General features: G+C 42.2%; 2 protein-coding genes, 1 long non-coding RNA gene and 2 pseudogenes across 6 annotated transcripts; 3 read left to right on the forward strand and 2 right to left on the reverse strand.

The window, feature by feature from the left end:
• The first annotated feature begins 18,126 nt into the window (after nucleotides 1–18,126).
• LRRC8B (leucine rich repeat containing 8 VRAC subunit B) lies at nucleotides 18,127–98,663 on the forward strand. Of its 2 annotated transcripts, XM_070405564.1 has the most exons (5): nucleotides 18,127–18,223; nucleotides 60,802–60,856; nucleotides 72,392–72,492; nucleotides 83,983–86,150; nucleotides 95,143–98,663. In XM_070405564.1, exons 4-5 carry the CDS (start codon nucleotides 84,012–84,014, stop codon nucleotides 95,413–95,415), a joined length of 2,412 nt encoding a protein of 803 aa, XP_070261665.1. In that variant the 5' UTR covers nucleotides 18,127–18,223; nucleotides 60,802–60,856; nucleotides 72,392–72,492; nucleotides 83,983–84,011; the 3' UTR covers nucleotides 95,416–98,663. The 2 variants fall into 2 exon arrangements, with proteins under 2 accessions (XP_070261665.1, XP_070261666.1); XM_070405565.1 differs by lacking the exon at nucleotides 60,802–60,856.
• LRRC8C (leucine rich repeat containing 8 VRAC subunit C) lies at nucleotides 86,069–225,726 on the forward strand. Of its 3 annotated transcripts, XM_070405566.1 has the most exons (4): nucleotides 141,104–141,286; nucleotides 171,012–171,108; nucleotides 191,655–191,796; nucleotides 218,777–225,726. In XM_070405566.1, the coding sequence occupies exons 3-4, from the start codon at nucleotides 191,659–191,661 to the stop codon at nucleotides 221,048–221,050; spliced, it is 2,412 nt and encodes an 803-aa protein (XP_070261667.1). In that variant the 5' UTR covers nucleotides 141,104–141,286; nucleotides 171,012–171,108; nucleotides 191,655–191,658; the 3' UTR covers nucleotides 221,051–225,726. The 3 variants fall into 3 exon arrangements, with proteins under 3 accessions (XP_070261668.1, XP_070261667.1, XP_070261669.1); XM_070405567.1 differs by lacking the exons at nucleotides 141,104–141,286; nucleotides 171,012–171,108 and adding an exon at nucleotides 86,069–86,150; XM_070405568.1 differs by lacking the exon at nucleotides 171,012–171,108.
• On the reverse strand, nucleotides 118,838–140,844 carry LOC139003552 (uncharacterized). The gene is made up of 3 exons (XR_011470258.1): nucleotides 140,608–140,844; nucleotides 122,666–122,787; nucleotides 118,838–119,384 (listed from the first exon to the last, which is right to left on the reverse strand). It is a non-coding gene; the product is annotated as an uncharacterized lncRNA (long non-coding RNA).
• Nucleotides 225,727–234,180: 8,454 nt separating the features above from the next.
• Nucleotides 234,181–235,701, reverse strand: LOC139002435 (F-box only protein 33 pseudogene; annotated as a pseudogene).
• A 17,342-nt stretch (nucleotides 235,702–253,043) lies between these two features.
• LOC139001888 (zinc finger CCCH-type with G patch domain-containing protein pseudogene) lies at nucleotides 253,044–254,604 on the forward strand (annotated as a pseudogene).
• Nucleotides 254,605–288,358: the final 33,754 nt, after the last annotated feature.

Genomic DNA, 288,358 nt, shown 5'->3' on the forward strand with positions numbered 1-288,358 from the left:
TTTAATTCAGCACAGGCAGGGGGAAGGGCCATTAAATCTTTGCCTTGAGGAACTGTGAGCCCCACTCTTAAATGTAAATACCTTTTAAGTTTACCCCAGAATTCCAAAATTCCAACCCAGCACAGAATATTACATAGCAAATCAAAGTTCCCAGTAAACAACAGAGATGCTTATAAACATCAAATAAACATTTATACTTACACCTTTTCAGTGAACAAGTATTTTTTACAGCCTTGGGCTCTTGAACAGATAACAGGGACACCGTCCAAGTCCCCTGATGGGGGCCTGACAGGAACAGATGTGGGGGTCTTCCCTTTCCCACATCCCAGGACAGGATTCTTGACCTATGTCTTATTCAGATAGAAACGGTTTTTATCACATACAAACAAACAAATCCAAAACCAAGAAAATCAAGGCCAGAAGTACCCTCTGATGTTTTAGGGGTACCAAGGAAGGAGAAGTTAGGCAGTGTCCAGCCCTTCTCACAATCCACCACCAGTGACCAGTTCCAGCTTACTGGCCTATTATTCATTTAACATTTCTTTCCTCCCATCACACCAAAGCCATGCTTTCCAGTTAAAACTTTTAGCCTTAATTTTTAGGTGACATGTAAATAATTAACATTCCTCAGATTAATAATACGTTTAAATTTAACAACAAAGATACATATTTAAGCAATAAGGACAGATCAATTTACAGAGATTACTGCTATCAGTCCCTCTTAAAGACTTTGACATAACCTTTGATTGTCCTTAGTTTAAGGAAGGCAGGGTTTTCTAGATTTAAGAGATTAGTTTAAAAATAAATCCTCGAAGCAAGCACGCTTGCAGCCCCATAACACTCCGCCTTAAAGCTCCACCCCTGAGTAAATCAGAGGGCGGGGCCTTTGCTGTTTCAAGATGGCGGCCCCCAGGGGAGCGGCAAACCATGCGGCCAACGTGGCGGATGCCAAGGCTTGGAGCCCAAAATGGTGGCTGTACCAATAAGCAAAGGCATTTAGTTACCACAATAACACAATTTTTCCCAATTCAATCCGAACATTTCTTTGTCAGGTTCATCTCTGCCATTTTTAAGGCCAAAACAGTCTCGGGTTTTTATTCTGTACTTTCCCTTTACACGTGCACAGAAATCCCAGATGCATCTTAAAACTTTTACATTTCTAGCTGGGGCGATCTCCATGGGAAGAGGCCGGCTCGCATCCAGAGCCGCCCTCAGGCTCCACGGGGGACCTTCCCCCGACCCGATGCCGACTGGGGCCTCGCTGCTCCCGCCTCCCATGAGCGACGCGCCGGCCCCGCCCCCCGCGCTCCACCTGGCTCCACTCACTCGCCACAAGCCCGGGGCCAACGCAGGCCGCTGCCGCCGCCAGGCTCCGCGAACGAGCTTGTCCGCGCCCGGCCCGAGCCCCTAGGGCCGCCCCCCGAAGGCGCACCGCCGCCCATGGCGCCGAGCGCAGGTCCAAGCTGCGGGGCTCGGGCTGCCCGGGCTGCCGCCGCCTCTCCCGGCCTCCGGCCTCTTCCAGGCCGCGCCGCTCGAGCTCCGGCTCCGGCCCAGCGCCCGCCGCCGACCGGGCAGGAGGCCGAGCCCCCAGGGCTGCGGCCGCAGCCGAGCCGCCCGGGCCCGCGGCGCGGCCGGGCTCCGGGGCGAGGGCTGCGGTCACCTCGCTCCGCACTCCTGCACACCTGCCCCCGGGCGCCCGCCCCTACTGCGCAGCAAGCAGCCTTAGTTCGCTGGCCTCAGCCTCTGCACGCCGGCTTCAGCCTCCGCATCCAGGCGCATCTTTCCTCTCCTGCGGCCCGAGGCACAGTGATTCCCAGCTCACCTTCCCTGCCTTTACATTCACACACTTAACATCCGTCCAGTAAGTCCACAGAAAACAGAGAAACAGACACAAACAGGGCCCAAAACAGCCTTCCACTTCCATGGAAGAGACAGACGATGGCTTACGCCAAACCGGCGGGAACTACCCACCTCGTCTCAGATTGGGGTTTCTACAGACCTTCCGCCTTTTCAGAAGCAAAATTACACCCCTACAGATACAGATGGAGGATCGAGGCGTCCCCCGACTCCTCCCGCCCTTTGACCCCCTTGTGCGTCCACGGTCAATGTGGGCGATACAGATTTCAGAAGTGAGCTCACACAGAACAGATAAAGCACACAGAACAGACAAACACAACACACAGACACTTACCGCGGCCACGCAGATTCTACGAATTGGGGGAGTCTCTACATGGTCTTGGGAACCCCGGACGAGCCCCCAAATGTTATGCCCAGATTTCAAGATTCCCAAGAAACCACATCAGGGAGCCATCCAATCCGATGCAAAAGCATAAGAATCTGTATTTCAAGTTAACTTGAGCTCTCCATCCACCAGACTCACCGACACATCGGCTAGCCAAGTGGCCAAGAGAGAGACCGAACGCCTCCCAGAGACCGGTTATATAGGGGGGGGTTGGAGTAAGGGAGGAGAAAGGACTGTGCTTTGCCGATTGGCCAGGCACAAGTCGATGTCCCGTTCCTGGGTGTGGCTAGCAGAGTCTTAGACTTCCGTGAAGAAGCTCCTTGCCCAACACGTGGCCAAGGTAAGATGGAGGACGTAACCCTTACCCTGGGGGAAGGTGGAGGGCGTAGCCTTCGCCCTTTCAATGAACAGATATAAGTGCTCTGAAGAAAGGGCAGAAATAGAAGACAGACTGAAGAAACTCAAGGGGTAGGGGGGAAACAGGAAGAGATTAACCAAAGAAATTTTATGCATATATGCATAACCCATGGGCACAGACAATAGTATAATGAAGGCCTGGGAAAGGGGCAGAAGTGGGGGGGAAAGGGGTCAATGGGGGCAAATAAGGGGGACATTTGTAATTCTTTCAACAATGAAGATTTAAAAAAACAAAGAGATGAGACTTAGCACTTGAGTGTGAATCACATCGTCCTCAATGCCATGACACTAAATCTGTACTTTCAACACAGAAAAGTGTACCTGCCATATCTTATTTCTAAAATCCAGGACTTCCAAACTCAAATCAGAGTCTGCCATCAAAAACCCAATCAACTATGAATTCTTGCACTATGAATATCTCCAGCAGAGAGCACTAATGTCTTTTGAATATTTAGTGTAAGTAGCTTCAAAGCTAGAAAAGGCTTAAGGAGCAGGTACCACCCTATCCCATTCCCACACATCTGGGAACATAAGACACAAGGGCATTTATTCCAAATCAATTAATAGTTTATTGATCACACACTACTACCAGCAACCATGTTAGTCCTTGGTAAGCCGAAAAAGAAAAGATATACTTCTTACCCTCAAGAAATTTAGAGTTTAACGAAGATGTTTACTTCCGTCTCCCAATAGCCTAATCTTCCATTAATCAAGGAAAGCATTTAATTACTAATCATCCACTTCCCTATCTCTATCCCTCACACACACACACACACACACACACACACACACACGCATGGACTAACTGTCCTTGGTTGGAAATTCAGGAGGGGTTTAGAGATAATCTAGTCAAAGCCTCTCATTTTATACGTGGAAACTCTAAACCCAGACTGGGTAAGTAATTTAGCCAAGATTGTAATAAGAATTAAGATTAATATGGGACTTACTATATGCCAGGAACTGCTCTAAGCATATACTTTTAAAATATATACATACATATTTTTAATTGATATTTAGAGAGAGAGGAAGGGAGAGAGAGAGAAACATCAATAAGACAGAAACATCAATCAGTTACCTCCTGCACACCCCCTACTGGGGATCAAGCCCACAACCTGGGCATGTGCCCTGATGGGGAATCAAACCGGTGACCTCTTGGTGCACAGGATGGTGCTCAACCAGCTGAGACACACTGGCTGGGTTTTAACCATATTATTCATTTAATTCTCACTATACCCATTTTCCAAATAGAAAACTAAGGCACAGAGAAATTAACAAAAAATAAAATAAAAGGATTCCACATAAGGGCAAAGCCAAGATTTAAACCCAAGTAGTCTTGTTCCAGAATCCATGCTTGTAGAGCTATGCTATATTTAGGTAACTATTATTAAAGGTAGTCATCATTTTTGAACTCGTGTCTTTATGCTTTCTTGTTATTTTATGCTAATCATTATGGTTTCCAGCATCTCCAAAGACAATTCTCTGGTCAAGAATCATCAAAGACCCCTAGCTGGTTTGGCTCAGTGGATAGAGCACCTGCCTGCAGACTGAAGCGTCCCAGGTTTGATTCCAATGGAGACATGAAAAGGGTGGAGACATGAAAAGGGCTCACCCAGAACCCACATGCTCTAGTTAAGAAACCAGAGAACTATCTCAGCTGCAGACCCTGAGGTGCGAGGGGTCTTAACCCCACACCGGCTCACCAGCTGGACACATCAGTGTCAGGGAAAGGAGCCAGCATACCAACAGGCCTTAAAAGTCAGCATGAATTCCATCTCCTGGTGAAACAGGAGACTGCTGGAAACTCAGATGCCCTCTTAAAAAGCCAGTGCACAAAATCTTGTTTGTAGCCAATCACCCTGAGCTCCAGCAGAGGGAAGGAGCTCAGAGTGGACTGAAGTCATACAGGGAGAGACTGGGTTGTGTGACTTCTGGGAGAGGGCTGGACGGACAGCCACCAATGTCCCTGTGCTGAGTCCCTCTCCCACACCACCCACAGACATCATCTTTCCTGGGTCCAGCCCTCCCACTCATGTGGGAATGCACTAGCCCCACCCTCCCGACTCTCTGTGGCCCTGTCCTCCTAAATCACACTACCGAGGAGTCTGCTGGTTATAGCCAGCCTGGGCACCCAGAGCAGACTTTATTGGAAGACTCTTGAGGAGGGCCAGTCAGACTCAGGAAGTATCAGAGTTGCACAGATAAAATTGCATTCATTGTATGGGTCTAGAGGGAGGGCCATTTTTCCCCAGTGCACACCTCCCAACTCCCTGTCACCCCACCCTGCTGAGCTCATGCCCTGCAAAGGAGTCTGCTGCCTGACCCTGTGGTGTAGATTTTCTTGAAGAGATTTTAAAGGCTAACTCAGAGGGAGTCAGGGGCTGAGTTATGTGGTTCCGGGGCAGTGGCAATTTCCCTCCCACCCAAGCCATGCACCAGAGCAGCAGCACCCAGTCCCCCAGTGCCAGAGCAGCAGCACCTCTCAAGCCAGTGCAGCAGCATCCCACCCACCAGTATCAGAGTAGGAGCACCCCATCCCCCAGGGCAGATCCACTAGTCCACCACTAGAGAACCACTAGCTGCACCCTCTCAACTCCCAGTGGCCCGCCCTCCAAAGCTTGAGCAACATTGTCAGCGGGCTGTGGCAAGCCTGGTGATCCTGCAGAAGAGTCTCCAAGAGATTTGGGTAGACTCTTGGAAAAACTGAGTTGTACGGCTCATGGGCAGAAACAATTTTCCCTCACAGGCCCATTGGCACCACACATTCCTGTGCAGAGTTCTCCCTAAATATGGCCAAATATTGATGAACTCTGATGGCCTCACCCTGATGACTCCTGGAAACCCTACTTCATCACAAAGGTCTGAAGGTATCCAGAGAATGGCGGATGACCTTGGTGTGCCCTGAGAATGTACTGAGTAGCCTCAGATGTAGCACTGGTGCCAGATTTGAATCTGTATTAATCTGGTGAACACCACTTGCCCCTGCTTCATAACTCACTAAAAACCAATCCCACACAACTTGCATACGGCCAGAGTCTTGTTCAGTGAATGAGACTAACAGGTGGCTAGCAGGCGAAGAATGATCTTAAGGAGACTGAGGCTTTTTGATGACCTGCCCCCACGCTTGGTGCTGGTGGAAACCAGCGTTGGTGAACAGGTAGGCCCCTCCCATATACATCCAGGCCCATGAATGCTTTGTAGCTCCAAACAGGTGGCCCAGGGCTGGTCACAAGCAGCACTTGATATTGACCTGCATTGGGTCCCTCCAAAGTGGCGCCAGAACATACATACCCAGTGGCAGGCAGGATTCAGACCACATCAGAGCACAACCCAATTTAGCTCTACATGCAGCACACCCAAAGGGAGATTTTGGCAGGCACCAGACCCTGTTAGAGTGAATTCTTTATTTCTTTCTTTAATTTGGGAGAGAGGGGGTTATTTTTTTCTTTTCATTTTGACAGTACATTTATTAAAACTGGAGACAGTGAAACAAGAAAGGGTTTAGGATAGAAGAAGCAACAAAAGAGAGCCTAGGAAGGGCTGTTTTGGCTCACTGGAAAGGCAAAGGAAAGGGGCCTTAGAGATAGTTTCAGAGGGTTAGCCCAGGATGAGCTGCTGCTGCCCATTGCTCCTCTGGTTGCAAGTCTTGTGGGGACCCTTTGAGTTTAGGAGATGCATGCCTGAGAGGGAAGAAAGGCGTAAGTATGCTCCCAAGAGGGAGAGAGCCTGATGTCTGTGTTCACCACTTTTATTCAACACTAGTGTCCTGGTGCACTGATTCATGCACATGGAAAGGAAATTAATTAGAAGAAATATTTTAATATCGCTATTCATCCTTTCTCTATAATAGAAGTGTCAAACAAATTCATGACCGACAATGACAGGTCAAAACACATGTGTGCGATTGGCCCCAGTGAGAGCTTCATATGCATCTCACATGCACAAGTCAACTTAGCCTTTTATATATTGATAGAATAAACTTGCTTAATTAGATCTGCTTTCCAATTTAGCTAAAATTTTTCCAGCCCAGTGAAGCACCCCAACTTCTCTTTCAGGTAATTGTCAGCAACACAGCAGTAAATATCAACATGAAGCAGATTATTATTGTAGATCATGCAGGGAGAACAACAGGTAAAATATTCAAGTCCAACAGAAAGAAAGAAAGAAAGAAAGAAAGAAAGAAAGAAAGAAAGAAAGAGAGCTACACCACCTTCTTATAACACATAGAAATACAAATTCAAAATAGATTTAAAGGCTTGCCCTGGCCAGTGTGGCTCAGTTGATTGGGCATCCTCCCATGCAATGAAAGTTTGTGGGCTCAATCCCCAGAAGGGGGCATGCAGGAGGCAGCAGATGGATATTTTGCTCTCACATTACTATTTTTCTCTCTCCTTCTCCCTTCTTTTCTCTCTAAATACAATTAAAAATATTTAAAATATGGATTAAAGATTTAAATGTAAGACTCAAAAATCATAAAGCTCCTAGAAAAAAGCACAGGCAATAACATCTCTGACATTTCTTTAAGCAGTTTTTTTTTTCTGATATATCTCCTCAGGCAAGAGAAGCAAAAGAAAAAAATAAACAAATGGGACTACATCAAACTAATAAGTTTTTGCACAGCAAAGAAATAAAAAGCCATCAAGAAAATGAAAATGCAACCCACTGAATGAGAGAACATATTCACCAATGATACATCCAATAGGGGTTAATATTCAAAATTTATGAATAACACATACAGCTCAACTCTAAAAACAAACAAACAATCCAATTAATAAATAGTCAGAGGACCTGAATAGACAATTCTTTAATGAGGACATATAGATAACCAATAGACATATGAAAAGATGCTCAACATCACTAATCCTCAGAGAAATGCAAATTAGAACCACAATGAGATATCACCTCACACCTGTCAGAATGGCTAGCATCAATAAATCAACAAATAACAAGTTTGGTGAGGATGTGAAGTAAAGGAAACCCATGTGCACTTTGGTGAGAATGCAGATTGGTGCAGCTACTGTGGAAAACAGTATGGATATTTTTCAAAAAAATTAAAATGGAACTGCCTTACAACCCAAATATTTCACTTCTGGGTATATATTCAAAGAAATCCAAAACATTAACTCAACAAAATATATGCACCCCTATGTTCACTTCTGTGAAGAGTGGCTACAGCGTTTAGACAGGTTCAAGCTCAGACTAATGAGAGGACATGGTCCTTTCGTGGCAAAGCCATGTGCAGGTCCCAGCTTGGAGGGCAAAGCCCTCCCAGTGCAATTATAGCCAAAGGCTATGGTCCCAGGTCGCTGAGTAATGTAGGCTTGATAGAGTTCTCAAGTGCATGTAATTAAGTAGATTCAAAACTCACGAGAACATTGTAAACATCTTGACCACGCCCTTGCTTTGCCTCAGGGGATCTGACTATAAAATAAAGACTCGGTTTACAGGCTGTGGCACTGTCTCTCCATCTGAGAACAGTGTCCTACCTGACCCTAACTGTATTCTCTTGTCTGTCTTCTTTAATCCTTCACGGCCCCTCCTCAGGTTCACCCCTGGCCATGCTGGACATGGTTCACACTACAGCCTTATTTACAACTAGTGGCCTGGTGCACAAAATTTGTGCGGGGGTTCCCTCAGCCCAGATTGCACCCTCAGCAGTCAGTGCTGGGTCGCCTTGGCGCCCACAGGAGCCGGGGAGGGGGGGGGGGGGGGGGGAGGCGGCACAGAGGTGTGACCAAGAGGTCAGCAATTCAGCCCGCTCGCCAGTCCCCACCCACCCGAGCCTGCTGAGCACGCAGCCTGGCATTCAGTTGTCCGTTTGGTCATTTTGTACATTATGGACCCTGGCTCTTTATATATATATATAGATAGCCAAGATATAGAAGCAAGCAAGTGCCCATTAATAGATGAGTGGATAAAGAAGAGGTATTACATATATACAATGGATAAATACTCGGCCTTAAAAGGAAATGAAATTTTACCATTTGTGACAGCCTGGATAGAACCAGAGGGTATTATGCTAAGTGAAATAAGTAAGTCAGAGAAACACAAATACCATATTATTTCATTTATATATGGAATTTAAAGAACAAAATAAATAAACAAATAAAATTGAAACAGATTCATAGATACAGAGAATAGGCTGATGCTAGCCAGAAGGGAGGGAGCTTAGGGGATTGGTAGAAAAATGTGAAGGGATTAAAAAGTACAGATTGGTAATTACAAAATAGTCATGGGAATGTAAAGTATGGTATAGGGAATAAAGTCAATAATATTGTAATAACTATGTACGGTGCCAGGTGGGTACTTGAAATAGCAGGGTGGAGGGACATTTTGTAAAGTAATGTGACCACTATGCTATATACCTCAAACTAATGCAAATTACCATTAAACATAATCTGTGATTAAAATAAATAATTATCAAAGAAATCTCAAGATATTAGAACACTTCAAAGTCACAAGACACTCCTTTTGGGAAAAAAGGCCCATTTCCAATGTGGATGTATATGTTACCAGAAGGAAGAGATTAAGACATCCACAGCCGTGAGAAATACGGTAAGTAATCTTGTAAGAAATTTTTTAGCTAACGTTAACAAATGTTGCCACTTGAATATAATTCCCTTGTCTTCTCTAATCACCACCATGTACTCTTTCCCACTTGCAAATCAGCAGTCTTTTAAATTTGTTAATTCTTCAATCAAGTAGAACGTGTTAAACTGTGAGACCTAAAGTGAACAGAGCTACAGTTTCAATCCTGAGATGACACCAGAATATATAACATGGAGAAGATGTGTGTTTCATAAGTCTCAGAGATTTAGTTTTATTTCATTTCTTCATTCATCATTTGACAAACATTTATTCCATGCTACTATGTGCAAAATACTGCCTGCTTTGTGGAGATGCATCAGTCCATGTGATGGACGTGGCCTTTGCCCTCCTAAGTCCACACTCTCACAGCATTCCTCCGAAGATGTTAGGGTTCTGCAGTTAACCAATCACCTTCTTGCAACCTATTAGGCCTCTGAATGATGGCTAAGCTGCAGAAAAATTAACAGAGTAACTCCATAAGGCTAGGAACTGCCAACAGATGACATCACTCTTCGATATACACACTATAAAGGTAAGTACATTGTTTAGAAATGACTATACTATGTTATTTGAATGAGTTTTGTGAACTATAGTTTACAAAGATAAATCATTTGTATTATCAATGTATTTTGTCAGAATGCATACATCCTTTTTGTCCTTGGGGAACCTGGAGAGCAAAACATTCTATCTGCTTATTGAATTGCTAAGTAAATTAAATATATCCAGGAATTTTATTTGACAATTGAGTTCATTCAAAATAAAGATAAAATTGTTAAATTTCCACCCACCTATATATCTGTTTTCATCCTTCAGTATACTTCCCCTTATCTTTATTTATAACCAAGCTCTCTGTAACTCCCCCACCTACACGGAGGCCTTTGTCAGCCACCAAACATTATTCTACTCACTGTAACAACAGGCTTTCTTTCAAGCCCTAAATTTTTTAATTCACTCATCAGGTCTCAATTTCTCTGAGGAATCTTAGCCACTTGAAGCCACTCTCTCCTCTACCGATAAAAGACCCGACTACCTTTGCCCTCAATTTTGTAATGAGATAAAGAACATCTGGTTTATTATTTTACTGCCCCTTTTCATAAAGTAATCAGGTTATATTCAGCTATCATAAAGCTAATTCGAGTCATGGGTTCTGAGCCATGTAAATATCATGTGTTAGAAGATTCTACTGGGCTCAATATTCACTCACATATCTGGCTACAAATTTGCCTCTATATTTTTGAGTTTTAAAAACTTTAAGCTTCTTGAGGGCAAGTGTTATGTTGCTTTTATATGCTCCCTAAACCACAATTTGGTTGATAATGAATTGGAATGTAAGGAAGTTCGCAGAGATAAGTTAGTAGAAGATTAAGAAGGTAATTGGAAGGTATGTCTGCATTTGAGTTTGTAGGGGGTTCAGGAGACAAAGCCAAAGAGGATGGTGTTGTGGAACAGACTAAAATTTGGTTAGTTAGTCCTCAGTGATTTATCACAACCAGACTGACATCTTCTGGAGGCATGCTGACCGACTGTGGGCCTCAGAAGGGCAAATGCCACATCCATCACAGGGACCAGTGTATTCCCCAAAACTAGTGCTTTGCACATGGTACACACAGAATAAATATTTTCAGATGATAAATGCGTGAGACTTCTGAAACATGAACTACACCCATCTTCTTTCCTTATATAGTCCAGGATAGATATAATACAAAAAACATTGAAAAATAGAAACTACTGCTTATATTGTTAGTGGCTTGCCCTGGGTCTCATGGCCAAAAGAGCCACCAATAGAACTCAAGACTCCAAGTCCAATGCTCTTTCTAGCACATATCTCTTTCTTCTCCAACCCTAACGTATTCTAGGTCTTATTCTTTTAAAGCATTTTGATTTTTATAAATTCTTAATAAACCACAGATGTATTAGCTCTTGCTCTTAGCAAATCAGGTTAGATAATAACTGAAGCCCAGTATTCAATGTGTAATTATAATGAATAGATGGCCTTATAATAGGCCAAAACATACACACACACACACACACACAGTTTTTGAGAGGGAAATCAAGATCTGGCTGCTGCTGGACCTGGGTTATTTAAAACCAAAGAAATGGAAGGGTTAACTATGAGGAGCCTCAGAAACCAGCTGCTTTTACAGCTCTGCAGAACCTCTTACCTAGATTTCAACATGGTTTGGGGAACACAGATTGAATCCTCATAGGGACCCCAGCAAGCATTTCTCAGTCACTAGCAGAACCCATCAGACCACTTTGCAGAAGCTGAGGAACACCAGCTCTGCTTTATTCTAGCCTTTCAGCCTGGCTTCACTCGCAGGTATTTTCTTAGAAGTCACTGTCTTTTTATGGACAGGAATCAATAATGGCTGGCTGCTGTGTGGTGGATTCCAATAGTGACCCTGATGACAGTATATATTCTTTTAATGAGATTCATGGGAAACTTTCAAAGAAATATTTGGACAACTTCCCAGAAGACAGATCAACTGGGGATGTCAAGCACCTTGCCCCAGGAATTGGTGTTTTTCCTTCAGAGAAGAAGCTGAAGGTCATCTCCTTAGCACCTGTCTCATGAGCAAGGGGCAGGGTATAGTTAAAGCACAGTGGGTGATGAGAGCACAGAGTAACCAGTCATGAATATTTCAGACTCGACCCATGATAAGGGATCAGCTCACACAGAAATGCAGTCGGCCTTGCATGATTACAGTTTGGATTTCTAGGTCAAGCTACATTATTCCAAACACATGTGAAATGTCCCAATCATCCTGTTCTCAGAATTCTCACCACTGAGCTCACGCTCAGGGATCATTCTCAGAATTTCCCCCAGGCCCAAGGAAAGCTCATGTTAAACATCTGCAATTAAGAGATTGAAAAGGTCAGAAAAACATGGTAAAGTGGTCAAAAATAAATAAAATTCTTTACCAATGACAATATGCTCAATCCTACACAGCTGAGCCAGGGGGATTCTGACAAACTTTCTGAGAATGCAAAATTGTGAATGGCTTCTAACATTTGTTATTTTCTTCTGAAATGATATCTAGGGTGAACCATGATGTTGAGACAATATTTTAATTTAGAACCTTAAAGCTAGCCAAACTTCCTCAGACCCATGTTCAGTATGATTCTTCTTCAACACTACATGATCCACCAACCTCATCTCCCTCTCCCCTTTAAGATGATGTATGCTTGCTGGATATACCTTCCCCATTAGAGCATACTATATTTTTAAGTAAAGGAATTATTTATTTTGACATACTCTTTTCCTACTATCATATCCCCAGTGCTTTTTTTTTATACACTGTAGACATGAAATGTTTAATTAATTAAAAGAGAGGATTTTTCATTATCAAATAATTTTAGGATAATGCATTGGGAAAGAACTGTTACTATTAAATCAAATTGTCCTCCATTAATCATAAAAATTTTCTTAAGACTCAGAGAAACTAAACTCTTAGTAAGGCAACCACATGAAGCATAGATTAATGGTCATGTCACTCAGAGGTTTTGTTTTGTTTTGTTTTGTTTTTGTTTTTTCCCCAGGGAATCAGCTCAGAAGGGATCTGCCAAACCCCAGTGTTAGTTGATTACTTCATGAGGGTCATGGAATACAGCCACCAGATGACCAAATTGTAGTGATCCTTTCATTTCTATTATTTGTGACTTTGCTTGTTTCATTGGGTAGAGACACTGGCCACATTTGCTGTTCAGTTATCCCTTTGCCACATGAATGTGAAGACCCTACAAGTAGCTCTTTTTCTACTTAATGGGATGTGTAGAAAGTAGAATATTTTTACTTCTGATGCTTTTAGAGATTCTCAGCTCACCAGAAAGAGATTGAACCCTGAGGATGGGTTGATCATTTTAAGACAATATTGGGGGCAGATAAAGCAAAGGTATAGAATTTAATTTCCTAAGCCTTCTTTTTCATTATTTGTTTAACTTCCCCTTTTTTATGAGGCCTTTTCTGACTACTACCACCTGCATTGTTCAATCTCCTCATCTGAGCATTAAGTTATACTTGATTATTTTCTGTGCACTTGTCTAAGTTGTGAGTGGCTGAGCTCAGGGACTGGGACCAACTTCGATGCTTCTTTGGTATCATGCCTATTGTCTAGTATATTGATGGACACATAATATGTACTTAATATCTATGATGGAATTTTGAATCACTATTTCCAATGTAAGTGAATTTGGTTATGGAAATAGTGACTGAGCTTTTTAGTATTTTTACCAAAATAAATTGATCAGAGAATTCTTTATTAGACTTCAGATATTCCTGTAGGGACTGCATATCATCCAAGACTCCATAGGTCCTATTTTCAAAGAGATTGACTGGACATAAAAAGCCAAACAATATTTGTATTTCTTATTCTAAGGCCTACTATGAGATGCAAATATTTGTCATTACTAAAATACTCTCTCTTGTTTATGGACCCAAATCTTGTAAATAGTTTTAAAGTTCTCTGAGAATGGCATTTTTTTTAAACAACATACATTTATTATCTCTCAAGGTTTCTGTGGGTCAGAAGCAGCTTAGCTAAAAAGTGTTGACGTGGGATCTCTCATGAAAATTCATTCAAGATGTCAGATGTAGCTGCAGTCCTCTGAAAGCTCAACTGAAGCTGGAGGATCCCCTCTCTAGGTGGCTCACTCACATGGCTGGAACCTCAGTTCCTCTCTTCAGCATCATTTCCACAAGGCAGCTTGAGTATCCTCACAACATGGCAGCTGGCTTCTCCCAGAGTGAATGATTCAGGAAGGAGAGTAACAAATGAAAGTTATGTTCTTGGAACTAATATAGCATCATTTCCACCATATTCTATTAGTTAGATGTGAGTCACAATAGAGGAAGAGGAATTCTTTTTTCCAATAGTTTTTATAGCCTTTGCCAACTTAGGGAAATTCTCTGTCATTATTTCTTCAAATAGGTTCTAAATCCCTTGCTCTCTCTCTTCTCCTTCTGGTTACCCCATGATGGAAATGCTATGCTCGATTTTGTCCCAGAGGTCCTTAAACTATCCTCATTTCTTTAATCCTTTTATCTTTTTGCTGGTTTGTTTTCTGCTACCTTGCTTTCCAAATTACAGACTCAGTCCTCTGCTTCATCTAATCTGTTGTTGATAGCTTCTAGTGCATTTTTAATTTCAGTTATTGTAGCCTTCATTTCTGTCTGGTTCTTTTTTATGGCTTTTATGTCCTTTTTATGCTTACTAGTTTTGTTGAAATTCTAAGTTCTTTGAGCATCTTTATAACCATGTTCTGAAATCTGGTAGATTGCTTGCCTCTATTTCATTTAGCTCTTTTTCTGGAGATTTTTCCTGTTCTTTCATCTGAAACATGTTTCTTTGTCTCCTCATTTTGGCTGCCTCTCTGTTTCTATGTATTAGGTCAATATGCTATATCTTCGAGTCTTGGCAGGGTGGCCTTATGTAGTAGGTGTCCTGTGGGGCCCAGTGGCAGTTTTCCTGATTACTTGAGCAGGTTGCATGTGTCCTGCTGTAGTTGAGCCTTGATTGCTGTGGCATGTCAGTGGGTGGGACTGACCCTCAGGCCGACTGGCTGAGAATTCGCCACAGCCACAGCCACAGCATGCAAGCTGCTGTGTGGGGGATGACCCCCAAGAAGCAGGATTTGCCCCAGAGGGGTCTGCTGCCTGCTCTTTGAGTGTACAGACAAAGACAAATGCCATATTATTTCATTTAGATGTGGAATCTGAGGCATGAAAGGGTCAATGTCTAAGGCAGTTTCGGCTGAAAGGACTGATGCGTTCAGCTGACTTGGAACATGTGGGTAAAAGTGCTGGAATAACTCCTCCCAGGCCTTCTTCCCTCCAGAGCCTGGGTGTATGCTGACATCATGACCGCACATGCAGTCTGGCCCCTGCAGGGATCTGCGCTAGGACAGAACCAAGGTTTCTCTCAAACTCGGAATGAAAGGCCTTGGCCCACCGTCTGCAGCTTCCTGCCCGGCTCTTCCCCCAGTATCCATCCGCTGCTGTTGGGGTCCAGCCCCAGCAGGTCCAGGGGTTCCCAAAGGTGTGGACGGAGTCGGCGAAGAAGGAATGACACTGAGGCAGCGTTCAGGTGATCATCATAGCCAGTTTCTCTTGCCAGTATCTCCAGCCAACTTCTATGTTTGTTTCTTTGTTTGTTTATTGTTTTATTGCTTAAAGTATTACAAAGAGTATTACATATGTCTCCTTCCGCCCCTCCCCCCCCCCCACCCCGCCCTTGACTATCCCCTGGCCTCCCCTACCCCCCAGTGTCTTATGTCCATTGGTTATGCTTATTAAGTTCTGTGTTTTATTGTCTTGTTACATCTGTATTTATATCAGTTGATTTTAATCCCATCAATTTCTATTCCAAAGGTTAGGGTGTTTCTTATCTCCATTCCAGGGAGTAAAGATTATGTAGCTTAATCGTGATTGTTCGTAGTTAAAGTGATTAACTACCTGCCTGGCACTTAGTTAAGGGGTTTTATTCCCTCCCTAACTTCAGGGAAAAATCCCTACCTGGGGAAACAACCTTTCTCGGAGAGGTGACCTTGGTTAAAACACATAGCAAGAAGGGGAGCAAACATATTAAGAACAGTATGCCATATACGCCAGGTCCCTTGAAACATATGCTGTGCAGATGTTTCTTCCCTGCAGCGACTGTGTCAAGCAGCAAGGATGGACCAGCTTCCAGCACGCTGCTGCTCCATAGCACACACCAGAGGAGACAGACGAGCATGCCCTTCTGCTGTGCTGCCACTGCCCCTCCAGCATTTGAGGTTATCTTCCTCCTCACTGTAATGCAAGCATGAGCTGATAAGAAGTCTTGCAGAAGGAAAACAACAGAAACATCTATTTGATGTTATGGTTGCCGAGGACACTTCCCAGAAGCAGTATCACACATTTAGAAACCCATTTTCTCCAGTATCAGTAATAAATGTTGTCACCTGGGAGGGCGATTTTGTTCATGAGAATCAGAATAAAAGAAACACATTTATAACCTACATATCTGAGATCAACCCAAACCTAATACAGTTTTAATGAACTTTATCACTTTAACTTCCTGCTAATGGCAACCTTGGTCACTTTTTCATTCATACCATCCTTGGAATTGGGATCTTAACAGATCATCTAGTTTATAGGATCACCCAAGGAGGTTAAGTAACCACCCCCAGTCACACAGATAGTGATATTGCTGTAACAGAAGAATCAGTGATGTATCCATGGATTTGGGAGGAGAACCTTGCTTTCCAAACATTCCAAAATACCTATAGAAAACTAGACATTCTCAAATTTTAATGTCATGATTTTATAATCAGTATCTCTTCTAGCATTCACTTTTTTCCTTGTTTCGTATTTGATTCTGTGTGTTTTTTTAAATCTTCCTCTCCAAGTGATAAGCAGTTTGAGGACCAAAACCACTTCTAAATTAGCTTAGTAGATCTGTACATACACAGTGCTTCTCACACATAAACGCGATAAAAACTCTCTGAATGACCAAATGAAAGGTTCTTTCAACCCTTCCTCTAAGTCTCAGTAAGAAGACAGCTGCCAACCCAGAATGGCAGGGGCGAGAAAAGAACAGAGCAGCGTCACACAGACAGCCTTCTTCTTCCCTTTCAGGGTAATTCAAATTGGGGTCCTAATCTGAACATTCTTCCTGGGACACAGCTCAGTCTCACACAGCTCAGTTGTGCCACTCTCCGCACTCCCATTTACACAAACTGATCAGGTAGGTCCCAAATGCTGGGCGTTTTATATAATTCTTCATTTACTTTCGGGAGGTCCCTGTACAAACATTTTTTACATAAATGGGGATGTGGTCGCCATAGCAACTCAGAGATACAAATGTAGTCTAACTCACTGTTGAAGCAAGTCCCTGCAAAAATACTGACTTAAATCCGCGGTGGCGATGAGAGTGGGGATGAATGTGGATAAAATATTAAGTCTCCCAAATTCCTGTTTTTGCGTTATGTAAACGCAGGGCCACAACTGCAGGGGGAAGGAGGCGGGACAGTAGATGGGGCGGCCCTGCAGTGTGTTAGCCATTAAACGCCGGTTAGGAGTACAGGGTGACCCCTCTACCACGGTGTGCCCTCTCCAGGCCAAAGATAAGAACCTTTGAGAGGTGGATGGTACTGGAGGCCCGGAATCCCAACTTTAGCCGTTCAGTTTGCTGCAACTGTGAACTCTCCCGCACACGCTCAGCCCTGCAGCCTCGCTGAGCGCGCAGTGTAAAGAAGGGAGAAGGAACTGGCCTTGTGTGTGTAATAGGCAGGTTCCCGCGCGCTCCACCCGCGCCTGCCCTTGGGGCCCAGCGCTCGTTATGTAAATCGCAAATGACTCGGGGGTGCACCCGCGAGGAGGCGGGGCCCACACATAAATACCGTGTTTCCAGGGTCCCCCACGCGGTGTGCCTCTCCCCCGCGTCTTTAGAAAACACCCCCTGCGCCCGCCCCCCCCAGCCCCCCACCACCAGACGATGTGTGGCCAGCGCCGCTGCCGGCGAACCAGAGGGCGGGCGGCCACATGGCGATGGCAGCTGCGCTTTGTTTGCACCGGCGCGGGGTGCGTCACCGGCCCCCACAGTCCGGGGCCGAGGCGACCGTAAATTTAACAGCAGGAGCAGCTACCCGAGCCGCCGCAAGCTCTCTCCCATCTTCTTCCTCCTCCTCCTCCGACACCGCCACACGCCACCCGCGCCGCCGCCCCCCGCCCCCGCCCCCTGCCTCCGCCCAGTCCCCTCCTCCTCCGCCCGCGAACTTAGTCAGCGGTTCGCGCCGCGGCGCCGCGATTGGCCGGCGGAAGGCGCCGCGTCACAATGGAGCCGGTCGGAGGCGGCGCGCCGGCCAGCGCTGGGGCTTCCCGCTGAGCCCGCGGCCGCCGGCAGCCGACGGAGTGCGGGCGCCGGGCCGCCGCCTGCGCGCCCCGAGTGGCGCAGGGCGGCCGCCGCGGTGGCGCGGGCGTCGGGGGCTGGACTCGCGCAGGTAGGTCGGGGTGGGACGCCCCTGCTCGCGGAAGAGGTGCCGACCGGACCCCGGTGCTGGAGGTTGAGGACCGGGTGAGGGGGCGCAGCAGGTGGGGGTGGCCGAACAGGTGCGGTTACCTGTCCACCCTCCCCTGCGAGCTGGGCGTGCGGGCAGCTGGCCGCGCCGGAGCGACGAGTCCCGGCCTCGCCGCTCCCTCGTCCCTGTCCGCAGCGAGGCGGTCCGCGCTCTGCCCCGGCGTTCCGGGCGCTGCACCTGAATATGGGTCCTGGGGCGGTGTGGGGGCGCGGTTCTGGTTGTGCCGGCTGGGGTCTCGCCCCGGGGTGATGAGCCCTCTCCCGGGGGAGTACGCGTGGGGTCGCTCTCCTGTGCCCCCTGCCCTGGCGCTGTTGACAAACATTTTGTGCTCATTGGACACTCATTGTTCCCCTACAGTGTGATGGTGGTGTTAGCATTCGTTTGTTAGCTGGAGAAGGGGGCGACCTAAGAGAGAAGCTAAGAGTTTCCTCCTCGCGGGGGGCAGAGGGGCAGGTGCTGAGAGGTCAGAAGGGAGGAGGCATTGTTTCTTCATTACTCTGTGTCCTCAACCGACTGCCCAAAGTCCATAGGTTGCCTTTAGATGACTTCTGTGGAAGACCTTTCTGTGTGGTCAGAAAGACACCGTGTTAGCGCCCCTTCCCACCTCCCCCCCCCCCCCCCAAGACAAGAGCAAAACTAAATTTAAAAGCAACTTACACGTGAACTTCCTTCAATATAATTGCCTTGCCTAAAGACTTAAAAAAAAAACTTTGTAAAAAGATATCTCTGAAACTCCTCAGTGTGCAAACATGCAGCCAACTTAAAATGGGAAATGTGTTCACCTCTTTCGAAGAAGTTAAATGGCATGTGTCGTTATCAGACAGTCCTGTGTCGTAAACACAAGTGTAGGGTTGAAGCGCACAGAAGAATCCAAACGGCAGTATCGTTATTTAACGGTTCCTGTGCCCTGCATGTGTTCAGGTTACACCTCCCTGCGAACCCCCAATGCTCTCTGAGTCGAGGGGGCCACGGTGACTTTCTTTGGCCCCTGGCGTTCCTAATCCGCAGCTTCACTCTTGAAGGCAAATGACAGCTAATCTCTGATGTAATTGGGCCAGTGTGATTGGAGATGATAAGCCCTGACAGTCTGCTCTGCTCTTGGTTCAGGTAGTGAAGTGGGCAGAGTTGTCACTGAGTCCACAGTTGAATCGTGGCACTTTTCTTATACCTACTATCCCCACAAAATGTTTTTTTTTACAGAAAAAAAAAGCACGTTAGAATGAAATTTACTGTTCTTTGAAACTTACTGTGTTTCTTCAGTTGGAAAGGTATTCTTACGTGTCCAGCCCAACATGAATGTTTTCACATCTGGAGTGATTTCATTTGACGAGTTAAAATCTGCTTTTTGAAGACCATCCCCATTGCTGTTTTCTTCTTTATTTTTTAAATTAAATTTAATTTTATTGTTGACAGTATTATTCAGAATCCTCATAATGAAAGCAACATTCATTATGTTGATGAGAAGGTACCAGGTCGTCCAAGTTTTTTATTTAATAGACTTTATTCTTTAGGGTAGTTTTAGATTCACAGCAAAATTGAGAGTAAAGTGCAGAGATTTCACATATACCCCCTCCCCCTACTCATTTATAACCTCCCCCTATATCAGCATGGCCCACCGGAGTGGCCCATTTGTTACAGTGGATGAACCTATATTGACAACAGTATCATTACCCGGAGTCCATACTACACATTTGGGTTCACTTTTGGTGTTGTACATTCTATGAGTTTGGATAAATGTGTAATAATGTGTATCCATCATTGTAGTATCATCAGAGTATGATACTATAGTATCACTTCCCTAAAAAAAAAAAAAAAAAAATCCTGTTTTCCACTATTCATCCCTTCCTCTCCCCAACCCCTAGCAACCACTGATATTTTTACCATAGCCATAGTTTTGCCTTTTCCAGAATGTCATATAGCTGAAATCATTAGTCTGTTGCCTTCTTATACTTAGTAATATGCATTTAAGTTTCCTCCATGCCTTTTCGTGGCTTGATAACTTATTTCTTTTGAGTACTGAATAATATTCCATTATCCCTCCAAGATTTTGTTTAGACTGTGTGGGTATTTTCCTGCAGTGGTCTGAAATTTGTAATTTTGGGGTTTTGTTTTCTGAGATTGAGAGGGGCAAATATTATATTTAGAAGACTCTTGCTTTAACCAAAGTTTTTATTTGTAAACAAGTTTTTATTTTTTAATTTTCAAATCCTTTTTGATGGCATATGAGTATTTTTATGTTCCTTTTTGATTTTGCTGCCCATATAAAAAATAGTCTATTTAATCTAATCCCCGATTTCCATTTACTGTCTCTCAAGATTGAATTTCTGAATTTTTATTATTATGCCATTTAAAAGTGAGTTTCCTCTGAAAGTCCTCTGAGAGAAGATGGGAGGATCCCTAACCATTGCCTGCATGACTTTATTTTTTTTAATCCTCAGCTGACGATATGTTCATTATTGATATTTTTTTCTTAAGGAGAGAGGGATGGGATGAGAGAGAGAGAGAGAGAGAGAGGAGACAAGAGAAACATTGATGTGAGAGAAACATGGATTAGCTACCTCCCAAATGTGCCCTGACCAAGGATCAAACCCTCAACCTCTGAATGTTCCTGGCTAGAAATTGAACTGGCAATTATGGGATGATTCTCCAACCAACTGAGCCACCCAGCCAGGGCCTGACTTTTATTTTTTTTTCTTTAATATATTTTTATTGATTTTAGAGAGGAAGGGAGAGGGAGAAAGAGAAAGAAACATCAATGATAAGAGAGAATCATTAAGCTGCTGCCTCCTGCACGTCCTTCTGGGGATCCAGCCCTCAACCGGGGCATGTGCCCTTGACCGAAACCGAACTTGAGACCTTCAATCCACAGGCTGACGCTCTACCCACTGAGCCAAACTAGCGAGGGCCTGAATTTTATTTTTGTTCTCCTTTTCAACATCCTTCTAGCCTACACTGATATTTCAGTAACGAATGTATGCTGAATCTGACGTGTTACTCCTGACTTGGTGGAATGATTTGCATTGCTTTCCATGTAGGAAGCATGTCTCTCCCTGTTGTCCTGCCTCCAGAGCACAGGATCCTGCAGCAGTTTAGACCTGTGACCAACCAGAACGAATTTGAGAGGCCCAATTATAGCACAATTTATTTAACCAATTATAAAATGCCTTCTAATTTGTGCCATGTCGGTTTTCATATTGCTGCTTTTTCTTTCATTGCCATTGACTATTTCCACTTTTTTCCATCTGTAGCTTCTAAATTTCCTACATACCTTTATGACAGTTTTTTTCTAGTATTTAAAATACTCTCTTTGGTGGGCATAGCTTTTTTTTTTTTTTCTTCTCTGGGTCATTACGATCTTAAATAAAAGTAGGCCTAACTGCAGTCACTGAATCTCTCTTCAAAGATCTTAACACTGCTGTTGATTTAGAAATTCAACAAAGGGTAATAATAAAACCCCTGTCCTACAACTGCCCTTCACTTAGGATTCTACTCCACTCCAACATCATTTAAATGCACGTCGGCGGTGTGTGAATTGTGTAAAGGAAATGAATAAGTTGTCAGAGTTTCAACCTTGATCTTTCCTTTTGCCTTTTGACCTTTATGCTGTCGTTGATATGGGTCAATCTGCTTGTGCTTTTCCAGACTGTATCTTTGAACTTCATCTCCTACTTCTTCACTTCAGAGTTTCTTGTAACTCTTCTTGCCTCTCTGATCCTGTGGCCATTTCCAGAGCTCCATTCTACAATGCCTGCTCCTCAGCCAGCAGCATCTTTCACAGAAGCTACCAGCTGCACAGCTTCTATTCCCCTTCTGGTTCCAGCTCCGTGCAGGTACCCGAGATCATCCTCTGCCCGTCTCTGAGGGAGGCTAAATTCCTCACTGTCAACTAGCATATTCCTTCTGATCGTTTCTCAAGTGTGCCAATTTGAGAGCATATTCAAACCTCCCTTCCTCGGTCAAACTCCTCTGCAGCATTTTCATCCCACCCCCACCCCCAATCTATTGCAAATTGTAAGTAGGAGTTCTTCAGGCTTCTGCCTAAGAGCATGGACTTTGCAGGTCTGGGTTTGGATGAGTTGCTGGGTTAGTTAAGATTAGCTGCCAATTACAGAGACCGCAGAGAACAATGGCTTAAACGAAGTGACGTTTGTTTCTCTTTCACACTAAAAAAGAAAAAAAAAGTTTACAGAAGAACACTCCAGGGCTGGCGTGATGGTTTTACAGTCTTCTGAGACCTAGGCTAGTTCCGCCTTTTAGATCTATCATACCTCAGGCGAGGCCCTCAGGTTCATGGTCGTCCTTGGTAGAGCTTCAGCCATCACATCCAGGTTCAAGTCCTGTAGTAGAAAGACGGGAAGGAGACAGAGGAAAGGCAGAAGCCTTTCTTAAGGAAGCTCTCTTAAGGAACATTTCTGAGGCTGTCATATACTTCTTGTTACATCTCATTGGCCAGAACTTAGTGATGTGGCCTCACCTAGCTGGAGTAGAGATGTTATAATATTGTCCTTATTTCAGATAGCCTTATGCCCAGCTAAAATGTGGGAGGTTCACCTCCTTAGGAAAAAGGAGAGAATGAACACTGGGTAGCCAAACACCACAGTTCCTCTACAACTCTTTCTTGACCAGTATTACCCATTCACACAGGATTCTTAACAATTAAAAGAAATATTATACATGAAAGTATCTAATACAGTGTCTGGCATAACAAGTTTTCAGTCAATGTTAGTTCATATTCCTCCTTATTCCTCTTTCAGGAATTGCCTAGTTTCCCTGTTGCAACATCATTGGCATCCAAACCCTATTTTAAGTAGTTAGGCATTTGCCCAGTTGGTGGTATCAGATTGTATGCTTGTACCTTTTCATAGGAGAGGGCAACACATTATTACTCAATGTCAGCATTTATTTCTTAGCTTAAAACATGGCTTCGATGAAAAACATAGCTCTTGGAATCAAATAGACCCAGATGTGAATCCTGGCTTTGCCACTCTGTGTAACCTCAGCCTCTCCGCACCCTCAATTTCCTCATCTGTGCACTGGGAGTAATAATCAGATATGAGAATTAAATGAAAAACATGTGTATAGAATGCTTAATACTGTACCTGATAAAGTAAGCAGTAGCTTTTCTTTTTTAATTTGGCTTAACCTGGGTGAAGCTTTTTGAAAATGAACTCATTCCATTAAAAAATATATTAATAATGGTCATTTCCATATATATCCAAATGAATGTTATTAAATTATTAGTCAAACTGTTTTGAGAATTGTCTCCATAATCAGTTTAAGCCCAAATGACAGCAAAATCTTTCCTATATTTTTAAAATAAATAACAGAATAGCTAAGCCTTAAGCTTTATCAGCCTTGATTTGATAATTTGGGGCTGTTTCACTCTGAGAAGCTGAAACATTTCCATGATTGTATATATTTCATAGTATTCTTTTCAGCAGCTATTTATTAACTGTCTACTGTGTGCCAGACACTATGCTAGGTTCTGGGACTACAGTGGCAAGCACAAATGTATTCCCTGCCATCATGAAAGTTTCAGTTTACTAGAGGAGTCAGCAAATAAATTTTAAAAATGCCACTATGCCCCGACTGGCGTGATTCAGTGGTTGAGCATCGACCTATGAACCAGGAGGTCACTGTTAGATTCCCGCGAAGGGCACTTGCCCAGGTTTCGGCTCATCCCCAGTGGGGGTGGGAGGTGAGGGGGGTGGTGCAGGAGGCAGCTGATTAATTATTTTTATCATTGATGTTTCTATCTCTCTCTCCCTCTCCCTTCTAAAATCAAATATATATTTTAAATGCCACTGTGAAAGTTGTCAGGAAGGAGACATACAGCTGCTGTGAAAGCACATGCAAATGCCTCATGGTTGGAGGTTGAATGGAGTCTGTGGGAACAAAACATTGGCCCGTGAGCTGCAAAGCTCAGGAGTGTGGTTGGAAATGAGCTCAGACATGACCTGAGCCTGCCCTTAGGCAAGAACCAGGATGTGCCACGGGTTCCAACACCATTACAGAGAAGGCATTTCATAATGTTGGGAGCCATCTTTGAAATAAGTGTATATAATATGTATCTTCTCAGTGTGATACTCTGAAAGGAGCTACATGGGCAAACTTTAAATATAGATGCTTTTAGATACGACAGGCAGATACATCGGAGAGAGTTGGCAGTAAAGTAGGATCTTTTCAGAGAAGGTCAGAGGCTTGATCTGTATCACCGGTCGCAAATGGAGTTTGAAGCCATTTGCCTGGATGGGGGCCATATGAAAGACCGTTGGCGGAATTGGCAGCTCTTTACATAAAGCAGTAGTGAAAAAATGACCACAGGATGGGAGGTATGGGCAGTGTGTTCCAGAGAACTGGCTGGACTGCTGTGCTGGGATGGCCTCTCAGGGCCAGCGGGCAGCACCAGTATCCAGTCCCTTCTAAGCTCTCAGGTTTGTATAGGCAGGAGCCCAGCTCCACATATTGACAGTAGGCCACCATTTCTCCTTGCCCTGTCCAGCTGAGCCAATTGGGAGAAATGTCTCTAATCCCTTTGAGAGCCTTGGAGGTGGTGCGGCATGACGAGCCTCAGGGGCAGAGCTGCTTGCCATTGGACTGCAAGTTGTTTCTTGCTCTGAGTAGATAATTTAAGATGAATAAGTTCTGTTCATCTAAAGATTTTAAAGTTCATCTCTCAAGGCAAAACTAAATGAGTTTGTTCCTGGCCCTGTTTCAGAGCCGAAATAGGCAGTCCTCAACTGAGCAGTGATCTGTCTTCCAAAAGCCTTTGTGAGTCATGATGCAGGTTCTCAGACGCAGTGTTGTGCCTGGGCTCAGGTTCCCAGGCTTGCCCAAGAGAGTTTGTGCTGTGCCTGCACCACCCAAAGGTGCCACCAGCCTTTCTCCTTCACCCTCCCAGAAACGCCCTTGCACCTGGGACTCGCTCTTGCTCCCCACTTGCCACGCATTTGGAATTCCTCCCTCAGTGGCACACCAGGCTTGTTCCTACCTCGGGGACTTCTCATTGCTGTTCTCTACATGGAATGCTCTTTCCTTATGAATTTGCATGACTGCTTCCTTCTCCGCTATGAGGAGTCAACTCAGATGTCACCTCTGAGATACCTTCCCTGACCACCCATCCCTGCCCCCATTGTCATTTTTCAGACCTCGGCTTTTTGTTTGCTTGCTGGTTTGTCTTCTATTCCTTTTAACCCCCATTAATTAAAATATAAGTTCTGTGAAAGCGTGAACCCGTCTCCCTGTATACCTACTCTTAAGCCTGGTTTTCAGTAAGCTTCTCAGACTGCTACATGTGATATTGGCAAATAACTTTACCCCTTTGAGAATAAAATGGGGCCAATAATACCTAAGGAACCTGCCTCGTAGAACAAATGAAGGCCTGAAGTTAGTAGACTGAAGGTTCTTTCTTTTCCCCTAAACAGGCTATTCATCTTTAGATTCCATATTTTTCAATAACAATGTTTTTTACCCAGTTACATGACCCAGAGAATCATAGAACTCATCCTAGGCTTGTCTCTGTCCCATTCCCCCCTAAACTGTTCCTTCTACAGTTGATAAGCAACTTGTCCAGAGACCGTATTCTTAAGGTTCCTCCCATCAGCACCTTCCCTACACAGCCCCTTTGCCGTCCTGAGTCTTTTCCAGGATCACTGCTAATTGTCTTCCAACCAATAGTTCAGTTTGTAGTCTTTCCTGTCTTCTATCCCTCCTCCCATTTGTTGTCCACACCAATGTAATGTTTCTGAGAGGGAAATCTTGTAACTGCCCAGTTTAATAACCTTTAATGACTTGCTTTGCCACAGGATCAAGTCCAAACTCCTTGGTGAGCCATGTAGTAAAGTCTCCCTTTGTTGGCCTCTACAGCTCTCCAGCTTCACCTCTTGCCACCCTGTCATGTCTTAATCAGCAGATCATGTGCCACGGACACAGCATGCACAATTGCAACCTCATACACCAGCCTCAACTATTTACAGTGCAGGGAGGAAGACGGTTGCACTCCACAGCTTTCTTCCTTCCCTCCATCTGGGAGGCTCGTGTCCCCTCTTCAAACACCTGCCCGTCTTTCAAGAATCAGTTCCAGCATACCTACCTATTCTCAAAGATCATTCACGACACTTTCCTTCCAACCCCTAGAGCTCCTCATTCCCTCCTCTGTGCCGCCTCTGAGCCTGGGTTCCTACTATAATACCTGAGCCCGAGAACAGCTATGCTTCCTCCTAGGTCTTCCTTCACGATAAAGATTATTTTGTTCATCTCCAGGGCTTCCTGGGCCAGCATAATACTTGGCATGTAAATGGAGATCTGGGAAAGAATTAGGGAATAAAATTCAGCTTGCTTATTACCTAATCCAGGGCTTTGTTTCAATAACATACTTTTGACTGGTATTTGAATAAAATTTGAAAGCTCTCCCTGAAGTTTAGAAGTAGAAAGGCATATTGTATTTATGCCGTTAATAGATATCAGTTGTATGGCCAATATATTTTGTTAATGAGCTTGAGTTTATTGAACATATACCGTGTTCAGAGTTCTGCATTTGCCAATTTACAGGGAATGCTTTAGACTGCTTTTACTCTTTTCTGAAATAATCCTTGCTTTGTCTTTCTATATGAAGTAAAAATGTTAGATGGTCAGCGTACGTTCTTGGCTTTCAGACAGTTTAGAACAGTGTCTCCTAATGTGTGTTTTCCAGGACCGCCTAAGAGTATTTAGAAAAACTATGTGCTCTATTCATACATGTTAAAATGTAATGTCTAAATTTTTATCATGATTTTTAAATAGTTGTAAAAGATGACTTTCCAATATTATAAATATTGATTTTAAAAATTCTTGTTAATGTGTCCAATAGAAGCTAAATTAATACCAAGATGACTTCTTATTTGCCATATCATCTATTTTAAAAGTACATGAATAAGCTCTTCTGGAAAAGTTGGGAATTTTACACATTTGTTTCCCTCATGGGATTCACATCATTCCTCTGCTCTTATTAAACTTAATCCCAAAGTAACATTGTTATGTTTGAAAAGCTTTCATTGATTACCTTATCCTACTCTTGTGACACACACACTACACATACTACATTTTTATTTTTTTAAATTTTTGTGACAAGAAGTTCCTGTGAAATAAAATTTCTTTTAGATTAAATTATGATTTTTTTTTTAGTGTACAATTGAGCAGAACAATCACATTAGAATTTTGATGAATCATTATTAGGCATAGGTAAAATTTTATTGGAAAATTATCTCTCAATGAGGTGCCTGGGACTTAAAAATAGTTTATTTATACATAACTAAATATTACTTGTTGATAGAGTAAGCTTGGCTTCATATTAAATCATGTGTTGCTTTTAAAATATAAGTTGTTTATGAAATACTCACACAAAAGCAGTATAATCCCAACCCTATGTTTTAAACTCCTGAGTTCTATGCCAAAAGTTATGTAGTGGTTGATCATAAAAGTGATTTTGTTTTTTGCTAACAACTTAATTAGCTCTTTCTCCAGTGTTGCCCCAAGCAAAGAAATGGAAACTTTCCCCTGACTCCCCAAAGGGTTTGTTTCTCAGTCATGGAAGTCGCTCACTTCCTTAACCTCTATAACCCTACAGGTACTTCAAAATGGCCCTCTGTGTGGGCCCTGGGGAGTAAAACTCCCCAGGACAGTGTGCTACAAGCAGACTCCTAAGCAGTGATATGCATGCCTTTCTTTTTGAATGTGGGAAAAGGATAAATGTGAAAAGGGAGGAAAGGGGATGGCTCGAAAGAACCAACAGGACATCAGTTTTTTTGAAGCAGATAGACACAGGTTAATTGATGATCTGGAAATAAATGATTTCAGAGTACGTCTTCCTCCAAAAAAACAAAACAAAACACAAAACCACCAAAATAAAACACAAAAAGGGTCCCCAACCCCCCAAATGCCCTGTTTAAAGGTGAATTGGCTTGAGTGCTAAAGAAAACTTTTCAGTCAAATTAGCTATCAACCTGAAAGCAAAAGCCTCCTATTAGACCAATTTAAAGATTTCCTCTTGGTGGGTAGTAACATTCAGAAGGGAAAGAGCCTGGCTAATGCATGCCACTCTTTTATATATGTATCCAACAGAAGCTAATTTGATACCAATGTGATTTGATCATCATCCATTTTAAGAATACATGAACAAACTCTCCTAAAACAGTTACATAATTTTTATACCCACTGTTAGACTAGATACAAAAAAAGAAAAACATTGGTAAAAAATCACCAGATGCTTGACTGATAGTCAGCTAAGTCAGTGGGTGAGTGGTTTCTAAGAATAAGTCTCAATCACATTGGAAAAGAATTATTTCATGTTTTATTTAAAAATGCTAATTTCTTCCCAGGAGGAGGTTATGAATTTCAGCATGCAGAAAGGTTGGTCCCAGGCTAGATTTTGGACTTTTTTCTGTATGGGTAACGCCATCTGAGGGAGAGGAGTTAGCCTAGCCATCATCCTACAGAGTAGGGAGCTTTCCCGAGTCCTCCTGGCTCCTAGATGCTGTGGCCATGTGTCAAAGGACACTTTACAGATGTCCCCTGTTTTCATGCCTTCTCCCAACAGCGTATAGCAAATCTCTCCTGAAATACTTTACAGGGACCCCCACATTACTTGGTATATTATACATTTGTACATCACTTCTAACTTGGAAAGCATTTATTTTTTTATTTTTTTAAATATATTTTATTGATTTTTACAGAGAGGAAGGGAGAAGGATAGAGAGTTAGAAACATTGATGAGAGAGAAACATCAATCAGCTGCCTCCTGCACACTCCCCACTGGGGATGTGCCCGCAACCAAGGTACATGCCCTTGACCGGAATCGAACCTGAGACCCTTGAGTCCGCAGGCCGACGATCCATCCACTGAGCCAAACCAGCTAGAGTGGAAAGCATTTATAAATTATTCACCTTTATTGATGACCTGCAGTAGATGAGCCAAGTATTATTCCCATGATAAAATGTGGAAACTAAGTTTGCAGTGGGATATGTGGCTTATCTAGGCAAACTCCACAAGTTAATGGCACATCTGGCACTTGATAAAGCAACTTTCTTCTACAGTATATGTACTGCCTGGCTCCTTTCCCCAGATGTGTCCTTTTATAAAAGGCTCTAAGGATCGGAAAACTTGACTTAAAGTGACCATGTGAAGATTATGTAAGATAGATATGCTTATAAAATGCTTAGTAGAGTGCATGGTTCTTAGCAAGACTTCTTAAAAAGAAAAGTAACATACTTGAGTTTTTGTACTGACTTTTACAGATTTTTAAAAAACTAATACATTCAAGAGATTTTTTTTTTTTTGAGCACTTAATACTTGTCAGCCATCATGCCAGTCTCTGGGAATAAATCCAACATTTGGGGGAGAAAAAAAACAGAAAAGAGAAAATTCGTTTTGCATGGCACATACATCCTAGAAGAGGAAAGTTCGACAGTAAGCAAATGCAAGATATAATGTCATAGTGCAGATAAAGGGTTAGAGAATGATTGGTGATGGGGATCAGAGGAGCTGATTGGGGACAACATTCCTTGGGTAGGGGCTTTTGAGAAGACCTGAATAATAAGGTCACCAGAGTCAGAGTTCAAAACCTTGAGTTTATTTGGCTGATTCAAGTCATGATATTCTAGAGTTATTTAGAAAGGACCTTCAAGGTTATCTATTGATTTTAACTTTTTTATGTTATGCATAACATTTAAACATGCTTTCCTTTCACTTACAGGACATTAAGGTGGAGAAAGGCCAAGTAAAAATGAGCCACAGTTTCACAACTAGTTGGTGGCTGAGCCAAGGACCTAAAGATCCCCACAAAGTTGTCTGTTGCTTTTTCCACTAAAATCTACGTAACTAGAGTGATACATTTTCTGAAGCAATCATCCATAAAGCATCTCCTGCTTTTTTTGTATATGTGCCATTTTTATTTGCATAGACTAAAACTTCCCCAAGTAGCTAAATGTGGCCAGTGTGGTTCCTTTTCCTATTTCCTGACCAGTCACAGCATAAATAATACCCCAAGAATTCCACATGTCCTAGAAAATTCTGAGCAAGGAGGACTCAGGCTGATGGCAGGAAAGGACAAAATATAACAACAAAGAATGTAGACCTTGGAGTGTGGGCAGATTTATCTGTTCTTACAGTGAAACTTTGGCACATCATGGCTTTGAAGAGCGGATAGGGACTGACAGTGCCTTTAGAGGTCTCTAAATGTACAGGCAGTAGAGGGGCTGGAGATGTGAAAGGCTTTGTTCTAGATTTCAGAGGAGCAGTGACTCCCTAGGGTGAAAAAGCAGTCACTCCCATCATCCCACCCAGTAATTTCCTCTTGGGGCATTTTATACAAAAACTTGGAAGATAAACTTGTCACTTTCAGGAAAATATTCATTATATCAACTTATCTTTCTAGCCACACTTCCTTGACAAATATTTCAACTTTTAGCACTAAAAAATAACCAAAAACATTTTTTAAAAAAATTTTCACCATGGCCAAAAAAATATATATATATATCACTGTGGCCAAAAATCATTTGGTAAAATTTTATACTCCTTTGTAACCAAAACTCTTTTTTCTTTTTGAACATTTTTAAATTGTTTTTCAATTACATTATTTTGTGTAGTTTCCAGTTAGACAATCATGAACTTTACAGAGTGTTTCTCCAATATTTCCAGTATCCACATGGCACCATACATATTTATTATAATACTATTGACTATATTTCCTATGCTGTACTCTACTAACCAAAAAGTTTAAGTAGCAGTAATCCATACCATGGAACGAGTACCTGATTTCTGAAATTGGATGCTATATAAACATTTCTATTTGCATACAAGATTTTCTAATAAAGTACATCTGGCTTTAAAACCTCCAAAGCACAGCAAATCTGCCTCCAATAAACATTAATATTTATTGAATTTTAATCTGCTTTCTATTGTTGCTCTTAAAGACAAAGAAAACCTACCTTTTCCATTGGAATTGCCCCTCAATATTGTGATACCTTCAAGAGGAGAAATTCTAGCCTTTTCTCTCTTAGTCAGTGAAAGGCCCTTTCCTCCATACTCCCCATATCCACCCCCCATTTTGGGATATTTCTAGCCTACTTTTCCATCTGTGTGCCTTGTTACTATGGTGATGGGCACCAGAGAAATAGAGAACAAAGTGGATGTAATAAGCGTCTCCTTACATGGTTTCCAATGCTAACAAGGGATCTAGGTTTTTCAGGCATGGCTTGTTCCTTATTGGTGGCAGAAGGGGACCAGCCCAGCTGGGAGCGGGCCCTGGGGTTGCAGGCTGATCCGCACTGTTCTGCACTCATCAGACCTTTCTCACTCAGAGTCATGATGCTGAGGAAGAGCAATGGGAGCCTGTGGAGGGGATGGAGTACAAAAATTAGTGCCAGAGTCAACCCACTGCAAAAGACAAATCTTCTGAAGCATATTCACAGGAGGGCATTTTGGGCTAGTTTTTAGGTTTACCCATCATGAATTTCACGTTGTTTAACTTAAGCTCTCAATAGAGAAGATTTGCCAACTTCGGTTTTCCTCCCTTCGAGGTACTTAGCCTGTGTTATATGAAAATTAAAATGAAATCTATCTTGATGAATAATAGCTTGCAGTATTTGCTCCTGTGAATTGTTTTAAATAAGTAATTAAATCATTAATGCATGCTTATTTTGTGGTTGTTTTAGAATTACAATTAAATATGTTCTAGATATTGTAGAAATTAATGTTTTTCCATTAGATCTGGGAGAAGATTCCACAAGTAGTTTTTAACCTTCTTCGCATGCTTATTCATAGATTACATCTTCATGTATCATTTTCTTTGACAGCCCTAATGATTAAATGAAATATTCCAGTTAATTGATTCCATCTTCTGGACAATTACTTTTAAATTTATTATATTTTAAATTTGCATTGCTTGTATTTTTATGTTTAAGGGGCAGATACAGGATAAAATAATTTAGCACAGTGTTTTAGAATATAAAATCATGGGACATGAATCCAATTTTTGGAGCTAAAGAAACTGAATGTTCTGGATGCCTGTTGCATGTGACATGACGTGAGGGCCAGAAGTTCCTTCTAGCTCTACATTCTTGATTCTTTTGGTCATGTAGCTCCTTTCTTTTTGCCCGATGACCCATATTTTGCCAATTTTGTTATCTGCTATTACACTGATATAAAAAATGCTTGAAATCAACCTCATACTAGGACTGAGTTTTTTAGATACAGTGTAACCTTCCCAAGCAGTCAGCTTTTCCTGTTGTGGCATGAATGAAAGAATGAGAGCACTGGAGTGGGAGCTGGACCGCCCAGTGCTGACTCTGGCTCAGCTGCTGCCTGGGGTGAGCTTGGAGATGCATTTTTAACCTTGCAAATAGCACATAGCTTCATCAGGAGGAGCCGAGATGCCACAAGAAGGTTTTGAAGCAGAAGATGTCATCGGCTTTGTTTTGGAAAGTAATGCTAGCATCTGTATGGAGGACATGCTGGAGATGACAGAGATTATATTGGGAGACCAAATAGGGCAGTGGTGATAGAACAGAAGAGACTAATATAAAAGGAATTTGAGGAAAAGGTCATAGAATTAAATAGTTTCATTAACTTATTTAAAAAAATTTTTTATTGATTTCAGAGAGGAACGGAGAGAGATAAATAGAAACATCAGTGATGAGAGAGAATCATTGATTGGCTGCCTCCTGCACACCCCCCACTGGGGATCGAGCCTGCAGTCTGGGCATGTGCCCTTGGCTGGAATCAAACCTAGGACCCTTCAGTCCGCAGGTCGACGCTCTATCCACTGAGCAAAACTGGCTAGGGCCCCATTAACTTTTTATTTATTTATTTATTTATTTATTTATTCATTCATTCATTCATTCATTCATTTCACAAGGATCCCCTGGTAATTGCTTAAGTCAAACTTTGCTTACTTTAGAACTTCAGTTGTTTTTCATGGAAGGAATGGATTAAATTCCTCCTGATTATTTATTGCACCCCCCCAAAAAACCCCTCAAATTTCAGATTGTCAGTGAATATAAATTATATTAGCACAACTTTAAAAGTGATAACTTCTGCTATAAACTGAATGTTTGTGTCTCCCCTACTTCCCAGGTTCTTATGTTGAAGCCTAATCCCCAAGGTTATGGTCTTGGGAAGTGGGGCCTTTGGGAAGTGATTAGGACTTGAGGATAGAGCCCTCTTCAGTGGGGTTTATAAAATAGAATCCAGAGAGCTTCCTTGCCCCTGCAACCATGGGAGGACACAGCGGGAACAGCTCTGTCTATGAATCGGGAAGCGAGCTCTCACCAGCCACTCAGTCTTCTGGCATTTTGATTTTGAACTTCTGAGCCTCTAGAACTGCGAGAAATAAATGTTTGTTGGTTAAGTCACCCTGACTATGGTTGTTTGTTATAGAAGCTAGAATAGACGAAGGCAGCTTCTAAACATGAATGTCTTCTGACTGGAAATGAGAAAAGACTTGGGAAAAGGTCGTGTTTGTTCTGTGGGAAGAAGAATGACTCGTTTTGCACAGGAGAGGTCTGCTGAAACCACGCAGGACAGTTTCTTATCTTCCAGAAGGCTTGAAACTGTGGGCATGTTGGGTAGGTTTTGTGGGGAGAACAGAGCTTGTATTTGTGAGGAGATCCCTTCTTCATGGGCAGTTGTTCTCTGATACCTCCTGGGAGGAGGGAGTTTCCATTGCACTTGATGTTATCATCTATGTGAAGGTAGAAAGTAGGCCAGGAAGAATTAGCTCTTATTTTTAGTGCAATTAAGAAGCTGGCATTCTGAGAGACTGCATAGCTTGGCTAAAGTTTGGGCAGATAGTAGGCAGGATGGGAGTTCACTCTCCTCCATGGTTTTGCTGGCTTCTCCACTCGTTACTGAGTGAATGGGTGAATGAATGACTGCATGTTCACTCTCTTCATTCCAATGAGCTAAGCTACTTTTTATTCTCCTCAAAGATTACTTTGATGATGATTCATATTCATGCTAGCTAGTTTTACTATTACGGGTTGTGCAGGCTTAGGTAAATGACATAACTGTTTCACTTGCCTCGTCTATAAAGTGGCAATAACTTCATGGAGTTGTGGGAGCATTAATTAACTGACATTAAAGGGTTAGAAGAATATTTAACACAGTTATCTTGTGACGAGCATCCACTCCCATGACTGTTGCAATACAATGAGCATATTCAACTACGTCAGCCTCACATCAGCTACTTATTAGGGTCTGTCTTTGTGTCCTCACACTAGGCTCTTTGTGTTATCCACCGAGGAGAAATGATTAGGAAAAGCTCCACTTGATTTGTCTTTTGATGATTTATAATTTGTTGTTTCAGTTAACTAGGCCTAAATGGACTTCTTCTTGGTTAATTTTTAAAGCATAGCCCGATTACTTAATCCTGACAAATTAGGCTTGTATAATTATTGATGGAAAAGGAACACTACAGACAAATTAAAAGAATTTATAGCTGTCCCAGGACCAGAACAGAAAGATCTCTAAGTTTCTATTATAGCCTAAAATTTGTTCGTTCTTTACATCCACTGAAATTCAACCTTGAATTATTTAGCAAGTGAACAAGTAAAAAAAAATTAATTGTCCTTCACATTTTTAAAGTTTATTGCTATATGTAGACTTTATCCTTGAAAAGTCTCTCATGATCATTGATCATCATAAGTAATAATACTCAAAGTAATATGTCTAGGTCAGTGATGGCGAACCTATGACACGCGTGTCAGAGGTGACACGAGAACTCATTTTTTTGGTTGATTTTCTTCATTAAATGGCATTTAAATATAAAAAATAAATATCAAAAATATAAATCTTTGTTTTACTATGGTTGCAAATATAAAAAAATTTCTATATGTGACACGGCACCAGAGTTAAGTTAGGGTTTTTCAAAATGCTGACACACCGAGTTCAAAAGGTTTGCCATCACTGATCTAGATGGTACAAAATCCTCATTTTTATTTGTTAGAAGTCTTACAACTCCTCTATTTCTTTTCCTGTTGTTATGAAAGTAACTGAACCAGTGACTGGTACTCTCTTTATCTTAAAGTGATCTATACGAGCCCAAGTATATTCTAATATCTCATTTTTGAAAAACTAAAATCTCTGTATATATGTGTGTACAGAGAACAGGATGTAAGGATATGTAGAATTGCCTGGTGTGTGTAGTGGGGGTTTATGAGAGGGGAAGGAAACAATTGTTTTGAAGTTTACCCTTTGATTCTTGTGTTTTTCCTCTCTAGTGAAGTCCTCAGAGATACCACACATGGTGAAATCTTATAAAAAATTCTTTCTAAACAAAGTATTTCCTTTCCTAATGAAATTCCGCTGTGGTGCTTTGTTGTCAGTGTGCTGGGAATTTTGAAGTGTTCTCTGTATTTCTGTGATTTTGACCCAGTAATCTTATTTGGATTTACCAGGCGTAGCAGCTGTTGTTTTTACCATCTATTGCTAAATTGTATTAATGTCCAAAGTTGAAAAACCCTCTTTTCTATGTTGCTCTAAATTATTCAGTTTTATTTAAAATGTTTTAACAGATTTTTAGAAAGAGAGGGAGAGAGAGAGAGAGAGAAACATCAATGTGAGAGTGAAACATTGATTGTGTGCCTCCTGCACGTCCCGCGCCAAGTGTTTGCCCATTCGATTCCCAGCCTGGTGCATGGAATGATGCCCAACAAACTAGGCCACTCCAGCTCAGAGTTTTATAAAATTTAAGCCTTTCCCCAACCCTTGTAATTTTCATTGACTTGTAAGAAAAATATAATCATAATATTAATATTGCAGTGGATGGTTTTAAAAGGCTAAACCTGCCTCTCAGAGATTGCAGTGTGGTTTGTAGAACAGTATTTTCTTCAAGAAAGCCATCTATCCCATATATTTTTTAAAAATATATTTCATTGGTTTCAGAGAGGAAGAGAGAGATAGAAACATCAATGATGAGAGAGAATCATTGATGCATGCCCCACGCTGGGGGTTGAGCCCACGACCCAGGCATGTGTCCTGACTGGGAATTGAACCATGACCTCCTGGTTCATAGGTTGACACTCAACCACTGAGCCACATTGGCTGGGCTCTATCCCCTTTTCTACTGGAGAAAAAAGAGATCTCAATTCCATTGTAATTTAAGTAGTGTTTGTTATAGTATAGTAAATGTTTGCAGTTTGATATTAATGACTAGAGGCCCGGTGCATGAAATTTGTGCACAGGGGTGGGGGTGGGGGGTCCTCAGTCTGGCCTGCACTCTCTCCAATCCGGGACCCCTCAAGGGAATGTCCCACTGCTGGTTTGTGCCCGCACTTTTAACAGATGACAGCTCCATTGTTGTTTCTTTCTTATGCTTAAACCCATTGGAATTAGTAGGTATTCAAAGTGTGTATACATTTTAGGGGGACACCCTATATATCTCTAGTCAGCAGTGAAAGGACCTACAGTGGATTTGGAAACCCCCAGACAGGGAACCTCGCTCACTCCCTACATGTCTCCCCACTGCACTTTCCACCTTCGCAGGCAGTGGGAGAATCAGTGTTTTCTCTCATTAACTTGGAAAAGCACATCCTGTCACCGCTGCCCGGCAGGAGTGCGCTAGGCCCCAAGCGAGCAAGGCTCAGTCAGGGCAGCCTTCGCTCATGGGTGCCGGCACCCAAAATGCACATTCCTCCTCTGAAGTCGCCCCAACTATCCCACTGTTTCACTGAGAGGATGGAACTCCTCACCTCCTCTGGGTTCCCGATCTTGAACACTGACCAAAGGCACCTCAGCGAGGGCCATCCGCGCCCACCAGGTGTGTCTGTCTGCACCTGCTCCTGCCTCAGCACCTGCATTAGCTCCACGGAGGTGATCTCATCGCAGCACTGGCCTCCGAGGGAACAGGGTGTCACCACTCCACCCTCTCACTGTCATCTTACAGGCATCCACCCCCAGCACCCAGAACACCGAGACACTCTTCAAAGGACGTGAGCGTGCCGGAGGGGATGTGCGCACGTCCTGTGGGGGACGTAGGCATGCTGGGGTTGTTGGAAGTGCAGAGGAGGGGTGGGGGGGAGGGACTTGCATGCGCCATGGTCCGGGAATGTTGCAGGCGCGCGTGGGTGACAGCACGCTGGGGATGTTCACACGCCAGGGAGGGAGGAGAGGATGCACACACTGGAGGCCTGCAGCTGCGCAGATCCACAAACCCCAATGGCGTGGCCAGGAGGACGTCAATCTGGCCCACCACTAAGGAAGCCAAGCCCCCGCCCACTCCGCTCTGGCCAGCACCATCTTTGTCACGTCAGTTTGTATATTCCCTCCTTATTGGCTGTGGGTGCCTCCAGCTGTATCACAAAGTGATGGTCAATTTGCATATTGCTCTTTTATTAAATAGGATTGTTCTTCAGCAAAACAGAATGCAAAGTTGAGAAGCCAAAGGCTTTGAAAATGTCCTAGGAAGCATAAACTCAGAATTATAGTCCCTTACCTCTTACTCAAGGAGACTTATGACTAAGGGACAAGTTCAGTGGAAATAATGTGGGAGGTGAGACCCGAGCTTAGCCTTGCAGGATGCGATAGAATTTGGAAAGACAAAGGAGGTATCAGAGAAATGTCTGAGCTGAGATGTGCAGGAAAGTAGTAGTACTGAAATAATTGTGGGTGCAATGGTACGTTCAGGCTTTGCTTCAAAACAATTCAGGGCCATAGGTGTGATACGAGTTGATAATTGCTGAAGCTGGGTGAAGGGTCCCTGAGGCTTCCATAGACTATTATTTATACTTTTGTGTGTATTTGGAATTTTTCATAATATAAAGTTTGGAATATAAAAACGGTATGTATTTTTTGGGTGGTGGGTAGGCTGGCCTGTCTGAAATAAAGGGTTTGCTCAAAGGCATAGTGGGAAATGATGTCCGAAAGGCAGTCTGGGAACAGATTTGGTGGTGGGAGTGGGTTCTTGAGTGCACACTGTAGAGTCTGGGTAAGTGGTAAACACTGGTTCGTTAACTGGACTCCAGTTTTACTTGACTGTGAGCTCAAGGAGGAGTTGCGGTGTAGCCAGGCACCCTCATTGAGGATGGCAGCTACACCATTTAACGTCTACTTGGGCTCTACCACATCTGAACTGTTATATTCAGTTCTGGAAGGCTCATTTAAAGAGGGCTTTTTAACCGCGTGTCAATGGTGGGACATATCAGGCACAGAAGGGTATCTCACATCTTCTTAGGAATCTTCCTTGTGGAACCCTCCATCAACTCGAGGTTGTCTACCTGGGAAGGACTTATTTTTCCTTCTGAAAAGTCCCTGCCCTATCCCTTTTCAAACTCTTTTTTTAGGAGCTTGAGAATGGGCAGTAAAAGTGAAATAAAAACATGACTGATTCCCAGTAATTTAAAAAGGAATGTGCGCGTGCCGCATCTAATTTAACTGCCTGGAAACTGACTTACACAGCGGACTAGCCATTTGGAAAGCCTAACACTTTGGTGTATCTTCCTAAAGCTGAGTTCCCTCATCACCCCTGCTTGAGATGCTTCTCTACTGTGAGAAAAAGGAAAGAGGCATGTCAGAGAATTTTGGATAGTTGGGAATTTTAAAGAATTGTTAAATATTTGGATGTGATTCAGTTGTATGCTAGAGCTGACGAGAGCTGGTTGTTATATTTCAGGAATTTTGCAAGCCAGTTGTTAAACGCAGCCATTAAAAATTAAATTAGACACACTCAAAATTAAAGTGTTAAAATAAAATTAATGCTCAAAATGTATCACTTCCTAATTATTTTACTCTAATTTGCTGTTATTGATGTTCTCAGGGTTAGTTATGTCTAATGTATCTGCATATGCGGAAGTCCTATAAAATGGTGTGCTGCGCCTTCCTTCTCAATGCCACATTCAGGGGCATCATGTTGGTACCTTGAAATCGGCCATGGTGGGAATATTTACACCATGAAATGGAAATTGGCATAAACTGCATATTAGAGCTCCCTCTCCTACCCCCCCCCCCCCCTCCATGAGAACTGGTTGTTAAAAACTACCAGCACACCACTTGGTATGGGTATGATATTGTGGCTATATTTTTTAAGGACTCTCTCTACCTTTTAGAGATACATATTGAAATAGGACAGGTAAAATGACATATAGAATGTGTGTCAAATAATCTAGGGGAGGTGGGTCTCATGATTGTTATATCCGAGTCATGGGCACATGGGCTTTATTACATCACTCTCTTCTACTGTTGTATATATCTAAAATTTTCCATAACCAAAAGTTTACCATACCCATAAGGGCAAAGGAATTCAAGAGAGCCCTTGCTAGGGCACTAAGCAGCTCTCTTCATATGGAGGGGAAATAGATTCTTGGATTGCAGTCCTGTTTGCAGAACCAGGGAAAAATGAATCAAGTTATTGCTCAGAGGGCTACTTCAGGCTATATGACAGCTGTGTGCCCTTTAGATTTATTTTTCAATCCAGCTGATTTGAGTCACTGCCCAAGAAAAGAGTGCTGTCAAGTGAATTATCTTCTGTGCAGGTGATGAGAGCCTTTTTAAATAGTGCCTCGCTGATACAGTTGATGTGTTTGGAATTGTCGGTCCATGAATTAAATTAGACCAATCCAATGACTTAGAAAGCCATAACCTATATTATACAATGGCTACATTTCACAAAGAGTGCACAAACTCAGTTTTTTCCCTAACATATCTAGATATCTAATGGAAAAGTTTTAGCATAAATTACTTAGAAAACATATCTTTTCTCATTGTGAAGTCCTTTTAATTTCATTCTTAACATGAATTTGTAGCATGATAATAGTTTCTTCTTGTCTTTGATTGCATAATAATTCATACTAACTAAATCCAGTTAACCAGGAAAAAAATTTCATGTTGAGTAAGGAATGCAAGTGGTCACAGTGATTAGCCCATCAAGCAGGGCGATGAGGAAATTATTAGGTTTTATAATGGAGAGAGCAAAGGACATTAAGAAATTTGAGGAGAAAAGTAGTCCATAATATCTGTCTTGTAATTCTAAAGTTTTGTGAAATCTGTCTAGAAATTCAGGCTGGGACAATTCTCTAGGTTTAACCACACACACACACAGATCAACGTGTCAACAATGAAAACAACAGATGTCACACTCCAGTAACCTGGGGTCAGAACACTGAAAGGAAGCCTCGGCTGAAACATATGCTGAAACAGGAAGTGAGATCAGGAAGCCAGAAGTCAGAGTAGTATGGGTGGGTGAGAAATCATAACTCCTCATAGGACAGAGCGAGGCAAAGGAATCACTTGGAGAACCTGGGAGGTTTTGGCACTTGGCTGCAGTTTTCCCCATGTTAATTTCTTTGTATTGATAACGTTCAAGGCCCTGCAGGGTCCCACCCCAACATAGGTCCTGAAAGAATTTCTTTCGGGTATATAAATAAAAATCACGGTTCAAGACTAAGTTGGAGGATGGAGATTGAGTCATGATTGCTAAGGGAAAACACATGATAATTTCTTGAGGTATAATAATCACAGGACTCTGATTTATTCACTCTCAATTATTTATTGCGCCCTCACTCTCTAGGCTGAATGCTGGGGGATACATCAGTGAACCCTACAGATAAAAGCCTGTATTCTTCAAGCTTACTGCCTAATGGGTAGACACAGAATGTAGGCATAATAATTACATAGTACATTAAATGGAGATAAATTCCATAGAGAAAATCAAAACAGGAAGTATTCTTCCTGTTAGATTCCCCGAGGGTACATTTTCCAACTTCATCAAAGCTAGCAGAGGAAAGATTGATATTTATAAAAATGCAAAACATACCATATCTGAAATTCCTTTGGGTATCTATTAACTCTGTTAAACTAAATATATTCACTATTTCTACAGTTGCTAAGTTTAGAGCACAAATGAAAGTTGAAGCAGTGTGGGAGAGGGAGCAGCTTTTTTACACTGAAGTAAAATTTTAAAAATATGCCCTACATATTTGTTAGAGAGTTGGCTGTTCATGATCAGGAAGGCCATGAGCACCTACCACGAGGCTGCTGGAAGGTATTTAAAAACATCTTTGCTTCCAATGCTGTTTACCTCCAGTTGGGCAAGACAGGTAGAAGCCATTCAAAAAAGTGGTGCGTGTATGTGTCATATAACATAAGACTTTTTATCTTAGACAATTGCCGTTGTAAAAAAATGAAGTTGTCTCATCTGTAAAAGGAAATTTTGGAAAATGAATTTCTTGTAATTCTAAAGTTTTGTAAAATCTGTCCAGAAATTCAGGCTGGGACAGTTCTCTAGGTTTAACCACACACACACAGATCAACGTGTCAAAAATGAAAACAACAGATGTCACACTCAAGTAACCTGGGGTCACTGGAGGCTTCCTTTCAGGTTAAGTGAATTCCTTTACATAGGAGATAGACCAGCTGTGGGCAAACTACGGCCCGATGGCCGGATCCGGCCTGTTTGAAATGAATAAAACTAAAAAAAAAAAAAAAAAAGACCGTACCCTTTTATGTAATGATGTTTACTTTGAATTTATATTAGTTCACACAAACACTCCATCCATGCTTTTGTTTCTGCCCTCCGGTCCAGTTTAAGAACCCATTGTGGCCCTCGAGTCAAAAAAGTTTGCCCACCCCTGAGATAGACTCATACTACATTCAGTTCTTCATTTTAAATAACTTGTTTTCCCTCGAATTACCAAGCCTTTAAATGCAGCATTGGCGAAGGTGGGCAGCAAAATACTTATTCACATGTTCTCCTCTCCCCAGGGCTCCAGTTTGTATTTCCAGCTGCCTACTAGACCTCACCACCCAAATGGCCTAAGGCACTGCAAACTCAGCATTTAAAAACCCACACTCATCACCCTCCTCCACCGACCCTCCTCCACCATTACCCTGTGGCCAAAAATAGGGTGGTCACTTGTCCTTGAGTCCTGGCTCTCCTTCTTGTTAACATCTATATCTTCTAGGCCATTCTTCAACCTTCCGATTAATACCCGAGTACCTCTAGAATCCATGCCCATAAGCTATTTAGCAGAGTACTTAAAATTTCTTAAAAGTGTAGTAAATCAAAGTGCTTAAAAGTATTTGTTTTTATTCCCTCTTCTCCTCACACCCAGTCACTTCTTAGTTCAAGCCTTCTTTCTGTTTTATCCCTTGGACTATTGATCTGGTTTTCTACCTACATCAAACATTTCCAACCTTCTAATGAATCCTCCATGCTGCTACCAAAGGGGCAAACTCTAAATTTCTAAATTTAAAATTTTACACTGACCAACTCATGTCACTCCCTTGCATGAAAACCTTAATTGATTCTATAGTATAGTACCCATGTGTCTTTATGTTCTGAACCTATTAAATGACCTTTTCATCCCATCTTCATCTTTCCCACTGGGTTTACTCTCGAGAGCAATATGTAGTCATAACTTAGTTATGCCAAACCCCTAATAAAGGTATGGAATCTTAATTATGTTAGTAAGTCATCCTTGATTCAGAGTGAAAGAGCAGAATTCACCAGATTGATCATTGGTCTGCCAGTGAATATTGGAACATTAACTAGTACTTAATGATAAAGCCTTTTACCAGCCCAATTTTGTTCTTCTCCCCTTTCTCCATCTCTCCCATTGGCCAACGCATGTCATATTTTCCTTGTGTGGGGGCTAAATATTAATTCTTCTCCTGCTACCTTAGAAGGTTTTCTAGTTGGGTTAATAATCAAATGAGCAGAAAAATTTAACTGGACAAAATTAACTTTTAATACATGTGCATGGGGAATCCACATAAGCATGAAAATTCCAAAGACAGTGAGGCAACATTGGATATATATGACATTTTTGGACAAAGAAGAGGGTGGGAATGGGGTTTTAGATTTCAGAATTGAGAATGAGTGATTTACAGGTAGTTAACATACATGGCAGGCAAATTCATGCTAGGAGACTCAGAAACAATGGAACACATGGGGTATTTAACTAACAAGCACCCAGAAACCCTCTTATTTACCATACTTAATTTAAATGAGGCTAAAGCTAACATCCTAAGATCTTCCTGAAGCAGGTTTTTGTCTAACTGAATCTCTTGAGTAGGAAAGGGGAGGAGGATGTCAAAGGTTCTTTCTGAGTCTTGTTTCTTAAACAGCTTAACATCAATATCCTAAAAAGGCAGCTTCAGGGGCAAAATTTTGGTCCCCTTCACCTGTTAATACTCCTGAACTTCCTTCATTCCTGGCCATTTTCACTGACACTCCCCTCACTGCTGGTCCTCACTACTTTCTTATTAAATTACTACAGTTGGGTCTTACCTGCTTCCCTTGCCTTCATTCTGTCCCACTCCCTTCTGCTGCCCCAGTGAATCTCCCATGCCCTACCAGGTTAATTTTCCCAAAACATTGATTTCATTCTGTTTTACAGTCAATCATTGTTTCCTTTTGTGAGTCAAGTCAAGTCATAAGACTTCATTCTGAAATTTTAAGTCTGAATGTCCTCACTATCTCACTGATTTGTGAGGTCATCTTTCTCTGGTTATAAAGATTCTCTCCTCAGGGGGACCTGCTGCCTCATGGCTCTTCCTCACTCAAGACCTCTCTGTTCTTGCCCATCCCCAACTGGAGTTCTTTCTGATCCAGCTCTTGCATATCCCTAAAGGCTCAAGGTGCGCATCACCCATGTTGCTGTCCTCATTCCCTGAACGATAGCTGTGGACCTTTGTGGGAGCAGCTTCGGGTGGTGGGAAGAATGCAACGTTTGGTGTCAGTTATGAGAGCAAGCTCTTGATTGCTAGACATATGACTTAGGCAGCTTATTTTTTTTCCCCCTCTAAGCTGGTATCCTTGTCATAAAGTCAAGTGCATGGTTTAAATGAGTTATGGGGGGAAAATGCTCCATAAACTTTAAGCATTATGCAGCTGTATCTTGTTATCTCAACTATGCCATTTAATCTTCAATTATATATTGTCCTGTTCCCTATTAATTTTGTGTATATTTCCCATCTTTTATGAGTGTTTTAAGGGTAGATATAAGGTGAAATACAAAAAATTATCATTTATTATTATTCTTTTTGTCCTATTCAGCCCATACCATAACAAATGTTCAATAAAAGCTCTTCTGTCAGGAGAATCAAATGCACATACAAGTATCAGGCGCTATAGTGAGAGTATAGCATTTGGTACAGGGAGTGAGAGAGTGACAGGAAGAAAATGAAGTGGCCAGAAGTAGACGGATTAGGGGACTAGCCTGCCTCAATGCTGACTTCTTTAATGTGTCCAAAGACAAACTCAGGATTTAGACCTCCTAGGCACATTCTTCAACCTTTTTAGACAATGGCAATAGAATTGCCTCAGTTTCTTAGGAATAACACAGTTCTTACACAGAGAAGACTCTCAAATGTTTGTTGAATTCACTGTCCCCGTAATTTTTATACTGTTATGTGTGCACATACACAAAGTGTGTATACACGCATGTGTGTGCCAATGGATTTGTCTGTCACTGCCGATATTTATTCATAGTTTCTTTTTTCCTTTTAAATTTCATTCTCATGTGGAGCAGCAGTGTGTCTGCTTTGTCTGCAGAATAGCACTGATATTCACCTTTGCATTGTGTTTGCGCAGTGTTTGATGGGGGTACCTAATCATTTGCTGAAGTCTCAGGTAGTTCAGGGACTATGATATTTATTAGATTGCTAAGAAATTATTAAAATATTGTATACAGTATTAAACTTACTCAAATCCTGCTTATAATTAAGAATAAAAAAATAATAATCATTAAGAGAATTTATTTTAATTTTGCACGGGTATTTTCTAGCCCCCCCCCCCCCCCCCCCCCCACAGGCAACCGACTCGGAATAAAGGATATGGTAGTGGAATGCAGGAATTTATGATTTTGCTGCTGGTGGAAATGGGGTCTTTGCTGTGTCAGGAGGAAAGCATTTTTAAGGACCCACATGGGAAGATGAGGTGGTAAAATTTATTTGGGTGGAAACAGAAGGCTGCCCCCAGGCTCCCAATGTCTATCTTCATCCATCCCACTGTGAAAAAAGTCCAACCTTGTTTTCATTAAGCCCAGTACAAAGGCCACGGTCCAGAAAGTCTGTGCCATTGGTTCAGTCCATGTCTGTCACCATCTGGCTAGCATAGTCTATCCCCAGCTACACTCTGGCTAGCACTGTGCACAAGCCCAGGCTTGGAGTCCGTGAGGCTGCTGGACCCCAGGTGGCTGTTAGGGTGGCATGGCTGCTATGAAGAGAGAAAGTGTGAATGAATGGGGCGAGGGAGTGTTATGGGCACCAGAGATAGAGCTTTGTTAAACTTGGGTTTTATTACCTCAGGCTTGGGAAGGATCAGGCACCCTTTCAAAATAACTAGTCTACTTCCCAAACTTTCATGGGCTTCTGTTGGGCCCAACCCCTAACCAATGTATTTCCAAGATCTTCTGGGGTTCTGTGTGCCTTATCCAATCCAATCCTTTCCCCAGGCTAGGTACCTCCCGTTTATGGTCACCATCTTAGCTCCTGTTGCACATGCCTCATCATAGAAGCACCTCTACCTGAACCATCTTGACTTCTACCTGGCAAGCTCCCAGCACAGGAGTTTCTTTTGCTGTTTTCATTCCTTCCCTGGTAATGACCAGTAACAATCCTTCCTGTTCCCTTTGAGGGTGGGGGAGATTAGGTTCTGAGGGTGAGGGATGCCCTAGAGTGTGTGAAGCTGTAACTTCCTGGTGAAGCAAGCTTATTGTCTTATTTAGCTCCCAGCCCATTAGATTCAACAATGTCCAATTTCCTTTGCTCTCTTCCTTTATTAATATCTAGCTGCCTATGCTAACAGTTCTGCCTAGTATCCATCTTAGAAGGGAAATATTAATTGTGACAAGTCTTGGTTGATAAACTGTCCTTGGACAATAAAAATAATCATTCGATGCTTTGTGTAACCCTTCCTATCCCTGGTCACTGAGTCTTCCTACTCCATTAAAAAAACAAATTAATCAAACAGAAAAATTGGTTTCTGTTTTCAGGGAGTTTCCAATTTACTGTAGAATAAAGGGAATGATGGTAACCCCAGCAAAACAACTAAGGGAAATTCGCTTGTTACCTTCAAAGCAAAAGGTACATTTCTCCAAAGCAAATCACTAAAGATCCCAAGTGCTTTGTTGAAGAGTAAATTTGCTCCCATGAACGTGACAGCTTACCCATGTTCTCCCTTCACCCAGGCAGGCTGGGTGCGTGCTTGCATTTCATAGGAACCAGCCTGGATATGAAGAGCTATTGCACAGATGACTGGGGAAATTCCCAAACAACAAAATGAAGACGTATGCTTTTGAAATCCTCATATCACTGCTTTCATTAGATTGATGTTTTTAAGGGGAGTGTGTTTTTAAGGGGAATTTTAACAGTGCCTCAGCTGGTTCCAAATGTGTTCTTCCATTTTACTTGGCTTTCACGGTGGGATCATATTTGGTTTCACCTCCTGGTTTGTTCTCACAGGCCTGTTGCTGGGAAATATGTAAGTAAAATATTTATGAGAGAAGAGTATTATTTTATAATGGGTGAGAGAATTTGGTTTGGTTTAGATACAGTAATTTTTGTAGAAATAAGATTTCTGATGCCTAAATTTGTAATCAGTTGCTTAAAGAAAACTCTTTAAAACAAAAAACACCAAAACTCTTTGGCACTGAACCTAATTAAGTTACCTTGTGGTGAAGTCATCTACAGAACTGTTTGAGTAGGCACCAGTGATGAAACAGATGAACTGTTGGCCCATATTTAGAGTAATTGTAACTTGATTCTAAACAAAGGTTTGATTGCCTGGTGCGTGACAGTGCCTAATGATTTCTCCAGAGGAAGGGTCCCGTATATTCTTAAGATGATGACTTGCTAATGGTGTCACATGGCCACTAGAGTATCTGCCACCCTTTTGTGTATGTGTTTTAAATACTGTTCTTGTGTGATATGGCAGTGCATGGAATATTTGGCTATTCTAAAAGTCATATTTTTACCTCAAAGCATCTAATTTTACCAAAGTCTTCAGGTACCATCCTGTGTAAACCAAACCAAAACAACCAAACAAAAACATCTAATGAAATCCATTTCTCTTTCAAAAACATCACTTAAGACTTTCTGGGAAAATCTGCTCCCTCAAAATCTGTTTCGTCCAGCTGCATCATTTTACTGGCTAGTCTAATAGTTTAACACTTTAAGGATAACTGTTTTTCTACTTGAGAATTTCTACTTTAATTGTGAATTTTATTTATGTTTTATTTTACAAGGTGATCTGATATATACCCTAATGTAGAATTAGGTTTCCTGCTATTATTCTCTAACCCCCTCTCCTACGCTTTCAAATTAACTTCCCTAATATACAATAATATACCCTTAAATATATTTTTTTCCATGGTACCCCTGCTCAGGTACCATCAGTGATTCCCTATTGCTTGTAAGATCAAATCTAAATTCTTTTCTGCTCTCATTAGAATATTCGTCTATTAATTCCAAAAGTGATATTTTTACTCCAAAACAATCATTTCTCAGATGCCTATTATATGCTAAGGTGTGGGGTTATATATTGAAAAGTTCATAGCCTAACATTCCAAACTTTCTTTAATATTTTACCCTAATTGATTTCCTAATCTTATCTTCATTATTTCTGTATCAGAAATACCACTCCAAATATATGTCTCATCACTAACTTCTTAAATTCATCTTGGCTTCCTCCTACTTCTTTGTTTCTCCATTCCTCTACATTAAAATATTATGTGCCTTATTAACCCCTTATCCCTTCACCTCCCACCTTTATAAATTCTATACAGCTTTCTTGGCCCAACTCGTAAATCCTATGCTGTAACTGTTATACCTTTGGCATATATTGCCTTAAGACACAACTGTGTAATCCGTTTGTTTGATCTTTCTTATATTTGTGCTTTAAACCACCAAAGCATATGCTCCTTTTGAGGGTCCTGTCTGAGTTTGATACCTTTCCATCCCCTATAGCTGTGGTCGGCAAACTGCAGCTCGCGAGCCACATGTGGCTCTTTGGCCCCTTGAGTGTGGCTCTTCCACAAAATACCACGTGCGGGCGCGCATGTACAGTGCGATTGAAACTTCGTGGTCCATGCACAGAAGTCGGTATTTTGTGGAAGAGCCACACTCAAGGGGCCAGAGAACCGCATGTGGCTCGCGAGCCTCGGTTTGCCGAGCCGCAGTTTGCTGACCACTGCCCTATAGCATCTTGGGCGATGTTTTGCATTGAGCAGAAGCTAGGCCGTGATTGTTGAATACACCTAGTGTCAGAGTGGATGCAAGATAAGACATTCCTCTTACACTTTCTCTTGGGAATTACATCTCAGGCCATGACACACATTGGTGGTACCTGGAGTCCTCCTCATTTCTAACTCTGTTTAACTAACATGACTAAGTTGTTGCCTTCCTTGAATAGATAAAACTTTCCACAGTAAAAACAGATGGTGTTGTCAGATATAAATAGAAAAGTACTATTTCTTGTGATGGGTAAGGAGAAAATAGATACAGGAAAAAAAAACAAACCACCATTAGCTGTCTTGGCGCAATCTTTCTGCCTTTCAAGTTGAATTGCTGAGAAATAACTGTAGATTTATTTGCTGTGCACAAAGGAGAAACTTAAGTTTGGCTAGAGATCATGCATGTCATGTCGCTGAATTTGTCGCTCAGCCAGACCAAGCCCCACCCTGATTTAGAAGTCATGTGTTAAGCCTCCAGAGGGGAATGTGGCTTCTGTCTCTTGGGAAGCCATCAAAACTCAAAAATTCCCAGGAAGAACATGGTTTCTCTCTTTTGCTAACACCAAGTGAAGCTGCAGGATCCTGCTGAGTTCTGAAGCCCAATGTGCAGAAATCCTACCTGTCACCTTCTCTCGAATGTGGGCATTCTACCTGATTCTTATCAGTTATCTGTGGGTTCTTTTAGAAGCCTGACTGTACTCTATCACTTCAGTATGCCCTGAGCTGCCTCTAGGTATTCTTAATGCTGAGCTACATCCCCCTTCTCTGCTGACAGGGCTCAGATAGAGTCTTTACTTGCTAAAGGATTCAGGGACCTTTGCCTGTCATGTAGAATTTGGTGCATTGAAGACAAGATGATGTAGCTATACTGGGAGGTGTTGTGGTGCTTGCTCCAAACAAGGGGGTCTAATTTTTATTCTTTTGTCTGTTCATTTAATATATATTTTTAAATTTATTGTTGGCAATATTACAGGTGTCCCTCTTTGCTACCTAATATGTTTTTAAATTAAGTTTATTGGGGTGACATTGGTTTAATAAGATTATATAGGTTTCAAGTGTACATTTCTATGATACATGATCTGTTTATTGCATTGTGGGCTTACCACCAAAAGTCAGATCATCCTCCATCACCATATATTTGACCCCCTTTACCCTTTAGTACTGCCCACCCCCTTCCCTCTAGTAACCACCATACAGTTGTCTGTGTCTGAGTTTTTATTTGTTTCTCTTGTTTATTCATTTGTTGTTATCAGTTGTATGTCGCCCATATAAGTGAAATCATATGGTTTTAACTTTTTCTGTCTGACTTATTTCACTTCATATGATGTTCTCAAGGTCCATTCATGTTGTTGCAAATGGCAGTATTTCCTCTCTTCTTGTGGCTGAGTAGTATTCCATTGCATATATGGACCACATATTCTTTATTCAGTCATCTGTCAAAGGATAGATGTTTCCATGTCTTGACCACCGTGAGTAATGCTGCAGTGAACATGGGGATACATATATCTTTACAATTAAGTGTTTTCAAATTTTTCAGGTAGATACCCAGAAGAGGGGTTGCTGGGTCATATGGTAACTCTATTTTTAATTTTTTGAGGACCCTCCATACTGTTTTCCATAGTGGCTGTTCCAGTTTACCTTCCCACCAGTAGTGAATGAGGATTCCTTTTTCTTGACAAACTCTCCAACACTTGTTTTTTTAATATTTAATAGCAGCTCTGCCTGCTAAGCCCTGGATATACAATGGTGAGTATGATACATGTAGAATAGACCTCATAGGGCTTATAGTTTAGTGGGAGAGAAATAAACCTTTAACCAAACAGTCATATGAAGGTGTGTGATAAGAGCTATGAAAATAAGGGATGAGGAACTAAAAGACAATATTGTGAAGGGCCTGGTTGGAGTGGTCAGGGAAGACATCTCTTAGAAAGTAACTTCTATAAGTCATTGACTTAGGATGGAAATGGCTTAAATGGCTGCCCTGTTTTGGCCTTGAAGGTGAGCTTGATCTTTTAAGTCAGGGATGGGGAAACGTTTTTTCTGCTAAGGGCCATTTGGATACTTATGACATCATTCACGGGCCATACAAAATTATCAACTTAAAAATTAGCCTGCTATTGACACACCATTATAAAAAAAATTAGCCTGCTATATCTGGTCCAACATTTGATTAACTCACCCTTAATGCCTTGGCAGGACCAGACCAAATGATTTCTCGGGCCTTAGATGGCCCAAGGGCCGGACGTTCCCCACCCCTCTTCTAAATGGACTGCTTGACACTGTTTCAGATTGTAACTCCTTCATATAAGAATTAGCCCTTGTGTGAGACTGTTCTTATGCAGTGACATGCTATGAGTGGTATAATAAGAAATATATACTTGGCCTTTACTCCTGGTTCCTGGCATAGAGCTCCTAAAACCCTTGGAATGTGCTGATAGGAGCATCTTTTGTTACTCATAAGGAGCCTCCTTCAACCATACCTGAGTTTATGCTAATCAGGTGACTCTTGGTGGGCCTCTAGATAGCTGCAGAATGGCGGCTGGTCTCCAGAGGAACCAATCAAATGATTAGAGGATTAGAACTTTCAGTCTACCCCTGACCTCTGAAAAGGAGAGAGGGGCTGGAGATTTTCAATAACCAATGGCCAGCAATTTAATCTATCATGCCTATGTAATTAAACTTCCATAAACACCTCTAAATAACAGGGTTGGGGAGCTTCTAGGTTGGTGAACAGATTGAGGTGTGGGAAGAGTGTAGTACTTGGAGAGAGCCTGGAAGCTCCGCCCCTGCCCCTTCCCAAAATATGTTGCCCTATGCATGCATCTCTTCCATTTGGCCTTTCCTGAGTTGTATGTATGCTTTACAATGAAACAGTAATGCTAGGTAGGGTGTTGTCTTGAGTTCTGTGAGCTGTGCTGTGAATTATTGAACTTAAGGAGGGTGTTGTGGGAATCTCTGAATTTGTCATCAAGTCATACAGAAGGGTAGGTAGTCTGAGTACGGGGACTTGTGACTGGTGTCTGAAGTGGGGACAGTCTTGTGGGACTGAACCCTTAAACCTGTGGAGTCGGACACTAACTCATGTCAGAATAGGGTCACACTATACGACACCCCGTTCATGGGAGAGAAAATCATGTCAGAAAAAAAGACATTTCACTGTGTTATCCTAATTGTAAACCAGACTTTGTTCTGCTCCAGCAGAGGAGCAAATGGAAACCAATGAGTTCGGCCAGCAGCCATTAACCAAGTTGGAAATACGCAGCACTGACTTAACACCAAGGTGAAAGTGGACTTTTTACTTGAAATAATAGATGACATACGAACCTGTTCTTTCAAAACTGACTTTCTCTTATAGCATTCTTACCCAATGCTTCACTCACCACCCATGAAAAATAGGATCCTGAAGAGATAGCAGTGTTGGCTGACTGGAATGTTTTAAAAGATCTTCTGTGGGTTCGGCAGGTAAACAAAACAGGCTTCACTTCATTGGCACTGTGACCAAAGGTTTCAGGTGTTTTTGTTTGCTTCTTTCTTTCTTTTTAAATACCCAGTTGATGGAATGTAAATGGTCCATTACAGTCCATTATTGCCAGGTTGATTTGGAGAATAATTTTTTTTCTTACCCTGTAGTTCTGTGTCTGGGCCAGGGAGCTCTTTGCAAAGTTTCTTTTGACTCTGCATTAAGATTTAAATGTTAGGCGGTGTCGCTGACCTTGTAACACTTGTGTTTTCTTTCCTTGGAACCAAAGTGGGGGTAAGTAGAGCTCACTTCATGGGTTATTTTGTTTCAATTTAAGATAATGTTCCAAGGCCCTCCTCTTTTAAAATTATTTTACCAGCAAAAGACTTGGCTTTCTTTGTGAGTTCCCCTTTACATTTATGTGGCACTTTAATGATTCCAAATACTTCTGCAGTATTTATTTTACCACTAATTATCAACTCTTGGGGCCAGGATGACTGTCCGTACTGTAAAGCGGAGGATAGGAAGGCCTGGATTGGGTGAGTGATTTGCCCAAGCCCATGCAGACGGTGGTGGAGGCAGGCCTGGGACTCCTGCAGGGCACATTTCCCACACTGCCACCATGGAAAATCAGTCTCTACCTCTCACTCGTACACGTGGGTAGGGAGTGATGGTGGAGAAACTGAGGCTTCACTCAGTCAACAAGGAGGCCCTAGGTTCAGGGGGAACAAACGACATATAAATAAAGTAAAACCAGGCAGTTTGTGCTTGCCTACAGCAGCACAGAACATTGCCAGGGTAACGCGTTAACAGGAAGAGCAGTCTCTCTATTCCCAGAATAGACTGCTGCTGACCAGGAAGTAGAAGAAAACTTCTGTAAAAAGGCCAGTATCTGGGAACACAGACACCGGTAACATGTAGATAGAAACAGAGCAAGAGGCTTAAAAAAACTCTTCCCTAGTGGTTGAAACTGTCAGAATCCATGGCATAGGCAGTGAGAGCTGAGGTTAGAGGTAGCCCTACAAACGTGGGAGGGTCAGTGTGTGCCCCCCAGGGGTCACGTGGGGAAGCATCCTTTCTTTCTGTTGCAGCTATCCTCAAGTGAGTGATGGTCGCAGTGATCATAGAATATGTTATCCAGTCTGCCCAGCCCTTTGGGGTCAAACTAGCATTCCTGGGCAAGAAATAGCAAGATCCAATAAAACAAGAGAAGCTGGATAGCATTCAAGTTCCATTGCCAGGCCTCTCCCACCCCTCCATTATTTTGTCTTTATAATAACAAAGAGCAAATGGGAAGGTGATACGTTTTACAAAGAGCTCTCTGGCTGCCATATGGAAACAGACTAAGAAGGGCAAGAGAGGAGGGTATTTCAGTTGACCTCCTCAAAGCTGGGCTAGGCTCCACCCAAGGCAGTGGTATCAGGGATGCAGCAGAAGCAGCTAATTTAAGAAAAGAGCAGACCTGGCCAATTTGAGGGATTAGAGAGGATAAGAAGGCTTTTTGTTTGGGTGCCTGAGCTCTTGATGCTGCTGTCACTCTTCAGCATCATTGAGCTCTCAGTCCTGATGGTGCAGGTTTGGTGTGGATGTGAGCAGAAATGGCGGATTCAATTGGGGACATGCTACATTTGAGCTGCCTCCACACACCTCAGTAGATAGCCGGGAAGATGTTGGGGAGATGATTTGGAAGCTTAGGCTGAGGGAGCTGGGCTCACCATATAGTTTGGGAATCATCTACACAGAGGTGGTGGGTGATCTTTAACCATGGAGGATGTCACCCCAGAAGAGCATATGCATCTACTGGCCAAGAACTGAATGTGGTGAACCCCGTTTCTCAGTGGGTGGGTTTGTATTTGGATCCTTCCATGGTTCCCAGTTACCTTTTTTTTTTAAGTATGCTTTTACCTTTTTTTTTTTTAGTATGCTTTTATTGATTTCAGAAAGAGAAAGGGAGAGGGGGAGAGAGATAGAAACATCAATGATGAGAGGGAATTATTGATGGGCTGCCTCCTGCACACCCCCTACTGGGGATCGAGCCCACAACCTGGGCATGTGCCTTGACCGGGAATTGAACTGTGACCTCCTGGTTCAGGGGTCAACACTCAACCACTGAGCACACCGGCCAGGCCCAGTTACCTTTTTACCTTCAGTTAAACTCAGTGCTTTCATGAATTATATGCTTGACCTGACGACCTTCTTTTCTTGCTATGACCCACTTTTACTTTCTTTTTAGCAAAACCAACTTCTTAGTTGCCAACTGAAGACTATTCAGTGCTCTTTCTAAGAAAACCAACACCATTCTTCTTGGAGTTAATGCTTTTCTCGGGGCTGTCACTTCTTTCCTCTAAAGCCCTGTGCAATTCTCACCAACCCAGAGCGGTCTTTTCAGATTAGGTGTTCCCTCGCTCCAGCTGCAATCAATCAACTCATAGACTAGTGGAATGCAGGAAGCGGAGGATCTATCCATCATCTGGCTCTCTAATATTACAAGTGAGGAAAGTCAGGTCAAGTGAGGTGAAATGACTTGTCCAACTTTATACTGTCCATTAGATGTAATGTAGAGAGTAGAAAACCTTGTGGGGGTGACCGACTTAATAGATTGACCTCTTAATAAGAAAGATTAATAAGAGGATCAAATATTTGCCAAATCCATTTAAATTTATTTGTGATTTTTGTAAACAGGTGGGTGCTTCCATGGTTATTTTTTCGGGGGGGCGGGGGGGGGGGGAGATCTCATGTGTTTACCTAGATAGTCACTAGAAGATTTTAAAATGTGTTAACTTCATATATGGCTGCTACTTCTAGTGTAAAAAAAAAAGATCTATGCCCTTTTGGGAAAAATTAGTAGGATCGTATCTCTCCCATCCAAATCCTTCTAATTCAAGGTAACAAAATTGGTAATTAAATATTTAGTTTTTATTATAATAACCTATAAATTATAAACAAAGCAAATTTGACACAGGACAATTATATTTTGGTGTGTTGGCATGTTTTTAGTACACTGGGGCTTGCTATTTAATTTATGTAATTTATTATGTTCGTTTTAAAGCAGCTAGAACAGTTTTCCTGTTTTACATGATTATAGATATTTTTGGTGGTAAAATATATGTAACATAAAATTTATCGTTTTAATCGTAAAAGTGTGCAATTCTGTGGCATCACATACATTCTCATTATGCAGCTATGATAATAGTTTCATATATAGATTTACATATTTAAACATACAGGTTTATAGACTTAAAACATGGCCTTTGCTTGGGTGGCATTGGCTCTATCTGTCTTGTCTGCAGCATGGATCTCAATTGGGGAGATAGGCATTGCATCAAAAACTGGAGGTTACTTGCACAGGTTAATTTTTTAAAAGGGGGGCATCCGTGTATATTATTTTGGCTTCATAATACTTTGTCTTCCCTATGGGCCATATATTAAATAATTGAGGTAATTTACATTTATAGTTAATGACACTGGAGTAGTAACTGGAGTCATGTGACATATTGCAAAATTTGGCATGGAAATTACTAATTTAGATAGAGAACCAAACCCCATAACATCCAATCTAGTTTCTCATTAGAGGATAATACGTTAAAGCCTGCCCTTAAGAATTAATTTTAGGTATAGCTACTACTCTGTTAATAACTTACCATTTTGAGCACTTATTTCGTACCTGCTGCTGTGCTATGCGTTTGATTTATAGTTACCTCATTTAATTCTTGAAACAACTTCATTAATATCTATTTTACAGATGAGAAAAATTGATACTTATTGATACTTATTGATACTAATCTAGGGTCAAGTAGATGGCAAATGACAAAGTCAGAATTTGATCTCAACTGTTCTGCTACAGTTCCTTCCAGGTCTCTCAAATATTCATAATAATTTGAGGATAAGAACTAGGCCTAACAAAGTAACATATTGAAAGTAACAGCAAATTGAGGTCATGTGGTACTCCTTTATTAAGTCATTCAGGAAGAAGGTCATATTTCAGTGATGTGGTATTAATTTTTTTGAACCACATTTTAATAGGAAAGCAGGAAGAAAAGCCAGGTAAAACATTATTTAAGTACAGATTAAACGTAAGTACAGATATTCCTTCTGTCTTTAAACTGGTGGGTAATTGTTTCTCTGTAAGAGGTTGTGCGGGCAGGATGCACCCTCACTCTGGCTATCTATCATGTTGATCTTAATTATGTAATAGAGGCAGGCAGGATGGAGGGAGCACTTGTTGATTCTGTTCCACTAAATGGAATACTGAGTAATGAGCTAGAAAAACTATATAGATCTGAGTTTTTTTTAGATTGGGTCTTGTAGTTTCTCTAAAAGATAGATTGCAGATTTTTTAAAAAGAGGGATGTCATATTCTATATAAAACTCCATTTTACATAGCTCCTTGGAGAGGCGGTTGTAGCAGATGGCTCTTAGAGCTGGTGTGAATTCTGGGTTTGTTTTGTGAGCTTGAGCAAATTCCAGTCCTCAGCTTTCTCACCTTCAGAGTTGAGATCATAATACCGGCCTCACTAAGTACACAGTAAATCGTAGCCTTCCCCTTTCCACCTCCTGCCACCTTTTTCCATTCAACAATTGAGAATCTCTTGTGTGTTAGGTCCTGTCCTGTACACAGAGCTCTTCTAAGAGCTCAAAATGAGAGGCAGGAAGGCATCTAACCAGCTCTTCGTGTTGCAGTTTAATGGAAGTGTCGTAAGAACTATCTACACTCCCTAAATGCTGAAGAAGCATGAGGTATGGAGCAATTACATGTTTTGGGGATCAGTGGACAGCAGTGTCCATTTAAAACATCTTTTGTGTTTAATGGTCATTTACTACTTGGTGAACATTAAACCTTTGTATTTTGTGGTCAGAAATGAGCTCAGTATAAACATTAGGCTGATTTGCAGTGCATGGCAATTTGAATTTTGTCATTGGGTTAAGAATATGTTATACTAGATGTAGCATCTTTACAGTGATCACTGTGAGAAGTTACTGGTTTTATAAGACTGAAACCATCCAAGGACCTGCAATGCTGTCAGTTTGATCATAGCTCCCAGGGTTTGGGAATTACGTACATATAGAGCATCTGCCATGTGGCAGGCTCTGGGGAAACAAGAAATATCCTTGCCGTCCTAGAACCCCCGGTCTCGGGGGAAGGTGAACAGGGCAGGATGCATACCATACTTGCTTGGGTGATAACTTGATAATTCCATTGGTTCCGGAATTATTCCTGTTGCATTATACTGTTAACTTGTATAAAAGAAGAACCATGAAGTTATTGGGTAAGATTTTAAGGTCACTCAGGAATGCTGTGGCATTTAACCAGTGACCCATCTTTGATTCAGAACGTCTGGCCATCATTCTAAAGCAGCCAGTCATTCTAAGTTTGACAGCACTTCTCCATTCCGATTTGTTAGATATCACGTGTGGTGGGGAAGTTGTCAGCTACGAATTTTCTTCCCTCCTTCCTATAGGGTGAAGGCTTAGCATCTGCTTCTGCCCCAGGGTGATGGCAATGCGTGAGGCTCTGTCCCCTCCGCTGTGTTTGTCCCCTTCCAGACTCATTGTGCGAGTGCACCATTGTGTTCACAGATCTTTCAGAGAGCCAGGCCTGCTGAACCCTTGGTTCCTAATGGGGTTTGATCCTGATCTGGTGTTATTTGTTCACTCAGTAATTATTTACTAATTTTTTAATGGTGGGAACAGGACAGGACAGGACTAGACATGGGGTCGCTCTAGGTGAGCAAGTAACGTGTTACCCTGGTCAGGCTAATGATTTGATGTCACTTCAGACTGGTATTCTTTAAATCCTGGCTCATGACATTGTTAAGAGGAGAAGGCAAGCACTCTGTGACAGGGAAGAGCGTAGCCAAAGAGGCCCTCTGGTTCCCCCTCTGCCCGTTCCCAGGATCTCAATGGACCAGAAGTAAAATAGCAGATTCCTTATCTTTCCTTCCAACCGCATTCTGAACAATTCCTGAGAGAGGTTCTGGTAGATACTATTTTTGTTCAATCTAATTCAGTTTCCAGAGTTGTTTTCAACACCCCTTCGATGAATCAGTGCATGGAAGCCACTGTGATACCCAGGCCCTCAATCTAGCACTGGGAAGAGACACTGGGGTAGGTCCCAGGGGTCCTGCCCCAGTCCCCAAGGAACTTGAGGCAATAGCTTACGGTAGACTATGAGTGTGAGAGAACTATTAGTAAAGTGTTCTAAGGACAGAGATGGAAGAGCAGTGGCGTCAGCCTGTGGAGGTCAGGGTGGCTCAGGGACGTGATTCATGGACGTGATCCCAGGGTGGGACAGATGGTAAAGTGAAATGTTCCTTTCAAATTGATGAAATGGGATACTTTAATTTCACATCCCTGAAAGCCTTAACCTTTCGGGATTGCACAAAGCAAAGTGACTAGGATATTGCAGTGATTCTTGCCGTATTTGATGACCTGCAAAACGACATCAAGTGACTATGAGAAGATTCTTGACTTCTTGCTAAATCTTTCATTGTAGAATTTCACTTAACTTTTCACTAAAAGACAGACTCACCCAAATGGAAAGCCCTTCTCAGATTCCAAAGTTTTACAGTAGTTCTTCGATTTACTATAAGAGAGTTTGTTTTGTCAATCTCCATTCTTTCTACTGACAGGCAAGAAATAAGAGCATTCAGGCTTCTCACTTTTCACAGTAAAAACCTTGGGGCCTTTGTTTTCTATCAGAAGGCTGGTTGCTCCCTAACCGGTTTGGCTCAGTGGGTAGAGTGTCAGCCTACGGACTGAAAGGTCCCGGGTTTGATTCTGGTCAAGGGCATATACCTTGGTTGCGGGCACATCCCCAGTGAGAGGTGTGCAGGAGGCAGCTGATCGATGTTTCTCTCCCACCGATGTTTCTAACTCTCTATCCCTCTCCCTTCCTCTCTGTAAAAAATCAATAAAATATATTAAAAAAAAAAAAGAAGAAGGCTGGTTGCCCCTATTGTTCCTTAAGCCATAGTCACTGGGGAGTAGTCCCTTATCAATCTCTTTTGGGGAACCTTCTGAACAGAAGCTCTTACTTGAGAAAGGGAAGTCTCAGTGTTTTGCTTGTCTTCCAGATTCGGAGATGACTTTCTGGAATTGACTTTTTAAGTGAAAATATATGTCCTGTGTCCTGCTGCTGGGGAAAGAAAATGTTTTTGAGGGAGGAGGGAGTGCTAGTTTTGTAACATTCATTAGCATAGCAAACTGGAGAAGCCACAGATGCTGTCTCTGGGCAGCTGGGCCTGCAGAATTACTGTGAGTCCCAGGCTTGTTTTTATCCTGCCTCACATGGACTATTTATTCTGTTCTGAGAAGCATTGCCATTTAGTATTTTTGCATGCTCATCCTTCCAACTTGTACTTTTGTTTGCTGCTGGGGAGGAAGAAAGCCGATAACTTCTGCTATGGTTTCTAAAATTAGAGTGATTTGGCTTTAGCCTGGATAAAGAAACTGAAGTATATTTTGTTGTTGTTGTTGTGTGGTGTGGGGTGTGTGTGTGTGTGTGTTTACCTAACAGCAATGGTTGCACTCTGAGATGACAGATTGTCATTCTGAGAAAGCTTTTTTTAAGTTCTACATTTATATCTTCTCAGCAATATATTCCTCTGGTTTAGGTAAATAAGTAGAAAAAAGAATGAAACTCATTAATAAAACATTGACGCTTTCAACCCCACTTAATCAAAGAAATGCAAAATAAAGCAATAATAAGATCATTTTTTCATGGAATTAGCGAAGTGTCTTTTATTTGTTGTTGTTGGGATTGGTTTGTTTTTTGCCTTTTTTAAATGGTGATTCTAACATCTGGTGAAAGTTCTACTGATATATTGTTTATAGGAAAGAAAATTAGCATAACCTTCTTGGGAAATAATTTGATGTTACGTATCAGAGGCCTTAAAGTATTCATGCTCTTTATCTCACTTTCAAAGTCTATGCAAAAGAAAGCATAGGGCCAGAGTACAGAAGTGTTTACAACAGTGTTAGTAATAAAAAGAAAAGATCTGATATTCTGTAGCGAAATGGTTTTGTAAACTGTGACATACCCATGTATGAATTATGTTTGGAGAAACTATAACAACATCAAGAAAGCCTGTGATAAATGATGAGGCCAAGGAGATCTGTGTTTTGCCATTGAATTTTACAATGGCACAATTGTGTAAAATTAGCAGTCCAGCAAAAATAAAACAAAAAAACCTGGAATGAGAAAACAATCTCAAATAGTAAATCTTTCTTCCTTCCCCCATGTTTTCCTTTTTTCTGTAAGAAGCATAAATATTTTCAATTGGTGTTTCTAACTTTTATTTTTGAAATGAGTAGTGCCTTAGATATAATGCTTCACATTTTTCACTAAAAATTTAATGTTCATATTTTACACTTTATAAGTTGCCATGGTGATGAGATTAAATCTGTAATTTCTGATAGTAATTTGTTTCTTTCCCTGGGTATTAGTTAGCACCTTTTATGAGAGGTCAGAAGGTGATCTCTTTAGCAACACTCACTTTTTTATTTATTTTTATTTTTTTGTTAATCCTCACCCCAAAGATATCTTTTCCATTGATTTTTAGAGAGAGAAAGAGAGAGAAAAACATTGAAGTGAGGGAGACACATCGATTGGTTGCCTCCGCACATGCCCCAACCAGGACCAAAGATTGAGCCTACAATTGAGGTACAGAATCAGACCCTCAACCCTTCAATCTGTGGGCCGAACCAGCTAGGGCAACACTCAATTTTTTAAAAAGTTACTTTTTTGTATGTTGAACGTTTTAGTACCATATAAATTGACAAATTGTGTTGGAGTCCTGTGATGCATAAAATATAACAATATGTTTGTGATTTCTCTTTAGGAATTTTTCAGATAGAAACTAATTGCAAAGTTTCCGGTTGACCAGCATTCATAGGGTAAGATTAACATTCTGAATTGTAAACACATGGTAAAGATAATTACTATTACATTGGTAGCTTGGGGCGAACAAATAATGAATACTTAGTATGTAAAAAATATATAACTATTTTTATAGATGGCATGAGTGAAATCTGATGTTTTTAAACCAGTTAAACAGAAAATTAAATCTATATACAGTTTGGTAAATTGTTATCTTACCGTGCTTTGTCAGTTTTGTATATAGGAAAGTGTGTGTGTGTGTGTGTGTGTGTGTGTGTGTGTGTAAGAGAGAAGAGAGAGGTTTTTCATTTTTAACATTAAAAATCTAAAGAATATAATAAAATGTCTCCAGCAGACTTAGACTGCATGACTCCATGTCTGTATTTTTCAGACTTTTGTTTAAGGTGGTATTGTTAATGCATAGAATTGGTTTGCCAGGTTTTCATAAGTAATAGATGGCGATGCTTTCCCAGAGTAGGTAAGTCAGAAATAAATAAGTCCTGTGTTCTATTGCTTCCTGCAAACATCATTCTTCTTTTATAGTTGTAGAAGATTAATCTTAGATTAGCTCTGTGGCAGAGCTTTTGACTTTGATTTATGCACTGTATGAAATAGCATGACTTTCTAGTGTGAGTACAGCATGTGTCTTAAAAGTGTGTCACCCTGAACATAGAGTCGAGGGGGAGCAGTGGTGAGCACATTGGGTCTGTTCCCTGGTTTTCTGAACACCCTTCTTTTTATAGAAGAAGATGCAGATCCGTTGACTTTTTGAGTATAGCCACATTTCCCTGCTGATTCATTGATTTGACTCTAAATTTTTAAAAGCTCATATCAACTCTCCCTGCACGTATGGCTCTTCAGTGCCTTTTCCGTCACTCCTGAACTGTGCATTATCCAAACTCTTTACCTTGGCTGCAGGCCCTCTGTCACTCATCTTCTTTCCACAGGCTCCTGACATGCCAGCCGCGGGGCCTCCTTTCTGCTCCTCACACACCCTGAGCTTCTTACTCCTTCGTGGAACGACCCTCCTCAGCATCATCACGTCTGGCTCCATTTAGATCTATGCTCTGTGCTTTAATGGCAGTCCCTCTATAGAGGCCTTCCCTGACCCTCCAATCTAAAGTAGCTTTAGCGTCTTCATAGTGATCCTGACTTTATTGTGTTATCTACTCTCTTTGGTTATCGTCTCTCTTCTCTTACTACCCAGTAAGGTCCGTCAGAGCAGGGTCTTGTCTATCTGACATGCCTGTATTTCCCCAACCACTTAGAACTCCTCCTGGCACATAGTAGGCATTGTAAATATTTGTTACATGAACAGATTAATGTTCTGACCCCTCTCTGACAAGTGTTGTTCAGTTATGTTTCACCCATTCTCTTGGGTTGTTTGGTTTGTATGGAACCAAATGTAGGACTGTTTGGGTTTAGCCTTCATCGAACCCATTTTGGCACAGAAGTGACGCTATAAGATGGGGTGCTTTCAGCTATGCAGGTTTTCCCTCCACAATCCTATATAATAAAAGGGTAATATGTAAATCAACTGAATGGCGGAACAACTGGTCACTATGACGTGCACTGACCACCGGGGGCAGGCGCTCAATGCAGGATTTGCCCCCAGCCCACATGCACCGATCGCCCAATCGGGGCCTACAGGCCAATCTCTCGGTCCCTGCCCCCGGGAGGCAGGCTCTGATCACCTGATGGTGCTCAGGGAACTGAGGGTGGGTGGCGGCGGTACCAGGCCAAGGCCCCCACCCTGCCAGTTGCCCCCCACACAGAGGGCAACCAGAGGCAGGGCCCGCGAGCCGGCCAGAACAGCCAACCTCTTGGTATCTCCCCCTGGCCGCCAGGCTCTGATCGCCCAATGGCGAAGGAGGGCCCGGGGGTGGGTGGAGGTGGGGGGTGGGGCCGGCAGCCGGGAAAGAAGGCCCTGATTGCAGGCCAGGCCTAGGGACCATACCCATGCATGAATTTTGTGCGCTGGGCCTCTAGTAGGAATATAAATCCTGTGAAAGCAGAACAAGGCCTCATATCTCCTTGGTATCCCTTTGGAGTTCTAGCCTCCATAATTGAGTGCATGTAAATGTTAACTTTAGAGAAAGGTTTAGGATGAGTCACTCATATTTTTAAGAATTTCAAGAATACACTGGTTTGTCTGCTCCAAAGTTTAAAAAAAAATCTCATTTTGAATTATAGTTGAAAAATTATAACATAGAATTGTTCTGGACTATATTTGCAGCTTCATGATCCAAAACCCTGTTTTATTTTTATTAGAAAGGTCTATTATTAATTAGGCTACATGTCCAGAATCAGTACTGCTAACCATCTAATTCTTTTCAAATTAAGAAACCTGGCTCTAAGCTCATGTTTTACCCTTTGACCCTAGAGAAGCCACTTGAACATCTCTGAACTTTCATTTCCTTATTTGTAAAGACTTGGACTTTACAAATCTCTCTGGTTTCTTCCTAGAGAATATAGTCCATATGATTCTGCTCTTGTGAAGGTAGGTCACCTATGGAAGAATTAGGAGAAGTGAATGGAATGATGGTCTCTGCTTTCGGCCAGTCATTTGAAAGGAGAGCATGTATGATCCACAAGAAACTGCACAGGCACTGAGTTTGGCTCTATTCTATGGCTTTCTTACTGTGAGGTGGAGATGGGTGTCAGGGAGATATTTTTGTAAACAATTAAGGTGGTGGAGAAGGGCTTGAAGATACACATTCTAAGAATTATGCAGCCACTGGTGGCTTATGCTCAACAAATAATATTATAATCATGTGGCTGCAACTTCTTTAAATATGTTCTAGTTAATTTGGTAGTTCACTAAAAACATCCAAGAACTAAGATGTCTTTTCCTCTAAGACAGCGGTTCTCAACCTGTGGATTGCGACCTCTTTGGCGGTCGAACGACCCTTTCACAGGGGTCGCCTAAGACCATCCTCCATATCAGATATTTACATTACGATTCATAACAGTAGCAACATTACAGTTATGAAGTAGCAATGAAAACAATTTGATGGTTGGGTCACAACATGAGGAACTGTATTTAAAGGGCCAGAAGGTTGAGAACCACTGCTCTAAGATAATCACCATCTAAATTAAATGCATGATGGGATGGGAGGGCAATCTGGCTTTGACATCTGTCACCCCGTTGATCGGCAGGGTTGATTCAGCTGATCTGGCTGGCTAGGCAGGTGTTCCCTTCCTCCCTCACTGGTCCACATTCATCCCTCCCCAAGTAGATGACCTTCCTCCCAGAGGAGACGACTGGTCTTCAGTCAGGGGTATATGAGTAGCTGCTAGAACCTCAAAACAAGCTCTCAAGGTCCATTTTTAGGAGAACATAGTGTAGTCAAGCTTTCAAGACTCCAGACATATAAATGAGGCACTGCATGCAGAAGTCAGTCTGCCTTTAAATTTTTTAAATTAATTAATACATGATTTATTTCATGACTGTGAGAAACAAGGATAAGTAAAGAATGTTCTGGAAACAGCCTAAGTGCCCATTAGCAGACGAATGGATTAAAAAACTGTGATACATCTACACAATGGAATACTACGCTGCTGTAAAAAAGAAGGAACTCTTACCATTTGCAACAGCATGGATGGGCCTGGAGAGCATTATACTAAGCGAAATAAGCCAGTCAGAGAAAGATAACTATCACATGATCTCACTCATTTGTGGAATATAATGAACAACATAAACTGATGAACAAAAATAGATCCAGAGACAAAGAAACACTGAACAGACCGTCCAACCTCAAAGAGAGGGTAGGGGGGTAAGAGATCAACGAAAGGACTTGTATGCATGCATATTAGCATAAACAATGGACACAGACATTGGGGCGGTGGGGGCTTGTCCTGGGGGGTGGTAGGGGCTGGGGTGGTCAATCGGGGGAAAAGGAGACAGATGTAGTACTTTAAACAATGCAAAAAAATAATTTTAAAAAAGAATGTTCCTTAAAACTCAGAGCAACTGAGCTTTTATTAGGATATCTAAGGTTGTTCCCTTGGTTTTAATTGCCATATTCAGTAACTTTCTCCTGGGGCTTTAAATGATTAGGGTTAATCATATAAATCTTAATATTTAGAATAGTTTTATGATTGTTTCTTAGACCACTCTACTGCTTTGGGTAAGAGGTTGCAGAATGGTATCACACCTCTCTGTTGTCCTTTGGTTTCTCTGTGTTATTGGACTATGATGCCAGCTTCTCTCCTTGAAACCCTTTGGTTTTTGTGTTCCAGAAATACCGCGCTTCTCCTTTATTTCATTGACCCTGCTTCTCTATCCCCCTTTATCATTCTGTGTCTGGTAGTCCTTCATCTGATATATTATCTAGGGGAGAAAAGTTCTGCTATTCACTCACTAAATTTACTCTCTTGAAGAGTTATTAATTCATTTCTATGACACTATCTACAACTTAAATACTCACGACTTCCTATGGGGGATCAAAGATGGCTGCGAATATTTTGTGATTCTCGCATCAAGAGATAGACTCTTTGTTTCCCCTCCCTTTGGATCTGAGCTGGCTCTGTTTCCTTTTTGAAGCAATCCAATGGGTCAGAAATGGTGTGGGGCTATTTCTAAGGCTGGACTAAAGAGAATTGTAGCTTCTGCGTTCGTTTGCTTGAAAGGTTCCTTCTTAGAACTGAGCCACCCTGCTGTGAGGGAGCCTACCCGGCTGGGTGGAGGAGCGGCCAGGCCCCTGGTCACCAGCACAAGCTGATCTCCAGGCCAGCAGCCAGCACAAGTGCCAGCTCTGTGATTGAGGCATTTTGGACCTTCCAGCCATCCCAGCATTGAAGCCAACACCATGTGAAACAGATTGCCTCATCATCCCACAGAATCAGGAGAATGATTTTGCTATTTTAGCTGCTGAGTTTTGGGATGGTTTGTTACATGGCAATTAAGAGCCAAAACAACAATTGTACCTAGAAGTGTGGTGCTGTCATAACAAAACATCGGGCATGAGCTTTGAGACCAGATGGCGGTGAAGACCTGAAGGGCAGTAAGAAGGCTATTAAATGTTGGCTGGGCCCTCAGTGGGTGGCTCAGTTGGTTGGAACATTGCCCTGTACACCAAAAGGTTGCGGGTTTGGATCCCGATCAGGGCACATACCTAGGTTGTGGGTTCCATCCCGTGTTGAGGTGCGTGCAGGAGGCAGCTGATCAGTGTTTCTCTCTCACATCAATATTTATCTTTCTCCCTTCCCTCCTCTTTCTCTAAAAATCAATAAAAACATATCCTTTGATACGGATTTAAAAAAAAAATGTTGCCCGGAAGAACAGTGAGGAAACTGCTATTGGAGAACATAAAATGGTACCATTGTTTTTTATAGTGCCGGAAAAATCAGCAAGACTGTCCCCTACATGGAAGATTGAAAATGAACCTTATGAATTGTGGATCTAACTTGGGAAATTTTCCAGCAGAATATTGAAGTGCCAATTAGCTTTTTTTTTTTTAACCACCTATAATCAAAGTATTGCAGAGATGAATTTAAAAAGAGACTATTCAGATTTTAAATAGACTTTAGAGGAAATATTTCCAGATGATAATTTTCTAGGACAGTGATGGTGAACCTTTTGAGCTCGGCGTGTCAGCATTTTGAAAAACCCTAACTTAACTCTGGTGCCGTGTCACATGTAGAAATTTTTTGATATTTGCAACCATAGTAAAACAAAGATTTATATTTTTGATATTTACTTTATATATTTACATGCCATTTAACAAAGAAAAATCAACCAAAAAAAATGAGTTCGCGTGTCACTTCTGACTCGTGTGTCATAGGTTCGCCATCATTGTTCTATGATCATAAATAAAACTGTCTCCCATGGGCCCGCTTCCTTACCCAGCAAAAGGTACTTCGAGTAAGAAATGGCCTCAGGTCTAAAGATTAGGTCCAGAACACTACTGCCATAAAACTTGGTCTCCGTGTAAAAATAAAAGCCAGGGCACAGCTGTAAGACCTTTTATTAAGCTTTCAAAAGATTTAAGGCAGTACTCCTAGATCTTCTCAGCTAGATGTAAGGGTCTCTAAGAAACTGAAGGACATTGTCCCATAGCATTGAGGACCTGATTTAGGTGACACGATCCTGGATTTGAAGCCTGAACTTGATGCTGTAGTGGGCTAAAACTTTGGGGGGTGGGGACTTGGGGAGAGGGTGAGCAGGCCTTGTATGCATGGGAATGTAAGTTTGTGGACAGAGAATGGGTTGTGGTGGTTAAACATGGCTGCAATTCCTTGGCACTCTTCCCATTGAAAGGTGTTCGCTTCCTCTCTCCTCGAATCAGGGCTGGCTGTGTAACTTCTTCGGCCATTAGAATGTGTTGGATGTGACACTGTAGCTTCCAGGGCTCTGCCATAACAGATCTGCAGCTTTCACCTGTGTGTTTGGAGTGCACCATCTTAGACCCCCACTACCTCACTGTGCCACGTGAAGTCTCACATGAGGGAACTGCCAGCCAGCAGTCAGCACCAGCTCCCCGCCTGATGAATGAGGACATTTGCATCTTCCAGCTACCTTTGTGCCAGCCAACACCATGAAGCAGAGAACCACCCACAGAATCACGAGAAATAAAACCTTTTTTTTTTTTAAGGCTTTAAAGTTTGGAATACGCAAAATAGCCAGCCAACACCCTTCCCATCTGTATGCGATGAGTTGCAGCCTCTCTCCGCAAAGGCTGTAGAGAGAGACACCCTTCCTAAACATCTGAACGTACTGTTTTCTGCCTTTTGCATTTTTGTAGGGTCAGTTCTTTAATTTACAAATATTTATGGCGCACTGTGTGCTAGAAACTGTGGAAGGCACTGCAATAGCATAGGACCAAAATCTGAATCTACTTGACTCCTGCTTCTCTATCTGGTGTTGGCCAGTGGTATGAATTTTCATTTACAGTGACTAGTTCATTCTTTGCTTTCTTTTCAAATACATTAAACATTTCCCTTATTATTTCTGGCCCACATGGTTGAAATAGCCTCCTTGTTTCTAATTCCTCCTCCTCCAACCGTCCTGCAAATCTCGTGTCAGTGACTCGCTATTTCCCTGCCTCACATAGCTGAGCCTCTGAGGCTCATGGGGGAGATGGTAGCTGTGCCTTAACAGTCTGTGGCGGTGAGGAGGAGGTACCCTAGACATCTAGGGAAACGTCCAGAAGACTTAAAAGGTAGGCACTTTTCCCAGATATTTTATTGCCAATCTTTCTGGTGGGCTTTCTCCTCCTCCAAAGATTTAGAAATAGTAATAATAATTTTGGCCTTACCTGGACCACTTGAATTGCGCCATGGGAGTGGGGCCTGGATTTAGGTTTCATTTTATTGTGCCCCAGGTGATTCTAATGTGAAGCCAAAAATTGAGAACTGCTGTCATCGATTTGTGATACTTATAAATGGTCTCTGCACCAGCCGCAGCCACATTAGCTAGGAATTTGTTAGACATGCACATTCGTGGGGCCTGCTTCAGACCTAATGAACCAGAAACTCTGAGGGTAGGACCACTCACTTTGTGTTTTAATAAGCTCTCCAGTGCTCTTTGTGGATATTAATAGAAGAGAAACACTTTACTAGATAAATCTTAGTTCCATTCTAGGTCTCAAAAGCACAACTAAATTTGGGAAGGGTGTTTGTTATTTGAAAGTTGCTATACAGTATTGACATGATCTGAATCAATTGGTAAGGGATATAAACTGGCATACTAAGTGTCTTGCTAGTGATCATTTGGGTACTTCTCAGATCTCTAAAGAGTAGTTCAAGGTATTCTTTCTTTATTATTTTATTTTTCGATTACAGTTTGGATTCAACAGTATTTTGTATTACTTTCAAGTGTACAACAGAGCAGATAGACATTCATTTGGTTATAAAGTGTCTCCTTCAATAATTCAAGTGCCCACCTGGCACCATAGATAGCTTTTACAGTGTTGTTGACTATATTCCCTATGCTTTCCCTTAAATCCCCAGGACTATTTTGTAACTGTTAGGGTCGCCAAAGGAGGTGTGCATGAGGCCAAAACACATAAAGAATTATGAATTTCTTAGGTCATCTGGAAAACAGATGGGCTGAGCCCCAAATGTGCCAGCACCCAGGAATGGGGAGTCAGAGATTTTAAAGGATTCTAGGCGGACTTTCTCGGTAGGGAATTCTCTGAGCAGGTCCAGATCCTGGGCAAGTCCAAAAGGGAAAGTTACTGGTCTTAGTAAATGGAATGTGGTCTAAGCAAAAGGGCAAGTTCATTGCAAAATGATCTAAAGGTCATTTTCCTAGGGGAGGAGGTATGAATTCCATCAGTTGATAGACCTAACAGTAACTATCAATTAGTGCTCCTTAAATCGCATCACCTTTTTTCACCTTATCCCCCAAAACTCCTCTCAAGGGGTTATTTAAAATAAAGGAGCAAATTTATCAGGGATACTGATGCTTTGTTTCCCAGAGAGAGAACTCAAAGAGGTGAATTTAAATTTCAGTTAGCTACATGATCGACCCAAGAAACATCTTGAAGTAGTACTAAACATTTTGAAGGGATATAAGACTTTTAAATCAATTTTCAGTGAGAGTAAGAAGACAAAAACCCCATTTTGAATTGTTTAGCTATAGCCCTGCCTGGGGTCAGAGAACAGGGATCTTTGAAGTATCCGCCAGTTCTTAGCATACAATGACTCTAAATGCCATCTGATCATCATTTGTTTATTTTGTCACTGGTTATTTTGGAAATGCTTTCAAAGTAAAGTAAGGACTAGTGGAAAGTAAAGATGCCTAACTTGAGTGTTGTTGTTCCAGTCTGAGAGACTTTGGGGTGAGATTGTCAAATGAAATTCATGTGCTTTGAAAAGTTTTTATGATTTTTTAATGAGGTTTAAAAGCTAAAGGAATGGGATTAGGACCATAAAATCCTTTACTCTTAACATTGTTTCTTTGAACTGATTTAGTGCATTTGTGCATTAGAAATAGAGATCTGATTTGGATTGAATCCTCATTGTTTGCAATAATACAGTCTGGAAAAAATTTCCTAGACACAGAAACGGTATTGCATTTTGTAATGAAGGACAGCTATGCTCTAGCTCTCCAGTTAAGCACTTCAATGAGAAAAATTAACATCAGTTAATATATCGGAAGACTTGAGACTTTTCATACATCATTACATTCAGATGTTATTTATTTATATATTTACTCTTAGATCAATGGAAAATGTTTAGTAGGGGAAAATGTTAGCTGAGAAAGTAGATTATATAATCTGTGATTGGAGACATGGCAGAAAACTGTACATTTGCATCCTTGTTTTTCAAAAGATTGTAGTAGAACCCAGTTGCAGTGCAGATGTGGGGATAAACTGGTATCTTCATCAGTTGGGGCTGCTGTGACAAACTACTATATAAACTGGGTGACTTAACAAACATGTATTTCTCACAGTTCTGGAGGCTAGAAAGTCCAAGTTCAAAATGCATTGTGTCTGATGAGAGCTCACGTCCTAGTTCATAGACAGCCACCTTCTTGCTCTGTCCTCATATGGTAGCAGGGCAAGAGAGCTCACTAGGGTTCCTTTTATAGGCACACTACTCCCATTCAGGTGGGCATCACCTCTACCACTATCACATTGGGGGCTACGTTTCCCACGTGGTGGGGACACAAATATTCAGTCCATTGCAGTTGAAAAAGACAGTTAAATATTCAGTTTTTCCTTTAGCATTTGAGAGAACCAAGACTGGCATAGTAAGTGGGTTGAATGAGACAGTGTGGTCTGGTGGACAAGGCTTGAGATTTGAGTCTGAGGACCTAGGTTCTTGTTTACATCTATTTCTTCCTGGTTTTGTCAACTGGGACATGGTAATGTCTTTGGGCCTGCCTTATTGTCTATGTTTATAAAATATGAAAAATAATATTTATCGCAATATGAAAAATTATATTTATCTCTGGCTTATTGTAAGCGTGACACAAATTAATATAAATGAAAGTTATTTGAAACTAGGAAACTAGATAGTAGATTATTATTAATAATAGATTTTTATTTGCTCTTTTATTGACAAGGGACTCATCAAAGGAAATCTGCATTTGAGGAAAAGTTTATAATTCTTAAAAAGACAGAAGTTCTTTACAGATAATTTTCAGTTAGAATAAGTATGGTGAGCCTGAAGTGAGTTACCGTTCTCTGACAGACTGGTTACAGTAGTTTCTCACTATGATTATTTAAAAATATTACTATAGGTGGAGATTTGTATTTCTCTGCTTTCATGGAAATATTGTGTTTAAAGTAGAAAATGTAGTTGCAATATTTTTTTAAAAGCTGTATTTTATGCCAGAAATCTCATCATGGCTCAATAGCATTTTGGAATGATGCACTAATTACTTTTCTGGCACATTACAGATGCAGTACAATGGGAGAATATGTAAAATGTTTCACACACCAGATGTCTTTATCATGCTTGCTGCACATAAATGCAGGTGTATATCGTATGTTGTAAGCCTTTGAAAAATGTGAATGAGAAAGTCATGGCCCGGTGGTGCTAACCATGAATGAGTATACAGCTCGTTTGTCATACACACTAACTGTGCTCTCTGGCCTGCAAAATAACTTGATACTGGTTAGTAATTACTAAGCAGGCTTTACACATACACTGGTAAATCCAAAGTAACTTTCAGATATGTCCAATTTTTTTTATCTTTGAAAAATGACAAGGAAGCAAGATTATTGCTAAAAAATATCTGAAATACTGTTTGGGGTCAGTGAGTGGATTTCAGGTATTTAATAAACCATATTAAATGAGGATCATATCTTCAGGGCAAATATCAAATGTATACTAACCTTCCCAGCAACATTCAGAGGTTATATAGGCACTAAAATTGTTCACACCAAATTTAAAAATTTTTTGTTTTAGAATGTTGTCACACTTCAAATTCATTAATGCATATGTAATTTAAACTATTGCAAATGATTATTTGAAGAAGATACTAAGAATGGCTTTTATTAATCCTCAAAGGTAAAAAAAAATGAATATAAAAGGGTAACTACATTTAATAAATATCATAATTTCAGAGAAATTTAGCCCTATGTCTGAGCTATGTCTTAAAAAGTTATTTACTTGTGACTGTTTCTAATGAAATCAGTAGGCTAAGTTTTAAGAGTGTTGAGTCTTCTCATTTGGACAGATGTGTGGTTTTAAATCAGAGTGCAGAAATTACAAGGTCTGACAGGACATCTGATAAATGCAAGCAAGACCAAACTGTATGAGGACTAAGTGAGGGAAACTAACATATGTAGATTGGTTGGGAAAAGCTAAGTGTTCATCAATGTACTGAAGACACGGGATTTTAAATCTATTATGCCTAAATTTCTGTAGAAAATTTTCTGTCATTTTAGGGAGTTCCGGGAGTGAGTATGATCTGATCTGTGAGTGAGATTCTGTATATATAGCTTTGCCAAGATGTGCCACAGTGTGGAAAGTGAACTGATTTATGAAAATTTACTTCTAATATTATATTTTTTGATGGAGAAGTTCTGTGAATACAGTATCTCAATTTTTTAAAGTAATTGCAGCTATTTCAAGATATCTGTGCTTTCTCATAGAATGAAGACAAACACAGAGATGGTGTTTCTAAGAAATTTTAAAAGGTGTAGGCCTCCTGATTGAAGCATTGTCAAATTATTGGAATCATTTTTTTATTGTTGTAAGTATAAATATTTGAAATACGTTATTTTAGTCAATGTTGGCTTGTGTTCTTTGTTGAATAAATATTCATTCTCTGTCAAATACCATTGTCATTGTCCAAGCTGTTTAAGTTTATCTTCTCCTGCAACTTCAGTTGCATACTTGAATTAATTTAACCCAGGACCCTTTAGAAAACAAATAAAGTCATGACCTTTGAGCTAGAAAAGCCCTTAGAGATGTTCTGGTTCATACTATTCATCCATTACAAGGAATTCCTTTGTGATATCTCTAATAGATAATCATCTTATTCATCTGGTCCAGACATGGGGAATGGCCAACCCACAGGCCATGTAAAGCCCATGAAATCATTTGGTCTGGCCCTGCCAGGGCATTAGGGGTGAGTTAATTAACTATTTGACCAAATACAACAGGCTAATTTTTTTTAAACATATTTTATTGATTTTTTTACAGAGAGGAAGAGAGAGGGATAGAGAGTTAGAAACATCGATAAGAGAGAAACATCGATCAGCTGCCTCCTGCACACCTCCTACTGGGTATGTGCCACAACTAAGGTACATGCCCTTGACCGGAATCGAACCTGGGACCTTTCAGTCCGCAGGCCGACGCTCTATCCACTGAGCCAAACCAGTTAGGGCAACAGCCTAATTTTTAAGATGATCATTTTATATGGCCCACGAATAATGTTATAAATATCCAAATAGCCCTTAGCAAGAAATAGGTTCTCCACCCCTGATCTAGACCCTGGTGGGGAGAAGGGCTGAACTGTTTCACACAATTCCCAGTTCTATGGATGTTCCACCACAAATTGAATCAAAATATGACTTTCTGAAATAGCACCCACCTAGTTCTGCTTCTAGAGGAAATCCACTTTATCAGGTTTCCCTACTCAATTTTGTTGTTTTATTTTTCAATTACAGTTTACATACAATATTATTTTGGTTTCAGGTGTACAGCATAGTGGTTAGTCATGTACTTTATAAAGTGATCCCCCTGATATTTCCAGTACCCACCTGGAAACATATTTAATTATTACAATATTATTGACTATATTTCCTGTGCTGTACTTTACATCCCCATGACTATTTTGTAACTACCAATTTGTACTTCTTAATCCCTTTACCTTTTTTACCCAGTTCCCCAGTCCCTCTCCTGTCTGGCAGCCATCAGTCTGTTCTCTGTATCTATAAGCCTGTTTCTGTTTTGTTTGTTTATTTATTTTTGTTCTTTACATTCCAGTGTAAATTAAATCATACGGTATTTGTCTTTCTCTGACTCATTCATTTTACCTGGCATAAGACTGTCTACATCCATCCATACTCTCCCAAATGATAAGATGTCATTATTTATTTATGATTGAGTAATATTCCATTGCATATATGTACTACTGCTTTTGTATCCACTCATCTATAGATGGGCACTTGGGATGATTACATATGTTGGCTTTGGTAAATAATGCTGCAGTGAACATAGTGTTGCGTATATTCTTTTGAGTTAGTGTTTGGGGTTTCTTTAAATATATATCTAGAAGTGGAATCACTAGGTCATAAGGCAATTCCATTTAAGTTTTAGGGAAACCTCATACTATTTCTCATAGTGGCTGCACCAATGTGCATTTCTACCAACAGTGGATGAGGGTTTCTTTTGCTCCACATCTTCACCAACACTTGTTATTTGTTGATTTATTAATGCTAGCCATTCTGACAGGTGTGAGATGGAATCTCAATGTGGTTTTAATTTTCAATACTCTGATGGTTAGAAATATTGAATATCTTTTCATATGTTATTAGCCATCTGTATGTCCTCTTTGGATAAGTGTCTATTCAGGTCCACTGCCCATTTTTTAATTGGATTGTTTGTTTTTTTGGTGTTGAGTTATATGAGTTCTATACAAATTTTGGATATTAACCCCTTATCGGGTGTAACATTGGTGAATATCTTTTTTTAATTTTTAAAAATTATTTATTTTGTTATTCCTCAACTGAGGATATTTTTTCCATTGATTTTTAGAGAGAGTTTAAAAGAGGAAGGGAGAAAAGAAAAAGAAGGGGGAAAGAGACAGAGAGAGAGAAAGAGAGAGAGAAATATGAGAGAAACAAATTAGTTGCCTCCCACACATGCTCAGGGCTGGGGATCAAACCTGCAACCCAAACCCATGACCCTTCAGTGCACAGGCCACCGCTTTAACCACTGGGAACATCAGCCATCAATATTTATTTTATATGTCCATCAATATTTACTTTATATATTTAGGTCCTCCTATGTTGGGGGCATAAATGTTCGTAAAGGTTATATCTCTTGTTGAATTGATCCCTTTATCATTATGTGATGTCCTACCCCACCTTTTTGTGTTTCTATTTGCATGATATTTTTTTTCCATCTCTTTACCTTCAGCCTGGGTGTGTCTTTTGTTCTGAGGTGAGTCTCTTATAGACAACACTAGAGGCCCGGTGCATGACATTCGTGCACTCGGGGGTAAGGGGGTCCCTCAGCCCAGCATGTGCCCTCTCGCCGTCCGGGAGCCCTCGGGGGATGTCCGACTGCTGGCTAGGCCCACTCCCCATAGGACTAAGCTGGTAGTCAGACAGCCTTAGCATTGTTGCGGAGGCGGGAGAGGCTCCTGCCACCGCCACTGTGCTCGCCAGCCATGAGCCTGAGTTCTGGCTGAGCAGTGCTCCCCCTGTGGAGTGCACTGACCACCAGGGACAGCTCCTGCATTGAGCGTCTGCCTCCTTGTGGTCAGTGCATGTCATAGCGACTGGTCATTCCGCATTCAACTACTCTAGGTCCTTAGAATGGACTATTCAATCCATGTACATTTGAAGTGATTCTTTATTGCCATTTCATTCTTTTCAATTATGTTTCTTTTTTCTTCATCTTCTTCTTAAGCCCCTTAAATATTTCTTGGGATTACTGGTTTGATTATAATGAACTTCTTTAGCTATTTCTATTCTGAGAAGCTCTCCTTCAATTCTAAATAAAGCCTTGCCAGGTAGAAGAGTCTTGGTTGTAGGTCCTTGCTTTTCATTACTTTGAATATTTTGTTCCAGTCTCTTCTGGCCTGAAATGTTTCTATTAATAAATCAGCTGACAGTCTTATGGAAGCTCTTTTGTATGTAACTAACTGTCTTTTTCTTGTTGCTTTTAAGATTCTCTCTTTGTCTTTTACCTTTGCCATTTTTATTATGTTGTGCCTTGGTGTGGGCCTCTTTGGGTTCATCTTGTTTGGGACGCTCTGTGCTTCCTGTATGTCTCTTTTCTTCACCAGGTCAGGGAAGTTTTCAGTTATTATTTCTTCAAATAGATTATTGATCTCTAGCTTACACTGTTCTCATTCTGGTACCCCTATGATGCAGATGTTGTTGCTCTTCATGTTTTCCCAGATCTTTAAACTATCTCACTTTAAAAAATGGGGTTTTTTTTGTTTTTTTTGTTTGTTTGTTTTTGCTGCTCTGATTGGGTATTTCCTGATACCTTGTCTTTCATATCACAAATTCTATCCTCTGCTTCATCTAATCTGCTATTGATTTCTTCTAGTGTATTCTTCATTTCTCGTTCTTTTTTTTTTTTCTTTTTTCTACTGAAATAGAAACAAAACATCTTTACAGGACCTCGAATCAGATTGCTATAGAGATAGGGAAGGGCTTCCTCCACGGAAAGAATTCCTCTCCATTTAAAAAAACAGAGTGAAAGGTGACAGAGTGTCAGGAATCTAAAAATGCTATATTTTAGAAACCGAAAAAAATACTCAAGAAAGTTGTCTCTGCAAAATAAAACCCAGACCTCCTGCTTATAAGGCTAACCTGGAAGCTGGATCACCTTACTAAGCTAATAAATGTTCTCTTCTCAAATGTATTTTGCAGAAAATTGTCATTATACTTTTGGCAATTATTTTTGGTGTTAATCTTCACCCAAGGATATTTTTTCATTGTTTTTTAGAGTGAGTAGAAGGGAAGGGGATTGACACAGAGAGAGAAACATAGAATGTGAGAGCACAACATTGATTGGCTGCCTCCTGCATAGCCTCTACCAGAGGTTGATCCCAGAACCCCAGCATGTGCCCTGGACTGGGAATCAAACTGGCAACCTCCTGGTAACCAACTGAGCACACCATCCAGGGCAGCAAAATTTTTTATTACATAGTAATGTCTCTGGGAGGGATGAGCATTAAGTTGAGAATTTACCAAACAGCTTCTTAAGAAATGACAAAGATGGAGCTCTATGACCCAGAAACTGGAAGATGATGGGTCAAGGTATGCCTACCTTGCCGTCTGCTTAGGATTACCCTCACCTCAGATAGGACTAATCTTAAATAACCATTGGCAGCATTTCAGAGCTTTCTCACATTCTTTTTGGTTTTGTTTTTTTCTTTTTCCCTTTTCTCCCTTACCTACTCTTCTTCCTCTATTCTAGCTGCACTTAGATGTTTTTGCATAATGCAATTGAAGGCATGGAGTTTGGGTTGGTGGGGGACTTCAGGCCACAGAAAAAAAACCATTAACTGGGTGGTTTTGGCAAGTAACCACTATTTGCCTTGGTGTCCTCACCAATAAAATGGAGATCTCTATTTTCTTTTTAAATTTTTATTTATTGATTGGATTTTAGAGAGAGAGAGAGAAGGAAGAGAGAGAGAGACAGACAGACAGACATTGATTTGTTCTTCCACTTGTTGATACATTCATTCACTGGGTATTTCTTGTATCTGCCCTGACTGGGGATTGGACCCTCAACCTTGGCATTTCGAGACGATGCTCTATCGGGGCAGGGTGAGATCTCTATTTCTTAATGCAGCTATAAGACTAAACAAGCTGATTTAACACAATGAATGGAATACATTAGGTGCTCAATAAGGTCTTGTTCTCTTCTTTACCCTTTCTTTTTCTCTGCTGACTTCCCTGCTTCCCTTCCTCTTTCCAGTGTCCAAAGATCTAGCAAACAAATGATCATTCCTCTGGGATGATATCATAGCACATCACTGAAATTCAGTTTCACTGGGGCAAAGCCATAGACAAACAACCAGCATTAACGTTGCTTCTCCACTTTGAGAGGACTTTGAGGGACTAGAGTTCCTGACCACCTCGCTGAGAGCCCATGACTGTGGGATCTGTGGATCGGGGAGCAGTTTTCCAGGTGAACAGTGTCGGAAGACAATCACAACCCCAAATTGAGGTGTTCCCATCAGATGGAATCGTTCCCTTATCTGGTCTTCCAGTCCTGGGGGACAGGAAAAGAGGAAAGGTTTTCAAGCTGACCCAACGAAGTGTTAGAGAAAGACTGATTTCATTAATATTAGTAATGATTTTTTTTTATGAAGTAGATTATAAGTTCACTGTTTGTGAGCATGCACTTTCTCAACACTGATCAAGAATAGGGACGTTTTTGAATAAGCAAACTAAAGTGATAACAACCACAGATAACCAGAGAGCAGCCTTCTGTAAATCTTTGAACTTTTGTAGCCAAAAACTAATAGTTTGTGCTGAACAAGCGTTCTTGAGCACCTAGAGTAATCCAGAAGACAGTCTGCACCTAAAGCACCATAACCTAGCCTTCACTCTCCTCCCTGGGGCAGTAAATAGAAAGGTATAAATCAAAGGCAAGCTATAAAGGAAAATCTGCCAGTTTTAGTTACTGATTTCTTTTCTTTTTTTTTATTTTTTGGTTTTTTTATTTGTTTTTTAAGAGTGTTTCGATGTCTATATGTTTGCTTTTATTATTTTTATCAATCTGTTGCAAGTTTTTGATGTAAACAAAGCTCTTACTTTAAAAGAATAACCAAACTGATTAAGCTGCCTAAAAAGGCAACTTTTCAGGACAGTGGTCTAATTTGCAGTCTTTGAGGCCAACTTAATAGTGATAGCAAAGACACTTTTATAGCTGAATCCCAAAATTTAGGAAATAGCCTTTATATTTTCAAGATGAAATTATCTTACTGTTAGTTTTGGAACACAACATAACTTAAACAACTGCTGAAATCATTTACTGCTGTGATATGGAGTATGAACCTGGGAATCATACCCTCTTTAAATTATCCATCACACCTATTAAAATCAGCTTCCTGTTGATCCTATGTGTGTTTCATATTCAAATAAAATGCTTTCATATTTAAATATCACTGCAGCTGTATATACAACAGTTTTATTGAAGCCATGAATGCTTTAATTATGACTTTTGTTTCATTTCACTGAGGAAAAAGCCAAAGCATTTTTACAACAATGTATCAATGAAATGCAAAATCAAATACCAGTCCAAAAGCTTTGTGGATCTGAGCCCTAGTTGGTTTGGCTCAGTGGATAGAGTGTCAGCCTGCAGACTGAAGGGTCCCGGTCAAGGGTATGTACCTTGGTTGCAGGCTTGATCCTTGGCCCTGGTTGGGGCGTGTGCAGGAGACAACCAATGTGTCTCTCTATCTCTCCCCCTCCCTTCCACTCTCTAAATATCAATGGAAGACTATCCTTGGGTGAGAATTAACAACAACAACAAAAAGCATTGCTGTTAGGATTTGTTTGGAAAAAAAAAAAAGCTTTGTGGATTTGAAATGTTTTGGAGAAATGTGTGGAAATTTTAGGTATTTCCTAGTATTTTTGTTTTATTTATTACTAGAGGCCTGGTGCACAGATTCATGCACATTGAAAGGAGATTAATTAGAAGAAATATTGTAGAGGCCGGGAGGGACTGTGGGAGGTTGGCTCCAGGGCATGTCTGGCCTGTCTCGCCTAGTCCTGATCAGCCGGATCCCAGCAGCAGGCTAACCTGCCAGTCGGAGCATCTGCCCCCTGGTGGTCAGTGTGCATCATAGTGATCAGTCAAATGGTTGGACACTTAGCATATTAGGCTTTTATATATATGGATAGCATATGTCACTCCTGTTTGTTTTTCCTTTTTATTGAATTTATTGGTTAACAAAATTATACAGGCTTCCGTTGCACAATTCCACAACACATTATCTGTACATTGTATCGTGTGTTCACCACCCCAGTCAAGTCTCCTTCTAACACCATTTATCCCCCTAGCATCACCACACTCTTGTCCCTATCCATGAGTTTTTTCTCTTTTTGTTTTTTCCCTCAATCTCTCTACCCTCCCCCACCTCCCCACCTAGCCCCTCAAGCCACCCACTCCCCTGCTGTCTATGAATCTATCTCTGTTTTGCTTGTTAGTTCATTTTGTTCATTGGATTCCACATATGAGTGAAAGCATATGGTATCTCTCTTTCTCTGACTGGTTCTTTTTTATGGTTTCTAGGTCCTTTTGTGTGTTTTCTATCTCTTTATTATGGTTCTCACTGAGTTCATTCATTTTCCCCTAAGTTTCTTGAGCATCCTTACAGCCATTGTTTTGAATTCTATATGTGGTAGATTGCTTGCCTCCATTTCATTTAGCTTTTTCTGGAGCTTTCTCATGTTCTTTCATTTGGGGCATGTTTCTTTGGCTCCCCATTTTGGCTGTCTCTCTGTATTACGTAGATCTGCTATGCCTCCCAGTCTTGGTGTGATGGCCTTATTTAATAGGTATTCTCTGGGGCTTGGTGACACAATCTCCCTTGTCACCTGAGCTCGGTGCTTCAGGAATGTCTCTCGTTTGGTTTATGTGAGCCTTCCTGTTGTAGTTGAGTCTTGAGTGCTATTGGCCTATCTTGATGGTGTTGATTCTCAGTCTAGCTGACTGTGAGGATCGATCTTGACCATATTGTACAAGTTGCTGTCTGGGGGCTAATGCCACAAAGCAGAATTCACCCCAGCTGGATCTGGTGCCTGCTGACCTTCTCCCTTTGGTTGTGCCACTTATGGACTAATTTGGTCATGCTCTGATGTGGCCTGAAGCCTGTCACCTGGTTTGTTGGTTCTGGGGCCTCTTGTGAGGGACTCTAGTGCAGATCAATGTCAGGCGCTGCCTGTGACCAGCCCTGGGTTACGAGTTTGGAGCTCCCAAGCAATCCAGTTTGTGGCTGCCTCTGCGGGGCCTGGGTATGTGGTAGGGGCCAAGCTGTGTTTTAAGCCTGGCTTCGACCAGCACCAAGCCTGGGGGCAGGTGAGCAAAAGGCCCAAGGCACCCAACACACACCTCTGTCTCCTGGTTGCCTACCAGGCTCAGTCACTGAAAATGCCTCTGGTGGTACGCGAGCTGTGTCAGGTAGGTTCTTAGTGAATCACCCGGTAGGGACAAGTAAGATTCATCGGGTTTCTAGGTCTGAGGCCATTCAACAAAAGCCTCAGTGTACACCCAGGCCAACCACCACCTGCCTGGGAGCAGCAGATCTGTGTGGTGGGGCGGGGTCTCAGGGACTCGTCAGGGTGAGGCCAGCAGAATTCATCAGATGAACACAGACCAAGATACAGGTGTGTGGAGGGAGGGCTCTACACAGGGACGGTGGTGGCTCTGGTCAGCATGTGAAGGAAACATGGCCCTTGCCCTAGAGTCACACAACTCCATCCTTCCCTGTTGTCTTTTCCACCCCTCAATGTGCTCAGATCTTCTTGAGAGCTCCTCAAAGAAGTCTGCGCTGCTGCCAGGCTGGCCACAGCCAGCCAGCTCCTATGCAGGGCATGAGCTCAGCAGTGTAGAGCCACAGGAAGTCAGGTGGGTGAGGCTAGTGCACTCCCCAGGCTGACACAGCATGGAGAACAGTGGACCCAGGAAAGATGGTGTCGGTGGATGGTGTCAGGAGGGATTTAGTACAGCTGCCTCTTCAGCTGTCTTCCCAAAGGCACACAACCCAGTTTCCCCTTGAATGACTCCAGTCCTCTCTGATCCTCCTTCCTTCCATTGGAACCCACAGTGAGTGGCCACGAATGAGATTTTTTTTCTCTGGCTCTTTAAGAGGGTGCCTGGGTTTCTAGCAGACTCCTATCTCTCCCTGGTGGTCAAAATCTCCACTGATTTTCACAGCCAAATGTTATTTGGGCTCCTCTTCCTGGCTCTGGTGCTCTGGGCTGGGGATCCCAATATGGGGTTGAGAACCCTTGCTCCTACAGAGGGACCTTTGCAACTAAGAGATCCCTCCAGACTTTTATCTGCTACATGTGGGCGTGGGGACAGGCCTTTCACATCTCCGCCCTTCCTACCAGTCTCTACTGCAAATCCTGGCTGCTTCTGTTCATCCTTGGTTATAAGACTTCTCTTCCACTAGTCTTCAGTTGGTTTTTCAGGATGATTGTTCTGTGCTTTATTGTGATTCCAGTTCAGTCCTGGGAGGAGGTGAGTGTAGTTTCCATCTACTTCACTGCCATCATCTCAGCTGAATATCGTCAGTTACCTGTGTTTCTCTGTAGATAATGGTTTGCAGACAAGTAGCTCCTGATTTTTTTGTTGCCCAATTAATTTGTAACCTATGACTCAGTGTTGAATTCCAGGTGTAATCTCACCAGGCAGGTACAGAGTGACTGTTGCCCCTTTATCTGGGTTCGTCTATCAATGTGGCCCCAGATTATAATAATATTGTAACCGTAGTTAGCATTAATATAGCACAGTGATGGCAAACCTATGACACGTGTGTCAGAGGTGACACGTGAACTCATTTTTTTGGTTGATTTTTCTTTGTTAAATGGCATTTAAATATATAAAATAAATATCAAAAATATAAGTCTTTGTTTTACTGTGGTTGCAAATATCAAAAAATTTCTATATGTGACACGGCACCAGAGTTAAGTTAGGGTTTTTCAAAATGCTGACACGCCGAGCTCAAAAGGTTCGCCATCACTATATAGCACATAGCTATATTTATCATAATAGCTACCACACTATTAGCTAAAAGCATATATTCATGCCAGCTAAAAACCCTAGTTATTTTTCACATGATCATCAGTATGTTCTACCATCCTGCCTACTACCATGTTTATGGCATTTGGGGGTTTACGTGCAGGACTTTCTGTTTGTCTCACATACTCCTCTTGGTTTTGGTTTTTGTCTTGTATTGACAAACAATTATGATTAACTGCAGTTGGATGAGGCAGAATGAGAGGAGCTGAGAGAATTAGACCCACTAAACTAAAGGAGGGAAGGGTGACGAGTTGTATAATCAAGATCCAAGTCCTAAGAGGAAGTGGAAACCATATAATATGATTTTCAGAGAGGATACAGGGAGAAAGTGGTGCTCCAGTCCAGCAGTTAAAATCAGGTGTCATGGGTGCCCTAACAAGTGGGAAAGCAAGAAGGTATAGGGCTCAGGATCAGATGATAAGGAGTATTTTGGAGCTGACCGGCAAAAGAGAACACACTGATTAACAGGTAGCAGAGCATCTGCAATGGAATTCTGGGGTTCGAGGCAGGATGCCGGTCTCTAGAAGGGGGATTAATGAGCCAAAAAAAGGCTTCCTTGGGGTGCCTTTAGTACTAGGATATCTAGAAAAAGAAACTCAGACCTAGGAAAGATACTAAGACTTCAGATTCAAGAAAGTACAAGAGAAGCCCATGGACATAGGTTAGAACTGGACCCCCAGCAAAAGATAACCATGCCGCTGTGGGGTTTTTTTCCTTCTTTTTTCTTGCCAAATACATTATTAGGTTCAAAATGTCCTTTTATCTATCTTGCTCTGTGCCCTCTTATAGGAGGTCTGGATTTTACTAATTAACAATTTTTAAAATAAGTGATTTAAAAATATTTTTAAATGACTTAATGTTTTATGTAATGTCTCTTTCTGAACTTTACATAAACCATTTATATAAGGAACATAGAGTACTTTTAAAGAACCTGAAAAATCCACCTTGTTTTTCTGATAGCAAAAATAATTTAAGAATAGATTATGCCCTTAGTCATTTATTCTATTAGTATTTTGCCATGGAAACGTTAAACATGAGAGTCTCTATAATAGAATATTGCTCTAACTGGATTTTTATTCCCAGTCCTTTTTCAAGTCATTACTATTGTTTGTCAGCTTTTAAGTCCTCTAAGTTGGACATGAATTTTAGTTACATCTCAAGAGCTGGGGGGTTGGGGGAGCAAATGCATTAAATTACATTTTGTTTTGAACATAGAATTGGCAGATCCCTCTAGAATTTTCGGAAGGGGTAAATTTATAAGGCAGTGCTTGCTCAAAAGAGGTTCTTCTTAGCGACTGAAACACAACTCTTAGGCTAAAGTGAATGCTCCAGGCGTGGGGGGCAGGGTGTGGAACAGAGCTTACTCAAACCGTTTTTGGGAGGGTGTAAAGTGTAGCTAGGAACAAGTAGCATAAGAACAAGTTGTCCCAGTGTTGATTGAAGAAAATCCGGTTTTTAATAGCTCAGCATGAAGTCAAAATGCAGGAGGAAATGAAATTGTTGCTTCACATCCTGCCCCAGTTGTTATCACCAAACGGTGTCTCACCGAAGGCACTTTAAAGTGCACATTCTCTAATGAAACCAGGTGCCTTCTGTATTCCCTGATCAGTCCTGTCTTCAAGGGTTTGCCCCTGAACAAAATCCTACTTAGGATATGTGTATATGAGCGTTAGAGTTAAATGCTTATTTTGGATACGTTTACCTCAGCCCCTTTTCTTTTATTTTTCTCTTCCAGTTTCTGTACTCCTCCTCCAAGGGAAAGTCATGATCACACTAACGGAGCTAAAATGTTTAGCAGACGCCCAATCATCTTATCACATCCTAAAACCGTGGTGGGACGTCTTCTGGTATTACATCACCCTGGTCATGCTGCTGGTGGCCGTGCTGGCGGGCGCGCTGCAGCTGACGCAGAGCCGGGTTCTGTGCTGTCTTCCGTGTAAGGTGGAATTCGACAATCACTGCTCCGTGCCTTGGCACCTCCTGAGAGCCAGCGTGAATGCATCCTCCGACCTGGGGCCGCCGCTCCCGCTCCCCCTCCGAATCCAGAATGACCTCCACCGCCAGCAGTACTCCTACATCGACGCCGTCTGCTACGAGAAGCAGCTCCACTGGTTCGCAAAGTTCTTCCCTTACCTGGTGCTCTTGCACACGCTCATCTTCGCAGCCTGCAGCAACTTTTGGCTTCACTACCCCAGCACGAGTTCCCGGCTCGAGCACTTTGTGGCCATCCTGCACAAGTGCTTCGATTCTCCGTGGACCACGCGCGCCCTGTCGGAAACGGTGGCCGAGCAGTCAGTGAGGCCCCTGACGCTCTCCAAGTCCAAGGTTCTGCTTTCATCCTCAGGGTGTTCGGCTGATGTGGATGCCAATAAGCAGTCCTTGCCCTACCCGCAGCCCGGCATGGAGTCAGCTGGCATAGAAAGCCCGACTTCCAGTGTCCTGGACAAGAAGGAGGGCGAGCAGGCCAAAGCCATCTTTGAAAAAGTGAAAAGGTTCCGCATGCACGTGGAGCAGAAGGATATCATTTACAGAGTGTATCTGAAGCAGATAATAGTCAAAGTCATTTTGTTTGTCTTCATCATTAGTTACGTTCCGTATTTTTTAACCTACATCACTCTTGAAATTGACTGTTCAGTTGACGTGCAGGCTTTCACGGGATATAAGCGTTACCAGTGCGTCTACTCCTTGGCAGAAATATTTAAGGTCCTGGCTTCGTTCTATGTCATCCTGGTTATACTTTATGGCTTCACCTCCTCCTACAGCTTGTGGTGGATGCTGAGGAGCTCCCTCAAGCAATATTCCTTTGAGGCGTTGAGAGAAAAAAGCAACTACAGCGACATACCGGACGTCAAGAATGACTTTGCCTTCATCCTCCATCTGGCTGACCAGTACGATCCTCTTTATTCCAAACGCTTCTCCATATTCCTGTCGGAGGTCAGTGAGAACAAACTGAAGCAGATCAACCTCAATAATGAATGGACGGTGGAGAAACTGAAAAGCAAGCTGGTGAAAAATGCCCAGGACAAGGTAGAACTGCATCTCTTTATGCTAAACGGTCTTCCAGACAACGTTTTTGAGCTGACTGAAATCGAAGTGCTCAGCCTAGAGCTGATTCCTGAGGTCAAGCTGCCCTCCACCGTCTCCCAACTGGTCAACCTCAAGGAGCTTCATGTGTACCATTCGTCTCTGGTGGTAGACCATCCTGCCCTGGCCTTTTTAGAGGAGAATTTAAAAGTTCTCCGTCTGAAATTTACTGAAATGGGGAAAATTCCACGCTGGGTATTTCACCTGAAGAATCTCAAGGAACTTTATCTGTCGGGCTGCGTTCTCCCTGAGCAGCTGAGTACCATGCAGTTGGAGGGCTTTCAGGACTTAAAAAACCTGAGGACCCTCTACCTGAAGAGCAGCCTGCCCCGGATCCCACAAGTCATTACAGACCTCCTGCCTTTCCTGCAGAAACTGTCCCTCAATAATGAGGGAAGCAAACTGGTTGTGTTGAACAACCTGAAAAAAATGGTCAATCTGAAAAGCCTAGAGCTGCTCAGCTGTGACCTTGAACGCATTCCACACTCCATTTTCAGCCTGAACAATCTGCATGAGTTAGACCTAAAAGAAAACAACCTTAAAACCGTGGAGGAGATCATCAGCTTTCAGCATCTCCAGAATCTTTCTTGCTTAAAATTGTGGCACAATAACATTGCTTATATTCCTGCCCAAATTGGGGCATTATCTAATCTAGAGCAGCTGTCTTTGGACCATAATAATATTGAGAATCTACCCCTGCAGCTTTTTCTATGCACTAAACTACATTATTTGGATCTAAGCTATAACCACCTGACCTTCATTCCAGAGGAAATCCAATATTTGAGTAATTTGCAGTACTTTGCTGTGACCAACAACAATGTAAGTAAATTCATTCTTCTCTTTATTTAGTCATTTGAGTGTCTACTGTTGCAGTGTGTAATGTAGATAGAGAAAATGGACATTAAATCATACTAAGCCTCCTCTGAGAACAGCCTGACCACCACTTACTAGACATGTGACCATGGACAAATTACCAAAACACTGAGCAGCAGTTTTTAAGCTAACTTGCAAGTTGTCAGGGAGATTTTATGAAAAACTATATGAGCACTCGGCACAGTTCCTGATATGTAGTAGTTGCTCAACATATGTTTTCTTTATTCTCTTTTCCTATATTTTACATAAACAGCATAGTTGAAGTATGTTAAACTAATTAGGTGTGACAGAACTTACTTTTCATTTTGGAAAGGTCTTAACTACTTAGAAAGTTTCATAAAACTTTTCAGCTTTCCGTATCTGCCATAGGAGCAGAAATTTTTGGTAAACATACTGTGATCATGAGTTATTCATAAATCTTTTTTTGTGGTGCAGTAAGACAGATTTGAAATCTACATGCATGTCTAGAAAGGCAATGCGAAATGAAAGGCCTGGTTCCATAATGCAACACTAGGGCTTCTTGGAAGCTTTTTCCAGCATCCATGCTTTACAAATGAACCATAATTTGCAACAGTAAAGCCAAGTTAAGGAAAACTTAACATCTCTGAAACAAGAAAAAACAAAATAAATGACTAGTTTCCTAGGTTAAAATGTGAAGGAGGAGGAAAAAGAAAAAAAAAATTCATGCTAGCCAAAAGCAGCAAGAGAGTGATGGTAATGTCCAAAAGGAAAGAAGGCGGGGAGGGGAAGGGGGGGAGCCGGGGAAGCCTGTCTAACTCAGGTCTGCCAAGAGAGGAAAGTGGTCTTCCTTGGAAATGGGAGCTATTTTCTTCTATCCCACTCACAAATGTGTTATCTCTTAGACCTTTTATCACTCATATTTTATGCTAAATATAGCTGTGAGGATGGTGTTGGCTAATAAACATATTAATCACCTGGTATTATATTTGGAAACCATGGATTGTTAGAGGAATACCAGAAAGTCAGGGAATGAGGGCAAAATTCATGGCACAAAATTCATTCAAATTTTAATGAGGGCTCTGATTTTTACAACTCTTAAGACTTTACACATATGTAAAAGGCTAGAGCCCATTCTTAGATAAGAAATCTTCAGGTCCTAAAGGATAATGAGGTTTTCAAACTCTTTTAGGCTTCACTCAGATTAATAGTGCACTTCAGGATTACCTGAAAGGCTTGTTAAAACATAGATTCCAGCCCTAGCCAGTTTGGCTCAGTGGATAGAGTGTCGGCCTGCAGACTGAAGGGTCCCCGGTTCGATTCCGGCCAAGGGCACATGCCTGGGTTGTGGGTTCAATCTCCAGTAGGGGGTGTGCAGGAGTCAGCTGATCAATGATTCTCTGTCATCAATGATGTTTCTATCTCTCCCTCTTCCTTCCTCTCTGAAATCAATAAATAAATATATTTTTTTAAAAATAGATTCCTGGGCCCCACTCCAGGGTTCCCATTTCAGTAGGTCTGGTGTAGGATCCAAGAGTTAGCAGTTTTAAAATGTCCCAGGTGAAGCTGATACTGTTGATTTTGTGACCATACTTTGAAGTCTACGGGTCTAGAGATTTATCATTAGTGTTGTTAAATTCTGCAGTTGATTAATATTAATATTAATATTAATAGAACAAGCAGACTTCTCATCTTTCCCAAAAAGTTTTCCAAAGATTGAATAAACAATTAAGAAGGGAGAGGTGATTTTCTTATTAATAAAACTATCTAGATATAGATTATCAGTCTCTTGGTAGGAAGGTTGTTAAAGGGAATTAGAGATTGAGGTTTCATGTGGAATTTAATTTTAAGGTTCCTTCTAATCTTGATAGCCTTATGATTCTATGAGGTAGACCAAAATAGTTATAAAAATTAGAAAATAGCCCTCGCCAGTTTGGCTCAGTGGATAGAGCATGGGCCTGCTGACCAAAGGGTCCTGGGTTAGATTCCGATTAAGGGCACATGCCAGGGTTGTGGGCTTGATCCCCAGTGGGCGCATGCAAGAGGCAGCCAATCAGTGATTCTCATCATTGATGTTTCTATCTCTCTCTCCCTCTCCCTTCCTCTCTGAAATCAATAAAAAAAATATTTTTAAAAAAGGAAATAAAACATCAATTTCGATGCATAAGTATTTATATATGCATATACTTAGAAATGTGAGTTGATTCAATTGGAACTGGAATCCAATTGGAATAGAGGTTGGTAAAGATTCCTGAGAGAAGTTTTAAAGATTCTTCTAAGGACTTAAGAAATGTATGAGATTCATAAATGAGGCAATAAATACTAACTCTGGAGTTAAAGACTTTTTTTTTGAAAGGATGTTGGGTAGCTAATATCACTGAAAAGGTTGCAGAATTAAACTCGGAAAACAAGCACCAAGTTAGTTAGACAGCAAAAAGGACCACAGCCCAAAATCATCCAATCTAATAAAAGAGAAACATGGTAATTAGCCGTACATCCGCTACCCTTCCCATTGGCTAATCAGTGAGATATGCAAATTAACTGCCAACCAAGATGGCGGCCAGCAGCCATGCACTGAAGTGAACAGGAGGCTTGCTTGCTTCAGTGATGGAGGAAGCCAGGTTCCCCGCCTGCCTTGCTGGCCTCTCAGCTGCAACTCTAAGCAACTATGTTGCAAATATAGAAGCTAAACAAAACCCCAGAAACCTGCTTTAATCAGCCGGGCTTAAGCCAGCCGGACAGCAAAATTGTTTCAAATACAGAAGGTAAACAAAGGCCAGAAACCTGCTTTCAGCAGCTGAAGCTTCAGAGCTGGAGCCAAGCCTCAGAGCTAAAGCTGGCCCAGAATAAAAAAAAAAAAGAAAAAAAGGACAGGTTGGGAGCTTCAGTCACCCGCCAGCCTGAAAACGGCCCTCAGCCCCTCACCCAGACTGGCCAGGCACCCCAGTGGGGACCCCCACCCTGAAGGGGGTGTGACCAGCTACAAACAGCCATCATTCTCTCATCCAGGCTGGCCAGGCACCCCAGTGGGGACCCCCACCCTGATCCAGGACACCCTTCAGGGCAAACCAGCCGGCCCCCACCCATGCACCAGGCCTCTATCCTATATAGTAAAAGGGTAATATGCCTCCCAGCACTGGGATCAGCGGAGCAGTGAGGCCTCCCGGCACCGGGATCAGCGTGACAGGGGGCAGCGCCCAAACCCCCTGATCGCCCTGCAGCTCTGTGTGTGATGGGGTGGGGCCACAACCTCCCTATCCACCCTGCTCTGTTCGTGACAGGGGAAGGGGCCCCAACCCCCTGATCAGCCCTGCTCTGTGCCTGATACGGGGGAGCTCCCCAACCCCCTGATCGCTCTGCAGCTCTGTGTGTGACAGGGTGCGGTGCCCCAACCCCTCCATGGGCCTGCTCTGTGTGTGACAGGGTGCGGTGCCCCAACCCCTCTCCCCGATGGGCCCTGCTCTGTGTGGGACGGGGTAGAGCCATAACCTCCCCATCGGCCCTGCCCTGAGTGTGACAGGGTGCGGCGCCCCAACACCCTGATTGGCCCTGCTCTGGTTGTGACAGGGGGCGGTGCCCCAACTCCCCTATTGGCCCTACTCTGTGAGTGACAGGGGGGAGCTCCCTAACCCCCTGATGGGCCCTGCTCTGTGCGTGACAGGGGGGAGCTCCTCAACCCCCTGATCGGCCCTGCTCTGTGTGTGACAGGGTACGGAGCCCCACCCCCCTGATGGGCCCTGCTCTGTGCATGACAGGAGGCAGCGCCCCAACCCCCCGATTGGCCCTGCTATGTGCGTGACAGGGAGTGGCACCGCAACCTCCCATCGACCCTGCCTTGAGTGTGACAGGGGGCGGTGCCCCAACCCCCCAATCGGCCCTACCCTAAGCGTGACTAGGGGTGGCATCGCAACCTCCCAATCCGCCCTGCTCTGTGCATGACAGGGGGCAGCGCCCCAACTCCCCAAACAGCCCTGCTCTGAGCCCGACCAGGAGCTGCACCTAGGGATTGGGCCTGCCCTCTGCCACCCGGGAGCAGGCCTAAGCCAGCAGGTCATTATCTCCCGAGGGGTCCCAGACTGCGAGAGGGCACAGGCCAGGCTGAGGGACCCCCTCTCCCCCCCGAGTGCACAAATTTTTGTGCACCGGGCCTCTAGTAATACATAAGCAAAATGGTAGAGATACCATGCCACCAACCAATCCTGGACACCAGGGCTGCCCCTGAAAACTTGATTCTGCTGCCACTGCAGCCCTTGCCCTTCCACCAAATAGATTCTTAATGATTTCTGCTGCTTGGTGACACTACCCCAATTCAAAGTCCAAGTCTGAGCATTGACTGGTAGAGTTATGAATGCTCACACTCGAGCACCAAGATAAGATAGGGAATTCTCTAGATAGCAGAGCTATTGGGCAGTTCCCCAAATGATAGACATTCAGCGGGAGGGCCCTCCAGAGTTTCTTCCACAGGATAGTACTAGGTGTTATCACAAAAGCATTCAACATTTCTTTTTTATCATACTTTTGCAGCAAGGTACTTCAGAGCTTTTTATAAATGAGTATGCGTTTTGCTTCTCTAAGAGGGAGATATGGTGTGCAATATTTGTCAAACTTACTTGAGCAAGACACTGTTTCATAGTAACTATGAGTTTCGTGGAACACATCCTGAGAATGCTGGAGGCGGAAAATCTAAAAAAGATAGAGATCATGCACAAAGGATTGCAACAGACATGCCCAGATGTAATAAGAAGTGAGAGCACTTAGCAAGGTGGACAGAATGGAGTGTGCCTTGAGGTCTGCAAGTCAAGTTCATGTTTGATTCATTGGAAAATAGCTGTGGTGAGATTGAGCTTGAAAGTTCTAGTTAGCTTGAACTGGTAGTTTCAAAGGTGGCTCTGATTATGGTGCATAGAAGATTGGGCCCTGGCCAGAAGGCTCAGTTGGTTAGAGTGTCGTCACAATACACCAAGGTTGTATTATGTTCCCAGGTCAGGGAACATAAAAGAATTAACTAATGAATTCATAAATAAGTGAAACAACAAATCAGTGTTTATCTCCCTTTCTCCTCTCTCTCTCTCTCTCTCTCTCTCTCTCTCTCTCTCTCTTTCTCTCTCTCATCAATAAATAAAACCTTTTTTTAAAAAAAAAGAGAGTTGGGAGAGGACAGTCAAAAAACAAAACCCCATGAAAAGGTTTAATCAGTTATGATTTACAATTAGGAATACAGATCTAAATGGAGAGACAAAGACTCCTACCTTAAAGATATGAGAGCCAAATCTACCCACAGCCTAAGCTAAGAATGGTTTTTAATTTTTTAAACGGTTGGGGGTAAAACTCAAAAGAATAATGATATTTTGTCTCACATAAAAATTATATGAAATTCAAATTTCAGTGTTCATGAGTAAATTCCATTGCTCTCATTTGTGGGCCTATATTACAAAAAAATTAGGTTCAATTATTATTATATTTTGACTTTCATCACTTAAATATGCATGAAATCTTTTCTCTCTTGTTATATAAGCACCTACATAATTTTCAGTTTTGCCTCTTGGCCCACAAAACCTAAAATATTACTATCCAGCCTCTGCTCTAGTCCACTGCCCTCCTTTTACTGATACTGAACTGAGGCTCATAGTAATTTGAACTGAGGTCTGAAGCTACCTAGTGATGGAACCCAAGTGTTTCAACCCCTATTCTAGAGCTCTTTCTAGTGCATCTTAGATGCATCAGTCCAACTGATGTTAATATGAAGAGTGGTGTGTGGAAGACAGGACAGGGAGAGGCAGCATCCACCTCTATCCCAGTGCTAAAGTGTCATTGGATGCTTATCCATAAGGAACGTGATGGAGAAGCACAAGGAAGGGGGTGAGAGGGGATTCATAGCGTCACTCAAATCTTGTAAACCAGCCCAATTGACACCTAGGTCTTCTGACTTCTACATTTCTGTATTTAAAGCATTTCTTGTATTAACTCAAAGATGTCTAGCCATGTGAATTCCTCCTTATTTCACACATTAATGTGATATGATGGGGAAGGTCACTTATATATTTGGTTGGTACTTCCAAGTGAGATAGTATGTGTCAATGGCCAGAAAAAAAGGAAATCTGACATTGAGAAGGATTCTGAAGTAAGGTCCCAGCCTCTGGGAAACGGAGGATTTCATTATCAATGTCAGCCATAGATATAGGAAGAGAATCACCTCCCTTCGGATGTCCTGGGGATATTAGAACATTTTGTTGAAAATATTTGGTTGCCAGAGAATTCTAGGATATAGAGTGATATTGGAGCTATTCATTTTGTTCATTTTATAGTTTATTGTATTTATATATTATAGTTTAGTCTATAAAACCTTTCTGTTTATGAACTTTATTACCTCTCTGATCAAATCTATAAGTATTTCTTTTGATTTTTGAAAAGCAATCAGTGGTCCACCAAGGTAATTCTTTTGTTTCTGGTTCATATATTATATAGTCTAAGAAAGAACATGCTAAATGAATTCAGTATAAATAAATGCTATACAAATTTTTTTTAATAAAATTCATTGGCCCAGTCGAAAAATGTTTGGTGTTCTTGTAAGCTTTGTGCAAACTCTTTTTTAAAGGTGTAGGTAGATTTTTCAGGATGAGATTGCTGAGTTGAAAGAAGGTCTTGAGTCTCTAACATAGCTCCCCAGCCTCCTTTAGCAAAATTGAATCCCAGTAGATGAGTTAGGGCTTGTGCTTTCACAGGGTGCTGATGTTGAGAAAAAGCCTGAGATGGACACTTAGTTCTAGGGAGGTGGTTCCACTAACCACAGCCCTGACTCACTGTCATGGCAGCAACACAGGCATGTTGACAGCCGGGCCTCAGAGGCTCACTTCCTTTGCCTTGTGAAATCCCTCTCCTGGAAGTCGCTAAAATCACAAAGTCTGAAATTTGGAAGAAGGTTGGTGAAAACCTGATAGTGCTGTCAGCCCAACAGAAGGAGAGTGAGGGCCATGGCTTCAGGGTGTCCACCCACTAGGCAGTCAGTTCCATTGAGCAAGGTTCTTCCTGGCATCTGAAAGCGGACCGAAGAAGTGAGATGTGGGTACCCTGGTGCACCTCTGGTTAGGGCTCTCTTCTTCATAACATTGCAGACTAATTATTTGTGTAATTGTTTCATATCTTTCTCTCCCATTAGACCACTGTTTCTCAAATGGGGACAACTTTGTCCCCCAAGAGACATTTGCCTGGAGACATTTTTGGTTGTCACACCTGGGGAGGGGAGTGGCACCAGCACCTAGTAGGTGGAAGCCAGGGATGCTGCCGAACATCCTACAATGCTTAGGGCACCCACCACACAAAGAATTATCCTCTCCAGATGTCAACAGTGCACAGTTAAGAAACCCTGCATTAGACTAAGATGCTTAAAGACCCATCTGTCATGCTCAGCACTTTAACACCTAAGCACAAAAGGAGGCTCTCCGCACACATTTACAACTGGTTTGCCTAAGTCATTGCTTAGGCACCAGCAGGCACTATCCTGAGCATATTGCATAGGACTTAATGTTTCCTCTACCCGTATCTCACTGACTCTACTTCCGAGCTGCCAATGTCTCTGAAGGGGTGACATTTCTTCTGTCTCATCTCTCTGTCATATCTCTATATTGAAATCTACATATGCATAGTGTTGCATTTGCATTCTTGAGAAGAGATTGTAATAAAAGAGTAGATGTTTTTTCATTCCTTATACCTAGCATTTTGAGGTACAGTAATGAGCTATATTGAATGCTGGTTTTAGCGACAGTGATCATTAGGTTTATTATCAAGACTCTTCACTACTGAGTGTATGTGCAGGGGATGGAAGGGGGGGGTGGCAAAATAATGAGCATTTATGAATATAGTATGGCAGTTCTTTAGTTTGTATAGAACATGTTTATCCTTTTGAGGAGATCATTCTGGATGGCCCCAGAAGTTCCAGCAGAGAGCTGGGTCGGCGTCAGCCCCCTCCCCTCCGGAGTGCTCCTATCCTCCCTGTTTCTAACACAGTCACTCCCCGAACCAAGAGCCCATGTTTCATGGTAGCAAAGATGCCCTGTCCCCACCTGTATAAATATGTGGAGTGTTGTAGAGTGAGGTGTGTGCAGCCCAGCTCTGCTTGGCCCAACCTCACCTCTCAGTGGCAGTGTGAGAGTTGAGGGCACTGTGCGTGCCCAACTGTCCTGTGGACCTCTTTCCCCAACAAGCCCGATCTCATATACACACAGTGGCTCTCTTAGAAATTCACATGCAACCTACCCACCAGATAGGGGAGCGGTTCAGTTGAGTGGCTCCAGGAGTTCACTTAATTGCAGGCTATTTATCATATTTTAAATTATTTCTCTGTGTTACATCATTTAATCGAACCAGCCAGAAAACAGGAAGAAGGGTAAATAAATACTCGTGTATATGTAGAGGGCAATGAAATATATTATCATGTCTTCTTGTCTCTGCTTCTGTCGACTTTATTTTTTTTTTTACAGAATAATGTTTTCAGTCTATACTGTGAAACCCTAAGGAAATAGCCTCATGTCTGTTCTCAGGATGTTTTTGAGGGTGTTGCTTATTACATAAGACAGTAAATTCTTCACAAGGACTCTGGAGAGCAATTTATTTCTGATCTAGGACTCAAGAATAATTATGATTCTCCTGAGTTACTAGCTTGTTTTTTTTCCCCCTTAGGGACAATCAGTATGTAACTGATTAGGTTTTCTTTGAGAATTGCTTATTAGAATGTTTAGAGCCAAATGGGTTGCCCACCCACATATAACAAGGGTTTGAAAGTTTATGGTAGCCTCAATTCTGACTCCGTGTTGGGATGTCCTTGTTTTTCCTTTATATTTTCCATCTACTTCAAATTTATCATCAGTGTAACATGTAAACATCCAGAAATGTTTTTGGAAAAGGGTAGAGGTATACATAAGTAACTGTACTATAACAGGCCATCCAAAACTGGTCTTACTGGCTTTTTTCTTTCCGTTTCCAGATTGAGATGCTACCAGATGGGCTGTTTCAGTGCAAAAAGCTGCAGTGTTTACTTTTGGGGAAAAATAGCCTGATGAGTTTGTCCCCTCACGTGGGTGAGCTGTCGAACCTTACTCATCTGGAGCTCATTGGTAATTACCTGGAAACACTTCCTCTTGAACTGGAAGGGTGTCAGTCCCTAAAACGGAGCTGCCTGATTGTCGAGGAGAACTTGCTCAATACTCTTCCTCCCCCGGTCACAGAACGCTTGCAGACGGGCTTAGATAAATGCTGACCTAAAGAGAAAACTTCTAAAAGTGTGCCCCAGGGCTTTAAATGAGAACTAAAATTTCCTAACTTATAAAGATTTTTAAAATGGGTAATAATTATGACTAACTATAATCAAATGTTTTATTAAAAAGCGTCTCAGTGTCTAAGTAAACAGGTAAAAAGTGTTAACACTGAAATGAGTTTTGTGAATAATTGATCTTTTACTTATTGACTTGTAAGAAGTACGCTTTGAGGGTGGAATGGGGGACATGAAATTATTGAATGTCCACCTTGCAGTTATTACCTTGAAGATTAGATATTCTTTCCTCTCCCTCCCCAGCCCCATTACTTATTTGCACACTTGTTTTAACTGACGTCCTGTTTGGATATTTATCAGCTAGACCATAAACTCACCAATATAAATGCCCTTGATGTACACTCAACGCTGTCTTTGATTTATGTTCTTAATTATTTTTAGGCAGGGTGTCTGGTGCTTGGCAGAATTCCTTCTTGGTTTTTTACTTCCTGTCCCAGCTTGATTGAGTCTTCCTTCCTGTGGTTTTCTCTTAACAAAGATGAACCTGAGAAAGTGCCTGCTTTGGGCCTCTGCATAGGACAGGAGCAGGGTACTTAGGACATGTCACCCTTGGGACATCCTGAAAATCCATGTCTTTTCCAAGATTTCTTCTTGTATATCAGCAAAGCTTTTTTTTATTTGCTCGTAAGTGTTTATATTAAATGTAAAACATAAATATTTTTATTGCATAATCATGGATTCAAAATCTGTGGGAATAGTTTTTGTAAGGTACAGAGAACACATGCATTTCTGTAAGAATTTACTATTAACATGCTTGGGGGTTTTTTTGCCTGCTTATGATTCTCATGTTTGTGTGCATTCACCAAAATGTTTTTGTACTCTGCAACTAATTACTTTTGGATAACAAAAGCCTTGTGTTTCATGCCCTAAAATATGTAAGGGTTTCCTTATAAAAGGATAGCCACATCATCTACCTCTCTCTTCCCTTGTTGCTGTGCTATTATTGTACGGGTACAATTCTTAATAACTTCAGAAACTGTGATGGAGGGGAGAGGTAGAGATTTCAATCTTTAAAACTGACTTCAAAATATCTTGTAGAATTAAGAGTTAAACCAAAACACTTTACTTTCTTCTCCATCTGCATGATCTGTAGATATGATTATCATGTAAAACACTCAGCCTCTATTCATTGTTTAAGATGAGTTCTCAAAGCGCACAAAGAAATAAACCCATTTAACTGGAATTCATCTCATGCTTCTGGTTAACTTTTCTGGAATACAATTTGCTCTTTTTTATAAAGAGCTTTTGTGTTTGGCCTTCTACCATGCATATTGTAAAACGAAAATCAACGGACTCATTTTGGGTAAATGTACATTTTTAATGTGTTTCTCTAGGCATTATGATGCCATCTAATTTTTGGTGTGACTATGAAATAATGGATTAACCGCACCTAGACAAAACTGGAAAAACACTATGGGTAAAGAGTACCGTAAACATGGAGTTGTGATGTTTGCTGTTTTTCTTGCTTTGCCCATTCCAAAAAGATGAAAGTGAGTCTTTATAACAAAATGTAGCTTCCCTCTCCTGCCACACACACCTGGACTGAATCTCAGAGAAAGAACTGTTTGCGTCAGATGAATTTGAATAATATTAGCTATAAAAATTATAAAACACCAAAGGCTGCCCAAACCTTATGGTTTATTCTGAATGAGAAGGAATGGTGTAAAAATGTAATTCTTACCAAAACTTGCCTTTAGTCAGAACATTCAAGTTCTCAGGGACCCAGGCATAACTGATGAAACTTTCTTCTAGGACTTCAGAAAACAGATTCTGACTATATCTAGAGTTCTTTTTGTCATTTTTCCTATTTTTAATGTGAGTTGATGCTCATTTTCATATTTCACAATAGAATTGTCATGTGTGTTGATCCCGTGTTAGATAGGATTATCTTAAGTTTTGGATGTGAACAAGAAACATGGAGAGGTATGTTCTCAGAACTTAAATGTTTGGGGACAAATAAATAGCCATAATTTGTATGAAAATTTTCATCCTCTTTTCTAAAGAAGAGTTTTCAAAACAAATTTTAGATTGCTACCGTTTTCCTGACAAACTAGTTCTCCCTGGCTAGTCACTGGTTGTATTCACATGCAAAAGTCATTGGATAATCTTTCTTATCACCTCTCTCAATTTCTGAAAGTGAGTTACTATCAGGATTAATAGTGAATATTGTAAGCTTCTTTCCAAACATAAGGGTGTAGTAACTGGTGCAAACTCTGTTCTCAATGCCCTTAAAAAGTTCTCAGATTTCTTTCTTATTTCATCCTTACACACCAGTGTTTAGGTAGCTTTTGAAATGACATCACACCAATGCAATGAACTCTGAGACCACCACCTGACACACAAAAGGGGTTTAATGCCACCTTTCCTGCGTGGTTGGAACAGATCATCTTATATGTGTTCATATTCGTGTAAGGGGAATTTAAATGGAGGAAATGAAGTTGGTTCACTTATAATTGTGAGACTTTAGTTGGCATTTGATTTCCAAGAATGTGCAGTACATTTTCCAAAAAATAAACATGGATGTTATTCAGAACAAAGTTAATGGCATTGGTTCATTTTATTTGCATGCACACACATAGAGACATGCATACACCTATATATGCAAAATGTAACATTAGTCTTGGATATGTTTAGTATTTTTTCCCAAAGTTGCAAGAGGGTATTTTTTATTCATATCTCATAATTATGGAGTGTTTTTTTTTTCTCTTAGTTACATTTTTTAGAAACTGATTGCTCAACCTTAGCCTGAGAAGCTAAGCAGTTTTAAGCATTTCTGGTAAGATATAGTGTTCCTTTCCTAACCTACATCAGGGTGACTCTGTGACACATAGATACTGTGTTTTCATTCTTCATCCTCAGTCTTAATTTCCCCCTGGATGTCACCATATGTCACTGTTGCTTAAAGAATGTTTGTGTGAAACAGGGTAGAGATCCTCAGAATCTCAGCACTGTGGCATACACAGCATGTGTGTGCTGTGGTGAGCTGCAGTGAGGTATTTGCAGACCTTTGTTGGATGGTGAAAATATTTGTTTTTGTTCAAGTGCTTCATGATTCAAATTTTGTATGTTTAATTAAAACTGCATAATATTGATGGGTTCAGAAACTATTATAATAAACAATTCTGTGGATTTATAGCTTTGTTTCCTTGTATTTTCAATAAAATGCTCTTTCCATCTTTGTTCTCTTATCATTGTCGTATATACATAAGGTATTTTGTTTTCTCCCTCCACTCACTCACCTCCTTAAATTTGATCAGCACTTGTACAGTAACAATATATTTGTGCTAGGGAACTCACAGTGATACCTGAGGAGAAGCCAGAGCCTATAATCATGCCTAGTTGAATAGTTCTACCTTTCCCACCCCTGCAGCATTTAGAGCTAATCCAATGGTCCTCCATCTCTCCTAAAAGCATGAGAATATAACTATAAGTCGGTTTTCAGGAACTGTATATTGCATTAGAATCTGTGTTTATTTTTTCTGGAAACAAGAGGAAGGCTGATGGGAGAGGGGAAGAGTTATTTTGTACCCTTGTTTGAATTATGACGACACATACATGAAACTTGCAAAATACCCTAAATATAATTCTCATCTTCAGCCGGATATGAAAGCTGAAGCAGTGGAAAATCTGCAGTCCTATTTAATTGCTTTCTTCCTGTTTCTGGTCCATCACCTCTCTATCCACTGGGAACTATCTATTAAGTTCCTTTGGTAATGAACTACATTCTCTTAAACTTTTTTTTTACATGAACAATCTCATCACCACGAAAGCATTAACATAGAAAATATAAGCCAAAGCACTGAATTGAGATGGTTTCCAATTGAACTTAATTTATACTGAAGTTTTGCATTTGACTTGTATAATACACTACTGCTGAGAAAAACAATTATGAGTGCCTCCTGCATGTCATGTATTATCAACAGAGATGGTGCAATTTAAAAAATACAAAGGGGCATAGAATTAGAATGAATGTCTCTGTGCATATATGTGTTGTATATAATCCTAAATATGTTTAAATATTTTTAAAATTCTTCAAATGTTTCACTTTCGCCCTAGCCAGCTTGGCTCAGTGGATAGAGCATCAGCCTGTGGACTGAAGGGACCCAGGTTCGATTCTGGCCAAGGGCACATGCTTGGGTTTCGGGCTCCATCCCCAATAGGGGGCGTGCAGGAGGCAGCCCATCATTGATTCCCTCTCATCATTGATGTTTCTCTCCCCTCTCCCTTCCTCTCTGAAATCAATAAAGAAATATATTAAAAAACAAACAAACAAAAAACAAATGTTTCACTTTCAGTAAAATACTGGGCCAATCTGAAGTAGAGCCATTTTCTTGTTAGCATCCCCAGTGAAGGCTAGCATTGCTTATTTTGTCTTTGTCCCATATTTTGAAACATGCATAATCAGCTTTTGCCTCTGGCAATAAATTATTAGAAAATGTAAGACTTTAGCTTGAGTTGAATGTTTTCGGCCCTCAGGTTTACCATGAAAATCTGCATTTTAGTGGTAAATCCCTTTGCCTGAGATCCATTAGGTTTGGTAAACTTTACTGTTTTTAAAGTACATTTTGTGTAAAAGGAAGATTCAATTTTTTATAACAAATGGCAAATAAAAACATTAAAAGTTGAAAGAAGTTGACGACTATTTCTTACCTGTGTCTACCCGTCAGTGCCCAGGTTCCAAAAGTGGTTCCCTTCCTCCTTCCACACTTCCCTGTGCAGCCAGCTGTACAGTTACATAATTCACCAAATGATAGATGTTAGGTTTACACATGAATCTCATAACAGTCCTATGAGTTTTCAAAATAAGCTACAATTGTCACAAAATAGCCAGCCCCTAAAAAGAGCTGGATTGATCCTTGAATGCACGGAGGGGCAGGGGAAGGTGAAACTTGTCACTCTCCTAAGAGGTTCATCTTTCCAACAGTGTTCATCCTTGGGGACCTGAGACCACTAATCATCCCATCTCTCTGCCTCTCTTCTTGGCTCCAGAAAAAAAACACAAAGAAATGATTTGCAAGATGACATTTTCAGAAGGTTTAGTAAAGGGAGAAAAAATAGAATCATTGGGAAAAAATAGACACAAAGTCATTTGATCTTTCTGTTTGTTTTTATTATTTTTAAATCATTTTTTATTTTGTTATCTCTCTCTCCCCCCACCTTTCTCTTCCTCTTTCTATTTCAGCATGTACACACCCCCCCCCCAACACACACACACACACACACACACACACGGTGTCAGGAACACATCAGAAAGCTGATCCTTAGATCCTTTCTCTGCTGGAGGACAGAACTTGATACACACCAAACCAGATTATGAAGGAAATTAACTGCTGAAACCAGATGGACATATTTTTTCCTGGAAAGGCAGTTCTTCAAGAAGGCTTTCCTCTACCTCCCAAGTGCCTTGGGAATGGGAAATACAGGGTGTCCCCAGAAAATGTATACACATTTTAACAGCTGGTAGCTCAATTTGGAAAATGACAGGTAAACACTGCCTTTATAATTATTCAAAATGTGTGTATACATTTTGGGGGGCGGGGGGACACCCTACATGTTGAAAAAAATAAAGCCTGCACCAGGCTCAAGGCATTCGCAGCCACCCAGGGCCTGCTGGGTGTTTGGGGACGCTGGTCCTCTGCTAACAGCCTGCAGGGCGGTGACATGCCCCCATGAGCACCGTACTAAGTGTGGCTCCGTGCTCTTCAGCATTCACTTCCACATTGCAAAATGGCTTATCAAAAACGTGGTGAAGGACCTGCCTGTGCGGGGGCGGCGGGGGGGGGGGGGGGGGGGGGGGCGGGGCGCGTTGTGGTCAAGGGCACAGTTTGAGTCTGGAGCTTCAGCTTCTGTTGGGCTTCTGCCCCTTTCTCCTCTGGATTCTCTGAAATCCTAGCTTGTCAACTCTGTCCCTCTCATCTCTGAGGTCTGGAGGCCAGCTGTTCATCCAAAGGTGCAAAGTTAAACCTTGAACTCAAGCCCCATGTTTACAGAGGAAAATGTAACTATAGGCCAAAGAAGGATCAGAAAGAAATACGCAGTCCTTTTTAAAATTCAAATATCTTCTCACCTTGTGTTATCTCATCATCCTCTAGACTAGAATTATAAGTCCTGCCTCCTAAATACCAATGATTCTATAGGACTACCTGTGTGTTACTGAGAGCTTTTCAAATGATCTATGTTAATGTAAGAAATATTCACACTTGTAAAAAAAAAATTTGTGTGTTTATTTGAGCCAAACTGTCGACAATTGCTGAGAAGCAGAATCTCAATGAATTAAGATAATGTTCCAGAGAATGGCGGTTTTTCACCTTGTTTTATACATTACAGTCAAAAGAGGAGATGTAAGTGGGTTACATGAGCTCCATTAGTGATAGATTAGGGAGGTGGGAGAAAGCAAAGCAGGGAAACCTCTGGGGTTGGATAAAAAAAATAAAATGATATACACATACTTCTTTTACTTAGGTGGGTACAGGATAGTTAACAGTCAACAATTAACTCAGTGACAATGAGGATTTGTGATCTCCGCAGAGCAGTGCCTGTGCTTTGAGGGGCTCCAGAAAAAAAGAAAAATTACTTTGACATTCCAACGATATGTTATTGTAGATACACAAAGACAGTAGGCTCAGTTAAGTAAAGATTCACCTTTGTCAGGGAAGATATCGGCCTAGGACATGACTACTACCATAAACTGCTTTTTCATTTAAAAAGTTTTCATTTCAGACCATCCTTTGTGGTTACTTTAGGTCTTTGAGTTTGCAAGGCCACCACGCAGGCCTTCCCTGAGTTAGGTTAGCATGTGGCCCCTTTTCGTAAACACTCACAATAAACACCTTAAAGTTTGTTCGCCTTTTTACACGGGCATTTGTTGGTGTAGAGCTCAACACATTATTTTTTACTCTCTGCCTCCCTCTGCTGCTGAAATAAGAACAAACCAAATAGAAGCTTCCTTTCCCTCCCTTTTTTTTTTATTCAGTTTCTCTCTGCCTTACCTTTATCAAATGCAGCCCCCAAGGGAAGCTCTTGAGAATTCAATGGCCCTCATTTAATCCTAATGACTCCATCTCAAGTGAGATGCCTTAAAAAGCCCCCTGCAGTGCCTGGCACCAGGACCAGACCAGAGGTGGACAGGCAAGAATTTAGCACCCCCTTAAAAAGACATTCTTTGAATAATTTATTCAATGTGTATTTGGTAGAGGTGGGGAAACTGGTTTTCTATTACTGAAAACCATGAACCTTTATATGAGCTGTCTAGTTAGTCCCTTCTCCAATAACAAAACTCTCACAAGAGTAAGATAGAGTTTAGAGATGACTGCGCAGAGAGCTAAGTGGGAGCTGTAGGGCAAATGAAAGTTACTACCGCTCAGAGCATTTCTTCAAACATCGCACCAGGGGTGGGCAAACTTTTTGACTCGAGGGCCACAATGGGTTCTTAAACTGGACCGGAGGGCCGGAACAAAAGCATGGATGGAGTGTTTGTGTGAACTAATACAAATTCAAAGTAAACATCATTACATAAAAGGATACGGTCTTTTTGTTTTTTTTTTTAGTTTTATTCATTTCAAACGGGCTGGATCCGGCCCGCGGGCCGTAGTTTGCCCATGGCTGCACTAGACCATCTCTTCTCTAGGCGTCAAGAGCAGACCTGTCAGCTGCTGGGTCTCCCCTCTTTCCCCTCAATGCACCCTATTTTCGTGGTCCCTTCCCACTCCCTTCCTAGATCGATCTCTCTCTCTCTCTCTCTCTCTCTCCCTCATTTATTGCTGTCCTAACCACATACTCCAAACTTACATGTCCTCTCCCATTACTAAATCCCATCTTTGAGAGTATTAAGTACCCATCATACCGAGGGTGAGATTTTAGCTTTCCTCACAAACATAAATGTCTTTCAGTTACCAAGATTCTTCCTTCCTACAAGGTGGTTTCTTGTCACAACTTCAAATAAGAGACTTATTCAACGCGCTGACTGGGAGCAGAACCAGTTTGCATTCCTTAGGCTGGAAACGTAGGAAATTGCATGTGGAAACATGAGTTAACCGGTCCCCTATTTCCAATTATTCTAATGACATTGGGTGTTGCTTGTAAATTAGTACCCACCCTGGCAAATGTTTAAACAAGGGGTTTTCCGACTAGTCTTTCCCTGTACTGGGTTTGTATTCCCATCTTTGCCTATTGCCTCTATGGGAACTTAATAGAGAGACTACTCAGATCATTATGGGGAGAAAAGAGCAGTTCCATCATCTTTTTCACAATAGACAGCCAGTCGCAGGCAATTGCTCAGTGGAAGGGGAAGGCTGAAGAATTAACTAAGGAAAGGAAAATAGATCGTCTCCATTAAGAGGCCCGAGGAAAATTTGCTGGGCTTGTGATATCTCGGCAGAACCTCATTAACGGCTTCAAAAGGAAAAATGATAAAACATCTAGTCATTGCTTGTCCATGCTCCTTCAGCGTGGAGTCTGTCTCCACAGGGAAAATAGCACAGTGGAACTGGAGTACAATACTCTTATTTAGCACCTGCCGCATGCCAGGTACTCTGCTGGGTTCTTTGTTTGTATCTCAGCCCACCCGACAACTTCATTTGATGTGTTATTCCCGTTTTACAGACATTTTAAAAGGTTAGCTTTCCCAAGGCCTCGTAACTGTTCAGAAGTGGCATCGTATTCAACCTACAGGTCTGCAAAGTTTGTTTCTGCAGAGGTTTAGGGAAACACCACAACATCAGATGTGCAGCTGGGGATTCAGTAGAACTAGAAACAAAGCCAGTGTCCAGTTTCTGTTCCATATTGTAGCTGGGTCTGGTTTAGCATTAAACTAGTTGCAACCCATTAGTCCATTGTGTGTGGGAAAATGCAGGCACGTGAGCGTCCCACAGACCAGGAGTCAAGCGCCAGCAAGAAAGTAAGAGGCAAGAGAGCGAATTCCTTTAGGGGATTATATACCTCAGATCTTCTCACACTTGCAGTGGCCACACCTACTCTGGCCAATGACCTGTTCCCAGGTGTGACCAACAGACAAGTACCTCCCCTATGTCACCCAGACTTTCTGGGGAGTGTTAAACTGAGGCTTACTGGCAAACCTGCAAAATGGCATGCCTACACTATTTGGCGTTCCCTTTGCTTCTTCCAGTTATTCATAACTAGGTTAAGTTACCACAGTATCAGTTGGAGCCTCGTCCCATGCACAAAGAGGTGGTGGGTTCAATTCTCAGTCAGAGGGCACATACCCAGGTTGAAGGTTTAATCTCTGGCTGGGGCACATGTAGGAGGCAGCTGATCGAAGTTTCTCTCTTGCATTGATGTTTTGCTCTCTCTCTCTCTCTCTCTCTCAGTCTCTCTCTGAAATCAATTTAAAAATTTTTTTAAATAAAAGGAAAGAAGGGTCTGAGTCACCTTCAATAATTAACATTATTGAAAACTACTAAAGTTTCTGTCATATACTTTATAAACATCACTAATGCTTAAAACATATTAATGTAGGCATTATCTCCATGTCATAGAAAAAGAAATAGGTCTGGGCAGGTTAAGTGGCATATTGGGTTATATATTAGATGACATCGCCAGTAAATGGCAGAGTCAGGTTTGGAACTGGAGACTGTAGCGCCAACTCTCTGTTTTTGTATCGTGCACGCTGCCAAGATCGTATGGCAAGAAAGTGACAGGTTGTGATCACAGCCTAGGATCTCAACATCTAATTCAGTATTCTGTCCTTTATGATGGGAAACTCTATATAAGCTAAAAAAGGATTGATATACTTTTAGACACATATATACACAAACAGTTTTAAACACCCTTTAGTATAAATAAATCATCATTTCATTCAAAGGGCCGATGTACTTTTAAACTTTATGGTTATTTATTGAAAATACCGTTTTTATTTTAATACAGCCTAAACTGTGAGCACATGCGCTCTCATTAGAAGAATGGAGTACTGTTCAGAATTTCAGACTCTATGGGAGAAGTTGAATAAAGACCGCATCCTGGTAAAGAGAGTCATTAACATTTTGGTTTTAGTTTTAAAATACAGAGGGGGCTTGCAGTCAGCTTGGGTGTTACTGTCCAGCTCAGCTCCCCGAGAGTGGATTTATTACAGGGAAATGCTGGCAGTCGTTTTAGACGTGCAAAATGACTACCAATCCCAGTTCAGGCTAAATTCATTCTAAATTCGTTCTGCTGATGTAGACGTTTGCAGAGCAAGGAGGGACGGGTTAAGCTGCCCTTACTGAATTCATGCCATGCTCCACACCCCAAGCGGACGGAGTGTTCCTCCCTGGCTTTGCCTTTGGGCTGAACACACTGCTAAGGTTGGAGAAAGCCTTCCCTAGGGTCTAAGGGCCCCCTTCCTGAAGCACTGGTTTACTTGGCATCTTCCCTCGGATGCTTCAACACGCTGGCCCTTCAAGCCAACGGCATGTCAGGCCCCCTGTGAGTGACCCTGACCAGTGGTCTCCAAGGCCCATTCGCACCGTGGGACTGCAGCTCTCAGATGTCCTCCACTCCCGCCCCCACTAAACTCTGCAAACGAAGGGAAGATGATTATCAAGAGACTTTGCACAATCACATTAGCTGCTTTTTATATTCTTGTAGAAGATGGAAAAAATTGTCCTTCCCTTTTTCTTTCTGGTGGTGAGTCTAACTCCTCCAGCCTAGAAAAGAGTGCCGCCGAGCGTGTTTTTATGCAAGGCTGGGAAGGAGCCAGATGGCTTTGGTGCTGCCTCCGATCCTCCGCAGAGGCCCCGCTGAGCCCAGTCCTAGAGGGGCCTGCAGGATACGAACATGCTTCTCAGTGGGATCTGTGGCTCCGGGAACTGGCGGTGTTGCGGATGCTGGAGAGCCCAGCTCACAGGGGCAGAGAATGTGGGGTCCTTGTGACTTCTGAGATGAACATTTGTCATTAACTTCAGTCATTAACATTTTGGTTTTGGTTTTAAAGTGCAGAGGAGGCTCAGTCAGCTTGGGTGTTATTGTCCAGCTCAGCTCCCGGAGAATCCAGATTTATTACAGGGACATGCTGGCAGATGTTTAGACTTGCAAAATGACCACCAATCCCAGTTCAGGCTAAATTCACGTGACTTCTGGGATTCTGCACTGGCCCTCACATGCTGCCATTTCCAAGGTGACCTGTGTATGTCAGCGTGCTCAGGGCCCCGCCTACCTGAGCCTGGTGAGAGCCTAGATGTGCCATAAGGCACCTTCCAACACCATTATTCTGATCTACATGAAATGCTCAGCGAGTGGGAAGTGTCGATCGGGGTTAATATTGAGTAATGTTCTATAGAGCTTGAGCATGTCATATATTTATTTTTCAGTTTTTGAAATGACTCACTGTCATGACATGTGAGCAAGACTTTTTTATTCACTACAGCACCGAAGGCATACAAACACGAGGAGGAGGATGGAATGATCTTAAGGTCTGTTCTGCAGCACCTCGGCATCAGGAGGCGGGGTGTACGGTGAAGAGGAGCTAACTAGGGCAGGGCAGAGAGGAGCATTCCCAGGAGAGCCTTCACCGTGCTCAGATTACAGCTCCCAGTACGGAGAAATGTCCTGAGGTTACACAGGTAAAGAGGTGACCGGTGAAGTGCTCGGCCCTCTTGAGCTTTAACACCAAAGCTTGAAATCTGAGGCTGATCCATCACCACTGACGTGCAGCCCAGAGTCTGACCTGGGCCAACCGATGCCTCCAAGTTTTCAGTTCTCAGGTTTCTGGTCCATGGGCCTCTGGGCCTAACTGTCCAGTCAGCTAACAGGCTCCCAGTTGGAGAGACACACCTCCAGGCTCGGAGACACTGAGAGATGTCAGTTCCTGCCTGCATTGAGGGTGCAGCTCCAACTGGGTGCCAGCTCCAAGGGCCGACTGTGCACCCATGAGGCTCAGCTGACCCACTGGGGGCTGTCTTGGAGCTGTGTGCTGTGCACCAACTCTGTGTTCTGGTGCCCAGCCCGGGACTGCCCTAGGCCTAGACCTGGGCTCTGCTGTGTCTACAAGAGAAAGCAAGACATTGTCCTAGACCAGTGGTTCTCAACCTGTGGGTCGCGACCCCTTTGGCGGTCGAACGACCCTTTCACAGGGGTCGCCTAAGACCATCCTGCATAGCAGATATTTACATTATGAGTCATAACAGTAGCAACATTACAGTTATGAAGTAGCAACGAAAATAATTTTATGGTTGGGTCACAACATGAGGAACTGTATTTAAAGGGCCAGAAGGTTAAGAGCTGGACTGTCAGCATGGTTGCGGGGAAGGCACTCATCTTCACTCTGGGTTGGAGTCCTATCTCCAGAAGTAACACCTGAGTAACCTTATCTCTCTGAGCCTCAGTTTCCTCTTCAGTGAAACGTAAACTATTCTATGAAAATCGAGTGCCTGCTCCTACACAGGTGCCGGCTCCTACACAGGTGCTTGTCCCCATTGATTCCACTGTATCTTCAAAACAGATACAGTGGAATCAATGGGGACAAGACAAACAGGACCCTGCCCACACGGAAACAAACCCCTCAGGATCTTAGGAGGATTCCATGAGATTATGTAAAATGCTTGGCATCTTGTCTGACCCTGGTGGGTGCATGTTAGCTCTAATGAGTTTTCCTCCAAAGTTGGTAGAAAATCTTTTAAAACATGCCCTTCCCCACCCCAGTCTTTGCTCATGAATTTCTCTCTGTCTGGAAGACTCTTCCTTTGCTTAGCTAACTCCTGTTCATCGAGTTCCTAGGTTAAAGGTCGCTTCCTCAGCATAGCACCTCCCTGAAAGGTCCATATTTAGGTTCCTCCGTTGTGCGTTCTCGTGGCAACCAGCACTCTACTTCGCATTCTCCATCACTTTGGTAATTACTGCTTGGTTAATGTCTGTGTTCCTGAGTAGACTGTGAACCTGGTGCAGACAGCATCCACGTCTACCTGATGTCTCGGCACCTGGCTTTGAGGTTCTCCCAAAATATTTGACCATCCAACTGGCTGACATGTGAAGGGGATATTACCGTCTGAATGAGAAAAGAGCACTGGACCAGAAAAAAGAGAATCAGAATCAGGCCCAGCAGGAGCACAGGGCCGTTTATTTTCTTCCTCTTTTCCCTCTCATGGAAAGGAGGAACAGCCAAGAGATGACTGAAGAAACAGGCCATGCACCGGGCAGCCCCACATCTCCCTGGAGGCAGTCAGGTCGCCGAATCAGGGCAGCAGGGATGGCAGGCTGTTCCCCACTGACAACTAGCATTTACCCGTCACCACTCAGGGCACTGCTGAGAGCAGGGCAGGAGGGGTCTTTTGGAGAACACATGCCACAGTCACACCCTTGTCTCTTCTCCCGTAGCCAGGGAGCAGGACTTAAAGTAAAAGGTGTTGTTCTGGTAACTGTACAGAGAAGAAGCTTGAAAAGATTAAATCCAATGCCACATAACTGGAATGATGTCAGCAGCAGAAATGTCACCATGTTGACTCCTCACTCTGTCGCCTGGTATAAAAGATGTCCCTGCCTCTAGGTGCCTCGTGCCTTGAGAAAGAAACCTTGGCGCAAACAGTCATTTACATGTGACTCACTGGGAATGTTAAACGTTCTTGCTCTTTTGTCCCTGTGGGACTTAACAAAGCAACAATAGGGCCTGACCCCAGTGGTTTTCTATTGGCCAGAATCCAATCCTCTGGGCAGGGCTGGACTTCCACGTGCATTCCTGCAGGCCCACCATACGGAACTGGCCGGCAGCCTCTGCCCGCCTTTCCAAACTGCCACACCTCTACCCAGAAGTCCTGATCTCAGAAGTCCTTCCTTCCACATAAATATAGATCTATGTATCTATCTATCATCTACCTATCAAACCTCTCTTTATTCTTTAAGACTAAGATGAGATATTTGTCTCTAACACCTTCTCTGACCATCTACCTTCTCCCAAGTAGGAGTTGGGTGCTTTCATTCCAGCTCTTAAAATAATGTGATGAGGTTATTTATAAATTTCCTCCTCACTAAGTTGATGACAGAAACCATATCTTCATCTCTTCAATCCCCTTCAACTAACATAGTGCCCAGCACATTGTAGGGGCAGAACCAATGAAAAGCAGGAAGCCAGGCATTGACAAACGGTGCCCTGGGACAGGGGGTCAGTCAGAATGCCTAAAGTCCAGTGCATGTGCCAGGAACTACTAGTGGGTACCTTTGTGGGCAAACTGTTAAAACAGTGAGAAGTCGTTAGTGGCTTGTGCGCAAGGAAACAGCATGAGGAAGTAGGATTTTGGGTACCTTATCTGAGGGTTTAATGGATGTGATGAGATTAAAGGATGAAAATCTTGTGCCCATTCTACAAATGAGAAAACTGAAGCATTTGGTAATGTCTTACCAAAACGCACACAGCTAATAAGCAAAGAAAGCTGGTTTAGAATCCAGATCAGATCTCAGAGAGTGGTTCTTAGATACTGTGAAAAACTCAGCCAAATTTGCAAACACTGCTTAGAACTAAGGTTCTTTATGTCTTCAGGAATGCTCTCCCCTCTGGACTGAGTTCCTCCAGAATGTCACTACCCTCCCTGGGCCCACCTCAGTTTCCTCCTCAATAAAATGAACAGTGAGCCAGGTAACTGCAAGGCCAGTGTTAGGCTCTGCAGTGCTATGATTCTCTGTAGAATACAAACGGACTCCCTGACCCGGAAATCAGCTCAGTCAAAACATACATTGCAGCCCTAACTGCAGTGGATAGAGCGTCAGCCTGTGGACTGAAGGGTCCCAGGTTCGATTCCAGTCAAGGGCATGTACCTTGGTTGCAAGCACATCCCCAGTAGGGGGTGTGCAGGAGGCAGCTGGTTGATGTTTCTCTCTCATCGATGTTTCTAACTCTCTATCTCTCTCCCTTCCTCTCTGTAAAAAATCAATAAAATATATTTTAAAAAAAAACAACAACATACATTGCACTTGTGCATTGACCCTAAGAACTTTTTCGCAGATTGTAATCATGACTCCAAAACACAAGGAAGGCTGAGAAACACTCTCAGAGTTCTAAGCCTTCTTCCCATATGGGCATCCTAACTAATAAAGAGGGAATATGCTAATTGACCCTCACACCATCACAAAGATGGCAGCACCCACAGCCAATAAGGAGGGAATATGCTAATTGACTGCCCCACCCTCAAAGATGGTGGTGCCCACAGCCAATAAGGAGGGAATATGCTAATTGACTCCCATGCCCTCAAAGATGGCGGCACCCACAACCACAAGATGGCGGCACCCAGTCCCCTCAGCCCGCGGGGTGGCAGGTGCACAGCAAGGCCGGGCTCATCCCCAGGCGGACACGGCTGCTCTGTGTGCCTGCCTCCGGAGTCCCCCAGTCCCCTCAGCCCCCTAGCCGCCCAGGGCCAGCCTGAGGCATAGGCAAGCATCAGATGTCAGCTGCCCAGCTGCCCAGGGCCTCCCGAGGCTCTGGTAACCAGGGCCAGCTGAGGCTTGCACTTCCGGCAGTGGCAGCAGCAGAGGTGTGATAGGGCATTGCCTTCCCCTGATTGCCAGGTCGCCTCCTGCTCCTAAGGGCTCCCGGACTGTGAGAAGGGGCAGGTTGGGCTGAGGGCCACCCCCGCTCCAGTACATGAATTTTCATGCACCAGGCCTCTAGTTTAAAGTATGCTCTGTCACTGAAGTTCAACTGCAGTGCCCACAGAAAGTGTCTTTTATCTGAAGAGTCATGCTCAAGCCACAGCAAAGTCCCCACCCACTCTCCATGGCCCCCAGGGCCTTTATTCTGCCCGTAATTCTGTATCACACCAAAATAAAGGTCAGCATTGCTCTCCCCACACCTGTAGCCCCCCTGTGCCCCCATCATGTCAGTCTCAATCACGCAATTCTCTGACTTCAGGCTGAATTTCAGGGTAGAGCGCTCGCCTCTCTGAAAACATCTGTGTGGCTCAGAATGAAGTCTGACATGAAAAGTTCCCACCCAAACCACCGAGCAACATCCTGTTGTTGTTTTCATCAAATCCATGCAGTAACTGCTCTGATTTGGCTTTGAACTGGAATGATCTGTCGGTTGCCATTTTTCTGGAACATTCGGAACAAGATACAATCTCATTATGGTCAGCTACATAGAGTGGACCTTTCAGAGCATAAAGAAACATCTGTCCTCCATCTGCGTGCCCCGAAAATAGGACTTTCAATGGAGTACATTGTAGGACACTAATGCTTTTAAAGGGCAAGAACTGCATTTCTGGCTAAAATCTCAATAAATATGTGTAACAAAATATTTTCATCTTCCATGCCGCTTTTCTTTTTTTGTTGTTTTAATTTTTCCATCCTCACGTAGCCCCTCTACGTCTTACACGCTGCTTGTAAAAAGGATTTCAAAGGCCATTCGAGCACAGTGTTTAATAAGAACATAATCTCTAGAATTAGCTAGACCCGGTACCAGGACTTGTTCTATCATGTACTTGCTGTGTGATCTTGGAAAGTGACTGAGCCCTGTTAATTTTAGGTTCTCTCAGAGACGTACTAGGGAGAGGAATAATACCCACCCCAGGAGATAATGAGCTCAAGGAGACTGGCACATGGTAAAGCACTAAATAAACTTTATTGCTCTTCCTGTTTTGGGAACGCTGCTGTTAATACTAGAGGCAGCATGGCCTGATTCCTGATGCGGCTGAAAGAACAGGGATTTTAATAAGAAACCCAGAATTTGCACTCCACCCCCTGCCACTTCCTAGCTGTGTGACCTTGGGGAAATCACTGGATCCTTCTCAACGGAGCTTCCTCATCTGGAAAACAGGGAAAATAAAAATAGCTAACTTACCAACAACAAGCCTGAGGGGCGAATGAGGTGACTAGTGTGAGCCATGCCGCACTCTGTATGCATACATTATGTTGTTATTGTCAGTGTTATGGACAGAATGTTTATCCCCACAAAACACATATGTGGAAGTCCTAAACCCCAATGTGATGCTCTCAGGAGCTGGGGCCGGGGGTGGTGATTAAGTTTAGATGAGGTCATAAGGGTGGAGTCCCCATGAAATCAGAGGGAACCAAGATCCTGGACTTCCAGCCTCCAGAACTGTGAGAAATAAATGTTTGTTGTTTAAGCCGCCCAGTCTTTGGTATTTTGTTACAGCAGCCCGGACCGATAAAGACAATGACACCATCAAAACAGAATCTATTCCTTTTATTCAGGAATTTTTGTTTACAAAAATCGTACGTGTTCAGTGATCCTAACTGCTTTTCTGTTAGCCATAGAAGTGAGGATTCTGGGGCCCCACTAAGGCAGCACAGGGGTAGAGCATCTGCCTTCCCCAACAAAAAATGAACATCTCTTTGTGCCTGTCTTAGATGGACCTCCATGAGCAATGACAATGTGTCCCAGCCAGTGGCCCATATGTCTGAAGAGAAACTGAAACAGAAGGATTGTTGACTCTGGTCTCTGCCTATTGGTTATTACTTTTGATGTTTTGTTAGTTTTTCAGATTTTGATGCTGTTGTAATAACCCAGTTATTATTTGACAGGAAAGGAGTGAAAAGGGAGACCAGATAATATAGGCATGCCATGTACACAGCTTTGCCAAAAAGCTGCATTTAACATTCTCCAAGTCTGTTCCTTTCTGATTGATGGGGGAATGGACTAGACCAGTGGTCAGCAAACTGTGGCTCGTGAGCCACAGGCGGCTCTTTGGCCCCTTGAGTGTGGCTCTTCCACAAAATATTGACTTCTGCAAAGTTTCAATTGCACTGTACATGTGCGCCTAAGCGAGCCGCAGTTTGCCGACCACTTGCAACTTGAGTTGTAAGCCCAGTAAGGTCTGAGTGAATCCTGCCTCCTCAACTTTCTAGCTGTGTTAGCTTGGGCAAGTCACTTAACTTTTCTATAACCTGTTTTCTTGTTTGCAACATGGGGAAGGATAATAATGATCTCCAGGGTGGTTGGGAAAATTAAGACAGTACATTTAAAATTTTAGAGTCGTATCTGACACCCAGTAGGTGCTCATCAGCTTCACCTTCCTTTCCTATGCTCTCTTCTTACCATTTCTTGCTCATTATACCTGATTATCATCACCCCTCTGGGGCCTTGGGAGAGATGATCCCTAACAGCCAATAGCTGTGTGAGTCTGTAAGAAAGTGTCCCTGGGGAAACTTTAACCAATACTCCTAAACTGAAACTCTTGCTCGAAGTGTTTACAACCACTTGGGGCTTTGGAATATCTCAGTAAAAACAACACATGCCTGTTGAATATACTTGCTAGTTGAGCATTTGAAAGTGTATATGTATGTGAGAGAGAGGGTGAGGTGGCGAGGAGGAGGGAGAGAGGGCGAGCCCTTGGGTATCGCAGAATATCTCTGGTGTATGAACAAAAAACTGGTAACTGTACACTCTTTTCTCATTTCTTTTTGTATATTTTCTTTTAAGATTGCACGTATTACCTATTCAAATATTAATTCAAAATTTCAGTGAGGTTGGAATAAGTTCTTGATTTTTATCAGTAAATACTCTAGAAAGTTCTCCAATGCCTTGAAGGTTAATATAGCCTCCAAAACTTTCTAATATATGGGCAAGGGAAATTGTGGCTCTTGAAGAAAACCACTGTCTATTACTGGCCAGAAGAAAAGAGTCTAATCCTGTGGCCTCCTTGCCATAGAATATGCTGGAACCTCTCTCCTCAAGATTTGCAAAGTAGCCAAGCACTGTTCAAGGTTCATTTCACCCATCAACTCAGGTTAGTTTTCACAACAATCTTATGAGGTGAGTCATTATTATTCATAATTTACATATTATAAAATTGGGCTTCACAGAGTGTCCTAACTAGGAAGTGAGAGCTGAGATTGAAACCTGTTATACACTTTTGTTTCTTTTTTATTTATTGAACTAGAGGCCCAGTGCATGAAATTTGTGCACTCGAGGGGGAGGGGGGTGGCGTCCCTCAGCTCATCCTGCACCCTCTGGCAGTCCGGGAGCCATCAGGGGGTGTTTGACTGATGGCTTAAGCTGTCAGTCCGACATCCTTAGCACTGCTGCGGAAGCAGGAGAGGCTCCCCACCACTGCCACTGCACTTGCCAGCCATGAGCTGAGCTCAGGGCTTCTGGCTGAGTGGTGCTCCCCCTGTGGGAGCTCACTGACCACCAGGGGGCAGCTCCTGCATTGAGCGTCTGCCCCCTGGTTGTCAGTGTGCATCATAGTGACTAGTTGTTCCACTGTTTGGTGGATTTGCATATTAGCCTTTTATTATATAGGATAATTAAAAATATTTTGAAAAGTTTGGCATGGAACATTGTGTAAATTTAAGGCATATAGCATATCACTTTGATACATTTATATACTGTTATATGACTGCCATTGTAATGATATTTATCATGTCACACAGTCATAGTATAAGATTGTCTATATTCATTATACTGTACATTAGATTTCCATGGCTTATTTATTACTTGTTATGAATCTGTCCTCTTAAATACCATTAATCTTATCCCTCCACCCCACGGGTATTACATAAGTGTCCTTTTTTCCCCCCCGCCCTTGACAAACCCCCACCCTCCCTTACCCCCCAGTGTCTTATGTCCATTAGTTATGCTTATATGCATGCATACAAGTCCTTCGGTTGATCTCTTACTCCCCTCCCTCCTGCCCCCCAACTCTCTCTGGCCTTCCCACTGCAGTTTGACAATCAGTTTGAGGCAGCTCTGCCTCTGTATCTATTATTGTTCAAAAGTTTGTAATGGTCTTTATTATCCATGAATGAGTGAGATCATGTGGTATTTTTCCTTCATTGACTGGCTTGTTTCACTTAGCATAATGCTCTCCAGTTCCATCCATGATGTTGCAAATGGTAGGAGTTCCTTCTTTTTAACAGCAGCATAGTATTCCATCGTGTAGATGTACCACAGTTTTCTAATCCATTCATCTACTGATGGGCACTTAGGCTGTTTCCAGATCTTAGCTATGGTGAATTGTGCTGCTATGAACATCTGGGTGCATATATCCTTTCTGATTGGTGTTTCTGGTTTCTTGGGATATATTCCTAGAAGTGGGATCACAGGGTCAAATGGGAGTTCCATTTCCAATTTTTTGAGGAACCTCCATACTGCCTTCCATAGTGGCTGCACCAGTCTGCATTCCCACCAGCAGTGCACAAGTGTTCCTTTTTCTCCACATCCTCTCCAGCACTTGTCGTTTGTTGATTTGTTGATGATGGCCATTCTGACAGGTGTGAGATGGTACCTCATTGTTGTTTTGATTTGCATCTCTCGGATGATTAGTGACTTTGAGCATGTTTTCATATGTCTCTTGGCTTTCTGAATGTCCTCTTTTGAAAGGTGTCTATTTAGATCCTTTGCCCATTTTTTGATTGGATTGTTTATCTTCTTTTTGTTAAGTTGTATGAGTTCCCTATAAATTTTGGAGATTAAGCCCTTATCAGATATGATGTTGGCAAATATGTTTTCCCATGAAGTGGGTTTTCTTGTTGTTTTGTTGATGGTTTCTTTTGCTGTGCAGAAGCTTTTTATTTTGATGTAGTCCCATTTGTTCACCACTTTACTCTCTGGTAGGTTGGGATATTTTGTTTTGTTTTATTTTATTTATTTTATTTTATTTTCAGCCCAAACCTGTTATATGTTTGTTATAAGGGTCATAGAACTGTCATACAGCTAAAATACATTAATACATTTAAAGGGCTTAGACCCAGTATTGTGTACAATAACCCTCCCCACAAAGGGCCAACATTAATATTCTGGAGTCAGGGAGGAATTTTGTAAGTTAGAAACATGATCAAGTCAGCAAAAGCATGGAATTCGTTTTAATAATCTGAAATGTAAGGTAAAGCCCCACTTATTCTGTGCCTAGGAGCTCTGCTTTTGCAGATAGTTTCCCTTTGTTTGTCGTTCCTGTGTGTGCCATTCCCTCGAAGACCTCCTGCCACCAATTCTAAGCTGTGCCCCCTACCCCACCCACCATTTTTATGCTTTTTCATCGCAGAGATTTTTAACATAAAATCAGAGAAAAGTAACATTTTAAAATGTAGCCATTGGGATTGACCACCCACCCAAGCCAAAGTTTTGCTATTGGATCTTTCCTTTGTGGTTTTTACTGGGTTGTGTTTCTACCTGTGGGAGGTGAGAGCAGGGGAAGCAGGAGACTTGCAGGGCAATTTATCATTCCAAGTGCTCAGTGCACAAAGACAGTTTGAGGTCCTCTGTTCCCAACATGTACGGGAATAGCAACCACATACCTGCTTGCTATATAAAGCACAGGAATAAGTAATACCTGAGCCTGACTGACTGAAAATACACCATGTTTCTACAGGTGAATGTCAGGCTCACAAAACCATAAAAAAAGAGAATACCTCCTGATTGAAACCAGAATGCACTGCCCAGTATGATAGCCACTAGCCACGTGTGGCTATTAAGTTCTTGAAATGGGGCTATTTTATTCTATAGGTGTGAAATACAAAGAATTAGTTAAAAACACTACAATGTATCAATATTTTTATATTGATTACATGTTAAAAGGATAAAACTTTGGCTACATTGGGTTAAGTCATATAATTACAATCAATTTCATTGCCTTCTTTTTATTTTTTAAAATGTGGATACTAGGAAAATTAAAATTACCCATGTGGCTTGCATTATATTTCCACTTGGTAGCACTGCTCTAAAGTCTTAACTCTACCTTGATCTGACATGTAAGTTTCCAGTACCTTAGAAACAATAATATATAAAGTGACTAAATTCAAATCTAGAACTAAGTACATTTATTATGTACCCACTAAGAGTCTTATCCTTAAGAAAAAGAAAGGGATCTAAAATTTTTTGAGTTCTATGTTGTGCCAGGCCCTGGGGCATCCTTACCAGCTAGATATTATAATTTCTACTACACAACTAGGCTCCAGCTTCAAGCCTTCCATACAATGCGGAAGGGTGGGAGAGTCTCTTGAAACTGATATAAGCATAGGCATCTCTCCTCCATGGTCTTCTCTACACCCTTATTCATAAACTAGAGGCCAAGTGCACCAATTCATGCACGAGTGGGGTCCCTCGGCCTGGCCTGTGATGAGGGCCATCTTGCCCAGTCCCTACTGGGGCTAGCTGGCCGGGGGGGTAGGGGGGGAATGGGATGGGAGGGAAGGACCGCAGGAGGTTGGCTGTTGGGAGTGCACTGACCACCAGGGGCAGCTCCTGCGTCTGCCCCCTGGTGGTCAGTGTGTGTCACAGCTACTAGCCAGTCATCCAGTTGTCGGTCATAACAGTCACTTTTATATATATAGACTAGAGGCCTGGTGCACAACAATTTGTGCACTCGGGGGGGGGGGGGGGGGGGGGCGGTCCCTCAGCCCAGCCTGTGGCCTCTCGCAGTCTGGGACCCCTTGGGGGATAACCACCTGCTGGCTTATCCACGGGAGGCCCCGATGGTGGCGGGGCAGGCAGTGGGGCGGGCAGCGGCTCGCACTGTCCCGCCCCGCCTGCAGTATGCAACTTTAATGGCCATCTTTGTTGGGTTGATTTGCATACTCTTCTGATTGGCTGATGGGCGTAGCGAAGGTACAGTCAATTAACATCTTTGTCTTTTATTAGTGTAGATAACCTCTTTCCAACTCTAATCTGTGTGTTTTAGTTCCTTCTAGCTGCTATAACAAAATACCATGGACTGGGTGGCTTATAAACAAATATTTATTTCTCACAGTCTGAAAGCTGGGAGTCCAGGATCATGGTGCCAGCATGGGAGGGTTCTGGTGAAGGGCTTCTCCTGGGCTGCAGACTGCTGACTTCTTACTGGGTCCTCTCGTGGTGGTGGAGTAGCAGGGAGCTCTCTGGAGTCTCTTTTGTACGAGCACTAATCCCATTCATGAAGGCTCCACCCTCATAACCTAACCACTTCCCAAAGGTCCACCTCCTAATACCATCACCTTGGGCATTAGGATTTCAACATATAATTTCGGGGGAACAGAAACATTCAGATGAAATCACTGAATGTAAATGGGCAGGGGGATGTGTGTTTCTTTATTGTATGTTCCAGTGACAAGACCTTTCTTCACCTTTAAATTTGTGAACTTTGAAATCCTAGGAGGTAATTAACTACAAGGAGATAATAATAATAATAATAATAATAATAATAGTAATGCTAGAAAAGCATAGAAACCAAGTTATTTACTTCTCAGTCATCTCAGCTTCTCATCACATAGCATCAGCAGTGATTACTCTTATTTTTCTAGAAGAAAAAAAGCAATTGTTCTTTTAGATTCATTTCATTTGGTGAGTATTGTTTGATAAGTAGTATGTTTTCATCTTACCCATTTGCATTGTAAATGGCATCTCAAAGTTAGCATGTTGAAAACTGATTTCCAGATTTGCCATTCCTCCCCCCACCACCCCCCACCCCACCCCCCTTATTCCCCTTCTACTATTCCCCATCTCAGAGAACAGGCACTCCATTCTTCCTGGTAATCAGACTAAAAGCCTTGGAGTAATCTTTCACTTCACTTATCCTTCCATCCAACCTGGCAGCCTGGCAGCTCTACCTTCAAAATAGTGTTATTAGCTAGCATTTAACCACTTCTCACCATCAAATGCCAATTCCCCTAGTCCAAACCATCATAAGGCCTCCCTTCAATGACCACAGAGATCTGTGTCTTGCGCCCGCCCCGGCCCCTTCAGTCTACTCTCAGCACAGCAGCCAGCGTAACCCTAACACAACTTTAATCATGTCTCCTCTGCTCAAAACCCTCCAATAAGAGGATGACCACAATCAAATTCTCTCTGGTGGCTCCCAAAGCCCCACAGTCATGGACTTCAGTCATGTTGGACTTCTTGCTATTCCTCAAAACAGCAAGTCCTCTCCAACTTCAGGGCCTCTGTCCAAAATGCTCTTCTTCCACCATCTGCTCGGCTCAGCTCTCTTACCCCTTTCAGGCCTTGTCTCACCTGCCTCCTCTTCAGCAAGAATTCCTTGGCCAGTGTACTTTATTTTATTTTTAAAAAACATTTTTATTGATTTCAGAGAGGAAGGGGGAGAGAGAGAGAGAGAGAGAGAGAGAGAGAGAGAGAGAGAGAGAAACATCAATGATGAGAGAGAGAGAATCATTGATCAGCTGCCTCCTGTACACCCCCTACTGGGGATCAAGCCCACAACCTGGGCATGTGCCCTGACCAGGAATTTGTGACCTTCTGGTTCATAGGTCGACGCTCAACCACTGAGCCATGCCGTCTGGGTGGCCAGTGTATTTTAAATTTGTCATTGCCCTGCCCACATACTCCCTTCCCCTGCTTTATTTTTCTCCATAATCTTGACCGCCACTGAACGCCACTGAACATATTATGCCTCCTACTCATCTGTTTTATTTATTTCCCTAAAATAGGATCTAAACTCCACAAAGGTGAAGATCCTATTTTATTCACTGCTATTATCTCAGTTTTTAGAATGGGGCCTGCCACAAAATAGATGTCCAATGAATGGTGTTAAAGATTCAATAAAGTTTTCAGATGAGGACAATGAGGCACAGAGAAGCTCAGTTTTAGGCCAAGGTCACCGGACTAGGAAATATAAGTGTCAGGATTAGAACTCAGCCTGTGTTCATTTCCCTCCCTCTGTTGCTTCAGGAGATAAGAGGGGCTCCTTATCCAACCGCGGGAGCTGGCCGGCTGGGCTGTGCTGTAGGGGAAGCACACCCAGGTTCAGGTGTAAGTCCTGCTAGAAGTCAGGCTGTCTAGACACAGAAACCGCTCTTTCGGCGGCATCGAGGACAGTCTCTGAGATTACGGAAAGTAATTTGAAGGCATATGATGACGCTTGCCAGTTTTAAGACTGGCTTTAACTATTTTTCTTGCAGCTGTAGCTTTCTGTGATAATGAATGTACCACATGTTTGTATCTCCAGGTTCCCATACAAATTAGGAAACTAAAACTGCCGGATGGTGAAAACAGATTTCTGCTTGTTTCCATGGGAAGTCAACTGCCATGAAACCTCAGGCGATGGCGGGGGAGAGCGTTCAGCTCGAGGTGTTCTCTGGCAAGCGGAGGCACTCTGCTGCCGAGGCTCCTGCCCACAGCTGTTCAAAATGTCAGGGTGCCCACCCTGCTGGTGGCCAAGAAACACTGCAAAGGTCAGCATGTCTTATCCAGCTCTTTTCAGTGTCCACCCCCAGGGGTCTGGGCCCTGGAGGTTAGGTGTGAGGAAAAGCCCCTTACTAATGACAAATAGACACTTAGTAATGTGGGGCTCAGCCTCCCCAGCGTGCTTTCAGCACATTCTGAAACTTCTAGGAGATCTCCTGGTGGACAGAGAGATGCACAATAAAGGACTCCTGCTGGAAGAGTCTCTGTGGGCTACTAAAAACTAGACAGAGTTCATTCAGGGGAGTGAGGGATGTTCTGTAAACACAGCCAAATGTGCCCTGGGCAGCTGCCCTGAGGATGTCTCCAGGAGGCTGTGATGATTACTTATTCCCACTTGCCCCATAATTAGCACCAATTTGCCTAACAGAGGGAATGCCAAGGGAAAAGGCTACAAAAAGATGTCAGGGTTGCCTTGCCAGTGGCAATCTCTGACTTGTCTTGGGAAATGGGTTCAGTAGCTTACTCTACCCTAAATTGAGGGTTGATTAACACAGGCCACCCAAAAAAATTAAGGGGGAAAGAGAACTCTTCTCTGCTTTCTGAACCCAGACCGTGATAGGGGCCTGCCAGGGCGAGGCCCAAACCTAGACATGCAGCAGTAAAGTTGAGCGTAGAGTTTCAATTTGGAATGAGATGACCCTCAATGCTAATGCTTGTTCTCTAACTTACTAGCTTTGAGGCCTCAGGGAACTCAGAGCCATGGTTTGAGTGTCTGCTGGGTACGAAGACAACCTCCTCCTCAGGAAGATAATGAGGATGAAATAAGCTAACAAGTTAAAGCTCTCATACCAAGCCTGGTGGACAATAAGTACTCAGATCCTTGTGGACTCCTTTTCTTTCTCTCTGTTGCCATGTTTTACTGACAAAATTGGAAAATAGACAGGTTGGGGAGCATAACCAATATTACTAGCACTAGTAGCTCAATTCAGAGCTACTAGTCTCAGAATTGCTACCAAGGATGCAGACAGTGCAGAAGGTTCTAAATCTTTGCACACAACACACCCATTTACTTGTAACTCTTTAGTTAGAATTAGTTGCCTTGCTTAGGTGGAATGTTTTTCAAAGAAACTAAGTGGAGAAGGACACATATTATCTTTTGCCAAAATAAACTATTGGTAGAGCCTTCTGGAATTAAGACCATGGGTCACAATGCATTCCAAATGCCTTGTCTGGGCTAGTCAAAATATTTTGACTTCTCTTGTCTTCAAATGACACACAGGCATGATTCTTTAGCATGAGGCCATCCTGATAGGTTGCATGTAAGCCAAATTAGAGGAAGTGGTATTATCATTTTACTAAAGGCCCAGTGCATGAACTTTGTGCACAGGTAAGGTCCCTAGTGGCTGCTGGCAGGAGCCTCCCTTCCCCCAGCTGCCCACCCCCTGGTGGTCAGAGCACATGTAACTCCCAGTTGGTCAAACTCCCACCCATGGGGACAATTTGGATATTAGCCTTTTATTATATAGGATGGTGCTGGGGAGACTTATAGTAAATCAGTCTATTACAGTTATAATATATGAAATCATGCTTTTGTGACTTGATCTATATCTGTAGATTCCAGTAATAACTACTCAATATATGTCTGTTCTGTTTTTACCCCAACCCAATTCTGACACCATCTAGGGTTGGTGCAGACTCCACAGGTTAAGGGCAAAGAGCTCCACAGGACTGTCCCGCTTCAGATGCTAGCCACACATCTTGGGAGGCCACTCACATTTCTGGCCAACTGGCTACAAATTTGAGGGTTCCATGTGCCCTCAGATTTAATAATTTACTAGAATGACTCACAGAGCTCAAGAAAATGCTATACTTGTGATCATGGCTTTATTATAAATGATGCCACTCACGAGCAGCCAAATAGGATACCTAGGGCCAGGTCTAAAAGGGAGCACAAAGCTTCTGCACCCTCTCCCAGTGGAGTCAGGGCATATTACACGATGCCCACGTTTATGAGTTCACCAACCAAGAAGTTCCACTGAGCCTCAGTATCCAGAGTTTTTATTGGTGTTTCATTACACAGGCATGGTTGATTAAATCATTGGCCACATGATTGAACTCAATCTCTAGCCCCACAACCCTTCTTCCCTGCAGAGTCAGGTTGACCCAAAGTTCCAACACTCTACTCACATGGTTGGTCTTTCTGATGTCCAGATCCCCTCCTGAAGTTATCAAGAGGTCCACTTGGGTCACCTCATTAACTTAACAAAGACACCGCCATCAGTCGGAAAATTCCAAACATTGTAAGAGCTCTGTACCAGAAATCAGGACAAAGATATATTTTACTACACTATGGTCTCCTATTATTTAAAAATCATCAGGGATTTTAACTTTAAGCTTTATCCTTTGGGCGGGGGTTGGAGGTGTCACTTAAAGCAAGCTGAAATGATCATTTATTGAGCACTGCTGTGGGCCAGCCATTTATAATGTATGTGCTGACAGCAGTACTTTAGGGGGATAAATTAGAGGGTTGTCTGGAGGAAGGGTGGTCTGAATGAAGCTAAGCCAGGGGAAGATTGGGATGAAGCAGTAACACTATGTAACCACAAAGTGAGAGCTAAACTAGGGGAGCAGAAGTGGAAATGGAAAAGGAGGATTTGAGAGAGATTTTAAAGGAAGAATTCAACTTATTTAAAGTGTTGTGTCAAATACAAAATACTACACAATGGGTCAAGAAGTTAAAACTACTTGAAGAGTTCAACTACTTTCTAAAAATATCCCAGTGATATTGATAAAGTGGCTCCTCTGTGATTGATAGAACTTGTATTTTAAAAATTAAAAACTCAACTAACATTAAAGTTCTTAATATTTTACCTCTTGAACAAACTTTGGGACCCTTGTCCTGATTGCAATGCCATATTCCCATTGGTTCTTCTGAACAAAAATGTTGGCTCCCCTGTGTTCAAATGGAAGACCTGCTTCTGTTTGAAAATTAATATTGTTTTTTGTTTTGTTTTTGTACCTTTAAATAGCCTTTTGAAATTTGTTCACTTTTGAGTACAAGTTCCTTTCTCCCCTTGTAGATCACAGACTGGTGAAGGGGCTGGCGTGTGTGGAAAGTACCCAATGTAAAAGAGAACTTGTAATGCTGCAGTGTTAAAATTGGCTATTTCTTCCTGCAAGCAGATTTCAGTTAATAATAAAAGTAATTTCAGAATTCTCAGTGTGTACCCTTTTCTTCATGACAGTAACTTAAAAAGAGAACCACTCATATCCATAGAGGTTTTGCAATATGACAGATACTTTAGATAAGGTTTTAAGAAATAATTTAATGGGTTTAATTTGTTTGGTGGGGGAGATAAGGGTTATTTTAATGTATTATGTATATATTAAATTGAAATAGAAATGAAATAGTAAAAAATTATATACAGTTTATTCAGGCAATAAGAACTCATTATGTTTACTTAAAATTATTATATATCAAGTTATAAGATATTGATTTTTAAGAAAATTGGCAACTGGCAACCCTTCATGTTTGTCAATATCCTAAAAAAAAATCTTGAAGAATGGACTCCTCCTTTGACATTATATTAAAATAATTAAATCAACAAATAATTTTTTAACCTTAAGTATGTGAGAAATAAGAAAAAAATGTAAAGTGTTAACAAGTAGATAGAGCTCAAGATGGCAGTGTAGGTAAACACCAATACTTGCCGCCTCCCACATCAAAATAACAACTAAAATAGAGAACAACCATCGTTCAAAAGTGCCTGCAATCTGGCTGACTGGAAGTCCTACAACTAGAGAAGTAAAGAACAAAGTACTTGGAGATTGTTAGGAGGGCAGACACACAAACCGGCTAGTCCAACACCCACATGTGGCGTGTTTTTAACCAGGAGGGATATCTCAGCTGTGGAGGCCTCCCATGAGGAGCAAGAGGTCCAAGCCCCACACTAGACCCCCAGCCCAGGGTTCCAGTATTGGGAAGAGAATTCCCCATAATTTCACGCTGTAAAAACCAGTAGGGATTGTGGCTTAGTGTCACAGAGGCTGCTGAAGACCAGGGAGTTCCTCTTAAAGGGCCAGTACATGGACTTACTCAGACTCAATCCTTCTGGGCTCCAACGCTGGGGCGGCAGCTTGAAAGGAACTTGGGACATTTGGGGAAGAACTGGATTGTCTGGCATTGGGGCAGGAACTCAGGGGCAGCTTTCTCCCAGACAGGGTGCTTGAGGGGGTCATTGTTCCTTTGCTAGGACTTCCCCTATTCAAGAGCTGACTGGAAGCCATATCTGAGTTTCCATCAGCCTGGCCCACACTGTTTGCTCCACCCTGATGACTCTCTGAGAGTCACCCAATTTGCAGTCCCACCCAAGCTGTTTGTAGTGGCTTTTCCGTATGAATGGTTCAGGCTTCAGACTTTCCTAAAATCTCTTAAACAAGTAGCATCTGACATCAGCATGTACCATAGCTACCAAAAAGAGGCCCAAGATCCAGCACTAGCACCAGCCTGCCTTGCTTCACAGCTGGGTCTGCCTGGGCACTTCCAAGCCCAGTACAAGTAGCAGCCATCTTCAGGTCTCTCTGTCACTCCTGCCAGGTAGCCCTAGGCAGTGGCTAACTTTGCACCTCCTGGGAGGCCCCAGAGCCATTGACCCAGTGGATAGCTTCAGACAATACCAGATTACAACTCTTCACATCCACAAGTGACACACTCAAGGGACAGACTCGGTAAGCACCAAAGTCCCACTAAAGCAAGTCCTGCTTCATAGGGGTGTCTCCTGCACAGCAGTTCTCCCATGGCAGTCAAAGCTGGTCATCACAGCCACCTGGCCTAGAGGTCAATTCCTTCCAGTGATGCCAACAGCAATCAAGGCTCAACTACAACAAGACTGTGCACACAGTCCACACAGGGGTGTACCTAGAGTGCCCAGCTCAGGTGACTGGGGAGACTAAGCCATTGGGCCCTACAGGACACCTACTACACAATGGCACTCTACCAATTCTGGGAGACATAGCAGCTCTACTTAATACATAGAAACAAACACAGGGAAGCAGACAAAAATACGGAGACAAAGAAATATGTCACAAATGAAAGAAATAGAAGCAAACTACTGGATACAGAGTTCAAAACAATGGATATGAGGTTGTTCAAGGGTCTTAATGAGAGCTTTAAGGGACTTAGACTTTCAAGCATTTTAGTGAGAATTTTAAAAACATGAAAAGGGACCAGTCAGAAATTAAGCATTCACTAACTGAAATAAAGAATCATTTACAGGGATTAAACAGTAGAATAGAGGATTCTGAGAATCAAATCAATGATTTGGAATATGAGGAAGCAAAAAACACACAATCAGAAAAATAAAAAGAAAAAATAATCCAAAAATATGAAGATAGTGTAAGGAGGCTCTGGGACAACTTCATGCATACCAACATTCACATCATGTGGGTGCTAAAAGAAGAGAGAAAGCAAGATGTTGAAAACCTATTTGAAGAAATAATGACAGAAAACTTTCCCTATCTGGTGAAAGAAATAGACTTACAAGTCCAGGAAGCACAGAGAGTCCCAAACAAGAGGAACCTAAAGAGGCCCACACCAAGACAAATCATAATTAAAATGCCAAGGATTAAAGACAAAGAGAGAATCTTAAAAGCAACAAGAGAAAAGCAGTTAGTTACCTACAAGGGAGCACCCATACAACTGTCACCTGATTTCTCAACAGAAACTTTGCAGGCCAGAAGGGAGTGGCAAGAAATAGTCAAAGTGATGAATACCAAGAACCTACAACCAAGACTACTCTACCCAGCAAAGCTATCATTTAGAATTGAAGGTCAGATAAAGAGCTTCACATACAAGAAAAAGCTAAAGGAGATAATCACCACCAAACCAGTATACATGAAATGTTGAAGAGTATTCTTTAAGAAGAGGAAGAAGACAAAGAAGAAGAAAAAAAGATTAAAAATATGAACAATAAAATGGCAATAAATCCATATCTATTAACAATTAAACCTAAAAAACAAAATCCAATGAACAAAAGAAACTGGTGAATAAAATAGAATCAGAGGCATAGAAACATGGAACAAATTGATGAATCTCAGAGGGAAGGGGCGAGGGGAAGAGATTAACCAAAGATCTTATATGCATATATGCATTACCTATGGACACAGACAATAGGGTAGGTAGTGAAGGCCTGGGGTGGGGCAGGAACAGGGTGAAGGAGAGCTATGGGGGGGAAATGGGTGGCATCTGTAATACTCTCAACAATAAAGATTTTTTTAAAAAATAAATGAGATAACAAATGAAAAGAAGGAGATACAAGTAGCTATTTAATATTAATTAAAATTTATTGCATGTTTATAATGCATCAGTCACTGTACTAAGGTACATGTATTAAAAGATCTAATTCTCAAGACCACACTATAAAGTAGGTACTATAATTATTCTCATTTACCTGTGGAGAAACTGAGGCTCATAAAGGTTAAGTAACTTATGTAAGTTCTCACAATTATGGAAGATAAAAAGATGATTAATTACTGTAAGAGTTTATTAGCATTTGATGGTGAGGATGACCACAATCAAATTCTCTCTGGTGGCTCCCAAAGTATCAGAAAAATTTCATGGAGATAGGCTTTGAATGGGACATTTAAAGACTGAAGCAAGTTAGAGGAGAGTGGAGAGATGAGAAAAGGGAAGTAAGGGAAATTGGACAGTGGCTTGAAAGTATGCACAAAATTAAGGAGGTAGGAAAGAGCAACAAGCCACCAAAGGCAGGTGCAAATTTGATTAGAGTGTCCCCTCAGTAAACAAGTCCAACATTTAGAAAAGTGAGGAAAACACCCAAAAACGTTGGGTACATAGGCATTCAGTTATCATACCCTATCTAATAAAAGAGAAACGTGGTAATTAGCCGTACGGCCGCTACCCTTCCCATTGGCTAATCAGTGAGATATGCAAATTAACTGCCAGCCAAGATGGCGGCTGGCAGCCAGGCAGCTTGAAGCGAACAGGGAGGCTTCCTTGCTTCAGTGACGGAGGAAGCCAAGCTTCCCCGCCTGTGCTGCCAGCCTCTGAGCTTGCAGTTTGAAACATTGTAATAAATATAGAAGCTAAACAAAACCCCAGAAACTGGCTTTAGTCAGCCAGGCTTCTGCCAGCAAGACCGCAACATTGTTTCGAATACAGAAGGTAAACAAAGGCCAGAAACCTGCTTTCAGCAGCCGAGCCTCAGAGAGAAAGCCAGCTCTCAGCTCCAGTGACAGGCATAGAAGGTAAATAAATGCCAGAATAAAAAAAAGAAAAGAAAAAAAGGAGAGGTTTGGAGCTTCAGTCACCCGCTAGCCTGAAAACAGTCCTCAGCCCCTCACCCAGACTGGCCAGGCACCCCAGTGGGGACCCCCACCCTGAAGCAACAAGATGGCGGCTAATTTGCATACTGAAGGCAGGCGGCAGCAGTCAAGGCTGTTTGCAGTCTGGGACCCGGATCTGTGACCCTGCCAGGCGGGGGGCAGTGCTTGAGGCTGTCCGCGGTCTGGGACCTGGATCCATGTCCTTGTGAGTGGGGCGGCAGTGCTTGAGGCTGTCCGAGGTCCCAGGACCCAGATCTGTGACCCTGCCAGACGGGGGGCACCTCGGGAGGCTGTCCGCAGTCCAGAACTCGGATCTGTGACCCTGCCGGACAGGGGGCAGTGTTTGAGGCTGTCCGAGGTCCCAGGACACAGATCTGTGACCGTGCCAGAAGGGGGCACCGCGGGAGGCTGTCCGCAGTCCAGGACTCGGATCTGTGAGCCTGCCGGGAGGGGTGGCAGTGCTTGAGGCTGTCCGAGGTCCCAGGACACAGATCTGTGACCGTGCCAGAAGGGGGCACCGCGGGAGGCTGTCCGCAGTCCAGGACTCGGATCTGTGAGCCTGCCGGGAGGGGTGGCAGTGCTTGAGGCTGTCCGAGGTCCCAGGACACAGATCTGTGACCGTGCCAGAAGAGGGCACCGCGGGAGGCTGTCCGCAGTCCAGGACTCGGATCTGTGAGCCTGCCGGGAGGGGTGGCAGTGCTTGAGGCTGTCCGCTGTCTCGGGACCCGGATCTGTGACCCTGCCAGATGGGGGGCACCGCGGGAGGCTGTCCACAGTCCAGGACTCGGATCTGTGACCCTGCCGGGCAGGGGGCAGTGCTTGAGGCTGTCCGAGGTCCCAGGACCCAGATCTGTGACCGTGCCAGAAGGGGGGCACCGCGGGAGGCTGTTCGCAGTCCAGGACTCAGGATCCACGACCCTGCCAGGCAGGGGGCAGCGCTTGAGGCTGTCCGCTGTCCTGGGATCCAGATCCATGACCCTGCCAGGCGAGGGGCACTGCGGGAGGCTGTCCGCTGTCTCGGGACCCAGATCCATGACCCTGCCAGGCGAGGGGCACTGCGGGAGGCTGTCCGCTGTCTCGGGACCCAGATCTGTGACCCTGCCAGGCGGGGGGCAGTGCTTGAGGCTGTCCACGGTCTAGGACCTGGATCCATGTCCTTGCAAGTGGGGCGGCAGTGCTTGAGGCTGTCCGCGGTCCCAGGACCTGGATCTGTGACCCTGCCGGGCGGGGGCAGTGCTTGAGGCTGTCCACGGGACCAAGACACGGATCTGTGACCCTGCCAGGTGGGGGGCAGTGCTTGAGGCTATGCACGGTCCTGGGACTCAGATCCGTGACCCTTCACGGCGGGGAGGCAGCCATCAGCGCCCAGGAGTGACTGCGCAAGATCCGCCTCCTGGCCCAGAAGGTGCAGGATCGCAGGGACAGCCAGCGTGGCGGGCCAGACTGACATCCTCCTGGCTGCACCACGGAGGTTTGCAGATCTGCAAAGCCAGAGGCCTCCGGTGTGCACATCCCCCTGGCATGTGAACATCCCCCAGCACACTGTCACCCTCCCACGCCTGCAACAGTTGCAAACCAAGGCATGCACAAGTTCCCCCCACCTCTCCACCGCACTTTCATCAACCCAGCATGCCTAACACCCCCACAGGATGTGCACACCTCCCCTCTGATGCACTCACACCTTTGAAGAGTGTCTGGGTATTCTGGGTGCTGACAGTGGGCGTCTGTCAGATGACAGTGAGAGGGCGGAGTGGTGATGCCCTGTTCCCAGGGAGGCCAGTGCAGCTACGAGATCACCTCTGGGGAGTTAATGCAGGTGCTGAGGCAGGAGCAGGTGCAGACAGACACACCTGGTGGGCGGGGGCTGCCCTCACTGAGGTGCCTTCGGTCAGCGTTCAAGATCAAGAGCCCAGAGGCAGAGAGGAATTCTGTCCTCTCAGTGAAATAGTGGGATAGTCGGGGTGACTGTAGAGGAGGGATGTGTACTTTGGGTGCCAGCACCCATGAGTGAAGGCTGCCCTGACTGAGCCTTGCTTTCTTGGGGCCTAGAGCACTCCTGCCGGGCAACGGGTGACAGGACGTGCTTTTCCGAATTAATGAGAGAAAACGTTGATTCTCCTGCTGCCCACGAAGGTGGAAAGTGAAGTGGGGAGACATGTGGGGAATGAGCAAGGTTCCCTGTCTGGGGGTTCCAAATCTGCTGTTGGTTTCTTTCACCGCTGACTAGAGATATACAGGGTGTCCCCCCAAAATGTATACACACTTTGAATACCTACTAATTCCAATGGTTTTAAGCATAAGAAAGAAACAACAATGGAGCTGTTATCTGTTAAAAGTGTGGGCACAAGCAGATAGTTGGACATTCCCTGAGGGGTCTCAGATTGGAGAGGGTGAAGGCCAGACTGAGGGGCCCCTTCTCCCCCGCTACCTCAGTGCACGAATTTCGTGCACCGGGCTACTAGTAAGTTATAAAAACATGCAATAAGGTTAAAATCCAGATAAATGCAAATCCTTTAAGCTAAGGAATTACGATATTCTGTGCAGCTACTTGAGGTCTCATGAAGAGTAGGAGATGGATTCATACTTGCTTCTCTTAAACCTCTAGATCAGGGGTGGGCAAACTTTTTGACTCAAGGGCCACAATGGGTTCTTAAACTGGACCAGAGGGCTGGAACAAAAGCATGGATGGAGTGTTTGTGTGAACTAATATAAATTCAAAGTAAACATCATTACATAAAAGGGTACGGTCTTTTTTTTTTTTTTTTTTTTTTAGTTTTATTCATTTCAAACGGGCCGGATCCGGCCCATGGGCCGTAGTTTGCCCACAGCTGCTCTAGATTCACTCTAGATTTGAGATGCGGAGAGGCTAAACATCCCACTCAATATGTTCCTGGGTTCTTCAAGGCCTTGACAGGAAGAGGAAAAAAATACCCACCAATCTCCACAAAAGTTGCTCAGCAAAGACCATGCCAATCCCTTCGTTTTCTTGTGAATGGTGGCAGCAGATGTAGAAGTGCATCCTGCCCTTGCATCCGAAACTTGTCCCATCCATTTGTCTTCAGTGGCCAGAACACTGAACCGATCTAGCATTACATAGCTTTACATGAAACCTTCCTATCACTAGTTTTCAGAAATCATTTTGGAGTTTCAGAGGCTGGGCAGCAATCTACAAATTCTGTATATTAAATGATTTCCTCATCATTCTAAGTAATAGTCAAGCCAAGATTTTAAAGTTCCTTTCCCCTGAAAGCCCTCAGAAGTCCCACCCACTATTTCCCACCTGCATGCTCCTTGGGAGATTGGCTTGGATAAGCTGCCAGTCTGATCAGAGGAAAAGCATTGTGATGTGATTGTTCATCTAGACAGGTCACAATGTGGCCATTTGGAGACTGGCAATTGTGGGTATTTGGGAAACTGGTAATAACACCACTCCTGAGCATGAAAACTTAAAGCTTGCCTAAGGAAAGAACTGATAACATTAAGAATATTGTTGTTTTTTTCTCCTTCTCTGGATATAGACTTAAAAATAAACACCAAACATCATTATTTATTTTAGACTAGAGGCCCGGTGCATGAAATTCATGCACTGGAGGGGAGGGTCCCTCAGCCCAGCCTGCACCCTCTCACAGTCCGGGATCCCTTGGGGGATGTCTGCCTACTGGCTTAGGCCTGTAAGCTGGCAGTCAGACATCCCTCTCACAGTCTGGGGCTCTTGCAGTCTGGGACCCCTCGCTCCTTACCTCCTGCCTGCAGTGGAGGTGGGAGAGGCTCCCACCACTGCTGCTGCACTTGCAAGCTGTGAACCCAGCTTCTGGCTGAGCAGCACTCTCCCTGTGGGAGCGCACTGACCACCAGGGAGCAGCTCCTGCGTTGAGTGTCTGCCCCCTGGTGCTCAGTGTGCATCATAGTGACCGGTCATTCTGCCGGTCATTCCACGGTTCAGTCAATTTGCATATTAGGGTTTTATTATATAGGATTAGTTAATAATTTTTTCAAGTCCATTTTATGTTAGAAATTTGAGATACATCAAAACCTTATGTGGATAATGAACAACATAAACTGATGAACAAAAATAGATCCAGAGACATAGAAGCATCAAACAGACCATCAAACCTCAGAGGGAAGGTGGGGGATGGAAGATGGGGGGGAAGGACTTGTATACATGTATATAAGCATAACCCATGGACACAGGCAGTAGGGGGGTGAAGGCATGTGCTGGCGGGTGGGAGTGGCTGGGGAGAGGCCAATGGGAGGGGGCGGGCGGGGGGAAGAGGGAAGGAGACATATGTAATACTTTAAACTATAAATTATTTTTAAAACTGTCCCAAAAATAAAGTCTATTTATAAAACAAAAACAAAAACCCTTATGTGGAATATTTCAAGGTGGAAATTTGATTACAGTGTCCTTAATTGGAGTGTCTCACTACTCAAAACGAGCTGCGCAATATTCACCTTCTCAGTCAACATGAGTTGATGATCAACATAATTCATACTTAATGGTCCCGAAATAGATTCCTTATAAGGAAATGAAGAACAGAACATTATATCTTAGAAGATAATAGTCTAGAGATAAAATTCCAAAGAAGCAAGAAAATTGAAGTTTATTTCTCTTAAACATTCCAGGGGGGAAAAATCACTCACATTTTCTAGCAGTTTAAAAAATTCTGATGTTATAAGGCAGACAGATAGTGGTAAGAGTGTGGCTTTGGAACCAGATCGCTTGCATTCCATTCCTGGCTCTGCTGCTTACTAGCAGCATGACCTTGGGAAAGTCACATTACCATCCTGTGCCTCAAGCTCCCCACCTGTGAAATGGAGACAGTGATATGCTTACTTCATAGTGCTGTTACAACGGTTTAACGAAATAATACAAGTAAAATGCTTTCAACCACGCCTTGCATAGAGTACTCAACAAATGTTAATTTACTACCCTATTGTGACTGTCGCAAGTTAGCAGCCTACCTCTTCAAATCTCCAGACCAGGATGCTCCCAACCTGCTTGCTGCTATATTCTAAAGTCCCTGAAAACCTTTCAAGCAGAAAATGTCTGTTTCAAAGCAATTGATCCATAGCATAACTACAGAAAGCATAATTCTGAGTTTGGGGTGAGCCCATGAAATCCGTTAATATGAAATGACATCATATCAGATGTAAATAGACTGCTGTCAGGAGCATTTTACAAGTCAGAGAATATTGTTGACATTTGAGAAATCTGGATGTTTTCATTCTTCTAAATGTAACCACAGTTGTTTTCATTTTGTGGTAAAATGATTCTCCCTTTGGTCACATGAAGCAATTTATCTTATCTGAACTCTAGTCTTTTCCTCTTTCTACATTGTTTTTGGAAGCAATCAGTATAATTAACTCAGAAGTACTTCCCCCACTCCCACATACCCATTCTTTACTGTAAGATGTTACTTCATTTCCATTGAGGATTAATGTTTAAATTCCTTTGGGGAAAAAAGGATAATTGTATAATATAGTGTGTCCCAAAATTCACACAAGAAGTAAGTTTGATAGAAAACACAGGTTTATAATTAAAAATTGTAAATTTTTTATTGATTCATAAAGTATACAGTATAGGGTTATGTATGGAATAGCACATTGGGTAAATGGCCTCCACAACTTTGCTGGCACATACGCAAAACCGTGGTCTTCATTGGTCTTCATTGTTCCTGTTCCTGGGCCATAATTGGTACTTGGTAATGCTTATCAAATTGAAGGGGTTGAAATCAAAGGGCAATAGATGTTAGAATCTGATTCAACAAACCAAGTAAAATTAGGCTTTTATTTTTTGTTGTTGTTGTTAATGCTCACGCAAAATTCAAATCTTGCGTGAATTTTGGGACACCCTATATTTTGTAATCATTTTTTAAAATATGTTTTTATTGATTTTAGAGAGGGGAAAGGAGAGGAAGATAGAAACATCAATCATAAGAGAGAATCATTTATTGGCTGCCTCCTGCGCACACCCCACCCCCACTGGGGACTGAGCCGAAACCTGAGCATGTGCCCTGACTGGGAATCGAACCGTGACCTCTTGGTTCATGGGTCAATGCTCAACCACTGAGCCACACTCGCCGGGCTATTTTGTAATCATTTTAATGAAATGCTATCATGCTGGATAGAAATTCATAGTGCCTTTCTTTGATATTCCAGAATCAAAGTGCATCACTAAGACTACGCCTCCATTGAATGTTCCTCAGAAACAGGGGTGGGTGGCTATAAGCGCTTCAACAAGCCCAGAGCAGCATTTGTAGGAGGGAATACTCACAAGACCAGGAATGATCAGGGAGGGAGAACACCAGAAGATATAAAGTTATCCCACCAACGTTCAATTCACAGGGAGGAAAAGGCAAGTTATTATCAAAAACTGTGAAAGGTCTAAGACTTTATTCATTGTAAGCTAAAAGACTACTAGCCTGTTACAGTTCCTTGGATGCTGGTAGAAGTCATAAAACCCCTGAATCAGAGATGAAAGAAAGTGTATTACTCACAGCAATAGCAGTAGCCAGAATATCAGCATTTTTTGTGTCAGTTCCCGGAGCCCCAACACAGTAGCAGTAGGCTGTTATAGAAGAGGGACCATGAGCTTAGGGAATGTGAACTTTTTATGAGTGTAAGTATGCTGTGCTTTGTCATGGAGAGAAACATTATTATACTGGACAGCAAATATGCTTGCCCTTTGTTCACAAGACCTGCAGTGCCTTGCTCACTGTGTGTGAGAAATAAGATGTTAAGAAATACTAGACCTGTGGAGCAGTGTCTCCTGACAGTCACTACTAAATAAACTATGCCATGCTAGCCCTTTGAGTGCTAAGGTATGTTTGTCTTACATTAGTTTTAACTATTTCTAAAAGGATGACAAAGAACCTAGAGGCTAATAAAAGTATGTAAATGCAATGGAATATTCTTTAGTGTTGACAAAAATAGTGCCACACTAATACAGTGAGAATGGATGCTACTGTCCTATTAAAAATGACAGGCACTCCATTATGGCCAATGTGTGTAAGGAAAATAGCTAGCTGCAGAAAACATCTTCCAAGAGGGCTTATCTTGGTAGGCATTCATTAGATGAGTTAATAGGGCATATCATTTCCTTCTCTTTACAAAAAATGTCTTATGAAGGTTTTGTGGTTTTTAACTCTAGAATAACAATTCAGGCATTCTATTCTGAGTTCTATCACCAAATGAAGTTAGAAAAATGCTACGTTCAGCAAAGTGAACAAGTATTTTTTAAAATATATATATTTCTTTATTGATTTCGGAGAGGAAGGGGGAGAGATAGAACCACTAATGATGAGAGAGAATCATTGATCAGCTGCCTCCTGCACGCCCCCTACTGGGTATCCAGCCCCCAACTCAGGCATGTGCCCTTGGCCAGAATCAAACCTGGGACCCTTCAGTCCGAAGGCCGACTCTCTATTCACTGGCCAGGCGTGAACAAGTATTTTTAACACAGGACTTCTCAGAGCACTAAGCATGTTAATATGCTCTGTGGATCTCTAAGAGGGTATAGCATTCCCCAAATGAATTTGACCACAGGACCCCTACTTTTCAGGGTTTCAAAAGGTAGAGTTCTACGGAAAGCTGCTTGGAAATGTCTCAGTGGAGGAATGGCTCCATCTCCCTGGCAATGGAAGGCGGAAGACCAAGGTGCTTTGGGAAGATGTTGCCTGACTAGTCTGCCCTGCGTTAGACAGAGTTCCCATAGATAGCAGGAATGGGTGCCTTCCTGCTTCTTTGATTACATGTAGGTGATTATATCCATTACTGATTGAAATCTAGGAAAGATCAATATGGATCATTTTCAGAGTGATGTGGAAAATCTTAGCACTGAACGAGTCCTAAGAAATCGCCCATTTAAACCCCTTCATTTCAGATAAGGAGACTGAGGATCCAAAGATCTTAAGAGACTTGTCCTAAGTCCCAACGTTAGTCAATGGCAGAGCCACACCTGGAATGCAGGTCTCATTAATCCCAGTTTATGATCTTTTCACAAATAGCAATAAAAGTGACCATTACTGATCATTGTCATTGATACTGAGAAGGCAAACCAGGCCTTCTTCTTGGTTGCCCCACACCCCCAAGAGATAAACAATGTGAGTAAATTTAGGAAATTAATAAATGAACTCCAAAAGGGCTCCAGAAAATGCATCTTGTGTCACTATGGGGTGATATCTTTAAGAAGAGAACCTCTGGGCATGGTGATAGCATTTTCTAAGTATACAAAGCACCGTCCATGATACTTTTCCAAAGTGAGTCATGTGAGTAACAATAGCATCTTCAATTTCACTACTATGATAAGGTTTCTTGAGCCATCGTCGACCTATATGCCTCAGAAAAAGAGAAGTTTCTTAGTCAAAGGAAAAAGGCAATTCCTTAGAGTTGAAATTATGTGCTTTGTCAGGGCTGATGTCACTGAAATTTGAAGCGAGTCAATGTTAAAGTAGATCTGAAATGTTCTATGATACATTATGCACAATATGATATGATGTTAAGAAACGGCTGGAAATTTTGAGTCCTGTGAAAAATGAGTTACCTTCCTTGGGAGATGTATTTTAATTTATTTTTTTAATAAAGAAGTAAGTTCTAAGTCCCTTAAGAGTATTTCATTATCATTAGAATAATTCAGTTCATGGCTAGAGCCAGTCATTTGTAGATTTAATTAATGAGTTTAATAATACATGAAAGTTCTTAATTCAGTAACTGTGCATGCTTAATGGCAGCAAGCAAATATTATTTAGTAATACAGTGATAGCAGTGGTATTTGCTGAGAATGTCAAGCTCATTTTTTATTTCAAACTTATACTGCATATATCTATAATGTGACTTATTTATCATTAGACCATATAAACAATAATTCTAAGAACAAAGCTTTCTGCCTGGTATACTTCATGTTGCCTAAAGTCAGAGCCACAGACAGTTCATGCTCTTTCATTAAGAAGTTTGTTTTTAGTCATAAAGTGCTTTTCAGTTAAAGCTGAGCTGTAAAATCACCTTATGAAGGCACACTGAGGGTGTGACCACTCTATTGGGAAAAGTATGAATGAATGCAATTTGAAAAACTACTGAAAAAAATCATGCACCTTACTGAATATACTTGATGGATTCTATTTAAAAATAAATATACGTTTGCCATGTGATTGAGTAGTAGTTAAGCATGAGAACTCTAAAATTAGAGTTACCTGGGTCCAAATTCTAACTCTTTCACTCATCGGTCACATGACCTTTGGCTAGATACTTGATTATTATGTGCCTTGGTTTTCTCCTCTGTCGATAGGAGAGAATAGCATTGCCTATGGTGATTAAACAAGATATATACAGCTAGAACATACTTAGCACACATGTGTACCTAATAAGTGCTTACTCATCATTATTATCATTTCCAAAGAATATCTCACAAGTTAGTGGGACCAACGACTTCGTGTGTGTGTGTGTGTTGTGTGTGTGTGTGTGTGTGTGTGTGTGTGTTTTGCAGGGGGAGGGAGAGTATATAATATCAATGTCTGATTTTAGAAGAATTTGACCTAAAGTTTTGTAGTATCCTATTTTTAGGTTCTCAGCACCACACCACCTCTTGGGCAACTGGCTCACAGAACATTTTCTAAGGGAGATTGAATTCTCCTTGCCCTAGCATTTTTGATGGCATAGAGTTAAGGATTTCAAAATTATTGCCAACGGTGGCTTTATCTTCCAGCTCTTAATTCAGAAAGTACTAATGGCTGCAACAGTGTTAACAGCAACAATACTTTGTTAGCTCGGAATCCTTCCCACAAAGCTCAGAAATGGTCTGGGGAGCAGATGTGCATAGGGTGGACCGAGAATGCTGGTGGTTTTGGTTTAGAATTTACACTTTACTTTCACTATTACTAGGCAGGATCAACTGAAATCAAATGCAAAACAAAGCAAGAAGGCAGCGGTCTTAAAGAAGAAGCCCAGCACTGAGAAATCAAGGCTTAAGCAGATACATGTACATACTCATTCATTTTAATATAAACTCTTTATGAGCAAAAGGGTTCATGTGGGTTCTAGAGCCTTGAGTCAATACAAGTTATACTGAAATCAGAATCAATACAACACTTTAAAACTCATTCTTTCAACATTTAACCAGGCTCTATGCCAGGCGTGGACACCGAGGTGAATAAAAACACAGCAGTAAAGCAAAAGTGTAGCAATAAAGGGTAGCGCACCATGGTAAGTGTCAAAATAGAGGTTCAAGCAAGCGCTGTGGGAGCACAGGGAAGGGAAATTACACTGGTCTGGAGCCTGCAGAGGCTTCACAGAAAAGGCTACTTTTGAAATATGCCTTCAAGGAATGATAAAACCCAACCTGCAATGTAGCTAACAAACAATGTAATACAATTACCATTTCCACAGGACCCTCTAGAGGGGTTGCAGATATTTTTTCTAGAATCTTAAAAAGTAGGTACCAATGTTCCAATAGATAGACAGGGAACTGGGATTCTAAGATTAGGAAGCTCAGCGTCACATGCCTAGTGAATTGTAGACACAGGATTTGAGCCCAGATCTGTCTGTATTGTTCTAAGTCCCTTACCATTGCCCTGCACTGCCCAGAAAAATCTACTTATTCCCTATTGCCAGCCAGGACACGGCTGACTTGTAACTATGTGGAGTCTAAGTGTGAGAAGTCATTCTGGAAGCCCATCTAGAATGTCAAACTTGGGCCTGAAGAGTTTAGTAGTCAGTGAAAGGTCAAGGTGTTGGTGGCTCTATATAGACACCTAGCCCAAGTGCTCTCTCATTTCTCTAAATTTCAATTATATTTCGTTTGAAATGGTTTATGTGATTCGTGTCCATGCCAGGTCCCCTCTGCTATGCTTTGTGAACACCTTGAAGTCAGGGAATAAACTTTATGCTTTGAGACTTTCAGGGTCCAGCATTCACAGAAGTTGGCTGATTGATTGATGATTCGCCTGGTGCCTTACTGGGGGCTTGATAAGTGTGAATGTTGACTTGAGTTGGGCTGACTGAGGTGAGATGACTAGACTTAAGGTTTACATGCTACAGTTGTTTTTTTAAAGTGACCTAAGCAGTATCACATAGTGATTTTCAGACTAGGGCCCCTCAGACTTTAGTGTGTATGTGAATCACTTGACTTCACGTAGAACTATCCAGTTCACCCTATTAGAAAGCAGGCACAGAGTAGACAAAAGTGTTACAATTAAGCAAGTGAAGAGGGAAAGTAGGGAGACTCCAGTTGTGGGGTTCATATCCCATTTCCAAACCTTGTTGCTGTTCCCAGCCCCTTTGCTTTCGGGCCAATGAAGCGTAGTAATGGTACATAACAGCTACCTTGGTTGAGTACTTATAGTGTGTGTGGCACTGTTCTTGCTGCTTTAAGTATGTTATCTAATTCTCATAATACCCTATAGTAGTATCTAACTGATGATTAAAAAAAAAAAAAGTAGCAGTTACTTCTTTACGTTGACACAGGAAGAGTAGTATTCCTAGTTCATCTGAGTCCAAAGTCTCAGGTTGAAAGGTTCCTTGATACTGGGTAGAGATGGAACGATTTAGGGATGCTTAAGCTTGGGGTCTGGGTGCCCGTGGTACAAGAAGGATAGAGGTGCGCTTTGGAAGCACTTGCAGGTTAAGGCCCACCACAGGAGGTCTGTGTCCTTAGTACTTGCTTCACGGAGCATTTAAATACATTTAAGAGCTGATCCTACCTCAAGGATAGTACCCAATGGCTTGCAAGGTATTCAAAATTTTTAGCAAATTTCTAAACTCAGCCTCTGCCTTTTCCCTAGGAACTCTCCAGGAACTTTCCCACCCGCTATTTAGGAAGAAGGTCCCACCCTAGATTTTTGTCTTGATCTAGGTTCACTAAGGCTGGTGTTGGAGCCATCTCCTAAGGGCTAAAAAAGGATTTAAGGTAGTCTTCTGAGAGGGGAAATCCCAAAACAGTACTGGAATTGCAAATGTGTAGAAGTTTGCCAGGTTAGCTGGGGGGAAGCAGATAAGCCCATGAGAACAATTTTGGACAAATGTCCATTCTGCCTTGGAAATGGAAATGGGGTAAAAGGAGGTGCCTACTTTCTTAAGGTTTGCTATGTAAGAAGAAACCAACCAGTCTATTAATTGTTCTATTCACGTACTTGGGTCTTTTCCTGGCTGCTGGGACAGAGCAATTGTTTAATTTGGGTGCTTGTAGAATAGCTGGTATTGATAAAGCATCCCAGAAGACTATATTACTTAGCAATCTTGCCTGTACATTTTTTCATTGGGCAGATTTTCCGTATAGAAGATAGAGTTTGCGTTTTCATCCTGAAATTGGGTAAGGGAGTGTGGGGGAAAAATCATGGTGCAGATCAATAAGAAAAAAAAAAAAAAAACCCTCCCCCCATACTCTTAAACAACAGGTGGTTTTGACCAGCGCGGTCAACCCCTTTATGCACCGCATGAAATTGTAGGCGGCGCATTCAATGTCAGCGTCCCGGGAATCTGCGGCTGGGAAATGGGGGCGGTTGGGGGTGGCGGGGGGTGGGGGAAGGGGGGCTGTCAGCGTCCTGCAACATGGGGGTTCCTGCGAGAGAGGAGACTCTAGTGTCAAAGGGCTGGTGGGCTTCCTGGTCCAGGGAAACGAGCTGTCGCCCTCCTCTTTCGGCGTCTACCTCCATGCGTTCCACGACCACTTCCATCCGTGGGTTCAGGTGGGTGGAGGGAAATAAGGGGATGGGGTTACCTCTACCGTGACCCGGGTCCTTCCCCGGAGTTCCCATTAGGGCGATTTTCAGTGGTGGCTGCCGCCTCTAACTTACCGGGGAGGCGCTGCGGTGTGGAGCGGAGGCTGCGCACAGAGAAGGCCGGGGGTTTCCGCGCATTGTTGGGGATTGGGGGGAAGGGGGAGTCGCTAGCCCCAGCCGATTCCTGGGGCAGAGCCGCCAGGTGGGCGGATCAGGGGCCCGCGAGGCCGGGCTGGGGAGCGGCCAGAAGGAGGTGCCCGCAGCGGTGGGCAGGCCCCCTGGCCCGCCGCGGGCGCGGGGTGGTCTCCGCCGGGGAGGAAGTTCCCGGGCTGGCACGGCGGCCTGCGTCACAGGGGGGCTGGGACCGCGAGGGCGGGTTGGAGGGGGGCAGGCGGCGGCGGCGGCGACCCCGGGGCCGGGCGCTGGGCGGCGCTGGCTGCCGCTGGCCCGGCTGCGCGCGGGGCGGCGCTGGAGGCGGCTCGGTCCGCGCCGAGGAGGCGGGGAGGCGGGGAGGTGGGGAGGCGGGAGGAGGAGGACTGCGGGGCAGGGGCGTTAGCTGCGTCCCGGCTCGGAGCCCGCGAAGAGGACGAGGAGGAAGGCGCCGCCGTGGCCGCGGCCGCAGTGCTCCGGGCGCGACAAGCCATGAGCAGCGGCCTCGCGGGCGACCCCGCCGTCGCTAGCCGCCGCTGAGCCCGGCCCGGGGACACCTCGCGGCTCCCCAGCACCCTCCGCACCGGCACCCCCACGCGCGGAGGTAAGGGCGGGGCGCGGAGGATGGAGAGGGGCGGCCGCAGGGGACCGCGGCTCGGTCCGCTAGGTGCGCGGGCGCCAGCACTCCCCCCGCCTGCTCCCTGCCTGCTCCCGGCTCCCCGCTCCAGGCTCCCGGGCGGGCAGAGCGCGGTCGCTTGCCCCGGTGTGGTCCCTGGAGCCCTACGCTGCTGGGGCGCAGGGACCCGCCAACCCAGCCTACCCCACCCATCCCGGCTTCCGGGCGCGGGTCCCCAGCCTGGCGCCAAGAGCGGCGCGGCCGCGGCAGGTTCTGCGGAGTTGGGTGGGGGTGGGGGGGGGCGGGGGGGACAGGAGGAAACAGGGCCACGGCCGGGGGCGGTCGTGGTCCTTTGCTACCTTCAAAATTCCGGAGACCCCAGGACCTGTCCCCTTGCCACCCCCGCGCCCCTGAAGTTCACACTTTGGGCGCAGAGGAATGTGAAGGTCCCCGAAGGGGCCGACAGCGTGACGCCGCCTCCTGGCAGGACCCGAGGGGAGAGAGGGCTGAGCCGAGTCGCGTGGGCCCCACAAGCCAGGTGTCTGTCTAGGCCCGCGGTTGAGGCCAGGACGGCTGCCTTGAACCCAAACTCCTGCTCAATGGTCTTCCCCTTTCCAGCTGGTTCCCAGAAACGAGGTAGCTGGGGATGGAGTGAGCAACTCAGGAACCGTAGTGTAGGATGTGCTCTGTAGACGCTCTTTTCTTTCTTTTCTCCCCCCCCCCCCCGCCCCCCGCCAGTTCTTCCCTCCCCCACCCCGCGCCGGCCGGTGTACATCAGATCCCAGTTCCTTCAGATCATAGACACCCAGTCCACATCCGAGGACGGATAGCTCAGTGTTAGGGCCACACTTCACTTGGTTTCAAGTTCTTTTAACGCATTTAAAACTCCCAGCAAACCAGTTAGGAGACACTTTCAAGTTCCTATCTCCCGTAAAGTAAAAAAAATAAATAAAAATCAATCTTTATGAGAGTGCTGGCATTGGGCAGAGGGAGGCTTGAATGACCCTATTTAACGAAGCCTGGTGGGGGAGGAATAGGTAAAGAAAATGGCAGCCCTATTTTAGACACACACACACTTCTCACAAGCCCCGGTAACGTAGGAAATGTTGCCTTCAGCGCATTCAAGACTGGTATGCAGTAGTTTCCTAAGGCATGCATGAGACTTCATAGACAAGTCACTCAAAATGCCATCGAGAGCCCTACCCGTTTAGCTCAGTGGATAGAGCATTGGCCTGTGGACTAAAAGGTCCCAGGTTCGATTCTGGTCAAGGGCATGTACCTTGGTTGTGGACACATGCCCAGCAGGAGGCAGCTGATCGATGTTTCTCTCTCATTGATGTTTCTAACTCTCTATCCCTCTCTGTAAAAAATCAATAAAATATATATTTTTTAAAAATGCCATCGAGATGCTAGAGGAGGAAGTGTGGCGGTGACCCTTTCGGTGGGCACAACACAGAAATCGCGAGGACCGATGAGCTTTTTAGGTGTATACATTCTTGTGTAAAACCAAAATGAAAGCTGACCTTCACAAAATTTGCTCAGATTCATAAGCCTTGTGTTGGATGTGTAGACATAGACAACAGATGTATACAATGAATCTGTGATGTTTGCATTTCTGTGACTTGGTTAAATGGGGAAGGGCAAGGGTGTAACCCTGATTTGCTTTACTTTGGAGTCATTAACTTAAACACTCTCTAGGATAGGTTGTTTGCTTTTGAGAAGGTGGGAAGTAGCTGCAAGGATGGATATTTTTTAAGGTTCACAGAAGAGATGTTGACCACAGATAGGGCCCACTAACACAACAATCATATCAGCATGTTTAACAGTTTCCTTATTAATAGAATTATCCAAGCCTTTGTTAATGGTACTAATTTCTTATTTCTCAGATCAACTAAGCACTTCAATTTGCTTAATGAAATGTGTTTTTAGAAGAGAATGCTTTTAGTGAAAAAAATGTAAGAGACTGTAAGAGAAAAGAATGAATCATTTTCCACTTAATGAAGCTTATCAGCTTATCGTTTAAAAAGAATACAAAGTTAGCAATATTTTAAGTTCTACGGTACCCAGTTTTTACCAAATTGTTGTTATGATTTTTAATAATCTGTAGTATTTTTCAGTTATAGTTACCCATCTACACTAATAAAAGAGAAACATGCAAATTGGTGTCATTTCGCTACACCCACCAGCCAATCAGATGAGTATGCAAATTAACCCAACAAAGATGGTGGTTAATTTGCATACACAGGCGCAGAGCGAAGACTAAAGACAACATAGAAGGAAGCCAAGCGCTGCAGAAGGGAGTGAAGCTACGGAGAAGCAAGCAGGGAGGTGGAGGCGGGAGCGGAGCCCACCTCAGTGGGTTTCGCTCCCTTCTCTGCTTCGCTCCAGCCACAGGAAGCCCTATTCTTGCAGGAATCTTCCTGCAACGGACCTCTAGTCTATATATAAAAATGGCTAATATCATAAGTGTTCAACAGTCCGGGTAATGACGTCACATAGCAACACCCAGCTTCCTCTCCCTAGCAACTAGCCTCCTTGGAGTTTCTTCAGCCCAGGAATACCACTTGCTTCATAGCCAGGTGGAAACATTTTTAACCAAACGTCTGTGAAGCATTTTCCCATGTCTCATCTCATTTGATCTTCACAGAAGTCCTGGAGTAGGTAGATAGGAGACTCAGTGGAATCCTATTTTCTTTTCATTAGCAGAAAAATGGAGATTTAGAAAGTTTAGAAACTTGACCTGACTAAAAAGAAGAAAGAAATGGTGGACCTTGAAAATGACTTCAGGTTTTTTCACTGTGCAGAATACAGTCAAACACTGCTGTGGTTAAATATTTTACCCTTTGTTCTTCCTGGACAACCTACAATAATAATCTGCTTCGTGTTGATATTTACTGCTGTGTTGCTGACAATTACCTGAAAGAGAAGTTGGGGTGCTTCACTGGGCTGGAAAAAGTTTAGCTAAATCAGAAAGCAGGTCTAATTAAGCAAGTTTATTCTATATATATAAAAGGCTAAGTTGACTCACGCATGTGTGATACATATAAAGCTCTTGGTGGCGCCAATTGCACACATATGTTTCCATCTGTCATTGTCTATTGTGAATTTGGTTGACACTTCTATTACAGAGAAGGGGTGAATAGCGATATTAAAATATTTCTTCTAATTTATTTCCTTTCAATGTGCACGAATTCATGCACCGGGCCACTAGTAGCATTATAATGAAGCCTAAGTTAAAATAAAGGGGGTGGAAACTTATAAGTATTTTGCCAAACATTGTGTTAATGATGTCATATAGTACTGTAATATAGTCTAGCTGCTCTAAGTACCTACATACATTATCTCAGACTCTTACAGCAAACCCTTGAGGTAAATGCCATCCACATTTCACCAAAGAAAGAGGCTTAGAGTTTGTGACTTGCCCAAGACTATTAATGCCTGAATAAGGCCAAGCCCTTTTAGCCTAATGAGGGACTTTTCCATTATCCAAAGCTCCCTCTTTTTTTCCTTTCATAAATGTATTGTGACTGTATGAAAAAACAGGTCAAGGAAGTAAAGTCACCTGTCCAGGGTTTTTCATGTAACTACTATATAGACGAATTCAAATTTGGAATCAGGGCCATGTGTTTCCCAAACTCCTGTTCTTGCCACTGATCTCTATTAAATGACTAATTAATGATGGTGGCCATGGGCTACGTATATCACACTTCCAAAGACTGGCTGTATCTCCAGCCCTGGATGGCTTATGAAAGCATATTGCAACCAACAAGGGTAAAATCACTGTAGAGGCATCCTTGAATTCATTTAATTTATCTTAAAATATAAATCATCCTAGATTGGCATGGGGTAAAGAGCCTAGCCTCAATATAGGAAAAGCTGAGCCTGGCTGGTGTGCTTGAGTGTTGATCTATGAACCAGGAGGTCACGGTTCGATTCCCGGTCAGGGCACATGCTGGAGTTGCAGGGTAGATCCCCATTTGTGGGCATGCAGGAGGCAGTTGATGGATGATTCTCTCTCATCGTTGATATTTCTCTCTCTCTCCTCCCTTTCTGTCTGAAATCAACAAAGATATATTTTTTTAAAAGATAGGAAAAGCTGTATCAAATTCTGGCTCTGCACAGTAGGAGTGCCAACTGATTGACGTTATTCAGTTTCTCTGAGCTGGTTTCCTCATATGTAAGGGAGTTCATAAAGCCTACCTGGAGGGATCATTGTTCTGATTAGATGTAGCAATGCATACAAAGGACAGCTGCTGTCACCTAGTAGGTGCTTAGTAAGTGGGATGGGTGAATGCTCTGTATCCTGGCTAGCACTAATTGAAATTTTGGCTGTATTTCACTGTTTGTATATGTTTGCATGTATATAGTGATTAGTCACTGTTATCCGTGAATCATTTTTCATATGACTACACAAAATTCTAATCCAGTTTTTAGCATCTCCAACTTTTGAGTCACATCCTTTATTGTAGTCCTGACTTACACATATTTACTCACCTCACATAGTTTTTCCTTTGTTCCACTCTGCACATATTTTACAACTTTACTAGCCACGTTTTGGTTGGAATGTATTTTTTGGCAAAAACACTTTCCTGTTTTCTGCCTCTCCTGATTTCTCAGCCTTGCTTATCGCTCACGGAAGGCACCATGACAAATCCCGGATCTCCCCACCACACACCTTACCTTAACTGAGCGTCTACCCACTGAAATTCTGCATCTCCTTCAAGGCTCAGCCTGAATGCTACATCTAGCTGAGCTCATGTACCTTGTATTTTAAATCTTTTTCCCATTCACTTATAATTCAGACATGTACTCCTAATGCTGTAAATAATATTATGTTTTACTTTCTTAGTTATTTGTCCAAGTAATATCCTATAAAAGACTATAGTCTCTTTGAGGACAGGGACATTTTTCTATTTCTTATTAATTTTTTATATTTTATTGATTTCAGAGAGAGGAAGGGAGAAGGAGAGAGAGAGAAACATCAATGATGAGAGAGAACCCTAGCTGATTTGGCTCAGTGGATAGAGCATCAGCCCACAGACTGAAGGGTCCCGGGTTTGATTCCAGTCAAGGGCAAGTACCTCCATTGCAGGCTCAATCCCCAGCCTTGGTCAGGGCATGTGTGAGAGGCAACCAATTGATGTCTCTCTCTCACATCAATGTTTCTCTCTCTGTGTCTCTCCTCCTCCCTTCCTCTCTCTCTAAAAAGCAATGGAAAAAGTATCCTTGGGTGAAGATTAACAACCACCACCACAACAACAAAATTATGAGAGAGAATCACCCGTCAGCTGCTTTCTACTCACCCCTTACTGGGGACTGAGCCTGCAACCCGGTATAAACCTTGACCAGTTCATGGATCAACCACTGAGCCACACCGAACAGGCCATTTTTCTGTTTCTTAACAACGTTTGCTTTATATAAAACTTATATGCTTTTTATTTCCTGAATGAAAGATGAGTCAGAAATTCTGAGAGAGATTCCTACAGTAATTAGGAAAGACACCCAAATTATTTATCTCTGTTATATGATTGTTAGTAGCGCCTTCCTCTTTATTTTGAGACTTGTTCATCCCAGCCTTCTCCACCAATTTAACTGGCATTCCATTTACTGGAAAGGCATCGTTCTTAAACAAAGCCTTGGCCGCTAGGTACCATGTAAGATAGTGCATTTTCATTAATAAATTGCTCCTGTGGGGGGGATGATAAACTCCTTAGTTGCAGGGCTATTGAGCATGCCCACAGTGTTTGAGTAGTTTGGCATTTTAGATGGGGTAACAGTCCAGATGGATTTCTTTCATTAGGAATCGGATTTACCTGAGGGAAAGGAACACTTGCCTTAGAGAGAAGGTTGAGATAATAAGCAAGGAGGATTTCAACCCCCTTAGCTTGGAAATAAGACTCATCGTGGCAGGGTACTGGCTACCACTAGAAGTGTCCTTCATGAGATAATTACCACAGAGAAAAGACCCAGACAATCTCACCACAAATATGAGAGGTGGGAAAAATAAAAAGGAAGAGGTAAAAGCAGCAAAGCACGACTATACTAACATATGACTGAGGCCTGTTAGATATTGCTCAATGCTGGACTATACTAGTAGAATTAGGAAAGAGACTACGGGGTCAGGGTAAGCAAGAGAAACTAGTGTGGCCTTGAACTTCTAGTACATTAATATACTCCCATTGATTCCAGGGCTGGCACAGAAGGGCAAGAGGGTAATTTCAGAACTTTCCTTAAAATAGATAGTTTGGTAAAAACATATTGAAATATTTCTAAGCATTAAGAAGGAAAATAACTGAATTCTTTCCTAATATCAGGCATGAAACAAATAACTCAGGCCATCTACATAGAAGTATAACACACTGTCATAAATTCTAGGAGTGAACTTAAGATCATTTTTTGGTGTTGGATGGGTGTCCTTTTAAAATACAGTTCTGGCCCTAGCCGGTTTTGCTCAATGGATAGAGCGTCACCCTGCAGACTGAAGGGTCCTGGGTTCGATTCCAGTCAAGGGCACATGCCTGGGTTGTGGGTTCGGTCCCCAGTGCAGGAGGCAGCCAATCAATGATTCTCATCATTGATTTTCTATCTCTCTCTCCCTCTCACTTCCTCTCTGAAATCAATAAAAATATATAAAATACAGTTCTGTAGTCTACAGTGTATCTAACTATGAATAGTGGTTGGTAGAGAAATGACAGTATGGGTTAAGAAACTGAATAGAGTTCAGAAAACAAAAGGGAGAATTGAAAAAAATTCAAAAATTAATTTTAAGCAAAATGTTTGAAAGCTTAGGGAAGTAACTGAAGGGGTTCAGATGACTGAAGTATTTTGAATCAAAGGAATCCAGGAGATTCCTCTGAGGAATCGGAAGAAGCAAAGCTATTCCCATACTGAAGAAGGGTGGGAAGGTAGAGCCAAGAGGAAAGTTCGTGGGACTAAACCAAAACAACTGTCCCAAGGGCTTGCAACCTTAGAGAAAATAGAATGACGCTCAGAGGAAAGTGTTCCTCAACCTTTCTTTCATTATTACTCTCCCTCCCCAGGCCTATTTCAGATAAATTATACTATCATAAGTACACTGTATATCTGCTTAGGTAATGTGGCCTTTTCGCAGGCTACAAAACATTGCTTAAGACTTTTTTACCCTGCTCCCCAGAACCAGTTTTCAACACAGACAAGATCGCACCCCTATTGAGAATACATGATGTGGCATGATTCTGTATTATGTTAGAAACTCACAAAAGAGCCATATGCAACTAAAATATCATGAAGAATAGAATATATATATATATATGTATATATATACACACACCCACATATATAAATATATATTTGTATGAATGCATTTGATACATTAATGAACAAATTCTCTGGAATTAAATTGCTTTTTCTTTGCCTTATAAAAAAGCATGTACTATTATATTGGCTTTTAAACTTAAATACATATGTAAAAAATATAAGGCTTTTTGTTGTCCAGATTGCACCTTGGCAAAATTATTAAATTTCACAAAGTTATCTTCTCAAGCCTCCTCTACCCACATTCTTATTTTTCCAGGATGAAAAAGCTTTTCCCAAATTTAAATGCTCAACATCCTTTATTTACTTTTGTTATGCTGGTAAGATTCTGATATTAGCCATTCATGTGGCTGGTCAATTATCCTATATAATAGAGAGGTAATATACAAATTGACCATCACACCCTCACAAGATGGCTGCCTACGACCAGGCCAGCAGGGGGATTAGTGAGGGATGACCGAATGACTGAACAGCAGGCTGCGTGGGGCGACCAGGCCGGTGGGAGGGCCGTGAGGGGTGACCAGGCTGGCAAGGGGGGCAGTTGGGGATAATCAGGCTGGCATGCAGAGGCAGTGAGGGGTGATCAGGCCGGCAGGAGGGAGGGGCATTTAGGGGCGACCAGGCAGGCAGGCAGGTGAGCAATTAGGAGCCAGCAGTCCAGGATTAGAGAGGGTGCAGGCTGGGCTGAGGGGACACCCCCCTCCCATGTACGAATTTCGTGCACTGGGCCTCTAGTATAAATATAAATGAGTTTGTCCTTATTAGAGCATTTGTATTTTAAGCTACTTATTTATAAACATGAAACACTATGTTTCCTATCAAAGGGATTTCAGCTCGGAACAAGTAGATATTTGGAGAAGTCATTCTTAGCTTTCTCATTTTTGGTTCATGCTTCAGTTCTCTGGGGAGCATAAGCCTGGGCTTCTGATGTCTAATCTGGGTGCTATAGGGATAGAGGAGCTTGGTTTTTTATACTCTACTGGCTTCTTTCAGCATTTGGAACCTACTTCCGCCCTTAACCCAAAACAAGTCATCTTCTTATCCTCCAGGTTTTATCTTAACCAAATTGATCTTTTCCCTTTCCTTTACCCCCAAACTTCAGAAGTATCTTTGTTTTTCAACACTTTTATCTGATTTTTAGAGCTGCAGTGAACATCCATGAGGGCAGAGACCATACAGGCCATATCTGTTTTATTTATGTCTGTATCCACAGCACCTGCGTGGTGCCTGGGACATTGCTACTCAAGAAATAGTCCTGGATTAAGTATTAATGATATATTTTAAAGTAACGTTTCTAATTTACCATCTTGCATTGTATCCTTTTCCATTCTTATTATTTTTAATTCTGGTCCTGAAATTTGATAGTGTAATTTAGAAGTTATCCTTCTCAATAGAGTTATGAAATATGTACACAAAAATATTTCTAGCCCTGGCCAGTGTTCTCAGTGGATAGAGCACCGGCCCTCGCACAGAAGTGTCGTGAGTTTGATTCCTGGTCAAGGGCAGATACCTGGTTGCAGGCTTGATTCCCAGCCCTGGTCAGGGCTTGCATGCAGGAGGCAACCAATCAGTGTGTCTCTCTCACATTGATGTTTCTCTCTCTCTGTTTTCCCCCTCACCCTCCTCTCCCTCCCTCCATTCTCTAAAAATCTGTGAAAAAAATATTTCTATATATGATTGGAAATGAGGAACAAGTATTGAAAGATGAAGTCAGGACATCAAAATAAACCCTAGGGAAAAGTCACTAAGTAAGCTAAATATATGAAAACGCATGGGTCCTGTGAGCTCTCCCTGTCTATATGAAGAACTTGTCATATCAATGAAAATTGCTAACTAGTCTTTTTCAAATATTTTAGAAATTTATGAAAATTAGAAATAGGTTCAAATATCTTTTTGAAAAAATGGGAAAGATATAACCTATAAATCCCACTTGTGGAAAATACTATAGAAAATTATTTAGCTAATAACATCTTGTATTTTAAAAATAAATATGAGGTTAGTTTCATTAAGAAAACTCTGTCAGGCTAATTTGTATTATCTCCCTTGACATTAGCAAGATCATTAACCTTAATGTTCTTATCAGCAAAGTTAGGGAATACTGTCCTGCACACACAACTTCTAGTTAATGCACAATTATGTGGATCCCTATAACCAAAAAGTAGTGAAAGTTGAGGAGCTAGCATCTGGAGGTGTGTCTAGGGTTTGGGTCTGAGTTGAGTTTTCAGCATTTCATTTAAGGATCTGGTGGCAGAATAGAAAACATGTATCTGGCATTTCTGTGCTTGGCTCCATGGTGGAGAGAGCAGCATGGTGTTGAAGCAAGGATTAGAAATGAGCTTGGCAAAATGAAATAAAGGAAATACTAAAAACTAAGCAGTGAAATTCACTTAAGGAAAGTAGAGGGTTATATCTTAAAGAAAAATGAGTAAACCAACCATACAAACATATTAGATTTTTGTTTGTTTTGTTATATTCATTTCTGTATCACTAATATTTATACTAATACCTAGTATGTAACAAAGAATCAGTGAATATTTATTCAATGAATAAATGAATGAAACACAAGATAGAGAAAGGCTAACTATATGCTATGAAGGCAGAAGTAAAATTATTCCTAAGGAGATGGTGGTAAAAACTAGTAGACTGAATTGACTGTTAGAAAAAACTTTGGGAGAACATACATTAAAGTTTTATTTCAGACTTACATAAAAGAGAAAGGTTTCTCATAGGTCAGTTCAAAAATTCATTCTTACTAGGAGCACTTTATTAGAATAGTGGATAGTTAGATATCATTAGACTAGATAAAAAATGTGGGTTCAAGGTCAACAGTTAGACTCGACTAACTGTTGACAGCTAACTGGGTGGTTCTTTAGCTGGTTTCCATGGACAAGTCTTATCCCCAATAAACATTATACAGGAGGCTAGCCAGTGCAGTAAGGAAGAAAAAAGTCTATCTATATTAAAACCCTAATATGCAAATCGACCAAATGCTGGAACAACCGGCAGAACGACTGGTTGCTATGACATGCACTGACCACCAGGAAGCAGATGTTCAATGCAGGAGCTGCCCCCAGCCTGCAGGCCCCAACCAGCAGTGGCGGCAGTCGGGGCTGGTGAGCGGGCAGTGCCAGGCCAGCCAAGGCGGGTGCCAGCAGGAGCCCCCCTGATTGCCCCACTGGTCATCCTGCAGAGGGAGGTGACCTGTGCCGGGGGGCGGGGGGGGATGCGTGGAGGGACAGGGCTGGCTAGTGGGCGGCACCAGGTCAGCCAAGGCGGGTGCAAGCGGGGGGGCCCTGATCAACCCACCGGTTGCCCCACAGATTGGCCCTGATTGCCGGCCAGGCCTAGGGACTTACCCATGCAGGAATTTCGTGCACCAGGCTTCTAGTAATAATAATAAAGTCATAAATGTTGGGAAGGAAGAAGTAAAAATATCTCTTTTTACAAACTTATGATTAGAAATTAGGATTCCTCATCCTAAGGACAGTGAAGAAGACTGACAGGAAAAATAAACTGATTTATTTGAAATATGTTGTTGAAAGAGACCTCTGCCATTGACCACCAGGAAAACAAACAAGTGCGTCCCAGAGTAGATTAAGCCTGAAACTTCACTGGAGGCAAAGATGACAAAACTGAAGCTGTCCTACTTAGGGCACATTGTGAGAAGGCAGCGTTCCTTAGAAAAAGCAATAATGCTGGGAAAAATAGAAGGCAACAGGAAAAGGGAAAACCAAATAGGAGATGGATTGACTCCATAAAAGAAGCTATAAGCATTTGTCTACAGGAGCTGAGCAGGGTTGTTCAGGACAGGACTTTGAGGACATCATTCATTGATTGAATCACTGGAAGTCGGAGCCAACACAATTACACATACCACACATCCTAAGGAATCTACAAAGCAACCACTAAAAATAAGTGTCACCCTCATCTTTGACTGGCATGCAGCTACTTAAAATTTATGAGCAAAATCTTAGAAGTAAGTCTATTTCAGTCTGCCCTGGTACACAAATGCGAAGATGACTTTACTTCTCTTGAAAAGGTATCTAATAATATAATCACATAAATAACATTTTACCTGTTAACTTTTTTAACTTGACATCTTTCCCTATAAGTGGATTGCAATGAACAGAACAGCCTACTGTTGATCTAATTAAGGAATTAGGAGCAAATCGATTAAAACTAGTTATTTCCAGCATCCCTTTTACTTGATAGTGCCACATCCTGGCTTATAGTAGGGAGAGCAGACATATGATGCTACCTAGAGGCTGTCGAGTGTGTATTAAACATGTTTTGAATATTAAAAAACTCCTCCTTTTGTTATTGCTCCATATCTGGACCATAAAGCAACATTTTAAAATATTGTTGGATAGCCATGTAGATGCCCAGTAATAAGAAAAGGTCATATTGGTGACTGACATAGTAACTAGTAACAGCTAAATCAGATGAAATCTCAGAATTTTAATTTCTCTAGAGGCCAAGAATCTCATTCTGTTTTTGGTGTGTTTTTTTTTGCTTTCAGTTATGTATAAATTTGAAATATCAAAAAGTAGCACAAAAACAAGGAAGCTAATTGTCCCTTCTGAAAGAACACATTTGGATTGGGTGAGGAAAAAAATAACTTTTGTCATCTGGGTAGAATATATAGTAAGTAAATAATTTTATAGCCTCATATTGAGAAAAGGTCATCTCAAAAATAACTTTTCTTTTTGAGTTATCAGTTATCTATTCTAATAAGCTGCTTTAAGTTTTAATTTTATCTCAGTATATGTTACTTATATAAATCACAACCTAAAAATGGTGGGTGATAATAGTGTTAAAGTTTAGTTTTTAAGATAACATTAATTTTATAAAGTATGTTATAAAATAATGATTATAGTCTTAATATTTAAGTGTTATGAAGAATCTATACTAATAAAAGGGTAATATGCTAATTAGACTGGGAAACCTTCTGGGAGACCTTCCAGACGTCCTTCCGGACAAAACCGTGGTGGCGGGGCTGAAGCAGAGGCAGTTAGGGATGATCAGGCCAGGAGGGGATGGCAATTGGGAGTGAGCAGGCAGGGAGGGGGGCGCCAGTTGGGGGTGAGCAGGCTGGTGGGGGGGGGGGGCAGTTGGGGGTGAGCAGGCTGGCGGCGGGGAGGGGGTGGGGGGGGCGAGCAGGCCTAAACCGGCAGTCAAACATCCCCCGAAGGGTCCCAGATTGCAGGCCGGGCTGAGGAACACCCCCCCAGGCACGAATTTTGTGCACTGGGCCACTAGTAAATTATATTTATGTATAAAGAAATGATATATAGCCTTAACTCATATGATATTATTTTGCCAGATTATTCATAATTACTTAATTTTAATATTGTCCCAGATGTGAGAATAATTAGTCTTATTATTTGACTACCAGTATTAAAAAGAGTAAATTATGTATAGAGATATGATACATAGCTTTAAACTATCACTTGGTTGTATTTGGCCAAAGATTACTCATAATTTCTTAGTTTTAATGTTAGTCCCAGGTCTTAAAATTAATTATTTTGAATTACAATTCACATTACCACTTAAAAATAATGTATCACAGTTCATATTAAAAACTTATCAGATAGCTATGACATTTATGGTTTTACATTACTGCAGCAATGCCTAAAATTTACAACCATTAAAGAAACAGACTAGTTATAACTAGTTACAATTCAATGTTGTTAAACATATCTACAAAGACTTAAATTTTTAGTGTAATGATCTGACTTAGACAAATATAAGGAATTTAGTAACTTCCCATTAAATAGGCATCTTATTAGAGAACAGATTAGTCTTGCACGAACGAATATACATTTAACAGCTTTATTGAGATATAATACACATACTATAACACTGATTTGTTTAAAGTATACAATTAAATGCTTTTTAGTATAATTACAGAATTGTGTACTCATTACCATAATCCAATTTTGAAACATTTTTATCACCCATTAGCTGTCACTCTTCACCATACCTTCCACTTCGCTCAAACTTTGGACAGCCACTAATCTATATTCTGAATCTATAGATTTGTCTATTCTGGACATTTCACATAAATTGTATCATACAATATGTGATTTTTGTAACTCACTTCTTTCAAAGTTCATCCATGTATCAAGTTATATACCATGTGTCAATGTGCTAGTCCTTTTCACTGCTAGATTAATATTCCATTACATGGATATACCATGTTTTCTGTATCCACTAATCAATTGGTGGACACTTAGGTTGCTTCCACTTTGGGGCTATGAGGAATAGTGCCCCTAATAATATTCAGATACAAATTTTTGTGTGGATATATTTTTTCATTTCTTTTGGGTAAATATGTATAGACGTGAAATTGCTAGATCATATGGTATCTATGTGTTTATCATTTTGATGTAAATGAGGTATAATTTTTGTATCATCTCCACAACTAGAATAAAGTCAAGGCTAAAACATTGAGCAAAATAGTTTAATTTGTCCAAGTATTCCTCATTACCAGAAATATCAATTGAACATTGAATTTTATATAATTCAGCCGTAGTTTGCAAAGTACTATTAAAGCACTATTAAATTACTTTGGATTAAAAGTTCTGGTTAAGAACTCTAGAAAGGGTGGATGAAGGCTGACCAGATAGCAATTTGCATATTTTTCGGTTCCTTATCCTTAATGGAATACCATCCATTAAGTCCAAATTTCCCTTTTGTGTAATTTCCCCCCTCTTTTTGTTATGAGCACTGGGGCAATAACTATTTTTCATATTCCCTTATTCTAGGTGTTTGTGTTGATTAGCTTCTGCCTGGAATATATGACCTCCATTCATTTGAGGATTTAGAGTCTCTCTGGAAAGAGGCAAAAGCAACTTTAAAAGTAAAACACTTTTAATTGGTTAACATTCTTTCACTGCTCTGTTGCCTGGGGTGGTGTTGGAGGGATTATCTCGATAAGTCGTGGATTTCTATCTGTTTTGGTCCATTTAGAACTATTCTTTTCATTCACTGTCAGACCAAGATCTGGCGGAAATTTCCCTTAACTCTTTTTTTTTCACACCCAGGCAGATTTCCCCTTATTTTCTCATTTCAATGTGAATCTATTTGTGTAAGGAGGTGTTCTCCTCGCACACAAAGGACAAATTCCTGTGACCACTTAGCCTTCATTCTTAAAGGTGTTCTAAGCCAATAGGAAGCTGTGGGTCTAGGAGGTGCCTGAAGAACTCACTGACCACAAAAGCACACTATAAATAACCGCTGTCAGACACAGGCAAATAGAAAACCTCTGAACCAATTCCTACACACTATTTTAACTGTTGGGGTAATGCAAATACAAATATATACACAAACTCAATGCAAGCAAGACACAAAATAACTTGAGACTTTTGTGAATGTTATCAAAGGATAATTTTCTGAAAGTTAAGCATGACTCTTAACTATAAAATGAACATGTCAAAGACTTATTCAACTCCTTGATGAAGGAGCTGGCAGAATGGCAGAGTGGATTCAAAGAGCATTCAGGAATTATTTGGGTGGGGGTGGGGAAGAGACTTAGAATAACATTGCGAGCTTAGATACAAAACTAGGCAATGTCCTTCAGGGCAATAAAAAACATAATGTTTTGGGTTTTCTTACTCACTGGACAAAAATCTACAAGTCTGAGCTTTGATCAGTAGTAATTAGCAAGTCAAAGAAAGTTATATTTCCCTAAACAGTTATTCAATATTACAATGAAAGAATAGTCTGCCCTCCCTTTGCTTCATTTCCAAGATTTAAATACTTTTTTTCTTAACAATGCATACTTTCTCATTCTAAACTTTCCTTTTAAGGGCTTTGGTTGTTTCTTAGTAATATAGCAGACATTTAGCACAGAATGTGTCAAATACAAAGCACTGGCCATGGAAGTTCTCAAACGTAAGATGTGGGACAGAAACTTTGGGGTCTGCGCTTGACTTTTCTTTCTGGGCGTCCCTTATGTCACTCAATTATCAAAATACCTCTTTAATCTCCTCCTGGAAAGGAGCTTTGTTTTAACTCTAACCCCAAGTTTATTCCATTTTAGGGCCCAAACTGCTCTCCAAGCTCTCAACTTAGATGGTAAGTCATCTTAAGCCTCGCAGGACGAGTCCTGTCAGATGGCCATTAGACTTTGACACTCAAGTACTCAAATAGCCGTAGATCAACAAAAAATCCATGATTAGAAGAGATACACAAAGGATCTCAATAGCTTAAATGCCTTCAACTTCCTTGACCCAGAGGCTGCCAACCGCTTGGTTGCTTTTGAGATGAGTAACTCCCACTGGACTTCCAAGAACCGCTACAACAGGAATTGACCAACTGTGGTCCAGGTAGTTTGGGTCTGCAACCTGTTTTTGAATGGCCCACTTGCTGAAATTGGCTTTAAAATTTTTTAAGGGTTTAAAATATTTTTAAAAGACTATGCCACATAGACCAGATGTGACCTGTAAGGCCTAAATGTTTACTATCTCTCCCCGTATAGAACAAGCTCGCTGACCCTGCATTATAAAACAACATTGACAGCAGTGCTGTTAGCATGTATCCAAGTTTTATAACAAATTTCCTGTAAGGCTAAAGCTCTCTAGTAGACTAATTCAAAGATTTGCTCTTGGTAAGAACATTGCATAGGAAAAGAGACTGGTTAGAAAAATGTTAGATTTGACATCAAAAGTAAATAATATTTGGTTGGTTGACAGCTGGTCAACTAGTTTGTTCATGTCATTAAGGTTCATGAGAATCAATTACTTAAGGATTGTATCAGGAACACTGATTTCTTTCTCGGAGGAAGTTGAGTTATACAAACGGATTTGGGACAGTTTTCCTTTTGTAAGGCAGTCTGTCAGTATATTTTGAAAGCGTACACTGGAATGTGAGAAAAGAAAAGCAGACTCTAGGGATCTGTTGATGCCACACTAGCTCTTACGGTTTAAGGCTACATAGCTAACAGGAAGATGAAAACTTTGGGGGAGAGAGAGAAGACCATCACCAAGAGGATCCGAGCATTGAAAAGTTGAATCTGTGTGGGACAAATGAAAAGCATTGGCATGTTCCAGCTCAGATGATGACAAGGAGGGTAATTTAGTAATTACTTTCAGGGGTATGAAGGGATCTCCAACTGAATATGGAGAATGGTTGTACATCTCTTCTGAAAAGAGATAGAAGTTTCACCTGTAGCATAAGGATTTAAAAAGAAGAATTTTCTGACATCAAGCCATCAGCCTTTCCACAAATTTTTTAGAGGCTGGGTCTCGGGCAGATTTTAAAGCTACAGTTGAGTTCCTGCTCTCTGCCATGGGTTAAGTATGATCTTACCTACAGGTTTAGCCAGATAACCCTTTGAGACCAGCCATGTGTTTTTAATTCAAGACCATACAGGATCAGTGCACCACCAGAGGGGCTGTCTTTTGAGATTAGAAACCAACCGCTGTCCCTGGGACTTACTCTGTGACAGAGGGGTTAGGGTAAACAGACAGGTGGCAGAGATAAGGAGGAGAACAGGGAAAATATGTGCACGTATTTAACTATCCGGAGAGGGAAACAATTAAACTATGGCTCATAAGGCAAAGACCGGGAGGAGGAGAGGGAGCCATTTGTATCTGAGGAAAGAGCGAGCCATGCAGAGGGAACAGCAAATAAAAAGGCATGTCCCTGGCGTGGTGGAGGAACAGCAAGAAGGCCAGTGTGGGTGGAGGGCCCTGAGTGAGGAGTAGTAGTTATTTAAAGAGGGTGTTGTAGGCTCATTAAGTGTTTTGTCCACCTCTCTTCTGAGAGAGGAGGAGCCATTAGAGGATTCTGAACAAGTGAGATTCATAATCTAACTTGAGTTTTCAAAGGATCACTCTGGCTGCAGTGTAGAGAAGCCATTGGGCAAATTTTAGGCTTCAGGGCTTTTGCACTCTTTTTTTTTAATTTCTATTTATTGATTTGACAAAGAGAGAGAGAGAAAAGATCAATTTATTGTTCTACTTATGTATGCATTCATTGGTTACTTCTGATCTTTGTGCTCATTGGGGATTGAACTCACAAACTTGGTGTATTGGGGTAATGTTAAATCAGGGCAGGGCAGAGTCTTTGCAGTCTTAAGAAATTATTGAAGACCCCAAAAACCTTTATGTGGGGTACTTTTAGGCACTTTCCATGAGTAATAGATATAGAGAACATACAATAAATGGGGTTTTTCAGAATCCAGAAGCTTGCTAGGAGAGAAGCCTCGCTCATATTTTCTTAATTACATAATGAACTTGACAATCGTCATATACTGCCAGGTACTTTTCTGAGTGTGTATCATTTAAAGAGGTTGGCACAGAGCTAGATTCCAAACCTAGGTCTTTCTGGCTGTAAAATTTGCACTGTAACCACCACTTTATGATGAACAAAATGGTGAGTAGAAGTGACTTTTAGTTGTATTTTTTTACAGCATTTTTTAATCCTCACCCGAGTATATTTTTCCATTGATTTTTTAGAGAGAGTGGAAGAGAGAGGGAAAGACAGAGAAATATCAATGTGAGAGAAACACATCAATTGGTTGCCTCCTGCACGCATCCCAACCAGGGCCCGGGCCAGGGAGGAGCTTGCGACTGAGATACGGGCCCTTGACTGGAATCAAACCTAGGACCCTTTAGTCCGCAGGCCAATGCTCTATCCACTGAGCCAAACCAGCTAGGGCTAGTTTTATTTTTTAGATTAATGTTGCTGCTTATGACTACACTTAGAGTTCAGATGTTCAATGAGGTAATATATACATGTAGAGTAATAACAGGAGTATTTTTATTTTACTTGCCATATAGTGTTTTAGACTAAGGACTTCATCTAGATGTACAAAACAATTGTAATTACTTCAAAAGAAGGTTATTTGCACAAATTGCCTTTGAATTTTGTAGTAAAATGCAATGAGCCCTGACTAGTGTGGCTCAGTTGGTTGGAGTGTTAGCCTGTATACTGAAACATTGCCAGTTCAATTCCCTGTCAGGGTTTGATCTCTGGTTGGGGCATGTATGGAAAGCAACCAATTGATGTCTCTCTTATATTGATGTTTCCCTCTCTCTCTCTCTCTCTCTCTCTCTTTTTCTCTCTCTCTCTCTCTCCTTCCCTCCTCCATCCGTCCATCCTTTCCCCTCTCTAAAAGAATCAATACACATATCCTTGGGTGAGGATTTAAAAAAATTTTTTTAAATATATTTTTTAATTAATTTCAGAGAGGAGGGGAAAGGGAGAGAGAGATAGAAACATCATTGATTAGAGAGAATCATTGATTGGCTGCCTCCTGCACGCCCCCCCACTGGGGATTGAGCCCGCAACCCAGGCATGTGCCCCTGGCCGGAATCGAACCTGGGACCCTTCAGTCTGTAGGCCGACACTCCATCCGCTGAGCCAAACTGGCCAGGGCTTTAAAAATTTTTTAAGCAATTAGTATTATGTCCATGCCCTAAGTGGGAGCATTACCCATCATTATGAATAGTCCACCTACGTGTAATAGTGGCCTCAGTAAGCAGTGGACATTGTGGTTTAGCAGAAAGATGCTTAGTATGATGACAGTCTGTTTCTGCAGAATGTTCAGGGGACTTGTTCTTCAACAGAAGTGAAAAATATTTTAGACCCAAACTGGAACTATGCACATAGGACCATATTGCATTTTGAGAATTTTATACAATAATAAAAATGTTTTAGGTGAAGCAATAAAGTGTGTTATTAATTTTAAGCAGCAGATGCATTTATAGAGGATTCAGGGATGTAAGTGTATGACCAAGAACATCTCTATGTTTACTCAGCTGTAATGAGATGCTTCTTTTAATTGAAATATACCATGCTGTCAAAAAGCCCCCTTGTGCCAGATCCAAGTAAGAGCAGAATAGGTCCCTTATAAGAGGAAACCACAGATCTTGAAAACAGTGGTGTTCCTTGTTGTTCTTTGGCCACACTACTGTTTGGTTTAACTAACGTTTCTGGTAATGGAATTGCTTGAGTCTCAGAATTAGTTTGCTTAGAATTTTTATGTTTCTGCCAGACCTCTTCCTGTTGACATATTCAAAGTGAATAAAAATTACTTGTGTGACATCATGCAGTGTAAGTATAGCATTTGAAACCAGTCTAAGGCTCTGATATATTAATTAATCTATTTGGGTGTGTTTGCTTGGGAACCTGGAATGAACCTGTTTTAGAATACATTTGTTTTTAGAATACATTTGTTTTTAGAATATAATCTGAAAAATGAGAAAATATTTAACCTCCATAACATTTTAAAATAGTCATTCCGCATCTCTTAACATCTCTTACTCCAACTAAGGCATTTATTTAATGGAAGTGGAAAAGGCAGCTGGAACACAGTACTTTAAAAATAGACAGCTATGTCCTCATTTTTAGAAAGATTATACCAAAGCACCATCACTGTTTTTATATTGGAATCACCTATGAACCAGAAATCCTTATTACCTTTCTAAAACTAAACTGTTGATATAAAAACTGAACCTGTGTATCACCAGGTGCCAAACTATAAAATATTAATTAAAAATGTGAATGTATAGTATGCTGAAAATGGGCACTCCAATAAGGAAATGGAGTATCTGTACTCTCCTTAGCTCTTGGATGAAGTAGATTTTATCCTTTAAATTCTTTAAAGTTATTGACCAAGAGAATGAAGAGCTAAGATATTTAAACCCAAAGAGTTAGGAGGCACTAACAGAAATTTAAAAGAAAACAACTCTAATATAATTACACTGTGAATATAATATAAATTTAAAAGAAAGCATCTCTGATATTATAAATTAATAGGAAATTTTAAGTAGTATCACTCTCAGTTCCTAAGAAATCCTTCTGTAAAGGAAAATACTCTTTCCCACTAATTCCTAGATTAAATCAATAAGGAGTTCAGTTTTCAATTCTGTTCTTACTGTTGTCCATGAAATTATTAGAAGTTTAGTGACTTCTAATAATTGGCTCTAAAACAGGTTACCTGGGTTGTACTTGGGCTTCTCTACTTGCCACTGTGTAACCCCAGGCAGGAGATTTAACCTTCTGAAGCCTCCATTTCTTTTGTAAGAGTGAGTTAATAGGCCTAAAACCTAGGAATCGATGGTTAAATAATAGGATACATGTGAAGTGACTGACACCGTCTAAGTACAGAGTAAACCTTAGCTCACGTTGTGATGGAGGTGGGGTTTTCCTTCATCTGTAAGGAGATCTTTGCTGGGTAAGATTAATACTGCTATTCTACCAAAAAAAGCACCTATAAAATAAAGATGGACCCCTCCAGAACTACACTTGTAATGTTCAGAGCATTTTCTACATTCAGGAAACTCTGGAGGGGTAAGTCATTGCTATACCTGTGGAGCTCCTTGTCACATAAAACCATTACCGCTCAGACAACTAGGCCGGAGGCTGGGAGTGCCCAAATGAGCAGGGCAGCCTCTGCCCCTACAGAGTTCAGAGTGGGGGAGGGGAGACAGATGAGTTTATAAATAACCCAGGGGAGTGAAGGAGTGAACAGAGCAGGTAGAGAAAGTGTTGATCTTGGACTGCATATGAAAATACACAGCCGTAGGCTTCAAAAATAGAACACTGAAGTTATAGTCTAAGACCCTTTCAAATGTTATCCTAGTAGCATGCTCTTCCCATGGGAGAGCCTGTTGGTCTTGATGGGGTGACCTGGGAAGACGAGAGGTGGAGTCTGAGGTACATATTAACTAAAGATATGAATAGCTTATTCCTTGTGCTTATTAAACTGTAAATTCATCAAGTACTGAAATCATTTTAACTCTATGAGCTCTACATTGGGAAGTCCAGATAAAGCTCTAGTTTTTCTTCAAGACCTCATCGGGTATTTTTTTTTTTTTAATCACAAGAAGAGAAAATAAGATGTTTCTAGGGAAATGGGTCTCAACCCCACCTGCATGTTGGAATTACTTGGGAATCTTTAAAAACAAACCTCACCCCAGGCATTCTGATTTAACTGGACCCAAGCATTTCTAACTGATTCTAACATGCAGCCAATCACCATTCTACCTACACACTGTTTTATTTCCTCCAAGATGTCCTAATAAATTTCAAGAGACTGGCTCAGCCCAGATTCTGTCAACAGGTTTTCCAATTGGCATTTCCTAGTTCAATATCAGTCCATGTGTTCTCCCTTTGGAAACACATGTCATTTTCTGCCATTTCAATAAATGATTTGACTCCTGGAGAAACACTCAAGAGGCTCTGAGCAGAGCAGTGGGGAAGGGGCTCCCCTAGCAGTGTGCCTTCAGAGAGCAACTCTCACCCTCAAAACATAATTCACTGTCCTATTTTATCATATCACTATAGCATGAGCAATCCACAGGTTTTGTTCTAGAATCTTCTATTCAGTCATTTAACAGGTCTTCCTGTATACCCTGAATCTCTCATGCAGCAGTTTGAAGCCGGTTTTTATATATGAATTTGTAGCATTCTATACTTGGTATGTCAGTCTGTCCATATACTTCCATGCTCTTGACTCATCACTTAGACTTATCTATGTCCTTTGTTTCTCTCAATTTATGTAACATTTCTGTATAGATTCTGTTTCTATACAGAAATGTTACAGGTATTATGCATAGTAATTAAAATATGTATTACTCCACAGGAGGAGGCTGCGGGGAGCGACCCTGCCCCAGTGCCCCTAGGCCACAGATGGATGCCCTTGATCACACTGCTAGGAGCTAAAGCCTCTAGACCAGGGGTCCTCAAACTTTTTAAACAGGGGGCCAGTTCACTGTCCCTCAGACCGTTGGAGGGCCGGACTATAGTTTAAAAAAAAACTATGAACAAATTCCTATGCACACTGCACATATCTTATTTTGAAGTAAAAAACCAAAACGGGAACAAATACAATATTTGTATTTGCATGTGGCCTGTGGGCCATAGTTTGAGGACCCCTGCTCTAGACATACAAACCAGACATAGCAACTCAGTGCTCCTAAACTGTGGGCCATGGAGTACCAGCCGGCTGCTTTGACTAGCAGTATGCAGGACCTGTCTCACCATATTAGTGAGTGGAGAGCCTGGCCTGCCATCACCTTGAGTGGAGCACCCCACCTCCTCTACCAGCTGAGCAGCACCTGGCCCACTCTGCTCCCCCCACCAGTGGACCACCCAGCCCACCCTGTCACCTTGACATGTGGCCCACCTGTACACAGGGGACCTGCTGTCCTGGCTCAGCTCCCCTGGATGACTGGCCCCACTGCCTTGACGTGGTGTGCCCAGTTCTGTCATCATGATGCAATGTACCCAGATGCACAGACCTGCCACTACCACCTACGTTGCCTGACCCAGCACCTCTGAACAAATGGCCCCATCTCCTGACACCACTAATAGATGTGACCTGATGCCCCCAGACACACAGACCTGCCACAGCACCCCGGTGTGCTTAACCCAGTACCCCCAGAAGATCAGACCCACAGCTGTGACCCTGTGAGACCAGTCACCTCTGGACACATTGACCTGCCCCCACAATCCAACCCACCTCACCTGGCACTCTGGACTACTGGACTGCTAAAATGGGGAGACAAGGAAACAACAGATGAGAGAAAAGGAGGAAGCACCAGGAAAGGAACTAAATGAAATGGAGACAAGCAACTTGTCAGATAAAGAATTCAAAAAAATGGTTATAAGGGTACTCAAACAACTTAGTGAGAACTAAGCAACTTAATAATTATTATAAGGAACTTAATGAGAACTACACCAACATGAAAAAGAAGTTGAAAGAATGAATAAGAATCTATTGGAAATGAAGAATGACATAGCTGAAATAAAGAATACACTGGAAGGCCCTAGCTGGTTTGGCCTAGTGGATAGAGGAGTGAAGGGTCCCAGGTTCGATTCTGATCAAAGGCATGTATGTACCTGGGTTGTGGGCTCGATCCCCACTTGGGGGCATGCAGGAGGCAACCGATCAATGATTCTCTCTCATCATTGATGTTTCTATCTCGCTCCTCCCTTCCTCTCTGAAATAAATAAAAAATATATTTAAAAAGAAAAAGAATACACTGGAAGGATTCAACAGTAGACTAGAAGAAGCTGAGGATAAAATAAGTGAATTAAAAGACAAGGTAGAAAAAACACCCATTCAGATAAGCAATTGGAAAAAAAATTAAAAAGCAGGAGGAGAGTTTAAGGGAGTTCTGGGATGAATAAAACTAAGAGCATACACATAATAGGGGTACCAGAAGAAGAATCTGAGCAAGGAATAGAGAATCTATTTGAAGAAATAATGACAGGAAACTTCCCTGACCTGGCAAAGAAAAAAAATGACACAAGTCCAGGAAACACAGAAAATTCCAATCAAGATGAACCAAAAAGACTCACATCAAGACACATCATAATTAAAATGGAAAATGTTAAAGACAAAGAAAGAATCTTAAAGGCTGAGAGAGAGAGAGAGAGAGAGAGAATTACCTATGGAGCTCCCATTAAACTGTCATCTGATTTCTCAATAGAAACACTTCAGGCCTGAAGTATACAAAGTAATGAAAAGCAAGGGACTGAATCTAAGACCACTCTATCCAGCAAGGATATCATTCAAAATTGAAGGTGAAATTAGGAGCTTCACAGACAAAAAAAAACACACACACACCCCAAAAATGGCTAAAGGAGTTTATTACCATCAAACCAGCAAAACAAGAAATGCTAACAGGACTGTTGTAAGAAGAAGAAATAGAGAGAAAGGGAGGAACACGGGCATAAAGAATTAAAATGGCAACAAATAAGTACCTGTCAATAATAGACTTAAATGTAAATGGATTAAATGCACCAATAAAAAGATATAGCGTAGTTGAATGGATAAGAAAACAAGACCCATATATATGCTGTCTACAAGAGACCCACCTCAGAACAAAAAAAAATAATGCAGGGTGAAAGTGAAGGGATGGAAAAAAATATTCCATGCAAATGGGAATGAAAAGAAAAGCTGAGGTAGCAATACTCATATCTGACAAAATAGACTTCAAAATGAAGGCCATAACAAGAGACAATCAAGGCCACTTCATAATACTAATGGGATTGATACAGCAAGATGATGTAACCCTGGCAAAAATCTATATATATAGAAGGCTAATATGCTAAGTGTCCTTCCCACTGTCCAACCAGTCATTATGACACTCACTGATCACCAGGGGCAGACACTCAATGCAGGAGCGGCCGTGATATGCACAGAGAAACGGCACCACGGACCTAGCACCAACAAAGCAACACTTGGCTTCCCCCAAGTGGGACACAGGCCCTGACACCACCCCGAAGCAACAGCCCACCAAATCACAGCCGACGCTGCCATGGCACAAAATGTGGCCCACAGCCAAGCCCAGCCCACAAACGGTGGCTGTGGGCGCCGGGCAATGACATTACGTTTTTGTTGACATTCTGAAGCCAAAATTGTTGACAATATGTCTGAAGACCCGCTATTGCCACAACATTTCTCTGAAGCCAAAAGAAGCTGGCATCGTCTACAGAATGTATCTGAAGACCAACTAATTAGCACAGTGTACCACTGAGACTGAAAGAAAGTGACAACATCGACAGAATATGTCAGAAGAACAACTTTTGGCACAACGTACCTCTGAAGCTGAAAGAAAGCAACGTTGTCAACAGAACATGTCTGAAGAACTGTCATAGACAAGTAATACCAATACTGGTAGGAACTGCCTTCCTAGCGAAAATGAGGTAAATGAGGATGCAATTATCGAACACAGTTGAGGTGGAATGACTGTTACATGTCAATGTTGCCTATCCCTAAATTTCTCTTATGAAAAACCATATGATGGAAAATTTACTCAATGTTGTAGCAAAGGCAGAGTTTGTCCAAATGATATAAATTTTCCAGAATACCTGGCATATTTTTTAAAAAATTAATGATAAATGAAGATTCTGACAGTAAAAATTTCATGGAAAATATTTGTTGTATCATGCTATTGTTTTTTATTAATCAATTTGTATATTATTTTCATGTACATTTTACTAATTTTCTTTCATCTCTGACAATTCTATTATAGAGAAAGGGCGAATAGTGATATTAAAATATTTATTCTAATTAATTTCCTTTCAACGTGCATGAATTCGTGCACCGGGCCACTAGTATATGCATAATATAAGAGCACCTAAATATCTGAAAAAAGCTCTTGGAGAACTTTAAGGGGGAGACCAGAAACAATCCAGTCACACTACCACTGACATCACTGAATAGATCTTCCAGATAAAAAAATCAACAAGGAAACAGCACCCTTAAATGACACATTAGATTAGATGGATTTAACTAATATTTACAGAACATTTCACCCCAAAACAGCAGAATATACATTCTTCTCACATGCACATGGGTCATTCTCAAAGATACACCACATGTTACAACACAGACTAAGTCTCTAGATATTCAAGTGGATTGAAAACATATCAAGCATCTTCTTGGATCACAATGGCATGAAGCTAGAGATCAACTACAATGAAAACATTCCAAAACATTCAAGCACATGGAGGCTAAATAGCATGTTATTAAACAATGAAGGGGTTACCAATGAAATCAAGGAAGAAATAAAAAAACTTCCTGGAAACAAGTGAAAATGAACACACAACAAATCAAAATCTGTGGGACTAAGTGAAAACAGTCCTGAGAGGGAAGTTCATAGCACTACAGGCCTAACTCAGTCGAATGGTCGGTTAGGCTTTTACGTATATAGATAGTACTGGAAGTCCTAGCCACAGTGATCAGACAAGAAGAAGAGATACAAGGCATCCAACTTGGAAAAAAGGATGTAAAACTGTCATTATTCACAGATGACATAATATTGTACATAGAAAACACTAAAGATTCGCTCCAAACTACTAGTTTTAATAAATGATGTTGGCAATGTAGCAAGATACAAAATTAATAGCCAGGCCCTAGCCAATTTGGCTCAGTGGCTAGAGCATTGGGCTGTGGACTAAAGGGTACCAGATTTGATTCCAGTCAAGGGCACATGCCTGGGTTGCAGGCTCGATCCCCAGTAGGGGGTGTACAGGATGCAGCTGATCAATGATTCTCTCTCATCATTGATGTTTCTATCTCTACCTCTCCCTTCCTCTCTGAAATCAATAAAATATATATTTTTAAAAATTAACACCCAGAAATCACTGGCATTTTCATACTCCAATAATGAACTCTCAGAAAGAGAAATTTTTTAAAAATCCTATTTACCATTGTAACAACAACAACAAAAATAAGATACTTAGGAATAAACTTAACCAAGGAGGTAAAAGACCTGTACTCGAAAAACCATGGAATGCTGAAAAAAATAGATTGAAGAAGATATAAACAAGTGGAAGAATATACCCTGTTCATGGATTGGTAGAATCAGCATCATTAAAATGTTCATACTATCCAAAGCAATCTACAGATTCAATACAATCCCATTCAAATATCAATAGCATATTTCACAGATCTAGAACAAACACTCCAAAAGTTTAAATGGAACAACAACAAAAAATACCCCACATAGCTGAAGCAATCTTGAGAGAGAAGAACAAAGTTGAAGGGATCACAATACCAGATATCAAGTTATACTACAAAGCCACTGTAATCAAAACAGCCTGGTACTAGCGCAAGAACAGGCGCACAGATCAATGGAACAGAACAGAGAACCCAGAAATTGACCCAAGCCATTATGTTCAATTAATATTTTACATTAGAAGCAAGAGCATAGAGTAAAGATAGTTTTTTCAATAAATGGTGTTGGGTTCATTGGAAAGTACATGTAAAAAAAAAAAGAAAGAAATTAGACCACTAACATCATACACGAGAATAAACTCAAAATGGATAAAAGACTTAAATGTAAATCATGAAACTATAAAAATCCTTGAAGAAAATGTAGCCAGCAAAATATCAGACATCTCATTGATAAGATGCCTTTGCAAGACTAACAATGAAAAAAATAAACAAATGGGACTACATTAAAATAAAAAGCTTCTGTACAGCAAAAGAAATCAGCAAAATGAAAAGGGAACCCGCTGTATGGGAGAACATATTTGCCAATGATACATCTGATAAACGGTTAATTTCCAAAAGATATAAAGTACTCAGACAACTTAACAAAAGGAAGATAAGCAACCTAATAAAAAAAAATGGGCAGAGTACCTAAATAAACACTTCTCCAAAGAAATGGCCAAGAGACATCTGAAAAAATGCTCGATGTCACTATCATCAGAGAGATGCCAATTAAAACAGCAGTGAGGTATCACCTCACACCTGCCAGATTGGCTACTATCAATTAAGTCAACAAATGATAAGTTCCGGCAAGGATGTGGAAAAAAAAGAACCCTAGTACTCTGCTGGTGGAAATGCAGACTGGTACAGCCACTATTGTAAACAGTGTGGAGGTGCCTCAAAAATTAAATATGGAACTGCCATTTGACCCAGTGATCCCACTTCTAGGAATATATCCTCAGAATCCTAAAACACCAATCCGAAAGAATATATGCACCCCTATGTACATAGCAGTGTTATTTATAACAGCTAAGATCTGGAAAAAGCCCGAGTGCCCATCAGTAGATGAGTGGATAAAAAACAACAACACTGTGATACATTTACCCAATGGAATACTATGCAGCTGTAAAAAAGAAGGATCTCTTACCGTTTGAAACAGCATGGAGGGACCTGGAGAGTATTATGCTAAGTGAAATAAGCCAGTCACAGAAAGACAAGTATCATATGATCTCACTTTTATGTGGAACCTAAAGAACAAAATAAACTGATCAAAAAAATAGATCCAGAGACAAAGAAAGATGCAACAGACATGATTCTCAGAGGGAAGGGGTGAGGGCAGGAAGGGATCAACCAAAGTACTTATATGCATATATGCATAACCTATGGACACAGATAATAGTGAGGCAAAAGCCTGGTGAGGAGGTGGATGCGGGGAGGAGGGGCTCAATGGGGAGAAAGGAGAGATCTGTAATACTTTCAACAATAAAGATCAATTTTTAAAAATGTGCTATGTTCAGAGATACTAAATGCTCTGGAGAAAACTAAGGCAGGGCAGAAGGACAGAGTGCTGGGTCTGTGGGTGGGGTTGTAATTTTACACTGACTTTGCAGTATTATCCAAACAAGGGCTGGTAAAGGCTGGGACCAGAGTGACAGTGACAGAGATGGTGAAATGTGGTTGGAATCTGGATAAGTTTCAGCAAGTCCTGAAGAAGGTCAGGGGTTGGGCCACGCAGATAACAAGAGGAGAATTCCAGACAAAGGATACTGGAAATGCAAAGCCCTGAGGAAGGAGTGAACCTGTTGTTCAAGCAGTTCCAATGTGGCTGAGCAAAGCAAGAATGAAGGAGAAGGCTATGCCACTGGTATTGGGGTTGGGGGAGTGCCAAGTATGAAGGGCCTTGTGAGATTTGTGTACAGACTTTGGCTTTTCCTCTAAGTGAGAAATGATTTTGAGCAAAGGAGAAACTCAGTAATTTAATAGATCATTCTGGCTGCTCAGTTGAGACTTATCTGTATGAGTCAATGGTAGAAGCAGGGAGACCAATTATGAGGCTACTGCAATAATGTATTTGAAAGATGATGATGACATGGACCAGGGTGATAGCAATGGAGATGAGTCAGAAATGATTACCATCTGGATACATTTTTGATAATTTGTTGCTTTTAAATCAATGTCTATCTGATATTTTCCCAATTCCTCTTAAAAGATAGATCCCCAAAGTCTAGTAAGGGACCCAAATGATGCTTGTTATAGCAAACGATTACCTTTCTGGCTCTTGAATACTACAAGTTCAGTATCTTTTTTTAAAAAAATTACGGTATTGTTCATTTGTTGCACTTCTGAGTCACCATAACTTCCCACAGTACTCACTTTCCCATTTTTCTGCACTTGTGTGTTGCTGGTCATTTGCCATTGAGTTTCTTGACCCCAGTCATCAATGGTCACTACTGCACTGCCATTGCTTAGCACACACCTGTTCTTCTCTTCTTGTGGTCTTTACCTTATTCCATAGCCGGGAGAGTGTCACTGAGGCAGTCAATGAGAGTAAAGGAAAGAATATGATACTGCTAATGTTATAAAGGAGCCCAAGGTTCCAAATCAATCAGGCTGAGAACACCTCTTTTCTCATTCTTATCTTCTCTCTTCCAACTCACTGAACAAGTCAAAGAAAGATTTTCCTTTTCAACCTCCACATAAATCTCCTAAGAGGCCTTGTATGCCTTCTTTGCCTAAGCATAATGTAGGTGTCATGAAAAAGTGCAGAGTTGCAAAAGAAATCTAGTGGTTCTTTTCCCCAAAACCAAGTGCACCTAACCCTAAATTCTAGTATTCACAGAAATGTTTCTGTTATATATGTTTCACAAGTGGGAGAATTCTAGAATAGATATGTACTCATTTTTTCATTCACTCATTCAGCAACTATTCAGTATTTTGTTTGTTTGTTTGTTTATGTTCCAGGCACTGTTCTGCATACTGGGAGATAAGAGTGAACAAAACAAAGCCCCCTTTTCTAATGGAATTTACCTTGTAAGGCGGGAGACAGAACAAAACACAAGTAAGCACATGTGTAATATATCAATTAAGATAATGCTATTGAGAAAAGTAACTTGGAGGATGAAAAAGGGAATGCTGGGATGGTGTGCTACTGGTGTTATCAAGTTAGTATTAATACTGTAAATATGATCAGAGAATGCGTCTCTGATAAGACATTTGTGCAGAAAAATACAGGAAGCGTGAGAGTGATCCAATCCCACATCTGGTTGGAAAATGCCCCTTGCTGCTGGAAATCCTTAGGTAGTTTTCTTCTCTCTATATACTTCCTACGTGACTCCATTCTCTCCCGTGGCTTTAACTACTTCCTATACCCTAATCATTCCCAAATGTACATCCTCAGGCCAGATCTTTCAACGCTAGCCCAATGCATCCAACTGTTAATGGAGCCCCTCCACCTGGACGGCTGACATCTCCGGTTTAACATGTCTCTGGTGAAACTCCTCCCCACCCCTTCCCCACAGCTGCTCCTCTGCAGCTTCCCCCTCCCTTTAGTAAATTGCAATTCCATCCTTTCTGATTTTCAAAGTCAGAAATCTTAGTGTCATCTCCCTGTCTCAACCCCCACATCGATCCATCAGGTAGATCGTGCATTCCTTAAATCAGGGAAGACTCAAGAAGGAAGAATTTGGGGAGCTGGGATGAAGAAATTTAGGTTAAATAGAAAGCAGGGCAGTAACATAAGTATCTGCAAGGTGGCCTCTGATGATATGAAGAAAACTGAGGCTGAGGGAACATGAGCTGGGGAACTCAGGTGGATGTGAAATCACATCAAAGTCAGATTCCTCTAACAGAGCTGCAGCTTCAGAGGTGTCCAGTACGTTTGGATATGTCTTCACGTCAAAAATCAGTTGGCAGAGCTAAGGCTGTGGCGCCATGGATTGGACAGAGACATTAGGTACCCTTGGGAATTCTCTGGAAACATTGTGGGGCCTGAATGGGAAAGGCAAATTGCAGAGTCATAATTTTTAAAAAGCCGTGAACATTTGAACCATTTTTTAAAAAGGAAAACTAATCCTCTCTGTGGGCGCATCCGCAATAAAGCAAAACACTTCACTGAAACACCAGGGAAGGGAGATTCTGATCATTTTCTAGGGACAAGAGGTGGTTAATAATTGTCTTGCCCAAATTAATTGGAACAAGAACAATGAAAAGGAAGTAAGTAGTCACTGTCCTTCTATTTTAATTTGGTGTACATTTCCCAGTATTCAAATTCCCGGTACAGAGGGTTCTTGTTGCTTTGCTGCACTGAGTTCCTAGAAATCACACACTTTTCCCACTAAAGGGTTGGAACTGCATGGAATTTGGGGATTGCGTTCTCCACCCAAGGGATTAGCACCAGACAAAAGAAATTGGTGTAAACAAGAGTACAGCCTAAAGGCCTCCTGTGGCTGCGGTAAAATTCTGTTTTTCTGGAAGAGTAAGTCCCATACCAGTAATTCCTTTACAGAGAGAAGCTGAGTCCTTTCTAACCTTTAAAGAAATCTTTCCTCAGACTGGACTTCTCTCCCAGCACCAGATTTTAGGCTAGAGTGTGCAAATCGTAAATATGCCCTGAATTCAGTCCTCAGATAGCGAACTGCCCAAATAGATGTTTTTGCCCATGGATGACAGGCCTAAATTTCCATAAAGGAGGTTGTTAGAGACGAAAACATTTCTCTCATGAAGTCGAATGAGCTTGGGCATTGGCATCTGACAGACCTGAGTGGGAGTTTTGCTGCGCCATTCACAGGCTTTGCAACCTTGGAGAAATTATTTAGTCTGCACATTTCCTTCATCGTAGAGCCAAGATAATACCTACCTCATGGTTTTAACATGAAAGTTAAAAAGAAAGCTCAACAGATAACATTAATGCCGGGCAATTGAGAGGCACAAAAATATTAAAAGTTCATGGTTATACTTTTTCTTTCCCATTTAACACAAATGTTTCTTTCAAAGTTTGTTTCTTATATTTTTATAAATAATTTTCTTTAGTGTGATACCTCAAGTTAGAACTAGAGGCTGCAAACACCAAGGAATTCTTACTCTTAATAGTAAACCCTATTTCACATTTATCAAGTTTGATTATTAGCTTTATTGATAGTATATTGAATGCTACTTTCCTACCCAGTACTGTAATTAGTGTTTGCCATGATTATCCCTTACATACTTTACAACCCTGTGAAAGAAACTATACCCTTTTCCCCGTTTTAAATATGAGGAAACAGAAGGATTTAGTGACCTGCTCATGGTCACCCAGCGTACAAGTGACAGAGCCAGGATCGAGAAGGAGACACTTGGACCTCAGTGCTGTGCCCCCAGCCACTGTAATGGTATATTAATATGAAATTCAATTTCTTTGAAGTCTGGTCTGGTCTTAATTACCAGAGATGATCACCTCCAAAAAAAGTAGAGATCGAGCATAGGAAATATAACCTATTCCTTACGTTTGTTTGTTTTTTCTTTTGCCTTTTCTTGTTAATAAAGCCAGAGCTCTAGAATGAGTGGAAGTTCTGTACCATTTGGGGGAAAGTGAGTGGGTGGAAATAATACAAAAGCTGAACATTTAAAATCATTTAAGATCACATGTCACTGAAGAAAGTCTAATTTGATCGCTGCAGACACTTTGCTCCCCCCTATTTAATAATGTGAGTTAAAGAAAAGAAAGGTACCGGGTATTTATTAGTTCAGCTTAATCCTTATAACTATGCTTCTCCTCCCTTGGATATTTTCTTTCTTTAATCCGTTTATATGTTTTTTTCCTGTCTCCATGGTAAAGCTCATTCCATGATGGGAGAGACCTTATGCTGAAGAAAATTTTCTTAAATGTCAAGTCTCACATTTTCACTTCCACATTTTATCTTGGTGTTACTAGGACAACCCAAATAATTTCATTTTTTCTTTGAAGTTGATACCTTTAAAGCTGTTATACCCTCCTGCTGACTCACTCATGTTGTTCTGATTTTTTTCTCATTTAATTCCAGTAACTGCTTTCTTTACACAGCTATTTCTATAATAGCTGATGTACTGTTGGTGTAGTGTTTACGTGTTTGGGGGGGTTATAAATCCCACTGAGGATTTAAAAAGTGCTGTGGATCTTCTCATCAGGAAAAATAAAAAAGCCAGTTTAAGAAACAATGGGAAAACATAACAATGGGGGAGAGGTTGTCTTTTCAATAAATGGTGTTGGGAAAACTGGACAGCCACTATCTTACCATACACAAAAATCAGCTCAAAATGTGTTAAAGACGAATTTAAGACCTGAAACCATAAAACTCCTGGAAGAAAAACATACGGTGTCAGATTCTTGACGTCAGTCTTAACAATATTTTTTGGATTTGACACCAAATCAAAGGCAACAAGAGCAAAAAGAAATAAGTGGGATTACAGCAAACTAAAAAGCTTCTGTGCAGCAAAGAAGCCATTAACAAGAAGAAAAGGCAACCTATGGAATGGGAAAAACGTTTGTAAATAATATATCTGCTAAGGGGTTAATATTCAAAATATATAAAGAACTCATATAACTCAATAGAAAAAAAACTAATCTGCTTTAAAAAAAAGGCAGAGGACCTACATAGACATTTTCCCAAAGAAGACGTACAAATGGCCAGCAAGTACATGAAAAGGTGCTCAGCATCGCTAATCAGGAAAATGCAAATCAAAACCACAAGGAAATATCATCTTATACCTGTTAGAATGTTTATTATAAAAAAAAAAAAGAAAGAAATAGTAAGTGTTGGGAAGGATTTGGAGAAAAGATTGGTGGGAATGTATGTTGGTGCAGCCACTATGGAAAACAGCATGAAGGTTCCTCAAAAGACAAAAAATAAAACTACCATATGATCCAGAAATTCTGCTTCTGAGTATTTATCCAAAGGAAGCGAAAACACTAACTTAAAAAGATACCTGCATCCCTTGTTCATTGCAGCATTATTACAATAGCCAAGACATGGAAACAACCTAAGTGTTCATCAATAGATAACACAAATGTGATAAATATGTATGCATATTGTGTATATAATTTAGCCATAAAAAAGACAGGAATCCTACCATTTGCAACAACATGGATGGACCTTATGCAACATGAAAACTTTATGGTAAATGAAGTAAGTGAGACAAAGAAAGATAAATACTATGTGATCTCACGTATATGTGGATCCTAAAAATAATTTTAAAAAAAAACTGAACTCATAGATATAGAGATCAGACTGGTAGTTACCAGAGGCAGGGAGCAGGTATGAAATGGGTAAGGTGGTTAAAAGGTACAAATTTCCATTTATAAGATAAATAAATCCCAGAGATATAATGTACAGCATGGTGACTATAGTTAACTGTACTGTATTGTATTTTTCAAAATTGCTAAGAGAGTGGATTTTAAAAGTTCTCATCATAAGAAAAACAAATTGTAACTGTGTTGTGATGGATGTTAACTAAACTTATTCTGGTAATCATTTCACAATATATACATATATCAAATCATTGTTATTAGTATATACCTAAAACTACTGTAGTATTGTATGTCAATTAAAAAATAAATAATGGATGGAAATATTTAATAAATAGCATCTCTAATAGTACCTCTTTTTAAAAAACATTTTTATTGACTTCAGAGAGGATGGGAGAGGGAGAGAGAGACAGAAACATCAGTGATGAGAAAGAATCATTGATCAGCTGTCTCCTGCATGGCCCCTGCTCAGGATCAAGCCCACAAACCGGGCATGTGCTCCAACAGGGAATCAAACTGTGACCTCCTGGTTCATAGGTCGACGCTCATCCACTGAGCCACACAGGCCAGGCTCATAGTACCTCTTATTATCCAAATCTATTTGGTTCTTGAGTTTTGAATATCAAGTTACAACAATTCATATAGCAGGGGATTTATAATAAAAAATATCTATCCCAAACTATTCTGTTCTAAGTTCAGATTGTAAAAGTTAAGGTAGCTGTTTATTTCCATTTTTATTTCATCCCAGGGCAATCTCGTGCTATGTTTTATATCTCTGACCTTTTGGCAAACTACCTGTAGGGGTTAAATGGCCATGTGGCGTGTATCCTTTTTAATGCTGGTCTGGCTCACACAAACCCTTGGGGTTTGAATCCATAGAAAGTGCTGAGGAGCAAAGAGAAGGAATAACACGTTTTGAGTCTCCTTGTTTACAGATCTATTCCCCACATATTCGACTACAGCTTCTTATTTATCTTTTATCCCTAATACTTGACACATAGTAATTGGATAATGAATCATTAAAGAAGTAGGGAGGGAGGAAAGGGGGAGGACAGGAGTAAGAAATAAAAGGAAGAAAAAAAGGATATATCAAAGGGAACAAAGAAGAAAATTTAAAAACAGCCCAAAGGAAACTATCCTCCAGCCAGAGACCGAATATCCTCAGAAGTCCATTCCTAAGCAGGAACTGGAACTTAAGTGTGTTATCTACCCTGCAGGCTGGACCATGTTTGGGCAGATGCAGGGGAGAGCAGCAGTCTTTGGCCCTCATGGTTGCCACTTGTGTTCAGTCCTAGGAAATTACTGAGCAGCCCCCTCACTGACATGACTGGCCCACTGAGGTTCTAGAACAGTGATGGCGAACCTATGACACGCGTGTCAGAGGTGACACACGAACTCATTTTTTTGGTTGATTTTTCTTTGTTAAATGGCATTTAAATATATAAAATAAATATCAAAAATATAAGTCTTTGTTTTACTATGGTTGCAAATATCAAAAAAATTCTATATGTGACACAGCACCAGAGTTAAGTTAGGGTTTTTCAAAATGCTGACACGCCGAGCTCAAAAGGTTCGCCATCACTGCTCTAGAACGATGCTCACTATTTGTGATGAGAATTTTGTAAATTCACTACAGGCGTGGGCTACTCAACCAGAACTTTGGGCATCTTCACACTGCATTAACAAGAGTTGAGGCGTCACGTGGAGGATGACCCAGGAGACCCAGTGGAGTTTGGTCCACGTGTTTTAGAAGACAGTTTAGCAGCAGGAAAAACTGTTTCGGTCTACAGGCTTCTACAAAAAGGTTGCTTGGGGTAGATTTGCATAAATGCCTTAGATAAAGACTCTTGGTGAATCTTGGTGGCTTTTTGCCATTTTAGTCTGAGAACATGTAACTTACTGCTCCCTTGGTCTCACGGAATCAGGACCAGCTCAGGCTACCCCATGTCTCCAGAGACAGAAAATATGAGGTCCACCCTAATTCAAAATAAACAAAAACAAAATATTTATAGTGAGTGATGGAGGGCAAAATGATACATCTCGGAGAGGGGGACAAAAAGCCATTACACTGCAGACCTTTCATCCTTCCGGCATGTTCTCCTGGCCCTGGCCTCCAACTGTCCCTAGATAACCATTCCCGCCTGTCCTTCATGTTTCCATGCAGCATCACTTCTAACCCCCAGTAGCTCAGGCGCCTCAGTGTACTCTCAGAGTATCCTAAACTCCCACTTCCTCACACCTATCCCAATTATGACTAAATGGTTTTGTGTAATTACTTACTACCTGTCTTTCCAACGTAATGTAAGGTTCATAAGGTCAGTGGTTATGTCTCTCTTACTCTCTGTATATCCACATTATGGAGCTTAATGTCTTGCAGATGAAAGCTACCCTAGTACTCAGAGAAAGAATTACTAATGCTTCCAGGCCCTGTAGTAGGTGCTAGGGAGATAAAGGTTTTCAAAGTCATTCACTGCTTTTATCCTTGGGAAACTTTGTCCTCCTGGAGTAGCAATATCCAATGGTACTTCATCCCTCTCTCAGCCTCCAGAAGCAGCCCAGGGTGATTTAAGGTCTTATGGCTCTCTCCATCGCATTCTCCCAAACCCCACTTCTTTCCCACAAGAATCCTGACACTGACCCTGTTTGTAACGAAGGACATTGAGTAGATGTGAACCAACGTGTCTTCCCACCATTTCTATTTCTCTGTTGAATGGAAATGTATTTTGTTTTTAAACAATTTTAATTTATGTTTGTGTAACCATTTTTTAGGCCCCTAAAACATTGGTCTGTTAAGTTTTTGACATGAAAAAAAAAGTTTTTAACATGGGTCATCTGAAAAATAGTATCAACATTAAACAACAACCAAAATCAAACAAATTCCACAGTTGTTCCATAAACCTTCTCTTTTCCCTTGACCCTGCGCCACCCAAAAGATCATCCACTCATTCCGAAATCCCACTTTACTACTGAACTTCCAGCAAAGGTTTTGAAATGTTTAACTTTTAAAAGTAAGTTTCTCGGCCCCCGTGAGGTAGGGACGACCCCGGTCAGGTCGAAACGGCCCCGGTGTGGTAGGGACAACCCCGGTCAGGTTGAAACGGCCCCGGTGTGGTAGGGACGACCCCGGTGAGGTTGAAACGGCCCCCGTGAGGTAGGGACGACCCCGGTGAGGTTGAAACGGCCCCCGTGAGCTAGGGACGGCCCCGGTGAGGTTGAAACGGCCCTGGTGAGGCTCAGACGGCCCTGGTGAGGTTGAGACTACTCCAGTGAGGTTGGGACAAATAAAGGGGACCAGTATGGACTGATGAACAGGGGTAGATACAGAAGCAGAGCAACATTGAACAGAATGTTAAACTACAGTGGGAAGCCTGGGGAGGGTTGGGGGGCGGGATTAAGAGACCAACTGAAGGACTTCTATGCATGCATATAAGATTAACCAATGGACACAAGACACGGGGCGGGGGGGGGCGGGGGGTAGGGGCCAGGGGAATGTCAAGGGGGGGAATAAAGGAGACATATGTAATACTCTTTGTAATACTTTAAGAAATAAAAATTATTAAATAAAAAAAAAAAAAAAGTAAGTTCCCAAGTAAAGTATCTTGTCATGTGTGCACTATAAGTGATAAAATATAAATAATGGGGCACATCTAAAGGGCAAAATAAGATGATGAAAATGAATTCTGATACATGAAAAATCTCAATAAATATTAACATTTAATCCCTCAAAAAAAAAAAAAAGTAAGTTTCTTTTTGCATCTTTTTTAGCTTTTTCTGCTAAAGCTAATGTTTTAAATAAATTTTTGTGACCTTGCTACACGATTTTTTTTTTTACTTTTTAGGATTTGTGATTAATACTTAACACCTCCCAATTTAACAACTCTTGAACTAGTTTTGCTCCTTTTAAGCATCCTGTATCCACCTTTTCATCCCATTGATGAAGTTACTGGATAAAACCACTTCTGAAACTGTCTTACGATAACTAGGTGTCACCATGACAGTTGGTATATTGCTCAGCTTCAGTATCTTGTTTTCTAGGTCTCTCAACCACTTTAAATTGGGCAGGGTTCTCAATGTCTTTGAGATAGTTTTCTCAGGAAGACTTTATCTGGCCCCAAGCCATCTTTCTGATCAACAATAGCAACGGCAAGTAAATAGTTTCCAAATACTGTACAGTGTCTATAAAGATGGTATTGAGTTGGGTCTTATTCCAAACTGCTGACAAAGTATTCAAATAAATAAGTCTGAGCTCTCACACTTACACTATTCTCATGACTTTGTTTTTAATCCATTATTCTTTTATTTGATGGATAAATGCTGAGCACCTATTATGTGCCAAATACTGTTTGGTGCTGGGAAAACAGTGGAGACTGACATTAATCCAAGAACCACACGGATGAGTGGAGAATGGTGTCTGTGACAGGGGCCTGCCATCAAGGGAAGTCCACTGTGCTGTGGGGGCCTCTGGTGCTGGATTTGACCTGGTCAGGGATGGCTTCCGTGAGCAGGTGGTGTTAGAGCTGAGCTCTGCAGATTGTATCAGAGTCTGCAGAGCTAGGGGGGATTGAAAGAACATTCCAGTTACAGTATTAGCACCACAAGGCCCTGCTACTATTGCTTATATCTCCTTTTAGTGACCTTTGACAGCCACACATATCACTTGACCTTTGCAATTATGTAATGTCTATCACCTCGTTTCACTGTTTCCTTTGCGATAGTTTTTGTTGTTCTTCTTTGTTGTTGTTTTTAACTAAATAAATCGCTTCAAAAACAGATGTATTTTCCTGAATGATTCATATAATCCAAGCATTTCTTCTGTTTAGATTTTTGTCAAAGTCTAGGTCTGAGAGGCAAGTGGCCTTTGACCTCTTCTCCTAGAGCAGTGGTTCTCAACCTTCTGTCCCTTTAAATACAGTTCCTCATGTTGTGACCCAACAATAAAATTATTTTCATTGCTACTTCATAACTGTAATGTTGCTACTGTTATGACTCGTAATGTAAGTATCTGATATGCAGGATGGTCTTAGGCGACCCCTGTGAAAGGGTCGTTCGACCACCAAAGGGGTCGTGACCCACAGGTTGAGAACCACTGTCCTAGAGCCTTGTATGCCTCCCTCAGATTCTAGGATTTGAGACTCTAGGACTATTGAATATCATCACATTAGATTTTATTTAGCTTTGCTGTGAGAAATAATGTCTTACTTGGAAAAGATGGCCATTAAATCAATATGTTAAATTTAGAGCCAAACTCAAAAAAATATTTTTCTTGTAGGCACGCAGTCTTGAATTAAATATTTATTGGTTGGATGGACAGAAACCAAATATTCTAATGCTTAGGTACATTCATGGCAGTTTTAATATTCTGACAGTGAATGTCTGGTAGTTGCTGACTTCCTCCTGCAGAGTTGGGTTTTTATTTCTTCCCTGGAGGCTTGAGACCTAAACATCTTTCTTCCATCACTTTACGGAGCACATCCAGGGGGAAAGACAATGAGCTGACTTTCTGAGAACCCTCTTGAAAAGCCCCAAACAGAATTACTCAGCAGTTAGTTTTTCTGCTATTAGGAACCCTTCTAAGATCCCTGATCTTTAAAAGGAAATTTTGGATGGTAGATTCCAGTAAAGATGAGTTTAATAATAAAAAGGATAATAAAAATGATCAGACTATAAATCCATTCGTTTTTTAATCTCTCACTTTAAACACCAATCTCTTGTTTCCGGAGCAATGTTTACTGTTTCCTACTTGTTGTATTTAACGTAGCTGGAAATTTAAAAATTTTATCCCATTAAAAACAAAAAGCTTAGTGGGAAAGTTTTGATAACAAGTTGCTTTAACTTCCCTGGCACACTTTTGGTTGACTGTTTTTATAAGTACCAGTCTATCTGTATTTGTGAAAAGGTATTTGTAAAACACACCAAGCTTCCTGTTGGAACAAAAAAGACAACCCCCCACCCCCCACCCCCCATAGAATCACTTGGAATTTAACTCAACAAACTATTGGGCATTTTAGGCCATGGAGCTAGCAATATGAACTAAAAGGTGACCCTTGCCTTTTCAGATTATTGTACACTCCAGAGGGTGAAAAATAAACAAAAAACATTGGTTTAAATGTTCTGAAGGGCAGGACTTTTAGCTTTCTCTCCTTGGATCCCTTCATCAGGAAAACAGGAGCCCTCCTCATAGACTCTCCAAACTTGTTTGGTTTGCATTTTCTGGCCTGTACATACATGTATGTTCATGTTATGTCTGCTGCTTAGCACTATTGGGCTTTTTTTTGCCCCAGGGGAAAAGTGGATTGGAGATAAAAACCTCAGTCTCTTTTTTTCCTTTGGAAGAAGACATACCAGTAGTCTTCGAAAACAATCATTAAAAACTTCAAAAACGAATTCTAGGCTTCATTTTTTAATGTTGAGACTGATCAAAAGAACTGAAACCTTGTCTAAATCACATTTGAATGATATCGAGAGTTTGAGGAGAAACACATAGTCTTTTCAAGGATTTGGGATCCTATGCGGGAGGGGGGGGGGGTCAGAGGGGCGGGGGGTAAGTATATACTCTGCCTTCTGGAAAATTGTACCTGATTTAAAGGAGATAGAGACAACATGGAATGAAGAGGTGACAAAGAATACCAGTGGGATGCAGAGAGAGCTGAAGCCATATTTCTCAGAGAGGCTCTAGGTATATTCAGAATAACAGAGATGAGGGAGGGAATGAGTAGCATCTGGTGATAATCTTTTCTGGTCCAGTTTTTTAAAGACTATTAGATTACACGTTAGCCTCATTTCAGAAAAGAAAAAAATGTCTGAATTTAAATTTACTTAAAATATACAGAATAAGCATTAAATAATTATTATTGTCATATTGATGTATAAATGAAGTATTCCAAACCATTATATTATAGACAAGACTTTTATGTTTGGATGTATTTTCTGTCACTTGTTTCTTAACAGTGTAATGTTCTGATAAAGGGAGTCCAAAAATTCAGCCATTGGGTACAAGCTGAGACCTAAGAAGTCATTGGTCCAACATCCTGTTTATAACAATGACAGAACATTGTGCATTAAAATTCCGGTGAACCTTAACTTTGAAATTATAAATTATTACTGACTCTTTTCCTCTTCTCCAGCTTTCTCTTTGGTAGTGGATGTTCTTTGAATAATCATTACTTATAATGTGAAGCTATATAATAATAGTCACTCTTTTTTTTATCATAGTGTCAAAGTTTATAACAAGATCTATACTAATCAAAGGGTAATAAAAGGGTAATATGCAAGTGGTCGGTACACCCTCAGGCATTACGACCAATCAGCTGGAGCCTGTGTGCGCAGCAGGTGCGGGTGGGCGGGAACTTGCAGCGTTGGGGCGGGGCCTCCCCTGGCTCTGGCCTACCTCTTTGGGGTGATGGATCACAGGGCTTCTGCACTGTGACAGGGCACTGGGCCACTAGCCCTATAAAATAAAAGCCTAATATGCTAAGTGTCTGACTGTTAGACCATTTGACCAGTCACTATGACGCACACTGACCACCAGGGGGCAGACGCTCTGACTGGTAGGTTAGCTTGCTGCTGGTGTCCAGCTGATTGGGCCTGGGCAAGATGGGCTGGACACGCCCTGGAGCCCTCTTACGGTCTCTCCCTGTCCCTGACCATGCACTGGTGAGGTCCCTCAGCTTGGCCTGCACCCTCTCGCAATCCAGGACCCCTCGGGGGATGTCAGAGAGCCGGTTTCGACCCAATCCGCGCAGGCCAGGCCGAGGGACCCCCCCACCAGTACACGAATCCATGCACTGGGCCTCTAGTAATAACATAATAGCATTTACTACAAAATGCTTGATAGTGTGTGTGTATTTGTGAGTGTCTATGTATGTTTAGGTCTAATTTAATTTAGCAAATACTTATTTAGGTTCTATTAAAAGGGATTGTGCCATATTCTAGAAGATGCAGAGATAAACAAGATATAAACCCTATTCTCAGTGAAATAAAAACAACCACCTCTTAAAGTGCACCATTGGCACAGGAAACAATAAACACATGTACAAAGATCAGTCACAACAATAAAAAATTTAAATTAAAAATCATCAGTCACAAATCATGCTTTTACAGAAATCACTTTAATGCGCATTCTCCCATGAGGATACATGTGAGTGAGGGTAGGCACTTTGTCTGCTTTGTTCATTTTCATTTCCCCAGGATCTAGTACAGTGCCTGACATATCTTATATCCATAATTAGTTAGAGCACATGCACAAGTAAATGAGGGTAATCTATGCTTGTGAGAGAAAAATCGCTGCTGACCATATGTAACAAATTGTTAGTGGATTCAAAGGCTTATGAATACAATAAACATAACTGTGGAAACTGTCATGTAAAGCAGAGCCCTTGAGATGGACGGCTTGAAGTAAAGTGATTAAAAGGATTTTTCTTTATATATGTGCAAAGTATAAGGAGGAAGAGGTATAACATCTTCCTGTTATGAGAGAGAATAAGAGTTGCTAGAGAAGAGTCATGTGGCTCCCGACCACCACTACCCTTAGGAAAACAAGCTCAATTTGAATATTTTCCATATAATGTGATGGGGCCACTAATTTAATGTATGATATCATAGAAATATCAAAGGGGATGATAATACGGAAGTATATTGGGTTGCAAGTTCAACCTGCCTCTTACTTTTCCTTCTGAGTCTAAAGTTCTCATTTATGGGACTATAAGAGTACTATAGCTTAAGAATCATTTAAATGTATTCATAAAATTTTATTTAAAAAATTTTATATTGTCAAATAGGAGCATGAAAAGAGAAAATGAGTATGGGAGATGTTCTATTTAAACTATTTGTTTCTTAGTGTATGATAGATTCGTTACGTCCAAATCAGCGTGATGTAGTATTAACTAAGAACAATAGAGTGAGGAGTAAGATTTGGTTAGAAGTCAGGACTCACCATTAGCTGTGGCCCTTGGGCAAGTCACCTAATCTCTCTTGACTTAAGCTTTTCACTCCTAAAATGAGAGTTATGGACTGGATGACCTCTGAAGTGCCTTTCGGGTTTTATAATTTTATAACCCACTTGTAATTTTTAAATTAAATATATTTCTATAGAGCCATATAATTACAGTCTTCTTCAGTGGATTTTTCTAGAAATAGTTTGTTTCATGTACCACAGCTGCAGAGTAAAATACAATCTAGAGTCATGCTCTCCCAAGAGAGAAAGATATCATTTTTTATGTAATTGGAAAACTTGGCTTTTTCTCCTGATTTTTATTTACATCTGTGCAAGCTAAAGGAAAAGCAGTTGTTTCATAATTGAGCATATCATGATGACTTTATTTTGATTTATGGAGCCTTTGGGTACAACTGAGAAGAACCATAAATAAATCGTGGCGTTTCTGGCCTGTTCCTTTTTTGCACTCTTTGTCCATACTGGCCTCAGATGTGCAAATGTCCTGGCCCTGTGCTGCAGGATTGTCCTCCCCTGACATTACTCAGACACACACTTGGCCTTTCCAATTATTATTTCTAAAATGAAAGGCAATTACACCACTTTTCTTCATTATAATTACTACATCTTCACTAATTTATTCAGCAAATATTGAGTGCCTACCATATGCCAAGCGGTATTTTCTAGGTAGTTGAGATACATCACTCTACAAAACAGAACTGGCAAAGTCCCTGCCTTCATGAAACTTATATTCTTGTCGGAGGAGACAGACAACATATTAAGGAACATATAATAAGTATTTGTTGACAGGTTGGATTGGGGGTGTAAGAGACAAAGCAGAGCCAGGGATGACTCCAAGACATATGGCCTCAGCAGCTGGAAAGAGGAGTTACCATCAACTATGACAGGAAAGTTCCGAGAGAAGAGCTTTGGTGGGCATACAGGAGGTGGGGAGAAGGGAATGGAGCTAGAGTTGGTTTGGAACATAATGAATTTCATGTGTCTAGTGGCTGTCCAGATGGAGATGTCAAGTAGGCAGCTGGTTCCATGAGTCAATACTGGTATAAATTTGTGTTTAGTACAGATGCTAATTAAAGCATTGTGACTAGATGTATCTCCAGGAGAATGAGTGAGTTAGGGAAAAGAAAACCCCAAAGACTAAGCACTGGGCACTCCTCAGACAGGCCAGGGAGAAGAGAAGGGAACAGCAAAGAAGTTAAGAAGGAACAGCCAAGGAAGTAGGAAAATTTAATGGCTCTGATGTCCTGCAAGTCAAGTAAAGAATGGTCATGCCCTAGCCGAGTTGGCTCAGTAGATAGAGCATCGGCCTAGAGACCAAAGGGGCCCAGGTTGGATTCTGGTCAAGGGCTCATACCTTGGTTGGAGGCTCCTCCCTGGCCCAGGCCTGGTTGGGGCTCGTGTAGGAGGCAACCAATTTGATGTGTTTCTCTCACATCGATGTTTCTGTCTTTCCCTCTCTCTTCCACTTTCCCTAAAAATCAATAGAAAAATATCTTCGGGTGAGGATTAACTAAAAAAAATTTAAAAAGAAAAGAAAAATGTGGTCATATTGTGCCGATGCTGCTGATAGAGCAAATAGGCGAGGGCTAAGTATTGACTGTTAGATTTAGCAACATAGGTGAATAATGTATGTAGTGGGGGAGGGGATGAGGTTCTGTAGAATTCATATTTTACATGCTCAGGAATTATTGAATTGTTTAATTTCACTTTTAAGGAGCCACTCACTATGTTACTGATATGATAGAATGGGCCCTTGTTTCCTTGAACCGTGTATAATTGTACTGTCTAAAGATGATGCCAGAAAAAATCTGGAACAAAGCACAAGTTAGCTGTATCCACCTGATAGCCATAGAGGAACAATGTTAACAGTCAAGTTTGAATCAAAGTAGAATAAGTTTGATATTCTTCAAGTCATGGGTTAAAAGAGTAGAATTTGTTCTGTGTCATTAATTCTGGAAAATATAATACTAAAATTCTCCTGAGAGGAATGAAGATAGTTTCAGGAAGAGTCAAATAAATAAAAGCAATAATAAACTCTGGATTTGCAACCACTTTACCAATATTCTTTACCAAAGGATTATATGCCATGATAAATTTGAGAGGTAAAGGTTTTTGGCTAATGAAGCCATTAAGATGACTTTTGATAATAAATGTTTTTAATAAAGGAAGTGCACATTGATTTCTGCAATAGGACACAGAGCAGAAAAATTTAAAACTTTATATATATTTTAATTTAAAAATACTAGAATCTCTTGATTGAAGTTGAAATGCCATATTTCCAAAGACATTACTTAATTAGACAAACTAAAATCTTACATAACAAGTTGGAGATTGGAGTTTAAAAAATATATAAAGATATCATTTGCATTTCTACTAGTAAAACAAACAAAAAAATTAGTAAAAATAAAATTATGCTGATTGAGCTTCTGGGGGGAAAAAAATATTTAATCCCAGCAGTTTATTCAGAAATGACTGCTACAGCTTAAGATGTTAGTTCTTGAAATGGTCACAAATCACATGGAAACTATAATAATAATGAAAGAAATCAAGTGTGGTTGTCACTGTAATGTATGACTTTCAGAGGTGCTGAAATGTGTGTAAGAAGGATACTAAACAGTTTTTAGTTAAGAACGCAAAAGGTCTATCATCCTCTTTTCAGTTTTGGAGTTTTTTATTCAACACTCCCTCCTTTTTTTGCATTAAAACTTATTCCAAAGATTACTGCTGTGCTAGATAATGACTTTGAGCCTTGTGATATGTTAAAACAATAAAATCTGTATGTACTTACATCTGTGTGTATATTATACATCTAACTACATTTATGTGTAGTATTTATGTTCATACATATATGAGCATGTACATACAAGGTGCACATAAACACACACACACACACACAAGAGGTTATGTACATTGAGTTGAGTGATAACACTAAAAGGCTATGTCATTTTGACCAGCTGTTTTTCTAACAAGTCTTGAAATCCATCTTAACTAGGCTGTGCCAATATTAGGAAGCAGTAGATAACCCTTACGTTTCTTATATTCTTAGTCTATTTTCCATGTTAAGAGAATGATGCCTGTGAAGACAATTCAGCCAAAGCCAATTCACCTCACCTGTAATGAATGCCCAGGATTTTTTCAAGGAGAGCTATAGATAAAGGAACATGAACCTCTACCTTAGTGGTTCTCAAAGTGTGGTTCATGGAACCCTGGTAGCCTAAACCTTTTTAAGGGGTCCACAAGGTCAAAATTATTATTTTTTAATTCTCATCTGAAGATATGTTTTATTGATTTTTAGAGAGAGAGGTAGGGAGAGAAAGAAACATTGATCGGTTCTTCCCCCTCAACCTAGGTATGTGCCCTAGGAATCAAACCCACAACTTTTTGGTGTATGCGATGATGTCCTAACCAACTGAACCACCCAGGAGGGGCCCAAATTATTTTTTAATGCTAAGAGGTTTTTTGCCTTTTTCACTGGTGGTACAAAAGCGATGGTGGGTGAGGTGTCTTAGCATGAATCAAAATAGAGGCACCAGACTGTACTATAGAGATTGTATTCTTCATTTGCACGCACTGCTTTTAAAAAATGGCCAGTTTTATGTAATGTCCTCATTGCAGCAGTAAAATTACGATTTTAATAACTCTCAACCCTTGGCTGCATATTGTATTAATACCCTGTGGTGAGGGTGAAGAACATATAAAATAAGTATAATGCATGTCTCAAGAGAAAGTCCTTACTTGAGTTGAAAGTTGAATTAGCTCCTTTATCATATTACACCATTTTTACTTGAATAAAACAAATGATTATTCAGACTTCAGTATGTGGAAGACATTTTTTCAAAATGAACAAAATGACACTTTAAAAAGAACAACTGATATATCAGTTATACGTGCTGCCAGAAATGAAATTCAGACTTTCAAATGATGATTAAAATTTTGGAAATCTTATACTCACCACTAGGAGTTTGACAGCTTTGCATTACTTAAAAGCGTTTCTGATGAAAGTAGTGGTGATATTAATGAATATGATTTTTTTTAATCCTCACCCAATTATATTTTTTCCATTGATTGTTTTTTTAAAGAGAAAGTGGAGGGGATGTAGGAAGGGAAAAGAGAGACAAACATCAATGTGAGAGACACATCGATTGGTTCCCTCTCACACGCTCCCCTACCAGGAACAGGGATCAAACCTACAACCAGGGTACGTTCCCTTGACCAGGAATCAAAACTGCAACCCTTCAGCCCACGGGCAGATATTCCAACCACTGATCAAACTTGCCAGGGCATGAACATGAATTTTAATATAATTTGTAAACATTTGGAAGAGCTACATAACTCAGCGATCTAATATTCTCCAGATGACCAATGCATATTGTTAAAAATCATGCATAGGTAAAAGATCAATTCAAAGTTCAAGATAGGTGACTGAGTTTTAATATCAAGAGTTTGAAAAGTTGATAGTTTTCAGATTCCATATTGCAGCTAACCAAGTCAGTTTGATATGTATCAAAAATTAATATCCACAATTATATGAAAAGGCTATGAAGGTACTTCTCCCTTTTCCAAACACGTATCTGATTCATAAATTTTAATCAAGACAACATATTTCAACAAATTGAATGCAGAAGCAGCTATGAAGACCCAGTTATCTTCTATTAAGCCAGATGTTAAAGAGATTTGCAAAAATGTAAAACAAGCCCTAACTGGTTTGGCTCAGTGGATAGAGCGTTGGCCTACGGACTGAAGGGTCCCGGGTTCAATTCCAGTCAAAGGCATGTACCTTGGTTGTGGGCACATCCCCAGTGGGGGTGTGCAGGAGGCAGCTGATCAATGTTTCTCTCTCATCGGTGTTTCTGATTCTCTATCCCTCTTCCTTCCTCTCTGTAAAAATCAATAAAATATATATTTTTTTAAAAACGTAAAACAATGCCATTCTTATTTTTTGTTTTATAGAATATAATTATTTTTATAGCATATTTTATGTTACCATGAAATGGGTTTATTATTTTAAATGAATGAATATTTTTTTTAATTTCTTGGTTTTAACTTCTAATATGATAAATGTTGATAAGTACAGCCCATATTTTAAAAAATGCTCTTTGAGCACCCCATCTATTTTAGAATGTGAAGGAGTCCTGAGATCAGAAAGTTTGGGGGTTTTTTGTTTTGTTTTGTTTTGTTTTGTTTTTGTTATTTCTCACCCAAGGATATTTTTCCATTGATTTTTAAAAGAGTGGAAGAGAGGGATGGAGGGGGAAAGTGAGAGAAACATCATCGATTGATTGCCTCCTGCAAAAGTCCCAACCAGGCTGGGTATTGAACCTGAAACCCAGGTACATGCCCTTGACCAGGAATTGAACCTGTGACCCTTGGTGTGATAGCCGACACTCTAACCACCAGCCAGGACAAGATTGAAAAGTTTGAGAACCAGTTCTTTACATAGGTGCATTTCATTCCTGAAATTGCTCCCCACTTCAAAGATCAAGCCCAAATCCTTCCAAGGTGTTCAGCAACCTATCATGAAGGACACAGCAACCAAATCTATCAAAGAAGGTGGACTAGAGCACGGGTACTGAACTTGTCACTGCAGCAGAGTAGGGCCACCCCAGATCTGATTTGGACAAGCGTTGCTCCATGAACAAGCATCCGAATTCACTTATTTATTTACTCGACAGACAGTGTTCAGGGCTTCTTGTGCGCAGGCGCTGCAGTGAGTGATGCGGATGTGAAATAGAAGAAGACGATAGCTTCTGAAGCAAGCTTGGAAATTAAGATGAGTTGGTGTCTGTCTGTGACTACTGCTGGAACAACCATGACTTGAAACATTCGAGGCAGTGAGATTGCATGGATTCATTTAGAAAAGAGGTCATGAGGTGTCAGAAAAATCAAACTTTGAGCTAGTTTGGAATTTTAATGGCACTAAGAATACACATTTATTTAGCTTGCGTGGCTTACCTACAACATGTTTTGGAGAATGCATGTGTGTAACATAGGTTCTGCCTTCAAATAGCTTGCAGCCTATTGTTAGTAACAAAATGGAGTTAAGAAAGTTGTGTTTTGGTAAAATAAGGAAGTCATATCAAATGCCCAGATGCCAAGTAGATAGGTCTTAGGTGAGAGCTGCACCAAGCAGCTGAATTTTCAACACTGTATTAAGAAACAAATCCAAGAGGAAGACATATTGCTGCTTAAGAAAAGGTCAGATAAAGCAGCAAGACAGAATGGGTAACATTATAATGGTTTCCAAAGATAACCACCAGTAAATTCAAAGAACAGTGGCTTTTCTTTGCGCTGTTTATTGTACAGCCTTTAATTCGGCATTAGGGAAGAGAGTTCCAGGAAACAAAGAAGGCTTGGGAGAATAAGCACTAAATGTAGCCTTTCCCCTGCTCTTAATTGGACTCTAATAACCAGGACAAATGTAGTAGTGAGCTAGATTATTGGATCCAACGATGGCAAAAGTGTGAAAAATTTCCTTTTAGTCCTCCTTGGCCACTCTTTCTTGTTGCCATAAGGTAAGGAAAGAATATTCCTTCTCATAGTAGCAGAATGAGTAGCTTCAAGTCCTGGATCTTAATAAAAGCAGTGGGACTGAGCGCTGAGAAAGGATGCGGCCGATTCCCCTTTTCCCAGAGTCTCCAGTGCAGCCTATTCATTTATCTTCTGTCATTTAGATAGAGGTAAGTGTTTTCAGGACCAACTGATTTCTCAGAAGAGATAAAGGATAAGTTTGAGGCTCACAGTAAAATGTGATAAGTACAGGAAATAGAAAAAGGTATCAAGTCAAAAGAACAGGGACCAAAAGGAGGGGAGGGGCTTGCAACAAAATGAAGATCACCCCAGTCCCCCTCTGCCCCTACCACCACCATCAATGAAAATCTTCCCTCTTACAAGACAAGGACCGTATGGCAAAGTTGTTTGCCTTCCCCAAGGAGCAAGCAAAATACTTTACATGTAGGGCGCAGTAGAGAATGAACACAAACCAATGCTGAGATGACACTTATAAAATAGTTTAAAGCAACAACCCAAAATGGTAAGATTAATAGCAAAAATATCTCTAAGGCTAGGCTCTGCTTTCTCTGGTGCCCTCTTGTTCTGTTTAAGAGAGAATCCAGGAAATAATGGATTCTGATACTGCTCTGCCATGGACTGTCTGGTCCATGTAGAGCCAAAGGGAACCAGCTTACTGGACAGTAGTGAGTGAAGGAACTTGTCTTTTTCCTGCGAGGCTCCTTATTTTAGTCAATGACTTATGAAAACACCAACGTGCCGTGATCACTACTATTGTAACTCAGATCACTATTTCTGGAGGGTTGAAGCAGCATCTTGAATGTTGTTAACAATGGAGTATGTTGTGCATGCAGATCAATGAGTTCACCAGTAATCTCTCCTTTCTCAGAAACATGATTCCCGTGACAGAGTTCCGGCAGTTCTCTGAGCAGCAGCCTGCCTTCCGGGTGCTGAAGCCGTGGTGGGATGTGTTCACCGATTACCTCTCCGTGGCCATGCTGATGATCGGGGTGTTTGGTTGTACTTTACAGGTAGGTGCCTAGACTCATGTCAGATGGAGCCACAGCAAGATGGTCATTGAAACCCTTACAAGAGCTGGCTCTGTGATTTTCACCAAGTAAATGTTAGTTGCTCTTCAGTCCTTGTGGATGATGCTTATAATCATGGCAGGGACCCTGAAGCCCTGATTTACTGGACTTGCCTAATAAGGTAAATATGGTACTCGTAAGGTTTCACTGGGCCCAAACAGAAGTAAGGGGAGTCAAATAGTATTTGATGTCACTAACATTAAAGGAAGTCCTTTATCTTTCAAAGTTGGCTTTATGGTAAAATATAGCATGTATAGCCACAGCGCCATTTATATTGTCAAAATGGAGCTCTTTTCTTTACCTCTTCACTAACCCCTGATAATATTTTCTGGAAGAACATTTTTATGAGATATCATTATTAATTTTATCCATTGTTTAGTTTTGAATTAAAAGGTAGCCCAATCAAAATTTATTCTATATAGATGCTATGTATTCATATACTGAATCCAGGTAATTTTTGTATGCCTACTATGTGCCAGGCACTGTACTTTGAGGGTGTATATATATATATATATATATGTGTGTGTGTGTGTGTGTGTGTGTGTGTGTATTATATATATATATATATAGAGAGAGAGAGAGAGAGAGAGTTTATTTGGGGGGGGGGGGGGTAAAACTGAATAAACCGGCAATCAGGAAAGGTTGTGTTATACTATGATGGATGTATCCATAAGCAATAAGGGAGTGCAGAGGAGGAGTGCTTGGCTTGGGAACAAGAGAATAGGGGGTGGTTGTATTAAAATTTAGACAACCAGCTGAAGTTAGGGAGAGGGAGATGAGGGTGGAGAGGGTGCCAGGAAGAGGAAGGGAAGTTCTAAGTCATGGACGTGAGAAAGAACAGGGCAACTTCAGGAAATTCAGTGAGTGTCATCAGCATGAGAGTTGAAGCCATGCCCGTGAATGGAATCACTCAAGGGGAACTGGCCAGTGAGATGTTGTTAGTGATAACATTAAAGAGTGATTGAAGGAAAAAGGGTGCATCTGAAGAAGACTAAGAAGGGGCAGCTGTAAGAATGGGTGGAAACGGGAGGAGGGGCTCAGAAGTCAAAGGCAGGTGTGGTTAATGATGGCAGGCAGTACAACTAGTTCATGGACTACAGAGAGAAAAGTAGCAACTAGGCCAGCCATGGGCAAACTACGGCCCTCGGGCCGGATCCAGCCCGTTTGAAATGAATAAAACTAAAAAAAAAAAAAAAAAAAGACCATACCCTTTTATGTAATGATGTTTACTTTGAATTTATATTAGTTCACACAAACACTCCATCCATGCTTTTGTTCCGGCCCTCTGGTCCAGTTTAAGAACCCATTGTGGCCCTCGAGTCAAAAACCTGAACTAGGCCACCCCTGAACTAGGCCATTAGAAATCTTAGTTTCAGTGGGTGGATGGAAGTTAAAGTAAAGGCTGGGGCGAGGTACTTCAGAATCCCTTCACCGTTTGCATCCAGAAGTACAACTTGGCAGTTACAGAATAGTCACAGGGATGTAGATTATAGCATAGGAAATATTGTCAGTAATACTGTAATAACTCTGTACAGTGCCAGTTGGGTACTTGAAATATCGGGGGAACACTTTGTCAAGGTATACGATTGCCTAACCCCTCTGCTGTACACCTGAAACCAGTACAAAATAATATTGAATATAAACTGTAATTGAAAACAAAAGGCTGTGGGGTAGATGTGACTTTCAGGTAAAACAGCTGAGAGGAAGAGAGGTTTGGAAGATAGAAAAGTAGAAGTGGTGCAGAGTAAAAATAAAGGCCTTTTTAAAGCTGATTTTAACTCTAGTTAACACGTAGTGCTTCCTCTGTGTCAGGCATTATTCTGAACATGTTACATATGTTTTAACTCATTCATCCTCATGGCAACCCTAAGACGGAGGTACTGTTATTATCCCCATTTACAAATGAGACAGCTCAGGCACAGAGCGTTTTGGGCATCCTCCCAAGGTGGGTGGCAAAGCCCTTATCAAACCCAGACAGTTTGGCCCCAACTTTCCTGTTCTTAATCCCTAACATCGTGCTACCTTTTACTTGGCTGCAAAAATGTTGCCCTTTCCCTTTCTCCAAAAAAAAAAAAGAAAAAAAAAAGAGCAATGAAAACCTAGAGTTTGAAAGAGAGGAAAGGCATAAATTTATCTATAAACAAAACAAATAGTTGTTGAAGAACCTACTGTGTGCCAGGCACTGTTCTAAGAGCCAAGAATTATCAATACAGGCGGAAAAAAAATAAAAGAATGTCCCAACCTTAGAGAACTTACATTCTATGGAAAAAACCAGCAGCAGAAGGAAAATCAATTAGTAAATAACATATGTTATAAGGTAATAAGGGCAATGGAAAAAAATCGAACATACGAGGACTGTAGGAGGTCCCAGCAGCTGAGATTAGGTGTTGCAATTCTCAAATAGGCTGACCTGAAGGGGACTTAGACCAAGGAATTGCAGGAGGTGCAGGAGCAGGCCATGCAGATGTCCGGGGAGGAGCCTTCCAGGCAGAGGGAACAGCAAGAGCAAGGAACACATAGGCAGAGGGTTCACACAAGACCCCTCTGTGGGAGAATTTGACATTTACTTTCTCAGCTTGCTAACACTGTGTTTCTGGAGACCTGATAAAGGTAGAATGTTAGTGTTACTAAGCAACATTGTTTATGATGTAAGTGACTGCTGATTGGTCAACAGCAGCTGGGCTGGTAGGAAGCCATAGCATAGAACTTCCATGATTGTGGTGACATTAGTAACTAGGCATGTCCTTTGACACGTGGAAGAGGTATCTATTGGGTTACAAGAGATGTGGGCTCCTTTGGAACATAAGGCTTTTAAGCCAGGGTAAATCCAGACTCTGCCTACAGTGGACGTCTTTTCCTTGCACCTGGGATGATCCAGGAAGGAGAGGCTCAGGAAGAGCCTAGCTCCTGGCCAGCAGCGTGGACCACTATATAGACAGTGACAAGATCCCCCAAAGGGGGAAGCCTGATGTCACCTTGCCGGCAAGCTGTGACTCCATCCTCTACCTTTCTAAGTGATTCTGGTGCTGAGGGAGGTTTGTGATAGTCTTGTAAGTCTGAATGTGGAGATAAACATAGAAAGACCCCAGGTGATGTTATAGGCCTGAAGCAGGGGCATCCCTGACATGTTGAAGGAAAAGCCAGGAGGCCAGAGAAGAGTGCATGAGTGGAGGAGAAGAATGAAGTCCGGAGAAGCCTTGGAGTCTTTATAAAGGTTTTGGCTTTGCCCTGAGTGAGATGGGACATGTTTGGAGGAATCTGAGCAGAAGGTAGTCAGTATGTGACTTAGGTTTGAACAAGACCCTTCTGGGTGCTGAGAGTGCAGTGCGGCGGCAAGGACAGAAGCGGGATTATTTAGAAGGCCACCACAATGAACCAGGCAAGACATGAAGCAGATGGCTTGGACCAGGATTAAAGTAGTGGTTCTGGATATATTTTAAAAGAAAATCACTAAAATTTGTTGAAAGATGGAATGTGAGGTATGAGAGAAAACGAGAAATAAAAAATGACTCTAACAGTGGTTAGGTCTGAGCAACTGGAAAAAGTTTTAAACATGTTAAGTTAGAGATATGTGTTAGCTCCCCAAGTAGAAATGTTAAATAGGCAGTTGGATACAAGACACAGGAGATCAGGGAAGTGAAGAGCGATCATCTCAGGAGGAAGGAGGTGATGGAACCAGGCTGGAGGATCATCCTTGACTTGGTCGAGGGAGCACCTTCCACCAACATGGGAATGGTGGGTATAGGTGCATTTTATTGGGGCAGAGGGAGGAGAGAGGCAGAGAGAGACGGGCGTGTATGTCTCACGGCTTCTGTGGAGTAGAAAGTGGCACATGTGCTGAGAGGTTGAGGGTAAGGAAGACAGGACGTGGCAACAAGGAAGGGAGCAGAGTAGGATCCTTAAGGAGAAGGGCAAAGATTTGGAATGGCCAGTTTGGGAAACAGAGGGAGGTGACACAGAGCAGCAGGAAGACTGCACATCCGCCTTCCTTTGTCATTGTACCCAGCACCCAGCACCGCCACAAACATGAGGTTCGCTTCTCTGTGTACATAGTCCATGGCAGGAGGAAATGCAGAAAAGAGAAACCTCACAGGAAATCTTTAAGAGCTAGTAGTGAACTTGGAAAAAATGAACACAAAAGGAGAGCATGTGCCTATGAAAATATCTGTAATGAACATCACTTGGGAAGTGTGCTGCAGTGACTGCAGGAGGGGATTCCAGCACAACTTCAGCATCTTTCCTGGCCCACAGTCAGAATCACCTCCCCAGGCCCAGCCCCCATCGTGGGTCTCTGCTGTACAGAAGCTCTTCTCTCGCTCCACTTAGCACCCTACTCTGCACCACCCCCACCACCACCACCCACATTCTTTGCCCACTCCTCAGGCACATAACCTAACCTGGGCCCGTCACACATAGGCCTATTTCACCCTTCCAGCCTTTCAAAAGAAAATGGAGGCAGCTGACTGTGTACAGGAAATGTAGTCTGAGATGTCAGGGTTCTGAAAAGAGACTGAGATGCCCCAAAGGAATGTTGCATCAGAATATGAAGACCACCAGGCTCAGCACATTTATGGGGTGGACCATCTTATTCAACATATCTCTGAGCACCAGTGATATAGCAGGCATTGTGTGGGGCTACAGACACTGAAAGAGAAATACCGTGCAGCCCCTGCCATCAGGTTACTAATAGTCTAAAGAGCATAGAAATGCATAAGCAATGTCATTCGGTGTATAAGCTCCTTTAGAACCTTAAATATGACACTATCATCTCAGCTACTGGGAGTTAGAGACTTGAGGAGGTAAAAATTGAACCTAGTCTCAAAGAATGAGTATACAAAATTAAATATATATTTTACAAATCATATTTCTTTTTTTAAAAAATATTTTTATTGATTTCAGAGAGAAAGGGAGAGAGAGAGAAACATCAATGATGAGAGATAATCATTGATTGGCTGCCTCCCACACTGGGGATCGAGCCCGCAACCTGGCATGTGCCCTGACCAGGAATTGAACCGTGACCTCCTGGTTCATAGGTAAATGCTCAACCACTGAGCCACACCGGCCGGGCTTAAATATATATTTTAGAAAGAGGAATGGAAGAAAAAAGTCAGTGGAATCATGTCACAAAGCCCTGTAGTGTGATTGTGTCACAAAGCCCTCATTAATTGGCGCAGATGGCATTTAGGGGCATTTCCTCACACAGCCCGTCCTATCCAGAGTGCTAATAGCGCTTGCATTGAGTGACATTGGTAAAGACCCTGTGCTAGGACCTATGTGTGCTTTAGCTCCCAGAATGAACCTGTAGAAGAAGATAGTTCTGAAGCATAAAAGGTTCCTTCCGTAACTTGCCCCAGAGCCAAGAGGGAAGCAGCGACGGTTCAGATCTCAGGATGATTTTGTAGCATGTGTCTTTCACCCCTGTGCTAACTGGTATGGGAAACAGTGGGGCCTTGACTTACGAGTGTCCTGACTAACGAGTTTTTCGAGATACAAGCCGTCTCTCGGCCGATTTTTTGCTTTGAGTTGCGAGCCAAAATTCGGGTTATGAGCCAGCTTCAGATACCCCACCGCTAGTTGGCGCAGCGAACGTCACAGTGAACGCCACAACATCAGCCCAGCATCACATGTCTCACTTGTTCACTTTTTGATTTGACATATGAGTAATTTGAGTTACGAGCTCCATCACGGAACGAATTAAACTCGTAAGTCAAGGCCCCACTGTATTATGGAACTATTACAGTTGTACAGATTGTGTGGCCAACTGGGGGCTTGTAAAACAGGATTTTAAATATAAAAACAAATGCAAATGACTAAGGGTTTAAAATAGAAAGTTATAAAAAGAGTGACTTTTCTGTTTGACAGTTTAGATTTTTTTAAAAAATTATTTGCCTGCTATAAAAAAGAATAACTTTCAAGCTATATAAACATATTTTTAAAAAAGGAAATATGTTGCAAATTACTAAAGGAAGTAAAACCAACCAGTATCCATATAACAAGTGAATATTCCTTAGGAAAATGTAAGTTCTTATTTTAGCCCTACTGTGATAATTGACTTATGACTGATAACTTCATAAATAAAGGTTCTCTGTGATGCTCAAATATTTTTCCTGTTTACAAGGTGATATTACAATCTATCTATATAAAAGCCTAAGCAACCATTACAACCAGTCAACCGCTCAACTGGTCACTATGATGCGCACTGACCACCAGGGGGCAGTCGCTCAATGCAAGAGCTGCCCTCTGGTGGTAAATGCTCTCCCATAGTGGGAGCACAGCCCAGCCAGAAGCCAGCAGTAGGCGCAGTGGGCCCGGGCGTTGCAGGAGCAGCCAGGCTTGGGCTCCTTCCCGGCCGCCTGCCACTTCAGGCCCTGCTATATCCCTCGGGGATCAGGCCAAAACCAGTAGTCTGACATCCCCCAAGGGGTCCCGGGTTATGAGAGGGTGCAGGCCAGGCTGAGGGACCCCACCGGTGCACGAATTTGATTTTCCCTTTATAAAGTGAAAATGTAATCATTGTTTCTGATCTTATTTATACAACAAATTAATTCTTAGGGTTTGAAACCAGGACAAATCAAATCTCAGGTAGGGTGAGAAGAGCATAGATTGGTGATAAAATAGTAATCCAGTAACTTTTTGATTGTTTTCTAAATCAGCAGTCGCCAACCGGTGGTCCTCGGACCACTGGTGGTCCATGAGGTCCGAAAAGTTGGCGACCACTATTCTAAATGACTTCTTCCAATGGCAAATAATAGTTGATTCTCTCTCTGTTTACTCCTAAAAGATTATGTTCCTAAAGATTTAACACTACACAGCTTTGAAAATACTGGGGGAAAGAGGAAGTTATTATTTGCCAATACAGTGTTGATTTTTTTCTTGCCCTGATGTAAAAGAATTAGAATCCACACTCTTGTCTCACTCATCTGACAAGTATTTGTTCATTTCTGAGCAAGTAGCTATTTTCAAGGCTGCCATGGAATAAGAGCGCATACTATAAAGAGCACTGCTTAGATTACATCTGCCCACATAAGAAACAAATATAAACTCATTGTAAAGCAAGCGAGTGCGTGTAGTATCCTATTCCGGTACAGTCATACACCCTCAAGGACCAATCGTGTAAACACCCAACGCTGTGCTATAAACAACACTATTCAAAAACTCAACACACTTAATAAAATAGACCAAATCCTCAAAGGTCAACACATTGCCTCCTGGAAAAATAAGATTGCTTTAGATCTCTGCTCAGTTACTCAGGTTATCTTATTAATACCAAATCCAAAACAGCCCACAGGCAGGTCATTACCAAATATAGAGTTAGCAGTTAGAAACCAGAAACAGGAACTGGAAGATACAAGCCCCCTGGAAGCCCTAGGGGACTGCTCTGTGACTATTACACAGGAAAGACATTTCCTGCTTTCTGAATTGTGTGTGTGTGTGTGTCGGGGGGGAGTGTTGAAGGGAGGTGGAGAGAATGATTTCAATGGCTTGAAACCACCTACAAAAAGTCCCTGCAGACTTAACCCCATCACCAGGAGCAAACTGGCTGAAGTTAACTTCTGCTTCTCTGAGTTGGAGCCAATAGTGCCAACTCCATGGCCAATGGCCTTCAGGAGAAAATGCTCACAAACAGTTCACTGGAAACTGTAGTTGGTAAATAATAGAGACGCCAGAGTGATTTCAGAGGAGCTCACTTTGATAATGTGCCCTGAATTTTTGCTTCTGTCTCCCTCCCCCTCCTCTGTCCCACACTGTCTGGATCTAGTATACCTTTCTCTTTTGCTCACTCTCAATTTAGAGATCGAAGCTCAGAAATTCATACTTAGATTGGCCTATTGTTAAAGGTGAAACTCAGAGCACAGATGAAATCGCTGACAGCACTAATGGGTAGCCTTATAATGAAGACCTCCTCTATGTTAGAGTATCTGTATACGCACATGCCACCCACCATTCTACTTGGGTGTTTGGAGAATATGAAACGAAAGTCATTTGTTGGTGAAAATAATTTTAAAGAACAGCCTTTCTCACATCTGTAGGGATAGTGGTGGATATTTTAAGAGAAAAACACTGTTTCAAAATCCCTGTTACATCTAGAAACAAAAATATGCCTTAGTTAGGAAGTCTTGTCATGGTGGTTTATTCAAACTGATACTTTTCATTTTCCCTAGAACTTTACCTCTTGTCATCTGTCACCTTGACAATTTAATGTGCAGTGCATGCCTGGCCGCAAGAATAATGTACGAGTGCCTTTCACCTCACCCTCTTGGGTTTAACACAGGGCATGAATCTGAATGCCTTTTTTAGATCTTCTGATGCCACCCAATGCCAATCAGTGGATGAGGGGCATTTCCTTTGATCTCACTGTTATGGATGGTTATGATCATGTTGCCTATTGATTAATGATACATCTTTTCCCCTCAACAAATTATTGACAGAGCACTGGGTTTTTCCTATAAGAAGCAAGTGAGATTTACCAGATACAGTGGGGCCTGGACTTACTAGTTTAATTCGTTCGGAGACCGAGCTCGTTAAGGAGCTCGTTAACTCTCTCGTTAACTCAAATTACTCTATCAACTCAATGCAAAAAATCCGAGAGACAGCTGGTATCTCAAAAAACTTGTTAATCGGGACACTGGTAAGCCAAGGCCCCACTGTATTTACTCTCTGGAGTTGATCTGTGGGTGTAAATCACCGAAACCTGTGTTTAAAGGTCTCTATTAAGTGGGTTTGCTGTGATATGGACGCGATGATCTTGTGTTTCAAATCTGAGCCCTGGACTTGGTGGTGCTCCCCAACCCCCTGACCCTGTCAGGCAAACAGATCCGCTCTTCCTCTTCTGCCCTCACTCGGTTCCTCTCACAGTCCTCTCTTTCTCGTTTCACTGAGAACATCTGACTCCTCTCAGTCACCACACAAAGGCCCTGTGGTAAGGATTCGGCCAACCTCGGGACAACATTTTTATTGCAAAGCTGGGAAGCTTCTAGGTTATGTCTGGAGTCTTCTCTTTAACATAAAGAGTGCTGTTCCTTCTTCCACTATGCTACTGTTTTCCTTTATAAACGCCTGCATTTTTATGTTTATTTTATAATGCCTACTGTTGGGGAACACCTAGTTTTATATAACAAAAACAAAATTAATTCAGTGTTTGTTTTGTATCCTCTTTTCAAAATATGAAATAAAATATTCCCAATGAGAAAGATACATGACAACTAAGAGATATGTAACAAAAAATAAGATACCATTCAAAATAACAATAAAAATGATTAAATATCTAGATATTAAGCTAACCAAGAATACATAAGAACTCCATAGAAAACTTTTAAAATGTCTAATAAATGACATGTAAAACAATTTGGATAAATGGAAAGATATTGTATGTCTTTGGATGGCACAGACTTGATATTATAAAGATGTCCAATCCCCACAAATTATATTATGAATTAAAAGCAATATTTACAAAATTCAGACTTGATTTTTTGAGAAATTTTATAATCATATCAAAATTTATATGAAGAGTACTCACTTGTGGTAATGGGGAATAGAATGGCATAAGGGGGTGGATGAAAAGAAAGGGGAGGGAAGGGGAGGGGAGGGGAGGAAAAAAGGAGAGGGAGAACGGAACTGATTTACTATGCATTGAGTAACATAGATAATTCAACCCTCCACTCTTGAGGTCCCCCTCTCCCTACCCACCCACCCCCACACACACACACCACCCTGACTATATAAACTAATTTCTTCAAGTTTTGTTTACAGACTCTGAGTCAGATGCTCCATCTAAATCCTATTCGTTTCTTCAACTGTAAACTTCTAAATCTCTATGCAAATATTTCTTTTGTATTTCATAAGAGGGAAATTTAACTCTAAATTTCATAATTATGGAAAATCATTAGCTTTAAGACATCTAATCCTTTTATTTCAAAAACAAAAATTTGTTGGCAAATTACCTCTAATTGATATAAACTCCATAAGGCTAAGCTTTATCAGTAGGATTTACTCCTGTATTCCCAGAACCAAGAACAGTATCAGGCACATATAGGAGCTCACCAGAATTTGTTCTGTGGAATAAAGGGGGTGAGGGAGTGGGAAGTGTAGATGAGACATTTTTGCCATGTGCTAATGTACAGTGACCATCTAATGGCCTTAGAAGGGGGCTGAGACCTTTGAATAACTATGTGCATTTTTTAGTATTTTACACCATAACCAAAGTCATTGTGAGCAGCAGAAGAGAGAGACCAAAGACCCTTACTAGAGGCCCGGGTGAAGGTATTCTTAGCCTAAAATTGAGAAGATTGAAGGGAACATGAGAACAGACAGCAGATACCTGAAGGCTGTTCCTGGAGATGCCCTTTCAGAGACCGAATGCCCTGGTGAGGAGGAGGCTGCAAGGAGAATCCATGTGTCATGAGAACCATGTTCATTTGTTCTTTACATATAATAAATAGTTCTTGGCAGTGCAGTTAGGCCATGATAAAAATGGCAAGATCCTGCCAAAAAATAACCAGCTACAATGTCAGATATAAGTGCTTTGAGAAAAATAAAGCCATGTAAGGGAGAGAGTGACAGAGGTCCTCTTTAAATAGGGGGTCAAGGAAGTTCTCTTGGAAGAGGTGACATTAGAGCAGAACTAAAGGACCTGAGAGAGGGGGGGGTCTGTGGGTACCTGGAAGAAGAACATTCCAGGCAAAGGAAACGGAAGAGGCCAGTGTGGCAGGTACAGAAGGAACACGGGGGGGGGGGGGGGGGGGGGGGGGGGGGGGGGGGCGGGGCGGGGCGGGGAGTGGCCCCTTTCAGTTTTTTCTTGCTTGGATCTACTTTGTTAGGCTTGACATCATTGACCCAAATTGAGTATCACCACTAATGCTTTGGAGCACTCGTGCTTCCACAAATATCAGGTGTCTTAGAGTTAAGCTTCCAGCTTTCAATATTATGACTTGTCAAAGTTAGGACAAAAGACTTAATCCTACAGTGTTTGGAACCTGGGACCTAGGGACTGCCAAAGCAATTAGCATTACCTCTTTGTTGACAGTTAATTGGCCACAGTGTGGCAGAAAATGTTAAGAGCATATATCATTGCCACTACAGGACTTTAAGCTGCCAAATAGGCAGGATTTATATATATATGGTTCATCTTTATTCCTCTGCTTGTCTTAGACTGAACATGCACCCAACAAATGCGTTGAGTGAATTAATCCGCTCCAGCATCTCAAAGAAATCATCGTCTTATAATAAAAATAATTATGCTGCCCTTATTGGGTGGCTCATTAGGTTGGAGCATCGCCATACTCCAAAAAAGTTGCCGGTTCAATCCTCGGTCCGGGAGTGCACAGGAGGCAATTGATAAATGTTTCTCTCTCCCCCTTCCTCTCTCTCTCAAATCAATAAAAGCATATCCTCGAGTGAGGATTAAAAATAATTATCATGCAAATGCAATTTAAAACTGCATTATAAATGGATGGAGGAAAGTTTTATGTGAGGTAATTATAAAAGTCTAAAAAGCAGCCAGTAGCAAAATGATTTTTCTTTGATTAACCATAGCCTTCTGCAGATCATCATCCTTAGAATAATTAGCATAAATCCAGTGCCAAAGAAATGAGACAGGGCCTTATGTTTGTGCAGTAAACTTGGAGGAAAAGCCCTTTGAGGATGTGCTGTAATAGTGTGTTAATAAGAGATAAATCCTGAATTATATATGGTTATATGCCCTTATATGTTGGAAAACCATAGCTAAAATTTGTATAGAAAAAGAAATAATGCTGTTACGGCAAAGAAACGTAAAAAGCTACAGAAATTGAGGCACCTCATAAACCAAGTCATAGAGTTTTCTCAGTAAGACCTATGGAAGTATATGGGGTGAGGCAAAAAGTAGGTTTACAGTTGTTCATATGGTAAATAATACAATAATTTATAACTAATAATACAAGAATAAACTCTGTTTCATGTACTCACAACTATAAACCTACTTTTGCCCCACCCTATATTTTACAGAACTGAGAATTTGTTATGTTTTGGCCATATGTAGTTGTTTTATAATAAATTTTAGTCGACTGCCATGATGAGAAGCAGGTTGCCCTGACCCGATGACTGCCCTTTCATACGGATGCGGTGTGAAGCATATTGCCAGCATCCTGCAGTAAGCCCCATGATGAGTGGTGAAAAAAGGTCTATAACAGTGTTAGTGCTTGACTTTGTACCCGGGATTGGACTTTGATGAGCTGCCCTGACAATCTGAAAACCTCCATGTTGTTTTGTGGGAAAATGCTTCCTTCATTCTAAACAACCAATTTTCAAGTGAACTTGAAAATTGGTTGTTTATCAACTATTTCATATACTTCAGTCTTTAAAGGATTTTTAAAAATGTATTCAAGTTTAGTGGCTTTTTAGTAATGTTGATATTTTCATGATATTGGTTTATTCTAATTCATAAAGGTTGTAGTCCTGTGCTAGTTACATTTCTTTTAAAATATAAAAATAACAATTTCAAAAGTGGGAGAGAATTTAGAGGTGATCATGTTTAAGTTCCCATTCAATGTAAAAATCTCTTTTATAACATTCTTGACAGATTACTCTCTAGCTTCTGTTTGTATATATATGTGGATTAGGGAGAAGTGTTATGCTTAACTGCAAATTAATCAGTGCATATTTATTGAATTTGACTAGGTTCCCAGCACTGTGTTAGGCAATATGGGAATACAAAATAATTTAAGGTTTCATCTATGTTTCAAGGGAGCTTAAGAAACAGTTGGAGGGGCAAAATGATGAAAAGTCACTGGGTATATCCTTCTAAAACATAAGATAATTGCTGCAGTGTGTGTGTGTGTGAGAGAGAGAGAGAGAGAAAGAGAGAGAGAGAGAGAGAAAGAGAGATCATATTGTAATGACCAGATATTGCAATGGCTGCAAAGGAGGAAGAACAGTTAGGTCTACCTGGGGAAATCAATTTTCTCTATATTCTGTATAGGGTGGTTTAAATTATATTCGGGGGGGAGGGGGTGCATAATATGGTGTATTACAAAGAATAAAACTTTTTTTTTTTTTTAAATAAGACTTGTGAGGTAAAGTAAAATTTAAAAAAATGTCCATTTGGAAATTTCTAGCAAATAAAGACTTTCAATTTCTTTGATGTAATAGCACTTCCTATTTCTAGGAATAAAGGAATAAAAGCTTTTAAATGTACCCAGTGACTTTTCATCATGTAATAGCAAATTCAAAACATTAGCTTCCCTAAGAAGTAAACTATGCTGAGTGGCAGTGTTAGAGTAAGCTATTTTATAAACTGAGCTGACATCTCCCTACTCAAGGTAAGGTAGTCCTTCAGAGCTGGTGAGATTCTTTGCATTGATATCTAAAACTAAGGGTATGTAACCTTAAGTTCAAATATGTTAGCTTATGTTTTGGGATATTGATATTAACCTTTAAAATGTAGGTGTTAGATATTGGACTCAGAAAATACGTAATGTTAGCAATTCAGGAATTTACTCATGACTGTAATGCCAAATCTTCATACATCTGACTTAATCTGCTGACTACCAGGGACAGATGAATACTCTAATATCTCTCAAGAATGGCTGATTACTGCCCTAGCCAGTTTGGCTCAGTGGAGAGAGCGTCAGCCTGTGAACTGAAGGGTCCCGGGTTTGACTCCAATTAAGAGCATATGCCTGGGTTGTCGGCTAGGTCAGATGTGCAGTCAAGGGCGCATGCCTGGGTTGTCGGCTAGGTCAGGCATGCAGGAGGCAGCCAATCAATTATTCCCTCTCATCATTGATGTTTCTATCTCTCACTTCCTCTCTGAAATCAATAAAAATATATTTTAAAAAAAAGAAAATACATAATGCATGATCAAAAAACATTTCCTTCTAGATTACTTTGTGCATGATTATATTGATTAGTCACTTAATTTTATATTTTTAGAAATTCTGGACTATAAGCCACAAATTTTTTATCTAACAAATACACCATCAACTACATCATCATTTTACCTCGTAAGAGACCTCAGATGCTCACTGGAAATACAAAATCTGGGTTGATTTTTATAATTTCAGTTAGATCAAATAAGTTTAAAGAGAAAAGCTACATTTTTTCTCCAAAACTTCACACAGAAAACATGGACATATTATAATCATATTCGAGTTCAAGTGGCTGGGGCTCTCTGATATGATTGTAAGTAAAACACATGAATTTCTCCTGAGCTTCAGTTTTATTAAATGAGCAGGGTAGGCATTTCCATTTCACAGATTGAGTGTGATAAATAGGATGGCGAAGTATGACTTTTAGTCTCTTTAACTATATAGACTTCAAAAGTCTTGTCCTCGTTTGGGGCATTTCCAATACAGTCCTCATTGTGATTAGTTGCATCTCCGTCAAACAGAGTGAGAGAAGTCTAAGATCTAGGACCAGATGCCCCAGTTCTTCCTGCCCATCACTCCCTGCTTCCTTCTCTCAGAGGAATTTGTAGGAGCTATATAGACAGAGGACAAGAACATTTAATGACAGCTAAGCTCTGGCCCCAGACTTTGCTATCAATCTTCTGGTGACTCAGCCAGACTTCAGGTAAGCACTGAAGGCCTATGTGACCTGGACCAGAAGAAGATAGAGGGGCAGCTCAAGAAGCCTCCTCATCCTCCACCCCCGTCCCCCCCCCCCCCCCCCCCCCCCCTTGCACTTGAAAGCAAACAAAGGGGAACCCAGGCAAGGAAGAGTCAGAGGGAGGAGGGGAAAGGGAAGAGACAAGAGAGGAGGAGACTATTGATTGTCCCTAAGGCCAGGAGTAGAGCTTGTCTGAGCTGTTCTTATAGGGTATGATCCACTTCTAAGAGGCAGCTTCAGACCCAACATATCACACCAGCTTCCAGCTTCCAGGGATAAGAGAAATTTCCCATTGATGACTCCCAAGAGAAGCTCTGAAGAGAGAGTTCAACAGAGAGCCCCAGCCACTTGAACTCTAAACTTTAAACCCTATTAGCACCAAGGTTCAGTACTTTTCCTTTGACATTACCATCTCTGCCAGCCCACTTTCTCCTAGAAAGAAGGAGGAACAAAGAATAGTCTTGAGTTCTAACCAGAGATAAGTCAGGTAAAAGAAAATATCCATGCCGAAACTGGTTTGGCTCAGTGGATAGAGCGTCAGCCTGCAGACTGAAGGGTCCCAGGTTCGATTCTGGTCAAGGGCATGTACCTGGGTTGCGGGCACGTCCCCAGTGGGAGATGTGCAGGAGGCAGCTGATCAGTGTTTCTCATTGATGTTTCTGACTCTCTGTCCCTCTCCCTTCCTCTCTGTAGAAAATCAGTGAAAAATATGTTTAAAAAAAAAAAAGAAAAAATCCATAACTGAAGTTCGATCTATTTGCCTGGAATGTGTGGAACCTTTCTTATCCAAATTAATGGTATTTCTGGAGTCCAGATAGCTTAACTTCCACAAAGCACATGACTGAAAAATGAAACTGTCCTACCATCCAACGCATCTAAATGACTAAGAATTGTAATGACTCTTGTCTTACCTGCAATTCTTCTATGATGTCACAAGGTACAGCTCTTTCTCTCTCATAAGTGATACCATCTATTCCTTCACATAGATTGGACCACAGCCTGGCAGTTGACATCATTCATTGCTGAGCACTATAGCAAATTATTCTTTTGATTATTATAGTAAATTTCTAAAATAAATGATCATTTTTAAAAATATGCTTTCAGTCCAATTATGTATTGTTGTTGTTGTTATTTGGATTCTTCTGGTGTTTAGAATTCTGTAACTTTGTGCTGTTTGACATTGTGTGTGGATAGTCCGAAGGATTTATGTTTCTGTTTGGACTCTCCCAATTTTTTTTTTTTTTAATCTTCCTCCTACTCACAGATCTGTCAGTGAACTGCAGGGTGTCCCGATTTTAGTCAGTTGAGTACAGAACTAAGAGTTCAGTTCCTGATGGTGGATTCAAAAAGAGCTTTTCCTTCATTATCTCAAGAGCATAATTATAAATACTTCAAAATTTTCAAACAACTGAAACAAGTTGTCTCTCATGAATCATAAATTGTATGTTCCTAATGTTTATCTATAGTTCTTGTATATCCACTGAATTTTCTCACATGGTTTTGATTTTGAAATGAGTGCTTTGCACTTAAGTCTTAGATTGCCATGGGTTAGGTAATTCACTAGTCTACTTGGCTTATGGAAAACTGCGATGAAGCAAAATGAAAACAGTTTTGAATTGCATTCACTTCCTCATTTTTGTTAATTTTTTTTTTTCTAATTGCTTTTGTGTCATGGAGCAGCTTTCCTCAAAAAAAAAAAAAAGAAAGAAAGAAAGCAAATGCAACTAAGATGCAACTACAGAAATGAAAGCATCTTTGATGGCTGGAAAGTCTCGGGCTCTCAAGGGTTTAAAATATTAACATTCAGGTGTGGCTCAGTGGTTGAGTGGCAACCTATGAACTAGGAGGTCATAGTTTCATTCCCTGTCAGGGCAGGCTTGATCCCCAGTGAGGGGCGTGCAGGAGGCAGCCAATCAGTGATTCTCTCTCATCATTGATGTTTCTATCTCTCTCTCCTCTCCCTTCCTCTCTGAAATCAATAAAAATATGTTTTTTTTAAAATATATTTTATTGATTTTTTACAGAGAGGAAGGGAGAGGGATAAAGAGTTAGAAACATCGATGAGAGAGAAACATCGATCAGCTGCCTCCTGCACATCCACCACTGGGGATGTGCCCGCAACCGAGGTACATGCCCTTGCCTGGAATCGAACCCGGGACCCTTGAGCCTGCAGGCCGACGCTCTATCCACTGAGCCAAACCGGTCAGGGCTATTTTTTAAATTAACATACATAGTATGTATAGTGATCTTTACCCATGGAAAAATCAGTTTTTCTATATTTACAGTGATAGTAGAATTGCCTTTATGGAATTATCAAAATGTAGACATCCTAATGTAGATTTGATGGTTTTTTACTTAGGAATAAATGGGTAGTGCCTCCCAAATCTGGCACTGTTTGTGTTTCTTAAATGAGTCAGCACTTCACTCTGGCTTTAGGAATCACTAGGCTGACATCACTTGCCAGTTTGGAGGATGTGTGAAATGAATCGTTTCATCTCAGAGGAAAGTAGCTAGCAGGCGAATATCTCCAGATGTCCCCTGGCATCTGATTTTATAATGTGTGTACTTGCTATTGTTGTGCTTTGTTTTCCTTTGAGTTGGCAGGGCACAGTGTTCGTTTATTGTATCTCTAATTTGTGCCAGTCAATGTCAAGAAAGATGAAGCCTACTTTTAAGGAGTTTAAAGGTCTAGGAAGTAAAATGATAAGAAAAAAAACAAGTAATTTTACACTATGTTTTCTTTGGTGCTCTGATAGAGGGAGAATCAAAATGTAAAAACGCTGGTCCAATTTTGTTTAACTATATATTCTTGTTCTGTATAGTAATGACTCAGGAAATTATGGTGTATTTTTTCAGTGTTTAGTTCTTCTACCAGACTAGTGTCATTTACTGGTCCTCAAGCACAGAAATCTCTGACAATGCTTAACGTGAGAAGATGTGCTTCATGTCCTGTTTTTAATCATGTGCAGATGAACCCTATAGCAAGTGTACTGTTGTTATACCTTACTACGGAGAGAATGCATAACTTCAGAAATTCACGTTTTAATCAGCTCATCCCTCCAATCCCTTAGATATTTTTCTAAGACCATCAACTCCATGCCTCAGAGCTGCCAGGCTATGATTTTTCTCCTCCTTTTTCTGTTGCTCTTGGAGAAATGAGCAACCAATAAAAACAGCAGCCCTTGGATCTATTAATAAACACTTTCAAATTTGGCAGGTTGCTTAGACCTTTTTTCTCTCTCTCTTTACTATCTGGATCAGATCTTTGTCCATACACAGTGTGTTGCTTCCTGTTGATCGTATACGTTTTAAATATCATTAACAAGGAAGAGAGCGTGGGCATAGTGGGCAGGAAATGACGGGGCCACACCCTTGCAGTTATGCTTTGCCATCTCGACAAGGACCTGGCTGTGCTGGAGAGAGTGAGGCAGTGTCTGTGGTGCCCATGGGTGTGTTTTTGTGCCCCAGTGGCGATGGTCCCCAGGTATTCACGGATTGGATTTGGAGAATAGCAAGACTAAGGAATAAGACACTTACTGGAAATGAAAGCATGCAGATGTTCTCCCCTCTGGAACTATGTTCTCTGCCTTCTCAGTTCCTTTTCTTTCCCACCAAGATATTTTTTGGACTTAAAATATTTTCAGGACATAGTTAGCCTTGAAACTAAATGTGCATCTTCAGAGTTAATTCTGCACTGATAAGGGTGACTCTCACGCCTCTGGAGGATAGAGGCTTTGTCCTCCAGCACCTCGCTTCTGGGAGAACATGATTAATTAAGATTGTACATTAACTGATAACTTAGTGACATGAAAATTAATTCTCTTCCCTTACATCTCCATCCCTTTTGCCAGGAGAAATGGGTCTACCTTAGAAAGGAAGAGCAACAGTCCACCTCCTTTAGCTTTTCCCTTGCTCTTCCTAAATGCAGACCTTTGGTGCTGTCTGTGGAACCCACAAGGTTCTGACCTTACACTTCCCCAGGGACCTGTCCAAACCCAGGAGCTTTGAGGTCCCAGGGAAGCTGCTCCTATTCCATCAAGCCTTCCCTGCTCACTCCAAGCCTGAGCACTTACTGTACTTACCACACTATTCACGACGTGCATGTATTGCCTCGTTCGCATCCCTGTTGGACTTTTCATATGGCTATTTATGTTTCTCCAGCAAGATTTTAAGTGCTTTCAGAGTAGTGAACATTGGTTCTGACTCCTTGATTTTCTTGTGATGCTTAGCGAATAGTAGATATTCACTAAGTTTTAGCTGATAAAGGACAGTCTGTCCTTGGTAAGGATGAACAGATCCAGTGGAGTAGGTCTTTGCAATCTGTTTTGCTAGGTCATTCTTTGGTCAGCAGGAGATAACTGGGTTTGGTAACAGAATGGGGACAAATCTGGGTGATCAGCTTTAGGGTAGAACCATCAGGAACCAGCTGTATTTGAGTCTGTGGAGCGGAGAGGGGGTAAAAGATAAAATAAATCACCTTTATATTGACCCACGGCCCTTTCTGTGGCTCCAGTCTTCCTGTTTTTATCACACTTGCCATAACAATATGAAAGCACTGTCTAAAGAATAAACTGCAATGTGAAGAGTACCCCTGGATGACTAGTTAACGTATAATAACACCAGTTGTTTTATCAGACGCAGCAAATTGTCTCACTTCTTTCGGTGATAACATAGTCATAATTATGATTTCAAGTCTAAACTGGGGAAATAGTTGTTGGGGGATTGTTCATAGAAAAATAGTAATGGACTTAATTGTTGAAGTTGTAGGAAGATAAGTGCTTCATCTGCTGCTAGTGGGAGATATGTAAAGACATTCGGCCTCTTTTTCGTGGGGAGGGGAATTTGGCATTACAGGTTTGCCTTGTTTGGCGCTACCCACAGAATGCAGAATGCTGATTTTCCATGTGTCTGGACACTAATTTTTATTGAAAACACCCACACCCACACTGTGTCTTCTGGAAAAGACAGATAAAGCAAGTCTTATACTTCAAAATACTTCCTCTGTTCAATGACTCTAGCCATGATAGATAAAGTATAGAAAGATAACAAAAATTCAGACATGGACTCAAAAGCAAGATACACATTTCTGTCGAGTACAAATGAAAGCCTGAGTGGGGCTAAACAACTGCTGGGCTCTCGTCCAAAAGGAGGTAGTAGCAGCCAGGGCCTTAGCTCCTGCCAGTAAAGGGAACTAGAAATGCACGGGCTTGATAAGAGCCTGGAGCCTGGTCACTGTTGGAAGCCAGCGGCCCCCATTCCCAAAAGGAAGCTGAGAAGAATGGCGATTGACTGGATGCTGGATCTGGTGCCTTAGAGGAAGCTGTGCATCGGGGTGCCTCCCAACCAGGAACTGAGTCAGCCTGCCACGGCCTTTGGGAATGGATTCGTGAGATCCTGACATTACAGCGGAACATCAAAATACCATGAGAAGACCTACTGGTGGATTTGGGGCCTGGGGGTTGGGTGCAGGAAACCACAAAAGAGCGTGTGAGAGGTGGTGGAAAACAGTTTTCTTCTCAGAACAAGCTTAACGCCCAGAACATATGAAGAAAACCATGCTAGGAAAGGCTCTCAACAAAATTAGCAGTTGAAACATTGATTCCCTTACAATGAAACTAAGCTTTGAAACAAACAATGAAGTTAAAATGGGTATATTTACAATGACCAAAGGGATGAAGACATAACATAAAAAAGGAGGTAGATAAGACATAAGAGCAAATGGATATAAAAAAAGTTAAAAATCTTGGAAATAAAAAAGTCACCGAATTTAAAAATATCAGCAAGTAGAATAACTAAATTGCACTTAGTTGCTGAAAGAAGTGATGAATCGGATAAGAGTTCTGAGCTTACTCAGAGCTTCGCACACAGAGACAAGGATTTAAAACCACACACACCCATGGAAGCCAATCACAGGCTCTAACCTGCATCTAATAGGAATTGCAGAAAAAGGAAGAAATGATGAAGCAAGTTGTAAAGCAATATTTAAAGAGATGTTGCTAAAATTTTCCCAAATTGTACAAAGTCCTTAACTGCAGATATCGAGCAGTGTTAATTCACATGCATATAAAATAAACTGTAAAAGATGTGGGATTAACAGTAAGATATTTAAAGCTACCATCAAGAAAAATAGATTGCCCACAAAAGAAGAAACTCAAGCAGGCTTCTTACTGTCAAAAATATAGGCCAGAAGAAAATGAAATAAAACTGTTTTAAAGTGCTAAAGGCAAATTACTATCGACAGAGAATTTTATAACTTACTAAACTATTACTTAAGATTGAAAACAATATAGACATGTTCAGACATACAGATAAATGAGTTTTCTACCCACAAATCCTTATTAAAAGAATTATCAAGGGATATATTTCAACCGACAGGAAAATGAACCCAGGGAGATAATATGAGGATCTAAGAAAACTGGTGAGCACATGATTTAATAAATATATAAATAATTACAATCAATTATGATCATACAAAAAAGTGTGCTTCAAAAGAAAGCTAAAAGGAATTCTGGGTAGTTCAGTGGGTAATTAAAACACGCTTGGAAGGGTGTAGAGGAAACCTGTAAGTGTGCATGTACTTAAAGAAGTACAATCTGCATTATAGAAATAACAGTGTATACTTTCCTAACCAGCTGAGGTGGGAAATTTTATATGGAAAGTGTTATCAATGCAATTGAAGGCTGGAATAAGGAAGGAAGGATATTTAGAAAAATAAAAAATACAGAAATAAATCTGAATATTAGTAAATAAGTATGAGTGAGCAAAACAATGTAATTGATTAAATTCACTTGTGAAGCAGAAGAGGTGATTAACTTGAATTTTTAAAAATAAAATTGCTAAAAAAATTAAAGAACAATATGAAAAAACAAAAAAGTAGCTGGTGGATCACTGTTAGTATTAGATAGCATTTAGCTCTCCCTCATCAAGAATGCTCTCTTACGGGGCTGGCATGGCTCAGAGATTGAGCATTGACCTATGAACTAAGAGGTCATAGTTCGATTCCTACTCAGGGCACATGCTAAGATTGCAGGCTCAATCCCCAGTGGGAGGCATGCCGGAAGCATTCGATCAATGATTCTCATCATTGATGTTTCTGTCTCTCTCCCTCTCCCTTCCTCTCTGAAATCAATAAAAATATATTTAAAAAAAAAGAAGAATGCTGTGCTCTTTATCATCCAGGCCAGTGTGCTCAGTGGTTAGAACATCAGCCCTTGCACTGAAGGGTTGTGGGTTCAATTTCCAGTCAAGGGCATGTATCTGGATTGTGGGTTCAATCCCCAGACCCAGTCGGGGCACATGCTGGAGGTAACCAATCTCTCTCTCTCTCTTTCTCTCTCTCTCTCTCTCTTTCTCTCTCTGTTTCCCCCTCCCACCTTCCACTCTCTCTAAAAATCAATGGGAAAAAATATCCTCAGGTAAGGATTAACAAAAAATAAATAAGAATGCACTCTTTATCAAATCAAGATATATATTTGAATTTTAAAACATGTACAAATTCTTGTAACCACCACCACAAAAATGCTACAAAAGAATCTCAACACCACAAGGAATTCCCTGGTGCTGAGCCTTTGCAGTGAACTTCTGGCAACCGCTGATCTGGTTTCGGTTCTACTTTATAGAATGTCATGTAAAATCAGACAGCATGTAATTTTTTGAGACTGGTACTTCTTTCAGTAGAAAAATTGCCTAAATGCACATCATCATGGGAATGTGATTAATAAATTACATAGTACCTCCACGCTATGATTCTGTGTTCCTTAGAATGAATTAAATCCCTGTGTGCCAATGTGTTAAGGTCTCCAAGACATGCTGTGAGAGTGGAAAACTCCAGGTGCAGGAACAATACACATAGTGAGGTCCCATGTGTTTATATATCATACAGATGTGAATGCACAGGTGTAGATCTGGAAGAGCATGCAACAGACTCATCAGGGTTTACTAAGAATCAGCTTGGGGGTGTGGAAAGGTGAAGGGAGGACTCTACCTTTTGTTAAAAGTAAGTGTTTTTTAAGAAAAATAGATTTATGATAGCAAAAAAATATTTAAGCATAACTTAATAAATATCCAAAATCTATGTGAGGAAAGTAATAAGACACTCCCGAAAAACACAAAATTAGATGTGAACAAATGGAAACCCACACCATGGAGAGGAATAATCAACACCATAAAGATGTTATTCATAAATTAATTTATAAATGTAGTCTAATCTCAAAAATAACATCAATGCAGTGTTGTTGTTTTTTCTGTATCTAGAGAGTTGATTATAAAGATCATTGTGATAGATTAGCCTGAATTTGAGCACTTATCACACTAATTGCAGATGTGGTTGTCTCTCTCCTGTGCTTGACCTTGAGGGCTAATCTTTCTTGGTATCCCTAACATAATAGCTGACCTATAGTAGATCCTCCAGAATGGTTAACTTTTCCTGAGGGCGCACTCAGGACTACTCAGTATTTATGTTCTACATGGTCCTACACCACCCCGTTTGTGTCATTTATATCTCTGACAGCTCATAACTAAGCGTGGTCCTTATGTTGCTCTATCTTTGTTATTTCAAGCTGTTGTACTGAAACTAAGTGGTTTTGTTTTGTTTTGTCTTGTTTTGTTTTAACTTCAGCCCTCTGGTTTCTCATTCATGCAAATATGGTACTTTTTCAACTTGTTATCCTGCAGGGTTTTGCTTTCATTGCAGTGCTTTTCTGGAAACTGCCTAAATTAAGATCTTACTTTTTCCCATTGTGATGGTGTTATGATTCTAACAAAGGACTGAGAATCAAATAACAGTCATCAAAGGTATATCATACAGTCAAAGATTATGAACATTCATGATTTAAAATTGTGAAAATTACTATTAAAAGGCCCTAATATTGAATTGTCTATGCAAGATAATTCTGTATGAAATAAAGTTTGCACAACTCCTAGTTCATGGGTTGACACTCAACTACTGAGCCATACCAGCTGGTCCTTTTTTTCTTTTTTTTTAAGAATCCTGTCTGACTTATTCTTTTATTTTCCTTCTCTTTACTATACTTTTGAAAATACTGATCCTTCTCCCAGTTCTTCTCCAAGTTGTAGTGTTCAGAAATACAGTTTCCATTAAACATGGAGGATAACTGGATAACTTCCTCTCTTTTTAAAATTATTTTACTGTTTAAATCTCCACACTCTTTACTGGTGAGCTCCATAAACTGCCTTGTTCCTTTTCATAGTTTTGGTTTAGATAGCTTGCCCTCGCCTTCCTTGCGAAGTCTACTCTGAGCTGTGTCTCTGCTGCAGTCTTCTTAGCATATGTTCTCTTAGCAGCACAAGCAGTTATTGTTCTTTGTGACTCAAGTCTAGTATTTTTTCTACTCTGCACTCAGTTCTCAGAGTTTAACAGCTTCTGGAAAATAGGCCACTGTCTTTACCTTTCTGGGATTTAAGTAGGCACATTTTAAAATTTATATCTTTGTGAAGATTGAAAGAGAACTAGATGCCAAAGGCTGAAAGGAGTTTCTGGAGACCGTCTATGTATTAATTACCCTTCTACCCTGGGCCGTACTCTATAAAGGCATCCTAGCAAAAGCTTGGTGAGTTGGGGAGACTGTGTGGAGTGGTGGAAGGACAGTAGGTTGTGGAAAAGATGGGTTCAAACTCCTGCTTCATCATTTTCTAGCTATGTGAACTTGCGCAAGTATGTTACCTTGGTCGATTTCTTCTGTAGAATGGGGAGAATATGACCTGCCTCCCTAGCATGGCAGAAATAAAAGGACCCCCTACTGTGTGGCCATAGCCAAGCGAAGTGCCCCTTAGCTGGGCACCCTGGTGCAGTGCATAACCTGAAACCTACCCAACCACGGTGCAGAGTTCTATCACCTTCCATCATTAGGAGCAAGCCCGGGAAAGGGCTGGGCAGGGGGACAGTAATGGGACTGCCTGGTTGCTTGGCAGGGAGTTAGCACCTTAGGAAGGTGCCTGCCTTTTTACCTTCTAACTGCTTTCACACCACTGGCAATGTCATATTAGCATGTTAGCGCAAAGGGGTCACTCTTGGAGAAGGTGCTCAGGGAAGCAATCCCTTTTCCCTGCTGGTCTCAGGCCCCCACCTTCTGCCTCCTCCACAGACTGTTGAAGTCCTTCTGAGACCACGAATAGGAAAACATTCAGAACATAACACAAACACTGACTTTCTTACTCGTTCTCTTTTATATTCCTCCAAGGTAGTCTGGCATTTGTTTAGGCTTTCTCCTACTGTTTTCTGTTCCTGGGATTCCATGGTATAGTGCTTGACCCCAAGGTAAATGAAGGACACTCCACTTAGATATCAGATAAAAATTAAAAGTTTTATTTATATTTACCTTAAAGGGAAAAGAACTAAGCTTTTCTAATATTTGACATAGCGATTGACAGTACTTTATGGATATACTTATGAATAAACATAGGTATACTGAATGGGCATGCTCAACATTTTTTCTCTAGCATGGGTAAGTGATAATATTCTATGAAGACCACTGTTCAGGTCTCACACCTCTGTAGCCACTGAATCCTCTGAATGCAATTACGTTTGTTATTCTTCTTTTGATTTATATAAGTGTTGGCCCCCTGGTTTACATTCTAGGACAGAGCTTTTATAAATCCTGTGGTGAAACTTGCCCTCCCCACCCCCCTTCCTCTAACCTCTCTTTTTACATTGTTATCTGCTTAGGATATGGGAAAATTTAAGCTTTTCCCCAAAAACAGGAATAACTCATATAAGGTAATTTTTAGATTACTATCAGGTTGGGATCCTTTTGGTTTAATCCTAGAAATTCAGTAAAATAAAATAAGAATGTTGACTCTGGGTCCTGGTGGGCTGGGCTAGATGACATGAGCGAGTGACGTAACCTTTCTGTGTTTTGGTCTCCTCCTCCGTGAAATGGGAATAATAGGAGTGCCTGCCTCATCAGGTTAAGGTGACAATTAAAAGAATTAATACCCATGACATTTTTAAAACAAGTCAGTTGCATGTTAAATACAACATAAGCTTGCTGCCACGTTACTATAATCACCATCCGTATCTGCATTTCTAGAAGAGATGGGGTCCACACACAGACCTATGGCAACTCTGAATTGGAAGGACTGGTGTCAGTTCTGGGTTCATTCCTTTCTCAGCAAATGTATGCTGGTGGTCTCCTGTGTACCAGGCACCCTACTCTGTTGGATGCTCCACCTCATTGTCAGACCTTGTAACTCTGTCTGGTGGGCTGTGTCTCCCATGTCACCAGTTTGTGGCCTTTACAGTCCGCTTTGCAGTGGATTCAGTTTCTACTTCTCTAATCAATATAAAGGGCTTAGCTGTTGCCAAATTACTAAACATTTGCTGTTGCAGAATTACTGAACACTATGGATTTCTAGTCATTTGATATTTTAAGGTACAAGGAGACTTTCCCTGCATTATTAATTCCACATATTATTGCTGTCAATTCCTTGGTTATTACTCCTCTGAACTGTTTGCTTATTGTTCACTGAGTCCCAGTTCCGTGTGTTTCTCTCTGGGGGTGACTCCTCCAGATCGATTCAAGCTGTATTCTGCCTCATACTACCTAATCTTCTCAAAGGATACATTCTCTCTTACCCCAATTGCAATCTTATGAGACTGCTAGACATTCTTATGCTGGCTTAAAATTTTTTTCAACAAATTGCAGTATTTATTGAGGGAGAGAAGTTCTCAATGTAATACTTTGAAAAGCAAGCAAGATTAAACATCCTTGTTTCACTCTTGAACACCTGTGCATTCTTTCCCCTCTCTCTGAAGATACGGTTTTTATAAAAGCTTGGGAAATTCCCATCCTATTAAAACCATTCACTTTCATCTGTGCATGTCGTCCAGGGTATGGTTAGAAGGAGAAGAGGAAATTGTAAAGACAGGCATTTCTTCCATATTTTCTCCTTTCAATCCTTTCACTTCTCATACACAAGTGAATCTAAATCTTGGGAGCCATCCAGCTCAAGATTGAGCCTGATAAAGGGATGTACTTCCCAGACCAATGACTGCTTCTCCCAGGCCCCAGCGAGAGAGAGAAAATGCAACATTTTAAAAATACATGACAGTTATTTAAAGATTTATTTTGTTATGAATCATTCTGTGTCAACAAAACTGCGGTGTTTTATGTCATAACTTAGACGTGATTAACAAAGTCATAAATTTTCATTTTTCCAACATGCGGGTTAAGAATAAAACATTGTGCAGGAATTGAACATTGTATTCTCCAGACAAAGGAAATGGACATTTATTGGATGTTATTGCTGCTTTCTTTGCACTAATGACATTATGAAAGCTCTTTGAATAATATAATTTGAAAATATTATTTCTGTGTTTCAGGTCATGCAAGACAAGATCATTTGCCTTCCGAAAAGAGTTCAGCCGTCTGAGAACCACTCTTCCGTTCTGAATGTCTCTCAAGCAGTTGCCGGAACCACCCCGCTGCCTCCACCTAACCCATCTTCGACTAACCCGGTCACTGTGGAAATGAAAGGCCTGAAGACAGATCTGGACCTTCAGCAGTACAGCTTTATAAACCAGATGTGCTATGAGCGAGCCCTCCACTGGTATGCCAAGTACTTCCCTTACCTTGTCCTCATCCACACCCTGATCTTCATGCTGTGCAGCAACTTTTGGTTCAAGTTCCCTGGTTCCAGCTCCAAAATAGAACATTTCATCTCCATCCTGGGGAAGTGTTTTGACTCTCCCTGGACCACCCGGGCTTTATCGGAAGTGTCCGGGGAGGACTCAGAAGAGAAGGACAACAGGAAGAACAACATGAGCAGGTCCAACACCATCCAGTCTGGTCCAGAAGGCACCCTGGTCAACTCTCAGTCATTAAAGTCAATTCCTGAGAAGTTTGTGGTTGACAAATCCACTGCAGGGGCTCTGGATAAGAAGGAAGGGGAGCAAGCGAAGGCCTTATTTGAGAAGGTGAAGAAGTTCAGGCTGCATGTAGAAGAAGGTGACATACTATATGCTATGTATGTTCGCCAGACTGTACTTAAGGTTATAAAATTCCTAATCATCATTGCATACAACAGCGCCCTGGTTTCCAAGGTCCAGTTTACAGTGGACTGTAATGTTGACATCCAGGACATGACTGGGTATAAGAACTTTTCTTGCAATCACACTATGGCACACTTGTTCTCAAAACTCTCCTTTTGCTACCTGTGCTTCGTAAGCATCTACGGGCTGACGTGCCTTTACACCTTATACTGGCTGTTCTACCGCTCTCTAAAGGAATACTCCTTTGAGTATGTCCGGCAGGAGACTGGAATCGATGATATTCCAGACGTGAAAAATGACTTTGCTTTTATGCTTCATATGATAGATCAGTATGACCCTCTGTATTCCAAGCGATTTGCAGTGTTCCTGTCTGAAGTGAGTGAAAACAAATTAAAGCAGCTGAACTTAAATAACGAGTGGACTCCCGACAAGCTGAGGCAGAAGCTACAGACGAATGCCCACAACCGCCTGGAATTGCCTCTCATCATGCTCTCTGGCCTTCCAGACACTGTCTTTGAAATTACAGAGTTGCAGTCGCTAAAGCTTGAGATCATTAAGAACGTGATGATACCAGCCACCGTTGCACAGCTAGACAATCTCCAAGAGCTCTCTCTCCATCAGTGCTCGGTCAAAATCCACAGCGCGGCGCTCTCCTTCCTGAAGGAAAACCTCAAGGTCCTGAGCGTCAAGTTTGATGACATGAGGGAGCTGCCCCCCTGGATGTATGGACTCCGGAACCTGGAAGAGCTCTACCTGGTTGGCTCTCTAAGTCACGATATTTCCAAAAACGTCGCCCTGGAGTCTCTGAGGGACCTCAAAAGCCTTAAAATCCTCTCTATCAAAAGCAACCTTTCCAAGATCCCTCAGGCAGTGGTTGATGTGTCCAGCCATCTCCAGAAGATGTGCATACATAACGATGGCACCAAGCTGGTGATGCTCAACAATTTAAAGAAGATGACCAACCTGACCGAGCTGGAGCTGGTGCACTGTGACCTGGAGCGCATTCCTCACGCCGTGTTCAGCCTGCTCAGCCTCCAGGAATTGGACCTCAAGGAGAATAATCTGAAATCTATAGAAGAGATCGTTAGCTTCCAGCACCTGAGGAAGCTGACAGTGTTAAAACTGTGGCATAACAGCATCGCCTATATCCCAGAGCATATAAAGAAACTCACCAGCCTGGAGCGTCTGTCCTTCAGTCACAACAAAATAGAGGTGCTGCCTTCCCACCTCTTCCTATGCAACAAAATCCGATACTTGGACTTGTCCTACAATGACATTCGTTTTATCCCCCCCGAAGTCGGAGTTCTACAAAGTTTACAGTATTTTTCCATCACTTGTAACAAAGTGGAGAACCTTCCAGACGAACTCTACTTCTGCAAGAAACTTAAAACTCTGAAGATTGGGAAAAACAGCCTATCAGTACTTTCACCAAAAATTGGAAATTTACTCTTCCTTTCCTACTTAGATCTTAAAGGCAATCACTTTGAAACCCTTCCTCCCGAACTAGGTGACTGTCGAGCTCTGAAGAGAGCTGGTTTAGTTGTGGAAGATGCCCTGTTTGACACTCTGCCTTCTGATGTCCGGGAGCAAATGAAAACAGAATAACTTATTTTTGTTTAAAGTTTGACTGACACATGCTTCTACCAAATACAGTATAAATAATTAGGTAGTGTTAATGCCTTTCCAGTTTTTCTTTTCACACAAAACAAAGATCAAGTCAGGAGGATGTATTTTTTAATAAAAATTTAATTGTATTTTTTCAATATTAATATTTTAAAGTTTTATTTGTCTTGGAACCTAATGTACCTATTATTGTTTTTTACTAACAGAAACTGATGGTTCCATCTGTTTTTTGTTTTGTTTTTGTTGTCTTTGTTGTCGTTGTTTATCAGTTAGTTCTTGTGAAAGGGAACGCATTTTAAGTTGCATGCTTCTAGGTGTTTTTTTAAATAGATGAAGATATTTTGCCAAGGTCACTGTTAGCTTGTTTACACCTGTACAGTTCCTTGCTCTTTCTGTCATTGTGTGTATACCAAGGAATCTGTGCTAGTTATTTTAATACCAGCTGCCTTCTCCATTGACCAAGCCCTTCATTCTATAAAACACTCTTTTCTGGAGTTTAAATTCACATAAGTGCATTGACACAAACTATTTTCTTTAAATTCGCCCCCCCCCCCCACCTCCAAGAGAATCCTAAATTACGTTATTTCATATACCTGACAGTTAAAGTTATCCTTAGGCAAGGATTTTTTTTAAGAGAGTGAAGATAATAACTTCCCATAGTTGGCATGCTTGAATTCGTCATTTATAATTTAATCAATTACCATTTTTACCAATATTTAAAAGCTAAATACAGAGGCTCCCCCCATAAATCTCAATATAGCTAAGTAGTACTGGTGAGCAACCTTAGAGAAGCTAGATTTATTTTCATTAAAACAGGTAATTAAATTTAAAAATCATAGAATTAGAAGCCTGGTTTTTTGAGTAATTTAATCATCTTTGATGTCTTGATATGTAGATACATCAGATGGAAAAATATTTCACTACTAAAGCATTCTGTTAAAGAGCTGGTACACGCCAGTCAGGCCCACTGGTTCCTCCGGGCAGTGTGGCAGTGGAATCTATTCAAATTCTGCCTGCTGCACAAAATAATCCACATATTTATATATGTAATCAATTCCCCTCAAGTCTGCCCTTGCTGTGACACTAGTGATTCAAACACAGGAACCCTGTATGTTCTCTTTGGCTTAAAATAAGTATATCATGTAGAATGGTTCTATTACATTTTTCTGAAATTGCTAAGTGGATAGCACTTAGCAATTTTGCCTGATGGTCAGTAGAGCTTTCATGTCTTTGTACTTAAAAATCCAACATTTTCTAGGTCATGGGCAAAATTTTTCGCTAACTGTAAAAGTGTTTGGAACAGAAAATGAAAACACTATTTGTGCCCACAATCCAGGACCAGTACTACTGATCATGGAATTTTGTTTTGTTTACCAGATCACCTGGACCATTTGCCAAGCCCTAGTCTCCTCTACGAAGGTTCTGTGGCTTAACAATGAGAGAAAGTAGGAAGATGCTTTGGGGTTTCAAAATGCTGCCTTTAAAATTTGCCCCTTGATCCTGGTGACGTTGCTCAGTGCTACTTTGAGTCATATGAAACACAACCACAGGAACTACTCAGCAGATACATGTGCCTCAGTCGTGTGTTTAATGTTGCAGTACAGCATGGGGTGAAGAATTGGGGAAAGATGCTTTTCATTTACTTAATAATCTAATCCTGTAGACCAAAGTGCTTCACATTTCTGCTCTATGTCCACGGGTTAGAATGGTGATTGATATAACTGATTTATTTCTACCTGTAATTGAAACAATAGGCTCAAAATAGTAACATGGTTATATTTCTTGTAGGGTAAAGTATTCAACTCCAGAATATTGTTAGGATCCTGATTATGAACAATGTGCTGCTGCACAAAATAATCCACATAATCTTTCATATTAATGTGCTATATTTAGAAACATAGGCCTGTTTTAAACAAACAAAAAACCTGGAAGGTTGTCCACAGCTGAGGATGACAAAAACACCCCCTTGAAAGGTAAACTTCAAGAGCTACTGTTAAAACACTGGGTGCACTATTTTTCTGTAAAAAATTTATGGTTATTTTCTATCTCACTCTTCAAAAGGGATCTATTCAGGTTCAAAATCATATTGATGCTAAAGTCTTTATCTGGTGTTAACTCATAATCTCACATGGGTTCATAACTGAAGTCAGTCACTAGTAATTATTTTATCACTTATAACAACTTGCTCAAAATTCCAAAAGAACTCGATTTGCTTTCTTAAAGAGTCCACAGGCTGACCCTTCACCCAAGTTCTAAATAACATCCAATAAATCAGCATAGTTCCATGACTTTCTGTTTTCACTAAAAAGGAAAATTCATAGATGTTTCTATTAGATTTTATAAAAATTCAAAATTCTCAAGCTCTATCTTGAGTCAAAATTTTCTAACGCTGGCCCATTTTAATATTATAAATTTTTGTTCACATTCTTAAGTAAAAAATTATTCAAGTATTTAGCCTTTAAAAGAGAAACTCAGGTATCTAATCTGCTCACTTTTCTAAAGTCCTCTAATAGATCCACTTCATATAAAAGGGACGTTTACCTAATCTTTTCCCATATTTTATAAATGTTCTTGCTAAAAAAAAAGAGAGAACGTCTATAGGATCCATGGGAAACTGCTTGTATAAATATAAAAGCACCTTATATACTCTAACTCCTTTGGGTGCTTGAAGCCCATAACAGCTACTCTTTTTGGTCTGTTTTAATGGTTAAGTATAGATAGCCTGGCCGATGGGCTGGTTGAAACGGAGCGTATTAAGTATATCCCAATGGAACTTGCCTAAGATCACACCTCAGAAAACTAGTTATCTGTTGGGTTTTCATTTCATTTGTTTTTAACCGCACTTTTAATATACAGGTTCTTGATACAGTAAAATCTGTTATTTACAATTTTTTATTGTTCACCCACCCTTTTTCCTGCCACACATTCCCCGTATAGCTAATCGTAGTGAGTTCTAACAGTTTACATGGCGTCATCCTGCTTTTTCACACGGTATGGGAAATGTGCCTGCTGTCAGTATTTTGTTCATTTAGAGGTGACTCCTTATCTGTCTCTCAAGGCCTTGAGTTACTTGGGATGAGGAAAGTTTAAGTTCCTGCAATATGATCTCTGATATTGAGGAAGAGAAGACAAAATCTTCACATCTCTTATTGCCATGTCCCCCAAGAGGTGTTTTGCTGTTATTTATTTTTCTCATTCTACTGTAAGAAAAGTTCATTTTTAAGTAGCTTATTTTACTCTCTAATTTCATACCTGATTAATAGTAATGAAATATTTACTTAAACAGTGGGCATTCATGATCCATCTGTATGCAAACTGTCAGTAGTACTTAGTAGTGAATAGATAAATTTCAATATAATTTCAATTTGTGTTTAGAGACTAAATTAAGATTCAATTCACATTCTCCTATTAATACTGAATGTGATCATGTTATTCAGACAGTTCACATTTGGGTAGGATCTCAATAACTCAGGGTCCAGTTCCATACTAAACCTAAATTAGCAAAACAACACAGTTGTTAGTGAAGGGGATGTCTCGAAGGTCTAAGCTTTTCTCATCTTTCCTTGTCTATTAAGACACATTGTAAGAAAATCTGGACAGTCTCAACCAGACCTGCCACTGGCTTTTCAGATTTACGCTTCAGTGACATGCTTAGGGATCCACTCTTATTTCATGTTCCCAAGCCAGTCACTGACACAGGTAACATACCTTGGTTCATTTTGGGTCAAGGAAAAAGGACCTCCTCCCACCCCCAAGGAAATTTTTTTTTAATTAGAAGACCTTGAAAGGGGGTATATAAATTTGAACTTAATTTCTTGACCATATTAAAAACAGTTATTACGCATGGTTTTTAATGTGATATAAATTTGCTTTCTGCTAATTACCATTCCCCCTCCCACCTGATTCTGTCTCTTTAATGACTATTTTACTAAGTTTGAAATCCAACGCCTTACGTGCTCACTCAGTTTTCCCTCTGCCTAGTGTTTTCTCTCCCTGTCTGTATGTGTTCACATTGTGTCGAATGCTGGCAAAACCTCTAAGACTGTCAAGAAAATGCTTGAAATTTGATTTGTCGTCGTGCAAATTCATGGTAAAATGGCTTAATGTTATTTGGCTATGTAGTACGTAGGAACAGAAAATAACTTAAATAAAGTCATTTTTGTAATGTAAAATTGGGATTTGTCCCTTTCTTACTCACTTGAAGAACTCCTGTTTACCTTTGGCATTTCTGTTGTGTTTTTGCATATTCTGTTACTAAGGCTCCCTGTACTCTGCAGGAAATGGGCTGCATGCATTCTTTCACTTTGTGTTTAGCCAGTTTCTGCAATTGTGACTAATTATTTCCTTCCTTAATTCACTGTACTGCATCTACCCAAGGTGCCCCTGGAGTTTCATTTGGGTAATGAGTGCCATAATGTGTAATATGCAATTTCTGTACATGTGCCAGATCAGATTGTACAATTGCTATCCAGCCAGCCCAGCTTTCTGTAAATACTTGGTAAATGACTGTGGTTACTTAAAGGGATCAGAATGGTTCTGCACAGCTAGGAGGACTCCCCTGGTTAACCACATATGCTCCAGGAGTAGGAAAGCCTTTCATAAGAACACTTGTACCACTTATACATAAAAGTTTGTGATTGGTAACTTTTGAAACTAAATTATGACTTTGCATATTTTTCTATGGTCACCTATGGCTCAGTTATTTTACTGATAACCAACTGACAGTCCTTTGAAGAAGGACTATTGAGATGAAGGACGGAGTGTGGTGGAAGGGGCCAGGTGAATGTGTGCATCAGACACTTAGAAGGCATTGTGTGAGAGTTCTGGAGGAATTTTGGACAAGAACTGAGAAATGCAACATATGTAAATCTTTGAATACGGGTTATACTTTAAATTTCATACTTGAACGTATTTGAACAAAGCAAGGTGCAAAAATGATCAGGATGCCATAAGTGATAGAGTGTTTTCAGAATTTGAATATTTTGCATAAAAGACACAGCATTAGGCAAAGATGTTAACACCAAACATCTAAACAAATTGGCCATTCTATTTACTATGATTCATGGATTCTTCTATTATAATTATACTAGAGGCCTGGTGCATGAAAATCCATGCACTGGAGGGGGGTCCCTCAGCCTGGCCTGCCCCCTCTCACAGTCCGGGAACCCTCAGGGGCAGGAGGCGACCCAGTGATCAGGGGAAGGTGACGCCCCATCACACCTATGCTGCTGCCACTGCCAGCAGCGCAAGCCTCGGCCAGCCCTGATTACCTGTGCCTCAGGTGGCTCTGGGCAGCTGGGGGGCTAAGGGGACTGGGGGACACTGGAGGCAGATGCGTGGAGCGGCCGGGCCCACCTGGGGGCTGAGGGGACTGGGCACCACCATCTTGTGGCTGTAGGCGCTGCCATCTTTGAGAGTGTGGCAGTCAATTAGCATATTCCCTCCTTATTGGCTGTGGGCACCACCATCTTTGAGGGTGGGGCAGTCAATTAGCATATCCCCTCCTTATTGGCTGTGGGCACTGCCATCTTTGCGACAGTGTGAGGGTCAATTAGCATATTCCCTCTTTATTAGATAGGAAAGTTTGGGAACAAGTAGAAGATGGACTTTCTCTTCAGTTTATTTCTTTAATTCTTTAAGGAATTAATTTCATTTCAACTCAAGTTACATCTAGACATCACCATTTTTAAAAAGGTGTTTTTGTTCCATCTTCTTAGTAGTCTCAGGCAACATAGATCTTGGGAAAAGTGACACAAAAGAAGCAACATGTAAGTTTTGCATTTTATCTCTCTTCCATAGTTCTTGTAAAAAAAAAAAATCAACTTCCTAGCAGTGATTTTGATAAAGAAAACATTATAACATTTCTTCTATTTGATATGCAAAGATTCTTGGGGTTTCCTTATAATTTTACATAAACTATGTGGAGTAATTTTGTTAAAATAATACTCCAAGTAACATTTGGACAGCTTTGAACATACCATGTTAATTTAATCAAATAATAATTAAGACCAATGCAAAACATTAAGGCATACTCATTGTAGGTTTGAAGACTAAATGTCCACAAATTTATGCAATAGTCGATGAGTTCCATTTGTGCCTATTGAGTTATATGTATAAATTATAATTCTTTGTGATTGAAATTGCTTTATGAAAAATACTTTGTAGCATAGCCAATCTCAGCAAAAACTTGAAAGCTCATGTATATCAATGATCTCTAAGGGGTGTTAAAGAAAAAATTATTCTGACATTTGTTAAAATGTTAAGGAAGACTTTATTCAGGATTTTTTCTTAACTCTCCCCAGGTCCTAGCCTTTGGTGGTGTGACTCAGACTTTCTGGGTGGTCACTTTCCGAGCCTTAAGAGCCTTAACAAGGTCAGCACGCTAACACATTTAGTTGTTCTATGCACCCAGAAACAAAGACAGGATGTTGACAGCCTTTATTTAATGAGAAAATGTTTAAAATAAGTTTATGCTTGGGCAACTGAAAGCTAGAGATTTAGCTTCAACCAGAACTACTCAGTCTAACCATTTAGCTACATAAATATTTTGTCAAGTCCAGATAACCTGTGTCCAATGGCAAATATAAAGAATGACACAGGAATTACATACCTGATTTACATTACATAAGACTTGTTTATGGAGGGGAGGAGGAAATGGAAGTGTGGGGGCAGAAAAGTAATTTTCCTTCTACCCTCCTAAATTCTTCTGGCTGGACTAATAATCAAATTGACATGAGACAGATTAACAGAAGAAAATGACCAAATTTATTATGTATGTACACACGGGGGTTCTATAAGACTGAGACCTGAGGACATATTGGATAGTTGAGGCTTACATGCCATTCTGGACTAACGAGAGGGAGGGAGGAATCTAGAATTTCGAAAGGAGCCAGGCGATTCACAGGTAGATGAGAAAGAGCAAACAAGGGGCAAATTTTTATTTGGCCAACTAAAAACAATGGGACACAACAATGGGAATCTAACAAACAGACTTTGCTGGTTCCTCCCTGTCTGCCACATTTAATTCATACATGCTAAGGGCAATACACCAAGGCTCCCTTCCCAAAGTAGCTTGTCCTATTTGAATTTCTTACGCTGGTAAGGAGGGGCAGGGGTAAAAACAAAACAGAAAACTCTTCTTCCGTTTGCTGGGCTTTCATTGTTTTTAACATGAAATAATCTACATGCCACTGTGGCACTTTCTGGAGAAACTACTTCTGGACCCGACACCGAACTGGGAGCCTCCTGATAAAAGATGCTCAATACACTTTCTAAAATACAGGCTGATTTGCCCTACAAATTCTACCAACAACAATGTTAAAACAATCAAATCCCAGTACGGCAAACCAGCTAGACAATTATTTTTAGATAGCTTTCCCTAAGTCACTAAATATAAAATTGCTAAAATATATTAGTAGATAAATAAAAGTTTTCTTAAAAAGAAACTTCTAGTGACTTTTGAGGGCTTTAGTTATAAATCTGATCAAGAACTTGCATCAAAAATGTCTGAAAGTTGACTCCAAAACCTTAGGTAAAGGCATTCTTTTTAAAATCCTCACCCGGCCGAAACCGGTTTTGCTCAGTGGATAGAGCGTCGGCCTGCGGACTGAAGGGTCCCAGGTTCGATTCCGGTCAAGGGCATGTACTTGGGTTTCAGGCACATCCCCAGTGGGAGATGTGCAGGAGACAGCTGATCGATGTTTCTCTCTCATCGATGTTTCTAACTCTCTATCTCTCTCCCTTCCTCTCTGTAAAAAATCAATAAAATATATTTTTTAAAAAAAATCCTCACCCGAAGATATTTTTTTCCATTGATTTTTAGAGAGAGTGGAAGAGAGAGGGAAAGACCGAGAGAAATATCGATGTGAGAGAAACACATCGATTGTTTGCCTCCTGCACATGCCCCAACCAGGGCCCGGGCCAGGGAGGAGCCTGCAATTGAGGTATGTGCCCTTGACTGGAATCGAACCCGGGACTCTTCTGTTGGCAGGCCAAAACTCTATCCACTGAGCCAAACCAGCTAGGGCTGATAATGACATTCTTAATAGCACTGACTTTACCATAGTAAATAATGGTAAGACAGAGTTGCATTCTGGGTTGTTTTTAAATGTTTAGGATCATAAACATTTTTTTATGTATACTGGGAGGGGAAAAAATTACACAGAATTTTATCTGGGACTGTATAATGCTTTAAATAGGCCAGGCAATAAAGGATTTACAGTTTATCTGTGTTACTTGAATTGATTAAACAGGAACTATACAGTATTAGATATCCATAGAAATGTCCCTTCTATCTTTAGTTCTGCCCATCCAAATATAATTTTGGCTCTTATATTAAGATCCTTAAGACTTCTTTAGAATTTCTCTAATGCTGTCTACCTGCCTATGTGTTTAGGGCACATATCACTTGTACTATGGTTATTTTAGGACCTATCATATCTCTCAGAGTTGGAGGCCCAATAAGTGCAGAAACCAAAACTTATTTATCTTTATACTTCACTAAAGTGCTTCTCCTTGTGACTCATACAAAATGGGCCCTGAAAAAATACTGCTGAATCAGTCAGGAGATCTAACTCTATAACTGAGGGTCTTGGAACTGTGAAGGGCCATGGTTCCTGTCCAAATTGGCTTCTGGATATATTATTCTCCTAGGGCTTCTATAATAATGTACCACACACTGGGTGACTTACAAACAGAACAAACAGAAATGTATTATCTCGGTTCTAGAGCAAGGTGTCAGTGGGGTTCATTCCTTCTAAGGGCTAAGAATCTGTTCCAGAACACTCTCCTGTCTTTCAGTGGTTTGTTAGCAATCCTAGATGATTCTTGGCTTGTAGGTGCATCACCCCAGATCTCTGTCTTCGTATTCATATGGCGTTTTCCCTCTGTGTGTCTATCTCTGTGTCCAAACTTCCCCATTTTATAAGTACACAGTCATATTGGACTAGGACCCACCCTAATGACCTCATCTTAACTTGATAATCTGCGAAAACCTTATCCTATACTAGAGGCCCAATGCATGAAAATTCATGCAAGAGTAGGCCTTCCTTCCCCTGGCTGCCAGCAGGCATCCAGGACCTGGGCTGGCTTCCCTCAGGCCCCAGCTTTGTCAAGAAGGACATCCGGAAGACATCCAGTTAATTAGCATATTACCCTTCTGTTATTATCTACACTAATAAAAGACAAACATGCAAATTGACCATACCTTCACTACACCTTAAGCCACGCCCGCCAGCCAATCAGAGCGACTATATGCAAATTAACCCAACCAAGATGGCGGCCTGCAGCCATGGTGCTGGAGCGAGCAGGAGGCTTGTTTGCTCCAGTGATGGAGGAAGCCAAGCTTCCCACGGCTGGCTGTAGCCTCCTCAAAAAGCAACAAAATTTCAATTATAGAAGGTAAATAAATCCCAGAATAAAAAAGAAAAAGAAAATAAGGAGAGGCTGGGAGCTTCCATCACCGGGGGGGCTTGGCCAGCCTGAAAACGGCCCTCAGCCCCTCACCCAGACTGGCCAGGCACCCCAGTGGGGACCCCCCACCCTAAAGGGAGTGTGGCCAGCCTGCAAACAGCCATCAGCCCCTCACCCAGGCTGGCCAAACCTCCATGGGGTGAGGGTCCCCACTTGGGGGGGGGGGGCTTGACCAGCCTGCAAACAGCCATAAGCCCCTCACCCAGGCTGGCCAGGCACCCCAGTGGGGACCCCCACCCTGAAGGGGGTGTGACCAGCCTGCAAAAACCCATCAGCCCCTCACCCAGGCTGGCCAGCCACCCCAGTGGGACCCCCACCCTGATCCGGGACACCCTTCAGGGCAAACCAGCCAGCCCCCACCCGTGCACCAGGCCTCTATCCTATATAATAAAAGGGTAATATGCAAATTGACCCTAACAGCAGAACCACTGGGAATGACTGGTCACTATGACACACACTGACCACCAGGGGGCAGATGCTCAATGCAGGAGCTGTCCCCTGGTGGTCAGTGCGCTCCCACAGGGGGAGCTCTGCTCAGCCACAAGTCAGGCTGACGGCTGCCAGCACAGCGGTGGTGGCGGGAGCCTCTCCACCTCCTCAGCAGCACTAAGGATGTCCAACTGCAGCTTAGGTCTGCTCCCTGATAGTAAGTAGACATCCCCCAGGGCTGCTGGGCTGCCAGAGGGATGTCTCATTGCCATCTTAGGCCCGATCCCCCAAGGAGTGGGCCTAAGCCAGATGTGGACATCCTCCAAGGGGTCCCAGACTGCAAGCGGGCACAGACTGGGCTGAGGGACCCCCCCGACTGCACAAACTTTTGTGCACTGGGCCTCTAGTAGATAATAAAAGCCTAATATGCTAAGTGTCTGGCCGTCTGGCCATTCATTCAACCAATCAAAGCATAATATGCTAATGATATGCTAAGGCCGCTCAACTGCTCACTATGACATTCACTGACCACCAGGGGGCAGATGCTCTGACTAGAAGGTTAGCTTGCTGCTGGGGTCCGGCTGATTGGGACTGAGATGGGCCAGACATGCCCTGGAGCCCTTCCGCAGTCCCTCCTTGGCTGGCCAACCTCCCATATCCTTCCCCGGCCCCGATCATGCACCAGTGGGGGTCCCTTGGCCTGGCCTGTGCCCTCTCACAATCCGGGCTGATGGGACACCTCCCCCACTCCCCCCGTGGAGTGCAAGAATTTTGTGCACCAGGCCTCCAGTTTCCAAATAAGGGTACATTCACAGATATTGGGGGTTAGTACTTCAACACCTTTGTGGCGGGACACAATTCAATTCATAACACTAGGTAAGGTACTTCTCTTTTTTGATGAACTATTACATTCCAGGTTTATTGGAAACATAGACTTTCTAGCCCTGGAATATTGGCTAGTCCGGAGGTTTTCAAATAGTGTTCCAAGGAGCTCTAACTCTCCAACGAAGTATCTCAGGAGGACTCAGGGACTGAATAGGGCTCTTATCTGTTCCAATGACAATTACCATGTACTAGTAACAAACCATCCCAAAACTTAGTAAGGTGAAACTCCTTCATTATATTCTCAGCATCTGTGGGTAAGGAATTTAGACAGGACACCACAAAGACAGCTTATTGTCTCTGCTGCACAATGTCTGGGAACCTCAGTCGGGAAGACTCAATGGCTGGGAGCTCAAATAATCTGCAGGCATCTTTACTCCTACGTCTGGCATTTGTTCCCGGCTGTCGGCCGGATCCTCAGCTGGACATCTCTGTACAGCCTCGGCTTTCTGACAGCAGGGTGGTTTCCAGAGTCAGAGATTTTACATGATAATTTACAGCAGTGATTCCCAAAGTGGGCGCTACCGCCCCCTGGTGGGCGCTGCAGCGATGGGGGGGGGGGGGGGGCGGTGATGGCCACAGGTGCATTTGTTTTAACTTTTTTTGTATTACCTTTCTATTCTGAGTTCAATAAATAGTTTCATAATTTCAAACTTCAATGTTTCTAATTTACACCTTTCTTTACTATATTTTATGAAAAAGGTAGAAACATTAATACATATATCTTTCTGTTTAATTGCTATTAAAATTTTTTTAAAAATTAATTTCCAGGGGGCGCTGAGTAATATTTTTTCTGGATAGGGGGCGGTAGGCCAAATAAGTTTGGGAACCACTGCCCTAAAGGAAGTAACTTCCTCTTTTTCTATGTGCACAGATCTGTTTGAACCACACTGCCATTCAGTAGTGAAAAGTTAAACAAAAATGGCAATGTAGTATACACCTTGCATACACACAATGCAAACATAAGACCCAACGCTAGGGTCAATCAGTAATACCCCTTGGTTGTTGTTGTTTAACTGACTTGCTGTCTTTAACTGTTCTAGTTATTATAGGAAAACTCAGGTCTGAGCCCTTAAAATGTCCATCACCCATTTCAGTGGATTCTGGAGTGATTATTAAAACAGAATCACTAGATTTGATCCAGTGAAGAATAAAACTGTAGTCTTTATATATTTTTTAAATATATATATTTTTTTTTATTTCAGAGAGGAAGGGAGAGAGTGATAGAAACATCAACGATGAGAGAGAATCATTGATGGGCTGCTTCCTGCACATCCCCTACTGGGGATCAGACTGCAACCTGGGCATGTACACTAAACAGGAATCGAACAGCTGTGTACCATAGGTCGAAATTCGACCTTAAATATTACAATCTAGCAGAATCTGGCTGGCCAGAGTGGGCTGGCCCCTGCCAGCATGTGGGCACTTCTTCAGTTAAGTCTATTCTTTGGCAGCTGACGCGCGCGCTGACAGAGAAAAACTCAGTGACTTGTTGCTAGGGATTTCACGACTAATGTTTGTTTGCAAGCATGTGTTTACAGTTCTATTTTTTTATTTTCTTTTATGGGTTTTACCCTGGAATACGGCTTTTTTTTTCCTCCACTACTTGAAATCTGGACTTAAAAGCTAACTTGAATGTGTAATATACTTGATAAATAAAATCATGTCAGATATAGTTTCTAAAAATCTGACAATTTGAGTATTTGTTTATGTAAATGCATTTTAAAATAATGGTTAAGCAAGATTCTAACCTAGTACTATACAAAATTCAGAATGGCCATTGGTGATAATCAATTTTATATGTCTAATGAAAGTTAAAATTTTGGCTTTTCTGTTAAAGATAACTCATTTGGGACATTGTCCTCCCTTCCATTTCAAATCAAAATTAAATAAATGCTATTAGAATGCATGAATCTAGTATACTGCATACAAATCCACCAGGCTATGGGTATCTATCTATATATGTATAAAAATATTTTGGCTCCTGAGTTCAGCTCTGACACACAAAGAATAAAATAATCAAAAAGAGAGAATAACTCAATGAAAAATAAAGTGAGCCAGCGACCTCAGACAACCTTCAGTTGTGTATCTTTAAGGTTTGGTAACAGGTCTATTAACCGTGAAAGCCCTATACATTGTCACTTTGAACTTCTAATCCAATACCCAACTATGTTCTTTGATCAAGAAGTAGAATATACATATATAATTCTATGAAGCCAATACTGATTGATTAAACACAGCACAAAGGGATTAATTCACACTACTGAAAAAAACATAATAGGACCCTACTTGCATACGTAACCACAGGAATTGTGCATTTATAAAAAAAGCTAAGTGTCTTCGCTAAAGCTTTGCATCTCTCTGTAAAAATGACGATTTGGTTCAGCGAAGACACTGAATGATTCAATGTGCTTGACTGCGTGCCAAGGTCGACCGAGGCCCAGGGACACCTGCTCAATAAGGTTATGCACTGGATCCACATCCTGGTTGATCAGTTCATCTAGGTCAAAACCGATGCTTTCTTCAGTGACTTCAAGTACTCTTAGATTAGAGCCACGAAGACGAGCAATGGCAATGAGGCCGTGTGCCCACACTGTGTAACCGTGAATTGCCAGAAAAGAAAGCTTTGTGCATCTCCTCGCTAATAACACCAATGGATCTTTGTTTCCGTTATTACTAAGATCTGGAAAAGCAGACGTGTTAAGCACATCATTCGTTGATATGAAATGAGTGAGGAACTGGTCATACTGCCTAGATATAAGATCAACAATAGGTCCCGAAACACCAGTGAGCCAGCAGTAACTGTCAAAATGAATCCTCTCTAGTGGTATACTGGGTTTCTGAAACTTTAACATGTCTTCCATCATAATATTAAAAGCCATGATATAGACCCGGAGGCTGGGGCTCCTTTGTGACAAGGCTTTCCAATGCTCATCATTTGGCATGTTGTCCAGAGACTTGTGCATCACAGAAATATCGTGGACCAGGAGAGACAGTCGCTGCAAAGGCACATGGTTGCTATCGCTTAAGACTCTTGCCATCTCAGCTGTAAAGTCCCAGAAATCCAGGGCAAGTGAGCGCAGATTCACAAATCGCTCTAGTTCCACTGTAGTGATAAGGGTGCTGTCACCAGGAATATTGTTTTCCAGTAAACTCAAGTGCTCCATGATGTTGGCAGTAGAGTTTGGGAGAGATGACAGTGATGTTGGGGTTACTATTTCCAGCTGAAATCCACAGGACAGCCATTTCAGTCGCCTACTATTACTCAGTATTTCTTCAAACAGCTGCTGAATTTGCTTGATTTTGTTGCCATCAGGGTCCATCTTGCTGAGGTATGTACTTGACAAATTTCCTTGCTGTAGTGGAACGCTTATATCTCCAAAAAGGCTAAGCTTCTGGAGGTTCCTGTTGTTCCGGATGCTGACCAGCACGCGCAGCACCACCTCCAAGTAGGTGTGCAGCTCTTCCAGCCAGTGGGTGGAGAGCTGCAAGACATGGACTTCCTCCCATCTGGTCCCGGGGTCCGCGACGCCACTATCGCCAGGCCCGCTGCCTTTGCTCAGGTAATCCTCCTCGGCAGCAGCAGCGGTGGAGGCGAACTCAATGCGCAACTCCCGCACGAACCTGCCGCACTTGCTCATGAGGATCTCCAGCGGAGGCAGCTCCGCCTGGGAAACCCGGAGGCAGAGGCGGAGCTGGCACCAGAAGGCCGGGTGGAAGAGGCACTCGCGCCAGTGCGAGCAGGAGGCCGAGGCCTGCAGCAGGTCGAGCGCCGGCAGGAAGGAGAAGATGTGCACAATCAGCTCGCTGGGCAGCGACGCGGCCCCCACTGCCTGACTGCACAGAGCCATCCAGCCTGCGGGGGTGGCCCCGGAGAACCAGCCACTAGCCTCTCAACCTTTAGTCACAGCCTCTGAGGCCTGCAGACTCAGTTACTTCAAAACTGTAGTCTGGTCAGTTTCTGCCGGGTTCCAGCCACAGTGGTCCAGGGGTTCCAAAAGGTGAGGACAGAGTCCGGAAGAATGAAGGACAGGGAGGCAGAGTTCAGATCATCAGCATAGCCAGGTGCTCTCACCAGGCTCTCCAGCCAGGTTGTCTTTATTCTCTTGTTACATCTGTATTTATACCAGTTGCTTTAATCCTATCCATTCTATTGAAAGGTTAGGGCGTTTGTTATCTCCATTCCTAGGTCACTAGTCTATTGTTCTGTTAAGCTACAATCAAGTAACTGAAGGAGATTATCCTAAATAAAGATTATGTAGCTTAAGCGTGATTGTTCGTAGTTAAAGTGATTAACTACCCACCCTAGTTAGGGAGTTTTATTGATTTATTCCCTTCCTTAGTCCTGTTAATCCCTAACTCCAGGGAAAAATCCCCACCTGGGGAAACAACTTTTCTTGTAGAGGTGACCTTGGCTAAAACACATAGCGCTAAGAAGGGGAGCAAACATATTAAGAACAGTATGCCATATACACCAGGTCCCTTGAAACATATGCTGTGCAGATGTTTCTTCCAGAGCTGATTGTGTCAAGCAGCAAGGATGGACCGGCTTCCGGCAAACGACTTCCGTTGATCTGCATCTTAATGGGGATTTTTCTTGGTAACCCCCTTTTCCCTCCCCGCCCCCCCGAATTTCAAAGCAATTCTGACCTATGCCAGTCAAAAGGTTTCTTTCTTTAGAAGTAGTATGTGGAATTAGAATATTTATAGAAAATTTTAGCTTCCAAAGATGCTGGGCTCTTTGTAGAAGCTGGAAGGGGGTCTCTGAGGCCTTAGTGACAACAATCAGGAAAGGGGACACGATTCATGGTAAATGATGCCTGGAAGACATCATTGGGGACAAAGAGAGAGGATTCAGAGTTGAAGCCAATCATGCTGTGTTCCCTCCTCCCCACAACATTTGGACAAGAGTGAAACAAGATTCAAATGGATATCAAGTGCAGCCAAGCAGGGCAGACCAAGTCCAGCACATCAGCACCTCTGGACCAGTTCCACTATGTGGGCAGGAGATTCATGCTGCTACCCAGGAAGGGGAGAACCTAGGCCTCAGTACCGACCTCTGCACTCAGCCAGGGCCCAAAAGACCGAGCTTTATCTCCAAGTCATCACCCCCTGCTAAGTGCCTGCAGCTGCACTGATGCGGCCAGAGGTCAGAGTCTGTGTGGGGACCATATTTGTCTTGCCCTGAAAAGGCTCTGCTCTCCCGTGGGTACCTCTGCTCGCTGGCCAAGCCCTACAGTGTGCAGGTCAGTAGCAACCTTGGCTTTAAAAGTTTCATGCCTTGAGTCCACATTCTTTACGATTTTAATCTAAACTTAATTTGTCTTTGAAGGAAAATTGATAGAACCCTGATAAAAACAAGGATAATATGTAAGAACCACCTGACAATCCAGTCAGGTTAACACAAAAAATTAACCATCACAGAAGTCATCTGGTTCAGCCCCTTTGCCAAAGCATGTCTTCCTGTGACCATTCATCATCAATAAACCCTAGGACAGGGGTGGGCAACCCCTGGCACGATTGCCAAACACAGCACGCCAGTAACTTTTGCTGGTACGCGAAACCCTCTTTATAATCTTCCATTTACAATTGTGAATCTTTGTTCTGAGTGATGAATTTTGTTAAGTCTCGTAATAGGAGTAGCCTGACAGATGAAAGTAGTAGCTCGTGCATATCTCTGAAGGTCACGAAATAGAAACCTGATGTAAAATCTCTGTCATCAGTGATGCAGCAGCAAAAGTCCCACTGATAATATCACATGGAGTCATAAAGTTTTCTGTCGGACTATCAGTGTACATGCATACATTAAAAAATAAATGTATTTTTCATTATCATATACTGTGTTTTTGTCGCTTGAATGAATTTTATTATTTCTTCAAGGTTCTTCACATACGTACACCTTAAGAGATATCAAGTAGGTGTACCATGTTCTCAAAAAATTAGGGTTGGCATGCAGAAGAATTTTGAATCCGAGATTTTGCTGGTTTGGGCACACACTCACAAAAAGATTGCCCACCCAGGCCCTAGGAGGTTCATACCTATAGGAAGTTCATACCTATTGTCCTTCCTGATGTGGGTGGGCCTCAACCAAACAATTAAAGACCCAAGTAGAGCCCTAACCGGTTTGGCTCAGTGGATAGAGCGTCGGCCTGTAGACTCAAGACCCAAGTAGAACAAAGAGGAACTCCTGTCTGTCTGTCCCCCTTGGACATCAGTGTTTTCTTGTCTTTGGAAACATCGGCTCTTCTTGGATCCGGAGCTTAGACTATTGGCTCTCCTAGTTCTTAGGTCTTTGGACTCAAACTTGAATTATATACCATTGACTCTCCTGAGTCTCCAGCTTGCTGACTGAAGATGGGGAGACTTCTCAGCTGCCACAGTCACATGCACCAAGTCCTTATAATAAGTGTATTCTAAGGGTTCTCCAGAAAACCATGCTATTCTACCGGTTTTGTTTCCTTGGAGAACCCTAACTAATATACGTAGATTTGCATGCTGTGTAACAAATACCTAAAGTTGTAGAAGTGGTTTTGAGTCATGAGTGTTGGGTAATGGGCAAACAAGGGAAGACCTTTGAGGTACATGCTAGAAATGTGTATGTTAAAGATGATTCTGATGCGATTTCAGGAGGAAATGAGTAACAGGTTATTGGAAACTGGAGGAAAGATAATTCTTGTTATAACATGAAAAATAACCTACTGAATTGTGGGCTAGTGTTTTGTAGAAGAACTTTTGAATGATGAAATCGGATGTTCAGTAGCGGAGATTTCTAGACCAAGTAGTGCAGATGTGACTTGGATCCTCCTTCCTGCTGTGTGAGAGGAGAGATTTGAATGAAAAAAGTTCTTGTCAGGCAAAAAGGAACCAGATTTGAGATTTGGAAAATTCTCAGTTTACCCGTATTCGAAAAAATGAGAAAGTTTGTTCTGAGAAGAACACTGAGGGTGTGTCTCAAAAACATTGGACTTAACAGCCATTGGACTTAACCGCCCATGGACTTAACCAGACATCTCAGTAGAAGCCAAAAAGAGAGATGGAGTTATATCAGCAGATATACTGTGGGCTGGAACTAAAGAACAGAAAAATGAGACAAAAATGAAGGAGGGCTATTGGACTTCATAGATCCTACAGGCCCAGATCATAGAGCTAACATGCACTTTCTTCAAGTAGAGAATGACTCTGAAGGCAATTCCAACAGAAATCATCATCTCAGTTTCATAGACTGGAGCCATTGCCTTGGTTTCAATAGGCCAAATGGCCTTCAACCCCGCAGAGCTTTGGGGACAGGGCTTCCCAGAGCCTTGGTGTAGGACTCCCACCCAGCAGAGCCATGAGGGTGGGACTACTGCCTGTGGTTTTGAAAGGTAGTGCAGTGAGTTAAAAAGAATTATTTTTGAGCTTTAACATCTGATGAAATTTGCCTATGTTTTGAACCTGCTTGGGAACTGTCACCCTTTCTTATTTCCTGTTTCTCCCTTTTGGAATGGGAATGTCCATCCTATGTTTGTCCCACTGTTGTGTTTTAGAAACACATAATTTGTCTGTTTTCAGAGCGTCATAACTGGAGATAAATTTTGCTTCAGAATGAGTGGTACCTGGATTCCCTCTGGTAATCACCATACTGTGGTCTGTGTCTATGAGGTTTTGGGCGTGTTTTCCTTAACCCCTTCACCATTATTCTCAGCCCCACAAGCCTCCCTCCCTCCCTGCAGCTGTCAGTTTGTTTTCTATATCTATGAGTCAGTTTCCATTTTGTTAGTTTATTCTGTTCATTAGATTCCACACGTGAGTGAAATCACATGGCACTTGTTTTTCTCTGACTGGCTTCTTTCACTTAGCATAATACTCTCCAGTTCCATCCATTATATTTAATTTTGTAAACGACAAAGGGAAATCGGTTGGACTATGGATCTGGGGGAGTTTGCTGGGATGGCAACAAGAAAACAGTCTTTCCCCAAAAGTTACAAAGCCATTCTGATTCATTCCGATTTGCACAGTCATAATGACAATATGCCTGTCACTAAGGGTTGCAGGGGCACCTGATGAAATGTCATTGTAGTTCACTGTAAGAAGCTGGAAGTGCTGTCGTAGGAACAAGGGATGTGAAATCAAAAAAATCACAGGGCCAAAAACAAAGAATGGAAAAATCGCTATGCTTCCTGTTACTCAAGGATAGAATGGAAGCAATTAGCTAGTCTGTTTACTTAAATATTTATCACAGATATTCATATATTTATTATAAATGCTTATTATATTTATTTAATTATTATATTATTTATTCTGAATCATCATTTAGCTTAAACATGGCTTCTTCGCAAAGACAAAGCCCTAAAGCAGTGATTCCCAAAGTGGGCACTACCTTTCTATTCTGAGTTCAATAAATAGTTTCATAATTTCAAACTTCAATGTTTCTAATTTACACCTTTCTTTACTATATTTTATGAAAAAGGTAGAAACATTAATACATATATCTTTCTGTTTAATTGCTATTAAAATTTTTTAAAAATTAATTTCCAGGGGGTGCTGAGTAATATTTTTTCTGGAAAGGAGGCGGTAGGCCAAATAAGTTTGGAAACCACTGGTTTACAGTTTTAAAGCAACTATTCCTACAGATGGAGAGGATGCTGCGTCACCTTTGACCTGGCCTTGAAAGTCACATACATCATACTCTATTTGTTGAAGCAGTCATAAAGCTTACGCAGTTCAGGGCTGCAGGAGAGGGGACACAGACCTCACCTTTTAATAGGAGGAGGGCCAATGCTACATTGTAAGAAGAACGTGTGGAACAGAAAATACTGTTGCAGTCATCTGTGAAAAGTACAATCTGCCACACTACCCACACCAACCTCTTCAACCATTGGGCAGCATCTCTCCCTGACTCTTTAATATTTACTAGCAATTGTAGGTAAGAAGTACAGGATCCCTGTGGATTCTCAGAGGAAAGGTGGAGGTGGGTGGCTGGAGATCAACCAAAGAACTTGTATTCGTATATGCATAACCCATGGACACAGACAATAGTGTGGTGAAGGCCTGGGGCGGGGGCCAGGGATGGGCTAGAAGAGGCTAATTGGAGGAGGAAGGGGACATATGTAATACTTTCAACAATAAAGATTTAATTTTTTAAAAAAGATATACCAGGCCCTGACCGGTTTGGCTCAGTGGATAGAGCGTCGGCCTGCGGACTGAAGGGTCCCAGGTTCGATTCAGGTCAAGGACATGTACCTTGGTTGCAGGCCTATCCCCAGTGGGGAGTGTGCAGGAGGCAGCTGATCGATGTTTCTCTCTCATCGATGTTTCTAACTCTCTATCCCTCTCCCTTCCTCTCTGTAAAAAATCAATAAAATATATTTTTTTTAAAAAAGATATACCAGATCCATGGAGGCCAAGTAACACATAAATTTCACATAATCTGTTAGCCTATCCAGTGATTATTGTAGAAAACCAGAAAATTGAAAAAGCTATTAGTTTTCTTCACCTAGTTTAAAAAATTTTTTTGCTTCTAATTTCCTTGGACAAGCTGGGAGAGTTTTGTAGAACTTCTATTATGAAATAACTGGAAGAAAGCCATCATTTTGTTTTACTGAATCGCATTTGCAAAATCATCAACTTTTTGACAGGGTTTAAACTAGTGCTTTCACAAATTTTATTTGCCTATAGTATGCTTCTCCCAATGTCGGCCAAAACTTCCTGAGTTGCTCAGAGACGCATGTGGACACACGCCTACACACAGCTTGCTCTGTGGCTCACAGCCTAGATAATAAAGAGCTAATGTGCTAATTAGACCGAACAGCAGAACGACCGTCCGGACGACCTTCCAGAAGAAGCCGGGGTTGTGAGGGCCAGCCAGGGCTGCAAGGGGCTTCGAAGGCCGGAGCTCCTTGCACGAATTTCGTGTATCAGGCCTCTAAACTAATAAGAGGAAAGGTCTCATCCTGTCTGTGGTGGAAAGCGAAGAGACCTGGAGGGGGGGCCCTTAGCCAGGTCCCTCGGCTTCTGTTCTAATCCAGGCTCAGGGTCTGCACAGACCCCAGCTCCCTGCGCCCACCCCAGCTCCCTGTACCCTCCCCAGCCTTACCACCCCTCCCCGACTGGAGGAGAGGCAGCAAGAGCAGGTCTCAGAAGCCTCCCACCCCTGGCTTTGCAGCAGCCTCTCTGGTAGGTCCCATCCTTCTAGCTCAGGAGGAACATTGTGGGGTTGGGAAAAGTTTTCTAGGAAACAATTACTCACAAACAAAGGGACCAGAAAAGTTTAAATGAATGACTCGCAGCTGGGCAGCCTGCCCTAGGGCGGCTCATGTGAACTGAATCTGTGTAATGCTGCGTTAGGATCCGTGTTCTCCCTCCAGCCTCATAAATCTTCAAACCCATTTATTGAGGGCTCCCCCCGCCTCGTGTTCACTCTTATAAAATCCACCCACATATTAAGCTCATTCGGAAAGAAGAAGGATTGAATAGCAGGTCTTCCATCATCAGGTTTTACCGCAGATGTCAGCTGGAGTCTGGGTGTCTCTTAAGATTTAAATGGCATTGGCCACACCCCCATCCATGCTTTTTGGAAGTCCAGTACCCGCCCCAAGCTTTCCCGATTTCTGGTGTGTTCGTGACTTCAGGCTGCAGGCTGTTGGTTCTGAGACTCTGTTTCTATGAAACGTCTTCCACTCATCACCTCACCATTCCACGTGTTCAGTCCCTGTCTATAGCTGAAAGATGAGTCCACCCTGTTCCTTGGTTTCCCCCAACACTCACACCAGGCTTTTGTGCCTCTTAGAGACTTTAAGGGAGATTTGGAGAGACAGCCGAGCATTCACGGTTGCCATGCAGGCCTTTTAAAGGCCCCGTATGCTACAAGCCCTTTAGCCCCGGATTTACTCAGCCACCCCGTCTTGCCTCTCCCAGCCCTGTTCCACAACCTCCATCTCAAATTCCTACCCCCAGTGCAGGGCAGTGTAACTCCCTCTCTCATCTCCTGGCCTCTCCTCTGACCTCCTCACTATTACCCCTTTCCCCTGGGCAGCTTATCAAAGTTTTTCTCGACACACTTCCATCCCTAAGAGGAATTTTGGTGTCTGCTGCTGCTTTATCAGCCTATTTGTTGCAAGTTGTCGCTCTGAGCTGCATTTCTCTGCCTATTTCTCCTGTCTTCTCCCAAATTCCCCACCTTTCCCCTCTGCAAACACCCAATCTGCACGTGTCATCCTCAGCCCTGTCCTCCCCTGTCCCTACCCTGCCCGTAGGGATCTCGTTTATTTTCAGAGCTATATCTGCAGCCTTTCTATAGTAACTCCCAGCTCTCTACCTCTAATTACACTCCTCGGCCTCTCGCCACCAGCTGTCTTCTGTCCAGTCCCACTTTTCTGTCATCTCAAGCTTAATGTGCTGAGGGGAAACTTCCTCTAAGCATAACTACTATAAAGGCAACAGCCTCCTAGCCTACAGGGTCTCCCCACAAGCCTCTCGTCCCTCCACCCTCGCTCCCGCCTCGTTCCGTTGCTCGGCCAGTTCTCCAACGTGTAACTCATGTAGCTCGGATTTTACTGCGACTGCTCAGAACCCTCCCGTCTTCTTAATACAGCCTGTGGGCCTCAGCCTGCCTTTCAAGACCCCACCACCACCCAGGCCTGACCTGCGTGTCCAGCCCAGGCCTGGAATCCAGAGTGAATTCCAGTCCTCATTTTCCACGCACCTGATGTGGACGGTTCATGTAAACTCTCCGGCCTCTGCTTACGTTAAAGGCATCCGGATTTTGGCAACTTCCCAGGAAGTGCTAAAGGGTTAAGTAGTCTAATGCTGGCACCACCCCAATGCTGTCCTCCCTAAACTGTAAGTTTCTTGTTTATCAGCAGTCCTGGTTCTAATCAAGGTAAAGATTACCTGCATCCTAGCCACAGTCATAGCTATTTGCAAGGTCTGGGGGATGTAACCTACGGGTTGACAGCAAGAAAGTAAAGTAAAGCGTAATACTATATACAGTCAGCCAAGTAGATGCTTAGCTATGTTGGGAAGCCGTTAGTGGGGGCCGTGAGGAGAAGGGGGTGGAGTTAGAAAGGATGGCTTGTTCCCTTCCCCTCAAACTTCAAATGCTGCCTGGTCACTGGAGATACAGGCGTCAAGGCCAGTGCCCAAACTCTGGCTGCCTGAGAGCATCTGAATTCCAACCAGGGTATATATCCCGGCTCTGCCACTGGCTAGGTGTGTGTTGTGTAACGAATCACTTAGCTCCTTCAGTCATAGTCTCCTTGTCTATAAAATGTCTGGGAAGACCCATCACAAGGCTGTTGTGAGGGGCAGTGGTATGGTGTGTATGACATGCCTAGCTCAGTGCTTGCACTCAAGAAATTTACCAGTGAACTCGTGGATACAGAGAACAAACTGATGGTTGACAGACCAGAGGAGAGGAGGAAGCTGGGTGAACAAGGTGGAGGGATTGAGAAATACAAATTGCAGTTACAAAATAGTCACAGGGATGTAAAGTGCAACTTAGGGAACAAATCAATAACGTTGCAATAATTATGTGTGCAGCGTGCTAGGTGGGTGCAAGACTTATCCAGTGGATCACTTTATAAGTTATATGAGTGTTTAACCACTATGCTGTACACCTGAAACTGACAGAATATTGAATGTCAGTTGTAATTGAAACATAAAAACGGAGAAAAAGTAATTTGTTAGTATCATGATGACTATGACTGAGCGCTGGATAATTTAAAATGTAGCCTAAAATATTGCACATGTTTCTAAGGACAACGTTTATGGAACACTGAGAGTGTGCTTGGCATTGCTTTAGAGACTGTAAGCGTGTACCTTTGCCCAGGAGGAGGTGGAGCACCCAGGGGAGTCGCAGGGGAGCATTTACCGTTGGGAAGCGAGATGAGTGGGATAGCAAGTGCTTCCCCCACCAGCCAGCATTTTCTGAGCACATTCCAGGTAACAGACACTGTTCTAGGTGCTGAGGAACTAAAAATGAATAGGCTGTGTGTTTTTAAGCAGCTCATAATCTAATAGGAAAAGACAGCCACGTATCTATTCAAAGGTACACCCAGGCGTCTGTTCACACCTGAGCACAAGGGAGGCTTTGGTTGGATTCACCTGGCGATGGGCAAGGTTTCAGGAGGTGAACCTGAGTGAGTCTGATGCAAGTGAACCCCAGACCGAAATGAGGGGACTGTAGGGAATGAGCACTGAGGCCTGAGTGACCACGTGGTGTCATTGGAGGGCTTGGGTCAGGGAAGGAGCAGGGGCCACTGTGATGGAGGTGAAGATGGAAAGACATATTAGATCAGCCTGAGGGTGTCCTGTACGTGCCACCCACCTCAGAGAGCTCTTTAGTTTATCCTTCAGGCTGTGGGAAAAGGAAGGAATTTAAACCCATCCTCAGTTACATGCAAGCAAAGCCTGAATCATCTGAAAGAGTTTGTTTATGACCTTCCTTTTGGTTTTCAAATCCTTGTAAAAAGAAAGAAAGGAAAACACACACACACACACACACACACACACACACCCTCATCTGGCCTTGCCAGAAAGCCAAAGGCTGCAGAGAGGAGGCCAGAGGAGGCAGATTGGCAATGCCCAGAGCAACCTTGGCTGTGCAGAAAGAGACGCATAGACACAAGTGTGCTGCTTGAACTTGTCCTTGGCATTAGGAGATTCAGGGAAGCCATCCAGCAGACTCATTCTCCTTTGTGCCTGCCTCTGCCTCTTTTTTAAACACCCTAGTTTCTTCCTTTGCTGCCATTTTTATTTTTTTAATAGTCCAGCTGATTGTGGGACATTTGCCCTGTGTAGAGTCTGGAAAGTCATAAAGGAAACCACTCAATTAAACAGAATTCTGAGTGTCTTTCAGGGCAAACCTCTCCTCCTCCCTCTGGCCCTGGCCCTTGCGGTGCTGGGGTGCTCATGTGGTGGTGCCAGGGTCTCAGGGCACAGGAGGATGTCCGTGGTTTGTACCTGCCCTCCTCTCTGAAGCCTGCTCCCGAGTGAGCCCAGGCTGCCCGCTTGACTCACTGGGCTGCTTGGTTCAGGCCAGAAGGTGCGGAGGAGGATGTCGCTCAGCTCAGCCAAGTGTCCCTGCCTGACCTCTTGCTCTTTTTCTGTCCCCATAGGAAAGGTGGAGCTTTCCTGCCACAGAACTTCACTTCCCTTTTCCTTTCTTTATAACACTGCAGCCCTGTCCTACCTCCGGGGAGAATGGACTCGGTGTTTCCTATGAACAGCACTCTGCAGAATCCCTTTGATCTCAGAGCCAAGGGCTGTGATGGACCTGCTGGGAAAAACACAGCCTGAAAAGCCAGGCCCAACCCTTCCCCTGAGGTACCATTTCTTAATGTATTTTGCACGCCTTGCCTTCCCCAGGGTGAGGCTTAGGTTCTGGCAGGACCCCAGTGAGCTAGCTATGGTGGGAGCATCTCTGTCCCCCGAGTTCACCTTGACTAGACCCAGGGACCCCTCACTCTTCCAACCACCTTCAGACATTAAGCAAGCACCACCCCTCCGAGCTAGAGACAGCCCCCACACTGGCTGTCAAGAGAGACCAGGTAACACAACCTGGAAGTGAAGGGAAATTCATGCCCTATAGAGTGAACCTGGACCAAAGAGGGAAAGGAGACCCAAGGGTGCTGACCAATAAATTCAACCCCTTTCCTCCCTCCTGTGGATCATTGGCATGGTATGCCCTGCCAGAGATGTCCCATGCCACCAAGAAGCCATCTGTGTTTTATCGTGAGGCTGTGTCCAATTTGTTAACAAGTATTCCCTTGGTTGTCCTTCTGTCTCATTTTTCCAACCCCGCCATTGCACTTTCCAAAGAAGCATTAGCAGATAAGCTTTGCCGTAGACTGTCTTCTAGGGAATCCAGCCACAGTGACCCACTGACCTGAGAATAACACTCAGGACCCATTAATGTGATTGGTTTGTTCCTGAGTTGGCCTAAGCAGGTATATAACTGCCTATCCCCATACATTCTAAAACCTCAGAGGTCAGCCCTTGTTTCTGCCTTGAAGGAGAACAGTTTCAGACCTATAGATCTATGGAAAACATTTATTCAAAAGGGAGCCATCACAGTACTACTAACAAGAGGAACTAAAAAAGTCAGAAACAATCTAAGCCTCAAAAACAATGGAGCATTTTTTAAAATAAATGATATGTTTTATAATAAAGTCTAGATACATATTAACAATGTTATAGACAAATTTATTGGCATAAACTTATTAATAATGTGTCAATTGAAAAAATAAAACTAAGTATAGCATGATCTCACTTTTGCAAGAAATACCTATGTGTTCCCCAGAGTAAGTGACATTTGAGCTATATGTTGAAGGATGTGTGAGAATTAGTATCCTATCTAATAATAGACAAACATGGTAATTAACCGTACCTCTGACATGCTTCCCATTGGCTAATCAGGGCAATATGCAAATTAACTGCCAACCAAGATGGCAGCCGGCAGCCAGGCAGCTGAAGCAAACAGGAGGCTTGCTTGCTCCATGATGGAGGAAGCCAAGGTTCCCCGCCTGCCACTGCTGACCTCTGAGCTGCAGTCTAAGAAACAATGTTGCAATTATAGAAGCTAAACAATCCCCATGCTTTCAGCCAGCAGGCCGAGCTGGAGTTGCAACAGTGTTTCAATTATAGAACCCAAACAAACCAGATACTGCTCTCTCTAGCCGAGGTTTCAGAGCTGGAGCTGAGCCTCAGAGCTAAAGCCAGCTCTCAGCTCCAGTGACAGCCATAGAAGGTAAATAAATCCCAGAATTAAAAAAAAAAGGAAAAAAAGGAGAGGTTGGGAGCTTCAGTCACCTGCCAGCCTGAAAACAGCCCTCAGCCCCTCACCCAGACTGGCCAGGCACCCCAGTGGGGACCCCCACCCTGAAGGGGGTGTGACCAGCTGCAAACAGCCATCATCCCCTCACCCAGGCTGGCCAGGCACTCAAGCGGGACCCCCACCCTGACCCAGGACACCCTTCAGGTAAACCGGCCGGCCCCCACCCATGCACCAGGCCTCTATCCTATATAATAAAAGGGTAATATGCCTCCCGACACCTAGATCAGCGGAGCCGCGAGGCCTCCTGAACCTGGGATCAGCGGAGCCGCGAGGCCTCCCAGCACCAGGATCAGCAGAGCCGCAAGGCCTCCTGGCACCAGGATCAGTGGAGCAGCGAGGCCTCCTAGCACCGGGATCAGCTGAGCAGTGAGGCCTCACTGCCCCGGTGTCAAGCGGAGCTGCGAGGCCTCCCAGCACTGGGATCAGCGGAGCCGCAAGGCCTCCTGGCCCCTGGAGCAGCGTGACAGGGGGCAGTGCCCAAACCCCCTGATCGCCCTGCGGCTCTGTGTGTGACAGGAGGCGGGGCCACAACCCCCCCATGGGCCCTGCTCTGTGTGTGATGGGGTGGAACCGCAACCTCCCCATCAGTCCTGCCCTGAGTGTGACAGGGGGGAGTGCCCCAACCCCCTGATCGGTCCTGCTCTCTGGGTGACAGGGGGCGGCGCCCCAACCCCCTGATCGGCCCTGCTCTGTGTGTCACAGGGTACGGAGCCCCAACCCCCCTGATGGGCCCTGCTCTGTGTGTGACAGGAGGCAGTGCCCCAACCCCCTGATCGGCCCTGCTCTGTGCGTGTCACGGGGTGGCGCCGCAACTTCCCTATCGACCCTGCCTTGAGTGTGGCAGGAGGCGGTGCCCCAACCCCCCAATCGACTCTACCCTGAGCGTGACTGGGGGTGGCATCGCAACCTCCCAATCCGCCCTGCTCTGTGCATGACAGGGGGCAGTGCCCCAACTCCTCAATCGGCCCTGCTCTGAGCCCGACCAGGGGCTGCACCTAGGGATTGGGCCTGCCCTCTGCCACCCGAGAGTGGGCCTAAGCCAGCAGGTCGTTATCTCCCAAGGGGTCCCAGACTGTGAGAGGGCACAAGTGGGGCTGAGGGACACCTCCCCTCCCCCGCCGGGCCTCTATCCTATATAGTAAAAGGGTAATATGCCTCCCAGCACAGGGAGGAGGTTACACACCAAATGCAGAGGTTGTCATTTGGTGATAGGGTTATGAGTGAGTTCTCCTTTATTCTTTTTTTTATTATTGATTTTTTTTTTATTATTGATTTTTTTTTAAGAGAGAGAGAAACATTGATGTAAGTAACATATATCAGCTGCCTCCCTCATACACCCTGACCAGGGATTGAATCCGTAATTCTTTATACATATTAGTGTTTAACTTTTTTCTTCTATAAAATATATATTAATTGTGTGTTTTTTTAATTTAAAAGGTAAAAGTATCCTGGACCTGGTGCTCACAAATGCTCTTTCTGGTAGCAACATGCTGTCACTCCCCAGGAGACTCTGGAAGACTAAGGATAACAGAAACTTTTATAGGTTTTTATTTGAGGTGAGAATTATTAATAATTATAAATCATTATATTTGTTGAAGGACAAGGGAGTATGTCTATATCTCTAACAAGAAAGAGTTTATAGCATTGCTGTTGTAACTAACTTCTGTGAAGCAGCTCATCCAGCATGCCCATATATTCCATTACTTTATTGTAGTTAGTAATTGTACTATTCTGAAAACAAATATGTTGCCCCTTGAATACTCTTTTTGATATGCTTTTCAGTTCTTGAGAATTTTCCAGAATAAATCATTGCATTGAATTTTTAAGAATAAATCATTACACAGGATGAGGCAAATGGTGGGTAGTTCACTTATTCAACATACACTAAGCTTTGTCCATTTTTCAGAAATTAAGCTGGGTCCTGGGGAATCAGAAGTTGAAGACACCAACTTCTCCTTCAGTGAGTTGGTAGGTGACAAGGACCAGAGAACTGATGTCTGCAGTTGACTCTAGTGGACACTCTAAGCCCAGGGTTCTTCTGGGCCACGAGGGCATCAGGACAGTTAACGGACATGAATGGTCAGGAGATGCCTCCCCCAGAGTAAGCGGCATTTGAGCTGTATGTTGAAGAAGGTGTGGGAATTGGCCACAGGAAATGAGAAGGGCACTCCCAGCAGAGGCCAGGAGATGGAGAAGAAAGCAGATCCAGGGGTTAGAAAAAGATAAATCTGTGGATCCGTGCTGCCCAGAACTATCTGCAATGATGAAAAAGTGCTGTCCAATCAAGAAACTGAAATCTTAATTTTATTTCATTTTTTAAGTTTCAATTTAAATAGACACATCTGACCACCAGCTACTGTAGTTTTTTTAGACCACATGTGATTAACATACAAAAAGCTGATCTATTCAACTTGATAAGTTTGGAGATAAGTATATTACCTGTGAAACAATCAACACATCTATGCCATAAACATCTCTATCAAAAGTTTCCTCCTGCCTTCTTTACTTCTTATTATTTCGTGTGTGATAAGATCACCTGTGGCTACTGTATTGAACAGCACAGCTCTAGATGGGATCACTACTCTAGACGTTGTTCACTAGTGAGTTTCATTTTCATTTTAAAGGTAAAAAGAAGTCCGTGCAAAATTTCAAAACAGAGTAATTACATGAGTAGACTTAAAAGAAATATTACTGGCATATTTGGAAGCAAAGTAATCTGGGCAGTTTTTAACATATGTTCACTTTCTGAGACCTTCTTAGAGAAGGTGACGAAAAAGGAAGCATATAAAACAAACATGGCCATAAAAATCCCTTTGAAAATGATTTGATAGAGGAAATGACCAATTAGCTAACTACAGACCAATAAGTAAAAGGTAACTATCACAGTAGGAAATTGAGTAGTTGGCTTTAATGAACCATTCCCTAGAGCCACATACAAATGGCCAATTAAACACGTAAAACAGTGTTCAACTTCACTAGTATTCAAAGAAGTTTCAATGAAAATGAGTTTCCTACTTTTCAGCTGCATGGTTAGTTTTACTTTCAAGACAGTATATTGTTGAGGATATAGATAAAGTCACTCTCTTGAGTGTCTTCGGGGAAAGTACATTGATACATCTTTTCTGGAGGCCAGTCTGGCAATATTTTAGCAAAAGACTTAAAAATAGCTAACTCCTGTCAGCCAGCTATTCCATTTCTGGGAATTTGCCACAAAGTAGTAATTGGGGATTCTTGTACAAGGTATTCATGTCTCTATTACATACAACATAGTTAAGAAAAAAAAAGAGGAGAGGAAGAAGCTTTCTTCTACCCCTCTAGGTGCTTTCGTCTGGTCTAATAATTAAATCTGCAAGAGACAGAGTAACAAGAGAAAAATAACCAAATGTAATCACATATGTAGGTACAGGAACCCCATATACATGAGAGATTCAGAGATCCCACATACATGAGAGGTTTGGAGCCAGAAAGGTTAAATGAGGTGTACATGACATCTTGAGCTAAGGAATGAGTTAAGGCAACTGTGGCTTCAGAGGGAAGGAGGGTAAGAAGAGCAGATGTTCAGTAATTAGGGATTTGCCCTGCTATAAGTTATAAACAAAAGTTGTCTCTGGTAATAACTTTTATCATGGGCAAGGCCCCTAATTTAAACTCTTCTAGGTAGCTGGTGGGGTGGAGGCAGAAGCTTCTCTTGAGCCCACACCCACATACCAAAGTGGCACATCTTGGGGAGGCCTGTTCTGAACCCCTTCCAATGAAAACAACCTAACTGTGGTTCCCAATAGATTTATTAAGTAAATTATGATACATCTATACAACTACCCAGCCATTAAATGCCACTATGCGTGTGATTACTTCACTGCATAAGGGAAATAAATGTGTGTGATATATGTATATTTTAGTGGCAAAAAAATCAAATCTCTACTAGAATCTTTCAGTGAAATAGTAAAAAAAAATGGAGGAATAGAAAAAATAAAATACTTGAGGGATATTCACCAAAATGTTAATGGTGGTTGTCATTTAGTACTGTGATTTTCTTCTTTATGTTTCTCTGTGTTGTATAATTTTTCACAATGAAGATCTATGACATTTAAAAGAGAAAAGCATCTTTTTAAGTTGAGTTGTCAATTATGTCGGTAGTGTTTAACTGTAACAGCAGTGATTGGAAGTATATAGAAGTACATAATTGCCACACTTCTGCTACATGACATACAATAATGAAAGTGGTGGCAGGCATAATCTAGGTTGCAGACAGTAGAGCTTTTAAAGAGGCTAAGTGTCTTTGTAGTTCTTTCCAGAAACTCTTCCCTGCTGTTGGTAGCAGCAGAAGTGCTTTCAGGAATCTAGGTAGCCGGGGCTCCAGTGGCGAAATCGGTTAGCGCGCGGTACTTATAAGGAATCTAGGTAAAGTGTTTTCAACCACAGGTAATTATGTATATGAAGAGGACCTTGCAGCCAGATATGTAGATGGTTTATATAAGCAGAAGGAAGTTTCCCTTTGTTAGGTTCTTCCTAATATTTTAACTCAGATGTATCTGACAAAGAAGAGAATAGAATGGCAAAGAGAGCTTTTACAAGAGACCAAATAATCAGAAACTTCAGCTAATCAGAAATTCTGCCTTTGATTCTTAGAAAACAATTGGAAATTTCAAGGAAGTGACTGAATTAAGTGCCGGTCCATCCTTGCTGCTTGACACAGTCACTACAGAGAAGAAACATCTGCACAGTTTATGTTTCAAGGGACCTGGCGTATATGGCATACTGTTCTTAATATGTTTGCTCCCCTTCTTAAGCACTATGTGTTTTAACCAAGGTCACCTCTCTGAGAAAGGTTGTTTCCCCAGATGGGGATTTTTATCAGTAAAACCCCTTAACTAAGTACCAGGCGGATAGTTAATCACTTTAACTATGAACAAACACGCTTAAACTACATAATCTTTACTCCCTGGAATGGAGATAAGAAACGCCCTAACCTTTGGAATAGAATGGATAGGATTAAAATCAACTGGTATAAATACAGATGTAACAGGAGAAATAAAGACAGAACCTGGCTGGAGAACCTGGAGAGAGAACCTGGCTATGATGATCAACTGAATGCTGCTTCCGTGTCTTTCATTCTTTGCCGACTCCATCCACACCTTTGGGAACCCCTGGACCTGCTGGAATTAGACCCCAACAATTAGCAACATTTCTATGCCCAAAGGAAGGAAGTGGATCCTCACCCTCAGGGGACTGTTGCAGGAGCCAGGGTAGAATTGGGGGAGCTTCAGGAACAAAGAAGGTGACCAAGCTGCTGACAGGAAGTAAAGAAGCTCTGCTTCCACCACCCCCGTGAGGACCCAGGACCCTCCCTGCCGACCTGGGAAACCAGCCTTCCCCCGCATGATGGACGAGGAGAGCCTCCAGACCGCACTCCAGACCTACGGCGCCCAGCTGCAGCAGGTGGAGCTGGCCCTGGGTGCCGGCCTGGATCCCGCCGAGCTGGCCGACCTGCGCCAGCTCCAGGGAGACCTGAAGGAGCTGATCCAGCTCACTGAGGCCAGCCTGGTGTCTGTCCTGAAGAGCAAGCTGCTGGCCACCCTGGACAGAGAGCGCCCAGAGCAGGACGACGCGGAGTACCTGGCGTTCCAAAAGGCTGTTGCTGAAGCAGTGGAGGAGCCAGTAGCCCCCAGGGCAGAACTGGACACTGTACCTGAAAGAGAGGCTGGGCCAGGACCCAGCCAGCCTGGACTGGAGGAGGATAAAGGGGAGGACACGGAGGATGTGGGAGAGCTGAGTGGGATGAAGGTGAACGCCCCCTACCACAGTTCCTGGGGCACCCTGGAGTATCACAATGCCATGATCGTGGGCACGGAAGAGGCAGAGGACGGCTCCGCAGGTGTGCGGGTACTCTACCTGTACCCCACCCACAAGTCCCTGAAGCCCTGTCACTTCTTCCTGGAGGGCAAGTGCCGCTTCCTGGACAATTGCAGGTTCTCCCATGGGCAGGTGGTCTCTGTGGATGAGCTGCGCCCCTTCCAGGACCCGGACCTGAGCTCCCTGCAGGCTGGTTCTGCATGTCTGGCCAAGCAACCAGATGGTCTCTGGTACCCAGCACGGATCACTGATATGGACAGCGGCTACTACACAGTCAAGTTTGACTCGCTGCTGTTGAAGGAGGCCGTTTTGGAGGGGGACAGCATCCTTCCCCCACTGCGCCCAGAGCCTGCAGTATCCTCTGACTCAGACAGTGGTGACCCGGACGATTCCAGCTATGCCAGAGTGGTGGAACCCAGCGCCACCGACCACGGGGCCTGCATCTCTGCCTTTGCGGGCTGGGAAGTGCACACGCGGGGCATCGGCTCCAGGCTGCTCGCCAAGATGGGCTATGAGTTTGGCAAGGGTCTGGGCCGACACTCGGACGGCCGGGTGGAGCCCATCCACACTGTGGTGCTGCCTCGAGGGAAGTCGCTGGACCAGTGTGCAGAGATCCTACAGAAGAGGACCAAAGGCAGCAAGGTTGGCACTAGTCGGGCCCCAAAATACCAGGGCAGAGGAGGCAGGCCTGGGGGCCGCCCGCCCCCTCGGAGCCTGTTTGACTTTCTGAATGAGAAGCTGCAGGGCCAGGCTCCTGGGACCCTGGAGGCAGGGGCTGCCACCCTTGGGAGGAGGAGTGGCAAGGAGCTGTACCATGCCAGCAAGGGCACCAAGAGGGCCCTGAGCCTGCGGCTCTTCCAGACCCAGGAGAAGATTGAGCAGGCCCAGCGGGACATCCGGGGCATCCAGGAGGCCCTCGCCCGCAACACTGGCCGGCACAGCATGACCGTGGCCCAGCTGCAGGAGAAGCTGGCAGGAGCCCAGCGGCAGCTGGGGCAGCTCCGGGCCCAGGAAGTGGGCCTGCAGCGGGAGCAGAGGAAGGCGGACACCCACAAGAAGATGACAGAGTTCTAGAGCCCAGCACGTGCCAGGGATAAGGCTCAGCTCCAGCTCCCACAGCCTCTGGAAGACTTGTTGTCCTCCAATAACTAGATGCTGACAGAAGAGGGGCCACCCCCAAACCAGACCCCACGGTCAGCCTATTGCCAGGCTGGGGTGTGCGGACATTGCTGAGTGGAGATTGGGTACAGGGGTCAAGTACATAAGGACACATATGTAATACCTTGATCAATAAAGAAAGAAAAAAACAGATTAAAGTGTGTTCTATATACTCTACTTACCATGAAGAAGGAGTGAAGAATGGAGGAAGGGGGGGGGGGGGGAATGAAGGAAGGGAGGGAGGGAGAGTGACTGTATCCAAAGACACACGTGTCGGCATCAGAGATCTGGCTTCCCAGGGTCTGGCACATCTTTGTGCAGTCTGGTCAAATGCCCAGTACAATAGCCCCCCCTTATCTCTGGGAGATACACTTCAAGACCCCCAGTGAACAGCTGAAACTGCAGGTAGTACCAAGCCCTACATATACTACGTTTTTTCCTTTACATATATCTTATGATGGAGTTTAATTTATAAATTAGGCACAGTAGCTCTGGCCAGTGTGGCTCAGTTGGATGAGTGTTGTCCCATGCACAGAAAGGAAGGTCGCCAGTTCAATCCCTGGCCAGGCACATGCCCAGGTTGTGAGTTCGATACCCAGTCAGGGTGCGTGAAGGAGGCGATGGATGGATGTTTCTCACGTCAATGTGTTTCTCTCTCCCTCTCCTTCTCTCTTCCTCTCTCTCTAAAATTAATAAAAACGTATTTTTAAATAGGTACAGTAAGAAATTAACAATTAATAATAAAATAGAAAATTATAACAATATACTGTAATAAGTGTAATGTGAACGTGACCTCTCTCTCTCTCTCTCTCTAATAATTGACCTGATAACTGAGATGGCTACTAAGTGACTAACAGTAGGTGCACTGGGTGATTTACAACCCAGGCCAGGACAGCACAGGATTTTATGCTACTCAGTACAGCATCCAGTTTAAAACCTATGAATTATTTATTTCTTAAATTTTTGCATTTAATATTTTCAGATTGAAGTTGAAGACAGGTAACTGAAGCCACAGAAAGCGAACTCGTGGATAAGGGGCAAGGGTGGGGGGGATTGTATCATGCTCTGTCTGGTATTTCCCTGGGGAGTGAGAGGCCTACCACAGGGCATCTCTCCTCTAGCTGCCTGGGAGGCCACTGGACATCCCAAGGCATTCTCATTCCTCCTCCTGTCAGTCACTTCCCCTATCCTAGCATCACAGCTGGAGACCGCTCCTGAATCTCCCCTCAATCTCCTTCTTCTTCTTCTTCTTCTTCTTCTTCTTCTTCTTCTTCTTCTTCTTCTTCTTCTTCTTCTTCTTCTCCTCCTCCTCCTCCTCCTCCTCCTCCTCCTCCTCCTCCTCCTCCTTCTTCTTCTTCTTCTTCTTCTTCTTCTTCTTCTTCTTCTTCTTCTTCTCCTTCTTCTTCTCCTTCTTCTTCTTCTTCTTCTTCTTCTTCTTCTTCTTCTTCTTCTTCTTCTTCTTCTCCTTCTTCTTCTTCTTCTTCTTCTTCTTCTTCTTCTTCTTCTTCTTCTTCTTCTTCATCGTCCTCGTCATTGTCATCATCATCATCATCATTGTTGTCATTGTGGTCATTATCATTGTTACTGTTAATCCTCACCCAGAGTTCTTTACCAGGGGTCTGGGCACAACTTAACTGATACTGTTATATGAAAAATAGATGTCTCCCCCAAACTTCGGTGACCCCTCATCTCTCTATCTGACTGTGGTGGTTTTCCCATACATCAGGGCCCCCATCGCCTCACTTTTACACACTACCCCTCAAATGGACCAAGAAGGTCCTGTCCTCCTGCATTTCTAATATGGGCTCTTTTCTGATCCTTTTTGAACTTAACATGTTTCTGAGATAATTGACCCTTAACTTTGCAAAAAGGGGATATACTTAACTTTACATGGTAAATACAGTCTGGGAAAACTATTAGGAAATCAAATATCTGTTTAACATAAATAACTAGTGAGAGAGAGTAGGTAAGTGGAAAGATCGCAGGCTTTGGAATGAGTGAGAAGTGCTTTCCCTCCCACACTTGGGAACTGTGAGATCATGGCCTGGTTTCCTAACCTCTGTGAGCCTCCATTTCCTCATCCATCAAAGAGAAAAAGAATTGGAGCTTCCTAGGGTGGTCAGGAGAATCTAATGACTTAATGCCTGTCAAGTGCTGGCAGGTAATAGGTAACAAGGCTTCCAAAAATTTAATTCTGTTTTTTCCCTCCCTCTTTTCCTATCGGTGGCTATAAACAGATTCCCTGGAGAATTCAAATGTACAGTGTAGAATATTTATGTAAGTTCCATGAAAGCCGGAACTTGTCTGTATCCTCAAGGCCTAGTGCTCAGCACACAGTTGATGTTTAATAAATATTTGTTGAATGAATGAATGAATGAATGTGAATAATGTACTACTACCTTCTATTGTTTCTTTGACACTGGTTGAGTACCTATGGCACTATGTTTCCAAACAGTGCTCTCTGCCCTTGCCTGTGAAAATGACTGGTACCTGCTCTTGGATGAATTCCTTAGCCTAAGGGCACTTTACCTAAAGTAACTCCTATTTTTTTAAAAACATATTTTTATTGATTTCAGAGAGGAAGGGAGAGAAAGAGACAGATAGAAACATCAATGATGAGAGAGAATCATTGATCGGCTGCCTCCTGCATGCCCCTACTGGGAATCAAGCCTGCAACCCAGGCATGTGCCCTTGACTGGAATCGAACCTGGGACCCTTCAGTCCACAGGCTAATGCTCTATCCACTGAGCCAAACCAGCGAGGGCATGAAGTAAGTCCTATGAAGCAAGCTTATTGCCTGATGGACTGTCCTGCTTCTGCACAGTGCCCTCTGTCTGTGCAGGGAGGCGGGCCGCAGCTCTGTGCAGCTCTCACAGCCCAGGCCCTGGCCGAGCATCCCTGGCAAAGTCATTCTGAAGGTGAGAAGAGCCCTGGCCTCAGAGCCAATTAAGTCATCAAGCACAGAGGACCTCAGGCCCACAACAATGTTTTAATCTTAGTTTCTTTTATTTATTTATGGAGAAAAGGTCCCATGAAGGGGAAAAAAAATGACCAAGGAGTAGCATGAAACTGAGTAGCATGAAAAAAAAATGAAAGTCACAGTGTGGTCCTGGGAGTCCCGAGCAGAAGAGCGCCACTAACCATGCATGCTGCAGGCCTGGGCGGGGTGCTCCTTCCTGCACCTTCCAGGAGAAAAACAAGCTCTGCAGGGAGGAAGGCAAACCTCTGTTTGGAGGCAGAAGGGCTTCCTAACCTCCCTGGCCTCTTAGAAGGGCACGTTCTAGTACAGTATACCTTCCTCCCGGGCCCAAAATAAGGGAACCGCAGCCAGCTCTCGCTCTGTCTTCTCCCAAAGAAGGCAAACCCAGTGTGACCTCATCCCCTGAATCACAAGTAGAGGGGGCTCATCAATGACTTCATTTCCTTTTCCCTCAAAAGTCAAGTCCAAGGGTGACCTCCCCTCAAATCTGGCAAGACTGGGCTTGATGTCACCGCCCTCTCCCTGCCAAGGCCTCTCTTCCGCCTGCCTGGCTGATGACACATTTCCACCCAGACGGCTTCTCAGAAGCGGCTCTGCCTGTAGGTGTGGGAGTCTGGCTGGACGCTGCTTCCTCTTTGCCACAGGGCAAGCCCTCTAGCTGAAACGGCACTCCAGTCAGTGAGGGTGACAAATGGGTGACTCAGCCCCGAGGCGGACGTATTTATCCAAGGCCCCACAGTAAAGAAGGGGTTTTTAGGCAGGCCTGGAGGGCAGGGTGCGCCAACTCAGGATGATAAACTAAAAAGCAAAAGGGGAAGCCCAGAGCTGAGGAATTCCTAGAAAAGAATGCACTACCTTGGCCCGGAGGCCAAGGCTGCTAGAGCTGGCAGGGCTGCCAGGCAAGGACGGCCTCACCCTGCAGCAGCTATGACCCTGCAAGCGCTCGCTCAGCAGCCCGGCCACCCATCTGCCCGGGTTTCCCGCGTGTCCTTTGGACCTTCTCTGCAGGCGCTGGGTCCGCCATCTGTAGGAGGGAGGACGGTAGGCCCCAGGTGTGCGTGGGGACTCAGCATCCAGTGAGCAATGCTATTTGCATCTGCAGCCCAGATTAAATGCATGAGGAGGAGAGGACAGGAAAGAAGTTAACTTTGTAAATAGGAAGTTGAAGGGGTTGTAATAGTGGGGGAAGCTGTACATAGGAACATAAAACTGCTCTAAAAAGTCTGTATTTTTAAATGGAGATTTTTTTTTTAAGTCTGTCCTATGGCCACAAAACCCGCTTAGAATCATGAGGATGGTTCATTCTAGCTTAAGGGGGAGACCAGGTAAGCAGGCCGACTAACCATCAGGATTGTAGGAGCCACAGCAAAGTCACCTCTCCTTTTCCTCACGCCTTTGGCACAGCCCAGGGTGTCACGATTCCTTCACTGTGTACAATTGCGTCTAATGCTACAGCTAGGAAGAGAGAGCAAATAGTTCTGGGAGAGACTGATTGTAGCATAGGAATAGGTAAGAGATCTATTCTTGAGAAAAGGTGTTTATATTCTAAGCCTCAGTTTCTTCATCTGTTAAATTAGGATAACAATGTTATGTCTTACAGAGCTGTCATATAGATCCATTTTCAGTGAAATCTTTGCCATCCAGTGGATTAAAAAATAGCTACACCCTCTCTTCCTCACACCATATATCCTAGCATTTCCTCAGTTAATTTTTCTACAACACTTTTATCATCATCTCCACATCATATATTTTACTTTTAAAATTTTCTTTATCTCCCTTTCGGATGTAAGTCCCATGAAGGCAGGGATTTTTTTTGTCTACTTTATCCTAAATCCCCAACACCTGGAACACTGTCCAATACAGAATCAGTCCTAAGTAACTATTTACTGGATAAATAATTCATGTAAAGTGCTCAGCACACTGGCTGGCATGAGCCAAGTACATAATACATGTTAACTTGTATCATTTGTATTCTTCCATGCTGCAAACTTCTTTAAAAAAAAAAGAATGACGAAGTTCCAGAGAGGAGAGAAAAGCATGCAGAAAAGGAGAGTTAGTGAGGATCAAAAAGAGGTGTCCTAATTGCACAGCTTTCATTCCTCAAGGCTGAAGCATCTCTGAGGCTGGTGAGAAGCAGGGCTCTGCGCCGCCCGTTCTCATCCCTCCCTCTGGGTCGGACCTCTTTGTGCAGGACACAAACTTCATGACTATACCTGGTGTCTGCTATGCGAGAAGGAGGTGGAGATCCAGGAGTGCCGGGCTGACCAGCACCCCCTGAACGAGGGGTGAACAGATTACTCCGACAGAGTTTCACTGTGGGGGTGAGGGCTAAGGGACTTGCCCAACTGAAGAAGCCAGGCCGCCTCGATTGCCTGCCTCATTAGCCTTTTATTGCAGCTTTTATCTTTAGATACAATCAGTAAGGTGAGTAATCTTGGTTGGACACATGTGTTTACATTGTCCTCTGGGCAAGAGCATCCAGGGATTAAGCATAAGGATTCCAGTAAACACTCGGGGTCTGTACGTGCACAGGCATGTTTAGAAAGGTCAAGGAATAATCAGGGGCACCACCTTCCACACCCCCCTAAGTCTCCCCTAAGTCAGAATTCTGAGAAACAGGGCAGGCACCCTTCTACCCACTTCCCTTTTCTCAGAATGTCCTCCTTACAACTTTCCATCCAAGTCTCTTGTGCTCCCCAACAAAGGAGTACATGAAAAACAAATGCCTGGCCCCTACTGTATACACCCCAAGGATGAGACCCTTTTCCTTTGCAGCTGGACTTTAACATTTCCTCTAGAACAGCAGTTCTCAACCTGTGGGTCGAGACCTCTTTGGGGATCGAATGACCCTTTCACAGGGGTCGTCTAAGACCATCTGAAAACACATATATAATTACATATTGTTTTGTGATTAATCACTATGCTTTAATTATGTTCAATTTGTAACAATGAAAATACATGCTTCATATCAGATATTTACATTACGATTCATAACAGTAGCAAAATTACAGTTATGAAGTAGCAATGAAAATAATTTTATGGTTGGGGGTCACCACAACATGAGGAACTGTATTAAAGGGTCGCGGCATTAAGAAGGTTGAGAACCACTGCTCTAGAAGATGCTAACCTCCTAGTCCTACTCCATGCTGCCCCCTAGCCATAGCCAGCTCTGCTGGAGGCCTGTGGTATTAAAACAAACTAGGTTCAACTCGGAAGAATGCCTTCTATGGATTTAAATTTTGAACAAGTAACTTAAAAGGCCATTTGCAGAGGGGCAATGTGGTGTCATGGAAAGGCCACAGGATATGACCTACAATGGTGGCTTGATAAGTATCAACTTGACAAGACCAAACTGCATTTCCCAGAATTCCCTTCCTTGCTCATTTCCCATTCCTATTGCCATTGGAGATATCCGTGCATGAGATTTGAGGAAGAGAAGTGACGAGCAGTGAAGTCATGGCCATGGTGCAGCTCACTACCACCACTCTGCTGGCTCACCTGGCTGGCTCCCCAACAGGTGTCTTTTATTGCTGTTCCTGCCTTCCCAGAGCTCTCTCCACTGTGAGCGCGATGGCTGCTGCCCAACCATCTGCCCACCCCTCCCAGGTGCAACACCAGCATTCTCAGGGGCTTTGAGAGGTGGGGCTTTTTTGTTAATCCTCACCTGAGGATGTTTTTTCCATTGAGTTTTAGAGTGAGAGAAAAAGAGAAACATAGATGCTGTGAGAGATACATCTATTGATGGCCTCCAGCACCGAACCTGCAACCCAGGTATTTGCCCTTAACCGAGAATCAAACCTGAGACTCTTCAGTGTGCTGGCTGACGCTCTAACCACTGAGAACAGTAGCCAGAGTGAGAGAGGTCAGGCTTTTACACAAAAGAAAGGATGTAAGTAGAGCTTGAGGCACCTGACTGGTGGGGAAGTATTTTGGGGGCGTTTCCTTCAAATCCCACCATGACTGGCCTCATATACTCTATTTGGATTCACAGCCGAGGTGATCATTTATTACCGTCTTAGCAGAGAATACAAATAATGTAAAGCAGGCCTTCACTGTTTAAATTCTCAGTTTTAGGGACTGGAATACAGGACTATGCAGACAAAGAGGCCTCTTCCCACACGCTGCCATCTTGCCCTCAGCTCCACCCGCAACCGCTCTCCCGATGTCAGACACACCCCTTTCATCCAGCCTCTCTCTCCTTTGCATCCTGCTGTGTTATCTCTCTGTCCTCCATCCATCTTGTCAAAAACAAACGAAGGGGTATGAACTAACCTAGGACGGCTTGACACAGAAAAAACGGTCTGTTCAAAATCCCAGAATGTCACGGTGAACTAGTTGAGAAATGGTACGATGAACTGTGTTAGCTTTTCCAAAGTCAGTTTCTGTGGAAAAGGTATTGAACATTTGACTCATTCATTAACAATTTGAGACAGTTAAATGGGGGAGGGGAAAAAGTTTTCATTTTTGTTCATAAGGATTTGGTTCAGGTGCCAAAGCTCATGAACCTTGGAATATAGTCAGCTACAGTCATGGATGATTCCCCAAATGACAAGGCCAACACTGGCAAAACAAAGAGCGGATTTGGCCCATCGCTTGCCTATGCTAATGGATGCTGAGAAACGGACACTTTACAACCACCCACAGGTTTCCTGGTATTGCTGCTGTCATTCCAAAATCTTGGCTCCTTCAAAGTATCTTCTCTTGCCCCCTGCCAGAGAAAACCAGTCTATAAAAAAAGCTAAATCCAAGGCCACTTACTTCCACATAAAGAAAATATTTTGTCAACTGCCAAATTCATTTTTCTAATGTCCTCTTACCCAATAACTTATGCCTGGTGTCCTGAGCAGAATCCAAGTAGGGTAATCCCATCCTCCCAACCAAATTCTCCCAAGGAGTTTGAACTAAGCATGACATTATCCTTCACTCACTTCTTCAGCTATCCTCTTATTAATCAAACTAATGCTTTTCATCCCCGAAGTATGATGGGGGTGGAATTTCTAACTAGGGATTATTCTTAAGAATTTAGTGATGAGAGGTTCCATTATATAAACTTAGAAAAGTTCCTTGGAAGTCAAGTCTGGATTCATTTATTCAACAAATAGTTATTAAAGCATGTGCCAAGTACTGTTCTCAATGTTGCAGATGCAGCCTGATACAAGAAAAGGTTTCTGCCCTCAAGAAATAAGTATTAAAATAAGTATATGGGATGAGGTTAGAGAGGGAGGCAGGATTCAGACCATTTAATCCATGATGTGGAATTTGGATATTATTATAAGTACAGTTGGAAAGCATTGGTAGAGTGATATGATTTGGGGTTTTTTCCAAAGACCATTATGAAGGGCGAAGCCATTATACAGGACAACTGCCTGCCAGGGTCCTAGCTTTCTGCTAGTTTCCAGTGAAATAGAATCATTCTGGAGTCAGCTCAACTGTGAACATGTCTTCCTCCCTGCAAGCCTTTAAAGATCATTGCATCCTGGTTAACTCAAAAGGCCAAGGAGCCCAAAGCCATGGTTTCATCATCTGAGCCATTGGCATCGGATTGGTCCATGATGAATGCTGCCTCCTCTTCCTCTCTAGCTGGCTGTACTTCATAGGCTCCCTTTGGTTATGTGGGACACCAGACAAGAGAAGGTAGATGAAGAAGCATTAGCTCATCACTGCTGCTCCAATAGCTGCCCTTGCTCTGCTGAAGGTAGTTCAGTGCCAAAATCAAGGAGCAGAAGTATTTACACATATACTAGTATGTGACTTACTGAATGGTGGCATTCTTCAAAGTGCATTACCACTGGCAAAGAATCATTAAAAACTCCCTATGTATTGCCCACCCTGTGAGCATGGACAAATATAAATAAAAAAGTTAGAGTCTGAGAATAGAAGGGAGCATTAGTGATCATCAAGTCCAACCTTCCACCTAATTTAGGGTTCTTCCATGCAGCCCTGACAGGGAGTCCTCCAGTGTTCCGTATCTTTCTTATTAGCCAATGGGAAGGGTAGCAAAGTTATGGTTAATTACCATGTTTCTCTATTATTAGATAGGATGGGGACCAACTGGGTGGCAATTTAGTTTCACATTGTTTTGTTGGCAAGGGAAGGTCATTTATTGTGCCAATTATTGCCCAAAATTATGGTCTGAAGGGCCAAAAGGCAGATAGAGAAAGTCACGTCTTAAAGAGGGGCCAAGGTCACAATTTGGAAAGGGAGCACCAAGTTTTCCAATCTCAGGAGCAAGAAGACAGAATAAAGTATACAGAGCTAAACAAGAAGATACCCAGGATGCTGATGAATGATGAATACAGAGTAGATGGTTAAAGGTGAGCAAGCCTGGAGAAATTCCTAAGAGTGCATGCAGGTTCCCATGATGGAATTTTTAATACAGTTCACACACAAATGTGTATGATTGTGCCTAGTACAATTATAGTTGTCAGGGGCTGGAATAGAACTTATACCCAACTTCTGCCAAATGGCCACTGCCTTACATGAAAGCCCCTTTCATCATCAAGAAATGCCAGAGATTCAGAATATTCTCTGTCTCCTCATCTCTCTGGCCATAAGCTATTCTCGCATGAAATGCAGAGCAAATCGAATTCTTTTGCTCATGACAATTCTTCAAATAATTAAAAACATGGACCTTTCCATCTTTCCTACTCTAGGCTACACATCCCTAGATGCCTTCAACTGTTCTCAGCATAATGTCATAGGTGCCAAACTTTCAAGAAATTCAAATCCAGATCTCCCTCTTTCCCCAGAAGGAAGATGAGGTTTAGAAAGGTGAATGCAGCTGTGTAGGGAATAGATTTCTCCCATTGTCATCTGGAAGTGGCAGATCCAGAACTTAAAGTTTGATGTCTTAATTCCAGATCCAGAGTTTAGCCCATATCTTTCAAATACCCTTACCCTCCAACTTATCTTCTTCTGGACTCATTCCAGCTTCTCAGAAAACTCCTGTAAATGTAGCCCCTGATGCTGAACCCACTGGCAGATGTGGTCTAGTGAGCCAAGAGAGTAAGGCAATTGTTATCTACTTTATTCTAAATGCTGCTATGATTACCTCAGATTTCTTTGACAGGCTCTGATGATTCATTCTGAGCAAGTGGTTAAGCAGACAGATTGTGTTTTGTGTTGAACTTGCAATGTGTCAAGCAAGAAATTTTCCACCTCGTACTAGAATGGCTCATTTTCACTTTATCCTAGGTACAGGACTTTATATTGAACCCTCCTAAATATCTCTTTGTTAGTTAAGATATATCTTTCTACCTGGTTGAGATATTTTTGAATGTTAATTTTCTTATCAGAAATATTAGCTAACCATTCATGTTTTATGACACACAGAGACTCAGTAAGCACACTGTGGCAAAGACAATTCTCACCAAAGATGCCATGTACTCTCCTACTTTTCCAAGTCATGTGACTTCCTCTCACCAATAAATTGTGAATGAAGGTGATATCACTTCTGCTTCAAGGCATTTAAGACTCAGTGTGGTTTTTCTATTCTTATATTCCCTGGAATCAGACACCTTGTAGGCCCCCTGTCCTAGATGTCCCTATTACAGGGGGTGCTTACATGAGCCAGTGCAATACTTTCAAGACAGTTAACAGTATCCCATTACAGTCTCTACATCAGTTACAAATTCAATTTTTTAAAAAATATATTTTATTGATTTTTTACAGAGAGGAAGGGAGAGGGATAGAGAGTTAGAAACATCGATGAAAGAGGAACATCGATCAGCTGCCTCCTGCACATCTCCTCCTAGGGATGTGCCTGCAACCCAGGTACATGCCCTTGACCGGAATCGAACCCGGGACCCTTCAGTCCACAGGCTGACGCTCTATCCACTGAGCCAAACTGGTTTCGGCACAAATTCAATTTGTCACTCAACAACATCATAAAAGATTGGATCAAATGCCTTGTTATATCCAAATAAAAGGTGTCCCCCCAAAAATGTTTACACACTTTGAATGATTATAAAGCCAGTGTTTATTAACATACAGTCCATTTCTCAAAGTTTAAAAGAGTGTATAGAAATGAATAATTTTTTTTGTCAATCCCTGTTTTCAAACTGATGGCCGTTCTGGTCCAGCCACTGCTGACATTGCAAAGCAATAGAATCACAAATATCAATGATCATTTTGTTTGGTATTTTTGTCTCCTCAATTCATTGACTGTTGCTGGCTTTGTTCCATATACATTATTTTATGTATCCCCATAAAAATAAAGTCTAGGAGCACTTTAGGATAAATTTTCTTTGTTCAAAGCTTAGTCTGGCTTTACCCTTATTTCAAATCAGCTAAACCTGAAAAGAAACGAAAATTAAGTGAGTTATCAGCTATTAAAGTGTGTATACATTTTTGGGGACAGCCTATATTTTTACTTCCAGCCAACACCTCTTTTCTGGTTACCGAGAAGAAACTCTATGTGGAAAAGTTGGGCAGCTGGAGTTGGTGCGAGAATCACTAATAAACTTTGTTCCATGTATAATCCTGGAATCTAAGGAGACTCAATGCCCTAAATTGGCTCCTTTGAGGCCCACTGTAGCTTTTGTGGAATTTATACACTTTTTTTTAAGGAAAACAAAATAGAGATGTCTTAAGAGAAGTAGGCTGTTCTTCTTGAGTCTGTGAGAACCAAATGTTTCCTTCAGTAAAATTGATTTTCTCTGCTTTGTCAGAAAAGGACAATTGAATGAACTTGAGGAGTTATTGAAAATGCACCTCCCACCAGCATCAGCAGGAGTCATGCTGAGTGTGGGGAAGAAGTGGATGGTGCAATAGAGGAGGCTACTGGAGGTCTTTAAACTTCCTCCATGCTCTTCAGTCTCCTTCCCTGTTCTCTTCCTATTTCTTATCCACTGGGGGACAGGCTGTCAACATTACTGCCTCCAGTTTTTATGGCCTTTCCTTCAGTGTCACCACTTCCTCCTAGCCACACCCATTAGTTCTCCAATCTGCATCTTATTTTTAGTCAGTGACCAGGACATTTGGCATGTTAACCTTCATTTCAGTTAACACCAGATGCAGTGAATCCAGTTTCACATCTGTCCTCACCCAAAGTTGGCCCCAAACAAGTTTTTTTGTTTGTTTGTTTGTTTTTGGTTAAATGGCATTTATTTATTTATTGTTGTTGTTGTTGTTGTCTTTTTTTGATTAGTTAAATCTTTATTGTTCAGATTATTACATTTGTTCCTCTTTTTTCCCCCATAACTCCCCTCCACCCAGTTCCCACCCCACCCTCCTCCCTCACTCCCCACCCACTGTCCTCATCCACAGGTGCACGATTTTTGTCCAGTCTCTTCCCACATCCCCCTCACCCCTTTCCCCCCCAAGAATAGTCAGTCCACTCCCTTTCTATGCCCCTGATTCTATTATAATCACCAGTTCATTCTGTTCATCAGATTATTCACTTGATTTTCAGATTCACTTGCTGATAGATGTGTATTTGTTGTTCATAATTTGTATCTTTACCTTTTTCTTCTTCTTCCTCTTCTTAAAGGTTACCTTTCAGCATTTCATATAATACTGGTTTGGTGGTGATGAACTCCTTTAGCTTTTCCTTATCTGTGAAGCTCTTTATCTGATCTTCAATTCTGAATGATAGCTTTGCTGGATAAAGTAATCTTGGTTGTAGGTTCTTGGCATTCATCACTTTGAATATTTCTTGCCACTCCCTTCTGGCCTGCAAAGATTCTGTTGAGAAATCAGCTGACAGTCGTGTGGGTACTCCCTTGTAGGTAACTGACTTTCTTTTTCTTGCTGCTTTTAAGATTCTCTCTTTGTCTTTAGCCCTTGGCATTTTAATTATGATGTGTCTTGGTGTGGTCCTCTTTGGATTCCTTTTGTTTGGGGTTCTCTGTGCTTCCTGGACTTGTAAGTCTATTTCTTTCACCAGGTAGGGGAAGTTTTCCATCATTATTTCTTCAAATAGGTTTTCAATATCTTGCTCTCTCTCTTCTTCTGGCACCCCTATAATTCGGATGTTGGTACACTTGAAGCTGTCCCACTGGCTCCTGACACTATCTTCGTAATTTTGGATTCTTTTTTCATTTTGCTTTTCCAGTTGGGTGTTTTTTGCTTCTTCGTATTTCAAATCGTTGACTTGATTCTTGCGACCCTCTAGTCTGCTGTTGGGAGTCTGTATAATATTCTTTATTTCAGTCAGTGTATGCTTAATTTCTAGTTGGTCCTTTATCACAACCTCGAGGGTCTCATTAGATTTCTTATAGGTCTCATTAAGTTTATCGGCAGTTTCTAGAAAATTCTTGAAAAACCTTAAAAGTGTGGTTTTGAACTCTATATCCAGTCGTTTGCTTTCCTCCATTTCTGTCATTTGTGTCCTGTTTCTTTGTCTCTGCATTTTTTACGTTTCCCTGTGTTGATAAAGTGGTTTTCTGTGCTAAGTGTCCTCTAGGACCCAGTGGTTCAGCCTCCCCAATTACCTGAGGAGGACACTCTTGGTGCACCTCCTCATGGTCTTTGTGCACAGTCATGTTGTAGTTAAGCCTTGATTGTTGTAGGTATCACTGGGAGGAATTGATCTCCAGGCCAATTGACTGTGAGAATCAGCTGTGTCTGCAGTGGGAGAACTTCTGTGCTGGAGATACCCCTCTGGAGCAAGACTTGCTTCAGTGGGGCTTTGGTGCTCACTGAGTCTGCCCCCTGAGTGTGTCCTTTATGGTTCCTCGGAGCTGCAAACTGGATGGTCCCACTCTGACCACTGTGCACACTGGCTCCTGGATCTCTAGGGAGGTGCTAATCTAGCCTCTGCCTGAGGCTATCCAGCAAAAGCCTCCCTCCAGGGCTTGGGCGGGGTGGGTCCCACAGGATCAACAGGGTGAGGCTAGCAGTTATGGCTGCTCTCAGAGGCCCAGCTTCTCAGTGTCTCAGCAATAGCTGCAAGCCCCTCTGAGAGAAAGCTGCCCTCGAGTTCCCACTGATGCCAGACAGTCCCGCTTCTCCCGTGTGAGTCTGGGTCCCCAGAGACTCGCCCGGAACTGGAGCTCAGAGCCTGAGACTCCCTCCCGATTGAAAACAACACCGCGCCCTCAGCCGCCAGCCCACTCCGTGTGCGCCTCTGTACCTTAATATTTTACTTCCGCACTGCACCTCCTCTGAGTCTCGGTAAGCTTTTCTCTTTGCTTCTAGTTGTAGAAATTCCACTCAGCCAGCCTTCCTGTGGTTCTGGATGATGTCCGTTCTGTCTTTTAGTTGTATTTTTGAAGTGGTTGTTCGAGGCAGCAATCTCTGGTGTTTACCTATGCCACCATCTTGGTTTCTCCCCCAAACAAGTTTTTTTTTTTTTAAATTCTGAATTTTTCTCTAAATTATGTGTGCCCCTTTAAGGATCTGCTTTATACTGGCCTTTGTGATGGGTGCACATCCTGATAGCTGACTTGTTAAAGAAGCACTTGACAAGAGGGGCTACTTTCCTGGAATTTGCCCTCAGAACAGGGAACCTTGACTACTTGTGACAGTTTTGTGTATCCACAGACGCTTTAAAGGTTATTCAACCCTGAATTTTGTAGAGTCAACCACAAGATTTGTTAAGAATGTCAAACCCCACATGTGGAATGAGAACTCTATCCATTAATCAAACAGTTAATTGTATCAGTTAACATTTAAATGTGGTATTTACACAATAAATTTCAAGTAGCATTTTGTGTGTTGTAACTTAAGATGCTTCCATATTAGGGAATTAGTGATACCATTAGTCAGAGCTGCCTAGAGAAATGCCTTTATCCAAGCTCAGAGAAGACCTCTTTCCCAACTTCTCCTCCTCCCATTATCTTTACTCTATATTGTTTACCTATTTTCTTGTATATCCTCTGACAAGTTACACTGGAATGGTTCTTTCTAGATGTAAACTGTAGTTGATGTGAGCATTGGGTCCGTTGTCCCCCAACAAGAGGCATATCCAGGACCTGAGGGCTGGAACCCAATGACAATGAAGAGAGTTGCTGGTGGCTGAGTGAATCTAAATGCAATATAATCTCTCCTTAGACCAGTGGTTGGCAAACTCATTAGTCAAGAGAGCCAAATACCAACAGTACAATGATTGAAATTTCTTTTGAGAGCCAAATTTTTTAAACTTAAACTGTATAGGTAGGTACATTGTTATTAACTTAATTAGGATATTCTAAGCTGGCCTTTGCTAAAAACGTCCTCAATCTGATTGAGGTACGTTCGCTGAGGTCGACCCCTTCCAACTCTCCCATCCACACTCGTCTCATATATTTGTTTCGTCTATCTTTTGTCACCCGCAAGCGATTTGCAGACGCAACTAGCACTAACCACTGCACAATGAGACTGCTGACTGCCTGAATCGCACGCCCCCCCCCCACCCCCCACCCCCCCCCCACCCCCGCATATCCCGCGGCCCACCAGAGTCACGTTTCCCGTCGCCCAATCAACCGACACCCCCCACTTCTTCTAACGCCACTTCTTCAAAATAGACTAGCCCAGGCCGAAAACCGACTTCTGCTCATGGGCCACGAAGTTTCAATCGCACTGTAGTGCCCGCCTGCATGTGGTATTTTGTGGAAGAGCCACACTCAAGGGGCCAAAGAGCCACATGTGCCTCGCAAGCCGCCGTTTGCCGACCACTGCCTTAGACCATGACAGCGCCCAGCTGACTTGCTTGGGAATTACAGAAGCTTGTAGGGCAGGACTCAGAGCTATGGAAACAATAACACCCATAGGATTAGGGCATGTACTGTCTGTCCTTTGCTAAATTTATTCCCATCACCAAAATAAAAATCACAGCCATCCTCTCCCTCACCATCGCTGCCCCAATCTATCTCTAGGCCCCTGAACTATCTCCTCATATTTGCCAGAGGAAGAAGGCATCTCTCTTTGTGTGCACAGAGGAGGGCTAAGCTTTCCACTGTTCTGTCCTTCCTTGTCCCAAACTCCACTACTAATTACAGTTCCCAGTTCATGGAAGCTTGCTGCTTTCCCTACTTATTCTCTGCAGAAACTGGCGCATCCGCTATTTGCGGGAATGGAACCTCCCAATGGGATCTGTGTGTATGCAGTCCCTGTCCCAGTAGGCTGCTGGGATGAGAGTGGTTTTGGAATCCCTGGCTCTTTGGTAGAAAGCGAGAATTGCAAATTGAGTATAACCTAAAACAAGTTTTCCCCTCTGGGCAGAAATCGTTGACATTTCCTTGATGCAAGAACAAACACCTCCTACTGGATACAGTATTAGCTGTTTAACACCTTCAGGCTGGGGGGGAGGGGGGGGCGCTAGCAGAGTGGGAGGGGAGCTGCACTTCCTCCCAAGCTCCGTCTACAGAACACTTCCTACAAAGCCCTCCTGTTTCTGTAGTCTTGGCCACACAGAGCCCGCCACTATTCCTCTTTGCTGAGCCCTGCCCATGCTCAGCCCCCCTGCCCCTTTTGCCCTCTCTCATGTCCCTCTTCCTTACAGAACCCAGCTGCCTGTTGAGGCTTCGCTCCCTGTATTTACAGCTGTCTAATCAGCTGGTCATTTACTTTCAATCGGAGCCAGATTGTGCTCCTCAGATTCATATCTCCTCTTTCACGTGGAGAAGAAATGATTGCTTTTCCTCTTTACCATTTGTTTCACACATGAGCTGCCATCCTGTGAGGATGAGCAGTTCATTAAATATGAAGATATAACCCAGCAGTTCAAGAGAGCATTTGTCCAAAGGTCAGACTTATATCAAAGGCAAGTCCAATGCCTAGGATTGGGGGGGAGGGGGCCCGACGGTCTCTCATGCACAGTCCCCATGTCTTCAGCTCTTCAGTTGTCAGCATGACATTTAGATTTCTAGAAGCCCTTCGTTATTTAATTCCAGCCAGGAATAAATTTCTCTGCCTCTAAGTCCTTCCTGAACAGTTAGGGTCAAGGAAAGGGCAATGCAGGGCTGTGCCGAAGGGTTCTGTCGGTAAGACTTGAGCTACACCAGTTTGAAGAGTCTGCTTTAGTAAAGTCTGAAAACCTGCAGGCCAACAATAAGATTATGGCTGTGGTTTGTAAGGCTGGTTAAGTTGAATTGAGCAAAAGGGAAATTGGGGAGATGAAGAGAGAGCAGGTGAAGGTAGTAAGTCAGAGACTGAATGAGAGGCAGATGGGCTGAGGGGCAGTTGCAGCTCATCAGCCCAGACTGTCCTGTCATGCACATCTGGGGATGCTTCACTGGACAGGATTTGTGTTCTTAAATATGACAGATGTTAGTAATCTGTCCGCATTTTCTCTCTTCTGAGAAAGATTCTCCTGGTGGGACATGGTGTTCTCTCTGTGATGTGTCTGTCTCTGTCCAAATTTCTCTTCTTATAAAGACACTAGAAGCCTGGTGCACAAAATTTGTGCATAGAGAGGGGGCCGTCAACCCAGCCTGTGCCCTCTCCCTTGGGGGATGTCCGACTGCCAGTTTTAGGCTCAATCCCTGAGGTTGGACATCCAGCAGTCAGAAGTCCCTCTCGCAATCTGGGACTGCTCGCCTCTAACCACTCGCCTGCCTGCCTGCTCAGTGCGTGTCATAGCAACCAGTTGTTCTGGTCATTCTGGTCGTTCTGCCATAACAGTCGTTTAGGCTTTTATATATATAGATTAGTCATATGGATTAGAACCTACCTTTATGACCTCATTTTCACTTGATTGCCTCTGTAAAGACCCTATTTGAAATACTGTTACATTCTAAGTTACAGGGGGTGAAGGCTTTCAGCATATCTTTGTGTGGGACATAATTCAACCTACAATGCTGACCAAGTGGAGAATGGTTGGGGAAGTGTGGAAATGGAGTGGAGTCTCATCTGGGAGTCCACACTTGCTAAGGAGGGGCATCTCAGCTGCTCTGACATGCTCTCAAAACATTAAAGATAAAATTTGAAAATGACTGAAAAAGAAAAACTCATAGGTATAATCCAAAGATCCAATCATGAAATATAAGTAACTTTCAAAAATAAAATTCTAATAACACAAGTGCCAATGATGCTGAAGAAAAAAAAGTATAGTGGCTGCAAAGAGCCCCTTGATGAGTTCTTGTCTTAGAGCAGTGGTTCTCAACCTTCCTAATGCTGCAACCCTTTAATACAGTTCTTCATGTTGTGGTGACACCCGATTTCATTATTACAAATTGAACATAATTAAAGCATAGTGATTAATTGCAAAAACAATATGTAATTATTTATGTGTTTTCTGATGGTCTTAGGTGACCCCTTGTGAAAGGGTCGTTTGACCCCCAAAGGGGTCACGACCCATGGGTTGAGAACCGCTGTCTTAGAAGGTTATAAAGAAATGTTGTATTCAAGAAATAATATAACCTGCAAAAGGAAGCTGAAAGTGCAACCCAACTTATAAAAATTCTAAGGGCAATAAAATGGGCTTTGTTACAAATGTGTAGAGTAAGGAGACACATGTGGAAGAAGTAATGATATTAACTAAACTTACTGTGGTGATAATCTATCTACATATCTATCTTTCTACTTATCTATCATTAGGTTGTATATCTAAAATAAATACAATGGCCTGGCCAGCGTGGCTCAGTGGTTGAGCGTTGACCTATGAACCAGGAGTTCATGGTTCGATTCCAAGTCAGGGCACATGCCTGGTTGTGGATTTGATCCCCAGTGTAGGGTGTGCAAGAGGCAGCCAATCAATGATTCTCTCTCATCATTGATGTTTCTATCTCTCTCTCCCTCTCTCTTCCTCTCTGAAATCAATAAAAATGTATTAAAAATTTTTTAAATAAATTAATTAGTTAAATACAATGCTATATATAAATTATATCTCACTAAAACTGGAAGAGAAAAACATGTTAATTGAGTAACTAAAAATAAAACATTAATTTTGTTTTTAATAAATGATATTTATTATAAAGAAAACAAATGTGGAAGAGACACTGCATGGGGCAGAAGATATTTGTCAGCAGATGACAGTAGGCAGCAGCTGTCTATTTTGTTCTGAATTCCTTATTAGAAATATTAATTTTTTTATTTTTATTGAATTTATTGGGGTGACATCGGTTAATAAAATTATATAGGTTTTCAGGTGTACAAGTCTATAATACATCATCTGTATATGTATTGTGTGTTTGACACCCCCAAGTCAAGTCTCCTTTTGTCACCATTTATCTCCCCTTTATTGTTTTCTACCCTTCCTTTTCCCTCTGGTAAACACCATTCTGTCATCTGTGTCTGGGTTTTTTGGTTGTTTTTGTGTTGTGTTTTTTTTTTACTTAATCCCTTCATTTTTCACCCAGCTTCTCAACCCCCAACTTTTCCCTGCCCTCTGGACGTTGTCAGTATCTATGAGTCTGTTTCTATTTAGTTGGTTAGTTTATCTTGTTCATTAGATTCCACATATACGTGAAATTATATGGTATTTGTCTTTCTCTGATTGGCTTATTTCACTTAGCATAATAATCTCCACATGTGTCCATGCTGTTGCAAAAGGTGAGATTTCCTTCTTTTTATCTTTTTTAAAAATATATATTTTTATTGATTTCAGAGAGGAAGGGAGAGGGAGATAGAGAAACATCAATGATGAGAGAGAATCATTGATTGGCTGCCTCCTGCACACCCTTTACTGGGGATTAAGCCCGCAACCCCAGCATGTGCCCTTGACTGGAATCGAACCTGAGACCCTCCAATCCACAGGCCAACACTCTATCCACTGAGCCAAACCAGCTAGGGCAGGTTTCCTTCTTTTTTATGGTCCAGTTGTGTAAATGCACCACTGCTTTTTTATCCACTCATCTATTGATAGGCACTTGGGCTGCTTCCAAATCTTGGCATTGTAAATAACACTGGAATGAACATAGGATAAATATTTCAATTCTAAAGGTTGACAAAAGATTGGTAAGGAGAAAAAGAAGCCACATAGAGATGAGGTGATAGAAAAAAAAAAATCACTTAAACAAGTCCAAGTATTTATACTAGACCAGGGGTTGGCAAATTTTATCTGCAAAGGTGACATTTTAAGCTTTATGGGCAATATGGTTTTGGTTTCTTCAACTGTTCAACTCTGCTTTTCTAGTGTGAAAGCAGCCATCTATTATTTGAAATGAGTTAGGTGTGACTGTGTTCCAATAAAACTTTATTTATAAAAGCAGGTAACTAAGCCAGCTTTGGGCTGGGCCTCAGTTAGTAGATCCCTGCATTAAAGCAATACCCATCTCAGAAAACAGAACTTACTGTTGCAACAGAGACTCATGTAGACTGTCCCCAAAGCAAAGAGGAAGTACCCAGAATCTGGACAAGGGCAGAGGACAGAGGGAGACTCAAAATCTGCAATCCACTTAGCTTAGCATTGCATTCTGACACTTCCAGAACATTATTAGACAACCCTAGTCAACAAATATTTGAACACCTACTTCATACTGTTCTAAATTCTCAGTGATAAGCACAACAGACAGTGTTTTTGCCCTCAAAGAATTTTTGAGTCTCAAAGGAAAGATAAAAAGCTCTTGTAATAAGTGATTACAGGGGTATTGAATGTTTGAGGGGGGAGGGCATGAGGCAAGTGGTATTTAAGCACTTTAAGGGGATCTAACTTAGTTTAGGGGCCAGGGGAGTCCTCCCTAAGAAAACTGAGATCTAATGTTTGAGGAATTAGCCTGGGGACAGGGTGGGAAAGCAACCTAAACAAAAGAAAGAGCTTGTGCAAAAGCCCAGCGTCAAAGTGAATCCTCAAGACACTGAAGCAAACAGAAAAACAAGAGGCAGGAGGAGAGAAGGAGCCTGGGGCAGGACAGAGCTGAGTGGCCAGCAGGAGCCAGGATGAGGAATATGGACTTCGTCATTTCTCTCATATGCTAATCCAGCAACATCGGCAAAAGTGGAAATGAGGTGCCTGGGGCAGAAATTTGTTTTTAGAAAGCTCATCTTGGCTCCATAACCATAAGTTACCTTTCCAGATGTTCATGAGTCAGTCTCCTAACCTGCCTCCAGTCTTGGATCCCTCCAATTCACTCCCCACTTAGCTGCATCTCTCTAATTCAAATCTGATTCTATCATGCCCATGCTTAAGAACTTTTAGTGGATTACCATGAGTCTTGGAACTTCATATATAGGGTGTCCCCCAAAAATGTATACACACTTTAATAGCTGATTAACTACATTTTTGGGGATATCCCGTATATCCCAGGCAAGAACCTCTAACAAGGTAAGACTTTAGAGCTGCTTTGATTAAACCTCGCTCCCCTAAAATTCTGCTGCAAGAAAAAAAAAATAATCTTTTCTTAAAACTGATTTTTATTAATGCAATTCCTATCAAAATCTCAGCAAGTTTCTTTGCAGGCCTAGACAAACTTATTCTAATATTTATATGGAAAGGGAAAAGCCGTAGAATAGCCAAAAAAAAATTTGAAAAACAAGAATTGGGAGGAGACACTCGTCCTAATGTTAAAGCCTGATATATAACTGCAGTATCAAGACAGTGTGGCACTGCCCTGGCTGGTGGCTAGGTTGGTTGGAGCATGATCCCATACACCAAAAGGCTCTGGGTTTGATCTGTGATTGGGGCAGGAGGCAACCAATTGATGTCTCTCTCTCTCTCTCTCTCTCTCTCTCTCTCTCTTTCTCTATCCCCCGTCCTCTCTCTCTAAATTCTCTTTTTAAAAAAATTAATAAAAAAATATCCTTCGATGATGAAGATTTAAAAAAAAAAAAAAGACAGTGTGGTACTAATGGAGGGAGCAAGCATACAGACCAGTGGAGAGAATAAGAAGCCAGACATAGCCCTAGCTGGTTTGGCTCAGTGGATAGAGCGTCAGCCTGCAGATTGAAGGGCCCCAGGTTCAATTTTGGTCAGGGGTACATGCCTGGGTTGTGGGCTCGATCCCCATTGGGGGACGTGCAGAAGGCAGCCAATTTATAAATTTTTCCTATTATGGATCATGCTTTTGGTATCTAAGAACTCTGCCTAGTGCTAGGTCACAGAGATATTCTCCTATGTTCTTTTCTAGAAGTTTTATGTTTACATGTGAATCTATGATCCATTTTTTAAAAATAAGTTTTCATTGATTTTGAGAGGGAGGAAGGGAGACGGAGAGAAACAATAAAGATATATTGAAATCAATAAAGATATATTTTTTTTAAAAAGAAGCCAGACATAGAGCCACACAAATATGCCCAATCAATTTGGACAATGGACAATGGAATAAAAGCAATCCAATGAGGAAGAAATAGCCTTTTCAATGGTACTGGACCTCAACCTTACACCTACTACAAAAATTAACTCAAAATGGATCATAGAGCCCTGGGCAGTGTGGCTCAGTTGGTGCACCAAAAGGTTGCCTGTTCAATATCAGGTGATCTCATGGATGGGAATGACACTACACCCTGGCCTCATGCCTGTTCAATGCTGGTTCAGGGCATATACCCAGGTTTCGGGTTTAATCCCTCTGGTGATCCCTACAGGAGGCAACTGACTGGTGTTTCTCTCTGTCTCCCTTCCTCCCTCTCAAAATCAATGAAAACTTATTTTTTAAAAATGGATCATAGATTCACATGTAAACATAAAACTTCTAGAAAAGAACATAGGAGAATATCTCTGTGACCTAGCACTAGGCAGAGTTCTTAGATACCAAAAGCATGATCCATAATAGGAAAAATTTCTAAATTGGACCTCATCAAAATGAAAAACTTTTGATCTATAAAAGACCATGTAAAAAGAATGAAAAGACAAATTACATACTGGAAGAAAATACTCATAAATCGCATGTCTAACAAAGGTCTGAGTTTAGAACTCTCAAAAGTCAACATTATTTTAAAAATGGATCCAGGGCATCCTTCAGCACCACATTTATATGAGCTGTGGACCACCTGACCTAGGACCTTGGGTGGAGAAAGATAGGGGAGGGACAGAGAGGGCTCAGTAAATGCGAACTCCTGTGCTATGCTACAAAATCTGCATTTAAAACAAGTCCTTGGGAGACTTTTTTTTTTTCTTACTAAAGTTTGAGAACTCCCACTGCTGTTTATTCTAGCAAACTGGAAGAAATAGCCACATCAAAGAGAAAACCGATCCTGGCGGCAGGCTCAGGGGTTGAGCATCGACCTATGAACCAGGAGGTCACGGTTCAATTCCCGGTCAGGGCAGGCACATGTCCTGGTTGCAGGCTCAATTCCCAGTAGGGGGCAGGCAGGAGACAGCCCATCAATGATTCTCTCTCATCATTGATGTTTCTATCTCTCTCTTCTTCTCTTAAATCAATAAAAACATATTTTTAAAAACAAAAACCAGGGGACTGGGCCACTTGTGTCCAGAAGGGGCAAATAAGAACAGGGACGATCAATGAACCTGAATGTAATGAACAACGTTTTCTAAGAACCCGCCTCTTTGGAGCCCATGTGAGCTGGGCCTGTGGGGGACCCACCGACGGGGACCCCAGCTGTTGCTGAGGGGTGAAGGCCTGCCTCAGGGGTCTCTGATGTCTCTTTCCCACCGCCTTTCCTGCCCGCTCACATAATATATACACAGGTTTAGAGATTAAGGAGCAGCTTCTCAGCAAGCTACCAAAGAGTTTGTGCTTCTGCCTTCACCATTCTGCTTCCAACCGTTCCCAGGGAGCAAACCAGAGCCTAAGGACAAGGTAACATGACTGAGTGCAGACGCAGGTGGGAGCCAGGTCTGTCTAGCGGCTGGTGAGTAAGAGGCTGTGAGCGCATCTCTGAGGAACGCGGCCAGGGCCAGCCTGACAGAGAGCAAGAAAAGTGCCTGGGTGAGTGAGCGAGGGAACTGTCACCCCATCAAAAAGTGAAGTGGCCTTTAGTAAGGTAAGACCGCCCTAAAGAGATGCTGGCCAGGACGGGCTGAAGCACAGGTCCCTGTCTAAGGGCAGGAATGACCCTCTCACCTGATTCAGGCACCTGGGCTCCTGAGATGGCCTTTTCTACCCAACGGGACTGTGCAACCCAGGTCCCTGGGATGTTCATCCTTTGCTCCTTTGCATCTATTGTGTCTCCCCTCCATCAAAACTGATGTGGGCTAATCGGTGTAGAAGCAGAGACTCCAGTTCACTTCCGGTCACCTCATTGTTTCTCTTTGGGATTGAAGCCAAGCAACAAACATTAACATTCCCCCTGCAGAGCAGACACACACAGACACATGGAAGCCTGTTCCCATGCACCACACTCTCAGAGGCATGCACACACACACACATATGCACCCACACATGTACAACATATTCACTCAATGTACACGTTCATGCACACACACATGTACAAACACATGCACTCACCTCTGCACACACACATTACCTATACGCGCACACACAGTCACCCATACACTCATTTACACACATGTTCACACCCTCCTGCTCCAGCCAGAGGATGATTAGCGGCATCTAGGACAATCCCTCCTTCCATTTCAAGCCTGGGCCTGTGAGAGAGACATAAACAACTGCTGGCCCAATAGAATGACCTACCGCAAGCAGAGAAATGATGTTTGGAATCTCTGGCACCTCAGCCCCCTGGGGCCAGGACCAGCTCCCGGTTGCTCTTGGCGTTTTGTACGCAGCTGTTTCCTCCCCCTGCCCTCCTGTTCCCCAGGCCTCCTGGGCACCTGTTCTGTAACTCATCCTTTCATCTTGGGCCTTGTTTTCCACCGTTGTCAATTGAGTGGGAGACCTTCTAGAGAAGATCAGCTGTCCTAAACCCAAGCTCCCCTGAAGCGTTCCAGGCACCAGCGAGATTGAAATTTTAAGCAGCAGCGCTGCCCTGCCTGGTGGGAAGCAGCGCGGGCTCCAGACAGGCAGGGAAGCCCTCTAGTGGCCCTGGCTGATATGATCCTAGGCTTTGAGGGCTCAGGGACTCTGCAGTGTCTAGTTAGCTCTTCTGGAAAACAGAGCTCTCTTCGTTGCCCCCTCCCTAGCTCTGGCCTTGTCGCCCCTGCTTAGTCGTGCCGCTGTAGTCTGTTCCCTGGATGCTCTGACTGCAACTTCCATCGAACCCATTATTCACCTCGCGGCCAACGTTGTCCTCCAGACGCTCATTGTTATTGTCTATGTTCCCCACTGACGAAGAACAGATCCAGGAATTAGAGTTTGGGGAAGAGTTTGACTACAAAGGTACAACATGAGAGAAAATTTCGGGGGGTGTGGGTTGATGAAATGTTTTATATCCTGATTGTGGTAGTGGTTACACAAATCTATGCATGTGTTAGAACTCAGAGAACTATATATCCAAGTAATAAAATTAATATAAAAATAAAACAATACTTTTTTTTAAACCTCAGACGCAAACACATAGTTCAATTAAACTCAGCAAGTTCAGGAAAAGGAAGGTGGTATCACTCATTCAAATAAAGATATTGCTCACCTGTATATACAAGGCACTGGGCTAGGCAGAAAGGAAACCGAACCTAGTGATAGAGCATTCGCTTTGAATTCTGCTAGAGTTTAAATTGAGGCTCTGGTTTCCCCCTTATGAACTGTGTATCCTTCAGGAGGCTGCTGAACAGCTTTGAGCTTTAGTGCCTGAGGATAGTAAAACATAAAGTATGAACTTAGTAGGAGGTCAAAAGTGGTAACTATCATTATAAGCATAGAATTGCTAATAATAAAGCTGGTGATGCTGACAATAATGATGACTCTGAAGAATTTAACCAGTCTTAGCATGTCCACTGCCACCGCCCTATTCCAAGTCACTGTCACCTCCTGCAATCGCTTATTAGTTGGTCTTCTCACTCCCACCCTACAGTCTATTCTCAACCCAGCAACCAGAATGATCTCTTTAAAATGTAAGTCAGAGTATGCCCCTCACCCGCTTGCAGGCCTGCTGTAGCTCCCCATTTTACTTGGTGTAAAAGCCAAGGTCTTCCCTATGCCCTAAATGACCCTGCATGCTCTAGTTCTGCTTGCCTGTCTCATCTTCTATTGCTTTCCACCTCACTCACTACTTCTTCCACATTCACCTGTTACTTTGACTTAACACACCAGGCATTTCAGCCTTTGTGCTGGCTCTTTCCTCTGCCTAGAGCATTTTCCTCTTATGCCTGCTTTGCTCATTCCTGTACCTCCTTCATGACCTTGCTTGAATGTTGCCTTCTCAGATAGAAAGAAAAAAGCCCAAATCCTGACCACTGTGTTTAAAATTTCAACCTGCTCCACTTTTCCCCAGCAGTAATAACCCCCATTATCTTGTCCAACTCTTCCTTTTCCTTACCTCTTACCACTTTCTGTATAACAAAACCAAGCATTGGCAGATGGTTCTCTCATAGATTGCTGGTGGGAGTGTAACTTGGTACAACCACTTTGGAAGTGGCTTAGAGTATCTACTATTCTACTGCATGTAAACCTAACAGAAAGCAGTGCTTCTACTCATCAAAAGACACACAGAAGAATATTAATAGCTATTTTATTCATATTATCTCCAAACTGGAAACAACCTATCAATTACAGTACAAAGGATAAATAAACAGTGATGTTCTCAAACAATGGAATAATATGCAGCAAAAATTACTGATACCCTTGAGAATATCAATGAATCACAGACACTATTGAGCAAGAGAATTCAGAAACAAAACAGAACATTTTCTATGATTTAATTGATTTAAAGTTCAAGAAAGGCAAAGACTTTAAAAATAGAAGTCAGAATAGAGCTACTTATTTCCCTAATGGGAAGTAACCTAATCTCTCTGAAAATAATCATATCTATCTTGCAGGGCTGGGCTAATTGCAGATAATGTATAGTATCTAACATCTAGCCCCAGTTTCTGGTACAGAGTATCCTATATAATAAAAGGTTAATATGCAAATTATGTCCTCAACCAGGAGTTCGACCAGGGGGCGGGGCCAGCCAGCCAACCACCCACAGCCCCTCCCCCTGGCTGACCTGTCCCGATTGGCCCTGATCTGGACAGGCCAACCCGACTCCACCTATGCATGAATTCGTGCACTGGGCCTCCAGTTGGCTAAATAAATAATGGTTTATATTCATATATACTAGTATTCTCAATTCTTGTTATTTTATTAATAATTGATAAGTAGCCAGGGCCAGAACTGCTCAGTGGTTAGAGTGTCAGCCCACTCCAAAGAGTCACAGGTTCAATTCCCAGTCAAGGGCATGTACCTCAGTTGTGGGTTCACTCCCTGCCTGTGGTCAGGGCACATATGGGAGGCAACCAGTTGATCGATCTCTCTCTCCCTCCCTCACTCCCTTCCACTATCTCTGAAAAGCAATGGAAAAAAATATCCTCAGGTGAGAATTAAAAAAAAAAAGATAAGTAAAGAATAGTTTTACTGATATTCAACCCAAAAGTTCCAGTTGCATATACCATTAGTTGCCTCCCCTTTTCTTTATTCCTGCTGGATCCATTTTTGTTCAGGGAAGCGATATTCCCAGCCCAGAGAGATGAAGCATGACTAAGTCAATCATGCAGCTCCCATGCCTTCTTATCAACACCTAATTTCCCAGGTCCCCCTTGCACCAAGGGGTGCCCATGTACCCAGTATGACCAATGAGACCTAAAGAGGAATTCTGAAGGGAAATCATTTAGAAAAGATTTCTCCTCCCTGCTAAAAGGAGAAAGGCGTACACACTCTCTCGCTGTACCCCTGTTCTCTGCCTTTGGACAAATGATGCGTGGAGCTGTGGCAACCATCTTTTGACCATGAGAATCACAGAGACAAGGACTCATAGTCCCAAAATAGCAGAATGATCAAATCACCTACCTTCAGACTTTTTGTTCTAAGAGTTCATTAAATATTGTTATTATTTAAACCACTGTTAGTTGAGTACTGTGTAACTTCCAGCTGAAATTATTCCTGTTGCTATTCCCTTATGGAATACATTTGCACAAAAGAGGCTCCTTAAACTGATAATGAAGGCATCTTACCTTGTTCTCTTTAATTTTCCCAATGTCTGAGCATGGCCTACCCCTTTGTGATTCTTCCATAAGTCTCCTCCTTGCTAGTTTACTAAAACGCCTTCATTTTCTAAGGTATCTGAACACACTAATGAGGTTAGTAACTTTTCTCAGGTCTTGAGGCTAAAGAATAAAAGTTAACACTTAGAAAAATTGTACTCAGTTTTCTACTCTGGTTGGAGTTAGCCAACTGCTAACCTCTGGTGGTAACTTATGCTAACCTACATTGGCTCCCAAGCACCCCAATGTGCCAACTCCACAGATATAAATGTGCTGTAAATAGACGGCTCTCATCCATACAGGGCTCATCTCTGATTGATAGGACAGATTTGCCTTGAAGTTAATGATGTTCCAGACCCCTCATGTGCACAGGCCCCGTTCAAGGTCCTGTTTGGGGACCAAGCAATGTGATCACGTGGTCATACGCTTTTGTAAAACCTGTAAGATATGCTAGCCATAATCAGACCTCTGTCTCGTTCCTCTCCACTTATCCTCTGTTATACTTGCCCTTCTGTAATGTAGTGTTAGACCATGGCTGTTTGGGAATTGGCTGAGGAAGATACATAGGGTTTGGGTTAAGAAGGTTATATTTATGTGGTCACTTTCACATGTAGTTAAGTTATTGCTAGCTATTCTGGAGCAGGAATGGCTTCCAGCAATATTCCCACTGCCTGCTTTGGCAAGGCCAGAGGTCATATTGTGATATGAATGTGACCTATTGCACTGGGCATTGGAAGTATGTGGGTATGAAAGGAGAAACAAGTTTTCAAATGTTTGAAGCTGGAAGGTAGTTTATAGAATCGCTGCCAATCTTCAGATATGTAAAATTATAATCACAGGATTTGATTCTCACAAGATGCTTTGTCAAAACAAAAGATCTGTCCTGCTGGGCACATACTCAATAAGCAATGTATGCAATTATAAACCCTTAATATATTTTTTTCTTTCTTAATGTAAATCACACAACATAAAATTTATCAGAATCCCTGTGTTTGTAGGGCACAAACTAGTGACAGTTCCACAGTGCCTATGTATATTTGTGTAGTCATATATTTTATACATTCAACATATTGGATCACATCAAATCTGAAGAAAATCAGCAGTTTTAAACAAAATATGATGAACAATTATCCATCAATGGAACACAATAACCTAAAGAAATAGTCCAATGACAAAACTCACTCTACAGACTAACTGGTGTGGCTCAGTGATTGAGTGTTGATCTATGAACCAGGAGGTCACAGTTCAATTCCCAGTAAAGGGCACATGCCCGGGTTTTGGGCTTGATCCCCAGTGGGGCCATGCAGGAGGCAACCAATCAATAATTCTCTCTCATCATTGATGTTTCTATCTCTCTCTTCCTCTCTGAAATCAATAAAAATATATTTTTGAAAAATCACTCTACACATTTAAAAACAAATTAATGTATATAGTTTAAGAATAATGTGATTACATAATCAAGCAGCTTAATGCAAAGTAGGGGTGTTTTTAAATGCATTTTAATTATCCTTGTGATGCTTTAATTTTAAAAAGTTAATATTTATTCAGAATTGTTAATCATCAAAATTCAAAAGAAATTGTAGAGGTACATACAAATAAGACAAATCATTCAAAAAACATTGTGTGATTTTTCTAGATTTTTGATGTTTCTGGTATTAGTCAGCATTTTAAAATTTGTAATTTGTTGTAAATTTTTTAAAAATGTCTTTATTGATTTCAGAGAGGAAGGGAGAGGGAGAGAGAAATAGAAATATATATATTTGCTTTCATACCCAATTTTGTATTCCTAATTTTATGTCTTTTTCTTAAAGAGTACCCCGCCCCCCCCCCCCCCTCCCCAAATTGTGAAACCTTCTACACAACCCAGGGTGTTTCTGCTGGCCAGGCCACAATTACAATCCATAAGAATTGTAGTGTCATTTACCAGTTTGTTTGGGTAACTTGGAAGTTCTTACAACTTCATGCTTGGAAAGGAGAAGGATATTCAGTGAGAAGAACTGGAGCTACTTTATAGAATGCTCTACATAGAGTTTATTAGGTGAACGTAACCTGATGTTCAATAGAACCCTTCTCACCTCAGTTGCTCAGGGATACTGATATTAGAGCTCTGAGGTAGCAAAGTATAGAAGACAGAAAGCCATTTAGAAAATCTTTTTGTTTTTTAAATCTGAAGTTTGGTTTCCAAAATTCAGGACATTTATCTAGGGGCTTCTTTCATACTTCAAAACTACAAAAGATGGTGGGAGAGTGGGAAGCAGGTGGAAATTTTCTGGTGAGGATTTCATTGGAGAAATTTGTGCTAAGACCCACGAGTCCTATCTTCCCACGAGGAAATAAGGAACGAGGGGTGCCTGAATCCCTCCTCAAGCCTCTGGGAGTCTTCAACATGGCCACTTAGAGAGTCTGACATGTGTTGCTTGGAGTTTGGGAGGTACCAGGAGCTGAGGGCTAACTTCTGCCCCAGAAAATACGCAGGAAGGAGAGGCCTGGTCGGCTGCGCTGGGGGCTGTGGAGCCAAGGCAAGTGGCTGCTTTGTCTGGGAAGTGTCTTCGCCCCATCGGGTGGCAGGACAAAAGGTGTTTTCCTGATGCGTGGCACACAGTGTCAAGGCTCTGCCATCCGAGGCTGTTTTAGGGTCCAGCCGAGAGAACCACTAGAAAGGGCAATGGGACTCCAACAGTGTGGGGAGTGCTTGGAGAAGGGCGGAGCAGCCAGCTGAGAGGGGTCAACACATCTCCTGAGTCCCAGCAGGGGGCTCCCCAAAATGCCCTCAAGAGAATATCAGTTTTAAATATGAGCCTAAGTCAGCTCAAGCCCAATTAGGGCAGATACAGAAGGACATTTCCTGTTCCCATTTTCCCTTTCTCTCTCTGTGTTCCAACCCTACGGATAAGCTTAACAAGAAAAGAGAAATGAACAGAAACATGGGCCAACAGCCCGCAGCGGTGTGGCTTGAGAAAGGGAGATTTGACATCCAATAAAATTCAGGGGTTTCATTTTTTCCAGGGCTGGGTCTTCTACTGTGTGTCTTAGGCTGTCTTTGAGACTTAAAATGACCACAGCCCGGATCACGTATAACCTATGGGTGAGTCATTTATCCAGGGCAGGAAAATATTGTCACGCATTGAGTTTTATTACATTCTACAAGTCAAATCTGTTCAGCACATTTGTTGCATTAACTTTAGAATAAGCAAATGAAAAAGCTACAAATCACCTAAAGTTATAATTGTGGTGTTTGTTGGACATCATTTTCTAACCCTTTCTTCATAGAGCTTCACTGAAATCCCTATTCAGAAGTGGCCAAATTCAGGTCTCTATCTTCTTAGTATAAATCACTCATTTATTCAACAAATATTTATTGAGAACTGATGAGTTCAGCTTCCTAAATGCTACTTTGGTCATGCCGCTCTCCTTCCCAAGAACCTTCTGTGACTCCCCATGGCTTACAGCAGTGATTTTGCAAGGATGAGCACCCCCCTGGGGAGGACCATGAGCAGGGGAGAGCTGTGATTCACTCTCACCTCCCCCTCTTTTTATACGTTCAGAGGCAAGCCTTTGAGGAGGCTGAGTGTCCCTACCTCCCTCTCCAGCTACCCTCCTCGGTGTCCTAAAAGCCACTGTGATCAATCTGAGGACTCACTTAATTTGCTCTCAGAAGAGTGCCTATCTTTTGTCCACTGAAATCTCTTGGATAAAAAGGAAATAGGATTATATTTCATTTGGATTCAACTTACATCTTCTTTTTTTATTAAGCTGGGAATATGATAGTTTCTGTTGGCAATGGCCCAGCGATAATCGTTTTAGCTCAGATGGCTTCTCCAATGCTGTTTCCTGGGAAAGGAGCGCTTATGGGGCTTTTATGACAGGATATTTATCTCCAGGAGCTCTTTAGTCTACCTCTTGCACCTGGCCTACAGGTTTGGAGGCTACTGGGGTCAAATCCATTTAGTTGGGAAAGGGAAGGTAGGAGTAACTGTTATATGGTCTACACCCAACTTATAGGATACCTTTGTGGTTCACACATTTAAATGAACTATTCTAAGAAATTATGCCTCTCCACTCTCTCCTCTGTGGTCTCCAGTATACCTTGTTTGGATAACATTAAAATGCATTTTTTGAATTAACTATGATTGTCCTATTTCAGCTTGTTTTAATCTTACACCAGAAGATACGTGGGTCTTGCTCTTTTTTACTAGCCACCATTTATATAAAAATGCTGCTGAGGTCACTTCTTGGATAACAGTACAAATGCAAACACTGGTAAGCAAACCAAATTGTAGTCACATTGTGTGTAAGAGACTCTCAGGGCCAGGCTGCCATTTCTAGGTCTTTTTTTAAAATATATTTTTATTGATTTCAGAGAGGAAGAGAGGAAGAGATAGAAACATCAATAATGAGAGAGAATCATTGATTGGCTGCCTCCTGCACGCCCCCCACTGGGGATTAAGCCCAAAACTCAGGCATGTGCCCTTGATGGGAATCAAACCTGGGACCCTTCAGTCCGTAGGCTGACGCTCTATCCACTGAGCCAAACCAGCTAGGGCTGCCATTTCTAGGTCTTACTCTGTTTTGATGCGATGCCAGAATTCGTGTTTCTCTGGTTTCTGGTTTGCCAGTGGGTCCCATGTGCATCATACGGGGAGTTAATGCTCCTGGCAGCCTTGATTGTCAAGCAGCAGCAACATAGCTATCCTGTCCCTCGGCTGACCTGCTGGAAGCATGCCACTGGGCCGCCACGGTGAACCACTCCGCATTAACTGATCAGCTACACGTGGAATGCAGCCCACACATGCCACGAAGCACTGAGAATCCCAAAGTCCTTGACATGCAGGGCACCTTTGTATATGTCTTTTGACTGCTTTCCATGAAGAGTTTCTTGATTCTCTGAGCTGGAATAACCTTTCCCACCTCACTCACTACTTCTTCCACATTCACCTGTTACTTTGACTTAGCACACCAGGCATTTCAGTCTTTGTGCTGGCTCTTTCCTCTGCCTAGAACATTTTCCTCTTATGCCTGCTTTGCTCATTCCTGTACCTCCTTCATGACCTTGCTTGAATGTTGCCTTCAAAATACGTTATGAAATCAGCTTTCTCCAAGCTCAAGCCCTGGCTACTTATCAATTAAAGTGGCTTAGAGTATTTACTGTTCTACTGCATGTAAACCCAACAGAAAGCAGTGCTTCTACTCATCAAAAGACACACAGAAGAATATAAATAGCTATTTTATTCATAACCTATTTTTTTTGTTATCTCCCCTGCTAATCTTTGAAGGCAGGAAGATATGTGTAGTAAGCAGAAAGATGACAATGTCCTAACATCTGATGGGCTACTTGGAAAGGAGGAATTAAAGGTCCAGGTGGAACTGGGATTCGTATTAGCTGTAGAGATGGAGAGATTATCTTGTATTACGCAGATGAACCAAATGTAATCAAAGGTCCTTATAAATAAAAGAAGGCAGGACAGTCAGAGTTAGAAAAGATGTAACAAAGGAAGCAGCGTTGCAGTTGCTTTTTTTCAAGGTGGAAAGCAGCCATGAGCCCAGGAATGTGAGCAGCCCCCCAAAGCTGGAAAAGGCAAGGTAACCAGTTCTCCCCTAGAGCCTTCAGAAGGAACGCAGCCCTGCCATACCTTGCTTTTATCCACTGAGACTCATTTTAAACTCTAACCTACAGAGCTGTGAGATAACAAATCTGTGTTGCTGTGAGCCACTAAATTTGTGGTAATTTGTTACCACAGCAATGGAAGCTACTACAATATGTTTGATTCATCTTTCTTTCCTTAAGTGCTTAACAAGGACCTTGCTTTCTGCAAGTATTCAATAAGCGTGAATGAGTTAATACCAAAGAACTACCGTTTTACACCTACAGTTTAT

Source organism: Myotis yumanensis, unplaced genomic scaffold (genome assembly GCF_028538775.1).
Source record: "Myotis yumanensis isolate MYYU_CA2020_CCGP unplaced genomic scaffold, mMyoYum1.0.hap1 SCAF_2, whole genome shotgun sequence".
Lineage (NCBI taxonomy): Eukaryota > Metazoa > Chordata > Mammalia > Chiroptera > Vespertilionidae > Myotis > Myotis yumanensis.

Excerpts from the sequence above, each read along its gene's own strand:
- LRRC8B (XM_070405564.1), top strand. The coding sequence starts at position 84,012 with ATGATCACACTAACGGAGCTAAAATGTTTAGCAGACGCCCAATCATCT. Across the intron at positions 86,151-95,142 it reads TTGCTGTGACCAACAACAAT|ATTGAGATGCTACCAGATGG; the intron begins GTAAGTAAATTC and ends TTCCGTTTCCAG.
- LRRC8C (XM_070405567.1), top strand. The coding sequence starts at position 191,659 with ATGATTCCCGTGACAGAGTTCCGGCAGTTCTCTGAGCAGCAGCCTGCC. Across the intron at positions 191,797-218,776 it reads TGTTTGGTTGTACTTTACAG|GTCATGCAAGACAAGATCAT; the intron begins GTAGGTGCCTAG and ends TCTGTGTTTCAG.